The sequence below is a fragment of the Callionymus lyra genome, chromosome 4, assembly GCF_982586985.1.
Source record: "Callionymus lyra chromosome 4, fCalLyr1.hap1.1, whole genome shotgun sequence".
Lineage (NCBI taxonomy): Eukaryota > Metazoa > Chordata > Actinopteri > Syngnathiformes > Callionymidae > Callionymus > Callionymus lyra.
This window is the reverse complement of record NC_141821.1, coordinates 18,991,987-19,280,344: the sequence shown is the minus strand read 5'-3', so window position 1 is coordinate 19,280,344 and position 288,358 is coordinate 18,991,987. Positions and strand designations below refer to the sequence as shown.

The 288,358-nt window shown below is 39.3% G+C and overlaps 1 protein-coding gene and 1 long non-coding RNA gene across 4 annotated transcripts; one reads left to right on the top strand and one right to left on the bottom strand.

The window, feature by feature from the left end:
* Positions 1-160,258: 160,258 nt before the first annotated feature.
* On the bottom strand, positions 160,259-196,275 carry LOC148081989 (uncharacterized). The gene is made up of 2 exons (XR_015710902.1): positions 195,544-196,275; positions 160,259-160,422 (listed from the first exon to the last, which is right to left on the bottom strand). It is a non-coding gene; the product is annotated as an uncharacterized LOC148081989 (long non-coding RNA).
* Positions 196,276-200,905: 4,630 nt separating this feature from the next.
* On the top strand, positions 200,906-280,467 carry zfhx4 (zinc finger homeobox 4). Of its 3 annotated transcripts, none has more exons than XM_087789083.1 (12): positions 200,906-201,142; positions 221,605-224,107; positions 224,414-224,626; positions 224,852-225,146; positions 226,587-227,128; positions 238,539-238,770; positions 260,829-260,930; positions 268,867-269,000; positions 269,881-270,081; positions 270,160-270,280; positions 270,363-275,693; positions 276,122-280,467. In XM_087789083.1, exons 2-12 carry the CDS (start codon positions 221,651-221,653, stop codon positions 277,672-277,674), a joined length of 11,181 nt encoding a protein of 3,726 aa, XP_087645209.1. In that variant the 5' UTR covers positions 200,906-201,142; positions 221,605-221,650; the 3' UTR covers positions 277,675-280,467. The 3 variants fall into 3 exon arrangements, with proteins under 3 accessions (XP_087645209.1, XP_087645211.1, XP_087645210.1); XM_087789084.1 differs by lacking the exon at positions 200,906-201,142 and adding an exon at positions 204,209-204,703; XM_087789085.1 differs by lacking the exon at positions 260,829-260,930 and having other exon boundaries at positions 200,907-201,142.
* Positions 280,468-288,358: the final 7,891 nt, after the last annotated feature.

Here is a 288,358-nt window from a genome sequence, read left to right as displayed (position 1 = left end):
GGTATGAAGAACCTCCTTCAATGCAGTACTTTAAAAAGGTCCCTCAAGTGTTTCCATGAACAGTTTTCAATTCCGGTGGTTAGACTTTGTATTTAGAGTAGCTGTTGTCGTATTAATACCTTTAATACCACCTGTCAGTAGTTCTCACAGGGGCCAAATCACGCCCTTATGCAAGTGTGTCCCGATGAGCAGTGTGCATAAAATGTAGTGCACAATGAGCACTCAAATGGCCAGAAAATTGAGTGTGGATCGATGGACACTTTCCACCCTTAACCCTCACTCTTAGATGTAGATGGCGCTAAACTATAGCTACGTCACTGACTATCTTCGGAGCAGATACTGAAGTAAATGTCTTATAAAAAAATACTCACTTTACCACAACAACAGTAATAACACAATGAACCACGACTTAAAAGCTTGTATCAATTGACGAAAAGTGCTGTCAAGTGTCGACGATTGTGTTCAAACGTTGCAATCAGCGTTAAAAAGTAGTAGAAAAAGAAGCTGTTGAGTCATTTCCTGTAAGTGTGTAGCGACAGTGTTTGATTCGAGACAATACTACCCTGTCCACCCTGTGTACTGTGAAGCAGGAGTGCGCAAAAGGTCTCTCAGTCTTTCAACAAAGTCTGCTAATGCAGCATTTTAAGTCTTTGTAAATGGGATTGTCTCCCCTCTTCTCTTCCCGGCGCTGCTGATGGGCCATCAGTTCGGCCTCATTGCTCCTGGAGTGAGGGTGTCTTGTCCTTTCCTGCAGGATGCATCAAGGTGGACCCTGAGACTGGAGGAAGTCACTGTGTAAATGCTCTGCTTTCTCACTGCAAATTCACCACCAGAAGAGATGAGAGGCTTTTGTTTGTCACGATACTGGATCGATATTCATCAGCACCGCATCAGTTATTTTATTGTTTATATTCCAATAAAGTCTACAATAAAATAATTCCTTTTTTTTCAATTAACATGCAACATGCTGATGTTTGGGCATATTTTAGTTTGAAAACAAATGAAATCAGTTACGACCTTATCTGGAAACTCAACACCACAGTCAAGTACTACAAATAGATTGTTGTTCCTAGAGTACAATAAATCATAATCGCACGATCGCACCAATACACAACCCTAGTCTTCTGTGTTACAAAAATAAAAGTTTTAGCTGTAAGCCGACCAGGATTAACAAAAATTACTTTTTTAATTGTACATTTTTTATTTTAACGCCGCTTGTCTGAGTAGTTGTAATTACAGCTCCAACTGTTACTGTGCATTATGGGTCGATTAGTGGGTAAAAATAAATGTACAATTATCCCTACAATTACATAAAATGGTCGGATGTGGTCTGTGGGTCTCAACATGCACTTTTTAAACAACTTTTTAATTTCTTGTTCCTTTCTTTCATATCTGATGTACGTTGGGAACTTCTGCTAGAATTGATGGTAAAACTTTACTACAATCTACTTATTTGAATGTTTGTTAACAGCAAATGACCTACTTGTTACTATTTTAGTTTAAGTAAGTACTTACACTTACACCTTGTTTATTGTGACTATATTCTACACTTAATAACGTGACAATAAGGAAGTCACTCCGAACATCACCTTGATGTCAGGTTATTAGTAGGAAATAAAGAAGTTTTAAGTCATTAAATTGTATGGTAACTAGCTTCTCTATATTAACTAGTGATGGTCTGATGAAGCTTCATGAAGCAGTCTCATTATTTTCAGTCCACTAGATGGCGGTCTCTGCACTAAGAATACAGAACATATTCACAATAACAAATAGATGCGAGTGTCTAAAGTGTTCATACATGAAAAAGAAAGTAGGTCAGTTGGGAGGTAAAAAGTTCTAAAACATGTCATTAATATAAATCTATACCTCCAAAATATGCTGAAATATATATATATATATATATTATATGTTCTTGGTGCCATTAGACTTTGCATCTGGGGCCCGTTGTGCTTCAGGACGTCTTCCTTGAAACAAAAGATCAACACCAGACTGTTTGATCAACTCCACAAGGCCTGGCAGTCAAACACCAGCGCTCGGCCAAAAACCACTGGAGCCCGCAGGAACAAGACACTAACACAAACCATTTGTTGTGCAGTTTTTACGAACAGTTAATCCGTTACAATGTGCGACTGCGGCTCAAGCGAGGAAAAAAAAACAAAACAACCCCTCTTTATTCCAGTTGGGGCAAACAGGCCTGCTGTTATTATTATAATCATTATTTTTGTATTGTCCGTTTATTTTACGACTGAAACGATTCGAATGAAGCGCAATCTTATATAAAGACAAGAATCTCGTTGTGTGTATTTAAGGCAGACGCGGCATCGTCCTGCTCTGGCCAAATTTTTGAACCATCTACAGGGAGCTTCAGTGCGAGAATATAAACAGAAAAATGAAGGTGACATTTGAGCGAGAAAGTGGGAGGGTGGCGGGGGGGCTGTGGGTCCGAATGGGTGGAGGAGTTGGGGGTCGAGGGTGGGGGGGTCTGGGAAGGAGGGATTTATTAGGGCCCTGAGACACGAAGAGTGTGAGATGAGATGATGAAACTGGAGGATAGAGGGGAAGGAGGGCGGGAAGAGAGAGGGTGAGATTGTGTGTCAAAATGTGGATGTTTGGAGATTGGGCTTCCAACCTCCGCCAAATGATTAAAATGTTCCCCCTGACATTCATATTCCTGCTATCTAGAGTCCCGCCGACGTACGCCCGGGATGAATGTGAATGCAGAAATGTCCGTCCAGAAGCTGATCTGAGGAATGTTTATGCCAGGAGATTAAACTCAAGCATTTGGCGACGCTGTCGGCTTGATGACGGGGAAGAAAAAGATTAGATTTAATTCTATTATATTTGGCTTAAAAACTGTAATCTGCTTCGGTATTACAATAACATGCAGACGGCGACATTGTTTTCTTTCTGAAATTAATTTTTGTTATTGCTCTGCAGCGCATGAAGAAAACAAAACTGGACGATAAATACGAACGAGGGATAAGAAATTGATCAAATCAAGAATTCCTCTTTATTCTGGATGAATTCAATAGTCAAATAAAGGAACATTATTATGTTAATGTAACGTTTTTAGATATTTTCTCATTATGTTAACATATATTTAACATGTGTTGTGATATATCTTCACTACTGTCTGACTAATCAATGAATAATACACATTATTTGAAAAAATAAACATGTAATGTAAATCATAATATCCCCCAAATTTAAATTTTATTGATAAATATCATTTTTATGGTCAATGAATGTAATGTTATTCTAGTATATATTTTTTATACATAGCATGATTAAAATAAATGTTTGTTTTTTATTATTGTTAAGCAAAACTAAAATATTATTTGATTGTTTTAAATGTGTTTATTAATAAAATCGAATTAAAATCCTCTTAAAAAATAAAACCATAGCAGATATAAATGAAAATAAACCAGAAATAAAAACTATGAATAATATTATTAAGTAAATCAATAATTTTTTTTTAATGATTGGTCATTTGCATGATCTATTTTAGAATCGACATGAACTTACATTTTTATTCTTATCACTCAGATGCAAAACAATTGACTTGACAGCATTTCTAATTGAAGATAAAAACTAAAACATGTGACTCATTGCCTCACACGCATCATACATACATGACAAAAGATAGCAGGTGGACCTCAGACCCCCAGAATCTCCATGTGTGTGAGTCGCCATCCTTTCCCTTTCAACGCTCTGGAGATGAGGGTTGTCATGGTTACGGGGGCAGAAGAAAAAAAAAAAAATCGCCCCTCTGCCTCAACCTACCCCCCTAGTGACACACACACACATGCACACACACACCTTCCCCCCCCCCCTCCACCTTCCCTTGGCTCGAGCATTGCTGATGTCACTGGTGAAACTATGAATTTAACATACAGGTCAGAAGATGCATATCTGGACCGCGGTAAGCCGGCGGGAATCGGCGAGCGGGGGGGACGGGGGGGACAGAACAAGAGCTTTGCCGCCTGATAGATGGGCATGTCGTTGAAACGTCCTTGAAATTTAAAAGCGAAAGTAATAAAACATGAGAGGAAATTCAAAATTCAATCTCAAAGAGATTTGGCGTTGAGGGTGTTCTCCGTTTGCTCCCGCTCCTTCTTTTCAGGTGCAATTAGAGCGTTTCCCTGTGAAATGAACCCTGAGAAAAGGTTAAAAAAAAAGGAAAAAAAGGAGGATGAAAAGGTTTGAAATGGTGAGAAAGTCGAGCAAAAAGGAGTCTTTAAGCTTTTTGTTTTTTTTTGGTTGCTTTCATTTTGTGTGCGTGTGTGTGTAGTATTATAAAAGAACTTGACTGTGCACTTACGGGGATTACGCTGCACTTGCTACTGATAAATATCTTAATTTCAATACGATTTCTAAGCCATCATCGTAATTATTATTTTTCATTTTTCTTTCCCTTCCAACTTATTTTTAATGAAGACCCTTTTCAATAAACAAAATGGATATGCATTAAGGGGGATGATGGAGCTTTCAAGTATAAACCTCTCATGTCTATTAAGTGCTTCCATTACACCACACATCTTCAGCGGCCCCCACTCAATATATTTCTCTCCCTTCTCCCCCCCCTCTGCCCCCCAGAGCAGAATTGTGATGAATCCCTGTGCAAGATGAGCCAGTTCTAGCTTTTCTATTTTTGTTTTAGAGATGACAAATGTTTTTCTGTTCAGAAATCAAATGTATTTCTCTCTTAATATCGCAACTATGAAACTGTTTATTAATCCTTTATTAAATATAATCATAATTATTAGTGTTTTTTTGTTTAAATACTTGGAAAATAGTAAAATAAAACGTGATTGAAAGCTGTCATTTGATCATGAGGGATTGTTACTACAGCATGATCATCAATCAATCATAATAAGTTATTTAACGAAAGTTTTTCAAGTGTGTTAATTTGAAAAAGAAAAGACCAGATTTTTTTCAAAGTAACATCAGACTGTGTCTGTTGTCAACATGCATGTTTTGGTCTAGTTTACTCAAATAAAACAAAACAAAAATCCAAACTAAAAATGACTGGTCACGTCTGTGAAAAGGAAAAGTTATAAATTATTCATTGTGCTTTTATTTTGGTGACTTCGTCTTTACCGTAGCTATGATTAGAAACTGCATTTCACCGACTCTTTTCATTTTTGTGTAGCAATTGATCAGGTCTATAGAGATGTGAACGCTGTTTATAAATGATCAGTATGATACACCTAGACTGTCTTACATGTGTGTAACATCACCATGAGCTGGACCTGCAGCTGAGGAATTGCAATATGGGTTTATTATTATTATCATTCTAGCTCTTATGGTAACTAAATCCTAACTAAGCATGTTTTTTGACCAGAAAATGTGTTCATATTCCCCATTTATTCACTTTAAAGATTGAATATCCAATGGATTTGACCGTTAGTTTTCCAAAATGTCCTTAAATAATGGGACAATATAAACCACATGGAGAAAATACTTTTACAAAAACGTTACCCGATATAACCTTCCCCTGAAGAAATAGAATACATATGTGTTAACATCCTAAGACATTTTTATTTGTGCTTTTCCCTGACTTTTTCCTGTGTTTGTCTTATGTGTCTTGACTTTTTAAAGTATATATTTTAACTGTGTATTGTTTTTCATTGTTAAAGCACTTAGTGACCCTGGTCTAGAAAGTCACTTTACAAATAACCATTACTAACTTACTTACTTACATTTAATTGTATTAAAAATTCAATTTTCTTAGCATTTATTAGAACAGTTTTTGCCCAAAAAAAAGTTTGTGATTGATGTCCTTTTTGCACTTCACACTGCTTCTACTCTTTAATTTAACATTTATTTTCATACAATATTTATAACCTACTTTCTAATCACTAGGATCAGTTTGTGTTTTTAATGTAAGTACTATCGTCCTTATCTATTCACCGCGGGATAGCGGGAAACGTTTTCTCGGTTTCCTAAGTATGTCTGATACATGTAAAGAAAAACTGACCTTGATAATGTACATATTTATTCAAGTGATTTGAAGCAGTGTTAACATCTTGCTTTTGTAATAGTTGTGTTGCTTTTCCATTTTTGCTTGTTAAAAAGTTTTGATCGTGTACCAAAGACTAGAAAAAATAAATCTAACCAAAAGTTGTATTATCCATTAGCAGAATAAAGTGAACTAAATTTGATATCACGCTGGTTTGTAATTATGACTCCAATAAAAAAAAGTCTAATATTAGTGTCAATTGTGAACGTGGTTCCACGGTGGTGTAATTTATTCGCTTCATATTGATACACGGGATGTTTGATGTCCTTCCATTAGGCACTTTTCTGCTGAGAAATAACAAACTCTGGACAGTAAATCAGAGCTGCATGTCTGGACATGGTCTTCATATAATTGGTGTTTGATAACTCTGATTGACTATTGATCGCTGCCCAGTTTTGACCCCGGCAGTAAATCCGGGAAACCTGTGGTGGCCGGGACCCCGCGTGGTTGAATCTGAAATATTTTATCGGGGGCTAAAGAGGAATAGCCACTTATTCTCCCCTTACGCACGTTTTTCTTTTTCCATGACAGCCCTGCTCTCATCTTTCCTCTTAAGTTTTACCCTTTTCTGACCTTTTGGTGAGACCCTACGTGTCTGTGTTATATATGGGGCTGTCCCGCCATGACGCTGGGGTTATGGGAGGAGGGACGGGGGGGGGAGGAGGCGCATTAGCCAGTCCCCTCAGCCCACCCCGACACGAGAGTCCCCAACCCTCACCGCGCTTCACTTCATTCATTTTGTTTGTCCCCCGCGGTCGGCCGGCGAGGCCTCTAAATCCTCCCTTTTATTGTAGACGGCGTGCACAAAGGCCAGGCCGCGCTCTCCTTTCCTTGATGTGCGCTCGGACTGCGGCGGAGGCTTTGTCGGCGCGGATGCAAACATTCGCATAAAGCAGTTCCCGGGGACTCCAGTGTGTCGGCTCGATCCCCGACATACAATGTTCGTGTTAAATATGTGAATGATTGTCTTTCTGGGCGCAAAAAGAGTGGAGGTTGAATCTTCTGGCTTTGGCCTCTTTCTTCATCTTCATCATCTCAGGATTTGAATAGTGACGGTAGCTGTGATTATGAAGGAAATCACTTTTTTACATTTTGGCATATTTAATTTATTTAATTGGAAAAATAAAAAAGAATAAATCAATAAAGAAAATAGCTTTAATATTGCCATGTTTTTTTTTTTAACAATATTCAATAGCACTGTATCGATTATCCCTTTAATAATAATAATAATAACTCGACTTTTAGGTCATATTTTAATTATTTTGTGGTTAATATTCCAATGTCTTTAATAGAGGTAGGAGAAAATATTGATACACTTAAATAATGTTTTTGTTTCACAATATTCTATCGATACTTAACAGGATTTTATTTATTTTTAAATTGTTTTGTCTTCATTTTACAGTGTATCCCACGATAAAGTGTGTGTAAAATAAAATCACTTTGATCTACAATTAACATGCACATATTGCTGATGTTTTTTGTGTTGCAATTACACTCCCAGTCTGTAGATGGCATCACATCATTACATGCTACACAGCTAAAGGAACAATGGAATCCTGCGACTGGGGACTAGAGGATACAGTCGACTCCAGCAGCTTTTAAAGCTGATGTTTTATACATATTTGGTTTCCAAACAAATTAAAGCAGTTATGACTTCTTCAAGAGTCATGTGGTCTGTACATTCTGCAACACCAGAATCAAGTGCTCGACAATACTACACACATATCGTACTGAATTATATCACAATATATCATATCGCAAGAGTATAGATTTGTTTGTTTTTGACAAAATTTCAAGGTTAATTTTACCATAAAGTGTGTGTAAAATAAAATCACTTTTATCCACAATCAACATGCAAATATTCACAGTGTTTGTTGATTTTTGTGTTGCAGTTACACTCCGCATCTGTAGATGGCATCAGTCTTTACATACCAGACAGCTAAATAAAAAATGGAATCCTGTGACTGAGGACTAGAGGATACAGTCCACTCCAGCAGCTTTCAAGGCTGATGTTTTGGACATATTTTGGTTTGAAAAAAAAATGAAAGCAGTTACGGCTTCGTCAAGAGTCATGTATGTGGTCTGTAAATTCACAGTCAAGTACTCGACAGTACTACAAATATATCGTACTGCAATATATCTCAATATTTATTATATCGCTGCCCTACCATGATACATATAGTATCACCAGATTCTTGTCGATACAAACCCCTAATATGCAGCCGCGTGTGTTGAACTTTAAAAAGGCAGAGAGACCAGTGAGCTGCTCACACCTGCAGAGACGTATAGTCACCAACAGGAGTCTCTCGCTCGTGGTGTCCAAAGGGTCCGGTTGAAGGCGGGCACTTACGATGACTGTCTTCAGGTTGAAAATGTCATCATAATGTTTGTAGCGTCTCGGTCTTACCGGTGTGTGTGGCTATGCAAATATCCAGGATTTATTTTCAATCGTTTTTGTGACACGTCGAGGGGGGAGAGAGGGCGGACGACCTACTTGATCTCTGGCAACATGAATCTTTCCTTTGGCTCCGGCCTCCCTCTCTCCTCACCTTCCTCCTCTCAGACAACAAAAGTGGGATTACCCAGACGCAGAAAGAGAAAACAAGTCTGTGTGTTTATGGCGGTATTAAGCTTTTTTTTTTTGTTCAACTGTGGGGTTTCCGTTCTAAAACAGACTCACTTCAGCCGGCGGGGTCTGGTAATTATTGACCAGCGGGGTCGAGGGACAAACACCGGCCTCATTACACATGGAGATTGTAATGCTCACCCGCCATGCGGCCCCCGGAATGGCAATTGAAAGCACTGGTGGCCCTAATTCTTTTTCCTTTCTGTGTTGTCAGAAATCTAGAGGGGTTGTTAGGATTTTTGTTTGGCCCGGGTCTCATGTGCGAGTCAAGCTGCCTTTGAGGCGGTGGCGGCCGCTACGGGGAGGCTGCGTGCGGCCCGAGCGCCTGCTTCAAAAGACCGAGCGCAATCTTTCATGTCGTCCCTCATGTGAAGCCGGCGAGAGAAACAAAAGCCCCGAACGCAGGTTCCTCACCGGGTCAATTTGCCTAATGAGTGGAGTCTAATACCGACTCTACAAAGTCGTCCTGTGTCACATTGATTTGACCTGTGTTGTAATTATGCAGTTACACCGTTCAATCTGAATATAAATGTGCCCATATATATTTAATCACCCTTTATTCTGGTTAACTTCTAATACAGCCTGTTTTTACTATTAAGAATGCTAAAGTGGATTTTTAAAAAAACATTTTATTGACAATATTTTATAGAATATACATAATTCTGAATTAAATGTTTTTCCTTAAATTTGTTTACATATAAAAAGAGAATAATTAAAAAGGGATAACGGGAAGTAGCTGTATAAATTATAATACATGAGTATACGTGTTTTCTGATGAATAACGACAATTCTTGACCACATTTGTAATTTTGAATATATTGTAATGATGTTTATTTGACCAAAAAAGACACTTTCTTGTGTACAATACACCTTTAATACACATCATTTTTTTGTTAATGGCATTGATTTCCAGCAAAATGATTTCTGCCTGCATCTACTGTTTTGCTGCTCCTTAATATTCTTGCTATTGTCCATTTTCCATGTTATGTAAATATGAAAATAATGAACTTAAATTTACCTTTTTAAAAAATGGCGAGCTGCATCAATCTAGCTTACACACTTATGGACTATATTCTACACGTCTGTCTCTATTTTAGCTACTGTAGTGTTAACATGCAAATCTTTAAAAAAAAAAAAAAACAAGCTAAGAGAACATCACACTCTTCTTCCTCATTCCTTGAATTTTCTTTTAAATAAAATGAACGGCGTCTCCGTGTTTTTCAATTCCCAGCTGTTTATCGTAGGAGCAGAGCAGTTGTAATAGCGACGTGTCATTATTCATGGAGGATATTAGCTGTGTGACACTGTCGCCTTCTCGGCGGCAGGCACGCCGCTCGCTTTATTTCTACCCATCAGGCACTGGGGTGTGACAGGGGGAAGTGTTGTCAGGACCAAAGGGGTCCCGACTATGTCCCCGTGATGTAGACAGGCATTATAAATGACATTGCCCAATCGTATTCAAGATGGCGGCCAGGGGGGGTAATGGGGGGGGTGCTGGTGTGTGTGTGTGTGTGTGTGTGGCGGGGGAGATGGGGAACAGTGAGGGAGAAGATGAGACAACACAGGGAGCCTCATTTGATGCAGTTAATGTGCAGATTTATGTAGAGGGACAGTGGTCAACATTCATAAGATCTTCCTCCATCCCTTCCCCCGCCTCGTCCCACCCCATTTCCTCCTTATGCCCCCCCCCACCGACAACCCCACCCCCCACAGACTCCATCCTCCCCCCCCCCTCTCATTTTCTCCTTCTCTGTCACACACCATCATTCCACCTATCTCGCCTTTATTTTTCTCCTCCGTGCGTCCCCACAAAAAAAAAAGAGGAGTGAGATTCTGCAGAAATCACCAATAGGAGGCATAGGTAGACCACGGAATCACAGAGCGCCGTCTTGAAGGGGGGGGTGAAGATACATATCCAGTGCTCAATGTTTTTATTTTCATGCTGCACAACAACAAGACAAACATGTGGACGAACATTCTGTGTCCATGATTACGTTTAACCCGCTCAGTTCGCTGACATTTGGAAAGAAAAACCATGACAATGGTCCCAAAAAAAAGAGTCATTTTCATCTTAACATTTGAAATCGGACGGTCAAATGAATCTACATTCTATGAAAATTGAGCTAAATTTCAATATCTTAAAAAAAAAGAATTCACTTTAATGGTATAAATGAATGATTATAAAATATATATTATTTATAATTTCCAATTGTTGGTTGACCAAGTAATCCTATCAATCTAATCTTAATGTTTAAAATCAGAAAATGTAGATTTTATACATATCAAAGTATTTTTTACTATTGTTTAAATAGTTATCATTTACTTACCTTACAGTGTGATTAAAAACATTTTTTTCACATGCTAGCAACAGAAAAAAGGATTATTTAAAAAATATACATTAAGCTTAGGGTAAATAAATGTATATATTTAAAAAATAAGAATGATTCCATTTTATATTGATTCTAGCTTTAAAGAATAACAGTTTAACTCACCTTGTGTACAAGTGATATTGCTTCATATTTCTCTATTTTTATTTTTATTTTGTATTATAAAGAGAAGCATGAGACATTTGAGATTCCCAAAAAAACACACATTGGCTCAATGAAAACTATATGAACACAAATGCACACACACCTTCACACACACACACACACACACACACACACACACACACACACACACACACACACACACCTACACACACACACACACACCTACACCTACACACACACAGACACACACACACACACAGAAGAAGTCCAGCATCTCTCTGAACTTTCCCTCCACGGTGACATCGCACAGGCACCTCTCGTCGTCATGCCAACGTTTATATCCAGCAATATTTGTTAAGCGCTGACATTGAAAAAGCAGTTTGTGTGCAGATCAAACGTGTCACAAGTGAAACTTTTTAAATCCCTGCTGGGATCTAAAGTGAAATGACTTCCCCTAAATGTAAAATGTCACAGTGTCCCTTTAAGCATTCTGCATTATTTTCATTAAAGTAGTGTAAAAACTCATGCTCCACTTCGTCCACTGATTGAATCAATTTATTTCTAAATTATCCCCTCAAACCTCAACACCACCAACACACACACACACACACACACACACACACACACACACACACACACACACACACACACACACACACACACACACACACACACACACACACACACACACACACAAACACACACACACACACACACACACACACACACACACACACACACACACACACACACACACACTGCAGCTTCTGTCACTTATCTTTTTGCCCTTCATACAGTACTTTCTCCCTCCCACTTTTATTCTCTTCACCTCTTCCCTCCACTCTCTCCCTCCTCCCCAGTCCACTGAGTTTTCGGGTAATCCCTCTCAATCATTACAGCGGCCCTTCACTCTTCATGGGACTTTCTCACCCATCATCGCGCCCAAGACTTCCATCCATTTTCCTTTTCTTAAACAGTCCAACACGTCTGCGTCGCAGTGAAATTTCTTTTTTAAGAAAATAACTTTTTTAAAGCCAAGACGACTCGTTCATTTTCCGTCCTTTTTTGTTTAAGGCTTTTTTTTTTTCACTGCACATCAACACATGCTTTTTACAATAAAAGCATTTTGAAAATGTTGACATTTTTGTTGATTTATTTACTTTTTTTTATCGTTGTTTTACTTCCCCCCTCTTTTTTCTTAGCTGTATTATGCGGCGAGATCAGATTTGTAAGAAAATAATAATAAAACATCCACGTTTGCTATTTTTGTTAAACGAAAAAGGGAAAATGATCCAGAAGGACCAATTGTTACAGTATTAAAATATTCTTTTCTTAAGAAAATGCAACCTTTATTTGAAAAGATTTGTGTCAATGTTGAAAGTTTCTGCACAATCTCAGCAGAAGATCTAGATGATCTTATTTTGAGATCAAAACAAGCTCTTTTAAGAAGTAGGCTGCCATTTTTTTTTCAAGAATCCACCAAATGGCGAATATTTTCAGTTTAAATCACTATTTAAAAATCAACACTTGGCCTTTCACCTTTCCTTCACTCAGAGGACACAACCCTTTGCAGTCTCCGAACTCACCACTAGGTGTCACTAGATCTTACCCACTTCAGACAGGCCGCAATGTAAAGAACGGTTGAGCTTGAAATGGAATCATTGATTTAAAAAAGAAAAAAAAAAAGTATTTAGCAAAAGCACCTGACTCGTCCATATAAACGATGCTCCAAACTACTTCCACTTGTTTGGAGTTTCATATCTACGGGGCGAAGAAGGTTTGGAAGAAATAATGGCATCCAAAACAAGTTTTACTTTCATGCCAGCAATCATTTTGTCACACATTTTCAAACGGGGCGTAGCTGGTGATGGAATGAAACTCTCCGAGCTTCAGTGTTTCTACCTGCAGCAGCAGCCGTCTGTAGTTTTCTCTGTCTGAGAGCCTAAAGCTGCAGCTTTACAAGTGAACCTGCCAGTGTGATCTCAGACTGGCTGCACCCCGGGGCAAGGCAGAAGAGACTGTGTGTGTGTGTGTGAGCGAGAAAGAGTGTGTGTGTGTGTGTGTGTGATGGCACACAACCACCTTGGAAAAAAGTATTCCTGAGATGGTTGATTCCGCAGCTCAATATTATGATCTCCGCCGTGCCAAGATGGAACTCATGGATTTTTTTTGGGAGGAATTTGCCTTAAACATACATCGCCCGCCGACGCTTTCTCGTGTCTTCCTCGTCGCCGCCGACTTCCTGACACCCCTGACCCCTGACCGGATCAGAAAAAGTCGTGTGCTGGAAAAACCACAAAGAAGATGAAGTGCAGAGACTCAAATGGAATAGTTAAAAAGAGCTCACGGAAACAAGACAAAAAAGAGGAGAAATCAATATCACTTTGAAGTCAAACATAAGGGTTCCTCACTCCCCGGATTAACGCTGGTAGAAAACAACTTTTTTTTTTTCTGATCTGAATTCAACACATAAACATGATGCTACACTTCTTGAACCCGGCGTCATCGGGAGTCTTGATGCGACGGCGGCGGCGACGACGTCTGAGAGCGAGAAGTTGCCGCTGAAAGCACATGAGGAGTCGACTTGAACTGAGACTTGACTGACAGTGGAACGCTTGAAGAGAGAGAGAGAGAGAGAGAGAGAGAGAGAGAGAGAGAGAGAGTTGCTAATTAAAAGAAAAGCAGCTGTCTTTCTCTCACTTTCTGTTATTCCCTTATTCCTGGGAGTATTAATGTTTTATTCAGGAGAAACATAACTACAGATGAAATTAATAAAATCAGGCCCTGCCTCCCTCCATCTCTTGAGGGGCGCGGAGGGTAAATTCAAAAGCTCATTTCTCGCGGCTTTGAAAACTCAAAAGTGCTCTGTAGTTTTCATTTCTTCATTTTCTGCATATTAAGTTAGTTTTCCCTTTTTGTCTCAAAGTGCATTGCCCTGAAAAAAAATAAAATGAAGATCAATATTTCAGTGTGCCAGGCTTTGGAATTAGAACCAGTGGAGTGATTTATTGTGCATTATTTTCATGTGTTTAGAGCACAGATTATATTTTCCCCCTAAAAATGTCTTATCACAAATTCCAGAGAGGACCTTTTAGTCCTCTTTAAGCCCGTCAACAGGAGACGGGAAGAGAGAAATGGGATTATATTGTAGTACATTCTTTCATTTAGTTGTTTGTGTGTGTGTGTGCGTGTGAGTGTGTTGCATTGGACTCTATATTCAAGCCCTGGGTGTATTTGCCTGTCTGATCACCTCATGTGAGTCGAAGAAAGCAAGCCATGCATGACTAACCCGCACTTCAGAGTTGAACTAATTGTGTCATTTTTAACATGAATCTCCACTTGCCCACGTTTTATTCACTCTCACTCTCGCCAGAGTCGCACAATGAATGCAGATCGTAGCGAGCTCTCTCTGCATCCCAGGGATTTTTTTTTTTTTTTTCCTCTGCCATATTGCAGGTGCATCATTTATTCTACTCAATGCTGGTGTTTAAAAATGTGACCGTGATGAACGCGAGAGGACCTCGAGGTGACAGGATTTGGCGTGAACTTATGTCGACCACAGCTATAGTTGAGCACTAAAGGATACAATGTTTGTTTCGTGTAAAATTTAAGATTCAAATCTCTACTTATTTGTCGCTAGTCAGTTTTTTTTTAGCTAAATTATTGGTTATTTTAAGCAAGTCCTAAGTAGTGATGTGCTGATGAAGCTTCATGAAACAGTGTCATGTTGTGTAGAGGTCAGTAGGTGGCGCCATCAGTTTAAAAATGAAGTGATGTTTCATTAAAACAAAGGAAAATAGTGCAGAGACCGCCAACTAGTGGAAAATAATGACACCGCTTCATGAAGCTTCACCAGACCATCACTAGTCTTTAATAAAGGGTCGACAAAGGCAGAATTCAACCTTTTAATCAGCGTATATGTGATATTATATTGGTCAGCGTAAGCATGAAAATTATATAATAACTCAATATTAATATTAATAATAAATGTGATTATTAAATAGAACAACAAATTCTATTTGAATCCGACTCAAATGTAGACATAATTACACACCATGTTAATCATTAATTAATAATTTAATATGAATTAAAATGCACTTTGAGAAATGTTATTTCAGACAAGAAATACTTAAAAGAAAACAAGGACTGGCACAGAAAAGATAAAAAGTTATATTCAGGGTTGAAATAGTAATTTATCTTCATATTTAATATTGTGTCTGTTTGTGTTCTCTTCTGATTTAATGTCTGAAAAATAAATAGCAGGTAGACGGGTGACCTCTCAGTCAGAATCTTTATTTGTGCCATTATTAGTGCGAGGGTTTCACTAATTTGGAATTTGTTTTTCGACAAACATCCAACATTACAGAATAAAATAAAATGAAATATTAAACATAAATACAAGAACATTTACAATTAGCTATTTACATGGTAAAGGATTTAACTCCTACAGAAAATAAATGACTTTGTAGAACTCACATTAGTGTGAAGAAAACAACCACAGGAATTCAAATACGTCCAATTTTAGTATATTTAAACCGTTATAATTTGACTTATTTGAATTTTAATGGGTGTCTTCTGCCCCATTTGCGAGTTATTAATATAATTACACAATAAAATACTTAATTTTGTTGTTTTATTGGGAGATAAATCAATGATGTAACTAGAGGATTTAATATTTCAACCAATAATTTGTGAAATAAAGAGTAAAAATGTCATATGTTTACACATTAATAATAAAAAAAGTTTTTGTGGTTCTTTCTCGCATGTTCATGCGAGTATTAAAAAGAATGAAACACAAAAGTGAGGTTTGGAGTTCAAGTCCACCCGGGTCTAGACTCATCTTCGAGTGTGCCGTTATTTCAGCTCCAGCACTGTTGTTGAATCCAAGTACATGTGAGTGTGTGAAGCCGTTCTTTACATTTGAAGAGCGTACCGCTCTTTTTTTTTAATGATGATCTCTGTCTCTCAGATCCCACAGTCCACTCAAGCAAAGCCTCACAACCGTAATGGACTTCCTACTACACCATAACGACTTAAGACCCCACAAAGAGGAAGACTTGAAGACTAAGAGGCGACGACAAACTCAACAATTAGATCATGTGAGTAACAATTGGGTATATGCAGTGTAAAGACACACATGCGTGTTTATTACACGGTTCACACACACACTCAGGCCGGCGCAACACAGTGTGTTTGATCAATAGTTTCCTGTGCTGGGGAGCGGTGTTGACTGCAGACAGCACTCAAAGCCCTGAGGACCAGAGGGTGACACCCCTTATCAACTGAGTAAGGTGAAATGTCAAACACTGGATCTGAAGCTTTCTCTCTTCCTCTCCCTCGCGCTCACTGTATCACTCTCTCACTTTCCCTCACTCGCCCGGAAATCTGCCTGATGTTCTTCCAAGATTCTGTTCTTTTTAAACTTCTTCACGTTGACGTTACCTCGAGAACTTCCGCTTCACAGACTGACATCCATGCGATGAACCCTCGGTTTAATTTAGTTCCTCAATGAGTCGAGGCCTCATCCTTTCTTCATTTCCTGATCAGAATATACAGCGTGATTAGTAGCAAAAAGAATATGAAACAAATATCAAACAATCCAAAAAATGAAATTGAGCAAACTGGCTTAATCCCAACTCCTTTTTTATGAGAATTTATTGCATTTATTCTGGTGAAAACTAAGGGCTTAAAAAACAAGTAAACTCACAATATATGTTTATATTGTAATTCACATAGTTCCAAGTGTTTCTGGGCAAGCGAAGTTATCAAATATTTACGATTGAGAATGTAAGTAAGTAAGTAATTTTTATTTGTATAGCGCTTTTCTAGACCAGGGTCACAAAGCGCTTAAACAATCAAAACAATATTCAATAAAGTATATACTCTAAAGGTCAAGATAATACTGATAACACAACAGGAGTTCCAGAAAATAAAGGAAAAGCCTGAACAAATAAAAACGTCTTAAGTAGTTTCTTAATGGAGTCAGTAGATCCATCAAGTGCAAAGAGAGAGGAAGAAAAGGTGATCGATAAAAGTTGGGGAAAGCAAATATGTTTTGAGGAGAAAAAAACAACAACGGTGAATCATGCTTAAATTCAAGTAAAAGAAGAAATACTACATTCGTTTTGACTGAAGTAGGTTGATACCTTTTGTTGCAAATATTGAAACAGGCTTTGTCTCTTATAGGTTAAATGGTTTAATTATCTTTTAACTGCACTTTACATTTTTTATTATAAAAAAAAAATATATATATAAAACTCAAGATTTTGACTAAATTATGTTTTATATTAATGTATTTTCGTTGGAATTGTTCTTATTAGATTGGTATCGGGAAACAATCATTTAGGAACTGGTAAAGTGAAGTATTGGCACCAGTATTGGTTTTGAAAATAACCTATTGATACCCAACCCTAGACTCGAGGAGGGCAAGTTAAAGACAGTTCAACGAAAAGAGATCTTGCTCAGACGTCTTTAAAGTTTCAGACCATTACAACCAGACTTTTCTGTGCCTTGGACTGGTTTGTTATGAACATCATTTTCAAAGATGGATCTCCAAGCGGCAAACGCAGAATTGAATATTACTGTCAAATAACAAAGAAAAGTAAAATAACATCTAACAATAACGTCGAATCAACAGGAGCTCCAGGCTGGTTTCTCTGCAACCAGATGGTCCCACATCGAGTTTATTTTTTTACTATTTTCTGCTACTTCACAGGTTTATTTTTTGAATAATCTTGACTTAAAACAAACGTCCTGACAAGTCACAGGCTGAGAAAAATCTCACAAAAAGCCAAGCACATTTCAGACAGTAATAATCAATACAACAGAAATGATACAAATTATTGTTTCCCTCTGTGTTACCCAGTAATAAATACCTGAAATACTGCTACAGGGTCCAACAACCTGTGGTCAAGTATATCATTTCAAATGATAAAAACTCTGATACACTCTGGCTCGGGAATGTTTTATTCCCTCTGTGTCAACTGACTCCTTAATTGGTCGAGATCGATAAAAAGCCATCTTGATTTTACCTGAAAGGGGAAGTAAAGGCTCAACATATTGGGATTCTTTCCTTCTTTCTTTCGTTCTTTTGAAGGGATTTTTTTTTTGTGTGTTTTACTCTTTTTCTGACACACTGGTCCTTCGCTTTATTCCCCTTTCACCTTGCTACAATACTCACGGACTGGCCTATTGAGCAGAACACAGATATAAATAGTCATTTGAAAAATGGCTGCAATGTTTGTGGGGGTGTTTCCATTCTAATCTGGCTTATACGCACTCTGCATGTCTTACACGCTGTCCATTTCCATGGCCTTGAGCTTAATAACAACGCTGTGGGATTAGTGCAGGGTGACTTCACACAATAAAAAAAAAAAAAAGAAAGGGAAGAAGGCTCTTTCTCTGGATGCAAACGATGCCGGAATACATGCTCTTACTGTATAAATGTATGAGTTCACTCAGAGGAGAGGCTTTAGCCATTTTCACTTAATCCCCCAAAGAATCAATAAATGTTGAAATAAAAAACACAGCGGTATAAAAAAACAAAACATTTATCTTGTTTATGTTTGGCTGATAAACAACCGGCGTCGCTCTGCCTCCCCAACACAAACACTGTCCACATCATAACATTTTGGCACTAATTCCTCATCTGGCAAAAGGATTATCATCCCCCAGATTGGATTTATGATCTCAGCGCTCAGGCAGGTTTATCCAGCCACCATATGTAGAATTATCATTAGAGCTGTAATCTGCCGGAGAACGTTCACACACGAAAACATGACTCCCTCCTCTCGGTAAATGCCCGGAGATGATTAGGACTGGCAGTTAGTGACTTTTGACTCCTGTATCAGTTGTTTCAACCCCCCCCCCCCCCGCCTCACCCCCCAGCTCAACCCCCTGCTGTCTGGAGTTGATTTGTTTGGGCTTCCTCAAGTCTGTTGAAAACATAAAAACAATGTTGCATATCTCTAATCTGTGGTTGGACAGCTTGACTTTGACACCATCGTTGTTCCTGTTTGCCAGATTCACCTAAAATAAAAGAATACCCGTGTTAATTTAGAAATGTTCAGACCAACCCTCTGGATCAGGTCTCAAACTTTCTAGAAAAATATAACATATAATTGGACAGAAATGACTCCAATTCAATGTTAAACAACGCAAAATATTCAACCCCCAGCTTGTGGTCCAGCCTGTTGGTTTGAGACCCTGATTAGGATCTATGAATCATTTACGGATCGGTCACTTTTGGTGACCCTGGTCTAGAAAAGCGCTTTATAAATATAAATTACTTACTTACTTACTTACTTACAGGTCGGTTCTTGCTCGCACCTACGATGTGTTTTGAACAGGTGATTCCTTGAACGGCTCTCAGTGGTATTCTGAAATTCTGAAAAGGTATGGATGAAATTTATAAATATTATATATATATATATATATAGAAATGGCAACTATATTGTGCACAAGAAAAATCACACTTTTGGAGTTTTAAGTGGTGTTTTCTTTTGTGTATAAAGATTATTTAATGTCCATTATTGTCTGCTTAATGTTTAATTATCTTGCTTTTTGTTGAATTGGTTATTTTTGCCCTAATACTATATATTGCGAGTATCTTTTGTAGTATTTAATTTCTTTAGACTGTATCGACTATATATTTATGGTTAATCATTTTCCTACTTGGAACTTGTTGCCGTGACAACTGAAATCCCCCCCACTGTGGTACAAGAATAGGAATGTGTTATCTTATTAATACTCAAATGAAATTGCGGTGGTTCATGAGTCACGGTTTGCACATGTTGTAAAATTCCTAGAATGAATCTAAAGGGCACTTTTCCACTTTTTTTTTTTAGGTTTAGTCACTAAAAGAAAGTCTTGTGCTGCTGTTCATAAGTCATAGTCGCTGGAAAATAAGAGCTAATAATAATTTTAAAACACTTAACATCAGTTTCTAATCGACGTCCTTTCACGAGAGCCTTATAAAAACTCTTCATAACTAATAACGCTATACATGTTTTTTTTTTCGCGTGCCAAAAGCGACTCATCAAATCGGAAAGAAACCGTGTTCGACTTGACGATTTGTTAAATGTGAACCACCTGTTCCCAATATTTTTCCCCCAAGTCCACGTCATTACTGAATCATCCTTCCCCACCATCTTCTCTTCATGATAAGTCATCACCATAAACCCCCCACGCTTCTCCCCCAGGCGTCTCCGTCTCTAATCAAGACCTAATGAGCCTAATTGGTCGTTAAAACATGCCAGAGTATGACACAGCGGTGCGACAGCGTCTGCCATATGGTAGGGGTCTGCCCGAGGCCCCCGAGCTGCCAACTGTTCCCCCGTCACTGTTTGAACCCTGCTGCTGCTGCTGCACTGACTGACGGTGGCGGCGCTGGGAGTTTTACGCGGTCGCTGATGATTCAGCACTAAAGGAAGCGAGTGTGCGCTAGTGTTGCCCGTGCAGCGTACCGTGACCTCCAGATAAGAACAAGAATATACTTTCCTCGTTTTACCGCAAATAATCGTCGCCATCGTGGATGCTCGGATTAAGAAATCACTAGGTGGTAAAGGGTGTGTATTGGCGAGAAATGTGGCGATACAATACCCGTCGCGATACAGTGGGCAACCATACCATGTATTGCGATACTGTAGGAACAAGGATATATTTGTGCTATTGCTGTGTACTTCACCCTCGTGTTGCAGAATTTACAACCAAAATATGTTCAAACATCAGGTTTAAAAGCGGCTGGAGTCGACTGTATCCTCTCGTCCTCAGTCATGGGCGGGGCTCTCGTCTAATTTCAGTTTATTTAGCTGCGAAGTAGATAATGATTGCTGCCATCTAGCTGCCGGAAGTTAAATTACAACACAAAAATGAACAAACGCAGTGAATATTTGCATGTTAACGTAAGTAAAAAATGTTTTTTATTTAACACACACTTTATCGATATATATAACATTGCTACAGTTCTGTTAAATATAGATTAATAGATATTTTGTGAAAAAGAAACATCCCTATATATTGGTATATCGATATTTTCTATGATTTTTTTTTATTAAAATAATGTTTTGTTGTCTGAAAGAACAACAATGTTACTTTCTTTTTTTCTTTGAAATGATAGTCACCCAAATTTCAAACATCACTCATTTTTTACTCACCCTCATGTCGACTAAGGGTTTGGATTATTTTCAGAGTAATCCGTTATTTTTTAGATTTATAGACAAAAATGTTTGTTCATTTTAATGCAGTGACTGGAGCTCAGTTGACATACTTCTTCCCAAAAGCTGATTAAAAACAATGCTTCCAGTGTAGACAGTAGGCTCTGGAAGCGGTCACGATATCTAGTACTTTCAGAGTACTTCCGGTTAATATCGCTTTTTGCTGTTTAAACCTCACAAACGAGTGTAAAATATAGACTTTGGTATATTTTGACCCTAAGATAACACAAGGGTTAAGATGCCTTGGTATTTGGTAGGTTATCCTATTTCATTCTTTTAAATTAGATTAGATTAGATAGACTTTATTAAACCCTTCTGGAGATCAGGAAATTTGGTTTCCTGTTCAGAGCAGAGGGTAGTTTCCTAAAAACAAGAAAATAAGTGCAAATAAAAGAACAAAGTGCAAGGGATGACAAAGTGCAGAAATAAAGGACATAGACCAAAGGAAATAACACGAACAAATGGATACAAATATTAACATAGACGTTAAATAGCACAAGGCTGTTTTATTCTGTACTGACACAACAAATTACTATGTTGTTTTAACCACCTTGGAAACAAAAGTTTATAATTCTGATTGATATCAACTAAATGTATGCTATTTTATTTTTTTCTTTGTATTGTATTATAGTGAAAAAACAGGCCTCTCGCATCATACCCGGCCCTCCATCCGTGACCTTCACTCCTAGGCAGAAAAAGGAGCAGTAATGTAATATTTAGTCATATTTAGACATCCTCGTACCGAGCCGAGTGATGCTAGCTGCATCAGTAATGTGTTGACTCTGCGGCGCTGCATGGTCTGCTAATTAATTTGCCGCTATAAACTAGGAGCTGTGAGGCCTGCTGCCCTCAGCCAATTTACCCCTGACCTGAATATGACCCGAGTGAAGCGCCTGCTCAATGGCGGGGTTGGTGTGTGTGCGGGCGCCTGTGAGCGCAGGGGTTAAGCATATTTTACCAAAACAAGGAAGCCCAGCATCTAACAAGAACTGATTATGTAAATGAGGTGTTGGCAGTTTCAATACCACTGGGGTTTGGAGTGTGTGTGTGTGTGTGCACGTGTGTGTGAGTGTGTGTGACACGCCTATCATGCCTGAATTAATTCCCATCTCTTTAAACACTGTAACTTGCCCCCCTTTTTCCCCCCCACAGTCATACGCCACACATTTATCTGCTTCACACAAGTCCACACATCCCAGACCAGAGCACAGGTGTCATTTTTTAACTCAAAGTCTCATGGGAATGATTCTTTATTTCCACGCCCGGTGGATTTATAGTTCGTAGACTTGCTTTAGCTGATTAAATGTCAGTGTTAAAATATCTATTCATTAAACTTATCAGGAATAGTAAGGTTTAAAAACTCATTCTTCTCTTCTGTTGTCATGAATATATATATCTTTTTTATTTAATGCGATGTCTCATGTTCAACTTTATTTTATTTGTATCTTTTTATTTAATTTATATTTATAACACTGGTAATGTGCTCTGATCATGACACATACTAAAATGTACAGATCCTTTTACTATGTATGTTATTTCAATATTTTACATTATTAGTTTTTTTTTCAAATTATTTTGTTTGTCTTTTAAAATTTTATATTCATACGTTTAAAAACTATTCTTAGGCTTATTTTAAGTTAAAGTCAACATTTGGGTAACATTGCTACTAAATCTGTTATTTATGTGATCTTTTTTTTTGGTTGACTTAAATCCAACGTTTCTTTAATGGTTGTTCTAATATTTGCCAACATATGTGATAGACCCATGGCATTGTTTGAATATTGCGCATCAAATCATGTCAAGTTGTCTTGTAAGCTGTAAAAAAAACCTAAATAATTCCTTTAGTTTGACCCATGAGTCTTTTTTAAGTGCATCTCGCGTCAGTGCCTGAGGCGAGATGGTGCGTTTAAGGTGCTTCGGAAAACAACGTTACCATTGCGTTTGCCGATGTTAATAGGGTTGAACTGATGCATCGTGAACTTACCCTTAATTTTTTGGGTGTTCTACTGATGCACCGCAACTTACACACTTGTATCGATGCACCGATGTGAACCTCCATCTCCCTTCTCTTGAAAGTACTCTAGCATTAATACTACTAACAAACTACTAACTCACTGGTGACAGTTGCTGAGAGGAGATTACTGAACAAACAACTGTCCATCATGGATGATGACAGTCATCCTCTGAACACTGTCATCAGTGAGCAGAGAAGCAGAATGAGTGCACGAATGCTCCTACCCAGGTGCAACACTAATAGACTCAGGGACTCATTCATTCCTCGGGCTATTAAATTGTACAATTCTGAGTTTGGGGTCAGGAGTGGAGTGAGAGTATCTGGATGTTCTGTTCTATGTTAGTCTTTGTATCCTTTGTCTTTGTTGTTTTTCTTTGACCTATGTTCTTTGTCTTTATCTTTAGACTTAGATTGTATCATCTTTTTCTCTTTATGTTCTTCTTCTTATTTTATTTTTATTTATTTTTTTGTATTGTTTATGGAAAATTGCTTGCTGTTGGAAAGACAAATACCTCCTGAGGGATCAATAAAGTTTTTACCTTACCTTACTACTATTAATACTAGCACTGGTATTATTGGACAATTTAACTAAAATAATCTGGTCCCATCAGAATGTGTCATGTTGATGATCTTTACTACAAGAGATTACCAGGACGTTCACCTTTATATATATACAGGTATATAAAAAAAAAAGGTCCAGGTGATAGTTGTTCAAATGGGAGAATGGTAGATGATTTTCCCATCTACTCAGGGCGAGAGGTGTCGGACCCTTTAAACATCCCTTTCTTCTAAACACTGTTTCCCTTTTCCATCTGTCATTTCCCACCCGCCGTCTCTTCTCTCTTTCTCCAGCTGATGTCTTCATCCCTGTTAATTCAAAGTCCATGCAGAGTGCAGCCAATATCCCTGTCGGTAGATATCAGCTGATTGAAGGCTACCAGCGCCTGTCAATACCACTCGCCCGTGCTCGCCCGCGTCCTGGCTGCCTTCAACACAGCTGATTATTGGAGACCTCTCATAGCAGTATTGAGCTGCTGTCCCCACTCTTGTTACCTAGCTGATAGTTTCATTGTTTAAATGCAGATGGAGGTGGTCTATTGAACAACGAAGACACTCGACCCTAATGGTAAACAAACAATCGCGGCGCTGCGCCCAGAGAAAGCCGGGTCAATAGAGTTAATTAAGACACGTACGGGGACACATTATGGACATTGCGATCCATACTTTCTTCCGACCGCATCCTCTGTGATATACCTATGAAGTCTTTGGAAATGAGGAGTTGGAAATGTGAACAGTGTGAACATGACTTGCAAGAGAAGGTTGATCGCTTGGATCGGACCGATACCTGCTGCAGACTTAAAATGTTTCTTCACGCAAAAATCAAACCCATTTTCCACTCATGTCGACTAAGGGTTGAGATTATTTTCAGAGTAATTTGTTCCTTTTTAGAGTTATAAACAAAAATATTTGTTCACTTTAATGTAGCGACTGGAGCTCAGTGGACCAACCTCCTCCAAAAAGACACTTAAAAACATTCAAATACCTCCGTACTACTCGTCTGTTACGTCCATCTTGTATTGAAGCCTCAACGAGAAGAATTTTTAGAGAAAAAATTAAATTAGTCTATATTTAACAATCATTTGTACTGTGCCACAAAATATTGTAAAATATAGACTTATTACATTTTTTATTTTATGCTTTATATTTTATTAAGTGTTACAAAATAAATGTATTCCATTTTTTTAATTAACAATTAACATGCACATATTCATGGCCTTTGTTTGTTTTGTCATGAAATTTAATTTCAGGCCCCTAGATGGCTCTGCAGCTAAAGGAACAATTCCTATTGTGAGATCCTAGCGATGACTGAGGACGAGAGGATACAGTCCAATCCAGCAGCTTTTAAACCTGATATTTGGACATATTTATGTTTCAAAACAAATGAAAGCAGTTACAACTTCGTCAAGAGTCATGTGGTCTGTAAATTCTGCAACACCAGAGTCAAGTACTCAACAATACTACAAATATATCCTTATCCTACACTATCACTACATATAGTATTGTTGCCCCTGTATAGTATGGTAGTTTCTAAATTAGGAACAGTGTTGCATTAGATTCCTAATAGAAATGAAAAATAAAATAAAATAAAAAAGTGACATAATAAATATCACTTTGATATTAGATTAAATAATGATGAATTAAATAATATTCTAAAACCTTTACCTCTTAAATACACAGTTTATACGTATTCATAATATATATTATAGAACACACATTTATTATATTATTCCCACTCATTCAAAAAAAATTATTTATGCATTTCATTGAGAAAAAACATTTTTTTCTTATTTCCTGTCTTTTTTTCAACCTTTTCACTGGCCTTTCTTCTTTGTTATCACCGCTTATTACGTGTGGACTTTCAAAAAAATGTAATGCCATAAGACACTTCCCATTTTATAAATAAGAGGCTTTATAGAGAGAAAAATAAAACTACCACCAGCTTTCCTTTGCTTGTCATACCTGGCAGTGTCTGACTTAAGTTCAAGCAAATGTCAAAACTCTTATCAACTCTGCGAATGCTGAAGTTTGATGAACACACTTTCAAATAGACTTTGAAAGACTCAGGCACAGCTGGACTCTTACATCCCAAGAAATCAAAGGAGATTCTTGAAAGAACTATAAAGTGAATGGAGCTGTGTGATTGGTCAAGTGTCTACTGGACCCTAAAACACAGAGCAACCGATGATTTGTTACCGTAGAGAGTATTTCACACAGAACTAAGCCAGGACTTCAACATGCAGGGTTGAAGACTTTGTCGAGTTCATGTTTTTGCCATGTTAAGTTAAAATAGCTAAAGTGAAACCTACTTGTATAATAATGTACAGTAGATAGATAAACATTATTGATCCCTCTGGAGATAAAACGTATAAACCGCTTTTGTGTGCATCATTGAGAAAGCCAAATTCAAAAGTTATTTCTGTTTGGATACTTTGGTCATTAAAGTGTTGTTTCAACCTTAAATATTACAAGCGTTTCCATTCAACTGTCTACACTGGAAGCGATCCCGGTATTTACCCGGAGTACTTCCTGTCTCTGTAACGGGGAACTATTGAATGTTTTTCTACTCATTTTTGCTTTGATCTTTAAAGTATGTACTTTTTTGAGTATTGTTTTGATTGTTTAAGCGCTTTGTGACCCTGGTCTCGAAAAGCGCTATATTAATAAATATTACTTACTTACTTACTTACTTACCTTGAACTACTTATTTTTGAGCATCACATGACCTGTACATACGATACTGTGCAAAGGTCTTAGGCAGGTGTGGAATGAAATGCTGTAAGCTAAGAATGATTTCAAAAATATAAATAATAATTGTTTATTTTTATCAATTTACAAAAAGCAGAGTGAGCAAACAAAGGATTACATTAAGAGACAGAATGATTTGAGAAACATCTACAGAAGATCTGTGGTTATTTTTCCAAGATGTTTGGAACAACCTACCAGCCGAGTTCCTTCAAAAACTGTGTATCCAGAAGAATTGATGTTTTGAAGGCAAAGGGTGGTCTCACCAAATATTGATTTGATTGACATTTCTCTTCTTTTCATTCACTGCATTTTGTTAATTGATGAAAATAAACTATTAACACTTCCATTTTTGAAAGTATTCTTAGTTTACAGCATTTTTTTACACACTTTTGCACAGTGCTGTACGTCTCGCCTGACTGGCATCATGTAATCTCAAAAGTTAAGAAATTCTAAAGTTTAAAAAGCTGCAGTTCATCGAGTGTCCACTTGAGGCTGGATGTAGAAACTGGACTGTACTACAGTGTTCCCCAACCACTGGGTTAGACACAGTTAAGTAGTGGCTGGTGTTTGTAAAAATACATTATACTGTTTAGACATAGACAAATGTATACTTAGTTTAGGGGTGTCCAAACTTTTGTCAAGGAGGGCCACATCTGATGAAGTAAAAACCAAATATGAACCAAAGCATAACCACATCTTACTTATATGTTAATGTAGAGGAGCTTTTATTTTAAACGTCTAACTACTTCACAGACAGAATAAATAATTTAAGAATCAGCATTGACATTTAGCATTGCTAAACTTTCCTTTTTTTTCCACTTGACTCAAGGGCCACATCTGGACATGCCTGACTTAGTTGATCTCACTGAGAGAATTAAAATTTCAAAGAGAAATTGCAAAATGAAATAAAATGTTGGTCTATCTTGGTTTATTCAGCGAATATAAAATGTAATTGATGAGAAAGGTCAGAAAAGCCCATGTGTTATAAAACATTTTCACACCAATATCTACATAAGCACCGCAGCTAACGCAGACCAAGACTATTAACCTGCGCATATCAAACGTCCTGCAGCCTCTGAGGAATAGAGCTCACACCTGGTGACCTCTGGAGGCAGCAAAAAAAGGTTAAACCTTGAAAGAATTATTTTCATTAGGTCTCAGCCGTTTCAATCACCCTCTGTCTGCTGGGAATGGTGGCTTAGCGTGAGGCTCCACAGTACCTGAATTACATGCAGTGTCCATTATTATAATGAAGTTGGTAAGAGAGCTGCTGCTGCTAAAATTTCCAACAAGATGTTGCTGTTTTTATTTATATTTTGTTGTGTTTTTATCCATTTCATTTTTCAGTGAATTACATCTTCAAGTATTGACAATATTTAATTCTTTATTTTCTGCTTTCCTTTTTTAAAATGAATCACTGTTTTCTTCATTTTTATTTGGGTCCAAACTTTAAATACGATAATTACTGTCCAGGTCTTGAAAAATGTGTCACACATTTCATCGTACACCTGTGAGGTAAAACCTCATGTCTTTTTGTATAAACTTCACCTCATTATGAACATGATCTTGAGTTGATAATTTCTTTGTCACTTAGACAGTTCTGTTAACAAAAAAAAAATCTCAATAGACTTGTATTCATAACGTCTCATCCAAGATACTTTCAAGACCAACCAAAACCACGGCCAAGATACTACCATGGCCAAGATACTACCAAGACCAAGACAGTACCTAGACCAAAATACGACCAAGACCAAGACACCGCCAAGACAGACCAAGACCAAGACAGTACCAAGACCAAGATAATACCAAGACTGAGGTAGTACCAAGACCAAGATACTACCCAGACTAAGACACTACCGAGAACAAGACAGACACAAACCAAGACAAGACCAAGACACTACCAACAACCAATACACTACCAAGAACAAGAGAATACAAAAACATTGCCAATACCAAAATACTACCAAACCAAGATACTACCAAAAACAACACACTATCAAGAACAAGGCACTACCAAGACCAAGATATTACCCAGACTAAGACACTACCAAGACTAGGAGACTGCCAAGACCAAGACACCACCAAGACCAAGATACTATCCAGACCAAGACACCACCAAGCTCAGGATACTACCAAGACCAAGATACTACCCAGACCAAGATACTACCAAAACACTACCAAGACCAAGACACTACCAAGACTAAGACACTACCAGAACCAAGAGTGAGGCAGACCAAGTGAGGACTAACACTCCTCCAAAGCAAGACACAGACCAAAAAGTTCCCTAAAAATGAATAAACCCAAAATATATACAAAATACAATAACTTGTATTTTTTCATCATGTCAATTTGTCTCTGTGAAATGGATTTGAAGAATACATGTTAAGGTTTGCACCATGTGTATCATTAAAGTAATGGAAAAATCATTATAATCCATTAGGCTGCCAGACCACTATTATCACCCAAGACCAAGTCCGTTCAACCAACGCTTTCTCAAATGATGATGGACATCAGGGACCTGTCACGGTCACTCTTCTCTAACAAAATGGCAGATCTTTTTTATGGCATTAATGTTCACCCATAACTAGTTATGGTCTGATGAAGCTTCATGAAGCAGTGTCATTATTTTCAAAATCCACCAGATGGCGGTGTATAAATAATTTTACTTTGTTTTGAACAAACAAGAAAGCACAGTTGTTACAAATAGTAGACCAAACGCTAGATTAAATAAAAATAATTCATCTATTTCTTTGAGGCAGCTTTATATGCAGACTTTAAAAAATGTATAATGGATCTTTGACTGGAGCAATGCATTTATTGAACCAACCATTTGCACTCACGGTCTTTTATCATCGCTTCATTCTCTTTATGCTCTGGAGTGACAAACAAACAGCTAAACATTTACACGTCAGTCACATGCTGCTCTCAAGCTGCAATTAATGTTCACTTAAGTGATTCCACCTCTCGCTGCTAAGACGCTTCACAATACCTTTTAACATTTTAAAGTAAACGACTGCAGCTATTTAAAGAGGGATGGTAGCAAACATGTTTTTTTCTACTCAGTAGCGTCGTCTTGAGCTTCAAAAAATAAACAGAGCAAGAGAACTTTGGCAAACTCAGAAATTGTGACACAATGGAATATATAACTAATATAACTTTCCATTAAGTGCATGCCTTTCAATTTAATTATCACATTAAATAATAAATAATAATAAATAAATAATTTTATGTTGTGCCTAAATAATTAACCAATTTAGATTTTAGATGGTTTCAAAAAATGGACAACAACACTTTTTAATGTTCTTTAATATGTGAGATGATTTTGGTTCATTTCAAAAGCCAAAGTATATTTAACGGTATTTATTAAATACCATGCATCACCATGCATATAAATTTCGGATTGAGTCCACAATTTGATTGATTTCATCACACATTGTATTTAGATTTTATGTTATACGATGAATAAATAAACATTGTAATTACTGATAATAAATATTTATGACACTACATCGTAACACTGGCTATTCCAATTATGGTCTTACTTTTAGTGGCACATATATAGGACAGTATATTACTTAAATCCTTAAGGGAGCCAAGGTCTCAAGCAAGAAAGTTCCCACGTCTATTGATATGGTTTATTTTCTGTATTTTCTTTTGTTAAGATTAACCTTCCTCGTTCCTAACAAGTCATGGGATTTGTTTAACATTTTTTTTTTTTTTTATATTTAGTTAAAGTAAAGGTACATTTTTACTGAATTATATAGTTGCTAGTCAACTAGCTTGTCAAGTAAGATTTCATTATTTAACAAAACCTTTGCAATGTGACTGTTTGAGGACTTTAAAGTCTGATTTAAAAAAAAAAATGTTGTAGCCAATGTAGTGAAGTTGAGTTCATTTTTCACGAGTGGCTAACGCAGAAAAATTCAGCCAAATGGTTTGTCTGAGACTCCAGTCTGAGCTAGTGGTTAGTCAACCATCTGAGGAAATGAATTACGGTAGTTTGACCTTTACACTGAGGTTGGCAAGACGTACAAGTACACTTTTTTAAATGAATGAGCCGTGTGTTCTGAATGTGTGACAACGCCAGCTAATTATATTGTTCACTTCCTGTTACACTTTGATCATTCGCTAACATGCTTTTTAAACAGTTTTCTTTGCACTCCGATTCTAGTCCTAGTTTTTCAATGTATATACTAATGTATGTTTGATTTTAGTGCCACGTCTGACCACTGTTGACTCAACTTTCATGATGATAACAAACATCCTGAAACTAAGAGGTGCTGATCCTCATCCTTGTTTGATGCACAGACAAGATTGTATGTGACGATTGTTGCAAGAGACTTGAAGGTCAGTTTAAACTATTTAGTTAATATAAAACTCTGCAGCGAGAATTCTGAGCTGCTCTAGTAGGAGAACTCGCATTTCTTAAAACTCTGCATTGGCTGCCAGTTACTTTCAGGATCAATTTTTAAATTCTGGTTGTTACTTTCAGAGCTGTTAATGGTCAGGTTTCCACAAAGCCGCTTTACAAATAATTATTTCTTACTTTAAAAAATAGCTTGAATTTTTCTTGTGTTTAATAATATTTATCATCTCAGACATTCTCGATTGTGTCGCTCATCGCGTGTTTCTCTGAACAGATTTGATGACTTTGATGAAGAGTTGTTGTTTGAAGTCTAGTTCCTGACACATCAGCAGGAAATGAAAGCGAGTAACAACATCAGTAAAGTGACCCTAAAGTGTTTGTTTGCGATACACGAGTCAATTAATACAAACAATCACAGAAAACCCTCCATTTGACTTGTTAACTCTCCACAGTTTGCCTTGATGTTCACAGCTCCACATTTCCATTTTCATTACGGACTAAGTGGTGCCACAAACGCTGAAATGATGTCACTGATATGAATGAAGACCGCGGGAGTGATTGGTTTAAATGCCTCTTTGTAATTGAATCGTGTTATCCAGATATGCAATTGAATTATGCTTACTTGGCTGAGTCGAGTTATGCGCTGTGTTGGTCTGTGTGTTTTGTGTTTTGTGTTTTGTCAGAGAAATAATTGAGAGCAATTCCAATTGTTATCACTGCAAATCTGGTGCATACTACTAACACATACTGATTGAACTGATTATTTTTGTTTTTTAAATGTTTATTCTTTACAGTGTTCAAGAAGCTAGTGCCATTTGTTTGAAAAATTATACTTAACATATTGTAAAAATGATGTCGGTAATCAGATATGGAACTATTTTATCCTACTTTTAGTTTTGGATAATATAAACGTGGACTGAAAAATGAACTAATACTGTATATGTCACTTGATTGCAGGAGGTTTTTATTAATTAAAATTTTTGTACGTTTCTGATTTGTTGCCTTTAATGTGAGATAAATATGAACTAGTAACATATAAAAGTAGAGAAAAACAAGTGGAAATGAAAAGGAAATGCAACAACAAGTTATTATTTACTGAAAATATGACTCTACGATTTACCCAGGAAAGGAAATAAATATGTTATCAAATGAATCACATGTATTTAAAAAACACTTTTCTTAAAATAGTCTAACAATAAAATACTTAGAATATACGACATTTTCACTCGATTAACTACTTTAGGTCGAGAAAAAAAGAAATAATCTCCTTTTTTTCCTTCTCTTTCATTTATTCACATTTTTTTTATTATTTAAAAAAGCCAAACAACCAAAGATGATACAATTAAACTCTTCTCTGTTGCTCTTATTTATTTTACAAAAGGAAAGATAAATTATACATGAGTAAATATTTGCTGAAATACTTCTTGTGGTGAAGAATATAACAGAAGCTAACTAGATAGCTAACTAATCCGATCTAATCTATGATGGATTAAAAGACAATAAATGTAATTTAATTGAAGAAAAAGACAGTTTGTGTTGACAGAGATACAGATAAATATTCGTCTGTATATATACCAGTTTTTATAGATATGTATATTTAGAAATCAGAAATGGGTCACACTGGAGACAACTAGCACCGATTGGTGGATGTCAGGTCATTGACTAGTTCAACTCACGCGCGTGTACGACTGCTATCTGACTTGGCAGACGTCGGACTGTGACCAATCGCTGTGTCTGGAGCGTGGACAGTTGGATTAGCTGGTCTATCTCCGCTGGTTTCCATACTGTTGTTTCACGGCGTCATTAGAATAACAATGAGCACAATGCGTACGTCGGCATAAGCTGACGTCGCTGCAATATGCCGCGGCGACGGGGGGTGGGCTCGGTCAGATATCCCTGGGCTTGGTCTTGGCCAGAAGAATGACGAGATGTTAATCGCGGACATCGTTGTCTTTTTACAACCGAGTGTGCGCCAGACCTCGAGTGTGTCTTACTGTCTAATGACACAGCAGTCGTGATGGCGGCGCGTGGCGTCCCTATCATGCGGCGAGAAATTGATTAGCCAAGGGGTCACACATTGCAAAGCCCGAAGCGTGTCTTTGTGTGTGTGTGTGTGATAGTGTGCCTTTGTGCGATAGTTTTAATGTGCGTGTGTAAGAGAGTCAGTGCATGTGTGTTTCTTCAGACCTCCTAAGCTGAATATTGATGTATTGATCAGACGCTTGTGTTGCTTAAAGCCATTTGCTCCTCGGGGAGTCCTTCCTTACTCGCACTCAGACACACACACACTCGCAAACACACACACACACAAAGTGTTGCTATTGATAACTGTGTCATCTTTTCTTTCTAGGACAATTGCCGACAATCGGCGTTGTCCCTCGTCATAGAATGTCATTGTCTTATCGGACACGAGCAGTGTGCGGTTACAAAGTGTCGCACCTGCCACACGTCCATTGAGTGAGATGCTAATGTGAGCCCAAGAACATAATACTATTATCAAACACAATCGTCTTGTGGCTTCACCTTTCCTTACATTAGTGTATGCTTGCAGACGTAATTTAAAAAATGAATTTCAAAGTCTGAAAGAGAATTTTCACCAACTGTACAAACTCGTATTAACAACGCACATTGCAATACACTAAATAAGTAAACAACGTTTTGTTGGGTTTTCGATCCCTTGACCTCATCTTTGCGAGTTGATAGGTGTCTATCATGAGTCTGGTCGTCGGAAGGTTTCTGCCTTAAACACATGTTGGGAAGACTTTCTATAGTATGTCTCCTTTAACGAGCATTACAGACACATTCATAATACATTATACTACATTTATTAGACTTTGCACTTTACATTTATATATGGCAATTAAGGTTTGAACAATAAGAAAGAATGAAAGAATGGACTTAAATCACATATTATAATTACCATATTATAACTTAATCTGGTTTTAGATTTAAAGAACCGCTCAGACATATATTTAATGTTTACTTGTGGAAATATTGCTACTGTATAGGGTGTCTTGAAGATATTTAAGTAAAGTCTCAACTCTGTATAGCTTTGTATTCATTTGATTTAAACATCTTTTCAAAATGTGATACGTTATGTGCTATTACTTAGTAATTACAAGTCAGTGTATTTACTACAGTTTACCTAAATCGCTTAACATCTAGCACTCATAGTACTATATAAATAGTACTATGAGTGGCCATATATCGCTATAAACCATCACTTCTTCTTTTTTAAAACCTTTTTTAAATGCATCATTATGTTTTATGAATGTGCTTATGATGCATTACATACTCATTTTAAGTGTTACTTAAAGGTCTGACGTCATTATAATCTACAACCATGTTATATTTTAAACATTATTTTTGGACAATCAAATAAAAATAACTTTTAACTTGCAAAAAAATGTAGTTGTGTAAATGACTTGCATTATGTAAAACCAACACACTAGCATGTGGTGAAACTGGACAATGGAACAATGGAGTGAGTGAGAGTGAGATTAGTCTGGTGTGAAAAAAAACACATTTATCTTTTTTTTAAAACTATTTTTGCACTGAAACAATCCTTTTCTACGACACGTGTTTTGTTTGACAGAACCTGACCAGCATTGACTCTTACAGTGAGCCTTGGGACTGAACTTGAGCAGTAGAACAATGTTGGTAATAGTATCAGTAGAAAAAAGCATGGAGGTGAGTCTTCGCCTAATAGAGCGTACACTCGAATCAATAAAACATCCTTGATTCTGGTTACCAGTCAGAAGCATTCTCAATTTCCTAGGCTCTAAATATATAAAAACATGTAATATAATGAACAATAATATGATTCGTCACCATATTCCTATTGTAGGTGATGTATTATTAAATTTCCAAAGTTGTTCCAGGAATATAATCAGTTTTATCACACAAAAAAAATAATGTTTCCATCATCCCCTTAAAATAGTCTTTAAATCCCATTTTGGTTTTGCGACTAATAGATGCAAAAATAACTTCTTAAGATCCAGAAATGTGAGCATCGTTTTAGTTGGATGTCCTATTTTTTTTGACATGTACAGTTCATATTTACTCACATGTAACACAAGATTATATTAGAAAATGTTTAAAAAATACTAATAAACGAAAAAATAAAGTAGCCTTTTTTTGTTACAGCGTCAGTCATAAGTAAGTAAGTATTACCGTAAGTAAAAAAAAAAGAGGAAAAGGCATGAGCTAGCCATCAATATCCATCACAATCTGATAAATGTTGTTTTGTGTATGTAAGGGAATGAGATAATGTATCTAGAACTATATGGATATAGGATCAGTGTGTCTCGTCAATCTAGGCCTCAACTAATTTCCCCGATCTATAAACAAAGACGTTTGTTCCATCTGATGGATTTCCTTTAGTAAGTCCAGTCACATCTTAAACGTAGATGGTTCTTTTTTTTTGATAACTGACCAACCAAAATTCTTTGGTAGTACTAAGTATAGAAACATACTTAGTCTTTCTGTACCAAGTTTCACTACATATGTGATCAAAACTTGATAATGTGTAGATGTTTCTGAAGATACAGTGTTATAAACTGGAAACTATTTTTATTTATGCTTTTCTGTAAGAAAACAGATTGGAGACAACATTCGACATCGTTCAGGAACCTGTATCAAAGTAAAAGTATTGGTAACAGTTAAAACAATTTTCAATTGATACCCAGTTTAGGTAGTTGTTTCTTCTTCCTTCAACTTCTTCAGGAATGACACCCAATAACGTTGTTTTAAAATCCATGGTAAAGACACGACCGAATACAACATTAAAGGACTTGAAAATGTTGTCTCAAAACAACTCTCAGCATGCCAAAACATTTCTGATCGTAGTCTCTGAGCTACACCTGGTTTCGATCCATAAAGCAGATGTTTCAAAAAAGCCCAATTTGGTCAAAACAATAAAGAGAAACAGCAGTGAATGAAGGTGAAAGGAAGTTTTTCCTCGACTTAAAATCCTACAGGTCTACGGATGAAACGATGTGAAGCAAAATGTCTGGATTACAAACTGGTGCTGAGTCTCATACCGCACACTCCTATAAGTGCACTGCTTTACAGTACACTGTAAGACAGTGTACTGAGTTCAAATGTCAACAGGAGAGTACTGTCTAAAATCAAACATTGCCGTTACACACTTACTTCTTCTACTACTTTTTAACGCTGATTGCAACCGGCCATTGGAACCCTTTCGCCAATTGAAACAAGTTATTCAGTTGTGTTTCATTGTGTTATCATTTTTGTTTTGTGGTACGATGAGTGTTTTAAGCCAGTATCTGCTCCAAAGACGCAGTCACCTACGTCACTAAGATGGCGGCGGTTAAGGGTGGAAAGTATCCATCGATCCATACTCACACTTTCTGGCCATTTGAGTGCACAAACTGAGTGCTCATTGCACACTACATTTTTGCACTTGTGCACCCAAAATATTAAGTGTAAGTGCAGATGTGCGCGATTTCGATCACAAATTTCGAGAAAAAATAACATTAAGAAAAACTGATATGACAATTTCAAAGAAGAAACCTTAAAGTTAAATAACAACTCTTTGTTAATTTTTTTATAACTCGTGAACAAATGTTTACGTCGAAAGCATCCCACAGTTGAGAAAACAACAACAACAAGAACAAATCAAGTCTTTTAAACGAAGCGCAATATTTCAAGCGCGGCGTAAATAACTTGAGTGTGCGCGACGTGCCGGGCGTGTTTATTCACACTGCCGGTTAGATGAGTAACAGCCCGACATTATAATGATTCAGCATCCGGCGCGCACTTTATCAATCAAGCGGTGTCGAAGATGCACAAACGCAATTAGCTAATGTGTTTGCCTAAACTCATCTGATGATGCAATTAGCAAGGGGAAGCGGATAACCTTGCGCCATCTATCAGGGTGTTAGCCACGGGAGGGCGGGGGAGGAAGGTAATTTGTAATGCAAAAGACATAATCTGCCAACAGGACAAAAGAATAAACTTTGCCGGCTGTAAAAAAAAAAGGAAAAACCTTATCTACCGCTTTGAACAATCCATCTCCTCCCCTCGGCGCCCCCTCCTCTTCACTATCTGTCTCTTTTTCTAATTACAACAGATGGCATTGAAGTGGCAGCCGGAGCATATTTCATCGGGCGGGGAATAAAAGCAATTAGACATTCAATTTGGAGTGTAATTAATCCTACATCAAAGCCTTCATTAGCCGCCGCTCGTTAGCGAAACATGCCTCTCTGAGAGGCCCAATAATGGCCCTCTTCGTCAAGGGATCAGCGCTAAGAGGGAAATCAAACAAGGTTAAACAAAAGCCATTGTTCCGTCAGCGCGGAGACGAAGACAAATGAGGTGGCGAGGGTTGGAGTTCGACTCACTGTTTTACACGCACTTTCCGACTCAAAGCTGTTTTTTCTGGTTAAAGGTCTGAACTGTTAAATCTCCGTCTTAATGTGGCTGCCTCCTAAATCATTACTCCGAGGGGGCCGAGCGCCGCCTTTGACCCCCGGAGCCACCGGAAAAAAAGGGTGAATACTGCTCTCTTGTAGGAGTACTGTGACTGAGTATTTATCTTGTTGGAACTATGAGAACATATTTGGCATGAAATTATCTTGCATCTCACTTCAATGTTGCGACCCACAGTATCCTGAGACGCCTTCATGGCGCATCGTACAGGATGTCTGTCGGAAGATTCATTTTGTTTTCAACGCAAACAAGCTGTTTGTCTTCCAGATCAGCGACGAAAATGTAGAGTTTGTGTGGCAGCTTTTATGTTGCAATGGCTTCTGTGATCATATAAACATGTTCTCTTTCCCAAAAGATCACAATCTGTTTAAATCGTCTTCACTTTCAGCAATTATGTGTGCAGATCAGCTGGGAAGGGAGATGGAAGTGGCCTTTATATATTCTACTTTGTACGGCTAACCCTTGTGTTATCTCAGGGTCAAGGTGATACAAAGGTCGGGAAACAAATGTGTTTCAAAAACCCCCAGGGTTGCCTCTGGGTCAAGGTGAACGACCTCCACCACTGTTTATGTGTTTATGGAAGCCAGGGAGGTCGTTGACCTTGACCCGGAGACAACACGAGGGATACCACAAACACATTTGTTCTTGGGCTTTCGGGTCACCTTGACCCTGAGATAACACAAACGTTATACAACGTGACTTCTGTCACAGTTCTTACGAACCAGTGACTCCAGTGACGACACAGTTAACTTCCTAAACTGCCCAGTAAAGTTATTCAGTACAGACTGTTGTCTCATTTTCACTTGTTCGGTCAACTTGCTTCATAGTTTTAAAAAGAATGGCAATTTTGAATGACTGAAATGAATTGAAATGAACAAATAAAACTGGTGCATTTAATCGTTGCATTTATACAATTTCAACTTTCATTGATTAATTTCTATTTTATTCTATTTGATGGCAATGTATTTTATCATATATAGATAAATATAAGTATTTTAGGCAAATAAAAACTTACCATATAAAGAAACTTTTATCTTTTTAAATATTGTTTTTTATTGTTTATTTTACAGATCTCCTGTAAGAAAAAAAGCCACCTGCTTAGCAAACGCAGTTAAGGTAAGAGACATTTTGATTGTATTTCTCTATATGTATGCATTGTACTTGTATTGTATTGTAAATCTGGACGACTTCTGGCATCAGTTGGATTTTGAATGGATTTCAAACTTTGCTGCTTAAGAGAGAACAGAGAGAAGACTATAAAAACAATGGTAACATTCATTTTTTTAAACTTTGTAGGAAGTCTCAAGTGACAAAAACATCTTTTCATGCTTTAGTTTTTTATGCCAGTTAGCTTAGCTTGTTTGAACTTTTATGCATGGTTTTGAGTGACAAGCTTTCAAACAAAAAACAACTAATTTTCTAACTCAACATCAGAATACTTTTAAAACTAGTCCTCGCTCCCCCTCAGTAAGTGCAGGATCAGTAACTGGATACATCATAAATAATGTCTGCAATCATTGAGAAATTGTACTTCCTTAAATCACAACAAAAGCTTTAAATATAAATTATTCATTCAAATGTTACGATATTTTATCATTTCCCATATTTATTGACTGGGGGTCAAATATAAATTTGTTTTAAACAATAAGGTATGGATCCAAAATAAATAAATAAATAACAAACATGTATTTTAATTAGAACTGAGTATGACGCACTTATTTAAATGCTCTCAATTTGAATGCCATAAGTTTATTTCCTACTTCTTAATGGAGTTTGGTAAAATGACCACACATTTTAGCGAGATCTCCAGAATTTAGATTTCCCTCGATTACAGTGAGGCTCATGAAACACAAACTAGCTTGACCGCGGTACGTGGTCGGTGCAGGTGTGTCAAACTGTTACGATGACTTGACGTCTAAATGTAGTGAAAGTTGGATGGAGACGACAAGACCCGACGTATCTAGTTTCTGATCTGGTTAATATTGCGTCTTGCCTTCCGATAATGGCTATAGGACGATAAATGGCATGAGTATAAATAAAAGTATAAATGCACAACAAAATGTATAATTAAATAAATAAATGTGGGGATAATGGTGATATGAATATGTCATAATTTAAAAATAATGAAATGTTTTCTGAGTAACGGTCAATTTCTATGTACAGTATATATATATTTATGTATTTATACATCGTGTTTTTTATTTATTTATGTATTTATACATTTTGACATTTATTTATTTCGTCATTTCGTTGTGTATGCAAATTAAATGGCCGGGCCTAACGGCTTTCTGAAGCAATGATTGGCTACAGTGTCATGGTGTCTACATGTCATTGGATCAACTACCATTTTTATTTAGTTATACATTTTGTTATGTATTTATACACTTATATATGTATTTATACTTATGTCATTTATCATCCTTCATACATTTACGCATATATATCTTGGAGTTGAGTTGAATTTGAGTATTTAGAATGTCAAGTATGGCATGTACTGTCAAACGCAAATCTTGACATTTGGTAGCTCTGTTTATGTGTTTGTAAAGTATATTTTGAAGAGCTTTGTTACGTTATAATTTAAGTGTCAAAAAGGGTTGTTTAAAAACTCCAAATGAAACTTCCGTTGCTGATAGTATAGAACATCAAATACGTTAACAGCTACTCGCTAGTTCATCCCAAGAAGTGTCTACGAAAACTCCAGGCTCAGTGATGAGTCGACGTGATTGTGGACGCCATGATGAGAGTGACAAATTAAAACAGAGATCTCAGCATTCCTCTGATACTGTGATTTAAGTGTGACTGGCAAAGAGACTGAAAGTCGTATATTGTACGGCTGAGGACACCGAAGCTAGAGTGTCTCACGTTGAATTTATGTGGTTGCTTCTCTTCGGGTAATGAGCGAAGGACTTGTGAAAGTCATCAAGCAAGTTTTTCTCAGCGACGTTGATTCAATAATCTTAGTTTTAAGATCGGGAAACGCTCCGGTGAGCGTGGACAAATAAACAGCGGCCGGTCCGCCCCGGACCCCCTACACCTCCAGAGTTACTCAGATATGATGAAAGGAGTTGAAACACGCTTCAGGTGTAATGTACTCGTCCGCATACATGTGTTGTTCTTGTGTGATTCCTGTAAAGCTCTGATCTCAGGATGGAGAGTCAGGTGAAGGGTTGAAACACGGAAGAGTGCCTCCATGCAAAATTGACGTGAGGAGGTGAGGAACGAGGGAAGAATGAGAGGATGAGAAGATGAATAAAACACGGTCTGTCTCTGACTGGGGGTGCCTTCAAGAATTCTAAGACTTCATTTACTCTAGAGGATGGCTGGTGTGTGAGTGTGTGTGTGTGTGTGTGTGTGTGTAGCCTCTGCACATGAGAGTAATAGAATATCCTCACAGAGGACAGTACTTACTGTGCCTGCCGCCGTGATGAGCAGATGAAAAATGAATTAAAGCAACAGAAGAAAGGCAGAATAAACAATGAGAAAGAGCTGTGGCTCCAAATAGTCATCTGGCGAGTACACAATGTGTGTGTGTGCGTCTGTAAGTTGTGCCGCGTCTCCATCCCGTGACTTTGTGTGTACCTTGGTCTTTAAACTGATCCACATCCTGTGTGTGTGTGCGTCATTGAATATTTATTGCTTTTATCTTGAAAACAGAGGAGTTTAAAAATGCACCGGCCGGTACACAGTGTCGCCTCATATATGTATTCTGTCTTAATGTGTCTCAACCCTTTCATGCACACTGTCCATTACAGATATGGGCAGATATTCAAGAGATGCTGCTACTGAAAATGTAATATATACAGTATATATATGTTAGATTGGATTATATTAGGCTTTATTGATCCCACAGCAGGGAAATTTCACACGTGCAGCAGAACAAAAACATTTAACAGGGACAAAAAACATTACACTAAAGGAAACAGACATGAACGTAAGCAAGAACAACATCAGCCACACACACATCACTGAAACACCGACCAGTAACACTGTAATCAAAGTGGTACGAAGCCTGACGGTAATCTAAAGTGCATTATGCTGAGAATTATTGCACAGGAATGGACTATTCCCTGAATAGCCGAACCGGAAGAGGAGGAAGTTAAGTACTTGAGTTTAAGACGGGATGTTGTTGGGATGAATGACCTGCAGAATCTTTCCTTTTTTGCACCTGGGGTGCAAGAGTCTGTGACTGAAGGAGCTGCTCAAGGCTCCCACAGTAGTGTGGAGGGGTTTGAGAGGAGTTAGTTTGGACAACGTCCTCCTCTTACCCACTACCTCAATGGAGTCCAGAGAACAGTCCAGGACTGAGCCAGCTCTCCTGACCAGTTTGTTAAGTCTTGGCCTGTCCCTCTCTGAGCTGCCACAGCCCCAACAGACAACAGCATTAAAGATTGTAGGAGCCACAACAGAGTCATAAAAAGTCTTAAATAAATAATAAAAGTTTCCTGCACACAGTGAAGGACCTCAGTCTTCTCGGCAGATGGCCCCTCTTGTACAGGGCATCGGTGTTGTGGGTATATATATATATATATATATATATATATATATATGAAAGAGTTCAGACTTTTGTTTGTAACCTTCACACTAAGCTCCAGCTGTTCCAGAACCGTTTTGCGATCAAGGCTATGAGACATAGACACGGCATTATATAAGGCCTTTTGACTGTATTCGACTGCTCCAATGAGGTCAGATTAAAACTATTCAACCAGTTCGACTCGAAATATAACTTGAAATTCTTCGTTTTAGGACTTTTTTACCTGGTTTGTCCTTCTTTCCATCCAAGTGTATTGTTAAGTTGTCATATCAAGGCTGTATATCAGCCACTGTTCTGTGTTTCATGTCATACAAATGCTACAATTTCATAAAAAAAGTCATTATTTATATTCTAGGAAAACCTTGCCAGTTATAAAGGGAGATAAGCAATAACATACAAGTCTATTTTTCTTATATTAGAATAGTTTTATTTAATTTTCAGTTGGTGGCTTGAGAGATTATTCTGTTAATCATCTGGGAAATCAAAAGAGGGAGTGAATTTGTGGATGTTTTCCATTTTTTTTAATAACAAAATAACAATATATACAACATAAGAATATATTTTTTAAATATTTTAATTATTTTGGTTAGTACGCCTAAATTGAAGTCAAAGTTTAATATTTTTGAATCTGTGGAATTTTTAAAATCAATTTTTTCTTCTGACCATTAAGTCACTTTAATATGGATGTTTCTCACCCTTCAATAACGTCATTACTACATTAGTACCTTCTGCCTCTTCAGCAGTGAATCCGAAATAATTGTCAAGCTACATGTAAAAATCTAGGGCCTCATATATTAAGAAGTTCTTGGATTTTCTACTAAAAACAGTCGGACACTCAATCCAGAAAATAGTGCACGTAAAAATATATTCAGATGTATGAATCTGCGCGTGCACACAAATAAAAACACTTTTTTTTGTACATCCCAATCAACGTGGAATTAATCGCAGCCATGTTCGTCCCTTTCCATGCCCTAATTTACATATTTATATGATATTTATTATCATATTTAAATGAAACAGAGTCTGTGACTTGAAGCGATCAGACGCTGATCATTTTGTTCGTTATATTTTCAAACCAAGCTTATAATTCCTTTACATTTTTGTCTGAATAGTGTGAAATAACGGATTATAATATTCAATAACAAACGATCGATGTTGTCTAAATATATACAGATCATCCGTTTGGTGAATAAGGACATATTTATAAATGTGTGAATAATTTAATATCCACTCGTGTAACTACAAACACTTGTGTTTGTGTTCATTTTTGATCAATATTGATGGTTAATGTAACTCTGATGTGAACATCTCTGCATGACTAGTGAGGCTAACATGCATCTGAGCATTGAACGAGGACGTACGCCATCTACAAATGTGTCGGGAAGTCCGACCTTTTTAACGCTTTTTTCCTTATTGATACATATGAACTTTGACATGGAAAAGTTTGTCCTCACATTTTTGTGTGTACGACCCCTGAGTACATGAGTCTCCTGGTCATAATAAATACAAACAAGGATGGAGAAAGAGGGGAAACAAATTGAGTTGTGTTCAGCAGTCCAGGCATACTTTACCCAGAAATCCCTTTGACGCTTTTCCTAAACTTGCAATTTTCGATGCATCACTTCTTGAAACTTCAGTGACGCATCGTTGGTCTGATTTAAGTAGTGCGCCGCCTGCATATCACAACCTGCCATTCAGGCGGTGATGAAGGTCAGGCATTTGACCTCACTGACTTCGACAGAAGCAACATTTAAAAAAAAAAACACAAATTGAAATGGTATGAAACTCAGCTCTCAGAGATTCCCCGTCCGGTCTCTCCCTCTGTTCCTGTCTACAAGGTTTAGGAGGATGCATAGTTTGTCATTTGGCCACTGAGACAGATACTAAGAGTTTTGGCTGTGACTTATTTGAGCTAATGGTCCAGAACATTGTGAGCACCCCCGCACCCAGAGGCAATTTCGTAAGCGCACTGGGCCGGTACAAATGGCCCACGGTACACGTCCATGGCCAACACACACACACACACACACACAGACACACACACACACACTCAACAGAGCCACAAACCTGCACGGATCCTCATGCACACACACTCGTTTAATCACGCACGCAATCCCAATTCTTGGTCCAGGTGGACTCAGATGCTGGTCAATGTCAAAAAATCCTTGTTAACAGTATCGTCCCGCTAATTGTTAGCATCGTGATGTACGATGACGTATAGCGGCGATAAACAGACGAATCTGGGAAAGTGGTTGTAACATCTAGAAGACTGAAACGGTGATTAGACTGTCTGACTACATTTCTGCAGTGATTCGGTGGCGGAGAAGCTCTAATTTCCCTTGAAAACTCCACTCCAGACATGACTCTACAGCGCAACATTTGGACTGTGGGCAGCCGACTGAAGTGACTGGTCAATTATTTCCCTTCGTAAGGACGGACCGTCGAGCTTTTTGCATTAACAGCGTGAAGAAACGGCAGCAGGAGTGCACAACGCTGGCTAATACAAGCCGACAGCACCCTCAAAAACACTAACATTCTTGTGCAGTGGCGTTACACTCTCAGGGGATGTTGACCCAACTTGGTGTAGATGAATCCTTCGATTCAGTCAGTCACTTTATTAGGAATTTTTGGGGGGGTTCCGTCAGAGTTAAATTAGCCATAATTTGCCCTTTTTCTGAGCGTTTCTCTTTGTTTTCATCTCCATTTTGTTTGTCTGTTGTGAGGCGACGCAAATGTGAAGTGGAATCATCAATCAACAGGCAAAAAACAGAGTTTAAAAAGTATCACTACGACAAAATAAACAAGAGTTCATCGAAGAATTGTCCAGAATCAGTGTCCATATCACAGTCCAGAGAATACAAACATGACATACGATGGAGCGTAGATTATAATCTGGCGCCTGCTGCTGGGAAAAGCGTAGCTTTATACTCTTTATACTCTCTCGCTGATGGTTTAATTTCTGAAGAGCAGCAACAGGCGCTGAGGTTCTAAACAAACTCAAACAAGCATAACGAAACAGGAAGTGTGTCACAATAAAACAACAATATACGACATCTGTATTTGTTTAAAAATAATCATGGATATTTATGCTTTATTTCACCAGTCACGGACACATTCTCTATTTTTTCTTATCGTTCAACTTTCAAAGAAATTGTGATCAACATGAAAAAAAACTTCCATATTCTGTTGGTAAACAGTAAAAGTCATGTTTTGCTGAACGGTGTTGTGTGCTAGTGCATTATTAACAAAAAGAAGCATCTTGCTCAATTCCGTGACCTTCATAGTTGGAGCTTTCTTAGCTTGCGTGGTTGCTCCGGGCACTCCGGACTCTTCCCACGTATCCAGAAATTTAGGTTAATGGATCTTCTGCCTTAACATCGGACAAACATTTTACTTATTTATTCCTTCATTTAGTGGACGTCTGTCAACCGAGCGGCTTTTAATGGAGGGGTACACTGTGAGAGGCAAACAAACAAATCCAGTTGGAAGCTCTAGACATGCTCAGTTTGAAGTTTAAATCTCTATTTTGTCATTCCAAAAGTCCATCTTACAGCAAAACCTATTGGTGCGTAATACCATTAAATCATCGTGGGAGAAGAAGATACTGAAACGTGACCTTAGATACTTTATCTTGTGGCCCTAATGAGACTAAAATGTTATTGACAATCAACTTTAACCTCTTTTTTATTTACTTTTTCTCTTATTTCCAGAGTTATTTCCAAGAATGTATTTGTTGCTTCTCTTTATGTTCAGATGTATAAATAGATACTAGAACGAACAACTAATTGACTCAAAAAAATAATAAATAAGACGCATTTTAAACTTTTATTTTTTTAGCCGGACACATAATCCCAACTAATTCCAACCAGATAGAATGGGAAATAGCCGAACTCACACCAGGACGAACTACCTGCTCTTGGCACGAGGGAGCATGTACCGTCGCCATGGCAGCGCAGGATTCTGTCAAGGTGTTTTAAGGTTTTATGTGCACGTGTTCAGGTTCCTTGTGCCAAATAAAAGAAAAAGGAGCCAAAGAGACACATGTGGGTTACATTGTCTGTTACGATTTTTATCATGTGATAAAAACGATTTGATTAATTTAGTAATAACGCGTGTCTTCACTCATGAGGATTAATTTGCTATAGAAAGGTTTTAATACTTGAGATACTTGAGTAACTAACAGACAAATATGATATAACTCAGGACTTATGTTACTGTGTTTGATTGTGTGTTTAGTAGGGTGAAAGAAAATATCAATATAATATATCTAAGTATTTTTATTCCTAATACTGTATCAATATTCCATAGCATTGTATTGATATAAAAAAAACAATATTTATTCTTTTTTTTACCTTTGAAATAATTGAAATAAATGTTATTGTAATTAAAAGTTAATGTATGGTCTATATTTCAATAGTGTGTGAATAAAAGACAATCATTCAATGTTTTATTTTACAATTAGCACTTAAATATTCACAGTGTTTATTTATTTGTGTGCTGCAAATAAATCTGTGGCCACTAGTTGGCAGAATTCGTCATTTCCTCCGTGCCAAAGTAACAACAAAACCAGCGAAATGGCAGCAATGAGTGAAAAATAAAGGATACACCAGAGTCCAGCAGCTTTTAAAGCTGATCTTTGGACTCGTTTTGGCTTAAAAACAAAGTAAAAAAAATGAATCACTGACAAATACTGGATATTATAATAATAAAAATATATATTTTGAGAAGAACTTTCCTACAAGCACTTTCACATTTGGTTAGAGAAAGTATTTGCTCATTTCTTTGTTTTAAAAGCCAGACAAAGTGTTGTTTCTTTCAAAGAAACTATATATCGTTGTTCCTACAGTATCTCAATATAGTGTATCGTCACACATGTATCGTGATACGTATCATATCACCAGATTCTTGCCAATACACAGCCCTAGTGTTTACCCAAGAGGATTGACAATCACAGACTTGAACTCATTACATTTCACATTTGACTAATATTGTCCAGGGCCCACGATAGACAATGTAATTAAGCAGTATTGTTTCACTGCAGGGCATGTCCTTGCTTGGGTCTGATCAGAGTCAGATGCAGCCGGAGAAGGTGCTGTTAATTTTATTCTCATTTATTAGCACATATCTCCTGGAGGTATTTAAACTAATGAGGTTCCAGGAGGCCTTGGTTGAGCTTTATGTGGCCTGTCATTGATTTTACTTACCACTGGCCATGATGAAGACTATACACGCTGCTTTGTTTGCTGGCTGTGGAGGAATTAGCACACCGTGTCCTTGTTCAATGCGGGAACTTAATCAAGTAATGACAGAAATGATGCTCTTGTGTCGCTGCGGGGGGTTATCAAGGATGTTTCTACAGCCAAGTGGAAGACACACACACACACACACGCACGCAAACATCCAGCCTGATATTGCCTTCGCGTGATGCCGACGTGCTCCGTTAACCAACGTTCTTAAAGTGTAATTATATTTGTATAATTGTCTTTCCGTCCGCCTGATTTCAGTGTTTTCTAGACTTCTTAACTGCCTTAAGAAAATGAATACGTAGACTACTGACCTCTCAGTTTTTTGTGGGCGACAGAAGAACCATATAAAAAGTCCAATTTTTATTACATTGAAACCATAACAAACATTATAAAGAAATATTTTAACGTCAGTTTGTTAATATTAGTGGACATGGAAATGTCTATTTAATACACATTGTTGTGCTGTATACGTTTTATGTAATATAATGAGTATGATTATTGTTATTATTTTTTGGCACTCTGTGTTTAATCTAATGTGTATTCATATTTATTTATTTTCTTTTTCGACTGTGAACCTGCTGCTGCGGCAAAACATATGTTCACATTTCTGATCCTATTTAATCAGTATCATTCCGGCTCCTATAGAAATTGAACTTATTTAATTTAATGATATCCTGTTATCAATATTTTTGTCATTTCTATGTAGAGTATCCCTTTTATTTTGAATGCTTTTCGTTAAACCAAAGCAAACCATCATACAGTATCTGACTTACATCGTGATGTTTCTGCAAAAAAAAAAAACAAGTGAAAACTATTATTGCTAGCAAATCATTTAATTTGTCAATATCAAGCTTCTTTTCGGTTCCATAACCTGTGAGTGAAGACATTCTGGGATGTTTCCAGTGCCTTGATGAACATAAAAGTGTTTACAGTCGCCAGCAAACATGCAATTTATTTCCTGAATGAAATGATTCCTTCTATATGTGGATGCCCTTGCATATAAGACGCAGCTAACAATGCCCGCCGTATATGTGACCCTAGAGCAAGACATTCATCGTTGTTGTGCATTCCCATGAAAGCCTAGTGCATGCCAAACTTAAATCTTAACACAAACACGTACACTCACTTAACCAGATGTATAGGGAACAATAACTTGCGTTGAAAAGGTGAGAGGTTGGAAACACATTTCCCAGAAGTTTGTTCTCTCGTCATTGTGCAGATGTAAGTAGAGAGCAAGCCTTAATTACCTGTGGAGGGTTAAGAACATGGGGGTGGGAGGAAGTATTCTATATAAATATTATAAAAGAGCCTTGAATAGTGTAAAGCCCTTCTTCTCTATGGTCGAGTAAGCATGTGAGGACCCTTTGTCCGACCCGAGACACTTAGGGTTACTCACTCACCCAAAATAAGACATTTTTTCCATCCATTTCCTCCGTAATTGATCAAACCCTGAGGAAGCTCTATGGCACGTATTCTGGTCCCGTTTCAAAATTTAAAAAATTTTGGTCTGAATACTTAATTTTTGTTTCAAGGTCATACAACATGTATCAACAAGCTCTTGCTTTTTTTTTGTTGTAGGATAACTCTAAAAAGGAACAGATGACTCTGAAAATAATCCCAACCATTAGTCGACATGAGGGTGAGTAGAAAATGAGTGAAGTTTGAATTTTAACAGAGTTTAAGATGTTGTTTCTTGGCTTGACTTCTCCTTGTCTATTGTTCATCAATAAAATCAGGATGCGTTTTCAGTCTTGGGTACGAGACAAACAGGTAGGGATTCAGGTTCATGACTCCAGCGACGAAGATTAACCTCTTCCGGTGCTTAAATGCTTTGTACGGGTTCCAATTTGTGGGCGAAGGTGCGGTGTAATTCCGAGCGTGTATGCATCCCCCGGTGTCTCTCGGTGTACTTGAGCTGCGTGTTGATCCAGGCTTGCAAGTCATTTGAATAAGTGTTCCAGATGAGTGAATGTAAATGGAATGTAAAATATCATGACTTTAGGTGGTGATAGCTGAGGAGGAATCGCATCAACCGAATGAAGATAAAGAAGCAGATCCAATGCTTTCATTCCATCACTTTTCTTCTGTTAGAGCAATCATGTTTGATCGTCTTACATGGCTTGAAAACAATAATCCCGAAAAGGCCTCACATTTGTTGCATTAGTCTGATTGTTTGTCTGCATTTTGGGTTTTATCACGTTGTGTTTTTTCACCCTTAGACCCAAAAAGGTCAGAGTACCTCATCCTGCTGACATTTAAAGCATTGATAATATTCCCTCACATATCAATTTCACCTATTTTCTCATCATTCTCGTTTCCCCCCAGCAGAAAATGGAATCATTTGTGCTTTCAGCAATTTGTTATTGATTGGAAGAGCTCTGGAAATAGAGGGTAGCCATTATGGCAACGCTGCAGCCACGGTTAAATTGAGTTTTAAGCAGGCCTGCAAATGTATCATTTCATGGCCATAACACAAAAGCTTTTAAATCCATGAACCTCAGGATGGATCAAATGCCTAAAAATACCAGTATCCTGGTCTTATCCAGAGCTATTAGAATCTGCTCCGTTGAAAGGGTTTTCGGTAATTCTGTAAAATGTGACAATATGTAGCGGCGTTTAAGAGAAACAGCGGTTAGGATTGATTGTCTGACGAGCATCAGGATCGTGCCATTGTGGATGATTCAATGACTATCGATGCTTCCTGATAACTCGGTTTTCATGGTAGCTGAATTCATACACACTGTCGGTCACTGGCTGCGCTCGCATGGACTTAAATAATCCGACGTTCGTGCCGTCAGGGCACTTCAATCGTCGAACACGGTGAGCTCCGCACGCATCTGAATGCTATTTTAAAATGTAAGAAAATAAACACGTAGCCTCAATCCAGATGGATTTTAACTCGTTTATTCTTCTTTACAATGTAGCGTCCAATGAATAATCATGATCCGTAATCATGTGGTCTGCCTGCTGCACTTTTGACATCCAGACCATGGACCTTTTTGGCCTCCACCCAGGGGATTTTCCATGAAGCCCGTGAAGAAGCTGTAAGAGCGCCTCGGGCTGGGTTTTCGACACATCATCCCGCCTCTGGTTTAGTTACCAAAGGATTACATCGGTCCATAGCAAGTCTCCTCGCCGCTCATAAATAATGCCCACAGTTAATAATGAATTAGTAATTAGCCCAGCTGTTTTATTTTTGTTGACCGAGAAGTCGTGGGCCTCGTAAATTAGAAGTAGCCCAGTATCTCCCAGGGCGTAATGCTTCTTCCAAATTCTCCCGGGACAAGTAGCCGGCCTGTTAACTACTGCCCCTCAGTCTTCTACTTTGTTGTTGTCACAGCCTTAAAAATCCGCTAATTCTGTGATACAACACTAGTTTTCAGGGACATTTTATTTATTGAACTCTAAAAGTGACTTCCAGTTTACAGAACCAAACCCTCTCGAATCTAGTGGAAATAGATAGATAGATGGATGGATGGATAGATAGATAGATAGATAGATAGATAGATAGATAGATAGATAGATAGATAGATAGATAGATAGATAGATAGATGGATAGATTATTGATCCATTTATGATGAAATTGTTTGCCATGCAAAAATGCATCCATGTTTTAAATATACATGTTGGATAACCCAAGTCATTGTTTGATGATTTCAAGTTGAGCTTTGTGTTGATGTTGTCATGAAAGTGCAAAGATAGTTTCAGACGCAGGTTTTGCTGAATAATCTACCAAGTTCAGTGAATGTTGTCTGTGGGTTGCAAAAACTATAACATGACATGTTAGCTGGTGAATCCTTGGGTTATACCAGGGTCAAGGTGACCCGGAGGCCCCAAAACAAATACTTTTGTGGTATCCCTGGTGTTGTCTCTGGGTCAAGGTGAACAACATCCTATTTCTGGAAGCCTTGGAGGTCGTTCACCTTGACCCAGAGATAACACAAGGTATACCTCAAACACATTTGTAGTCAGGCCACTGGGTCACCTTGACCCAGAGTCAACTCAAAGATTAACCAGCTATTTACTTGTCATGTTATAGTTTTTGCAACTGTTTTGTTTTTGTTTTCAGGCCCTTGGGTCACCTTGACCCAGATCTAGACTTTGATCTATTTTCTTTATATTTGCCCTTTGTTCTTTTGTTTGCCCTTTGTTCTTGTTCTTGTGTTTATGAAACTTTTTATACCTTCTATCGTCTGCTGTAAACTGGAAACGCAATTTCCCAAAGGAGATCTCCAGAGGGATTAATACATTCTATCTAATCTAATACAACACAAGGGTTAAGATACCTAGTTACTTCACACATAGACTATGAATGTTGACGATACAATATGGTCTTATATTTGAACTCCTTAAGATCTACAGTTAATAAGTATATTATAGATAATTTACAGTATTGCTAAGTAGTTTTTGTATTACAGAAAACACATTTTATTTAAAAAAAACAGTAATTGGATTTTGGGGTCTTTGTTCTTCTTTGATATATATTCTTTATCTTTAGATTTAGATTGTATCATATTGTTCTTTCTCTTTATTTCTTCTCTGTATTGCTTTGTCTAATTGGAAAAAAAACAATTTCAATTAAAGTTCTACCTAACCTAACCTATCTGATGAAAGAAAATCCTAAAAGCTGAAAAACCTTTAGTATGTTACGCATAGTACTGCCACCCCTCAGACAAAAGGTTTTGGGTTCAGGAACAATTTCTTGGTCCTTTCAAGAGTATGTTCTCACTGTACTTGTGTGAGTTTCCTCCAGGCACCTTTTACACTCAGATTCCACTCTCAAAAAAAACATAGAAGTTAAAAGGCTACTTTATATTGTCTGCCTTCGTAAGTGTGAGTGGTGTTGGACTAGTGACATGTCCAAGCTGTCCCACGCCTCCAGCTGGGACGCATCCTCCAATTCCAAGTGGGGAATTAACTCTTTTTTTTTTCATTTCTTTCATGCTAAAGTGAGTAAGCAAGTTGTTGCTGGGTTCATATGGGGCTCATAGTAACCTTTTAAGGGTAACATGTGGTGATAATTTGTGATGCTTCTGCTTCGAGAGAAAAGAAGACATTTTAATCGCAGGAAAGTTCTGAAATGAAACAATCCTGCGCCAAAAGTATTGTGTATTAAGTTTAATTCTGCGTGTATCTCTCAGAGGAACCAACCTGACAAGAACCCTAAAACTCAACAAGTCTTCCAAAATTGTAGACATTAACTGCACTGCTGGGAAACATCAGCTATTGGATTCCAGAGCGAAACTGTTGACCTTGGAGGTTCAAAAAATGAGGATAATGACTTGGTATCTTTCTCGTGAGACACTTGTTATTAAAAAGTATGGAGTCAAAAATCAAACAATAATCGAGAGGACAGTTATATTTTCTTCATACTTTTATTGTGAAGGTCCAGCAGCATATAATCCAGTGGTTCTCGACTGTTCTGGCTTTGTTAGCCTTCATTGCCTTATAATGGAAAACTGCAACCCAAACCATGAAGAACAATAATAATGGTTTTAAATCCATTATAAAAAAATAGGATCAAATCATTTTAAATGAAGTTTTCACACAGGGCAACAGACAGCTTATTTATTTTCTCCGACCTCTTGAATTTTATTTAATCGACTTTAAATCGTTTTAAATTTAGAGATTTGGCCTCATTATAAAAAAAAAATCAAACACTCTTAGACTTAAACGTGTGTCAGAATAAAAAGTAATTTGACTTAATATTACTGAGTCTTCAAAAAAACACTACAGCAAGTCTTTTCTCTTCTTCTTTTGTCACTTTCATTTAAAGTCTAAACAAATTTTAAAAAATTGCGTTGAATGAAGGGCTTTAAAATGTTGTTATGGAGTTTATGGAATATAAAGTTAAAGTTTGTTTTCTGTAGATTTTTACAGCTATGATTCAAAAGACTTTCTCAGGTTGTGTGTCCAGGAATTATCGTCTGTGTATCAAAAATATACTGGTGTGTAGCTGGTAAACCTCCCCATCCTGTTTCGCTCTAAAGGTTAGCCAAGTGTGTTTGGATGTTGACCGGGGATGGAAGGAAGGAGGCTATATGTGTGTGCGTTTGTGTGGTTTTAGGGGTTTGCTGGTGTGGATGGGTGTGAAGAGAGAGACAGAATGCTAGACTCTTAATGATCCCTCCAGAGAGGGCTTGCTGGGCGTGCAGCGCTGAGACCCGGACAGGGAAACACGGGGAAATTAGCTATCTCTCTCAATAACCTACGATGAAAGTCTGCCTCCTACCAGCTCCTCTGTCACTAGCTCCTCAAGACAATAAGCCAATTAGACCAAACCCAGCTAAGGGCCAGGGCCTGTGTGTGTGTGTGTGTGTGTGCGCTGAAGGACATGTGTGTAAATGTAAGAGAGGAATGGAGATAGCGATACAGTTTCCTTGTGCGTAATACCTCTGCTACCAAGGGTTGGAATGAGGACGAGCATTTTCCAGTAATAATTTGTGAATATTTCTTCCACATGGCTACACTTCCTTTGTCAGCTGATTTAACAGTGCTATACTATGTAGTGAGATTATGAAAGATTCTATATATGCTCCATTGCATGTCTTGACAGGTGTAGAATAGAACCAACGTCCATTCCAGCCATTAAAGGGGAATGTGGGCTTGAGTAGCTTTCAATATGGTGACTAAAGATATCTCATGTTGTGATTTCAAAAGAAGCAGAATGTTCCTCTTCGTACTAAGGGTCGACTGATTCAGTGTGTGGAGGTCCAGCGTTCCATGGCTTCTTTCTGTTATTGTTACGCTGTCAACGACGGCAGCCATTTTTGGAATTCTGAGCTCCTCCATTGGTCCAACAGGCTTCAAGGTGGAAGGTGGAGCGATAACTTACTTTATTTTTATTCTTATGTGTTTTTGTTATGATTATATATCGTGGATTACGTTCATGGATGGATGGATGGATCGAAAGATGGTTTCAAGTTCACAGCAGACAAAAGAAGGTACAGCAAGTTTCATTAAAAACAATAAAAAAGGGCAAACAAAAGAACAAATTGCAAGTGTTTTGCAAATATCATTTAGATTTCCATCTTAACCCGATGAGAGGTTGTGTTTGCGGTATCCCTCGTGTTGACTCTGGGTCAAGGTCAACACATTTGTTTTCGGGTCACCTTGACCCTGAGTTAACACAAGGGTTAAACGAGTCAAATTCAAAATGAAAACGGTAGTCTTGCATTTTCATTACCAATCTGTTTGGTTTAAGGAATATGTTCTTTTTTATTTACTTATTTTCCGAGCTGATCAATTACTGTAAAAAAATACTTCATTTTCTGGTTTTGTTGCTTCTTAAAATCGAGAAACTATTGCTTACAAAACAGACAGACGTGGAAATAAGTGAATAAACAATCACAGATGTTAAATTAATGATCTTCGGGAGTGACTAGAGAAGAGTGAAGCAGAGAGACTGCTCTTGTAGATAGATTTGAAGTCAAAGTTTGGGAGGCCAATGGACATGTTGTATTAAGATTGAGCAAGATGGATGTGCCAGGAAATGGGGGAAGAGGAAGACGACCAATGAGGGGAGGGATGCTGAATGAAGAGCGCAGGTGTGACTAGGAAATACTTGCTCGGTAGCTTAAAGTGAATGAAATCGACTTTGGAAATGCTGAAAGAAGAAGAATCTTGATATGTGGAATTGAGATCTGAAATAACAGGGATTTAATTTAGGATTAAACATATTTTCTTCTTTACTTTTAGACTTTTTTTCTGGACATCTAACCTCACATTAACTGTCATCAACAAAGTAAACTGTTGATCACTTGAATTCATTGGGGATACTGATGTCTGACGGCCTGAAAACGGAAGCTGTTACATCTTCACAGAAGTAATTAGTAAGTCAGATGGAGCGAGAAATGAAGAGAAGCAGTTCATCAACTTGCATCGGAAGGAAGTGGAAGTGTTGCGCTATTTGCCGAATCATTTGAGTGAGCGACTGAATTACACGTGATGTCTTGATAGATATCCCGGTAACGGTGAACATTACGAGGTGGCGACCGTGATGATGATTAAAAACACGCATCATTTTCCATAATCACATGTTTAGATATTCTCTCATCGTAGCGCGTATGGCTACGTACAGAATTAATTTATTTTAATGGTCTCGCAAATGTCCCTTTTCTGTAAATCATCGTCCGGAATGAGTCGAGGCTTTTCTCATTTGTTCCTCTCGAGCCCTCCGTCATTCTTCTGTCATGCCGTGTGAGATACCAGCCCGTCATTTCATTCCATAACTCACACTTTACTCGCGGCGCTCAATTAAACTGCATACATTAGCGGCGTTGACGAGGAGGTGGGACATTTGTAATCAGGCATATTTATTCTCTATAATCACCCCGGGGACCTGGAGATCTCCACCAGGCACCGTGCACGAGGATGCAACACATAAACGTTGAGTCCACAAACATCGGCTGATAACACACACTTATCAAACTGCTGAACTCAATCAAGTTGAAGCTCAGCCGCCTTGACTCCATCAACCCTTGGTGCCCCCCCTACCTCACCCCCCCCCAGTGCAACCAGGTCCCTCAATGTCAGCCCTTTATTAACAACCGCACACTAGTTTACATATTAATGAATAGCTTCAGCTCTGAATATGCTGCTCGCTAAATCACCAGCAGTAAGTGGACAAGCTATAAGAGACTTGTGCTTGTGTGGTTTCAAATGTTTATGGGTTTATCTGACCTTGTTGGTGGTGGAACGCATCTGTATTCCTGCTGCTGTTGCATGAGCGGAAACGCTTTGTTTTGATTGGCAGATGCAACTTCAGCCTTTGATATCGAAACTGTCAGTACATGATCCTCGAAGTATTTACGATTTGTAAATTCATGTGCTCGATCCGCCAGGTTTTTTTTTCAAAAATTTGTTACCTTTTGATACCATGTTTTTTTTTAAAAAACGACAGAACTTTCCAAATCCAAAATACAAAAACACTCACATGCACTTGCGCAAAAGGAAAGTACTCTGTTCTTGTTTGAATTGGTTTGCATTCATATACAATCACAAATTGTGTTTGTACTGACGACGGCTAGTATACGCCCACTTTCAAGAACAAAGATGAACCGGAATATAATCAAAGTAAAGTTAGTGTTTAAGACTCAAGTTTCTTTGTCATTCAAGTTGTACAAATTGTAAAGTCTTGTTTTTTTCGGCTGAATTTCTGTAGCCAGCCTCAAGTGGACACTCTGTGAATTGCAGCTTTCTTCGCACTGACTTTTTAAAGTTAAAGTAAGGAAAACAACATCTGTCTCTCACTTTTAAATAGTTGTCTTATAGTGGGAGTATCTTTTAACTTTTCTACAGGTTCAAAACTTTATTGACACAATGAAAACAATTTAAAAAAAAAGCTCTTGATGATGACATCGTATTATGCAAAACGTATTTTCTTCCCATGTTTCAAAGGGAAATTTTGAAAATGAGCTTTAGCCAAAACAAACAAGTTGCAATAAAAAGTGACACAGATAACTGAATGAATGAATGAATGAAAGTGGTTGAGAGAAAATCTATTTTTTTCTATTTAACTTCAATGAGGGAAATTGATTGGAGTCACTTAATTTAAGAGCTTTATTAATTAATTCAGTAGTAACTGAGAATTTGTTGTTGTTCTTGACTCATTCAAGATAACTGCTGTTCCCAATTGGATTGACGGGGATGTACTCGTTGCCCCGTGTAGCTGGGATTAGCTGCAGTTCGTGCTTTTACTGGTTGGAAATAAATAGAATTTTTCCTTTAGGACTTTGTGTTAATTTCTGCCACACTGCTTTTCTACTTTTGACAAGTAAAGCCGTCAATTATGGACAGAGAGTTGAGAAAAAAAGACTTGAAGAAATGTTGATGAAGAAAATTAACTGTCAAGACTCTATTGAGCTTAAAGCTCTCAAAAATGATCACCGTATTTTTATATCGTTATGACTTTTCTCAATAATAATGATGGATTGAAAAGTCATTTATTTTGATAAATACTTCTGTTCTGTGTCGCCCTGTTCTTCGGCCCTTATTTGTTTGTTTTTTTTACAGCACAAGTTATTTCAAGTTATTTCCGTCGACTCTGACAGTAATGGTGCGCAAATACAAACCTGGTGTCAGTTAATCTCCGGTTGCTGTCAGTAATCACATAAAGAAGAGTGAGCGGGATGTGAGGGCGAGGAAATAATTAGAAATATTCCCAGTGGCTGCTCTGTGACTGGGACTCGATAGAAGCTCACTTTTAATTAAGGCAGGGAACACACCAACACTAATAAAAGCACACAGTAATACATGCACACTGTGCTGTATGTGTGTAGGCTTTCACACGCACGCACACACACACACAACACAACTTCTATTGTACAATGACACACTCTCAGTGAGCAACAGGGGAAATAAAGGCTTGGTTTAAAGAGGACTTAAAGCCGACCATAACCAGAAATGAGGCTATATTCAGTCAGCGCTTGTATATGTGTGTGTGTGTATGAATGATGCATCATGGGTCTTTCTTGACACTTTCATTTGTTTATAAGCAAGAAAAGAGGGGAAATGATATGGAAAGACGGGCTGAAAGGACTGATGCATGCACCAGCGTAGCTGTTAGTGTGTGTGTGTGGGTGTGGCTTCAGTTTTTCTATCCAATATCACACTTTCTTTTTCCTCCCTTTGATAATTCTGTGTGTTTTGCAACCAGAGCCGATGTGTGGAATTTATTCACAATGGCCTTTTTTTTATGAAGGATTCTATTCCATTTTCCCATTGTATGACCGCCATTAAGTACCCACTACATTATGGGCCACCATCTGCTAATGATAAAATAGACAAAGAGAATAATCAACACTCTTCATCGTCTCTGCTGCGTTTCTTCTTCCTGTCTATTGTGTGTCATCTCTCCACTCCCTCCTTCTCTCCACTCATTTGGATAAAATCAAGCGATATTCATAATTCAAGTGCAAGTGCGTCGAAAAAAAAAAATACATTCTCACTGCTTGAATTTGTGTGTTTTTTAAACATGTTGGTCTCTTTGCTGCTAATGTTTACAACATGTGTCTGATAGAAGGGATTCTAAAATTTGAATATCTTTTGATCTTTTAGTGAAAGAAAATAGAAGGTTTTATGTCCCCTCACCCTTTATACATTGATACAAAATGTTAAAGCTTAAACGTCTGCTGTTATTATAGATAATAATTATTAAAATGTCATAAGTAATAAGTAGCAGTTATTTGTAAAACACCTTTCTAGACAAGGGTCACAAAGCACTTCAACAATCAAAAGCAATACACAGTTAAAATACATACAAATGTAAAAACTCTAAAAGGCCAAGACAACATAAGACAAACGCATTAAAAAAAAGCACAAATAAAAATGTCTTAAAATGTTTCTTGAAGGAGTCAGTAGATCATCAAACACAGAGGGAGAGGAAGATCGTTCCAAAGCTTAGGAGCAACAGTCTGAAAGGATTTCTCTCCTCTGGTCAGGAAGTATGTTCAGGAACCATCAGTAGATTCTGATCCACAGACCTCAGAGCCCGAGCTGGGGTGTAAGTCTGGATCAGATCACTGGTATAAGGAGGAGCCTGACCGAATAGATCTGAAAGTAAGAACCAGAATTTTAAAATTGATCCTGAAAGAAACTGGCAGCCAATGCAGAGTTTTAAGGATCTGAGAAATGTGAGTTCTTCTACTAGAGCAGGTCAGAATTCTGGCTGCAGGGTTATGTATCAAGTGCAGGCGAGACAGATCCTTCTTGTTTAGACACGAAAATAAACTGTTATAATACTCTAAACGAGAAGACACAAACGCATGGATTATAAGCTCCAGATCATGTTGTGACACCATTTAGTTAAAGGAAACAATTCTTGGTCATTATAAATAATATATTTTTTAATGTATTTATCATTTATAAATAATTATTAATGCCTTGCAATCGATCCTGTGTGTCCTGGTGTCTGAATTTCGGGGTGCTGTTCAGGAAAGGATACACTTCAGTGTGAAATCACTCCTTAACATGGATAATTGGCTCCTGCTGGCTCCATTACACTGGGACAACCATTTCCAACACCTGACTTCGTTTGGAGATTTATTTCTTTTTTTTTCAGGGCATGTCCAGATAATAAGAGCGCAAAGGACTCGCACACGACCTGGTAGATATTCACAGTAAGTGTTAAACCGCTTGGAAAATTCTAAAAAACAATATTAATTAATTGGTCACGTATTTGTGAAAAATAAGTCAGAATTTGTCCTGATTTTCCACTTGTCGTTTGATTCTTTGTGTTCTGTCGTATCCCATCAGTGACAAGTCAGTCTCATCTACTACTCCTTTATTTCATCTCTCATTGGTTGGTCTTCCTATTCTTCTTGATCCTCTGCCTGTACTGTCCAACATCTCCTTCTCTCCTGTTTTTTAAATTAATATAAATAAATATGTATGTTCAACTGTGTAAATACTCTGCAGAAACAACTATATTTCCTCACACCAACCGTTCCACACGTTCCTCTAGAACCCTATTCCTCATAGCTCATCCCTCCTTTCCCCTTGAATCCATCCTACTCTTCATCCTTGTCCTTCATATTCTTTAAAACCCACTGCCCTTTGCCTTCATATCTGCCCAAATCTCTGTCACTGTCACACCACCCCCACATGACACGCACACACACGCCTAACCCCCCCCCCCCCACCCCCAACACACACACACACACACCAATCCCTCCACCGTTTTTTAATCCCTTTTAATGAAACGCTGGACCCTGCTGCCGGTGGAGGTGATCCTCATTCGCCAATCTCAGCGTGCACTGATTGTCTGTCCGCCGAATGGCAGGGGAGAGCGTTGAATAGGATAGATGAGTCTGTGTTGGCTTCGCTGCTGTAATTCATATAATGTCGCTGCACCCGTTTCACTGGTCTTTCTTGTATTTCGACTCCTCTTAAAGAGAGATCTGGCGTCATGATGTGATCCTGGAATCAAATTGGGACCGAGTGGAAATATTTATATTCCAGGTCATGTCACATAGAAAACGTTAAGCTTAATTTGTGAAGAAAGTAAATTACAGAAAATTGCAGAGTAATGTGAGTTAAATAGTGTATTTACCAACAATTTTAAACTGAATCGTAAATTGAAATTGTAATTGTGTTTATATTTATTAGAGAACCCACTGCTATTTCCTGGTGCCTCTTCATATAATTGATCCTCTTTCCTGTTTTTGGCACCTTGACGCCCAGCACCAAAAAATAGATCAAAACGTCCGGCTCGACTGGACTCCTATTATTTTTTTCTCGAGAGAATATACATTTTTTGGAACGTGAGTCACGAAAAATTCTGGTAAATTTCTCATAAGGAATGAATGGGACGAGGTCAAAAAAAGTCAAACATCTCCTGCTCTGGCATACGTTCACGTAGAAACACAGTTCAAACTTTAAAATGTAGATAAAAGTTCAAATTAGCAACGTGGGATTTGTCTAGTTCTTTTTAATGATAGGTAAAATATTGCAGGTACAGCGACCAGATCAATATTTATTTACGACAATATTGTATTGTATTGTATTTTTTATATGTTTATAAGACCTCAGCCTAATGACACACTTAAAAATATATATATAGTATATATAAACTTATTTTTGTTAATACAATTTTGTTTTTGTGTATATATATATATATATATATATATTTATAATAATTACAATAGTAACAACCATTACAAATGTTATTTTCCTTATACTGTGTATTTAATTGTCCGACTAACTCGACCACAACACTTGTTTTTAGCCCTTCTCCAGCTGTTAATGGTAGAAGATGCGTGTCCTGGTACATGTGGTAAAACACATCCATATATCAAGGTAGAGGAGGGTGTCGGGAAGTTTACGAAAGCACGGTATGTATACTTTAAATTCTATGAAATTAGAAAGAAAAGATTGGGTTTCTACACCGCTGATTTTCTCCTATATATGCAGATAATATATACACAATAATTTAAGATTAATTGAGGGGTTTTAACACAGTATATTTCTTTGTGAAAAACTTTTTTAGTTTTTTGTTACAGGTATTCACTAAGGTAACCGTTAGTCGGTGCAAGAAAGCAGCGTAACATGAGGTGTGCGGGTCTGACCAGGACATGTTTATGCACCTCCGTGCATGTATCATAATGTGCGGAGGGGATTAGGGAGGTAAAAATGCCGGAGAAATCACCGAGCGGAGGCTGTGCCTGTTATTATCCACAACACGTTTATGTTTGATGTAGCCACTGTCATTTTCCCTCCATGCACCTCCATCCATCCACGGTGCAGTTTCAGGATCACAGCAACACAGGGGAGAAAATATTGAATCAATGCTTCCGCAGGCTTTTGAAAGCAGGGATCGCGTTTGATGCCGAGACATTCGGTGCGTGCGGAAGAGAGGGGTGGGGGGGGGTGAAAAAAAGAAAAGAAAATATGTACGAACAAACAGTCAATCCCTTCACTCCTCCCCTCAATTTTGCTTCCTCCTTTTGTTCCGTCTGCCTCCCTCCCCCCCCTTTTACCTGCTTACCACTGTCATCGTCTCATTTAGCTTGTCTATTAATATAGTCTTCCTCCCCAGATGTAAAGGGGGGAGAATTTTCGACACGAGTGTTACCTTTTCATCTAGCAGGCGGGGAAGGGAATCTTGGGGGAAATCAGGTGTCTTAATGACAGCAGAGTGTGCGGCGTGGGTAATGCCGAGCGCCGGCATTTGCCGTACACGCATTAAATTATTCACATCAAAAACTCATTGTTTGTTACCTGACACAGCGTGGAGAGAGGTGGAAGGATGATGGAAAAGTGTGATGAATTAAACATCAGGAAGACAGAGTGCCTCTAAGAGAAAGATAGACAGAGGGGGGGAAAGAGAGGAATGAAAGACAAGACGAGAGATGTGCATTCAAATGGGATGTTTAGAGTCTAAAGATGTACTCTTGTCTTTTGAGAGGAGGGAGGGTGGAGTTTTGAAAGATGCATACATATTGACGTCTGTGATTTCATGTGAGGGTTTGTCGTATCCGCTGTTATCTCGCTCGCAAATGACACACCGACAGACTGACGCTCACAACAGGAAGTGGATACGTGTGTCACATCTTCGGCAAATTGTTTCCGTGTTTCATCCTATTGGAGGTTCTGATGAAAATGAGGAATTTTAAGGTCTGGATTTAGCTTTGACTGCATGTTGTTAGCAATAGTAGTTTACGTGATCGCCTTTTTCTGTCTGTTAGTAATATAAAAATGGAATAGATTGGTTTTTTTTCAACTCAAATTCTGAGTCGCTCTAGTAGAAGAACTCACATTTCCCCGATCCTTAAAACTCTTCACTGGCTGCCAGTTTCTTCCAGGATCCATTTTAAAATTATGGTTCTTACTTTCAGATCTATTCATGGTCAGACCTTACATCAGTGATCTGTCCCAGCCTTACACCCCAACTCGGGCTCTGAGGTCTGTGGATCAGAATCTACTGATGGTTCCTGAACACGGTTCAGGATCAGAGGAGAGAAATCCTTCCAGACTGTTGCTCCTAAGCTTTGGAACGATCTTCCTCTCCCTCTGTGTTTGATGATCTACTGACTCCTTCAAGAAACATCTTAAGACTTTTTTATTTGTGCTTTTCCCTGATTTTCTGGGACTCCTGTGTTTGTCTTATGTGTCATATATAACCTCTACTTACTTACTTTTGTTTGCTTGAAATATTTCATGTTTTTTAACAATTATCATAGGGTTAGTGCAACATTATTATAGCAGTAGCTTATGATACAGGAAATCCCTTTACAAAGTTAAGTTTGAACCATTATTGCCCAACTGGTAATAACAGTTTAGCATTAGCATGCTAGCCAACGTGACGGGTCATTCTGCCTGTCTTTCATTTTGACTGATATGCTTTTAAACTGGATGGAATTTTCACTACGAAAATGTCTTTACCACGATGAGTTCAATTTTTTTCTGTACCAGGACACTGGTTGGGATTTCTTTATTTTTGTTAAAGGTAAAAGTTGAGAGATGTCCTGGATTACCATCTGTGTCCACTAACCCTTTGAAGGATTTCTCAGTCTGTTGATTACTGCCACCTTCTGTCCTGTAAACGTGATCAATGATGTTTTCAATGTCGAAAAGGTGCGCGTATCTATAAATTACATTAATGTATGGCAATATTTTAATATAAAGTTAAATGAAAGAAAAGTCACAACTTATTTGTCCTATGTGTCTCGATGGACGTCTGCTCTCTTATTTTACTACATTTATTCATGCAGGCTTTTCCTTGATTTTCTGAGACTCTTGTGTTTGTCTCTGTGTTGTCTTGACCTTTTAAGTATTTATTTTATTGCGTATTTTTTGATTGTTTAAGCTCTTTGTGACCCTAGTCTTGAAAAGCGCTCTAGCGATACTAATTACTTACTTACATACCATTAAAATAACTTTTGTATGTATTGTATCCAAGTGACTTTGAAACACTCTTTCTTCTCAGTCACATGAGAAGGTCTCGAGTCATTAATATGTAGATCCTCTTAAATCACCAGCTGGACCTTTAACGTATTCCACTATTATCAAACAAAATCCACTTTGTTTGTTGGTTTGATTTCACTCAGGGTCAGTTATAGAGATGAATCCTGTTCTCCTTTCAGGCTCCTACAGTTAAAATTTTAAAATAACTTCATGAGTCACAAGTCAACATTTATATCAACCGCAGCTAAAAAATCCATTGTGTGAATAAAAAGCCTTGTACAAAAAGTTCTTGTTCAAATGGCTGCTGCTTGAAAAACAGTTAAAAAGCCAAGCGAGCGACTCAACTTATATTTAGTCCTTTAAACCCACAACATGAAACCATAAAATAAAAGTTCTCGGAGTGACTCTAAGAGAATCATCTCACAAATTAATCTTTTAGTGTTCTTTAAAAATGGATTAGATTTAATACTTGATGAAGTACAATGATAATAGCTTGTTTCACACCAACATAATGTAGCGTTTAGCATTGTACGCTAATTAATACATGACGATAAGTCGTGTTATTTCTCACAGGGAAATTAAAAATGGATTGAACAAGCAGTTGGAATACGTGTCTCTCTTGATTGGGGCCACAAAGCGGCAGTGAGTGTGAAAACACATGCATTCATCAGAGGGTGATTAAGTTTAAGGCAATGATTCACTAAATATTTAACAGCTTTACTTGGTGCAAAGTATATCATGAATAAATGATGGCGACGATGAGCACGTCTTGATGTAAGACAGTGTTTAAAGACTTAACGTACAATGAGGGAAGAGCAATTACCATTGTAATAAATGAGAGTGGGGTGAAAAAAAGACTGTCTATTCGTTATTTCTAATTAATTTCTGGGGACGATCGCAACGGGGGAGAGAGAGAGGGAGCGAGGACGGTGCCGTGTCCATTATTCTCTGACACTTTGGGCCCCTTTTGTCCTTGATAAATGGACTCTGCTTCAAATGAAGCTTACACACACACACACGCTCTCAGACACACACATCACATTGTCAAACAAAAAAATTGCTTTTCAGGACAAAGTTGTACACTTTAGTGTCCCTGTTTTACTGACATAATTCTACATTTGAATTCGTCCAAACTAAAGAAATGTTGATCATTTTCCATCTGAAAACTACTCAAACTAATCAACTCGAGATAAAAATAAACCAAACTTTCTACTTCAATCTGTCAATGTATATCCATACATCTCTCACCGTGCGTTTCAAGTACCTTAAAATGTTGCCAGACCACAAGTATGAATAAGGAACTCACTGATATGAGAGATGGTTACTTTATTATTATTTCTGTAATGTTAGTTAACATTTAAGATTTGAGAATATTAACAAAACTCAAAACAAAGCAATGACTTCAAGAAAAGGCATTTTTACATATTGCATTAACCTAAAAACACAGGTTTTTCGGACAAAAGGTTGGATTTATTGTCAATTAAATATTCATATCATCTTTAAATGAATACATTGTTAACCAAATTCTTGATATTCACACCCCAAAAGAAAACTAGTAGGGAGGACCAATACACTAATTGTAATTGTAGCCTGTCATTTTATTGTCCATTAATTATGTGAGAAGATAACTGACCGTATTCATGTGGGTTTGTAAACATTTAAAGTAATTAAGACCTGAAAACAAATGCTTTTGTGGTATCCCTTGTGTTGTCTCTGGGTCAAGGTGAACGACCTCCCTGGCTTCCATAAATACATATGCAGCGGTGGAAATCATTCATCTTGACCCAGAGACAACACACGGGATAGCACAAACACATTTTTTTGACCCTGAGATTACACAAGGGATTATATTTGTGGTACAGAGATACTTCATGGCAAATATTTTCTCTTTAAAATCCGTGAAAATATCGTGTTCACTTCCAGTTTCCTGAACATGCCCTATATTTTCTCCTTCACAATTTTTTTTTATAAAGCTTCTAATATTTCCTTCAGTTGGCTTGCAGATTTTATTAGGTCGGGGCGAGGTGGAAGTGTGGGGGGGGGGCAGCAGGGGGATTCTTGATGCACTGGTTTTCCAACTTTCACTGTGCATTACTCGATGTCATATCACTAAAGACGAGAGAAGAGGTGTACGCACAGAGCCTATATTCAAAGTCACTGGAGCATTCCATGTGTAGTGCTGTGAAATATTGATGAGTAAGCAAAAACACACTGCGCCCTGTCACTTTCAGGAACGTAGAGGCGAATGGAAGTCGCGAGGAAGAAGGATGATGCCTTCTCTCTTTTTTTCTTTTTTTTTCATGCAGTAGCCATTCTAACTGTCAGCCGTGGTAATTCACTTTTGTCGAGTCCTGGCAAATGTGCAGTGAAAGTCCAGTGATTAGGCTTTAAGTGCAGCAGAGTCTGAAAGTAAAGGTCCGCGATATGTTTGGTATTCTTTAAGTTAAGCTCGACCAGGTTTTTACCTCAAAATAAACGGGTGATTTGAATGAACTAAAAGCTAATCTGGCCGTGCAGAAATATTTTAACGTCTGATTAATAGATGATTGTTGTGATTCCAGATACATTTTAAAGAACTTTTTTCCCAAATAAATCATGTTGAGATTCCAGATGATATGGATTACGGGTGTGATAAGAAATCAATATAAATATCAAATATTTTTCACTTTCAAGTCATATTTTATTTTGGAAATGTTCTTAAATTGCTTATATATAAATAGAGTACATTTATAACTATATAATTTCATATTTTATTTACAATTAAAATGCAAATATTCACAGAGTTTGTTCATTTTGGTGTTGTAATTCAATTTCTGGCCACTAGATGGCAGCGTCCATCAGATCCTCCGCAGCTTAAGGAACATTGAAATCCTGCCAGATCCCGGGAATGACTGAGGACGAGAGGATAGTATAGAGTGAGCTCCGGCTGCTTTTAAAGCGAATGTTTGGATTTTTTTTGTTTTTCAGTTCAATTAATTCAACTAAAAGAAAGTGGAACCATCAACAAATGTCACTTGAACTCAGTCTCCCCTAAAATCATTCAGAAAAAATATCTGTATAGTATTGAATCATATCATGACACAAGTGTTTTGCTACTGCTCTTTAGGTAGAACATTCTCTGGACTTGGAACTGTGGACTCAGGGAGGACCCTATTAGGGAATTTTTCAGGACTTTGGAAGTTCAATCTTTCTTCTGGGCTCGTGTCTTGGAGCAGAGGGTTTTGCTTCATGAGGTTGATTCTGGAAATAAGTTGAACATCTTTCTAGTGGGATTTAGGCACAAACAAGGTGCAGCCAGGGTGGAGAAGGTTTGCAGTAAGGTGGTCTAAAGAGCTTGGGTTGATTCAGGTAAGGACAGAAAGAAGAAGATAAATAAGCGTTAAAAGTTACTAACCTTTTTTTTCTGAGGGACAGGAAGTTGTCCAGACATCCTAAAAGTAGTCCCGGTGTTCCTCCACATTGAGAAAATGCCAGGTCATGGTGACACACTTCTAGTTTTTGATAGCATTAGTTACAAAATCATTTTATCGTGGTAGGTGTTTCATTCAGAAAACCTTTCAAGGGTTTAAGAAATATTGTTCGTTCCAGTCTGTAATAATGGAGTGAAAAAAAACTTGTCTATCATGAATACCTTTTTTTTTTACATTATTAAAAAATAAATGGGACTTTATATTATATTACAGAAAACATATCTGTTCCAGATCACTCACTAACCCATGAAGCGTTATGCTATCAAAATGCTATCGAACAAAATGCATCAAATTATACATATCGTTGCCGTTTATTTTTTCTTCTTTGGAGAACTTGTCTAATTAGACTTATGTTGTCGCTTTTATGCATAGATCGTGTAATTTTAAGAAACTAAAATAACAGTTTTCATAAAGAAAGTTATAAAACAAGAACGTTTGTTTAAAATAAATGACACTTTAAGTGGTTGTTGTGATAAAAGTTCCGTCTGTACTTTCATTAGTATAAGAAAGTTGCCATAGAAATAGTTTGGCTGAAGAGTAGCCTCATAGCCTTGAGTTGCAGTGTTTCCTATAGTTGCAGAATGATCCTCCACGATCTCCTCCCAACACCTCTGATCTGCATTATCCATTGTATTATTCCATCTGATGCTGAAAGAAATGCAGAAAAGAAGAAAAAAAAAAAATCACCATCAAGTTCATACTCGTCTTTTCCCAGCGCTCATTTGCATCCAAAGAAACTTCTCTTTTATTCATTTCTGAGCTCTTGTTTAATTGATTATTTGTCTTCTTCCATTTTAATTCACATCTGTTTCTTCCTGACTCCCCGGAGGAAACTGGGGGGGAAAAGGAGAGTTTCTTGGTTTCACTGGCGTGCAGGGCTACACTGATGTTAAGCCTATCTGGTCTGTCTGTGTGTAGTCGTATTGATCCCTGGCTAAGACATTAGATCTGTACGTCATGTCAAGGGTTTGGTGACCTCTCGCAATCTCTCTCCAAGTGATAGCTTTGATAAGCCTCATCCCTCTTTCTGTTCTATATAGAGCCGTGCCCTAACCTTTAGCCTGACTCTGTGTTTGAGTCTGACCTTTCTTTGATGTGTAATACACACCACGTGCCGCCCCAACACTGAACACGCTCATTCAGACAAGAGATGTACACACATGAATCCTGCAAACACACTCACACACACACACACACACCACACACGGGGTTAGTCAACACCCCGAAGCACCAACTCCCATGGAACCTTATTAAAACCACCTTCAGTGGAAACGAGGGAAGTTCTCAAAGTCTCCATAACTTGTATAATGTGTTGTATGAATAATGTTTTTTCCTCCTCATTTCCCCATTTTCAATCGTTAATGCAGAAAAGGCTTCACTGACACACAAAAGACAAATGCCAAAGTCCTTTTGAGTCTTATTTACGAAAGTTTCACCGAAGCCTAGCAGGCACGCACACAAGCAACAAAGACGCACAAACACATATGCATTTGTGATGAACATTTCTCCAATCAAACTCATGTCTACAAGCTGCCGTAGATACACACACAGACACACACACATACACACACACACACACACACACACACACACACACACACACACACACACACACCCTGTTTGATGTTTGCCAATCATCCAAGATCCCTTACAGCTTTCCTAGCCTCCTTGCCAATAACAGTCTTCATTAATTAAAAAAGAAAAGGCAGTGTTATTATAATTCTCTTTGCTTGGCCCTTGATGTAATAGACGGGCTGTGTGGTGTTTTGTGGCTCTTCCAGGGTTTGCTTTCATCATCCACTGAGATTCCCTGTGGCTCTGCTTTACTGCCATCAAATTCTCTTTCCTTGCTTTTTTGTCTTTTCATCCAATGAGAGGAAGTTTTCGGGAAAAAAAAGTTGCAGTAGCCCAACAGGATTCTATTTTTCTGGTGTCCTCCCCGAATGGCAGGCTACTAACAGCCCACTTGCAGGCCACCGGCGGCGAAGTCAGAAGTTGTTTCTTGTGTTGGTCGCTGTGGGCTTGTTATTAGCGTTGACCTGGAGAAGTGTGTTTTTGCTGTGCCATCTGTTTGTCTAAACAATGCCGGAGCCAAGTGACTGATAAACTAGTCTTTCAACTAGTGCTTTGAGGGACCAACTCACAATTATTTCACAGAGCTCGTGTCGTAGAATCGATAGAATGAACACCAGCTAGTATAACGAGCAAAGTTATAGAAGTTGAAGTGGAAATGACCAGTACAAGTTGGAAATATTGCCTTTTACTTGGTGGAGTTTACGTATCTGTGGCAGAATGGAGGGAACAAAAAGAAAAGGTTTGAGTTCACACGGATTGATGGGGGGCCAATAGAAGTTGACAAAATGACTTCCTCTGCCTATATAGCGCTCTGTGTCTGTACTCACTTTGCTCAGCCGGGGCCAGTATTGGCAGAACTGCTGTTTGTGTGCCATGATGAAGTAAAGTAGAATATGGTACAGTACTACCACAATAGCACTGATTCTGACCAGAACGGTGATAATCATACTAAGAAAGAAATACGGATTCCTGTGCCATATTTCAATGGATCTGTCATTGTTTCTAAATGTTTTTCCAAAGCATGTGATAAGGTTATTACAATATCACTAGCATACTTACTTAAAATTTAAAAAAAATTACTTAAAAAAAAAAGATGGCATTTTTTCTTTAATGTTTAGTCGGACACTATTTGCCAAGGTTTAGCAACTACATCCATTTATATTCTCCATCAAATGCCAAAAACCTCACATTAAATTTATATTTGTGACAGTTATGGATGATGGTGAAATACAAATACATATTAGACACAATAAATCCAATTTGTGTTGTTTTTCAAACTGCTTATATTATATTTAACAATTCAAACAGTAAATGTAAGGCCCAAATTTAAAAATATACAACATATTTACATATGACACAATTATTTTTATATTTTGTTGCATGAATCTCACAACCAAAGTACTGTGTATATGTTTAACTCTGCAAAACCATTGAACAAGTCCAGCCTTGTTATATGTTTCATTAAAGTTAAAATAAATATTAAACGTATATTTAGTCCTGCACAGTACAGTTGGAGACAAAATTGGCTAAAAAAAACCACATTCAAAATACAATACTTTTAAAGTTTTAGAAAGTCCAGAAAAAAAGCCTTTTTTTCAAGATAATGAAATATAAGAAAAATTACACCAGAATTGTGAGTAAAAAAGAACATGTAATTGTTGAGAAAAAAACAAACACATGTATCCAGTTTCTTTTAAGTACATTATTCTAGTTATTAGATGGATCAATGGATGTTCTTTAATTTATGTAAACTATGTACAAGTAATTCAGTAACCTGTCATTTCATTGAAGCTCATCATTTAGTCTAAAGGTTGAACAGACGGATGAACAGTTGAGAGATCAGTTGAAGGATGGACGGACGGACAGACCCCATTAAGGACAGATGTACACAATCATAGCTGGACATAAGAAGGCGGAAAAGAAGCCAGAAAATGAAGCACATGTCTGCACTTTGTTTGCCTGCTGTAAAGTCATTAGTGTGTTCTTAATGCCTTCTCAGTGCCGATAGCATTTAGAAACACATGGTAATAATGATTTGTGTTCAGTGGGAGAGGAGCCCACTTATTCCACATGAGTGTTATAATTGGCACCTTATTGCATTAGAGAGAGAATGCACAGTGTGGTTTCCTGGGTGTCATTTTTGACTAATGGATTCTTAAGAATAGTAATCTAATCGTTCATCTCCGCTGCTTTCAGAAGGATGGAAGAAGTTTTAGATGGGAATGTCGGAGCATGATGCCAATAAATCCACATACCTTGTAAACAGAGCTTGAGAGAAATATGGATTGTTGCTTAAGTTGTGCACACAAGCAACACGACGCTAAGAAGAAAACTGTTTTCATTTTGTTGCCTTCATCGTTTCAGTTTGCCCGTTTGCACCTAATTTATTAGGAATAATTCAAATGAATAAATATTTATGTTTATCTTAGGAGATAATGTGACATTTAGGTTTTATTTTTGCGTCCCACACTGTTCAATCTACCTCCATACACATGAAATCCGGTGTAAAAAAAAGAAAAACCCAGTCTTTCAGAGATGGAACGACCTCTTTGTTTCCGTTTCCACATACCTCCATTCCTGGTGTAGTGTCACTAATAGAGGTGATGTACTGTTTATTTTATTGATCATGTGTTTTATCCAGGCATCAATGCAAGGTTCACACACTGGCATGCACGTTCCCTTTATCAAAACAGACCTTTTGCTGTGAGGTTTTCATCAAGCAACAGCAGCCATTATGGTCTCTGACTGGCTGGTTTGTTGAGAGAAAGAAAAAAAAAAAATAGCGCTGGTGTTCCCGTGACATGCACCATCCCAATTATGCCCACATAGACAACAGCCGACGTTTCGCACGGGTCACGAGTACACACAGTCAGATGTGTCGGCGGCATTAAAAAGAAACAAAAAAACATTATTCGGACCGTCACTGTTTTGTCAGACGCAATTATTTTCAGAAAGACACCCACGTACTTTTGTGTATTTCTCTATTTTCTGCTTATTTTCAGATGAAGAAAACGGCGGCTCATCATGGGTCAGAAGACTTAATCATGCGATACTATATTACTGACAAACACGCTCATGCATTTTACAATACTACACTGAAAACAGAGGATAAAACAGTCCACCACACCTTCCTGACATACCCACTTTACCCACCCCTCTCTCCCTCTCTGTATCCCCTGGCCTTTTTTTTTCCACCATAGCTCCTGTCTACACCCCCCCCGTCCCGTCCCGTCCCCCCCCCCAAACACACTCACCCGCCACCCCTCCACCCCTCCAGGGAGAGAAGGCTGACTTGCATTCAGCATCTTTCAGGAAAAGCAGAATGAATAAAAGAAAGGAGACGTCCCGTTGACAGTCAATGTCTGTGCTGCCAGGAGCCAAAATAACTGTCAGCAATTGCTAGGGACTGTCCAAAATGCCACGGAGACGACAAAAACAGAGAGAAGAGATTGACAAATAAATTAATAAATAAATGCAATTGGACAAAGAGAGGGGGAGTTGGGGGGAGAAAACTAACTGCCACCTGAAGAGATGAAGAATCAGAACACGGTGGGTTGTGTTGAAAGAAGCTAGCTCTAATGTCCATTTAAATTCATGAATGTTAGCGATCTAATATAGCGGCTGTGTACACATATATCCTTTTGAAGTAACGCGTTGTACCGTGTCAGAAAAAATTCACTGGTTGATCCCATTATTTCTCCATCTATGACGACAACATGTGCGACTACTTCTGGCTTCTCGCTAATGATCGTCACGATGCAAGTCGGAGTGACCTTACATGTCTGTGCGCAGCCTCACGGAGCATGTGGCTAATTTATAGGACTTCAAGTTTGGCCATCAAGGGCCAGATCCGTGGAATTAAATAACTAGCGGAGCTTCCTTCGGTCCCGGACGGTGAGTGTAGGAGGTTGGGAGATAGCGTGATGAATTGCCCACCCCTCCTCTGCCTCATCCTTGACTTTGAAAAATACTGTCTTGCCGTTTTAGGTCAGCTTCTGACAACTATTAGGCATAGTGAAAGAGATAGACTGTGACCTTCTTTTTTTTTTCCTCCTTCCTTTTCTTTAAGCTTTTTTTTTTTTTTTCCTTTCCTCTTTCTCCTGAATGTTTACGTTGATAAACTGTGTGTTTTCAGGTGACACGAAAATAACAAGAGAAAAGATTCCTTCAGGAATCATGTAAACAACCATATTTTGAAAAGTCACTTCTATACTTTTTAAAGAATGTTTTTCTAACCGTGTATTCTTTAGTTGTTTAAGCGCCTTGTGACTCTGGTCTGTCGAAGGTGCTTTACAAATAATAATTACTTACAAATGACTTACTTCAACTGCTTACTTGGAGTGATTTAAAGGGATAAAAAAGCCCTGGAAGGGTTGAGATTCACTGTAATGACGTAGTAAAAGCTACATAATTGTAATTGGAGGTGGAAGATGAATAAAAGAAAATATAGAAAAGATTTTTAACTAGTTATAACTACTTATTTCTTGTGATACAAACAAGTAGCATGACTAGAAATTAGCCAGAATTTTGGAAACATCAACATCGGAGGACTGCCTGCCTTTAACCTTTGTGTTATCTTCGGGTCATCTTGACCCTGAGATAACGCTGTAAATAGAGTTAATAGTAAGTTGACCTACATTAAGTGATTCTAATAACAAACAAGGGTTTTATGATGGAGTTGTTTTGGACAATCGAGAAGTCTAATATAGAAAAGATCAGGAAGCAAGAAAATGATGAACCAATGGCGTAATTTTGCGAAGCTTTTCTATTGGTCGGGGCCTCATCGCCCCCTCACTGCGTCATGCTAAACCTCACAAAAGTTAAAGTAAGTATCATAAGTGTCATTTTTAATATTCTCCTAAAAAGAAAATGGGGCGAAGAAGATGAAAATCCTGCATGGTTTTGAATAATTGGCTATGATTTCTGTCTCCCAGGAACTCAATGTTCAGTCAAGGGGTGTGAGAAAATATTAGTCTATTTTATGGGTTATATTTTAATAAAGTATATATAATATAAAACTATGAAATGTTCATTTTATTTAAAATTAACATGCAAATATTTAGTTGAAATCCTACAAGATTCTAGGAATGACTGAGGACAAGAGGATACAGTTGACTCCTGCAGCTTTTAAAGCTGATGTTTTAAAATATTTTGGTTTTAAAAAGAATCACGAAAATAATCATGTGGTCTTTAAATTCTGCAACACCAGAGTACAGTACTTGACAATACTACCAACTAATGTGTTTCTACAGTAATACAATATATTGTATCTTTGTATCAAGACATGTATCATACCGCCACATTATTCATCCCTAGTCTAGTCACCCTATCTTATCATGGGAGAATTCACCTCTTTCGTATATAAAAGAAATACAATTCACTCAAAGCCTAAAGTGTTTTAATCCATCTCCACTTTCCCTCTGAATATTTACATGGCACTCGCTATTGATCTTACAATGTGACGGAGGTCGAGCCAGCTAATTCCCTTTTTCATTACAGCGAAGCCCCCCAAATTCTCTTAGTGGATCTGCCTCTTAGGGACATCCAATCTCCTGTCTCTTCCAATGACATGAATATAAGCCCGCGCTGACGGGGCCCGGTGTAAATGTATTAGCCGTGTGCCTGTGCCCCTAGCCCAGCCAGCCATAATTATGTTAGGAACCAATGAGACAGCTGGGAAATCAATATGCTAAGACAGATTGAGTGGAGATGTGTGGCCAGTGGAGTGGGAATAGAGAGGCCTCGCAGCTCCCTGTGGTGCGAAGGGGCTGTAGTCGACGATTAAGACATAGACTTAGCATTTACTGCTAGGATTCACTGCCTGAATCTCGTTAGCATTTAGGGAAAGATCCCGGTGAGCAAGACAGCGTTGCTGTTAGATCAAGGCTTCGTTCGTTAAACTGAGTGGCCTCGCGTCCTCCGAGGGGAGAGCTGGGGAAGAGCGGATTTTTATTCAGTCACGGCATCATGACAGCTTAGTCTGCATTCGTATGAGGATCCCATTGTGAATACACTGTAGCGTACGTAAATCACCTCTGCCAAGGAGGTTTTCTTTGAGTGTTGCTTATCTGTTGATATCACAGGTCGCAAAATAATAAACCAAATATGGAGTCACATATGAAATTGAGAAGGTTCTGAGGGAATTTTCTTTTTCCATAACTGGTGCAGCTTGTGCAAACCTTTATTGATTTGAATGATAGAATGTGTAATGGATAGTATTGTTTTTAGAATCTCTATAAAAAATATGACATGTAAAAATATATATTTTTCTCAATATAAATCAACAAATAACCATAGGCAAAACATATAAATATCACATAATAGTAAAACATATTTTAGAACATTAATGGTTAAAGTAAGGCCAAAATGACAAAGATGTATGTATTACCAAGATAAGTAACAATATTAATAATATTTAGAAAAAAAAGAAAAGAAACTGAGTTTGCTGTCAAGAATTTTATTTTTATTTTTAAAGTTTCTGACCTAATGAGGGGCCACATGAACATAGTCAACGTGCTGAATGTGGCCCTCGTGCCACAGTCTAGTCTAGTATATTAAAAAAAACTGAAAACCCCTTTGTTTTTCTGGAGATTGAATCTTTTTTGCCCCAACCACGTCCACCTTGCTGTGATTGGTCAATCACCAAGGTTTGTCACCGCGCATCGTCAATCCCAGATGTCTCCAACTCCACTCGTTGTATAAACAAAGCGTGGTGTGATTACAGCTGGCTGGAGGGGGAGTCAAGCCATAATTGGGTCAAAATGGACTCCACTCTCGTAACCTCTTGTTCGCCAAGATTTCAGACAGAGGAGAACTTTATAAAGTAATAACCTAAAAACATGGTCCTGATGAGAGACTTACTACATCTTGGAGAGAAAGACTTCAACATTTGAAACTTGTAAGCGAGTCAGGAGAGTTGGGTTTTCACATTAGTTTCGTTTTAAGGACTTGTGGGAATATACTACAGACGACTATAGAAAATTCAGAAGGCATTTTGTGCAGCAGTAATCATGATAATATTGACAATATTTTGGGAAAAAATGAATAATTTATTATATAAACACTACAATAATGAAAGTACTTTGAAGCAAAACTATTCTTATTAATTCCCACATTTTAACGTGTTGTAAAAAAAGAGAAAAAGGGAACTTGTTTAATAGTCCTCAGGGTTTTTTCTGGAATAAAAACCATTTGAAGAACATGAATACTTTATGCGTAAATTACACCTAATTACCCTTCATTTTCAGGAAGACCAGGGATGTAGACGAAGAGGACCAGGGGCGGGACAGGTGGGCTCAGGGCGAAGTCATTACCTCGATTATAAGGGAAGAGTTTGTTCTTCGTCTTTTCTTATCAATTAAAAGGAGACAGGTGCTTTTTTGAGCTGGCATGCCGGGGCAGGAGGCAAAATTTGGGGGTACCTTTAGAGATGTCGGGGGGGGGGGGAAAGAGAGAGAGAGGGAAGGGTGGAGTCACATCTCCCTTCAGTCCCAATCAGCCGCCTTAAAGGCACCGTCCCCTAACAATGGGGCCCATCAGTGAAGGGAGCGGAGTCACGGGCGTAAGTGCACCCACTAAGTGTGCAATTTCTGCACATATGACCATCCTGACACAATTGCTCTAATTTTCCTCCTTTGAAATTACTGATAAAAGACTTAGGTAATTGCCACGCCACAGAAGTTCTTACATGATCGGGGCATGGTGGGGGGGTGAGGGGGGTGCAAGGAGACGGCGTGGAGTGTATGTTTGTGTGTGTGTGTGTGTGTGTGTGTGTGACGTGAGAAAAGCCCCGGGGCCCCGAGAACGTAGACAAGAGTGTCAGTTTGTGAAAAATCCCAAATTAATACTTGTCGCCTCCTTCCTCCAGCCGCCGTCCTCCGCCTTCACAAGGGATCTTATTAAGTCGAGGTGATTTGTCCTCACAAATGTATGGAAATCGCTCAATCAGATCCGAACGGAGAAAATACAAAACACGATATATTCCAACGACGGTGGCGCTCGGGGATCCGTGTCACACGGACACGTTTGAGTGACGCCCGCCCCTCAAGAAGCCGCGTCACGGTGCGTGAAGTCAAAAATGGTCTTTGAAAAATAAGAAAAGTCTTTGACAAAAGTTCCTGCGTCACTCACGACACATAGAGGGCGCCGTGACCCGTTTTTAACCACCAATGAATGCTCGTGATTCATTCACATATTCACGCTTCATCGATAACTGCAAATATTTAGATGGTTTTTTGGCGAGACATCACTTTAAATTAGTGAAAATAAAGAGATGTCGCCATGATCCCTGATCGGGTTTTTTCTACGCCGACAGTCGTACCGCCCGGTTTTTGTACAACACTCCACTCTGATAGCTGGACTTCAACCTGTGACACTCCCCACTTTGACCTTGTCGTCTGTAATCAAGCCTCTTTTATCCGATCCCTCGCTCGTGTGTCGTGTGTGTGTGTGTGTGTGTGTGTGTGTGCAACCCATCTTATTGGGACACCATGTATTCTGCTCCGTGTCCTCACTTGATTGGACTTGAGCTACAGAGATAGCGAGCGCGGAGATAGGCTGAGCCAGAAGTAGCGGGCTGGATAAGAGAATACCACTTTGCCCGACTGGCTAACAAACTTGGCAGCTCACCTAATCAGCCCTGTGTGTGTGTGTGTGTGTGTTTTTGTGTGTGGAAGTGCGTGTTTTTGTGCAGGAGTGTGTGTGTGTGACGTGGTGTGACAGTGAGTCCTGAGGTGGTGATTCTAAACACAGTCTCTGCTAGTGCCCGGGTAATGTTGGCTAATAGCTTAATCAATACTTATTATGGCCCTATTGGTTGACTAAAGTGAGAACAGAACCTCAGCGCCTCGGTGGAGGGAGAAAAGACGAGAGGAGGAGAGGTGTCTTCTGTTGATCCGGGTGGACAGTCTAACCTCCCTCGTGGGATTTCCTTACTCAGAAATCCAATTTTCCCAAATGTGATTGACGCCGATCGGCTCCCGCGGAATAAGGGCTAACTCTTTTAGCTTCAATAAAACAGTTATGTTCCCGATTTCTTCTTCCACTTTCCCTGAACAAACAGGTTGTTCGCCATTAGCCAAATCAAAGGGTTGTTGTTGTAACAACGGAAATGGAGAAGGTAGAGGACAGGAATGGCAGTGAATTACAATGACGTTAACAAAAGTTGGCTTTGTATAAAAAAAAAAACGAATTAATTATTGTTTTTATTAGACTCACTTCTTTCCCTGGACACGCTACCCCCAAGAAAAAATATACACAACTGTCCAGTTCGCATGATAAACTAAATGTATTTATATGTATCCGTAAAAGAAACAATGTGTTTGATTATGATCTTATCTGTTTTTGTTGTTCCTTATATAAGTAAGTAAGTAATTTGTATTTATATTGCGCTTTTCCAGACCAGGGTCACAAAGTGCTTAAACAATCAAAACAATACTCAATAAAATATATACATATACTTTAAAGGTCAAGATAATACTAAGAACAACACAGGAGTTCCAGAAATCTCATTCTTTTTTGGTTCAAGAATGCTCCTCCCCCGATGCAACACTAATAGACTCAGGGACTCATTCATTCCTCGTTCTATTAGGCTGTTTAATTCTGAGTTTGGGGGCAGAGTGGAGTGAAAAGATGATATTCCATGTCCATCTTCTTTGTTATTTTTCTTTGATCTATGCTCTTTATCTCTACATTTAGATTGTGTCATCTTGCTCTTCATTTTTATTGCACTTTATTCTTGTCCTTATTTCATGACTCTATTGTCTGTGTTGCTGTATGCTGGAAAAAAATTCCCAGAAGGAGACCTCCAGAGGGATCAATATAGTTTATCCATCCATCCATCCATCCATCCATCCATCCATCCATCCATCCATCCATCCATCCATCCATCCATCCATCCATCCATCCATCCATCCATCCATCCATCCATCCATCCATCCATCCATCCATCCATCCATCCATCCATCCATCCATCCATCCATCCATCCATCCATCTATCTAGTCTGAATGTATATTGTTCAATTTTATTTAAAGATTATAAAAAGGTTATTTTTTAATTAATAATAACGTTTGTCAAACACATGCCATAAAATTTGTTTTGTAATATTTTATTTAATGTCAATTCTTTTTTTAGGTGATTTTTAAAGGTGATTGATACTCTCTTTACTATCCTGAAAATGAAAAGCATTATCAATAAAAAGAACAGAGAGAAAAGAAATAAAAATCACAGTAAGAAGTTACACGTAGAGCTGTACTAGTAATACAATAGTTAGATAGCCTTTTAAACCTTTAAAAAACATTATTTTGGCTTTTTGCATGGTCACCTTTGATGTTTTTTGTTATTGTTTTGTATTACTAATACCTTTTCAGTCTATTTTTGTTGTAGAGTAATGTAAAAAACAAACATTTCAACAAATAAAAAATATGTCAAATTAAGTACAACAACCGTGAAGAAGGGAATTATACTAATAATGATGGACTAACTAATCACATTTCTATGTTTTAAACACAGAGAAAAACACTTTATTTTTCTTATAAAATTGTGAAGTATTTGAGAAATATAAATAAAAATACACAAAGGCCATTTAACATACTAAAAAAATTATAGAAATGTAAGTTATATATAATATTCATTAGATATTGGTATATTATTTGTTTCATCAACTAAACAACCTACTTTCTCTTCATATCAATTTAATGTATTATTTTGATTCTAAGCACACGAGGAAATTACAATGTTTTCAACACTTCCCATGTTGATTAAGTCCAACATTCCATTTGCCAGAAACAATTAAGTTTAAAATACATTCTATGCGGTTGTTACCGTAATGTATACGCGTGTGCAGCCATCATTAAATTGGAACAGTGCAAGGATAGCGTTATTGATTTAACATATTATTATGCTCCATTAATGACAGAATATAAATGAGAAAATGTGAACTGTGCGAGTTCATTGTCAAGCTGAGCGTCTCCGGGAAAATAAGAACATGTTTGCTAATGCTATAGATGGCAATAATTAGACATTCTAAATTCAGCGAGCAACATGACAATTATGATTATTTTATAACCACGTTTATATTGTGTTCATTAGCAGAACAAAGTATGAAATGCAATATGCATGAAATTAAAAAATCCCCCCCCCTTGTGTTTTCCTTTAAACTTCAGTTTAAGTCGAAATACAATTAACATAAAAATATACGTTAAATTAGTTAAATGTATAAGACTTTAAAAATGGAAAATTAACACCTTTTCAACATTAAGAATGCATGAAAAAAACATTTTTTATTTGCTTTTCACTTGTGATTGAAACAAAAAAGGTTTGATTTCTCCTACAAGCAGTTACTGTGTATTTAATTGTTTAAAACAAACTAAAATATTCCGGCGTGTAAACTGCCCACATCTAAGTGCGAGCTTCGCTGTAACCCAGAATGACTCTGTTCCCACCTTCATGGCTCCCCGGAGCCTGACCCTGAACTCGGTCACCTCTGACAGCTCCTCAATATCATCTACAGCCCCCCAGCCACTGATCCCAGAACAGATATTTCCTTATCCTCCTAATGGTTAAGGTTAGGGAGCTGTTCCAGGGTAATCTGACCCTGAATCTGCGGTGGGAGACGAGTTATTCCTCCGGCGTCTGTGCTGCTTTGCAAACAGAGAAAGGCGAGTCGAGCCAGGGGGCAGTGTGTGTCCAACAACCCACCCGGTAGCAAGGTTGCTTCCTGTTTGTCAGCCGTCTGTGATGTCTGCTAATAATATTATGGAAACGGTAAACACATCCCTTTGTCTGTTGCCGATTCATCTGCTTCTAGTTTTAATGACTGAGATTCTGACGTTGTGTGTGCGTCGGTGAGCGCGTGTCCAACTGTCATGTTCAGTTTGTGTTAGGCTAACCCCGTGCTCTCCACCCTAATAGCAGCGTCCATTGGGTGCAGACAGATGCCAATATTCATTGGCAGTTGAATCAAGCCACTTAGATACCATCTGTAAACAAGACTCACAGGGACTTGAATTAAACTGCGGGCTGAAGTCGGGCTCGGCTCTGAGCGGAGATTACTGCAAGTTCAGAGCAGGTTAATGGGCTTTGTAGAAGCCGATAGGTTGTATAGATATCGGCAGTTAGTGTAATTGTTTCGTTTACCGTCCTGCGGTTAAATGTCTATTAAAGGCCGCTTTTGTTTGTCTTAAATTATGGAATCAGTCTGATTTTTTTTTAATTAAAAAATAAACAAGTGAATCACTTAAACATGAACATAGTGGATATATTACTTAGAAATTTAAATTAAATGAAATTGGGGAAGAAGCATTAATTTGCAAGCATATATATATTTTAATTATATAACTAGAAAACTGACCATCTAAGAATTGTATTACTAGTTAAACTCATTTTTTCACAAGTTTTGTATCAAATGTTTATAAAATAAAAATACTGCATCATTTATTTGATTGCATACAATGACTTACTTTTTCATCTGATATATTTTATTTTAAATTAAGAAAGCAAGAAATATCCATATATATTTATTTACTTTTGAATTATTTACCGTTGGTATAGATGGTCTCTTTATCTATTTATTTGATTTTTTACGTGAAAAATGTCAGATTATTCAATAAAATTTAAGTCTTTTTGAGAAATGATTAAGTGTCTTTGGTACCTACCAGCCTTTTTATTTAACAGTTGTGTTTTCACACGGTCATGTAAACCCGAAGGCCCGAAAAAAAAAAGTGTTTGTGGTATCCCTTATGTTGCCCAAGGTTGACCTCGATCCAGAGGCACACACAAGGAATACCACAAACACCTTGACCCTGAGATAACACAAGGGTTAAAACATTAACAAGAAAACAAATCAGACCTCAGCTCATTTTTGGCCATTATTGTAATTTCATGCATTTATGTAACCTTATATTGTATTACTTTTTAAGCATTTGAAATCTCACTGATATGATACAGCAGGTGGCAGTAGTGTTCTGGGACTCATTGAAAAGTTGTGTGGATCCAGATGGTAATCCCGAACACCATCAATATTTATATCATTGATTTTTTTATTTTGTTTAATAATTAAAATTGAATTGAAATCCATTCATCATAAAGGTTGAATCCCATCTCCAGATGTTTCTGTGTGGTTCTGACACTGAAGAAAACATAGAAAGCACTACAAAAGTAAGATTGATTTAAATGTTACCATCTCCTTAGCAAAGGTAATACACATACAAAAAGTAAATGACCAGGAAATGGAATCAAAACTAAGTAATTGTCGTGTAATGATCAACTGTTTGCTGATTTAAAACACATTAAAGTCAATGTTTATAGGCGGACTAACAATGTTATTTAACCCTTTAACGAGCAAGAAACTATAACTTTGTTGCTATTAAATTAATATTTGCCAATTTTTGAACCATCAGGAGCTCCAGATATTTGTTTTGATAAAAGTTAAATTTACTGTTTGTTAAACATACTGTAGACACTTATATGGGTCTCACCTCAAAACTTTCACCTCAAAACTAACTTTATATTTTGTTGTTTAATGTTGTGTTGATTTTTTGTGTGGTTTCACTGTGTGTAATTTCTCATGAGATTCTAAATGAATTACACTTTTAGAAAACTGCTCATCTTAACTATAAATCAAAGCCATATCAATGGTAAAATGTAATGTAATAATCTTTAATCCTTAACCATCTAGCTTTTCACATAATTATCTCTCAAAATATCTTCAAACGGTTTATGTATTTTGAGTACAAATGATGTGCAAAAATTCCTCAGGTTCCATTGCTGTATACTTTGAATCTACAGTATGCACATGCTAGTGTTGCATTTAGTATAGAGCAGAGTGATCAATATAAATAATTGCCATTAATAATAAAGAACAAATTCTGACGGAGACGATACATTCCAGGTTCATTCGTCACCGGCACATGCATAGCCTGAATACTGAATATGTCGTGAGCTTCTTTTCCTTTCCCTCTCGATTTCTCTCTCTCATGTCCCCTCCTGCCTTTCGCCACCATGGCACTCTGTTCACCAACGCTGATTCATAATCTATAGCAGTGCCTCGGAGACCAGCAGCTATTGATTTAATGCCTACAGTAATCCAGCGCTGTATCCGCTGCTTGTTAGAGATCCTGGGGCTCGCAGAGGAAGCCGGCAAAGAGGACTAGGACTGATGGAGAGATATTTTTGGATCTCTTCTTTGTTCCACAGTTGTTGGAAGCCGCCCACTAAAGTGGGAATTCCGAGGAACAGGAGCGTATCGATTTCAAGAGGGCCTTCTTAAAAAGATATTTAGGTGCTCGAACATATGCAGACCAGATTTGGATTTTACACATTTAGCAATGCGTCAAATCAAGTATATGAAATCTCACGTCCCACAGGGGTCAATGAGCCAACATTTGTTTTATCGATGCTACGATTTTCATGTGAAATAAGCTCCTTGGCTGAGGTTTGAACTGTATCAATGGTTTTCTTGTTGTTTTTTTTTCTGTTTGATAATACTCAAGGGGTCAAGTTGTGGTTTAGTTTCCAGAGATGGAGAGAAGTGTTTTTGGAGTATCTGTACTTTTATCGGGAGAAATACATCAATCTGCGCTTTTATTCCGCTACGTTTCTCGTCAGTGTTTCATCACATTACACAGCAGTTTTCAATCATGGATCATATTTATTTGGAAAAACAAATGTAGACGCCACAAATAAAGGCTTGTCTCACTGGTTTTAATGGCTGTCTATGTTTGCTTTAGACAGTCGACAGGTCGACACCAAACCTTCAAGAAAAACAACTTTATTTCATTCCATTTTTTTCTCTTTATTTCTTTTGCGTGTCGTATTTTAAAGTGAACCCAGTTTGATGCAGACATATAACTGTGGAATCAATCATTATATTTATTCAAGTGTAATTCAACATCTTCCAACGCTTTTTGTCTCTAAGTTAATGGTGATTTATTGTTTTCTACCACCTTTTTACCAAGAATACGCCTTAAAAGTAGGCACAATGTATGTGATGGTTAAAGTAACCTTAAGCAGCAAGAATTCTGACCCGCTCTAGTAGAAGAACTCACATTTGCCTGATCCTTAAAACTCTTCATTGGCTGCCAGATTCTTTCAGGATCAATTTTAAAATTCTGGATCTTACTCTCAGATCTATATATGGTCAGGCTCCTCCTTACATCAGTGATCTGATCCAGCCTTACACCCCAGCTCGGGCTCTGAGGTCTGTGGATCAGAATCTACTGATGGTTCCTGAACACGGTTCAGGACCAGAGGAGAGAAATCCTTCCAGACTGTTGCTCCTAAGCTTTGGAACGATCTTCCTCTCCTTCTGTGTTTGTTTGATGATCTACTGACTCCTTCAAGAAACATATTAAGACATTCTTATTTGTGCAGGCTTTTAATTATCTTGGACCTCTTATGTTTGTCTCTTTGTTGTCTTGGCCTTTTAGAGTTTTTATATTTGTAGGTATTTTTAACTGTGTATTGCTTTTGATTGTTCCAGCCCTTTGTGACCCTGGTCTAGAAAGGCGCTTTACAAATAACTATTTGACTTTACTTACTTACTTACTTAACTTAAGCTACCAATAAGAAGCTGCTTCTCAAATTATCTGCTGGAAACCTGACCCTAATTCAAAAGTGATCCTTTTGTTCGCAGTGAATGTAAACACAAAGTGAAGGACACTCAATACATTTTCAGCCACAATAGCTTCTTTCTCTTATCTTTTCCGCCTGTATGAAATCTGAATAATAAAACATGGAAAAAGTAGTTAAAAGCTTGATTTTAGATAATACTATGCACCCCTTCATTCAAATGTATTATTCCAGTACGAGCAGTCGCTCCTGAAGACGTTTTTGTTACTTCTCGAAATGATGGACGTTACGTGTAATTACGAGTCAAGCTTCTTTTTTTTAAACGATGGCGTCTATCTTTCATTGACTTTGACCAACGGCGTGAAGCTTCCTCTGTTTCTATTCTATTATCTTTGACCTCAAACATACAATAGTTGAGCCGTTCATCAGATTCCGAGTGAGTGACAGGCGTCCACATATTCCAATGGGAGGACTAATCATGCATGAAAGAAGAATAATGGACAGTGTTTTTCACTTCATTAGACATCCAGGTGGGTGGATATGTAATTTAAGTTGTATTATCAAATCTACCTAATTGGGTTTGGCTCGTCCATCTTGGCCATAATGATGATGGCACCATTGAATGCACATATTTTCTTACGTGACCGCCGTGTATAGAGATGAAGAATTTCAATGCCTTTTACGTTTACGTCCCGTATGCTAATTATCGATGATTACGTTCAGATAATGACCTTTATGTGGGAGATGGATTTTCCATTAACTACATTTAAAACGAGCAAATAAGTAGCATTTTGCACAAAAGAAAAAAAACATTTTTTTAGTGTCTATGAGGCAGAACATTAATGAAAGTATTAAAGAATAAGAAAATTACTTGCATAGTGCTTCGATTGCATAGAATCAACATAAAATGGACAAACATTTGGTAAATAAAATGAAAATTAGCAGAAACTTGGACTCATTTGTTTGCTATTACAGATTAAAAAAAACCGCTAAAATAATTTAGAAACAACATAAAATGGACAAACATTTGGTAAATAAAATGAAAATGATCAGAAACTTGGACTCATTTGTTTGCTATTACAGATTAAAAAAAAACGCTAAAATAATTTTACACCGTCAGGTTGAGGAAGGTCAAAGAAAGGGGTCGCCCTGGATTATGTAGCATCTGAGAGAGTTGTACTTATCTCAATCAGGTAGAGGCCTTCAACACAGACGGAGACAAACAGCCTGACCTTCGTTAGCCCTGCCAAATAATTAGCTGACCTTGGCTAATAGGAGCTTGCGCAACACACACACACACACACGAACAAGAGTATTTCCATGGTTTGTATGGTCCTCTAATGAAAAGAGCACTGACGCACGAAGCTGATTGCTTTGTTCTGATGAGTTTCCAGCTTAAGTAGTGAGTGCACTTGATTGATGGACATGCAGAGGGTTGGACGAATGAAGACAAAAGACAGCTCTTAAAGAAAGCAAACAATGAGCCTTTGTGTTGTATCAAAGACTTACATTTCACAAAATATTAATTTAGAAGTAACTGGTCGGAAAGCATGTATTATAAACTTTCACCTGTATTTTGGACTTTTATCCAGACGTAACTTGAATGTTTGTTTTTTTTATCTTTGTGTGCTAGCTTTGTTAAGCATAGTTCAGTCTTGTATTTCAACAACGTGACAATTTCGGTAACGTCTATTCCAGTGGCGGCTGGCCTCCCAACGATTTGCCAGTGTTTTCTTCTATCTTTATCTTTTACTTTTTTTTTTGTATTATTTAATCTTTTTTAGTTATAAAATATGAATTAAAAGTGAGGATTGTGTATGTTTGTAGAATTATTCATTATATTTGCATTGATTCACGTTCTGATTATAATCTTGGTCTGTGTCGTCATATCAGATTTATTGGGGTTCGCTTTTTGAAGAACCCATCAGTGACGTCAAGTTTTCTGTAACACGAGCTATCATACACGACGCAAAAGTAGCGAAGAAGCATCGCCTCTGATTATGATCTTGTGGCGCTGGAAAAAGCGACTCTGGTAGTTGAAATAAATTAAATTGTTTGGCTCACTTGCTAGTGCGCACCATTTTTTTTTTACTACGAGGACACAGGGTTTCGCTGGTTCGATCCCCTCTCTCAACATTTAAATTTAAAGTGTTTTTTTTATTATTATTATTTATTTTGCAGTGTCTTTGTGTCTGTTTGTGATGAGTGGTAAGAAAATATCTCTATTTCCTGGTGCAGAGGACGGATTGTTTTATCTTTCCTTAAGTTTTTTAAATAATTTGGTTTATTCTGTATGATGTATGTGACATTATAATTATAATGTATTTTCATTTGTATCTAAAAAAGGAGCATAATAAACATTATGAATCATCATTAATTGTCACAGTACTGATTTCTTTGTGCAATTAATATTGTTCAAGTTTAAAATCAAACTATTTTCGACAGATTCTTTTAGTGGTATAGGCAGAGAAATTTCCTGGAAAAGAGCGCCACCTAGAATATTTTTCACCAGCTGCCACTGGTCTATTGCAACCCATCAATGATTTGGGACAACTACTGTAAGAATGGTACGCTTCATTTAAAAGCATCTCGAGTGGTACAGCTGTACTTTACGAGTGTTTAGTTCAAGTGAAGTTCAATTTCATTCATTTTCTACTCACCCTCATGTAGACTAAAGGTTGGTATTCATTTCATGGTCCGTCTTCATCTTCATCTTCCCAAAAGACACACTTAAAAACATCTAAATATCTCCATGATACTTCTCTTTTGTATTGAAACTAGACTTTTATAATGCAGGTCTTGCAGATCGAATGTATTAAGAAGCGTTTTTTGTTGTTTTTTTCTCCTCGCCAATGCAGCGAGGCCTTGTCATGTTCTTTATGCACAGTCACATCACCATGACCAATGCACTAATCTCCGCCGTTCTCCTCTGGCTACAATGAGCCTTAGAAGGTTAACTTCACCTTCCAGGGTAAATAGAAAAATGAACCGGAGTGGCCGTCTCAGATGAGGCTTTAAACTGCCTTTATTAACTTGGTCGGTCGCTCAAACACTCGGATGTTTCTGAAACGTCCTCGCCGTGAGAGTCGGTGATGAGGAACGAATAAAAAACGAGCTAATAATCCGCCGTGTCAAGTCAAAGTTAACACGTGAATCCCAATGAAACGATCACGTGTGTGCGTCGTGTAAGTTTGAGACCTCACAAGGAATCTTTAGAAGCCAAAAAATGTCATTTTCATCGGATGTTTATTCTGTTTTAGCTACAGGAAATTATATTTTCAAATAAAAGTTAGAGCTTAGTTAAAATGTTGTAAAGATGTAAAGTTAGTTAAACAGTTGCTGCCAGATTTGCCTTTTCACTCTTTCAGCAAATTAAATGATAGTTTTTTCTCAAGCTCCCAGAAGAATCCGAACAAGACACGAGCCCAGCTGTATTATGGGAATGGAAACTTTTCTTTTTCCCATGTGACCCCCCCCCCCCTACTCTCCCATAGGTGTGATCCGCGAGGGTGCTGAATCCATTCCCCTCCATACAACTGGTCGGTGGGCGATGTTTATAAAACTACTTGTGCTTTCAGGCCGTATGCACGATTGTCTTGTCCTAGACGCTAACCTTTAGCATCTCGCCGCGCTTCAGCGCATCTTACAAAGTTCACTGTGAGAAGAGAGTCTTGACCCTGCGGATGATTTGGAGGACTGAAATACCACTTTCATTTATTATTTATCCTGGTTGGCCGGGGGGGCGGAAGGGGCGGGAGGGGGGCAGGCTAGCCGTGGCACTGTCATACCTGGCTGGCTAATGCAAGAAGTGGCCATCTCACGGCAACCCTGGGGAATCAAAGCCCATTACTGCTTTGAGAGATGGTCTAATGTCCGCCGTGAACACACACGCCAGATCAAAACATTAGGATTAGAGTGAGATGTGCATACACGCAAACACACACAGTTTGCACAATAAAAGTAGCTTGTGTGAGGAAGGTGACTCCAGCAGGAATCAGTGCTGCTGTCTACAATATAGGTCTGTTTGTTGTGTGTATAGTTCTTTGTCGTATGATAGGGGATTGTGTTGCTTTTCTTTTTTTTCTTCTTTACAGTTGTGAGTGTGTCTTCAACATTGTGCCGCAGAGGTAGGATAATACTTTCATGTGATCATGATTGATGTAAAAAACAAAGCTTTTATGGTTTTGTCAAAAGTCCAGATGAACTGGACAATATTGTAGTAATAAAAGCTGTATATATTTAATAAAAGTTTTTTAGTTGTAGGCCTAATTAACGCCAATTGGCTTGATTTTTAATTGTTTCTGTAGTCGTACTTTAGGGGTTTTGACTACAAAAAATTAAAGTTCAATATGTTTCCTATATTTGCAGATAATGTTACGCAAAAAACTGGTAACACATTCATTTTTAAAATATAAATGTTACATTTTTTAATGAATAATGGAGAAATACAAATATGTTGTGTGAATGCATGATAATTATGTGTTTCCTAACATAGGAATACACCTAATTAAAATATATAATGGTGAGAAAAATGTTAATAGAAAATAAAATAATAACAGTTTTGTAAATTAAAAAGGTAAAATGATAACGAAAAAGTAAATGTAAAATTGTATACATTAAGAAAAATAAATATGAACTTAAAATAAGTTATTCCAATTAGTTTTGTAAGACATCAGAAAAAAATATTAGTTTTTACTATCCAAAAAACAAGACCAATTTAAAAAAGTATATGTTCATTTTAAATATCACAATACAAACAACTGTTTGACATGATTACTGCTATGCATTTGTTCAACACGATGTTGAAATAAGTCCAATATAAGGAAGTGTATAGTCACTCACTCTACACTGTGGACAAAGAGTGGTGCAGCAATGCAGCTGAGTGGAAAATGAGCTGCGCTGGATTAATGACTGCACTTCTACATAAACAAAGCACAATGAATCTTCGCTTCTGCTGATTATGAACTGATATAATTACAAACACAATTATAAATGTATTCTATCTGTGTGAATTGATTCCTTTAAACCTTCACACGCGCTCCACAAGTCAATGTAATGTCCTTTGACTTTGCGTGATTGTGTGTGGATGCATCTTCAGCAGCCGCCGACTTAATGATCCTTCAGATGTGCAGCTGAGCTGGAGCTAATGAAGCATACGTGTATGAAGTGCAGCCCCCTGCCTTTAAATGGGAGATTCCTATCAATACCATGGATCGGATTAATATTTCAAAGTTAATGTTTTTGTTGAAAAATTTGCCAAACAAACATTAGACCAGGTTTTACTGCGGCTTGTGCAGGGAAATGCAATTTTCTCGGACTTAGCCGCTCATCTTTTTAATTATGGTCCTAATAGCTTTATGGATTTTTGAAAGATGAATACTTATTGGCATTTTTATAATTACTGGTCTTCATTGCTTTTTATGAAAATAATTGTCAAGCCTCATTTACTCCAACAACCCTGCGGCCAAGCTAATGTGTTTTCATGGGAAGGGCAAAACCAACAATGTTTTTCTCTCTATTTTTAAACTTTAAACCCATTAGAGGTTCAATGGATAAGACAATACATAGTGGTTTACCATAGCCTTGATTAGATCCATGTTTAATATCATAATGACCATGATATTTGTATTAATAAGATTTACAGTATGTAGAAATATGTAAAGTGAAATGGTCTGTTTATGTCGAAACAGCTTTAGTTGAGCAGATCTATTAAAAAGAACCAAAGGATAAGCTATGCTAATTTTTTAATTCAACAATAGTGCTAATGGAATGAGGTAAAAAATACATTAATTTTTATCATTTTTTTAAGTGCTTTTTTGTGTTTTTTACGCACTCTGAGATGGTTAGCTTTAATAAAACTATTCATTAACCTTTTTTTCACCTGTGAAAAAATTAATTATATCTATAGTACTAGTTCCCAAATCAAAATGTTTTATAAAAAAACAAGATAAAACAACATTCACACATAAAATACTGTGTTGTGTTGGCGAAAGGTCTTTTTCGTTGTCAATACTGAAATAAAAGTCAGCGTCAGGTCATTTTTGAAATAGCACTAATTTATTGATTTGCACAAGGAAATATACAGCTTTTTAAAGTTCACCTTAAATTCAAACTTTACACATTTTTTCGACCACAGGTTGGGGTTATTTTTAAGAGTAATCTGTTTATTTTAGAGTTTTAGACACATTTTTTGTTGATTTTAATGTAGCTACTGGAGCTCAGTTGTCTCCGTCTTCCTTCAAAAATAATTTAAATTAAAACAAACATATATTTTTGCCTATTACTCTAAAAAGGAACAGATTACTCTGAAAAGAATCCCAACCCTTAGTCGACATGAGGGTGAGTAGAAAATGACTTTCACTTTAAGAGGGTTAAAAAGTTCAAACAAAATAAATTGTGATGGTTTCTATTCCCTAGACATGAGGAATAGGCGGGCTTATGCAGATGATCAGAGAAGACGAGGTCGGTTGCCAGTCTTCAGAGCAGCAGATCATCTAGCTCAGGTGTCCACCATCAGTTTTTTATTGGAATCCACATGCAGAAAGAACGAAGGGATTAGAAGCTCAATTTAATGGGAGAAAAATAAAGGTTAATGATGAAAACGACTTCACTCTGACATGTAAATAAGAGGCTTCGAGTGGTTCAGGTTGGAAACAGTTGCTAGAAGGACTTTCCTGATGAAAAAGGTTAAACTGTGCTGGCCTTAAGTGAATGTTATGACAGATTAGCCATTACCCTGCATGTTACCTTCACCACAGATTTATATTCAAGAACAAAGCTCATACACTTCACACTGAGAGAAAACCTATTGAAATTAACCATAAACGCCTCTTCACAGATACGCAGTGGCTGTTTTCAGCAGAAACACATTTAGCAGAGCTTGCTAATATGTCTGACAATGAATCTAAAGTAAAAATGTATTAATAACCAAAGGAATTTTGTGGGATAAACAGTCATGTGAATTATCTTTTGTGAAATCCATGCCTACCAATGTTATCGCCAGTTACCGTTTCAATTAAGCTGAGATGCAGGTGAAGGTATATATTTGGCTGAAAGAAGCCAGACTTGAAGATAAATATGAATCTATTTAGCTCTGAACTCTGCTGAACTTGTGTTCTGTATGGTTTCCCTACACATTCTCGCACAACATTAATATCCACTACAGAGTTCAGACAAAAACTCAGTGATATAAAAAAAATAACCCTTGTAATGATCTCAATCGAAGAAAATACATTTTCAAACAACCTTCAGTCTGAAGACGGTTAATATACAGAACTGGCAACATGTTCTTTCTTCTCTGAACATTTTTGAATGATAAACCTGCAAGTGCTATAATGAGCGTTATTTCTCTTTGATAACTGCTTTATATAGGGCTTTGGGGCTATGGACTATAAATGCAGATCATTTGGATTTAATTTCGTCATCCTCAACACTTAAAGTAGGAAGTAAAATGTTCTCTGAAAGGGAGACGAGTTAGACCAATTCAGCTGGATTAAGCTAAGTGTTGGTGCCGTAGGCCGGATGACCCCATCCTGTTGTCGATTAATAACAACTCTGTTCACACTTTTAAGCATCCTGGTTTGAGTTTGAGTTTTCTGAAAGTTTCAGCACCAGGACCAAACATCAGTTTTTTTGTAAGTGTACTGTGTCTGATAACCTTTTACTCTATAAAGTTCATGAGTAAATTTGAGTTTTTATGAGTGAGGGTCAAGAAAGGGACTCAGATAATCAGATAATCACATCAAATTAGTTAATATTTATATAGCTTTGTTTATAAAGTTAGCATAACATAAAATTGAATAATAAAAAAAAAAAACCGGCCAAACTTCAAAGCCAAAACACAAAACAAGTTGGTTATGAGAGAGACTAACTGCGTTAGTACTGCTGCGATATTAACCCTAATATATCCCGAGCCTATCTAGCAACCTTGAAATCATTTTTTAGCTTTAACCATAGCTTTATTTTAGGCGTTTCTATGCTGTATTTTATATCAATGATTTTATCGTCTCCAGTTTGTTTTCCCGTTCATGCATTAAAGGGTGTATTCCTGAGACTCCAGACCGTATTGTATCCAACTAGCCATTTCTCTCGGACTTGACGAAAAAAATAATCAATACATGTCGATACATATATATATATAGAAGTTTATTTTTATTCAATTAAATGTGAATAAAAACAATTCTTTTTTTATCAAGCATTAAAAAGAACACATTCTCAGCGTTTGTTTATTTTTGTGATGCAATTAAACTTACGGCCGCTAAATGGCAGCAGTCATTACTTTCTCCGCAGTTAAATGAACAATACAATTCTGCGAGATCCCAGGGTTGACTGAGGACGAGAGGATACAGATACAGCCAACTGCTTTTTAAGTGGAATTTGGGGTCATAGTTCAGTTCTGCTGTATTAATTCAACCAAAAGAGAGTAGAACACAAACTGTTACTAAGATTTTTTTTTCCCTTCAAAATTGTTGTGTTATATGTGTTATAATATCTATCGTATCATGTTGTGAGCTGTAAATATTGTATCGAATTGCATCGTGGGATGAGTGTATTGCTCTGGCCTTTTCACATTTTTTATTTTATTTATTATCAGTAGTGAATTTATATCTATAGATACAGGCCAGGAACAAGACCAGAACAAATACAATGTATTATTATTATTATTATTATTATTGTTATTATTTTATGACCTAGCTCACATGTTTAACTTGTACGGGGCCTTCTAAAATGTTTTTTTTTTTTAAATACCCTTCATGTACAAACAAAACACCAGGATACACCTTCAGTTCCAAAAGGGGGGCACCCTGACAGCAGGTTAAGGCTTGACGAAACATGAAGCAGACAGCCCAACTCCAATGATCCCGATGAGGATTTTCCATGTTACAGTTGTACGTCAGGCACAGATGTGGATATGCTCCACAGATGTTCTGCTGGTTCCCAGGCAGTCAGGCTCTCCTTCCCCTGGTTTATTTGGCTTGTACGGTGACGTTGTGACACACAGTAGCATCTGGTGTTCAGGCCGGATCACACAAAGGAAACAAAACTACTTTGAAACGTTCAATGTCTAAAGAGATTTATCTGCACATGACGTAAAAAAACAAACAGCCAAGATGAACATTTGGTGAAGAGAAGTGTTGTGGGATTGGCCTGGAGTTTACTGTTGACATACATTGAAAAGCGATGGGTTTGTGGCGGAGGAGAGTCGTAGGCAGAAAAAAACCATCTGAGGATGGATATGATATACACATGACTCATCTCTGGGAACATTCTCAGATATTTACCACTTTATTTAGAACATATATTTTGTATTTAGCGATGAAATCGATCGTCGTTTACGACTTGGATCCTTTTAAAGACGTCTTGTAGCGAGTGATTGTCAGTAGTCGATTCACGGACAACAACACAACGCTCCCCTCTTTTGTTTCCTCCGCTTTGAGGTCGACTTATTTGTCTGTATCTCCGACTGACAGGCCCAACGTTCGCAGACAATCAAGTGTCAGCTCGTGAAGCGAAACCCTTAGCAAGTGAAGAGCGGAGAAGCTACCAGCTGAAGTCAACCCGCACAAATCCCTCCCGTCATGTAAATAACTTGTTTGGGTTTGCTTTCAATTAAAGCGGAGGGGACGGTGGGGGGGGGACGTCGTGCCATCGCTGCCTTTGATGGATGAGCTTAGATATTGGAGTGTACTGTTGGATGACAAAATGTTCCCCCACTCCACCTCAACTCCTCTTTGCTATTGATTCCGGTGGCTGTTATTCATCAGGGCAGCGGCCACTGTCGGATCAGCTGCTCGGTCTCCTCACAAAACACATTTTCCACGGTTATTGATAAAGCTATTTGACCTTTTATTCAAATGTGTGTGTCTGAGTTGTGTGCACGCACATCTGTGTTTTCTTTCTCCCCGCGCCTGCCAGAGGCTCGAGTACGACTGTGTGGCTACACGAATAAAGTCAGCCTGTTCTGATTAACGCCAAATGAGTGGCTCTATTCTTCACAGATGTCTGTTTCAGCAGCGCTGAGCCCAGATTTCTCGCTACAAAAATAAACCTCCAAACGGTTTCAGAGTCAGTTAGGTGAAGTCCATGCTCGCCGCGCAGACATGGTGATGCTGTCTGGATTCCTATACATCCCCTTTTTTTTTTTTATTGCGCCACATGACATACACAAAGTCACACATGCTCTTTCAATAGATTTGAAATGTTATGCCGGGTTGTTGAGGTGAAGACAGGCTGACTTGGCAGCGAGTATAAATGAAAACGTTTGGATCCTCTACGGCGGATCTTAGAAAATAATAATGATTTTTACGTGGCCGTGGTTTTGTGGGTCAACTTAACAAAATCGGCACAAAAAAAGGAATTCAGATCCTTCTTTGTTTTAGGTGCTTCAACAGTTCTAAATGTAGCTTCGATTTCAACATAAATTAAGACATTTTCTCTCTATAAGTTAATCTAATTAGACCCTTTTTATTTTTCTATATGACAAGAAGAAACAGATGTATGTCTTGGTATTTAAAATGGCTGCCTCGTTGCTTGGTCCTGTTTTTTTTCTTCTTCTATTGCTTATTTTGTTTGTAAAAAACATTTTATTAATTTCATTTTGTTTCATTTTATATGTATTTATAAGTTTTACCAAAAAAAAAGATGTTATTCCTTATTAACTTAATTATCAAAAAAGGTGAAACTCGAAGGTGCTTAGACCCCTGCCAAGCAGCTGTTGGAGTATATTTTCCTCGATATTCGACAGCACTGTATCTATTATTCAAAATAAATAGATAAAGGTTTGCTAGATTGTAGCACTCACTACGTCCTTCCCAGCTAAACGAAAATTGAAATCCTGCGAGATCTCAGCCATGACTGAGGACCAGAGGATGCAATCGACTCCAACAGCTTTTAATGCTGATGTTTGGACATATTTTGGTCTTAAACCAAATGAAAGCAGTTACAACTTTGTCAAGAGTCATGTGGTCTGTAAATTCTGCAACACCAAAGTCGAGTACTCGACAATACTACAAATATATCCTTTTTCCTACAGTTTTACGATACATCACGATACATCGTATTGTTACCCCTGTATTGTTATAAGTATGGTATCGTTGTTTTTTTTTACGAATTTAAATGCCATTAATGTATAGATCAATACGTAGATCTGGATTCTATGAGTCGATAACAAAGGTAGTGTGAATACATAGCAAAATAGAGGTCAGCTTATCATTCATCTGTCACTTAATTGAAAACAGTGCAGTCAGTAAGCAGCTTGGACCAAATGCAGTTTTCACTTAGTAACGTTATTCTTTCTAAAATATGGTGTCTTTTTGTCCGTTATGCTCTAATTTTGGTATTTTCTTTTCGTAATACAGAACATCTACAGCTCTATTGACACTGTGACTGGGCTGTCCTGGAGAAGGATGCTTGTGAAGGTCCAAGTGTTTGGAAATCCCTTTATTTTGCCGACAGACAGACAGAAACCTAACAAAAATATAACCTTCTTAAAACTCAACAGCAACAAAATTCACGGAGGGTTTTGTAACTCAAGTCAGAGATGACATTATATTTTACTCACTCGAGTTGCAAACACCATCTGCTTGTCCTTCATGGCCACAAAAGACTGAAAAACTGTGTCATGTAATTTCCCAGCAGGCTTTGGAATTTGACCAGTAAAAGACTATTGATGTTTTGCTAAGTGGACTCTTCTGTCCAGATGTGCACTGACCAGGTGAACGTCTGGTTATGCTTAACTTCAATCTCAAATATTGAAATCTGGTGAAGAGCTCAAAATTGAACAATTCAATAATTCTACTAAATACATAACAGGCTCATTTGAACCCCTTGTTTATATACAAAAACGGTTAAAAGTATTATTTTTAACCTTTTCTGATATGCTGTTTTTAGTTTAGTAAAAAAAAAAAAATACATCAACAACGCTGTTTTTACTATTTTTAAGATACAGAAAAAATTATAAGAAATAAGTCGCATGTTTTAATCGCATTTTGGAAATAAAACAATGCTATCAAGAACAGTAGATGATTTAACTTATCACAAATAATACACACATTTTTTTAGCAATGTTTTAACCTTGTGTAAAAACTAGTATAGTACAGTCATGGCCATATATATATATATATACAGTATATATATATATATATATATATATAACATACTTAATGTACAAACATACTTAAATATTTTTCAATTTAACCTTTTTGTTACTAAGGGAATGAGACACTGTTTGTCCTTCTTGACTGTCAGATGTTTATTTTTTTGTAAGATCTAGGAGTTTAATATTCTACAACTATGTCAAAAAAAGTCAATCATATCAGTCCTTTTAAAAAAAAAGACATGATGTTGTTTTTGTTCAATCGAGTTAACTTTTGTTCATCCATCGGAGACCAACATACAGGCGACATCGGAACAGAGAATAAGTTGTGCTTCGATTGTGCGATGAAATTAAATGTTATCGTAAATGCTTTTTACGATGTATAATTTTAAACCCTATTGAGATTGAAGGATATCTTCTGTAACCTATGAAATCCATGTTTACGTTTTCCTCTCGCTTCCCCCGTCAATAATTAAGGTTAGATGGCAAAATGAAAAAGTAATTTCCCCTGAAAGCACCGGATGGAATTGACATGAAGCTGATCCTTAAAAACACACGCCACAAGGTAACCGGGAGCTCAGCAGATGCCAATAAAAGTGGGAAACAGAAATCATTCTGGCAGAACAACACAACACAACAAGAACAAGAACAACCCATTGATGTGAAGAAGTGAAAAAGACCAGGGACTTAAGGTGACTCTCATCTTCGGATCCAAAGCTTGGCCACTCAAAAAAAAAAAGGGCAAAAAAAAAAAAAAAAAAAGTAGGAATGTAATTTCCTAGACTAGGAACATAAGCCAAGAGTAATCTGGCCTGTAATACCTCCTAGTCCTTAAATAAAAGCCCTCCATTTTAAGTCTTGAACCTTTTTCTCCCTCCCTCCCCACCTTTAATAGGATTTGGTGGAAAATGGCTTTGTGAATCGCTCCTCTCCGTCTTGCTCCAGGAAGAGTGCGCCATCCTCATTGAGAAGTGCTTAATTGCTTTAAATGACTGATGATACATCTCTGGAGAAGGGCCTTGAGCAAAGCCACCGCCACAACCGTGCAACAAATAGCTCTTTGGATGATAGGAGGAGGTGTGCCTCACTGAGTACTCAATGTTTGTGTAAGACACTGGTCATTTGTGTGTGCGTGTTCCGAGCGGCGACGAGTTCCTTGCCTGGAGACGGGTTTTTTTTTTTCCATAAGTGTCATAAACGCGTGGGTGTTTGTGCAATGAAAGAAGGTCGCAAGGCAGTGTTCGTCCTATCGACACCCCAGTAACGGTCTAAATTAAAGCCGTGATGAATTGTAGCTGTCAGGATGGCGAGGGCAGACGGCGCACTATTCCGCCTCTGATTAGGTGGGGATGGAAAGATGCGGAAAATCATCATCAGCATGTAGCGCTATACATTTGTGAGTGTGAGGTGTATATTCAATGATAAAAGAAGACTATAGTTGATCATAAGCTTTTCATGATTCATTTACTGAATAATTCTCAATATTTATTTGTGCTATCACACATAAAGAGCCAAACTGATCCCGTCCGGTGTATTTATTATGTCTTTCTTATTTGTGTTACATTTAGAAAAACACAGTTTCCAAAATAACATCAGCGTTTGACTCTTGACCAATGAAAATGAGTAAAATAAAACTCTAGCAACAAAACTTGACTTTCAGAGTAAACAAAAACATGCTCACACATTAGCACAAAGTCTTGAAAAGCTATAAGACTCACACATACAGAACAACATCGTCGGCATACAATCAAACACACATAGATGAAAATGTACAAACCTCTTGTTGTAACTAGTCCAGAGCTCTTGCGGATTCAGCGTAATTGTGAGATGTTTTTTTTAATGTACTTCATTGTAGTTCTTGTGCAGGTCATGCTATTGTATTAATGTAATCCTTGAATTTAACCAGTCCGCACAATGTTTTTGAATTTCGATGTAATACCTTCGTTTTTCTTCTTTATGGATTTCGGAATGTGGTTGCTGAAAGACACATTTCATGTTTGAGTAAATTCAATGATTAAAAAAATATTTTTCATGCATTAGCAATCTGTGAGGAAAAGAAAAATCACTTATTCAGTTTTATTTTTTTTGTTATAAAAAGTGATTCAAATACTATTAGTCGTTTCCGGACATGAAATTAAAATGCATGAATAAAAATAAAAAAAAGAGTTTCTTTCATCATATTTCTAACCTCCTGGCCCTTTGCCTTTTGCTTCTCAGAAGAAAAGGAGTCAGAATAAAAGCAGCGACTGCGCTGGTTACTGGTCTCAGAAAATGGTTAATTACAAAGTTGCCTCTAAAGGAAAAGCCTGAAGAAGTTTTTGAATGTTGCCAAACTTGCTGAGACCTGCAGACGCTTGATGATGCTCAGCTTGTTCTTTGAGGTTCAAATGATTCAGGAAAACAATGTTTGAACGACTTTAAAGAATAACAATCCTTTTTAATTTACATTAGATAACGATACTGCAATACATACAATCGACCCTCTTTTGTCTTCAGAGCTGTTTCAAATACTTGTCGCGTATATTCAACAAGGTTTTGAAAACTTACCTCAGAGATATTGGTTTGTTAGATTGTTTGACCAGAAATAACCATAAGACAATTGTATTCATGAATGAAGGGCATGGCCTGAAGTTCTCAAGTGTACGAATCAAATATCCTCCACACCATTATACCAGAACCATCGGAGTGAACTGTTGAGACAAAGCAAAACGGACACATGGTATTTTGTTGTTCGGGTCTAATTCAGACCCAACCAGGAAATGTTTTTACGATATATTGTCCAACTGTTGTGATTTTGTGCGAATTCTAGTCTCCATTTTCAGATTCTGACGTATAAAAGTTGCACCTTTCGGGGTCAAAGGACAAAACATCATTTTTTGCGAAACCTAAAAAAAATGTTTGAGTAAAAAAAAGTAGATCACCAAGTGTCCACTAGACTGGAAGTCACATTGCCATGGAGCTGACTTTTACTGCATTAAAGCGACACCCAAAATTTACTCTGGAAACGCTAACGATAATTACCTGGAGTACTTCCTCTCTGTATCGCTCATTATTCCTTAAACTTCTGCCAAAAACAATCTTAAAATAAAGACTTATTTGATTTTTATTCCGCTTAAATTCTTCTGGCCGAGGGTTCAATACAAGGTGGACGTTACAGTTGAGCAGTATAGAGGTATTTGGATTCAATTTTTAAGTGTCTTTTCGGACGAAGATGAAGACGAGGACCACTGAGTCTACTTTGCTTCATTCAAATGGAAACGCACTTTTGCCTCTTACTCTAAAAAAGGAACAGATTACTCTGAAAATTAACAGATATTTTCACTTTGATTGTATATTCCGATTCATTTTTTATCGTGAACCACCATAGACTCAAGCAGATGCGCTTCAGACCATCAGAACTCACTCAGAATCACACCTTTACCAGACTCCTGCAAACCGCTAATTCACTTTTTAAAAGATAATACGACCATATATTTTACCGTCCGTGGTCTTCTGCTGCTGTAGCCAATCAGCTTCAGCGCTCAACACATCCAGAGATGGTGTTCTCCATCAGGATGGTTGTATGACTTACTTTCTATCATCACAAACCAGTGGGAACTTTTTTCCTCTCACCTCTGACCTCAACATTCACTGCTGCTCAAAGCATGTTTCTCTATTTCAGAGGAGACCTCATCTTGTTAGCTAAAGAAGGTTTTTTGATTACTCAGTCCAGAGACGGCGAGAGTGGTCTAGAAAGTAAACGGATGAATGTCCCTATAATCCTGTAGCATCTACACCTATGGAATCCCTCATTTTGAATGTTGAGGTTCATCAATAATCGTAATGCATCATCCTAGTACCCACACGGTTTGAAAGACACGCATTGGTTGAGTCTAATCCTGAATACATGATTGTATTATTGTGTTTAATCGGGGTCGAGCACAAGAGGCTTAATTTCCCCCAAACGCCTTGCCAAGCGCCTATAGTTCTGGGATCTAAGGTCCATAGTTGCACAATCAAAAGACGTGTTACAGTTCAATCGTCATCGTTTGTTCCCAATTCTTACAATCTACACCTCGACCAATCACATGAAAGGAAATTATAAGGATAAAGGAATACAATCGTGAAAAGGGCAACAATGTGCTATTAGGCTTAAATATAGTTACATGTGTGTGGTGGAGGGACTTACGTTTCTTGCAGATATGTACTCGTGTCCATCAGTTTTGTTACCATGGCGATTGTTGTGGTCACCACCACATGCTGAGTAAACACAGACCAGGACACATGACCCATTGTAGATTTAATCAAGGCACTTCTGTCGGTTCTGTTCGTATCATTTCCTTTTTGATCAACAACAGCCTCTTCTTTTTTTTTTGGAACAAAGTAAAGCAGCAAAGGGAGATTGATTAGAACGTGGGCGTCAAACTCTCTACCCAGCAAGCCACAGTGTAAAACACCATGCAAGAGGTGAACATTAAACCAAATGTATGATGCTCTATAGAAGATATCATTTAACGTGACATTTCTAATAATAATTTTGGTTTATTGAGTATCATAAGTGGTGGAGTAAAGTTGAAACACTGTCTTGTGTTATTACGAAAAAATCCATTTAATTTTAACCTAAAAAGATTTTTGAGATTTGAATTAACATTATAAAGTTTGTATACCATTATATAAAGTTGTTCTTTTAATCTAGACACATGATTAATTTAGGGGGAAATTATAAAGGATCTTGAGTCCACCACCTTTAATGCTTCATAAAACTTGCTCAATGATATACAGTATATTATGGAAGAACGTCATAAAGTCCTAAATAAAGCTGTATAAATTCATCATAACATCGAATGTATTTGTTTGAAATGTATTATAAAAGGGGCCCTGATAGAAAGTGTTACCAATTATATCAAATATTCATATTTATCAGCCTTTGATAGGAGTCTCAATCTCATACTTAAATAGTACAAATCAATAATACAAAATAAAAAAGAAGAAGCCAAGACGTCAAACCCACTCCAGGAAGAAACAGGAACCAAAAACCAGAACAAGGGATCTGAAAACAGAACAGAAATTTTGGAGGTCAAAACTCTCTTTAAAAAAAAAATCTTAAATGTTCAGGAATCAGGGCAATAACGCAAAATCTATTAGGAGTGATAGAACCACGGGAGGAATGATCACGGCCCCTTAAGATCCTATGAAAACTCTCTGGAGGCAGGTGGTAGAAATACTGCAGGTGATTTCTTGATCAACTCCAGCCGTGTGACATCAGTCAAGCCTCAGGGGAGGAAACAGGAAGTGACGAACCTAAACAAAACCTCAATGAAATAAACATACAACAGAAATTATTTAGTCTTTCTGTGTGAGGGAGCCCGGCCTTATGGTAGGGATCCACTGCTTTATGACTTAAATGAACCTCATTGGTTGTTGTCCTCTTCTTTTTACCTGGTACCACCAATGCTAGCATTCCTACGTGCCTAAAGCAGCCAGCGTCCCCAACAATAACAAATATTCCAAAGACATATTTATGAATACAGTCTTTAAACTTCTTTTTTTCCTGCACAAAACTATCATTACGTTTACATAGTCGAGGTTATTCTCCGTGTTTAACTATGGGTGTGAGCTCATCGTACTCGTCCTCCCACAGCAGTCACTTGTGCGTCTGTAGATAGATGATCTGTTATCAGTTACCCGTATCCTGTTTACCTGAAGGAGGCAAAAGCGGAGCGTCCGAAACTCCTTAAAAGCCCAAACCAATCGTGGAAGAGGGTGGATGAGTACATTCAAACGTATACCACATGTTATCTTACACATACACACATGACCAGGCTACACACTCTCCACCAGCCGCGGGGCGCCATGGTTACCTTGGAAGTTTAACGTGGACCAGCTGGTGTACTTGGGTTGTGAAATTGCATTGCACTCACTTTGACAGACACACGTACACACACATACACACATTTGTGCAGGATCAAAGGGAGCTGAAGCCCTGCACAGCAGCCCGTCTGCTGCTGCCCTTGGCTAAATGGACGACCAAACATTCCAGGCTGTCCAGCCCAGTAATATCTGGCCGGCAGCCTAATGAAGATGGACTGTGTTTATAATTCTCATGTTTGCTCTGATCACCGACCTTATCCGTTCTATACACATTACACGGGGATAGAAAACACCCTTTGTTGCTTAATTTCAGCTGAAGAACTATGGGAACAGGAGACGAAATATGAGCCCTGTTTTTCTAGACTTTATGGCCCTTCGCATTTTCACACGGGGGAATCACACGATCTCAAACAAAGAAGAAGGCACCAAGAGATGTTTTTCTGCCTGCTTGAGACTTTGACACCCGCCTCGCTGCGGCAAATTGGAACAGCTCACTCTCAAATGAGATTTCTGCCGGCTGCACAGGAAGAGAATAAAAAAAAAGGTCACCCATTACAACTATTCTACATGATTCACAGAGTTATCACATCTCTGCTTTCTACTTTCCCCGTAATTAGCTCCTGGGACTGGATGTTTGTCTGGCATTCACAGGGGTTTATTTATCCCCCAGAAATATCCAGACGAATTATAACAGAAAATAACTATTATTCTGTTTTTTCTTTCCTTTTTCAAAAAGGAAAAACACTTTATATATATAATATACAACAACGCAGCATATATATATTTTCAATTTCAATTTATTTTTTTCATTGAAAAAAACCTTCCAAGATTCCATAACCTTTTTCTCAACGCAAACCAGTTTATTATAGACATTATGTGCAGGAACCGACCTTCAGATGAAAACAGCAAAAAATAAAAAGTGTATGAAAAATACATCTCACTATGAAGCTGAACCAGCTGGAGCTCTGGAGTGGTTTCTCTTTAGCATTTTACAATTTTACACAAGTATACCAGAATGCATCGCAATGGTTTAATGCTGAATGAAAGTAAGAAGATGACATCATGATTAGAAAAAGTACATTGTTTGACTGTATTTTAAAACTTGTATTTGGTATACATCAGTATATCAGTACAATTTTCAAGCTCAAGTATCAGATTAATGTCTGCCTAATTATCAAAGACCAACCCTTTCATTAAAAAATGCAAAATAAAAAGGAATGACGGCAAAAAAATGAATTATTATGTGCGTTGAAAAAGGTTTTCTCTAAAACCACATTAGCTTGTGACTCTTGACTAGCAAAAAAGAATGAAACACAAACTCTAGAAAGAGGAAACTTGGGTTTCTGATTCCTCATTCCATATAAATAATGCTCAAACACAAACTCACACATTAGGACAAACTCTCTAAAAGCTGGGAGATACACACATACACAACACCATCGTCGGCATACAATACAATACATACTGTAGATGCAAATACACAAACATCTAGTTGTAACCAGTCAGGAACTCTTTCTGTTATACTGAGATGTTTTTTCATGCACTTGCAGGTCATGCTATTGTGTTGTTATTTTTGTCTATCTGAAAATTGGTCTGTGAAAATAATCCTGACATTTAATCGGTCCGTGGTACAAAAAGGTACTCTATATTGCCCCATATAAAGTTAGCCTTCTTCTCATTGTCTCGTCAGGGTTGTTGTTATGAAAACATTGTTCAGACAGTGATGATCAATAGAATATTAAATATATTAACTATAGCTTCTTTCTGTGGGGCCCAATATCAAATGCCTTACGGACTGGTACAGGATCTAGAGACGCTGGTATAGCGCCTTTATTTAAAATAATTTCTAACAAGACGATAACAGAATTAATTTAATCCACAGGCCAATGATTGCGTAAAAATGGTGCATAAATTATTAAATAATGTTTTTTATGCCTGTTCGGTACCTCCGGGCAACAGCATATACACAAGATGTGACGATTCTTTTCACTTCCCCCTTCTCCCCTCCTTCATCTCTACCAACACAGATGCTGTTTAATCAACTCTCAGAGGAAGACATCATCGCATTTAAAATCAAACCTATGGAATCAATACCTTTATTACACTTATAATGACAAAGTGCTTAGACTGAGCTCATGCAGGCAAACAGCCCTGGGGGAAGTTGGCTACAAATAGATTGATACGTAGCTCATTTATGGCTTTGGTTGTATAGATTCTTACACATTCAAACCCCGTTGGGTAAAGACAGACAAAAGACATTGAAAGAACTAGAATCTATGGGGGTTTTTTTCAAGTTGGTTGCATCTTAATGATGCATAAGATTTGTATATATCTTTATAAGGTTATTAGTAGAAGCTACTAACAGAAATATCAGTGAAAAGTATCATTTTATATTTTGACCCAAAAAAAAAAAAACTTCAACTAAACCTTAATCATGGTTCATTTTAACCAACACACAATTGAAAACTATATATTTAGAAAATCTAGTTTCGTATTTTATAGACATACGGTCTATTTAAAGCATATAGTTAAAGTCATATAAATAAACGTCTGCACCATTAGTCTGTATTGTTGAGCTAACAAGCTAGTTGCTACCTGTGTTTTTATCGGTGTTATCTTGATCTTTTTAGTATATTTTTTTTAAATAATTATTTTGATTTTTTAAGCACTTTGTGACCCTGGTCTAGAAAAGCGCTCTATAAATATAAATTACTTACTTACTAGTGCACAAGTTATTTGTACTGCTCTATGTTTGTTTTGTTTCCCTTGATTCTGATTTCACCATAAACATTGCAGGTATTGAAAACATTCTCAGATCAAACATTTAAAAGACAAGCATTCTTTTTTTAGGCGCTTTCTTTTTTGTTTGTTACCACATCAATGTAAATTTTGCTCCACTAGTTATTAACAAACGTCATATTTAAATGTACTTTTATGTTGCTACCTAGTTTTGAACACGTCACAGTGTTAAGTGATAAGTAAACTGTACTTGATCGTCCTTCTTCCTCTCCTCTAATACATTTATTAGCATGCAGTAATAAAGCCGTAAATTGCCGTGTGCACAAATTGTAAAGGTAATTTGCTGGCACATGAAAACGACCTGCCTTTGTTGAATGACGTCAAGAGATCCTCACTTAGATTCAACGCGTCAATATGAGTTTTAATGCAGGAGTGGCTTGAAAGCTAACCGAGGAATCACGCCAAGTGTACATTTCCATTTTTCACGCGGGCTCAGTAATTAAGGTCGTTCTCTCTCGTCCTCATCCTCTCCGGCTCGTTGCTGGCGAAAATAACACAGGAGGGGAAAGAGTGCAGGACAGGGACCCTTATATATTATTGCAGTCACGCTGCCCACGTCTGAAAACATTTCACAGGCAGTGCAAGGGAAATGTAAATCTCAGTTTGCTATATCTACCACACACCGGCCCACACAGAGGAGAAAGAAAAACCTCATCTCCTCTCTGCCTTATACACACATAATGCATTAAAATGGAAAACAGCTTGCTCTGGCCCCGGCGTTGGAGGGGGCCCTAATATTTGTTTTTCGCTCTCCTGTAGTGTCCTCAATGCAATGACCAAATTTATAATAATCTCTGCCTCAGAGTCCAGCACTGCTTTCTGAATCAGTAATGAGCTCAGCGGTTCCTCCAACCTGGACGTGGATGACCGTGGTCTTGGGTTGTCCACAGAATTGATGTTCTCAAATATAGCCAATAAGAACCAAGTCATGTTGGAAAGACAACAAACTGCCAACCGTCTTGTTGAAAGAGTTTCGGAGGATCATTTGGACATTTGTGGGGTTTGTATTCTTTTGCACGCTCTGCAACTGTTTCAGGTAAAACAAATACATTTGGAATGTGTTTAGAGACATCTAGCTTTGATAAAAACCCTGGTATTCATGAATCAATGCTAGTGAATCTTTACGTATTATTGGCGACAATGATTTGAACAATGAGGTTTTTTTTCAGTTGTTTTTTTTGGCTCAGTTTATTTCTTTAGCTCTTTCTCAACAAAAAAAAACTTTTAATATATGATGGATCCAATATTTTATTAAACCTTGTCTTATCTCAAAACAAAAACAAATGTGTATTTCTGGAATCCAGGGAGGTCGTTCAGCTTGACCCAGAGACAACACAAGGGATTAAAAAAACACATTTGTTTTTCTGGGCCTTTGGGTCACCTTCACCCACAAACAACACAAAAGTCTACATAGGAGATAAGATTGGCTGTGCCTTCTTTTAAATCTCTTCTATTAAAACATACTTTTACAAACTGGCTTTTGTGCGATGTCGTCTTTTAACCCTTAACTGGCTTCATCAATGCGTTTTATCATTTTATTCTACAATATTTTCCTTGAATGGAACATGTGTTGTTTTATTTTGTTATATTACAGTACTGTTTGTAGTATTGTGTTGTTTCTAACTGTAGTTGTTTGCTTTTATGTAAAACACTTTGTAACTATAGTTTAAAAAAAGTGCTATACAAATTAATTAATTAATTAAATTAAATTAATTTAAAAACAGACCCATGTCAATTTAACAATTTCTAAGAAAGTTTTAAACCCACATCTTCTTCATCTTCATTATTACATTATCTCCATTGTGTATATGTTGCATGTTTATTTCTAATGAAATATAATTTATTTATTAAAAATCATGATTTATTCTTATCAGGGAAAAAACCTTGTAACACTTTTTTTCTGTCAATTACAGGCACTGATGACTGATGACATCACTCAAACCACAGGAGGCAGCAGGCAAGTTCCCAAGTTTCCCTTTTTGTTAGTTGGCTGAGGTTTGTTAAGCTTAAAGCGATATTTTACCCAAAATTTAAACTCATGTTCTACTCACCTTCATGTCGACAAAGGGTTTGGATTATTTTCAAAGTAATCTGTTAATTTTTAGAGTTACAAACAAAAATGTTTGCTCATTTTAATTTAAATTATTTTTGAAGGAAGATGAAGACGAAGACAACTGAGCTCCAGTAGCTGCATTAATATGAACATTTTTGTCCAAAATACTAAAAAGGAACAGATTACTCTGAAAATAACCCCAACCTGTAGTCGACATAACTGTGAGTAAAAAAATGTTTAAAGTTTGAATTTTGGGTGAACTTTAAAAAGCTGTATATTTCCTTGTGCAAATCAATAAACTAGTGCTATTTCAAAAATGGCCTGACGCTGACTTTTATTTGAGTATTGAAAACGAAAAAGACACTTTGCGAACACAACACAGTATTTTATGTGTGAATGTTATTTTATCTTGTTTTTTTTATAAAACATTTTGATTTGGTTACTAGTACTATAGATGCTCAGAACACAATACATTTTTTCACAGGTGAAAAAAAAGGTTTATGAATAGTTTTATTAAAGCTTACCGTCTCAGAGTGCTCATTTGTCATCGTCTTCATCTTCGTCCAAAAAGACACTTTAAAACATCCAAATACCTCCGTACTGCTCGTCTGTAACGTCCTGTAATCACTTTTTTTTTCCAAATACATTTTAAACTGAAGAGTGAACTTGCTACTTTGGCTAGTAATGCTAGCTGTTGTTATTCTGTACCTCAATTTACCGCCATGTAACACCTGAAAGGAAAGTAGTGTTTTAAAAAACAATTTATAAAATTTACTGAGTCTTGAAGAGTTGAATAAAACAAATGTCGTCCATTTTCTCACATTACAGCTCATCTTTAAAATACTACCAAAGAAAAATTGTTCAAGGACTCATTACTCTGTTGGCTTCAAAACTCGCGAATGAGATGCAAACGTTCTTATCTTCTCCCTGTTCCGACGCCGTCGCACCAACTAAACATTAAATCCAATCGTTTATATTCAAATGCCATTCTTTAAATTCAACCCTCGTATTTGCTGGCTGTCGTGACCGCCCTCGATTTTTTCCCCGGACGGGGTCGTGTCACCACATCAGTTATTCGCGCGCGATAAACATTTCTCTTCGCGACCCTGGCACACATACATATTCAACAAGCCACGAACTCGTCCTGATTAATCAATTGGCTAAAACAAATTTTTTACAGCCGGAGGGTTTGATACTGTGAGTGTTCTGCATAAACCAGAGCAATCTGATGATTGGAGCAGAGATACCCATGCACCTCCTCTACCTATACAACCCCCCCAAATGTATAAAAGTGGTAATAATAACATGCATGTCCATTCTCTTACTCATGAATATCAGGATTTATATTTCTAGAAAGAGGGGCCACAGAAGAAGGGGAAGTGTGTTTCACTCTGTCTGGATGAACTCAGATGAAAAATGATTTTTATTTTTTTAATCTTATCTTCTGATTGGTATGTGTGATCATATCCCTTCATCTAGTTGTGTGTGTTATAAGGCTGCATGAATGATGACCTGGAGAAAGAGTGACCCTTGACCTCTCTCCTGAATATAAAAGTAGCAGCCCTCTGCTTCAATATCTAATGACTGGGCCCAGTGAGGGACCATTACCGTAATGACACCACACACACACACACACACACACACACACGCTCACAACTGTTGTCTGCCAATGAATTGAAGGTGAAACGTTGATTTTGTCTTTTTTTCTGTTTTCAGAGCATATATTTTTTATCTCATGAATAATCCGGAGTGTTTTACTGTTTCACACCATATTCTTGTGTGTGTGTGTGTGTGTGTGTGCGCCTTGGGTAGGGGGTTGTCGTTTCATTTAACTAATTCAAGGACAGCCCCTAATCATGCAGAGTGAATACATGTGCAGACATTACAGCAACATATGCATTTAGTCGTGTCACACACACACACACATGCTAACGCTACACTGAAGCAATTTGTAATATTGAACAGGTGACACATTTAGATTTCATAATCTTGATGGTGTCAGCACAGTCTTTCAGAGAGAGTGCGTGTCTGTTGATAAGCTCAATATTGGGGCTGTCGTGCCGGCGCTGCTTCACCCGAGCAGCTGAGACGGAGTGCAAACATCACCTCCAAGGCCACTGCTGATGACATCACAACACCCTCCGGGGGATCTTCAATGCAGGGGCTTGTCTTCTCGAGTGGGTTCAGCGCTCTTACAAAACACTTGCATAACGTACGAATAACGACGATGCGGGGGTTCGAGTCTTGACACGTGTTTATTGAAGAGAATATTGCATACATTATGATTGTCAAACTCATAAGACAGATCTTAAAAACAGTTGCAGTTAGGAAAATAAATTCATTGAGCATTTTAGTACCTGATAAGAATGAGGAAGTGATGGACATTTTCAAGGTCATCGTTGAACACACAAATATCGTAATCAGCTGTGACCTTATTAGATTCAATCAACCACTAAATAAGGAATATTTATACGCATTAAACATCCATGTTACATTGTTTCCGATAATCCACGTGAGTTTTACTGAACTTTCCTGGAGTTTGTTTGTCATGTCAACTTAACTAGAATTTATTAGATCCTGAACAGCACACTGGTCTCTCACAGAAGACTTCGTAAGGAAGTAAACTTGATCAAAAAATAACTATAATGCCATGAAGATATGAAATGGAAATCAGCAGAGCACTTACTGAATATGACGCAGTTATATAATAAAATCACATACAAAAGAAAACAGAGGTATATTTCATTAAAGTGACAGAAATGCAATAAAATGTGTGTTGTTTTTTTTTAATACCATAAATCAGAGTTTAAGCCATACTTTGAGAATGAAACGACAATATGGCGTCGCACAGTGAGGAGTTCATGGTCCCCAATCAGCATCGAAAACACTTATTACGTTAACTCTCCGGACCACAATTCCCCGATGGCGACAATTATCGCAGAGCGCCCGAAACCCGTCGTCCCGCGGCGCACTCGGGTAAACATGCATCCGCATTACGTCTGTCCCCCCAATTAGAATTTTTAATATCCCGGTCCGCATTAATGGAGATTAATGGTCAATAGCGTCGTAGAGTTCCAACCTCATCCATTATCATTCCAGCCTTGGTCCCAGTCCTCGCTAATTATATCCTCAGAATGCCCTCTGAGCCACAAACCCAACACCAGAAGATCAATCAATAATTTTAATTCTTCAACCCCCCACCCCCCCCCGCCACCACTACCCACCACCACCACCACCTCGGCCACCCCCACACGCTACAGTCCGTACGACTTGTCGTCTATTTTCGCTTCTTTCTTATCCGTCTCTCCGTGTGTCGATTGCCTTCCAAAGAAAATCAAGTCGCGTCCCGGGAAAAAAAAAAAAAAAAAAGAAAAAAAGCTTGTTAATTAGCCGTCCTCGTCCATCGCGCCCGTTTGAGTCCTTCGTCGTTTGTTCGTCTACTTGTTCCCTTGTTTCTCTCGTGTCTGCTACGTCTTCCCTCCCTCGCCGTCTTCCCGTCTGACGCTTGGGGGGCGCTTTTCCACTCTTTCCCCTTCTCTTTTCATGCAATTAGTATGCAGATATGCATGGTCTGATCCGCAAGTCAAATTGCCTCCCCGTCCTCGTCCCCCCCCTTCAATCTCTCTCTCTCTCTCTCGCCGCTCCATTTATGGTTGTGATTACTATTATTCAAATGTGTGTTTGATTTCGGGGTACTCCCTGCCCCTCTTCACTAGCGCGATCAATTTGCGCATGTATGAATGCAGCTTGATAACATGCTTTATCTTCACAAAGCAGAGTTTCGTCGGCTCGTCATGCAAAAATGAATCGTTTCATGTTTGCCAATAAACTTGCTGGAGGACGCTCTCCTTCTATACGACCAGTCTGCATCTACCTCACCATTATCCTGCTCTCTCTCTCTCTCTCTCTCTCTCTCTCTCTCTCTCTCTCTCTTGCTCACATGGTGCAAGAAGTTGTCCGCTCAGCGAATTTCAATATGAGCATCACAATATCCGACGCAGCATCCCTGTGTTTTCTAGTCATAAATCAACATGAGCAAGATGTTTATATCTTGGACAAAAAAAAGCCCCTTATAACCACTGTTAAAGTTAGCATCTCAACCCAAAGGTGAATCCTGGGTTTGACCTTGCCCCCAGTTTGCCTTAAGGTCAAACTAATGGCAAGACTCATGGTTTGACCTCAGGATGTCATTGACCCGGTGAGTTTGGGGGGAATCCCCCGCCAATGGTGCAACCCACGTGTTCTCGCTGAGCTCACGCTGCAACAAGTGTCAAACAGAAGGTAGGGGGAGGTTTCCCTGCATCGTCATGTCTTGGTATGGTTGGCACCGGGCCAGCTCTGCCATCTGTCTCCCCCCCCTTCCTCCAGTTTCTCCTCCTCCTTCTCGTCCTCCTCCTCCTCGTCCTCCAAGCCAATCTGCTCTACATGTGCTATCATTACGTGCCTGCCATCCTTATGGCATATCGGAGGCAGGCGCCAGGCACCCCTGTTACCCCTCTCTCTCCTCCTTCCGCACGCCCCTCTTCACGCCCACATTTCCGCGCCCACTTCCCCACAGAGTCTCTTATGGGTCCAGGTGGCATCTCGCCCGGGTTCTCCTCTCGTACGGATGGGAAGCAAAGAAGTGAAAAAAAAAGATCAAAACAGGACTAAAAAAAGGATATACTCCATTCTGGGTCCCCGGGCCGTGGGGTGGAACCGCTCAACTTCCTGTGACCCGCCACATGCTCGTTGTTGTTGTTGTTGTTGACGTGTCCTCCTCTTCCTGGATAGCTGACGTGAAGCTTCTCCAAGAGCCTGGGATTTTCTTCTGCGCTGTTACTTTTTTTTCCGCTAGAAATTGTTTCCCAAAACTCATGCAGACGCTGCAGCGCTTTCTCCGGCGCCACCTCCTCTTCCGACTGCCTTTGAAAGAACTGGGAAATGCCATGGGATCTACCAGAGACTCTCTCGCACAGACAGACACAAGCCCCGGATTTCCAAAAAAAAAAAAGAAAAAAAAAACCCACGTGCAACGTCGGTCGTCCGCGGGAAAGTGAATAATCAATTAAGTATTGATTTCGTGTAAGATTTAGTAAATTTCAAAGGCGAAGACAAAGCGGGTAGCTTAAGGCGAGAGCCGCGAGCGAGAGGGGGAGCCGCAAATTAGCCGATACCCAGACGAGGGAATAAACGAAGGTGAACGAACGAACCGCTTGTCACTGTATGTGTGTCTGTGTTGTCTTTTTTTTTTTCTTCATGCAGATCTCGACGCGTACACGAAGACTGTGACAACAGAGATTAAAGCGATGGCGAATGGGCGGGCAAAGGGTTAACGCAACCAACAAAAAAAAAAAACCTCCAGAAAGAGAGAAAGCGATAGAGAGAAAGAGGACTTGGTAATTAGACGGGCGGCGTCACACACCTCATCAGTATGCGGAGTATGCAAATTGACTTGCTTGCTCTTTTTTTTCCCCCCTTTCGTCGTGGAGCAGACGCCGCGGCGAAGAATTAGCAGATATTATTCTACCCAAGGAGAGGCTGATGTATGCAAACACGAGGGGGGAGATGAGAGGGAGGGGGGGGGGGTATCAAGACGAGTCTGTAACCACATAGATATACAATGGACTGCAACACAATCAGTCAAATTCCCGCTCTCGCCACGGGAGTATCTTCCTGTACAGGAGGTGGCGAAACAGAAAAAAAAAAACGACAATCAGACGTTCTCCTTCATTTCCCATTATGCCTATTACGCATATTGATAGGCGGCTTCGCGGATGATAATTACCTTTTTTTTGGAATATCGAATCGCGAAACGATCCTCGGAACAAGAAGAAAGGAAGAAAAAAATAGCAGAGGTATGCAAAGGCGCTAATGATATCTAGGGCACTGGCTGTGTGTGTCATCTGCATGACGACAACAGCCAATTATAATGAACCATTGGCTCACCGGCGCAGATAAGTAGCAGAGAGAAAGATATGGACCATAAGGAGGGGGGTGGGAACCTTCCTGTCCCCTTTCTTCTTAATTTGCCGCTGATACCTGCAGATTCCGCCGTTGATTTACAATAACGACGTGTGTTGGATGAAAAAAAAAAAAAAAGAAAAGTCAACCCTTTCTTGTCTCATCTCTTGAAATGAATAGTAGGCCAAAAAAAAAGAAAAAACGAGCAAAAATTCCTCCTCGGATTAACGGCTGCTCCACCTGGTATTCCCATCGCCACGCCGGTGTGGTGGCACGCGCTCCCGTACGAAACCATCGCTCCCAACAACCAAACACCGAAATACCCGTTCACCAAGCACAGATCCAAATCATTCGGAGTGCCGCCCTCTCTCCGTCTCATCAGTACAAAATGCCTCCTATCACGGTTTTGCATATTCGCATGCCGCCCCTCCTGTCACAAAGGACTAAACAGCGGTATGCAAAACAGGCTGGTATTCCCACTTACATGGCAATGAGAGGCTGTAAGAAAGAACGAGAGGCGGGTAGGAAGCTTGGCAGGGGGTCGGACATGACGGGGGAGGTAGCGCCGGAACATGGGGAACGGCCACAGGGGATCTTGTTGGCACAGAAAAGGGCACGTGCGGCGATACCACTCCTACCGCGTGAATACAAAGAGGCTGGCGTGGGAAAAAAACCAAGGTGGGGGTCTCGAGGAGATGAGGGCATGTTGGCACTAAGAAGGGGCACGTGTTGCTGGAGATGGATGGGGAGACAAGGTGGGTGGGCGAATCCCAGTGGGAGGTTCGGGAATAACAAGGGGTTAGAAAGGGCCGCACTGGGCAGGGGGGGTGGCAATACTAACATGATGAGTGTTTGAAGGAATGGTTTTGGATTGAGGGGCTACCTGCTTTAAAAGAGGAATGTCACTCATTTGAAACATCACATCTGGGCCAAACCTTCTGACACACATGCACACTTCTTATTGGCTCTCACAAGAATATGCCAGGAGGCGTGTCCAGTCTGGATTTACACGTTTGTTTACAAAAAGAATACACGGCATTATGAAGATTTTTTTTGTTGGATTTTTATATATTTATTCATTTTTAACAAATATACCAGAAAAAAAACGTTTGTTTTCATTGCTGTCTGACACTAATATACAGTAGTTCAGCTGAATATAATTCAATTATTTTTCACCACACCTGAGAATCCGCCTTGTTTTTATTGATAGAGTACAGTGGTCCCTTGTTTATCCCAGGGGATACGTTCTAAAAATAACCCGAAATAGACAAAATCCGCAAAGTAAACAGCTTTTTTTTTTTTACAATTATTGTAAAAGTTTTAAAGCCGTAAAACCCTTAACCACACACTCTTATACATTTTTTTCGGACAGGCATTAACAACCTTCCTTCGATCCGCTTTCCAACAGATAAAATATCCAGACGGTTATAGTGTACAATCAGGACGCCGAACACAATGCGCGTTCATACTGTACGCTGTATAAAAAAGCATGCAAGATTACACATCCGCGAAACAGCATGGCCGCGGTAGGTGAACCGTTATAGCGAGAACCACTGTACCACAGCTAGCATAACAATGTAGTTTAAACATTCACCCATTATTTAATAGTTTGTGATGGTAAGCCTCACAACATTGATATTGAAGGCCATAGCATCACAAGTCAATACTGGAGACTGGACTACTTGACCGTAAAAACCACATGGTACGGTCGAATCAACATTTGGATACAGTCATTAACCAATTAAAAAGCATAACAATGGACTTCAAAATATCTTGACATCACTAGAACATTCCTGAGATACTGGTCAAATAGGTAATCACTTTAAACTATATTTAAAAAGTTTCATTTAGATGCATTCAGGTGGTGAATCTTGATTCCTTCCATAGTCCAAAAACATTCATAGGTTAATGGATGATCTTTGTGTGCCCTGTGACAGACAGGCGTCCTGTCCAGGGTGTCCTCTGCCTCTTGCCCCATGAAACTTGGATAGGCTCCAGCCCCCCAACCACTCCAACTCCCAAAAGGAATTAAGCGGGGAAAAAAATGAATGAATGAGTTTTTCGAGATGCATTCAGGTGGTGAATCTGGATTCCTTCCATAGTCCGAAAACAAACATAGTACAAAAGATGACTTGAAATTGTCCACAGGTGTGAGTGTGTGTGGTTCTCAGTCCACATGTGCACCAGTATGGCCCTGGATTCCCCCTTAGAATGATCATAGGATTAACTCCCATTAAGGGTACATTATATAAAGAAACAAACAAGCAACTAAATGAAAATCCTTCCGAGATTGTTACTTAGTCATACCCTAAAAAAACAAACTCTACAAAAACTGTCATTAGTATAAGGCTAGTCGGAGTCGCAACTGTATATTTAAGGTAAAGTCTAACTGGACCTGACGAAGCTGAATTGATCACCTCTCGACAGTAGTTCTCGTATTTAAAGTTACATTTGATTATTTTCATCTCCCTCGTCTAGTTAAAGAGACAATGCAAGTTTCACATGTCGTCAAATCGGGCAGTGCAGCTTTTAGCCGTGGTAAGTGAATCATCAGCGGCAGTATCAAATTACCCTGAAGACAGACCAAAGGTTACTTAAAGGCCTTTTAGTCATCCGTGCTGGCACACCATCTAATTTACAGCAGACTCATTAGAGCAGCATTAAACACAATTTCCTGCTGACAAATTAAATTTGGAAAGAAAAAAAAATCATTACCACGGCAATAATAAACAAGTTAAACAGTAGTTGCTAATCGCAGGAGGGGTATGCTAATGTTAGCGTACAGTAGGCCAAAAAAGAGCACGATGGTATCTTCCTCGTGGGGTCATGGTTGATGTAAGTAAAGTACAAAATTCTTCACCAAGACTTCTCAAAGGCTTCAAGTGTTGGATCCAATAACACTTTAGGAGCTTGAGAAGAGTGTTGAATGGGGATTGTATGCAGAATAATAGACACAAAACAGTCCAAACTTTTTCAAATATGAACTATTTTCTCTCGTGCTGGAAATAGAAGTAGTGAGTTGTAGTAGTAGAAAAGAAAAGCGACAATTGAAGTCAACTTTTTTGATAAGGGAGGACAAAGAAGAGGGAAAACATAAATTGTCAAACGAAAGATCCAACTTCGTCTATGTTGTTGTACAACTCTCAGTTATCTTAGATATTAGGTCTGTTAGCTACATGCAGTACAAATAAAAAAAACTGTTGTTTTTGATAGTCTCAGTGGACAATTAAAACTAGTTTCACTGTAACCTTTAAAAAACAGGTTTAAGTTCAAAAAGAAAAATAATAAAACATTGTGTTGCTTTGAGATGCCCTTTGAAGTTCTTGTTTCTGTTTCTCTTTAAGCCTTTTTTTTCCCCGTCTAAGGCCTGGACTATGACAGTGGAAATACAATGTTTCATAACTGTCAGTGAGCGGGGTTGTGTGTAGCCTGGGGTTGCTGTGCTGAACAATAAACTATAATTTGATAGATGAGAAATTACTGCGGTCCATCTACTGCGCAAAGCCCCTCACCTCAGGCAACGCAATACTGTGCCGGATGATGTGTCACATTTCTCTGACAATGAGAGAGATGTGAAATAATTCTCGGAAACTTTGTTAATAATTTCTGCCTTTTTGGATGTATCGTTGTGTGAATGCATCTGTAGTGCCGACGAGACTAGAGAGACTCCTGCTTGTGGGACGGATTTAACCTCTGGGTTTATATGACATGTGCATTGTTGAGTTTTTTTAAATCACCCACAGACACACACCCGTACAACCATTTCCCCCATGTTAACAGCCAATCAGATGTCGATGCTTGGCACCATAATAGCACCAGTTACGACATAAGCAGTAATAACCATATTGTAAATAATTGGATATCATCATTGGAACCTTATTTTGGTTTGGGTGTCGTTGTCCCAGATTAAATCGAAGTTTAACCCTTCAAGGTGACCCGGAGACAAGAAAACAACAGGCCTCCGGGTCACCTTGACCCTGAGATAACACAAGGTATACCACAAACACATTTATTTTTTTCGAATCTCCAGGTCACCTTGACCCTGAGATAAAACAATGGTTAATTCCATTCAACATGGATTTCATTAAGTCACAATGGTGGTTCACAACATGCCTGATCAGAACTGAGGAAAAGCCACAATTTATCCCTAAAATGATGTTAAGATCGAAAAACTATGTTGATGGAACATAGTTCTGACAATATGGGTTACTATGGAAACCAATTTTGATGTATTATATTATTCTTAAACTAAGATAAATCCCCTTTCTTAAGGTTTTTGGAAAAGATAGCTCTTAGTCTTTTAAGCAACGGCATCATTTGAAATGTAGCGACAATAGATTGATTCCCACTTCTGGTCCCGATAGCATTTTCTACTCGTCCATGTTTGGCTTTTCCACTGTGTTACTGGTTTGCTCGGAGCAGTTGAGGAAGTATGTGTTGACGCCGTCGCTCAGCCCCAGTATCCTTGGACCATGCTCTTACCCTGTATCATTTGTGTCATTTATGCGGCGCTCATTTGACTCTTTGACTGACAACCCCGTGTGAAAAATACTTCCCACTGTAATTGTTAATCGTAAATGATTGTGCGGGAGCAAGAAACAATTTTTTAAGTGAAAGTATTAAAATAACTACTTTCAGTTGCAACAACTTGATGCTATTGATGGATGTTTATAGTTTGAATTCACTGCAGGAGATCTACTTAAAGGAGGCCTTTATGATGTCTTTCTTTCTGAAAAAACCCTGCAACCTGCAAAAAGGAATAATCGGTAAAAAGGGAAGGATACGATTGCTCACGCCAGTATTTGTCATCATAGAATAACTGTTAAATAAACAATATTTTTGATTATACTTAGTGTACTTTACACTCCATATTGTGTAATAAACGTACTTATTAGGAAATCAAAGTTCAAATTTCGAAAAGTTCGACTTTGGCAGTGTTATGTGTACTGCTGTACTTTATTCACCCAAATGTGTTTCCTCCCTACTGTAGAGGCATTTGACCAGACTTCATCTAGACAAATACATTATTCTTTGTTTTTTTTAATGCATTAATAAACGAAAGCAGATATTTGTTGTCATCTCACGTTTGGTTTTCTTTCCATTTTCACACTTTCTCAGTTCTCGAAGTCTTGTTTTATGTAGTGAATACCAGTCGGTGTGATCTCAAAATGAAATGTAAATGTTCTTGCTAGCTTTGTGATCATCAAGCCATGAAAGTAAATGATCTTTACAGTTTCCAGAAACACAGCATAGCATATTCTATATGTGACAATCCTCGGATGAATGCCTTGATGTACGATTCATCATTAGAAAAGTGAACCATTTGACCAAGTATCCCCCCTTTTTTTTTTTCTTTCTTTCAAAATATAAGAGTTATTGCGCAAACGTACACGCCATATTATTGCATGTCTTGTTAGACAGTATCGAGGTTGATGGAGGAAACATTTGCTCTTTCGCCGTGCTTTCTTCCCCCAAGTTCATTGAAGCTCACATCCTCAGAAGGTGGTGATGTCATGTGAAATGAATGGCTTTTATTCTTCAGTAATTTTTACGATCTTGGCATGAAACCCTATATGCTAGCCCCTTCGCTATTAAGGATAAGCCCCCCCCCCTCTATCCCCTCTTTTCTTTTAACAAGAGGGATCTGATAGATGTTCACAAAGATGCTTTTTTTCTTCTCCCCCCTTTGTTCTGGTCAGTGGGCTCATGCAATGTTTATTAGATTAAAAGTCAGTCTCTGCGACGAGAGAAAAAGGTGGCGCAGGGAAAAAAAAAAAAAGAAAAGAGAAAGATGCAAAACATAAAGGGGGAAGCATATCATGGGCACTGGCGTTGGTTTCACTGCTGGTCTTTTTTATTACAAATTGAGACCAAATCACTTCATAAGGCGCAGGGGCGAGGAGGGGGAGATTTGCGGGTGATTTAAAGCAGCAGCATGTAGCACAGCATTTATGATCAGAGCTCGCGTCTGTGTCCGACAATTAATGTGACTCCAGTCGGTTTTATGGTCAAATTCAAACAGGGACGGCGTTTGATGATGGAAGACCGCGTGGACATAAATAAGATTCTACATATGTGAAATCCATGAAGGGTTTACCGAAGGGTTAATATGGAAATGGAAAAAAAGAGAAGTTGCGGTGGTGGGTTGGGGGGTCATCGTCTACATCTGAATTGTCACAGAAGGTTTTATGTGGGGGTTTGGACGTGCCTGGTGCTTTGAATTAGCTCCCATTAATCCGACAACTGATTATGTTCCAAATGACTCACTCACACTTTCCTCCTTGATCTTTGCTCAGCGTTGGTCAGATTTACATCCAATCAGGGCAATTGCAGAATGAGCTCACTTTGTAGTTAAAAAAAAAAAAAACCCCACACATTTAATTACCTGTAACTGAATGAACCGTTTGTTGATTGAAAGCTGACTTCATCCGTCCATCAGCACGTCGTTAAACTTCATCTTCATCATTTTCCAATTACAATTTTTGGATCGGTTTCTTAATGTTTGCCAACCGGCTATATATACCTTCATCGTGAAGTTCACTAAATAAACTCTGATTTTTAATTTGAAGCTTAGAAAGAGGTTTTGAACTTAACCAACCTAAAGTACTTGGCTGCCCCTAAAAGGTAAAAACTAGAAAAGTGACATTTGTAGATACTTTACTACGATCGCAAAGAAATAATGTATTTAAAGAGCATTTATTAGTCGTATTGATATATATCCATGTGTTATAATTAATAAGGACCGTGTTTGCTTATTAGGAATGTATTTAAACTTGTAAAGAACAAGCTCAAGTTGAATGAATTTTGATTTAATTTAATTTAATGAATTAAATCAAATTCATGGCTACATCAATTTTTTGAGTCTTAATGTTTGGTGTAATTTCTAAAATGTATTTAATTTATTTTACGATGTAATGGAGCTTAATTTTATTGGATAGAAAAGGCAACTAATAAAAGTAGCTACTTAATAAAAAACAAGTTTTATATTGAATATGTTTTGCTGCTGTAAAAACTCGGGAGGTTGCCGTGATTAATATGAATAAACTCTTATTCTGTTATGATGATTTTAGGTTTTAGCCTTTCAAGAACATGGAGAAGAGTTGGTTTTTGCCAATCATGTTACATCAGGAACGACAGCCAAAAGAAACAGCAGCACGTAAAGATATTAACAACGTTTATTATAAACTCTCCAAGTCACAGTGAAGGACAAAAGTGAGCCAAAGGCCAACACATAATCCAACATTATCTGAAAACCAAAAGACATAATGACGTCCACGTGGAACGGAGCGGAGGGGGAAAGGGTTCCTGGGACTCGCCACAGAATTCTTAATGGATGACAGAATAAAAGTATAAAAAGACAGAAGGAAATGTTGACAGAAAAAAGGCCTTCATATGATGTCTCACATTCAACAAAAAAAACGTTAAAAAAAAAAGATGACTATACTTCTGTTAAATATATCTTAAGTGTGTAACTATGGAAAAACAACAACATCAATTTTAAACCAAAAACATGAAGCAGATTTTCAAAATAAAAGTTTAGTGGAAGAACAAGAAGCTCATTTAAATTGTTTTATTTTTTTAAACCATCAGATCTTAGGAATTTCACTAAAATCGCCTCTGTTTTAATAAATATTGATCATTTAATAATGTGTAAACATATTTATTGAATGTTTTAAATTGGATCAAACATTAGGGACATGCACACCTAGAAAATGTCGCAGAAGATAAAGTCAAAATGATGAATAGAATATATCTATTTTATAAAAAAAAAAAAGAATTCAAAGTATTGTGCTATCATATCTGAATATAAACTACATCTAGTACTGTGTAATTCCACTTGAAGTATATGTCAATAATCTGAATTATGTCTTTTAATTGAGTATAATCATCACTAGCTTTGGCTCATAAACTAAGCAGAAAAACTAGCACTAGTGAGTGTTGTTCATAAATATCCTTCTTCTCTTGTAAGCAACACAATCACACACAGGAGAGGATGTTGGAAAATCAACATCTCCGCTTCACTTCCCATACATCTCCCTCTCTCTGCCTCTCTCCATCTTTCTCTGTGTGTCTCTAAACATCAGCCATCATCCACCTTTCATCAGGCCGGGCCATTGATCCTCCACCTGGTAGGGGGTCTTTTTCTGTATGCAGCCTAATGTCCTCATTACGTGTCCTGCGTGGTCCCACCGCTGATGACTGGATGATTACCATCTCATTAAAAGAGACATGGCCGAGCAGGGGAGAGAAGGAGCTGTCACGATTTAAGCAGCTCATCATGCAGTGAAAGAAAAAAAAAAAACACATCTTTTCTGCTGGAACCTGTAGGAAAATGATGTCTTCCTTATGTCAGAGTCATTGAATTGCTGAATTATACATTTGTATACGATCGTATGAAATTGTTTTGCCGATATTTGGTCCATAATAAGGCATGTAACATATATGTTACATAGTGGTCGAAACATCCTTCAGTGACCTCCGTGCTGAACTTCGTATGTTAGAGAGAAGGCGAAGAAACTCTGAGCTTTGTTTGCCTTTGCAGCTCGACCATGTGATGTTGTGTAGCCTTTCATGATCTGACCCGCGGTACATGAAGGGAGACGTGTTTTATCATTCATTAATGTTGTTTCATCCCAACTCTAACCAGGGCTGAGACTGACTTCAAGGTCATTCTGTCTTCAATGTCACCTTCACTGGCGTTACTGGGGGGTAATTGCCGGTATTGAACCCTGGAAACTAGCATCTTGAAAATATTTAGCAATTTTCTTTTGTGTTGATTTATGAACTCATGTTGGCGAACTGATTTTCCCAGAGAAAGTATGTGTAACTAATTTGAAGTCACAAAGACATTTTTTTAATGTTACGACAGATTAAAAGATTGTACTATACATAGTTGACGATTTTCTTTTCCAGCAAATTAAAAATAAATGTCTAAAGGTTCTGAAATATATATATATATATATAAATATATATATATATATATATATAGATATATATATCTATATATATATATCTATATAGATATATAGATATATATATCTATATATATATATATAGATATATATAGATATATATATTTATTTGATATTTGGTGCAAATCCAAGACAAAGACAGACAAATAAATACACAACCCTAACAGCCACAGTGTGGTAACACTAGCTAGCATATATACATTGAGTTAGCCTCCCGTTCAATTTCTCTCACTCGAATTACCAGTTAAAGACACCCCTAATAATACTACTAATAACAATACTTGACTACCAACGTTGCATATACAGCGACCAGTGCACGACTTTACTCTGAGAACAGAAGAACAGTGGTTGGTAAAAGCTTAATTCCCTCAAAGTAATATAACCTTAATAAGCTAATGCTTCTACCAACTCCTTCTCCAGCACTTTTTCAAGTTCAAGTTCAAGTGTATTTTGTTTTTATTCACATATTTAAAAAAATGATTCATTCATTTATTCATTCATTCAGTGTTGGAAGTGAACAAGCTTGTTTTGTCCGTTGCTTCATTGGATGTAGAGCATATTACATTTTGCACTTTTTTTCAAGAACTCATGTTAAAGTTTTTGATCAGGATTAATCCAGAGAAAATACGCGTAGAAGAGAATCAGTCATATTGTAAATCATTCCTGGGAATTAGAAAAAATCCGCATTCATCAGAATTACATTTAAATCTACAGAGTTGCATCATTTTATACCCGAACTTAATGTTTATACTTTAGTTGAAAATCAAAAACATCCAAATACCTCCAAACTGCTCGTCTAACGTATTTTAAATAAGCTTTTATTTTACGCTCGTTTGTGGCAGATGTTTAAAGAATAACACCGGAAGTACTCCGAAAGTATAGCGCATACAGTCTAGTGGAAGCGCTCGCGATATTCACTCGGAGTACTTCCTGTTTATATCGCTATTGTTCTTTAAACATAAGGCCCGTAACATAACGATCCATGTACCACAACTGTCAAAGCTGTCAAAACTATCTCAAATGAACCTTTGACGTACTCAAGCACACAAAGCTTTATCTGGTACAAAGGTTACCTCTACAAAGGCTACGTTTTATTTTAATTTTTCTTTTTGATTTATATATATTTTTTTCTGTTTTGGAAAACCCAGCTTATTTCTTAGTTTAGGCTGCGAGATGCTGAGATAGACTGTGTTTTTGTTCCTATCCAGTTCCAAAATAGTACTAAAACTGAATGATTTCGAGGTCAGTTTTTAATTGTTAGTGTGATTATTCGTATAACACATCTTAAAAAACCCTGCTTACATTTGATGAAATAAATCAGAATACTGTTTCAAAAGACCAATAACTTGATTTATTGCGTTGATAAACAATGTCTGATTGTTGTTCCGAGGAGTTGCAGCAGTCATTCTGTCGGTCTTTGACACTGTTTGTGGCCACTGGTGTGATCTTTATTCCTGCACCTGGTGTGTTTGGGGGCGACGGGGGTGCACAGGGTGGAAGGGAAGACAGAAAGATCCCAAGGTAATCTGAAGCACAAAGGCAATGTCATTATAGACATGGCGGGACATTATTCTAAAATGGCAAGTGATGCAGTGCTCAGACAGTAGATAAGGTGAAGAAAAAATGTGCAGGAAAGAGAAGAGAGTGAACGCTTGAATTTGTCACGGACAGATAAAAACAGACTCGAGCCAGGCTGGAGGACACTGCGATATGGGCTGTTGTTTTTTTTTTTTTCCTCCCTCCTATTTTCTTCTCCCTTCCTTTCACTATACCCTCCTCACTTTCTTTTTTTGAGGTTTATCTGACATACGATGAATACAGCAATTTTATCTGAATAGACAAAGGAGCGGTGACATGCGGCTTCACTCTGACGATTGACCTTGAAGGAGATGAAAGAAAGGAAGGAAAAAAGAGGAGGAGAAGAGAAAGAAGGGGAACGGCCACGGTCTTCGCTTGCTTCTGTCTGTTTGTTGCAAATCCTGCTTTAATCTCGTCCTTCTTTTTTTTCCGCTGTTTGAAACTGTAATTTTCACTCAACCTGAATATATCATTCCAGGCGCTGCGATGGAAACACGTCTTTAATAAGCTATTGTTGAAGTTGACACCTTCGTGTCTGACAGGACAAAGAGATGCTCAAAAACTTGCTTTTTTAACATACAAATTTCCAATTTGTCACAAAGCTCTGATGTGAAGAGTTCATTTGGGACGAACTTGTGTTCTGAGGAGCGTGGAGATGATGTATTGAAGAATGACACTTTTTTTCTTTCTCCAGCGTTTCTTCCATTGATTTGGTGGATATGGAACGTGAGACTTAGGCAAGCTCACATAATTAAGATTTTCATTGTTGGAAAATCAGAACTTTTTTAAAGGTTAAAACATAAACATGAATGGGTTTTTTTTTGCTCTTAACCATAGGATATGCATCAAAATACAATTGTATCACGATACATCACAATATTGTGATATCTTTCAGTTGTAGTTCACCCAAAAAAAATCCTACAATATTACAAGCAAAGTAACAAATGTTGGATTAAATCTTGATCTTTTGAGTATATATTTTTTGAGTATTTTTATTTTATTGTTTTAGTGCTTTGTGACCCTAGTCTAAAAAAGCGCTCTATAAATATAAATTACTTACTATTAAAATAAACACCAATTAAGTACTAGGTCTTCGTCACCATCTACAGTTGTGGATTTGCAGTTGTCGTATTTTCAGTTCCAGCTCATCTCAAATCAATGGTGATCATTTTTATTTGAACAAAAAAAGAGTATCGATAAAGGCCCAATCTGTAGTTTTTAAAGAAGAGTTTCTGTCTCCCCCAAGTGCTTGAATAATGTAACTACATTGTTGTAAATCATTACATAATATGTGAGTTTCTTGTTATGTGTTCCCGGTAACTTAAAAAAGTATCTCAGTACTTCATATGAAAACACGGTCTCTACCCAAACTCATTATGCTTGTCACATGGACACTCACACATTCTCCAGACGGGCTCATCCAGAAAACTTATAGCTTACTATACTACTACTACTATACTATATAGCTTATAGACAGAATTATTAATTACTACATTAGACATGATGGTTGAAAATTAAACCAAAAAATGAAAATGTATAAAATAAAATTGGCCTACTGATGCTTAATATATATATATATATATATATTTATATATATATATATATATATATATATTTATATATATATATATATATATATATATATTTATATAATAATATATACTGTATATATATCCCTGGTCATGTCGATAATCTTGGATCAACAATTATACAATTAAGTTTAAAATGATATAAAATGGTTTTGACTGGACAGACTATTGTCCATAATTCTAATTGTGTTTTGCTGCTGAACCACATGACCTCGTGGCACTGCAGTGCTTCCTCTCACAGACTAAATCATTAATGGTTTTCACCAAACTGAAAGTTTCGTTAACGGTCGGTAAATAAGACCTCGCCGCGGTTTATGAGCATTTCCCTCGTGGACCATTTCTTCTCTTTAATGCCTGTTCTTGATATTTGATTTGATTCCGTCTACGTCTTCCTGGAGACACACATGATTACTTCAGCATCCCGGGCTTAGAACCCTGGAGAACCTTTGATCCAAGGTAGCAGCTGCTGATGTCACCTAAAGTGCATGTGCTGAGGGTAACACTTTTTGGCACACCAAAACTTTGTAGTCTGCAGCTGCACACCGGACTGGAACAGATTTATATGTGGCCCACAGCTGGCAACCAGCGCTGTGATGGGACGTCACCCGCAGCACCGAGTTGACTTCTGACCGGAGCAATTAAAGAAATGCTCTCTGACGTGGCCTCGCATGAATCGGATTCATGTGATGTAAAAGACAAGACGAGGAAAAATGAGTGAGTCTATATAACGTATGCGTCAGGAAAGTGTGTTATTCCTCTACTTCATGATTCTTATTAGGATAAATTCAGCTTTAAAATGTAATAGATACAGACGATCTACTTTCACTTCAATTAGAAGCATATGTTTTAGTTTTTAAAGTTGAAATTGAATTAGGAGAATAAAGAATATCCTCTCAAAATTCTCACTGATTCAGAACAAACATATTTAAAAGGTTTTAATACATTGGCTATACATTTAACCTTTTGATTCTTTCTCATTAAGGAAAATAAAAAGAAATTTTGTAGCTATATACATAATATTTAATTCAAAATAAAGACACAATGAAACTTATATTCTCGACACAACATGAAATAAATATACCAATAGGTAAAAAATTAATATTAGGCATGAGGCATAGTCCATGCTTTTGATTTATTTATTCGAATACAGGCCAATTCAAAATGGATGCCTGGCCACAGTTTGTTATCTATATTATATTAAGAAAAAGCTCATCTCTAATAATAACTATAATTTAGTAAACATAGCTCCCGTGGTTAAAATAAATCAACAATAAACGTTTTCTTGAAAGCTAAATTCAAGAACAAATCAACATATTTAATACTCTTCAATACATAATAAGTATAAAAAACTATTTGTTGAACAACGTACTTGTAAAAGAAGTAAGGAAATATGAGTACGAGGACTTATAAAGAGGCCAGTGTTGAAGTGTCACTGGTTCGCCTTTGAAACGAGCGAATGCCTTCGCAGACAGTGATCTTTTAATCTGTTAATGTGAAGCCATGAATAATCCCACATCTGGAAGTTTTACTAGTCTGTAATTGCAGAGCTCCTCACAGGGAGCCCCCTCAGCCCGAGCAGAACAAGAATGACCTGCATTCAGCTGCGATAACATTTACCGGGGATGAAATTTGTGTTAATTTCAGATGACTTGCCTTTTCCAAACCAATTTGGATTTCACTCTGTTTGTTGATGTTATTCCTAATATGACCGTGACGTGCATTTCCACAACAGATGGATTCTTGTTATCCTTTCGTTCATCCATCTCCCCATCCACTTTGCCTCGCTTTCTCTCGCCGGCGTGCAGGATTTCATCTAGACAGGTGCTTCCTGTCCGGAGCTGAAAATTAACCACAAGTCCAGATGTGGATGTATGGGCTCAGTGTGTGTGGACAGGAGGGAGGTTTGTCTCTCCGGTTGATCACTTCCCTGCTTCTCTTTGTTACTTGAAGACTTGCGAGAGGCAATAAAAGAAAAATAAAACAAAGTATTTTACGAATTAGCCGTGGGGGCTCATGTTTGTGTGTTCAAGTATCTGAGTATTCACCTTTTTAACACCATTAATGTGGAATACATTCAGAGCTGTCTTCTTATTCATGGCCGTCCAGAAACTTTTTTAATGGGACTGGATTAACATTGAGGCAGAAACCTTGACACAACCAGTCCCCTGGCAAATTCGTGAAATACAAAATAAAGCTTTATTTAACATTCACAAGAAAAATTAGTTCTAAAAAAAACCTCAATAACTTTATTTGATGTGCTTTTATTCTAGACCAGGCAAAGTTTACCATCAGTCCTTTTGCCGGCCCCAACCCGGAATTGAACCACAGCCAAAATGGAATATCTGGATTTTACAATCCTGTGAGTGATACCATTATGTCAACGCTCATCCCTGAAAGACAATACTTTTTCGGAGAACGGTATCTTCACTTTTTCTCAGATTGCAAGAGAGGAATTTCATTCACTGACATGTAGCGTAGAAGCTAAACACTCGCTCGCCGTGTTGGCTAATGTATTTCATTAGCATGCTTAAAGGTACCAGGTGAAATAATAATAATTTAGAATTGTCCATTAGCGTTGGGTTGGTGGGTCCCTGCTGATTATCAACAATTAACAAGTGCATCATCTTTTATTGCATCTGAATGTTAGAGCGCTCAAGCATGTGTTGTGTATTTAACACCAATTAAGACTCGAGCTGCTTCCAGGTTACAGATGTTATAACATCCGAACGCTGGTTAAATGCACACAAAACAAACCTTTTTATAGCTTTTCTTTTTGTTGTTGCTTTGTTTAAATTCGTCCAGCACTTCCTGGAGAACCCCTAATGCAGTCCAAGGCGAGCTGTGAGACCTTGTCCTCCGCTATGTGTCCTGGCTCTTTTCCGGGCTCTCCTGTGGGAGGAGCCAATGGGGTTGGGCATGATGTGAACAGGGTGATAGTCGAAGGTTAAGAAAATATTGATACATCACGATATTAATTGGTCACGATAGTGTATCGATATTTGACGGCTTTGTATCAGTTTCCTTTTTTTTTCCCTTTTTGGCTTGCAAATCATATTTTATGTGTTACAGTTGTTATTTTATGATTTATAGTTAAATTAAGTGTGTACAAAATAAAATGATTCCATTTTTAAGTTCACAATTTCCCCTCAAACATTCGTACAGTGTTCATATCTTGGTTGCAATTTAAACCTCCGGCTGCTAGATTGCAGCACTCATGACATCCTTTGCAGCTAAAAGAAAAAATGAAACCCCATAATGTCCAGTCGACGACTGAGGACGGGAGGATACAGTCGACTCCAACAGCTTTTAAAAGCCGATATTCTGAACATATTTTCGTTTCAAAACAAATGAAAGTAGTTAAAACTTTGTCATGTGGTCTGTACTTTGTGCAACACCTAGAGTCAAGTACTTGACAATACTACAAATATATCCTTGTTACTACAGTTGTGTCCCTGAGCAAGACACTTTTCCCTGATTGCTCCTGATGGTAGACTTGGCGCAGGTGTGCAGCCTACTCCCATCAGTATGTGTGAATGGCTGTAAAAAGCACTACCGAATTTCCCCTCGCGGGACTAATAAGGGATTCTAAAAAAAAAAAGAAAGTATCACAATATAGCGTACTGTATCATGATGCATATTGTCTCTCCAGATTGTTAGCAATACACACCCCCGTGGTCATTATGGTTTTAAACACTCGCCAAGCTGCTTCTCGACTGATATAGTATTCTGTATTTTTTGTGACCGGATTACCATGCTCTAGAGATGATCCAGGTACCACAGAAGAGCTGCCTTAGTGCTTGGTTCTCTTTTTCTCATGCTTATTTTGTTTAATTTCATCCTTTTTTCTGTTCTGACACCACACGTTGTTTTTACAAAAACTGGCGATAAATGTTTCTGATTTTTGATTGTGATACTCATTCAGCATACTGCGACTGTATACCATTAACACTCTACGTGTCTAGAGAAGAAATAGTTTGAATGAACCCATTGAGTTTAAACCTTCGCAGTACTACTCCTGAAATGCTCTCCTCCGTCGTCAGAGTGTTTAAAGACTTTTCAGTTGGAGCTAAACAAGAACAGGAAACTGAAAGATACAAGTCTCTTGACCTAGCTAGGAATAAGTGTCAGGAAATACATGCATGAAGGGCTTCTCACGCTGCACAGGTGAAAACGTGATGTTGAAGTGATTCTTTCAGTAATTGCAGGATTCAATGACGACTTGAGCTGTTCAGCTTGTTGTGCATATGAAGCAAGTGTGTGGTTCAATCTACTTGATTGCCAGTTATTTCCTCTCATTCACTAAGTTATTCCACTTCTCATCTAAAGGTTTGAATCGCATCCGATTGTTGGATCGCTCAAGTATTTGTTATGTATTTAACACCGAATGCAAATCTCATATATCTTAAGACCGGAGCTGCTCGCAGGTTAATGACATTACAACATGGCCTTCGAACGCTGATTAAATGCACATTCAAAAAAAAAAAAAAGAAGCTTTTTGTAGCTTTTCTTTTTGTTGCTTTCTTTGTCCTTGTCTTGAATGGAAATGGATAGAGGGAAAGATAGAAAGAAAATGGAAAGGTCATGAGTGATGGATGCTTCGTGTGGGTCTGTCATTCCCAATTACTGAACTTTGCCTTTTAATACGTCGCTTAGATGCATTTCTCATTTCTGCTTCTCTGACTGATGAAGAGCAGGCTTTGACTGGGGGGCACTGTGTGTGTCGAACACCGCTCCAGTAGTCATTGGCTATTTACTTCAGATACAATACACTGCAGCGTCTAGTGCTGGCAGCATTCTCCTTCTACCTCAACTTTTGTGTGATTTGTATTCATTCTCGTGTTTGCTTTTCAAATGTACGATTTCCCCGGGAAGAAAAACGATGCAAAGACAATTTGATTACACATCAGGAATAACTCTGCACAGAATGTATTGTTTGAAATGAAACATTGATACCGAACAGTGCGGAAATGTGCAATAACAATAAATATGGCTGACAGCATATAGGGACTCGCGGTAGATGTTATTATGTCAGTGTGGCTATCACTTTTGGATAACACGAAAATAACTTTGATTCCTTCTTACATTTGGGGAAGAAGGTGAAGTTTCTGCAGCTGCTGGAATACAAATCATTTCATGGGCTTGTTTACGCACATGCAGGGTTGGGATGAACTGAAGAGATCTTTGTTAATATTTCAAAAAACATTATTTTTAATTCTTATTGTCACCATGGAGTTTTTTTTTAAGATATCTACTTATTTTTGCTCATGAATACATTCTATTTGTTATCTATTATACAAGTTAAAAAAGGTACTTTTTATTCTTATCAATTTATTAATTTTTAGCTTTTTTTTTCTAACAAAATATATAAATAATTAAACTAATCTATATCTATATCTTTCTTTTATTGAGCTATTAATGTAGTGACTTTTATTAACTTGTTTTATTAAATATTTTTTAGCATCTTACTGATAAAGATTGTCATCAGTACTACATAAAGTCCAAAAGGTAAAATTGTCACTGAACTCAAGCCAACATATTACCCATGATTCATTATGTTTGCTCTAGTGTTTTTACAGTATCTATACAGTGAGTGAAAAGGTCTAAGCTGTTACTATTGATCTGTCCCGACACAAGCATTAAAATGTCGTCGCGATTATAATTTTATTCAAATATTTTAGAAATATATTTTAGTTTTTACTTGCTGTATAATCCCTTTAATTGTAAACATCTTTTAATTAAAGTAGTGGACTAATAATAATCATTGAAAATATAATAAAATCGTAATTTATATAGCACCATTCAGATTTTTCTTAGGAAACACAGTCACAAATCAGTTTGTTGTGACACTTAATTTCTTTATTTTTGATTTATCCGTATAAATCTGTGCAGTTTCAATGCATTTATTGTATAATGGTAACACAGTTATAGCCGTAAATCCAATGGTTGGTAAAAGAGAATCCAACAAACTCAATTTCACTGATCTTTTCCTCGTTCTCTCCTTTTGTTCCCTCCACCCACCGGCTATATTGAAATCACGCAGTGTTAATACATCTATTTTCTGCTTGTGAAAACCTCCCTAAGTGTCACGATAAAGGTGGAGGTGGTTTGTGAGGTCGGTCTGAGAAGAGCTTTACGAGACAAGCTCAGCTGATATATGACTCGCACAGACTCCATTAAAACACTGGACCTGCGCCATTTGGGAAAATGGAGGTCACTCATGCTGGGGTCATGGGACATCTATAAAATCAAACTTTTTCTTAATATCTGCTCGTAAATCTCCGCCGTTCTTGCCTCCTTTTGTTCTTTTTTTTCTCGACATTAATCGCTGAATCTTCACAGAAGAGGCCAGGATGCAGTCGTTTTGTCGGGGTCTACAGGTTTTTATCTGTAGATGCTGGGATTCAGGTTTTTTCTTGATCACAAGGAAATACTTACAACATTTAGAAGAATTTCTTATGAAGCTGCTTTTTTATGTTAAACTCACCTCAGTTTTTTTTTTTTTTTCAGTTTTTAGCTTGTACTTCTTTCTTGACTTCATTAAATACAGTATTAGTTAGGATCACTGGACAACCAAAGTAGAATAAAAGAGGTTAGCTAACTGTGCATGCAGCTATGATGGAAAGAAAATGGAAATAAAATCACCATAACTTAACATTCAATTTGACTGTCAAGATACAGGTTATTAATAATGCTTCATCTGAAGTATTCTTAATATACAGACTTCTCTGGCAAAAGGAGCTTGTCTTCAACACGTTGGTATCTTGGTTGAATTCTCTGATCTATCATAATTATTTGAGTCTAGACAAAGGGTTGTGGCCTGAATTCTGCACTTACACTTAATATTTCGAGTTCACAAGTGTGTCACGATGAGCAGTGTCAAAAATGTAGTGCGCAATGAGCACTACATTGGTGCACTCAAACGGCCAGTAAATGTCTCGAGAAAAAACACTCATTTTACCACAAAACAACACAACAATAATAATAATACAATGAAACACATAGCATAACTGAACAATACCATCATTGTTTTTCAGAACTTTTCCGTAAAAACGGTAAGTTTTTCCGGAACAATTCCTCTTGTCGAGGCTTCAATACAAGCTTAGTTATTATTTGGACCCAATAGACCTGTTAGAATCTGCACAGCGTTCCTTTTTTTTGGTGTGAAAGTGAGTAATCAATTATTTTACAAAGGTTATTATTGAGAATTCACATATCTTGGTTTGGAAATATGTTTATTGCATTATTGGAAATACAATATCAAAGTATACATGTTAAATTCTATCAGTTATTTCATTTTGAAATAATTAAAATTATTGAATTAAATTGTTCAAAATTCCCCTTTCAATATACAAATAATTGAATTAAATGAGTCAATAAAATCCGATTCCACCTTTCAATGTACAAGTCAAATAAAATTTAATTTAATTAAAAAAAACCATCTTAATTCAACAATTGAATAATACATTCAACCATTGAATTTTCTGATGGCAATGATATACTTATATAAAAATCCGCCATCCTGATCTGCACAAGGGAAATATTCTTTATTCATCTGGATGAATGTATAGTTCCAGCAACACTTGGAATCACAATGTGAATTCCACATGCCTGTTAATCTATAAATAGATGTGCGAAGATCAACAGGTGAGGACTTGTCTAGTTTTTTTCTTCATGTCTACCTTCAATGCGCCGGCCTCCCCACGACTCGTGCCCAGCACTCTTACTTCATTCCTCTCGGCTGGTCACCTAATTAAAGTGGCTCCATGCTGCCTCTCCCTCTCACTAAACTCTTCCACTTTAATTGTCTGTCTCTCACTCTTCTTCTCCCTCGTCAAAAACTTCAACCTCTGTTTACCTCCGGTCTCGGCTCCGGAAAAAAAAAAACATTTTCGCGTTTCACTCCTCTCCTCTTCATCTCCCGGCCTTCCTATGGTACCTTCTTGTCTCTTTAAGCCCAAGTACGTGTCCTGTCTGTCTGCTCGTGGCTCTCGGCTCCCCAGGGCAGAATTTCCAGGCTTCATTTGTTTGAGGGCTTTCTAATCTGGGGACTGGGACAACCTCAGTCCGCCGTGCCCTCGTCAATCATTCACGGACGAGCGTAAAGGGGGTGAGGAAGAAATAGAGAGTCAGAAGACTTGAGGTGATGGCATGATTAGTTACCCGTCCCCAATATCGCCCACCCCGCACTATCCACCCGCCTCCATCTTTCTCTTCACTCACCTTCCTTTGCCCTTTTCTCATCTTCTCTATATCACTTTTTATCCTCCTATCTGTCATCCTTCTGTTCATGTGTTTGTGGAAAATTGAACGTGTAAAATGCAGAATTCTATGAATTATTTACTTACAAGTTTTTCCTCCAGGTAGGTTTTATGTTCGACTTATTTAAAGTATTGGTCGATCATCATCGCATGTTTTAAGCAAGATTTCACGGATCATCTTCACTCCATGGATAAGGTCTTGTTGACTACCGAGAAGAATAGGATCTGTATCTTTAGAAAAAAGGAAACCAGTTGGCTGCTCACGTAAAGCATGAAAAAAGTCTGTTTAAAAAGATATATATTATTTTTTTGGGGGATTTAATACAAAATATATATTGGGCCCGATACCTTCTAGAGGCTTTCGTAGATTATAGGTATTGTATTTTGTTAAAAACCAATCAGCTGATAAGGATACACACAGATGCCACTTTGTTCAATTTGGCATTTTTATTTTGAATTTTCTATGTATATGTTAAACTGATAAACACACACATTTGAGAACATATAGTTCTTACATCATCAAGGGACTCTTTTGGTAGAATCGTCTTCTTGAAGAGTGTGACAATCCTTAAAGTGATAGTTCACCATAAGTTTAAACTTCATTTTCTACTCATCGTTATGTCTACTTAGGGTTTGGATTATTTTCCTTTTCCTTTTTAGAGTTATAGGCGGAAATGTTTGTTTGTTTTAAAGTACAGCTGGAGCTCAGTGGACGAGCTTCGTCCAAAAAGACACTTAAAAACATCCAAAATACCTCCATACTGCTCGTCTGTAATGTCCCTCTTTTATTGAAACCTCGACGAGAAGAATTGTTGAAAAAAAGGGCTATATTTACGCTAATTTGTGGCAGACGTTAAATGAATAACAAGCAATATAAACCGAAAGTACTCGGGGTAAACATCGCAGGTGCTTCCAGCGTAGAGAGTAGATTTTGTGCGCTCTGGAGTACTTTCAGTTAAACATCTGCCACAAATGAACGTAAAATATAGATTTATTTGATTTTTTTCAGTTGCTGTTCTTATAGTCGTGGCTTCAATACAAGATGGACGTTACAGACAAGAAGTATGGAGGTATTTGGATGTTTTTAAGTGTCTTTTTGGAGGAAGTTCATCAACTGAGCTCCAGTCGTTCCTTTAAAATCTAAATTTTAATTCTATAATTCTAAAAAAGAACAGATTACTCTGAAAGTAATCCCAATGCTCAGTCGAGATGAACGTGATTAGAAAATGAGTAAAGTTTGTATTTTGGATGAAAGACCAACAATGAAAAACTATTACTTAAATTTGAGGAGGGATGGAATAATGATGTAGTTTTATGAGATGAATGTCCTGACCATGATCTCCATTATGTGTCACCTTTCAGCTTTTGAAGCTCCAAATAAACTCTTTTTTTTTATTTTTTCTTCATCCTCATCCATCCCTCTGTCTGTCGTCTATCCATCCATTTGATTGTGTGACCTCAGCCCTGACGGTGGTCCCTTTTGTGTCCGGGGACAAATGAGGATGACCTTTTATTGTAAAAACAGACTCACGCAAGCAGGGATGAAACGGCCAATGTTTAGATTAACAAAAAAGCCAAAGTAAAGGGGAGGCCATATCAAACAGAGAGATGGAGAGTTTTTTTATTTGAAGTTCTAATTATTGTAGTGGAGCGCCCCGGCATCAAACTAGCTCGGCCCTGGTCAATAATAAAGTCCCCCACCTGGCTGGCAACTATTGATGAACACACCTCTTGAACACACCCGGACCCATCAGTGTGGGTGCATGAATTATAAATGGAATTGACAGTGGAGACCATGAGAGAAGAGCTGGTGTTATTGCACACGACGGTCATTGTGGATTTTGATTTTTTTTTTTTTCTTTATTCTGGGGGCTCACTAAAGGCCAGAAGGAGCGTGGGTGAATATTCTAAAAGGGCACAGGACAGCGATGGGCTTGATGGCCGGCTTTGATTTCTGACTAATAGACACTTCAAACAGGCCTCGGACACCCAAAGACGGGGTGGGACACCGGGGGGAAAGTGTCCAAACGGACAGATATACTGTTTAACCTTCCGGGTAGCATTTACTAGCTTATTAATATCTTATGGTCTCATAAAACTATTCATATAATGTCATTCTCTCTCAAATGTATGAAGATCACTGGTCTACTTAGGTTTGAACCAAACCATGAAATGAAACGACCAAACGCATTTCTAATCCAATAGATCTTATAACGAATGATTCTGTTGTTTTCGTAAACACTAATTGTGGTCAGCTTGGCGATGACTCGCTCCATTTTAATTTGAAAGATCGGGGGCCTGGTCGGGTCACACAAAACAAGTCAATATCTCTCAAATAATATATTCAAATTTGACCCAGAAGATGGAGCTTAGCCCCTCATTTCATCATTGATTTTATTATTTTTTTCTCGGCGGAGATTTAATCTCAGGGAGGGAAGAAAAAAGATAATAATTTCTGCTAAACAACCCAAATATTTACTCCCGACACAAGTGAAAGAGAATGATTATTGAATTTGGAGGTAAGCATGTGTGTATGATCCAATATCCACTCAAAGGGAGGCTGCACAGCCAGTAAGGCAATATAAATATGAGCATATTTGTTAGAGGCCGGGTCAATATCATAAGATGGTTATGGTTTGCGCCTCTGAGGCTGCTCAGAGAGATTTAGAAATCGATAATGCGTCTAGTACCAAGCTCATTGTCTGATTACTTTTATGGTTCCTACAGCAACCTGATTAATTTATATCTCCAATCTCCAATCGGGGAACAACGTTCGGTCTCTTCTCTATTGGTTTCGTTCTCTCTCGGCAGGTGTAAGCCGGGACTTGAAAATGAAAAGCTTTTTCGGCCGCGAAGGATTCACCTGCTTCATAGTCACACTGTCGCACTCGTTCACCCGGGGAAGCTGCCGGGTGCGAGCGCCGTCGTCTCCTGATGACGCCCGTGCGGTTTTAGCCAGGAGTTAAGTGTTCATCTGGGGATTTGAGCTGCCAGCTTTTCACTCTGACGCCCTGCTTCTTCACCTGCGTCTGAATCCCAACACTCGACTGGTTTTAATGTTCTAATTGGATTTTTTTTCTTCTGATGATTATTGCTGATTGAATTGTTGTCATGGTGTGGCTTTGAAGTCATTACATGTATCCTTAATTAAGAGTGAATGCATTTATATTATGAATGAATAAATGTAATCACTGTTTGTATTTCAAAGATGGTTTTATGAATATTGTTTTTAAATCTTAATGACATTAATTTATTATTGTTAACAATCTGAAATAACCACAATTCACTTGCTAAAATAATATTTAAAATAAAATACATATGAATGTAAAATAAATAATGTATTAATGAACCTATAAAGTGTCAAATTTATTATTCATGAATTGTTAACTTGTTTTCTCTGGTTCTCTTGGTTGGCTTTTAAACCGTAACAAAAATAAAAAACTTTTTAAGGCTTTTATTATTACGGAAAATAGATTTATCTAATAAAGTGTTAAGAAGGAGTTCAACAAGCAAGTTTTGAAACCGAATGTGATGCTTTTGTTTACGTTTGTGTTCTTTTATTAAAAATAATTTTGAAAATGAATACAAATATTGTTGTACTTTGATGTGTAATGCTTTCAAGCTTTCACTTGTATGGCTGCTCACCGCTGCTGCTCATGACCTTTGATGAAAAACTGTGTTGATGTCATCCAGCGACAACAATGTTACAATGTCACTGTTGCATTAGTGGTCATGATTCAAAAAATATTCCTCATGGTTAAGATACATCAAATCCTTGAGTTCAGTGAACCAACACCAAGTAAGTAAGTCATTTATATTTGTGGAGCGCTTTTCGCAGACCATGGTCACAGAGTACCTACTGTACGTACTTACAGAACAATACACAATTAAAAGACTTTAAACTTTAAAAGGTCAAGTAAACACACTGACAAACATAGTAGCCCTAATATAAATTAAGAAAAAGCACAAATAAAATGGTCTTAAGATGGTTCTTGAAGGACTCCAAGTCATAGTTCCTTGGAAGTCAGAGTTGTTTTTCAGCAACTGTAGCCAAGATTATTGCCGTATTGACTTTTATTGTAAATATGCATAGAGGTTTATTAACCCTTGTGTGGTCTCAGGGTCAAGGTGGACCGAAGGCTCGAAAACAAATGTGTTTGTGGTATCCCTTGTGTTGCTTTTGGGTCAAGATGGTCGTTTATCCAAAGACACCACAAGGGATACCACAAACACATTTGTTTCCAGGCCTTACGGTCACCGTGACCCGGAGATAACACAAGCGTTAAAGGTCACACAGCCACATTAAATTAGCTTGTTTTTGGCCCATTAACCACGTGTTGTTTATATGTTTAGCACAATGATTGTTTGTTGTTTATTTATTCTTTTTTTATGAGCAGGTCTTTGAATGCATCATCTTGGTTAAAAAACGCCAGCTTGCCCTTCTCCAGTCACGCTCTCACTTGTGTCCTTCTTACAGTATGAGTGACTTTGAGGGTGTTGTGCATCGTCGCATCCTGTAGGTTATGTGGTTGTGTTTAAAGTTTTGCTTTGTTGATATTCCTCTACTCAGGTATCGAGGCGCCAACCTGTGTGTGTGTGTGTTTGTGTGTTGGGTTTTGTTATCGTGTGTGTTTTTTGAGTTGGAAGGAAGAAGGAGATATAAGCCTGGATTAGGTTCAGAGGATGTTTTTATCCTTGTAGGGGGTCTATTAAAGGTAAGCGATGGATGCAAGGTGACCCTAGATCACCACACACACACCTACACACACACATATACACACACGTAGACCAACAAAATATGCGTTAGTTCTTCACTAAAAAAACCTCACATATGCACTAAACAGTGTACACTCACCTTTATAAGGCCAGGATAAAAATACTGAAGATTAAACAAGCAATCAACACACACACTGACACACACACTGATACAGGTGTGTTGTGGAATAAGGATTAAATATCGCTGATGTTGTGGGTAAAAGACACACAGCTCTGCCAAAGCTGCTTCTTCATTGTCACGGAGATAACACTAACAGTATTGACAGTAAAAATCACACCTTCAATAACTTCTACTTCAGTTTTAATCCCTCTTTTTCCTTCCTTTTTTATTTCCACCTGAGATATATATTTTTTTGGTTTTAGTTTGTGTGTCCAGGGTCCGTGTGTGTTTACCTGTCAGTGTTCACCTAATATATGGCCAGAAAAATGACCACATGTGCTTCTAATTAATAATGACCGGGGTGGTTTTGTCCTGCGACCGTGGAGGAGTTCTGGAGAAGGCCTGTTTGCTTGACAAATGAAAGAGTGATTCCTTTTGTTGTTCCATCATTTCATTCCCCAAAATGCCAGCAATACACTGGGAGCCTTTTTTTTCATTCTTCAATGTTTGAGCCTTGGATCATTTTTTTTTTATCCATTTGGTTTCTTGTTTCTATCTTTGTCTCCTCACCCTCTTGTCTCCATCTTTGTGTCTGCGTCGGTGGTGTTGATTGGATTTGGTCCAAGGAAATGAGATCCAAAGGTTGTCCGTCTGTCACCTGGTCCTCGGCGTGACCTCTGTCATGCTGAGCTTAGATACAAACACTGCTATTCAGCTAAGACAAAACATGCTGAAACATTAAATTTACGACTCCGTCCTTTCATCAAGACCCGTGTCCCACCTTGGAAGACCCGAAAACCCGCCTCCGAAGCGGATCGTTCTAGACAACTATTTCTTTTAGGAACCGGCAATCACACACTCACATTTATGCCATAATGGCAGCAAGTGATTAGCTTCACAGATGAGGGATCATTTTTGTTCATTTTCCAGGAAATGATGATTGCTCCCAGCATTCATTAGGAAATCGCGGAGGTCAAGTGATTCTGAGGCGGCGCCCACTCTTAAAGAAAAAAAAAAAAAACACCTTGTACAGGCCAAGACGAATTAAATGGTACCACAAATTAAAAGTCTTGCGGATCATGTAGTTAGAACTTGAATTAATACTTATTTTGTTTTTTTTAAAAAGGGAGGAAATTTAACTTGGATAAAAATTGGTGTTGTCATGACGATTGAGCGAAGACACTCGTACCGTTGTCACTGTGTGTGTGTGTGTGAATGTATCATTGAAATGTGTAATCCCTGAGCAGCCAGGGAAGTTGTGTGTGTGTGTGTGTGTGTGTGTGTGTGTGTGTGTGTGTGAGATGGAGAGCGTCGGGCCTCATCACAGCCTCCGCAGGAGACTGGAGTCCAGAACGAGAGAGACAGACAGAGACGGAGAGACCGAGGGAGTGCGGGGAGGAGGCGAGACACCATACTGACAGCATGAATGATACATCATATGATTGTCTTGGACACAGCTTTTCTCTCCGACTATCTGTGCCGCACTCTCCAACCGTCCTCCATTTCACAAGCCCCGGTGAGCTGATTTATTACACCCAACGAAACTGCCGTGGACTCCGCTCGCTAAGTTTCCAAACTTCACCACATGGGAATATTACGGGAATAGTAACTCCAGTCGTCTGGTCCGTTTCCTCATCTCGCCCGCAAATATATGGATCCTTACAAAAAATCGGAAAACAATGTGGAGAGACTCTCATGTTTAAATACTAGGACAGTTATTCTCTGCTGTTACCGCTTATAGGGTAAAGAATAGGATAAAACTCAATTATAGACATATCATTTATTTGTGCGTCAATTTGTCAGTCAAAATCAATCTTTTAAGTTAAAATCAAACCATAGATCTGAAGGTTGAGCAGTAGAAAATATCAAATATACACTGAGATTCTTTGAATTCAAAAGTTTAAGGTCAAAGTATTGTCAGAAGATAGAAAAAATAGGTACAACTGGTAATTGAAGGGCAACTATTGTGTTCTATTGTGTGATGTCTCTTAAATTGGTCTTAGACCTCTATTGTATCTGTATCAGTATTCTGGAGATGAAATCTTGTTTTCCATAACCACACCCACTGTGCTGCGATTAGTCAAGCCTCTGGGTTTGTAACTGCGCGTCATCAATCCCTAAAGTCTCCATCTCCAAGGGACTAAAGCTGGCTGAAAGAGGAGTGAAGCCATTATTACTTCATAATGGACTCTCGTAACCTCTCTGATTTCAGACGGGGGAGAACTTTATGAAGTAATAAGTTCAAAACATCATGATGAGGGACTTATTGTATCTTGGAGAGGATAACATTTGAAACATGCGAGTGAGTCAGGAGAGTTGATTACTTTCACAAGTTTCACATAAGTTGTCCTTTAAGCGATTATTTAAGTAAATATTTGAAATTTTAAAGAAAATAAATAAATAAATAAAATAAACAAATGAGGTATAATGAAACTACTTTGTTTTACATTGTTCCTCTTAAAGAGGACAAACCTCTGCCAAGCAGCTCTTTTTTTTCCACCTATATTTTAAATTTTCAGTTAATTTTAATCTCCTACATGTATTTTATCTTTATTTTTATTGATACCTTTTGAGCATTTGAAAAAGCAATCTTTAGTCGAATTCAAATAGGCTCCATGGTTCAGCAGGGGGCAGCAGTGTTCCGGAACAAAGAAGAAAAGGAAAACGTTTAAACTTAAACTTAAAGCTTAAAAACTTAAGATTGAAAAGTTATCAGGAATACGTCAAGATGTTTGTTGTATCGTTATCGACATTTCCTGAGATCTGTTCACAACTTCTTCAGTGCTTACATATGCATACAACCACACAATCAACCACGCACACAAACGGACACATAAACATAAATTTTGAATTCCGTGTAGGTTTTTATTCATCCAGGTCATGGTTATCCAATGGGTTCCAAAGCAAGTCAACTGCACTGTCTACATGAAGTCGTGCTCAATGATTTCTGAAAGTAGTTTATAGAAATGTCTATACCTGATAAATAGACCGAATGTAAAAGTATAACTATGAAAGGTCTGTTTTCTTTTGGTGTTCCTGCTAAACCTCACAACCCTTTAAACCTTAATGCCACATCTAAGTTTACACCTCGACATCTTAAAGGCATAAGGAAAGTTCACTTCTTTTTATTCTCTTCCCTTCCTGCCTGTGAGGTTGTGTGTGTCTGCCAGCCGCTGTAAAAAAAAATCAATCGCGAAATCAAATCAATGTGGCATATCAAGACGTACTGTATTTAAGGGGATATATCTGAAATGCACTTTTGTTTTATCCGCTATCAACTTGTCAATACCAATCAATACCCTCTGAAGTGTGAAGGCTTCTCCTTCCTTTTCATTGCCGCCACTCGACAAGCACAAGGGTCCAGAATAAACACATGTCATCAGTGGGATAACAAGAGAGCGCTGTTTGTGGGATGTAGGTTACTTTTCAAAGGTTTGAAAGGCCAGAGAAAGCTGCCGTCGGTAAATTATTGAGAAGGCGAGGGATCGGACGGAGACTATGATTGAGTAGCATTTAGAGTTCAGAAGAGAGAAATGGCTGCTTCTCCATGAAGTTGGTGTGTGCATGAATACGATGGGAAATCCATATACGCTAACCTTTCTTTGTCTGTAGTTTTATTGAAATTGACTGGTCAGAGAGATGCGCTTTCATCAGGACGTGGTGCGAGTTGTATCCAGATCCATCTGTCTCTACCGCCGTCATTTTATCATGATTTACTTTTTATTTCGTAATAGAAGTTTTGATTTTTCTTCTTATTTAATGGTCGATAGATTTTTGAGGATGATTACGACAAACTAATCATCATAATTGTATCTTAAGTTGCTCAGAAATCAAAGCTTGCTTTTTTCCTAGATTCTTTTTTTTGGAATTAAACTTAAAGAGTTCTATAGGCAACAAAAAGTAGAGGACAGCTTGAAAATCGAATTAAGGTGTGTGGCCCGGGGGCCATTTTTGGCCCTTGAGTCGCTATAATGCGGCCCATGGCCTCCACTGTAATTTAAACCAGGGAATTTAAGATCCACATTTAAAAAGAAAAATCAAAATGTCAAGAATCTTTTCATGACAAGATATTATGAAAGGAAACCTCACAGCTAGAAGATGGGGGTTAATGTTTATTCCTAACTGCTGAACATCTTTTTCTTGTCTCTTGGGATTATCTCAATGTTCACACTTTCGGCCCCTGATCATTTTCACTTCATGGAACGTGGCCCCTTTAGCAAAGAAATGTGGACAAATACAGGAACAAATTGTAGCTAATTTCTTGTATAACATTTTACCCATTTTGTGTGTTATTCAAATTTTACTCTTAGTGATTTTTGTTGTTTTACACAAATCCTTTTTATATGTTAACCACGATTTTATATAAAATTATTTATATGAGGAATATTATTTTAATAAAATTAAGAAGTAAATCATCCATTTTTTAAAACCTTTTTTAATGTCATGACATTAACTGACTCTTTGTGATATTTACAGGATTTGATCTTTCACCAAAGTAAGTTTTGTTTATTTTTCAATAATATTCTTCCATTTAAAATTTAATTTTTTTTATTTTTATTTAATATAATTAGTTAAATTACTTTCAACATTCACAGTATTCAATAAAGCCCTCTAGATTCCATGGACTAGAGGGAAAGAATTATAAAAATGAAAGCTAATTACCAAACAAGACAGAAAAATGCATAAACAAGAAAAGCAATCAGAAATTCCAGCCCTTGTTGTCCAGATTCTATCACTCAATATGTACTTTATAAACATAATAAAATGTATTTGCTGAGCATCCAGTTGGTGAAACACCGGCAAAATGTAATAATCTGTTCCTTGTCCCATTATCGATGTCTCCGGAAAACTTCATTCAAATCGATGCTTTTCTAGTTATTTCGCTTTATTTTAACCATAAATACAAACGTGTGCAAAACTATAACCTCCTTGGCAGAGGTAATTTAATATCAGTGTTAACATGGACTGAGCTTAAACTAACAAAACAGCTGTCATCAGAATTAATTTTAATTTCAGTTTTTGCTTTAACTAAGTTACTGGACTCAACCAAAAGAGATGAGCATCTGTCTGAGGAATATGTTATTCTTTTCAATCCTGTAGTTAGTTGTTGTTGGATAGATTCTGTAAATTGGATTGAAATAAACAGCATTACTTCTAAATGTATGTAGCACGTTAAGAAAAAGATATATAAGAGCGACTTTCAACACGAGGAAATAAGCGTGTTAAAGATAGATAAATATTATATATAAGATATCGACAAAGACTAGTCGTATTTGTAGAGAACTTCTCTCTATTGGTAATAGAAATTACATTTATAAAGCCCCAGCTATATATATACATTTATGTAGTTATGCGTGAAATCGAGGATAGGATCCTCAAAAAGAGCCACACATTTTTAACACTACACAATATACAAACATTTCCTCTAAATGTATACGATCTTCCGGTTGTTTTCTATAACAAGGTATCAACTAACAGCGGCTATTTTGCACCTATTCGCTCAATTCGGCCATTTCCAGCGTAAAATACAATCATGGGAGATGACAACATATGGAATTGCAAAGAGGATTAGGCATAAACATCACCAGTATCTCCGCCCGCCACCCCGGAGAGAAGAGGCGGGTCAGCAAATAGGCTTTTCACATTTCAGACTACACAATGTCACTCCATCTCATTGCGGCATCCATTACGCGCTACCTTGGGAGTGAAGAGAAGGGCCATGCTGAGAATCAGGGCAGAAAATGGCCGCACACACTCGGAGGGGTAAAATGGCCAGCGTTATTATTCCGGTTGCCCCCCAGGGGGAATTGGCCTGAATATAGATATGCAACATTATAAAACCAGGTTATTATCTGGGTGCAGGGTAACGGCCTCTTGCCTCTATCACCTCCCACCGACACACACAAACACACACACACACACACACACACACACACACACACACACACACACACACACACACACACACACACACACACACACACACACACACACACACACACACACAGTATCTTATATCTAGCGAGCAGTGGAGCTTGCTGCAATGATCGTCGTGCTTGTGGTGATTGAGGGACATTAAATTATTGTTCATATTGTTGCTGTTTTCATCATCCGTCTCTCTTTTACTTTTGTGTCTGCAGAAAATTAACATCGGGCGTCCACTCTCTGCGGCTCTCCGTCGATGCACATAAAGTCATATTACAGTGCAATGATATTTCCGTTTTCAGTAATGTACAGAGCAGTCTCATATCAGTGCGCTTTATTGGATTACGGCTTTCTTGCTCTAAAACACTCTGTCCCTTTTCTGCTTTTTAATGACTTTTTATGGAATCAATTTCTGCAGATTTTAAAGATATTGGCAAATGAAAATAGATTACTATCTGATTCTTCGGCCGTGGCTTTCCCCTGATATGTTGGCGCAGCGTTCTCCTTAACATTAACTTGCAGTGTAAATGTGTTTGTGTGTGAGATCCACATTATGAGGGCTTTTAAAGCGATGGTTCACCCACAATTCAAACATGTTCTACTCGCCCTCATGTCGACGAAGGGTTGTGATTAATTTCAGAGTAATCTGTTCGTTTTTGGAGTTATAGACAAACATATTAGTTCGTTTGAATGAAGCGAATGATGCTCAGTTGACTTCGTCTTTAACTTTGTACAAAATTATGCACTTGTATTGAAACCTAGACGAGAAGAATTGTTCCGGAAAAAATAATACAAGTCTATATTTTAAGATTGTTTGGAGCTGAAGTTTAAATAATAACAAAGCGATATAAACAGGAAGTACTCCGGGTGAATATCGTGAACCTTTCCCGAGCACAAACAATCTACTGTTTGGAATCTACAATCTACGCGTACTTCCTGTTTGTAGCTTGTTATTATTTAAACGTTTGCTACAAACAAGCTTAAAATATAAACTTTTTTTTTCCTGTTGTCGAGTCTTCAATACAAGATGGACGTTACAGACAAATTGTATTGATGTATCTGGATGTTTTTAAGTGTCTTTTTGGACGAAGTTGAAGACATAGATTGCTCCAGTCGCTACATTAAAATGAACAAACATTTTTGTCTATAACTCTTAAAAAGGAACTTGTTACTATGAAAATAATCCCAACCCTTAGTCGACAACCCTTAGGGCGAGTAGAAAATGAGTGAAGTTGGAATCATCACTCTAAACATTTGTATTATAACATAAAGTTATTTGTCATCATTCAAATTTCATTGTTTATTTATACACAACTAATGACCACTTTGTTTTACTACAAAGGAAATCCTTCTCTGTTTCCTGATCCTGGCTCCACAGACCTGGCGTCCTGGGCGGCTCCTTGATGTCACGATCAACCCTCGACTGCTCATCAACACCAGGGGGACGGTGTCGGCAGGAACCTGGCGTGGTACGATATAAACGTATACATTGTTATGGACAAACCTCCACCAGATCGCAGCAGGGACGGAAGCTGCCATTTCATCTTCTCGTATGTTCCAGCTTTTGTTTAGTGCCAAAGCATGGGCGCTTTGGCGGTGTTTTTCGCATGCTGACATGAAACACTTCCTGTCTGTGTCGAGTCCAAATGTTCGTGTAAACTATCCCAGCTTCTTGCCTTTCAGTGCCGGCTTCCCTAAGAGCATCTTAACACCGTGTTATGAAGTGCTGGACGGTCTCGGGGGCATCTTTGGAGTAGTCTGGTCTGTGTCTGGACTGTGTGGCCAACTCAGATCTGATCCTCTGTACCAGTTGGCTTTGATCAGAACATGTGAGCTGTTCTTCATCCGTCCTCGAGTCAGTTTCTCGAGTCTCTCCGTAGTCGTATTTCCCATCGAGATCTTCCACTTATCGCCCTCTCCTCGTCCTTTTTTTTTTTTTCCTTCCTGGATCTCCATTGATTATGCCTTTTTTCCGCAGATTTAGCCCCTTCCTTCAGATACTTTTCATACCATTTAATAGCTCCCTCTCCCTCCACCACATGCTATCTGTCTATCTGCCTTCTCCAGGTCTACTCTAATTCCCTCCCTTATTCATGAACCTCGCCCTGCTGGGCTTGTTGGCTTGGCGTGCACGTGTGTGTCCGTGCACGACTGTAGAGGCAGACAGTAAATAGGAATATGAATCTTTAAGGGCCTGCTGCTACTGTGGGTGAAATGACATTTCAGTGCGGCAGTGATTTTCCCCGAGAAGGATGTTGATGAGGGCTGAATTGCAGGGAGATCTGTAAGCGTTTGTGTTTGTCTTTGTGTGCGCGTTGGTGTGTGTATTTCGTGGCTGCAGGTGTGTTGCATTATTGCCTCGGATCATGATGAATATTTAATCAACCAATCAATGCGTTTATATTTTGAGGAAAAAATACAAGTTTGGGTCTCATTTTCAAACCCTTTCCTCAGCAAATGCAACATTAAAACTGTCTCTACTCTAATCATGGTGAGTGTTATTTATGGGGGTAGCGACGACTGCTCACGTACGACCCCAAGGACCGCGCTCCGGTTCAGGGCGCAGGGGCCACGTATGACTTTTTGATGACCACGACCATGTGTCTCCTGCCCCAAAATGTCAGGTTGATTATTCAACATTGATCATGATGAGTCTGCAATAATTCATTAGCCGGTTCTTGGTTGGGACAGCAGCTGTGGGTCAGGGCCGGGGTCAGGGGTCACGTGGGAGGCTCCGCTCAATGAATTAGGAATAAGTGGCCGGCCTTGAAACGTGCATTCAGGACATATTTGACATTTTGAAGCAATTTAGGCAGAAGAGCGGCTGCCAGATGTCATGAAGGTTGAGCTGTTTTGGTTTATTTATTTTTTATTAAAGTAAATTAATTCGTTAATATTGTGTGTTTTTATCAGAGGAATAACTCTCTTTATAACTAGAAATACTTGACTTGTAAAATTAATCAATCATTTGTTAATTGAAAGAGATAATATAATTTCACAAAGTGAAAACTTAAATAATCATTAATCAACTGAGTTTATAGCTTTTGGTCACTAGTGGTTAAGGTGCTGAACCTCAAGATTATTATTATTTTTATTTTTTTCGATGAACTTACTTAAAATCATGTGATGTTGTTGATTTATTTGGGTTATTGAGCTCGCTTGAGCTGCTTGGTGGGCGTCTGCACGGTTTTACTGATCATCACTGTGTATTCTGATCAACTTTAGATTTTTATATAGAAATGATTAGTTCATTATTTGTGTCAGTGCAGTCCTTCACTAAAGAAGCCATTCATAATTCTGTTTTTTTTATATATATATATATATATATATATAATAATAATCTATTCATTTGTCGTCTGTTATGATGATTTTGCTTTAAAAAAAAACTTCCTTATACTATCATTTTCACACACACCATCCTCATCCTGCCAATCAAGGTTCTGAGACCCCGAAGATTTATTTCTTATACCTGAACTATTTTTACATTATATTCCAGTCTGATCTAGATTGAAAGCCTGTAGAGGTCAGAGGTCATATATTCCTGCTTCATAAACTAATCAAAACTGACAACCCCATCATAAAGGTCCCAGCTATTGCTGACAGATTAAAAAAAAAAAAAGGTGTTTGTGCAGTTTGTGCACATTTATTTCACGAGAGGCGGCGCTTTAACAGAGTGTGTGTAGTTAAACGGCAGCACCTGCATCGCCGGGCCGTCTGTCACCGGCCGGCGTCACATTACCATGAAGCCGTGACATCCCAGGCTGCTTTTTGAAGCCTCAAATCTGATAGAAACAGAGATAAATCTGATCTCTGATCTTCCTGATGAATATGATAAGACCTGCGGCAGGTTAATAGACCTCGACACATATCGGGGCCTCGGCAACTGCTGATCCCGGATCAGAGGTGGAAGAGACTGTGGAGGTGTAATAAGGGCGAGTGAGACCTATAGGGAGGGGGGGGGGGTGCTGTCCTGGGCGAGGTGCCCCCCTCCACTCCTGCCCGTCGAAGAGGTGGAGGAGAATAGAGACCCGTCTTTAGCCTGTTTTTCATTCGACAAACACATCTCCTTTTGAGTTCCTGGCTCACGTATTCTTGTAAATCTACTTCCTCACACACACACACACGCACACGTAAAGATCTGGAGGGATATATAGGGGTGTGGTAGAGCTCGTGATGGGGCTCTTCTTTGATGCCCAGTGGGAGATTACTGGGCCAAGACACGGAGATAAAAGTACAACTGAAACACAGGTATCCGCTTTTTTTCTTGCTTCTGCCTTACAAATACAGACACAAACACACACACAAACTCGGCACATACACACTAACACACCTTCAAGCACAGACCTGTGTAAACACCGCAGCATCGAACCAAAATATCAAAGTGATAATGTTCCCTTATAATTGCAGTGAAGGACTCTTTGTATCAACAGATCTTCAGCGAAACCTCCCGAGACCCGCGTCCTCACATGAGGACATGTTTGCTTTTCATGACGCTTCTCTCTTTGCTGTGACTCATTAGACTCATTTAGAAACTCTCCGGGCGCATCATCGTGATATCAGACTCACCTTACACAATAAACACAATAACAGGAGTGTCAGCAAAAGACTTCAACAGCAGCTACCAAAGAAAGAGTGAAAACATTTCTTTCATATTTTAGAAGGAAACAAGTGTATGTATCTAAATCGATGTCTCTAGTACTTACTAGCCAACTGTCGACATACAAGGACATATTTTTTTGAAATCAGTTCTGACTTAAACACAAGACTTAAAAAGCAACTTTGCTGCCTCATTTTGATGCCTTACTTTGGGTTTGGTGTTTTAAAGGTCAATGTTTTATGTGTCTCTTTAATTGATTTGGACTCTATTGTACTCATCAGGATGTGTCTGTTTGTACAAAACTCTCCTTTCATTGAAATATTTACATTAGAAATATTGGTTGAGTTTTGTCGCTGTCAGTCATCAATCCGGAAGTCTCCACCTCCAAGGAACTTGTTATATAAACAAAGTGGGGCGTGTTTACATTACTGGATGTAGAGACGTAGGAGAACTTTATAAAGTAATAAGTTCAAAACATGGTCATGATGAGAGACTTACTGCATCTTAGAGAGAAGGACTTCAACATTTAGAACATATGAATTAATCGGGAGAGTTGGGTTTCCATATAAGTTGTCCTTTAAATATTTTAAAAATATTTTGTTCAAGTGGATAGATCCCCAAAATTTCGAAATTCCACTTATTTTCTACTCACTCTCATGTCGACCGAAAGTGTCTTTTTTGATTCACAGGCAGAAATGTATGTTCAAATGACAACCTGTACTCACGTTTCTCCGTCCAAAAAAGACTCTTGAGTCAACATCTTAAGTTTGAAGCTTTTCTTAAGGGTCGGCATCTCTGACTGAGACAGAATGAAAACCCTTTTATTAAATAACATGTGTAAGGATTAGGTCTGTGTTGCCACAGGAAATTGTCCCATTGTGTCGTCTAGAATTATTTAAAGGAAATTTAATTTAAACTTTAAAAGGTATTTAAAGTGAAAAAGGAGGACCTTTATGTACATTTATAGTTTGATATCTTGAATGGCTGAAAAAATGTTTTGCCTTCTTTAAAACTCTTTTTAAAAACACACTTTTACAGACTGGTTTTTGTGTGATGTAGCCTTTTAACCCTTAACCCTTGGGTTCATCCATGGGCTTTTACTCTCCTTTATTTTCAGTGTTATTATCATTTTATTTTATAATATATTCCTTGAATGTAACACGTGTTGTTTTTATCTTGTTTTATAACTGTGCAGTTTTAATGGATTGAGTCTTTTTTTTACTGTAATGGTTTGCTTTTATGTAAAGCACTTTGTAACTACGGTTTGAAAAAGTATAAATAGAATGATTATTATTATTATTTATTTGTTTATCTTGTGTCATCAACTTTTTAATACCTTCTGAATATAGTCAGAAAATTGGAATCATTTATTTAGTCAGGATGTTATAACCTGATGGCCGCACAGCAAGAAGGTTGCCGGTTCGCTTCCAGGTCGTGAGGGAGGCTAACTGTGATCTTTCTGTGTGGAGTTGGTTTTACTCCGAGCACTCCAGGTTCCTCCTTCAGAACAAAAACAGTCAGAGGTTGATTGGGAACTTGAGATCCCTCATAAGGGATTAAGCAGCCAAGAAAATGAATGAAATAATGAATATTTAGTCAGGATATTCATGCATTAATTTAAAAATCAACAGGTTAAAAAGTTGAAATTACACACATTTTGTAGCTAATTATTCCAGGAGTCTTTTGAGAACATTCTAAGTCTTAACCTGAGGATTAATATCAAGACCAGACAGGTGATCTTATTGTTCGAAAATATTAAAACAACGACACAACTTTAACGCATCACCTGCTGATCTTGTCTCGCACACATTAAGTCATGACTCACACATCAACCCTCACCTGCACACACACACACACCAACATCTAATGGCTAGTCAGTGACACCCGGGGTCTTCGCCCCTGTCTGCCGGTCCTCATTTGTTTCCCGGCCCGTACTACTGTGTGTGCGGCTCCGGCACTTGCTACCGGGTGTCTTGTTACTCCTCAGAAGGTCTATTGATTTAACTCTTGCCACAATCTATAACACTATTGTCTTGCCTTAAGTGTCTCATCTGTACAATTCACTGGCAGGAGTCTATACATCAAAACCCCGCCTGCTTAAGGATATTGGTATTCCCAGACATGCCCAGAAATGTTGAATTCATTTATTTTTTATCGTCACTTTAAAACCTCGCACACCTTAAACCTTGGCTTTAAAAGGACATCTCTTCTCAGCTCTCACCAAGGCCTGTGCACATTTATCTTTACTGGGATCGGAATAAAAATGGTTAAATGCCAAGTAGGTGCGTATGAGACGATGCATTGGTGGGCACGTAAAAACGGACACATCAAAATGTCATTCCTCTAAAAAAAAAACAAAAAAAAAAAACATAGAAAGAAATATAAATCAGTGCGGTCATGTGATGCTATAATATGCAACATGTGTATGTTCCATTGAGGTTCACTGGTCATAGAGACACCAATGATCAACTCAAAATGTAACATGGCCGCCTCCTAGTTAGTCACATGACCCCCTTTGAATCTGAGATGTTTCACTTACATTACACACAGAGACCAAGTAGATAGATGGATGGATGAATGAACTTTATTAATCCCGCTAGAGATCTCCTTCGGTGAATTGGGTTTCCAGTTCAGTCATAAAAACAAGAACAAAATGCAAATAAAAAAACGAAGTGCAAACTAAGAACATAGATCAAAGAAAAGGAAACAAAGATAAGAATAACATCATCCTTTCACTGCGCTCCTGCCCCTAAATCAGAATTATACAAACTAATAGCACGAGGAATGAATGAGTCCCTGAGTCTATTAGTGTTGCATCTGGGAAGGAGCATTCGTGTACTCTATCTTCTTCTTCTTCGTCTTCTAGTAGGACACATCAACAATTTTACACTACTTTTGCTTACTTTATCGGCTGCTTCCATCTCTACTATTCTTGACCCGAAATGTCCCCTGACTCTTCGCGACACAGGACTCTCTGTCTTGATTTGTGTCCAGCTATTCCACCTTGTCTTCACTCTCTTCTTCACCTTCTTTTGATCCCTTTCCATTACACTGAGCGACTGATCTTAAGATTCTTGAACCGTTATCTCGGTTAGATGTACAAGTGTACAGTGAACAAGTAACATTTGTATGTCTCTGGACTTTTAACATTTTAAATGTGAATATACAGTATGTATATGTATGTTTGACCATTTTCTTATTCTTTTACTTTTTTACCTAATTTATCATGTTTTTTATTTCTTTCTTACGTATTAACGTTTAAATAAATGTTTTTGAAACTGACTGTTGCATTAACTGTGAATTAGTAGAGGAAGTTAGTAAAAGTTACCACAGGCATGTCTAAAGCTATAAAAACTTATTTAAACATGGATGAAAAAAACAACAACACACTAACAAGACACTAGTCAAAGAGAAGCTAGTCACAAAGAGACCATGACTACTTTTGTTCTTTTTTTCAAGTGAAGGTTATCTTAGGAGAACATTAGGAAAATACTTAATAAAATACCCTTCAGAATCCTCCTTAAAACTTTCTTCGGCTCACCTCAAATGCTTTAGTGGTGGTAGTTGCTAATACTAAACAACAACTGTTGCCTAGTATTATCAATACTGTTCATTGAGGCTGAACAAAGTGTTAAATTGTCCACATTTTCTATTATCTTATTTTTAAACCGGGCTGCGAAGAAAGAGATTTAAAGACATTATTATTTAAATTTCTGTTGTAATGATTATTGTCTAAAAGGTGTTATACCAGATTTAATTCCATGCATTCTAACCTGTGACTCTTCATCCATCAAGATACTTGTTTTGGGCATTTTTGCCTCAAAAATGAACATGTGACATAGAGGAAAATAGAAAAATACAATCTCTATATGGACCATCTTGTTCCTCCTGTTTTTTTCCACGCATGGTTTTTTTTTCATCCGTCATGCTATTTTATTTATTCTGGATTTATCTGCAGGTCGGTCTGGGATTAAAATGAAACCAAGAGTTGCAAATAAAAATCTGTCTAACTCAGCTTTTAAATGACTTAAAATTAGAACCAACTCTAGTTTCTTTGTGCAAGTCAATGTTGTGTTTCAAGCGTGTTCTGATGTGGGGATTATAAATGTTGTTAAATATGGACGTTGAGTAGCAAGGAAATACATTTTTTATATATATATTTTTAAATTAAAACAACATTTTCTGACCATTGGGCCCTCATGGGTTCGACGCCACAGGTTGGTCGTTCAAATGAATTAATTTCTAAACATCTTCAGCTATTTAAAAGATTAAGACACATCTTCATCCCTAAGGGCTCCCTGAGGGGTCCAGGATGCACCAAATACTTAAATTTACCTTGTTTGTTCATTTCTCTCCCCTCCACCCATATTTGCCCGCACGGCGCCAGTTTGTTTTATGTTTTCTCGGAAAGAGACGTCAGGTTTATTTTCTTCATCTCCCCGTTGCCTTCATCTTCTAGTCCATCTATTTCAACATCACATTAAGGACCTGGAGTCACACAGGGATCAGGTTGTCACGTTGTGGCCCTCTGTCACTGCGGAGACATCAGCGGCACAATCCACAGGAGGTACATGCACCTCAGCCTAGTTACTGTCGTCAAGCTCAGCAGGATGTGACACGGGCCCAGCAGGAAGGGATGGTGATTAGAGAAGGACGGTGGTATGGAGATGCCATTACACAGTGACTGATCAAACATGTTCCGTTTGAAGCCACAATTATATGAGCGACGACATTACGGCAATTCCGGCCGTCATTTTACAAGATTCAGAAAATGATGTATGATTAAATTATACCTTTTGGAAAAATGTCTAATGCTCATATCATCACAAGTAATGCTTTACATCTCCCGTATCGATCTGGAATATTTTTGCTGGGAATCAAATGTTGTTGTTTGTGGTGCAGACATGAATAAAAACATGAGGGTGATTTTTTTTTTTTTCCTGGAAGCAGAATAATGTACCATCTGCACCCTTTTTTTCTCCAGGGTTCCATTGCCCTAAAATGAGGCTGGTCAGACTGGGAGTGATGGCGTTCCATGTCAGTAATATGCAATCGCTACTGATGTGCATGTTTCCCTCATGTCCCTCCTGCCTCAATTTAGGCTCGACTCTAATGTCCAAATAGTAAAACCAGCCATTCTGGCCGGCGTCATTGTCAGCCCATTACGATGGGAGATGGCCAGCGACGTGAACCTTTATTTATACAGTAATGCACACAGACGCTTTTGTTTTCAAACCCTTTAACTCACAAATATCTTCATCCAGGATCATTTCGTCGTGTAGTTCACCGGTCCAGTCTCAATCCACTTCATCACTGGGCTGCGTTTCCATAAAGCGGACGTTTCTTATGTTGAATATGTGTTTACTGATGTGGGGAGAGTGTTTTTGCTCAGTCCTTGTTATGTATAACAAACATAACACGGACATATAATATCAACATGTTTGTTTGTGTTTAATCCTGATTTATATTGTTGACATGTTTGGTCCTGAATACAAGAAAAAAACTATTGCATTTTAAAATATGTAAAAAAAACTAATATCAACCTGATTATTTTACTCTTTTTTAGTTTTTGATTTTTAAAGATACGCTTATTGTTGTTTTTTTGTTTTGTGTTTGGTACTATGTCATTTTTACATCAAAAATATATTTTGTGCACATTATTTTCTCAGATCTTACTGAACAATAAATACATTTTTTGTTGATTAATTTACATCATTGTCACTTTTTATACTTTATTTTTTAACAGTTGCATTTTATAATATGTACAAAATAATGTTAATATCAAGAACTAATGTCCTATCTTTGTTTTTATTTTACTCTTTAAATGGATTTGTGAAATATAGGCTTATTATTATCATTACTATTGTTATTATTGTTGTTGTTATGTTTTACATTCTTATTATAATATAAATAATAGACATATTTACATCAAATATATATATATTTGTACACATTATTTTCTTAGATCTTACTGAACAATAAATTCATCTTTTGTTAATTAATTTATATTTAAGTTTAAATTAAATGTATTTTATGATATAATATGTATATATTCTGTATACATGTATTCTATATGAAAGTTCTATCTATCTATTCATATTGTACAATGTATTTAATGTTTTACATACTTTTCCCGGATAACTTTAACAACAAATATTGTTGTGTTGTTTTAGTGTGATAGACACAAAAGGGGTGAAAAAGGAAACTCAGTGCTTTATAAGATTTCTGTCATTTAATGTGTTTTAAGGCTTGTAAAAGGACCTCTCCTCACTTTCCACTGTAACAGTCTTCAATGGTGTTTCATGCTTCATTATGACGTCTGAACGTACTTTTCAAGACACATCAAGTATTTTTTTTTGTAGTCTTACAGTGAAGTTAAACAGGGCGCTCATCACAGCTGCTCTCTTTCATCCTCCTCTCCTTTGAAAGTAACAATGAACCCACGCAAAGTAACATTCGTGGCCGGGACCTGATCCGTGCATGATGCCTGTGTTAAGATGGCAGATAAGCAAGTAAATCCCTCCCCAGCGGAGCCTTCAGCTTTGATATGTCGGTCCTCCTCCTGTACGGCTGGGGATTCATGAATATTTCACACCTTTGTTTGTATTTACTCACACCCTTTATTAGAGGGAATTATGTCTGGGAAATGTCAAGGTTAATTTCCTTTTGTGGGGAAAGCTTGTGGTGAGTGGGTGTGTCCTGCAACCAGAGGAAGATTTAAAGGTGTGTGTTCCATCTGACTGTGTTTTAATAAACACACCAAACTGTGTTAACATTTTTACTTCTTACAGGTGATATTCTTTAACTCATTATAATACGCATTGAATACATAAATGTAATGTTTTTGCTCGTTTTTTTTCCCCACATACCTCACTATATCTCATACCATTCCTATGTGTGGTGTATTTCTTTTGGGTGTGTTTTCTTACCATGTCCCTCCCTTCCATGTCTCACTTGTCATTTAATGACAAAAGATGTGCATTCAACACGAGTTGTCGGCTGCATATGTTTCCCTGTTCCAGTCCGTGGTGTCAGATCGACCAATTTCGATTTTCTGCCTCACTTTTCACTCTTGCTTTCTTCCTTGAATCGGAGATCGTAATTGTGAGACAAGGAACCAATGACAACATTTGGTTGGTTTTCCAAATGACCACACGGATCCATTAATCATTTGAAGGATTCATCAGGCTCTTTGCAAGGAGAAAACTACAGTGTGTGTTGTGCAAAGAGTTCTTGGACACCACTGTTGCACCTTCAAGGTCATGGTTATATATGTATATATATTTGAAATGCTTTAAAAAAAAACACAGGGAATATTGAATAATTGTCTAGATAAAATAAATACCAATATGAGCAGAAATGAGCAACTTGACTGACGTCTGCAGTCTGTGGTTTCTTTTCTAGTTTACACTTGTGTAGTAAATATACAATTACATTACTGAAACTAGTTTTGTGTTTTACTATTTTATTAATACTTGTTTAATGATGAAATAGCAATGTTCACAATCCCAATTCAAATTTGCTTCAAAATAACCTGTTAACCCTTGTGTTATCTCAAGGTCAAGGTGACTAGGATAACACAAGGGATACCTTAAACATATTAGTTTTCAGGCCTCCGGGTCATCCTGACCCAGAGACAACACAAGGGATACCACAAACACATTTGTTTTCAGGCCTCCGTACCATCTTGACCCAGAGATAACACAAGGGTTAATTTTATGTGAGACTTATGATCATTTCCATGTTGTCTACCAGTGAGAACGTGAAGTGGAAAACTGAAAGCTCTTGAATATTGGTCTATTTTTTTTTTGTTTTATTTCTGGCTATGAGAATAATTTTAAATGTAATTCTATCCTTTGCAGAATTCCAAATTGCAGAGAGGTCCCGCCTCTTAGTGGCCATCTGTATCGTATAGATTTACACGTTGGGTTGATCTTAAAACTCAAGGCCAAATCGAATTTTAAGCACATTAACATGAACATTCTTCATCTTCATTTTTTTCGGTTAAATCCACCTAAAACCGAATGCAAACTTTGTGAGTTTGTGAAGAAGGAAACGGTTCAAACCGTATAAATAAATGAACAAACATGACTTTACCTTGAAGTACACAAACAGCAAAGTGCACCTCGCTGCTGTTTTATTCCGTGCCCCTGCTTTCACTCCTCTTTCCATCCAAATTATCCTCTTTCTCTGTGTCTGGCGAGACATTTTCCCATCCGCTACAAAGCGGACGTCATGTTCAGAGCTTTTCTACATAAGTGTTTCATGTCGCTGCTTTTTTTTTTTTTTTTTTTGCTAAAACACACTTGTCTATTCTGTGTGTTCTTGGTCTCATATTTGGGTTTGAGAGGAGAGGTAACATTAAAGTGCTATCACTTTCTCTCCCTGTCATTCTCCTCCTTCATACACCATTTGATCTGAAACCTGATACGGCTTTCAGATGTGAATGTGGACACACACTGACACACATGTTACACCTGCATGCAAACACAAGCGCAAACAAGGTGCACACACTTCTCTCCCCGTCTGACTGACGGATAAACAGGTGCCGTACCTGCACACAAAAAAAAAAACACTACCTTAATCTCACCGAGGTTTTATTTTGCGGATTTCCTTCCTTCCCAAAAACATCAGAGGACAAACAAGGAATGTTCAACACTGCCCCGCCCTTGACAACTTGTGGAGTCGCTTCAAGGGAAGGGATGAATCAAAAGAACAGATGTAAATTGACAACAAATACAGTCGATAAAATATGCATGTTTAAACCGACTACTGTCAGAATTCATAACAAGCATCTGTTGAAGATCCTCCACAGGTGTTTGACCGTCTTCCTATTCTATTCTTCTATTGTCATGTTATTTTTAAAACTTTATAATGTCGTTTTTTTATTAATAAAAATAGCTAAAAGCTTTACTTTTGCTGATTACTTGTGGCTTCGTGTATTTAAAATATATTTGAGTACAGTGGGAATGAAAAAGGAAATTGTTATTAATATAAATGTGATGTTGTAGTTTATAACTTGAAATGTCCCACAGTTAAAATGGTTGACGAGAATGTCACTCAAAAATAAAGCTTACATAAATGAAAGGATAAAAAAAAAAACCCTCTTTGTTCACTTGTAATTGAAAAAAACACACATTTTGTTCTATCCACAGCTATTTAAAAAACTGCAGCCAGAAGGTTAGAATGGTCACCTGGCACCCACAGGCTCTCTCTCTCTCGCTCTCTTCTCACTCTCTGTGTAACACAAACACACACAGGTACACACACACGAACACACACACACACACACACACACACACCTGGGCGCTTTGCTTCAACAAACTGTAAATTCCTCCTCTGTGCACGAGCTTACCCTCTTTTAAAATCACCGTCTCCATCTGGTAATGCATGAAAAAACACACACCTACACACACACACACACACACACAAGCTCGAACACACACCCAAAAACAATGTGGCTTAGTGGATGGTATCAAATTTAGTGGCCACAGGGATCTGTCGGAGGTCATAAATCTAAATCTAACACACGAGAAAATTCCCGACATGAATATCTGGAGACACGAGGAGAGGAAAGACAAAGAGAAACAAAGAGTGGAGAAGCTAAAGTCCGAGCACGCTCTGATCTCCCGCGGACGAATAAAACAAACATTTAGCAGGAGTAGAATTGCAGGAACAAAAAAAAAAAAGAAAACGATAAACAGGCAATGACAGTGTGAGCTGTGTCGACACAAAGATAGACGGAGAGATACATGACCTGTCTCCTTCTCTAACAATGGGCGTTCATGTGGTGGCCAGCTAAGCCGGCGAGCCGCTGGAATCAGGAATGTGGAATGTGGGATTTCAGGCTTGGAAGTGATAGCTACTGTCTGTGTGTAATATTTAGGGCCAACGCAGGGAGCCTCTGGCACGCCACGAAACACACACATGTTTTTACACGGCGACTCCATTTGAGTGTCTCACATGCGAGCGCCTTCGGTTTTTTTTTTTTTTTCTTCCGGGTGTTTCGGAATGATTTTGATTTCCCATCATCGAAGCTAAATTTAGTTCCTTGTTCCTGTAAGCACAAATGTTTGAATAAAGTTTGAATCAAAATATTTCAAAAAGGAAAAAGGACACAAAGGTTAAATAATAATAAGGTAAATATGTTGTTTTTTTTGGTTTTAATTGTAAACCAGGCTTGACGACATGGAAGTGGTTGTTCTTAATGGTTACATTCCAAAACATTTTATCTTGATTGCCCATCACTTTAACTTTCAAATCCAAATGTTTCTAAAGGAAAATGACACAAAGCTTGAATAAGGAGGCAAAAATATGTTTTCTTTTCTTTCTTTTTTATTAAGTTTACATATTAAAAAAAGGTTTATCTGCCAACAATTTTAATCACATTCATCTGAAAAACATTCCTTCCTTTGTAACGAATCAAAATAGAACCTCATTAAAACTATGAGTTTTTATGTTGTTGTCTTTCTTTCTGTATCTTCACTTTTTTACTTCTGTCTGTTTAAGACATGAAGAAACACACCTCTCTATATCTCTTACCATTCCTGTGTTTGGTGTGTTTTCTTACCTTGTCCCTCCCTTCCGTGTCTCCCTTGTCGTTTTAATGACATCCTGCTGGAAAAAGATGTGCAATCAACACCAGTGGTCGGCTACATACGTTTCCCCAGTTCCAGTCCGTGGTGTCGGATCAACCAATTTCCTCTTTCTGACTCACATTTCTCTCACTGCTTTTCTACTTCATCTCCAATTTTGATCGTGATACAAGGAACCAATGAGGACATTACGTTCGTTTTCCAAATGACCACATGGATCCATAAATCATTTGAAGGATTTATCAGGCTCTTTGTAAGGAGAAAAGTGCCTCATAAAACTATGAGGTTGTTTGTTGTTGTCTTTCTTTCTGTATATTCACTTTTCTACTTCTGTCTGTTCAATATATGATGACAAAACTATGAATAAAGTTGGAATAATATCCTTATTTTCTTGTCTAGTTATCTGTTAACTATTTTATTTACATTGTGCATCTGTTAAATATATTTAAAAATACAAACAATAAAAGCATTTAAGAAAACACAGTGCTACTTATGTTTATGTTTTACGCTGTCTTTACATTTATAAATGTGTTAAAAAAGAGTAACCATCAAACCAAGGAACATCTGGTCACTGGATTGAGACTTCTCGGTTGTCCTAAAGAAGAGTAAGGTGGTCATAATCATATTAGTCACTCTTCTAGAGCACATGAATGGATTAAAAAAAGTTAGAACTTTGTCTGGAAAAGTGTCACTTCTCTCCTACCTGAGAGCGTCATCATGCATTATCGTGTCCAGGCCTGGTTACACAAACAAACCAAAAGTTCTGCAAAGCAGCCGGTCTAATATTCATGAGTTTCCTGCATACTTAAAAAAGTTGCATGTACTCACACATATTGTGCGCATTGTTAGTTTGTGTCTTCGCACGCCTTCTTCCTCTCCAGTGCTAACACAGGAGACAGTTGTTGCTGGCTGCCCCAATGCCTGTCATGGCTGTCAGGCCAAATCCCGTGAATTATGGCTCTTCCAGATGTAAGAGATTTCTAAGCTGCCTCCAACGGCCTGCGGTCTGTGGCGGGAGAAAGAGAGGGAGACAAAAAAGACACAGAGATTTGGGTTTATGCAGTGTCATCCGAAAATCCATTTTCCTCTCCTTCGCTGTTCCTGGGCTTTATTATATTTCTGTAATTTATCACAGAGAAACTGCCATTAATTTCAATTACTCTCAGATCAAAATATCGTCTGACATGTTGCACATTTAAAATTCATTATCCTGCTTCCATCTGCAGACACGGTCATATTTTTCAAATGAAGCCACATATCGGAGAGAGGAAGTTAAAGCTAAGTGAAGTAAAATCTGGAGCATCAACATTACAGCTTTATTTATGGACTGAAATGTCACGGAGTCAGTTAATTCCCGCGCTGAAATGAACTGGAACTGTTTAATGGTTCCTCAATGATAGTTTATATGGAAATTAAAAAAAGAAAACTACGTATTTCTCGGAGTCTTCTACTTCTTAACTTCTTGTAAAAGGGATTCTTTATGAAGTAAATGATAATCCAGTTGCATGTTAGAGTGATTATATGAAGCCAAAAGAACGAACAAAAAATGCATCTACTGTACATGTGGTGAAATTGGATGAAAGCCAATGTTATTTGTGTACTATTTTATATTTTGATTTAAAATCGTATTTACATTATATTGAGGGGAAATCTTTAAAAGAAGACCATTTTAATCATGGGAAAGATCCAAAAATAAGGAAACTTTAACAATTCATTTTTAGAGTTGAACTAGCAATGGATGATGGTGATGTACTGATGAAGCTTCATGAAGCAGTGTCATTATTCCAGAGTCCACTAGATGGCGGTCTCTGCACTATTTTCCTTTGTTTTAAACAAGCATGTTTTGCGCCGTCTTCATGGAATAAGCTGCAGAAGCCACTCATACTCAGGATCTAGTGACTCCTAACGAATGTAAGGCTGTTGTCACCAGTCTGACGTCGGACTCCATCGGAAATTGTAAATGTTTTTAGTCAGTAATATTCCTATGTTGTACTACTGCACTTAATATTGAACTTGTAATTGTTTTTCATGTCTAACTGTGTTTTGCTGTCCATTCCGGCCAGGTCTGTCTTCTAAAAGAGATTTTAATCTCAATAAATAAAATCTAATAAATAAGTATTATATTAGAAAATGAACAATCAATGATTGTGAAAAGAAAAATACTGTGACGAGGATAGAACAAGACTTCAATATGTGCAATTCAATAAAAGGCTTTGATCTTGGATATAGATTGACTTCAAAGTATTTTTGTCAATAGTGTAGGAGCTACTATACATAAATATTTATACCCGAGGCCACATCAACATCAAGCAAATATAATGTATACCTTAAACCTGTGGCTCAGTTGCACAAAAGACGATACTGTTATTGAATATTGTGTGAACTAGCTCACTCACCACTTTCACCCAGATTTACTAATAATAACTAAAATAATTGCACACACAAAATAATCGAACCAGTGTCCGGAATATCAAGTATGAAGGTAATGAGATATAAAAGGCGTTTATGTTTTGTGTCCAATCAAAGTAGCCTAGGTAGGTCGGATGATAGTAATGTTTGCCACAGTGACAAATGTTGTAGTGAGGATGGATGTTTTTTAATATGTGATCTTTCCTTACTAACATCAACTGGTAATTGAGGATCCAAGTACTGGACTCTCTAGATTCTGTAGTGGTTCCTCTGCTGAGTCGAAAGATGAGTATTTTTTTTTCGAGAACTGAAACTTCAACCAGCAGGTTTTCATTCATATAAACCAAACGACTTAGCTCCCAACACAACTAATGAATCACCAGCAATCAGTGGTTCTGCCCCAAAAATGTAAATCTACCTTGTGGGAGGTTTTCTGATGCACTTCGTCTTTCTTTGATCCGTCAGTTTTTGATCGACAAACCGACATGAAAGTTTCTTGACTCTACTGTATGTATAACATCTGAGGTTTTGAAGTTGGTGTTGTTGTTGTGCATAATATTGTGTCATCAGCTTGTGTCTTTGTGGCCTTAAAGCCCCGGGTGGACACATCGACACCGTTCAATTCCATCCCAATCATTCCACTACTTGGTTTGCTCTCACTCTTTGGCTCATTAGTACTTCGTAACCAGACAGTTTATTTTAAATAATGAAAGCATTACACCCTGTGATGTAGCAGTTTAAAAATCAATAGCTGAAACCCTAGCTGGCTCACTTAAGCCCTCTCCGATGGCAAAGGGGATGTCTCTTTCTCCCTCTCTCTTAAATGGTAATTTCATTTGCAGTCACTAAGACCTCGCCGATAATTACCGATGCCCTGCGAGAGAAAGGTGAGCGAACGAGGGAGAAGGGGGAAGGCAGGAGAGGGGAAAGAGGAGCGATGGATTAAGCAAGGGGAGCGAATGCCAGTCATTAGAAAAGCTTTCCTCTCTCCCTCCTTTGATCAGAGTTAAGAACACATTGCCTTCACTCCGTCGCTCCCTGACACCAACCCCTGAAAGAGAAAGAGAAGCAGATGAAGAAAAAAAAAAAGGTGAGGGAGGAAGAGACCGAAAAATCCCTGAAGTCTTAAATACCAGGCCTTAATTTTGACATTGAACCTTCTCTGTTCTCGGGTTACATTTCCAGCCAGTTCCATTTTTCCCTTCATCTTCATCTCTCAAATGAACTAATCAGAAAGAGCAATGCGAAGTGTCCTGCAGGATCCATTTCTCAAGAAGCATATGGCAATGATTGATGGGGAACAACTTTGACTTCCCCGGGTCATCCTCCTCGCACACATGTGGGAGCAGCCAATAATTCTCTTAATTTCTCAACCCCTTTCATCCTCTGCTCTCACAGAACTCGAGCGCTCGTCTCTTATGCTTCCCTTTCTCTTCCCGTTTCACACAAACCCATCTTTGTTTGGCTCAAATTGTGAAGCCATTTTTGTCAAGTTTTCCCGACCTTCCCCACCAAAAAAAACAATCAAGCGATAACTATATATTTGTGTAATACCAGCTGATATTTCATAATTTAATAAATACACCCACGACCTGTATTAAGATCAATCTCGACCAAAGCAGTCTGACTTAAAATGCTAACGTCTCATCTATTTTGAAGCTTTGGCATTTTTTCTTTAAAAAATATATATTTTTTCAACGTTAGTTTTTTGACACACAATTTTCCACTGTGTAAAATAGGATTGGTTTATACTTGGCATCACATTGCCCAATAAGTAGGATCGTTCAGGCAGAAAATAATTGATAAAAATATCAAGTAATTTTCTAAATAAAACAACATTTTCAGATTTTAGATAACTTTAATTCTTCAGTGATGGCGGTTTAGCTTCACTTCTTCACAATATTTAATAAGCTTATTTTTGGGATCTTCTTAGGGCAAATTCAGCTGCATTGATTTGCGATGAAAAGTGTTTTGACTCAATGGACAAAGAAATTGGCCCAACTTGTTGTGAAATCAGATGGACCTTAACTAACATTCTCTTCTGTGAACTATGTTGTGTCAATATAGTTGTAAAATACTATATTTTAAAATAATTCTACTCATAACTCTGTACAGAAAACTACTGCTTTTTGTATGAGTCAAGGGTTAAAAGTCACAAGAAATAAAAAATAAAACAAAAAAATAACAAAATGTAATAAAATAAACACTGAATATTGTTTTTTTAAGGGCTAAATGTCGCTAACCCTGCCTACATAGACATGAACTATTTCATTAACCAGAGTATGTTTTTTTTTTCATAATAAAAAGAGACAAATATATTTTTTAAAAGGGACAAAGAAGAGGAAGAGAGTGAATACAGGAAAGATCCGAACCTTCCTGGCAGATAAAAAAAGGCTCTTGTTAGCATGTAGTTCGGACTCATCTTCGACTCTACAATAACACCGAGGAACATCAGCCACTAAATTCATGGGCTAAACACAACTGTCCTCCTCCAGCATGTGATGATCCCACCGCTGAAATATTCACCGCCATTAACATTCCGATGGGTATCATCCCCCCTTTCAAACACAATTCTCTCTGCTCTCCAGACCTGGCTGGGAGACGAGGCCAGGATCTGATACTTATCTGTTCTCATTCGTCACTCCCGCTGCTCGTCACGCAACTCAGCGTTGACATTTCAGTGCAATTAGAATCTCACTCTGCAGCACTGAATATGTTGTATTAAAACTTCCGACTTCATCTGGTTTAAAGTAGTTTTATTTTGTTATATCAATGCATAGAAACTAATTCAAATCGAACTATGTATTTATAATCACCAAGTTTCTTTTCCTTCCTTCCTAATGAATGCGTGTCCCTCATTAGAACCTCTACAGATCTAATTCTATCGGCGAATATCTACCCGTCTTCTGAGCAATCAAGATAACACGTTCTGGAATGTAAGCGTTAATGATGCGACCGTGCTGCTAAATTGTTTTGCCAATCAAAGCCTATGTTCTCCCTTCACAAGTACAACCGCTTCCATGTTGTCAAGCCTTGTTGTTAAACTGTTTACAATTAGCCAGGTGTGTGTGTGTGTGTGTGCTGGAGTGTGAGTGTGTGTCCCGTTTATAATCATGTGTGGTCATGTGAGAGACAGAGCGCTGCACTTTGAGCACAATTAGACAGGCATTTAGGCGTCTTAATTGGTGACATTCGATCCCAGGCGCTGGCTGATGAACCACTTAGCAGCAGACTTATGGATTAGGACGCGGCGAAGCTTTTCTCTTCTCAGATGTAACTAACAGGTGAGGAATTAGTGCTCTTAACACCACCTTACAAATGAAGACGCTGGTATCGACTTGCCTCGAAGACGACTATCCGGGCCAGCTTGAATTTACTCACTTTCCCTTCTGCTTTGTGGTTGAACCGTTGCGTAACAAATGTTCATATTTGTAATGTTTTTGTGAAATCATCAATAAAGATAAAAGGGTTTTGCTGATTATAACAAGGATATTAACAATATAGTGTTTTACACCAAGAAGTTTTGACATGAAAAATATAACAATCAATATAAAGTACAAAGAAGTGATTAGTACATATGATTTGTTACGGACGAGGAGTTAAAGAATGTTTGATTAAAGAGCAACTAAAGTGTTGATATAAGTGTGTCTCAAATAGAATTATTGTATCATCAGAATGTGACTGTTTGTAGAAAATGTGCTTAAGCCACGCCCGCTGCAAACACTTTCCAGAGATTAAATCTTGTTTACAATAACCACACCCACTCTGCTGTGGTTGGTCAAGCATTAAAGTTCGTCACCGCAATCCCGGAAGGCTCCACCTCCAAGGGATTTGTTGTATAAACAAAGGAGGGCATGATTAAAGCTGGCTGGAGGATGAGTGAAGCCATTATTACGCTATAGTTGACTCTGCTCTCGTAACCTCTTTTTCGACGAGATTTCAGAGAAGTAATAACTTAAAAACAATCTGGGTTGTCACATTATATGTGGTTTACTACAAAATATTTGTAATTCAATTTCATACCATTTTCATTGAATTCATTGACTTTTCAGGATCTTAAATTCTATTTTTTAAGGCTATTAGTTTGCATCTTCTAATATTGATAGTCTTTAACAAAAAATATTCATTCATAATCAAACTGTCTAGAACCGTGATCAGTTATTTAATTCAGTTCAATTCTATTTTAAAGTGTCAAATCATGTCAAAGTGATCTCCAGACAAGGCAGTAAATATTCCTCTTAACAGTAAGAAACCTCGAGCAGAACCAGACTAAGTTATCCGCTGCTGGAGAACTTTGAGAAGAAGGCTTAACCCCTGATTGCAGGTGATATAAAGAAAGTGTCTTCAACCAACACAGGTTGGAGACACGTGTATTTAAATCAAAGATTATGTGATTTATTGCTACCTTGGCCAGTTTGAAAAGAGGCGAAAGAACAAAACAACAACCAACACACACTAAGACAGAACAGTGATCCACCGACACACAGCTTATTATACTAGGGTATTCGTACCATTTGCTAACCATAGGAAGTTTGTTAGCAACCATGTTTTTAACTGTTGTACTTGTAGCTTGAATGATAAATTATTCTATCCATTAATCACACTTTTTTATAATAACGTTTTTGTGTTAGTTGAAAAAAGCATGATTTTAATTGGAGCTACAAGTAGCTCAAGTCAAGCTTTATAAACTAAATAATTTGACACAATCTGTAGCATTTTTAAAACAAAACAATCAAATCGAATCAAATCTGCACACGGACCTTTTCCCAATCTATTTTCCCTGCACGTCCTTCGCCCGCCCTCTTTGTAGGTGTGTCACATTTTTGCCACACTTTCGCATCCCCGGGTCACTGTCATGTGCTCAGACCTCGTGAGCGGAGAGATTTTAAACAGGAGAAGACAGCACTTGTCCGTCGGATTAGCGCTACTCCGACGTCACATGCCTCCGTCTACACACGTCACCTCTTGTCTTGAGGTGCCTGTCGGGGTTTATTAGGAAATGCAAAGAGCAGAAGACGACCAAAGGAAAATAGGTGGACGGAAATATGACGCACTCGCTTCGATAATGGCAACGTGTATTGGATCAGACGTTGAAATCGTGTGACTAAAAGTACCATTTGAGTTCATATTTGAAGATCAGAAATAAACATTCTTGACCACTCGTCATTATTATTCCGCACACAAAAAAAACAACAACATTCTATCCAACAAAGCAACTCCAGGCCGAGGCGAGGACTGGCCGGCATTTCAAACGCCCCTGAGATTACAGATATTCTAATACCGTGGGACGCACACTCGTATTTATTATGGGAATCAGAATTTATGATGAGTAAATTGGACTTCTTCATCTGAGTACCGGGGGGGTTGCAACATGCGGCCGAGATGGCCTGACTTATTGATTACTGGGAGCAGTATGCCCCATTTCAAAGGGAAGGAGAGCCCCCGCCATACAACTTCTGAGAATTAATTTGCCCGGCATGGGCCTTCATGAGAAACACATGTCTGCTGAGACACACACAAACACACACAGACACAAACAGGCACAGAAATACCAAAGCCTGCAGGTAAAAGAATCACACGAAAGCTATGAATTCATGCTGCTTTTTTCCCCCCCCCATCACCCTCTCACTCATGCCCCCCTTTTTTTTTTTTTTCAAAGGTGGAGAAACATGTATGAAGTAGTGTCGAGCATGTGTGTATTTAATGTTGCACAAACACTGGGCTGAGTTAACGCGATCTGGAGTTGATGTCGAAGATGGACAAAGAATGAATAAAGTTGATTGTTTTTAGATATTCTTTTTAAAGAGATAGTTCACCCAAAATTCAACTTTCACTTGTTTTCTACTCACCCCCATGTGGAGTAAGGGTTGGGATTATTTTTCAGAGTAATCTGTTCCTTTTGTCGCAAGTCGAGTTAGAGTAATAAAAATGTTTGTTCATTTTAATGTAGCATCTGGAGCGATATCTACCCAGTACTTCCTATTTATATCCCTTGTTATCTTTTAATCCTCTGCCACAAATGAGCCTAAAATATAGAGTTTAATTTTTTAAAATCAGAACAATTATTTTTTCGAGGCTTCAATACAAGATGGAAATTATATGGAGAGCATAAGGAAAGATTTTTTAAGAGTCTTTTTGGTCGAAGACAACTGAGCTCTAGTCCCTACATTAAAATGAACAAACATTTTTGTCTATAACTCTAAAAAGGAACAGATTACTCTGAAAATAATCCCAACACTGAGTGAAAATGAGTGAAGTTCGAATTTTGGTGGGAACTAATATCTTTAAGCAGAAATAACTGTTTGGGTGGTTAGTTGCTGGTTAGCTATTCACTAGAAGCTAACTAGACAACCTAATACCATTCACCACACTTAGTCACACAAGGTGCTAAACTTTAATTTTAAGTTTTTACGTTTAACACCTCAAATCTAGTAGAAAATGGCCTGTACTAGCTTGTTAATTGTGAGTCAATATATCAACAATTAAGTTATTGTTTAACTTTTGAAATGAAGTTTATATTTTAATGACAACATAAAATAACCTGGTAAGCTAAGGTTCGACACATTCCTATGATATGATGATATGATATGTTATAAAAGCAGTTGAATATTTACTGCCGGCGTCTCAAAATTATAAAGTTGTTTTCTTTTTAACATAATGAAGCTGCTTTTCAGCGCGAATCCTTGTCCCAACTACTTGATCTACTGTTGCCGCGCCGGAACACGAACACGACTCGGACGAGGTCTTATCGAGAGCTTTGCTTTCAGATGGAGCCACAGCTGAACCATCAGCGGCTCATCCCCGGCATTGTCCGGCAGATCGCCCTCCGCACTCAGACACCAGCTCTGATTTCACCGGCAGCACCCGCGCTAATTTATCATCGCGGCCGTGACAGACAACACATCTGTGTGTGTGAATAGATCGTGAGTGAGTGAGGAGGACCGGGAGGGGGGTTGGACGGAGGGAAGAGGAAATATGGTAGCGGGGAGGAATCAGATCACACAAACGGGAAGGGTTTTTAAGGGTCATATTTTGTTTAAAGGGCCCCATGCTACTCTTTGCTCGCCCTCTCTCTCTCTGTGTCCCTCCCACCTCCTCCCTCATAACACGCTGTCAGCAAAGCCCCTGGGCAACTGGACCGTTCATTGTCTTCGTCTGTCTTATGTTACCACCATATAGTGCAGGTGTGTTAGGGAGGCACATTAAGCACTTTAAGGAATACATTGAGACGGTAGACCAGCACAGATGTGTCGCCACATAAAACTGTGCCATAAAAGCAATGAAATTAATTCATCTTTGGGGGGCTGGGGGGCAAAATGTTGTTTTATTCTTAGATCCGTGGTACCCAACCACTGGGCCGGAACCCAGTACCTGTCTATTTGTTACCGGACTGCTCAGTAGATTTGCCTGGGACTCTTGCTTACTCAAGTTATGTTATTGTCAAGTATACAAAGAAATACAACAGAAGTCGGTCAAACACAAACTCTACACAGGAAATATAAAGTGGTATTTCACCCAAAATTCACTAATTTTCTACTTACCCTCATGTCGACTAAGGGTTGGGATTCTTTTTTAGTAAACCGTCTTTTTTTTGGTGCTAAGGTCAGAAATGTATGTCTACATGATAGTCACAAGTATTGTCAGGTTTGTCCTTCCAAAAACACACTCTAATACATACAAATAGCTCGTCTGTATCGTCTCTATTGTTGTGAGACCTTGACAAGAGGAATTATTCCGGACAAACTTAAACTAGTCTAGTTATATCTCAAGCTTGTTTGTAGCAGAAGATTAAAGGCTAACATGCTACAGAGACAGGAAACTCTTCTGGTAAATATCACGAGTGCATCTAGTCTACTCTAGGAACGCTTTCGATATTTACTTGGAGTGTTTCCTGTCTGTGAAGACGAAGACAAATGAGCTCCAGTCACTACATTAAAAATAACATAAATGTTCACATATAAACTCTAAAAAGAAACAGATTACTCTGAAAATAATTCCAACTCTTAGCCGACATGAGGGTGAGTAGAAAATTAGTGAAGATTGATTCTTGGGTGAAATTACACTTTAAAGTTTTTTTTGGTGGTCATGCTATTTTTTTTTTATTTTTTTTTAAATCTAAATTCTGTTCCGCAGTGCAAAAAAAAAAAAAAAAAGTTGGGTAAACCTGGTTTACATTATTGATGTAACAAAATGTGGTCTTATGTTCAGGTCAACATTGGTTTAAAACACAAATATTTGTCATGGAAGTTTTTATTTAAATGTATTTATTTATGTAATATTGTTTTATTTGGATTAGAAATGTAGTCCTCGGAAGAGGTGTGCACTTTCTCTGTGCTTTTTAAATAGTTCAGAATTTTGGTTGTGAAAAAACAGCTACAAATTATACATTGTTTGTAAATTTGTGCCTAAATAATAGTTAATACAAGATATAGCTCTTTAGCTATGTTAGTGCTATGTTAGCCTAGTTAAAATTAGATTTTCTTTTTCATGTTTTGTCTGCTGTTTTAACACCACACTAACTAGCACTACAATCCTGCAGGTATAATGAAGCTGTGAATCCCGAAATGGGCAAGACTTGGTTATATTTTGGCTCGACTCTGTTGAAACCAGCTTGATTTGACAACTGCCCCTATGTGACTGCAGGCCTTGAAAAAACGTCAAAGGTAAGTCCATTTAAATTTTGAAAAAGCACGTGCTCATCGCAGCTGAAGATAAAAGGCTGATTCAATAAATGTACAAATCTAGTTTATTATTCTTTGAATGATAAAAATGTGGGTTTTCATATGTAGTCGAGTGTCTGGACTGACAGGTGAAGGACTTTAGTTCACATGTTCCTTGCTCATAATAAAAGTGTTTGTGTGCACATGTGCATACATGCATACACACGTGTGGAGACAGCAGGTTTAACACAGACGCGCACTCATGTGTGTGTTCAAGCAAGCATATCTGTTTACTTTTGCTTCCAAAAACCCACTCACATTTGAATGCAGGAGACAGGACACATCTTCCTGCTCTGTGAGCCGCTCGACAGTTCAGTCAGAATATTTTAGTGTACACACACACACATTACTGATAAACACACACACACATAAGCCTCCCTGGGGTACCCCCCATGCGTGGTGTCTGGGGAGTGCAAAATGGAACTTTTTTAAAAGCCGAAAACACTTCTGCCGAACAAACTAGTCTTGCTTAATAATACCACACCCGCGTTTCTTTCTCCTCTCTCGTGACAGGCCGTCATTTCCCACAAAGTGTGAGAGATTGTCTGCTTTTTAGGGAAAAGGTTGAGCTTGTTTTTTCGGCAGCGTGAACACCTGCTCGCCGGCAGACGCCGGAGAGATTACAAGAGTTTCAAAATTGTTGCGTCAAAGGCGATTTTATTTTTCAAGAATCAAATCAGTGGCCTGATGGTAGTTTGCGAAGCAGCGGAAGAGAAAAATTAAAAAACTCCGACAAATATTTGTTTGTTTTTTAAAATCTTGATGAATATATGTCGACACATTTTTTTTCCTTTCGTGGTACGTTATTTTTACGGTCACACACACACACACACCTTCCTCAGACACACACGGCGAGTGTATACAGACAAACACACACATGCACCTTCTGCTCTTATGAAGATAAATATGGCAGGGGGGTAGATTTTCACCCGCACCCGCTGAACTGGACACACACATTTATCTTTGTTGTATTTGGTGGGGTTTTTTTTTTTTTTTTTTTGGGGTGTGTGTTGTTGTGCGAGCGTGTCTGCATATTGGGGATCCAGCAGGAAGGGTGTGTGCACCTCACTGCCTTCCCAATGTATGGAAATGTATGTGCATTTTTAAAATAGAGGGGGGGGGCTAAATTTATTTCTCAACCCCCCCGTCCATGTACCCTTCGCCCCTTACTCTCTCTCCACACCTCATTCCCGAAGCTGATAGACCTATGGAAGCATGATAGATGGAGACGGGAGGGGAGGGGAGGGTGGGGTCTCTGCATGGATGCATGCACGGATGTATATACACCCTGACCCCCCCACACCCCCACAATCCTCCCATACGCACGCTATAAACTCACTAACACACATTGAATAGTGTAACTCTGAATGGAGGATCGGGAAGCATACCAAACGTAATCCATAGTTTTACATAATGGGGAGGAGAAAGAGGGGAGAAGAGTCTACTCCTGTAGCCGGGTGATAAAGATAATATGAATCATCTTTCTGTGTGTGTGTGTGTACACACACTCACCTAGGGAGATGCTGATATGCTATAGGGGAATATAATGAGATATGAGGAAGGTGTCCCCTGATCGCCAAGAACACATGTGGGTCATATGTGCGCGTTATGCAATTTTCACAACATATAAGGATTATAGTTCACCATATAGAGAAGGTTGGAAGGAATTGGACGTCGTGTGCGTGTGTGCGTGTGTGTGTCGAATGGTAACACCGTCGCACCATTTGCACCTATTGCATAGAGGCCATGTATTAGTCATCGACGTGTAGCTTAATGTGTTTGCATCACAAACAATATATCTTCTGCATGTTTGCCTCAAACCTGGGAGATCAACCCTGAATATGTTGTTCTTACATCAGTGGACTGTGTTCAACCTGCTGTTGATTCTCGCTATCGATCACTGGAATCATCTCTGATTCTGAGTTACAAATGAAAGAGATGCATCTAGAAAGTGCTTTTTTTTTTGCTGTCTTATCTTTAAATCTAAAAACACCAAATTAAATCTTAATTTTCCCATATAACCATCAGACACCTACTCACTGCTTCATGCAACTATCGAATTTCCATCTTCTCCATCCATAACTTGTTGAGAGGCAGTTGAGCCAAAAGAAATATGGGACAGAAATAGGAAGTAAATTAGTTACCTATTTTAATTTAAAAGATAATCTCTTTTTTTTGGGAACAAAATAAAAAAAAATTCAAGTCACAAAAACGGTGGTTCCGACATCATGTAGTTTTTTTATTGATTGCACAAAGGATTTGTTTATGCAGAAAGCGGTCCAAACATGAGCCATAACCCTAACCCTACACCTACCCCTACCCTTACCCCTACCACTACCCCTACCCCTTCCCCTAAACCTAACCCTAGCCCAAACTTAAAACCTACCTATAACCCTAACTCCAACCATAACCATAACCATTATCTTAACCCAAAAAAAGATAGGATAATAATAAATGGGACAAAAATAGGAGAAAATGAGAAAATGAAGTCCAAAAACAAAATCATTTGTAAAACTTAAATAAAAGGTGCTGACATGAAGATAACTAAACATTAAGCAGTTGGCAAATATTTCTTAATGATCTTTTTATAATTTGTATTGACCTCAAAAATACTTTTTTTAGGTCCACATATGGTTCTAAACCAAACCCCAAAAACAGATGGGACTAAAATAGGGAATACATTAGGTAAATATTTGAACATCAAATGATAATTTATGTTTTTTTTTCCATTTTTTGAGGGTACAAGATGATTAAGTCCAAAAACCAAATTATTTGTAAAACTTCGAAAAAACAGTTGCAGGCATGAAGAAAGATAAACCAGCAGAAAATCATTATCAATGATTGTTCAATAGTTTTATTCTCACCTGACGAAGGATTTGGAAGTGAATCAAATGAATGAAATATAACATTTGTATTTGCCTCTCTATTGTTTCAAGTGTTATTTTGGCAGCGCAACATTTATCGCAACATTACCATGTTCTCCATGTTTTCCTGAATATTAATACACTCGCTGATTAAAGTTTGTTTGTCACTGGAGTTAATGAAGCTAAAGCGTCGCACAAACTCTGAATACAAACACGCAAAAAATATCACTCTTAATTATGCAAGGAAAAGTTAATTTCTCTGAAAATAATTAAAGCCGTTTAAATCATCAGGGACAGACGGAGATCAAAGATGTATATTTGATATCATGCAGATCGAGATTTTAAATTAGCAATCCCTCTTAACTTTATAATTATCTTCTGGTGCGGGAGTCAAGGCGCCGCGTTCTTTTGTGTTAATTCCGTCGCCGAAATAGTCTCCCAAGAATTAGAGGGAAATTAATTAGAAATAAGTGCAGATCAACATGCAGATTGCATTTCCAATGCAAATACTTTTCTTTTTTTTTCCCCCCCGTACCCCGGTTTTATTTTTGTTGAACTGATTAAATTAACATGAGTGTTTTTTGACATCAATTGTGGGCCTCACTCTCATGATAAACATTTTTGGTGAGCTTTGTCCTTTATCTAGTGCTGCACACACACACACACACACACACACACACACACACACACACACACACACACACACACACACACACACACGATAGAGGTAAAACCTGTTTGTGTTCTTGACACAGGGACCGGGAAAAAGGAAGTAAGATCTCTCCTCTCTGTCCCTCCAAAAAAAAAAAGGAAAAAAAAGGAGGAAATATGAAACGTAGGATTGTTTCCTCCATATTAGGAATCAAAGCCTGGTTTTATTGTGTCCACCATTTTGATTGCAGCCCGCAGACCTTGAGGAGGCAGGTGCAGCGCGATGAGTGTGTAGGTGTCACTGCATTCCATTTATTATTTTTGCCCTTTTTTCTTTCATTCTAGGTCGCATGCTTTTGTCGGGGAAAAAAAAAAAAAAACGTCGCTCAAAATTCATATGCATGAATTTCCTTCTGGGTTTGGTCGGCACTTTTATAGTCCGGGAGAACTGTTGACCTCAGCTGCCGCCGCACCCCCCACTTTTCCAACCCACCCACCTCCAACACCTCTGTGTTTCTAGACGACCCTTGAACTTGACCAAGGAGTGGAGAGAAAGGAGGGAGGGAGGTGAGAAACAAGACGAACTGATAGATAAAACAGGAGGTTTTGTGGGTGGACGGAAAGGTTGTGTTGTCGTTTTTTGCTAGTGTGAGTTTGTTTTTATTGTGGGATCAACACAATGAATGACATGTAACAAAATGGTTTATTTCATTAAATGAAAACGATGCATGTCGTTCCGATGAAGATACGAAAAGATAGATTTGGGGCTGAAGCCGAAATCTGACCTCGCGCTGACCGACTGTTAAAAGAGGGAAAGTTTGGGGGGAAAGTATAGAGGGATAGAGTCAGAGGATGGAGAACAGGTGTGGGTGGCGTCGAGGAGGAAGGGGGGGGGGGGTAGGTCGGAGGGTCAAGGTTCACCTCTTTTAGCGGGGAAAGTGAATGTGAGAGCATGTGCTCGTGTGTGTGTGTGTGAGTCCGTCTAATTGTGAGAAGGTGAGAGGTGAGGTCCAGGCACGCTTCACAAAAACGGGGCCGATCGTCAGACAGTTATAGGCAGAACTGTAGTGTGTGTGTGTGTGTGTGTGTGTGCATCCTTGCTCTTCCTTCGACGTGCATGTGTGTGTGTGTGTGCGTGCACCTATGAGCGTGTGTTTTAATAGCCACAGTCAGAGAGCCTCTGTCAGATGGTCAGCTAATTGGCCATCTTACAAGTACAGCGGAGGCTGCTCGCAAATTGGCAAAAAGGGCAACTGGCTTCAATCTGATTCCAAACTCCTTTCTGTCACGCCGCTGTCCATTAAACAACAGCTTAAGTCAGGGAAATGGAACAAAAATAAAGAAACAGAATACAAAAAAAAAGAGGGGAAAGTGGCGTAATTGTCCTTCAGAGAACCGCGTTGCTCGACTCGACCCTCGCGTGGGGAGAAAATGCAGATCATATTCAGTGTAAATACAAATTTGTGGGGAAAAGTTGCTATTAAACCGCTGAGGATTTTTTTTTTTTTCTGCTGCTGCGTGTTTCCCAGTTACAGATGCCTCATGTATTTTAATCCAAGTAATGTCCCAACTGGGTTCCAATTAGGAACAGGTTTCCTAACACCCGGAGGGGAAACTGATAATTATGCTGTTGACTATGGCTGGTGTTTGTGTGTTTGGTTTCCAGGAGACATAACTGGTGTTATTCTCTATTTATTGTCCAGTTATATTTACAATGCTGACATTGTTCATGCTCTTCAACCATTCCACACCAAGTCAAAGCATGTTTGATTGTTTTTTTTATGAAAGATATTGTGGAAATTAATTAAAGACCTGTGTCAACACTTTAAAAAGCTCAAAACTGTTGAAACTGTTAAAAATGTCCATGATATTGCAAATAAAAATGGACATTTTAGTTGTTTTTTTTACATAAAATTAGCACCACACACAACCATTCATTAACTGCACTTTAAAGAAAAAACATAAATGCATTTTATTTTAATTCTCACTATCGTGTTATTTTCAAAAACAAACGTATCAGTTCAGGCTTTTACAAAGCCTGATGTTCACATCACAAAAACACAAGACAACAAACAATTGAAAAAAGTATTAAGCAGGCTAAGATATTTGATTAAAATCATTGTTTAAGGATTTATGTTTTTCAACTGCATTAAAAAGTAAAAGCATTATAAGCTTTCAATGGTATTCTTGCTAGCATTGCTAGCTCCTGTAACACTGTATCTTTGTATATTCTGAAATATAGAATCTAATTCTCTAAATATTTGTTTAAATAACAACCACCGGAATTTCAATCTTCAAATCGAAGACATTTTATAAGAAAAGTAAATGTAATGTTTAGTATAACAAGACGTATTGTGTATATTCCATCTTGTATGTTACATGGGCGATAGTGATGAATATTATCTGGTCTATGAAAAAGACACCAGTGTAATGTGTGTATAACATAATGTTCATTATTTTTATTATTCAAGACTTTTTTTTTTTAATATTTGTCGTTTATATTGTTGGACAAACATTTTTTTATGCCTAAAATAATCCATGTTATAATTGACAAATGGTTAACGCTGGATTTGTGTTGCGTCGTTTCCCCGCGGTGATAGATAGAAAAAGGAAAGACACCTGTTTTTTTATTTAATAAGAACAAAATGTGCGAATCGGTGGTGTGTTGCTGTGCGCTTGCTATTCTGAGGGTGACAGGTAACCGTGCCCTAATGTTCATAGAATCCCTGCTTGGCGTCTAACCTTGAAAATGGAGAGTGACGCTGATGTAGTGGACAGTGCCGCTCTCACATCTAAACTCAAATGTTGAAAAATGTCCCCTCAGATAAAATGGATGACCCGACTGCGGAATCAGTCGCTATAAATGCATTGTTTTGCAAGGCTGAGCTGACAAGAAGTGGAATAAAAAAAAAAGGAGAGAAAATGTTGAATTTGAAAAATCCTGCCGCGGCGGCAGATTAGCAGCCAAGTGTATTTTTTGGATTTTTTCTTTTTTAGGCATGTGCCTCGCCGCTCTGTGTGTTCAGAAAATGTAGTCGAGATCGTCACTATTTCTGGATAATTTCTGCACTCAAGAGACGGGCATTTAGTTTTAAAGATTAAAACGGCTAACAAGATATTATCGTGAAGATGGTCAAAATGCAGAATAAACTCTTATTTAATCAACATTTAATTTAGTTTAAAATGAATATTTTAACTATTTTAAAAAATGAGTTATTATTACAGGATCAATATTCATCTCAAAGAAAATAAGGACCAGAAGAAGACAAATTATAGTCAGATTACCATATTAACAACTCATTGCTTGTATGTGAAGAAACTCTTTGCTTGGGAGTCGATTATTTCCTTTATTGAGTGTGTGTGTGTGTGTGTAGGTGTGTGTATGTGTGTGTGTGTGTGTGTGTGTGTGTGTGTATAGTTATGCTCAAGGACACATCAGAAATAAACATGTTTCGTAACGCTTCATTATCAGTCGAAATACAAGACACAAAACTGAAAAACCTCTCAATATTCGCCATGTTTCGATGGTTCACTCTTTGTTGTTTTTTACATTTGCACCATGAAGACTTTAACCACCATCTGAGCCTTTAGAGCCTAAGACTACATTTTATTCACTTTTTTAAAAGTGTTTTTCATTCTGTGTTGAAACCTAAAAATTATGGTCTCCAGCCACTTTATTTTTCATTGGTCCCCAACCACCAGGCCAGGGACCGGTACTGGACCATGAGGCATTTGATACCGGGCCTTATAGAAAGAGATTTTTAAAGAAGAAGTTATTTAATTCATGCTGTATTTTATTGTCTTGGAGTTCTTTTCCTTTGTTAAAAAGCCTGATTTTTCAAAGTCAAAATAGCCTGTGACGCTTCACTCGCAAGATACTATTTCATTTTGCCGGTCGTGAAAATAATGCCGACATTAAACCGTGGTTTAAACAACTATACAGTGACTCCCAGATAAAAAATGATTGTAAACAGAATGACTCTGTTCTCTGCAAAGTTTAAGTCCATACTTCAACACCAAACTATCAATGTATGGTTTTTAATACCAAACTGACTCACAAAGTGAAGCGAGTGTAAAAATGGAATCTCTGTTTTCTTTTAAATATCTTTCAAATGTCACCACAGTCACAAGAAAAGCTGTTTTATTTTGGTTCTGAGGTTGCTTCCACCATCCTGCTCTGCGTATTCATGAAGTGCTATTGTGGCTGCCACTATTTCCATATCATGTTTCCTTACAGAAGGGAATTGAATATTGAAGATATTTACAGCGTTTTTTCCTAATCTGCGCAGAAGGCCATGCTGAGACACACTCAGTGTGAAGTTATTCTTATCAGACAAGATTTTGGATGGAAGTAGGGAAGGGGGTAAAATTCCACTCCAATTTACAAATCTGAGATAATTTAACACTCCCCTCGGACAAGTTTTACATAGAAATGAAGGGGCCGAGAGCGAGGAATCTTTTGAGACTGCAAAAACGTAACATAATTGTTTTGCTACCCAATCGGGGTGTTATACTACAGATAATATATGGTTATTTCATACAGCCTCCAGACTGTCAAGATGTTTTCAATTTGGCACGGCCTGCGATCATGATATCAGAGAACACCCCCCCCCCCCCAAAAAAAAGAGAGCTTCTAGTCTGGGATGGCCGGAGCAGCAAGAGGGTGATCATTTCGCCAAACTCAAAGGCTTTTTTTTTTTTTTTCCTCCGCTCCCTCACTCTCTCTCTCCGGGACGAATAATTCCACAGTTGCTGAGGCACTGAAAAAGCAATCTGCGGAATACCCCAGGGTCATGTCTGTGGCCGGATGATTTGTGTGAAATGTCATACATTAAATATAAGTTTAACATTCAGCCCGGTACACTGTAAAACTGCCCTGTCGTTGCCACAGTCCACCATTTCCCTCAGTGCAGGGAGGGTTCAGGTTCACAAAGGAGATGAACACACAAGAAACACACCCATACACACACACACACACACACACACACTCACAACACCCCCTGTGTCGGCCCAATCTTCGAAGGAGAACGAAGGAGGGAGTTGCGGACAGCGGGGAGTTGTGAGGCCATTCGATCCACAGCTGCATTTCATTTATGAATACTGCAACTTTAATATATATATATATATATATATAATTTCTTTTTTCAATTTCATCTTGTATTTTTCGGCAATCTTTATTCTTTTATTTCTGACGGGCAGAAATATGAGTTTGGGGAGGGGGTTGGTGAGGGGATGGGTTTTATGGACAGAAAGACAGACAGAAAGACAGACAGAAAGACAGAAAGAAAGACAGAAAGAAAGACAGACAGAAAGACAGACAGCGATTCACTGTCCTTCGTCCCCTTAAAAATGTAACAATATGTGAGATTGTGGACAAATACTGTTGAACACATATCTCATAACAATGTTTTTTTTAAGTCATTTTATCTTCAAAAATCTTGGATCTTAACCTCCCTTGATAAACAATTTGTGCCTCTGATTTCCTCATAAATTGTTGAGCCTTTTTTAATATATACATTTATTTTTAACTATGAAAATCTGTGATTTTTATATTATATTTCAAAATGATTTTGAAGTGTAATCATGATCTAGCTTTGTGTAGCAAGTAGTCATTTAATATACCTTGATTTTTTTCTGATCAGTTTTATTATTTTGTTTTTCCAATAAAACTTTTTCTTCTACAAATAATGAAAATATTCTTTCATGAAGCTGAATCCATATATTAACATTTTTTTATTAATACAATTTGTATTGTCATGTTTCTGACTATTGTGTCATTAAATAATAATACTACTCTTCTTTTCCTTTTTATTTAAACCTCAATAATACTTTTACATTCAGATAAAAGAATGTTTTGTGCTGACATACTGTCGCTAAAATAGCGTTTTGTCTTTGTGTCATTTACGACTGAGGAACATATTTCGTGTATTTCCTAAATATCCGACAATCTGGCTCGTCAATCACACGGTCGTGATACAACGATTCATCCCGCTCTGTTCTACAGGCAAGTGTTGAAACCCGGCTCCAGATTAGACGGTGTAGAAGAAGGTATGGAAGACGGGAAAAGGGCTTGTAACTAATTCATAAAGTTTGAGGAAAATAGCAGCTACAGAGAGACGGGAGGCGAGAGCAAGACAGAGGGGAGGAAAAAAAAAAAGGTGTCTCCGGGGACGTGAGTGAAGCCGTCATGCCGGAGAGAGTGAGGAGACTCTGTCCATTCTAGCAGATGAGAAAGAAATGACGGAGCGGGTTGCAAAGAATGTCATCTGGCAGATGGACAACTGATGAGTTTTCTCCCGTTTCTCTTTGTCTTTCAAGCCCTTCTTTCTCCTCTCACGGCTTGTTTGTTTGCTCTCAGTAGGAGCTTCTGAAAACTTTCGGGTGGAATCACGAGAGGAAGAGGCAGTGTTTGATATGTAAAGGGAGAAATCTATAGGTTGGAAAACGTGGAATTCCTCCTCATTGAAGTTCAACTAGGTTCGTGGAAAAACAAACCCACAGAAACCGGCTTAGAAAGAAGAATATTGCGGACAACTCTCAACTTAAATACTTGCTTGGATTGCTTGATTCCAATAGATATTAATAGAATAAAGGAGTTCTTTAGTCATGAATAATCTGTGTTCAGTTGTTATTTAATTAAGAACAAACAAAAGATACCTTGAAAATGAAGTGTTTTTTTTTTGTTTTCTTATTTAAAAATTTCTTATTTTGTTTCTTCTATCTATGAAACCCAGAAAAGCTATAATGTCTGTACTGTCCCCAGACATTTTCCCAATCTACGGTTATTTGCTACTGTAAAATTTTGCCAAATTCATCTACGGATAGCTTGACTGAAATCGCTAAAGGATCTGGTGGTTGACTCCAGTGTTCTTAGCAGTCCTGCACCTATTCCAGAGATTCTTTGGATCCCATTTCACTCTAGTGTGGTAGAAATCTCAGCTTCAAACAACTCCTTTCACTCTGGATGTGTTTTCAATGCGGTAAATTTTACTCTCAAGCCGTAGAAAACAAACAACGATATAACTCCCGTGTCTAAAAGATTAAAAAAAACTAAAAAATACAAAAAAATCTCAAACTAACCGTGGTCACTTTTTAAAAAAGCCAGTTTCTTTGTTAAAACTGAGTAACAACTGAATTTATCGTACACAGATTAGGAATGTACTTAAAATAGTATGAAAATAATCATAATATTATCTGGAACTACACTATTGGCTGTGCGTTTTTCAAACACAACAGACACACAAGTCTCGTTAACTCGTGACTTTGTTGCCATTTTTCGTTGCTGATGAGGATTAGGAAAACCAGCCTCTATTTTTGCATTTGTCTCTTTTAGAAAAAAAAATCACATTGAACTTGCGAAAAACGTTGAATGTCTAAATGTAAGGAATGAAATGTGCCATCTAACGTGCGTGGATTTCAGCCCTGCTCTCCTGAAACACTCTTATCTACTTGCCACAATTTTCGCCTACCGGTGTTTTACAAAATTTGCATCGAGGGAAAAAAAAAAAAGGCGAAATGCATCACACCCTTTCAACAAACTCCCTTTATTATATCCATGAATTGGCTCTGCATGAGATTTATCAATTTCACCTAGAAGGTGTTGCACTCGCCGATGCATTTGTAAGCAAGCCGGGACTCTTTGAAGACAAACACAGTATCTTTTAATCTGAAACCCCCCCCCCCAACACACACCTACCTCGCCTGCCCTCCGTCTCCCTTTGCACTCCCCACTTCAAAGCCCAAACTCCAAGATGAAGGTTTGGAAAGTAATGGAAAACAAATTGTTCATTTGTATCTGGGAGGAGACCAGACACTTGAGCAAAATTCTCTCTCTTGCATTCTCTTTCTGTGGCTGCTTCGTTGTCAGATGTCGGGGTTGCAGGTAAAAGAAAAACACAACAAGAACAATGTCAGGGAACGACACCGAGCTCGTGCTGCGTCTCACAATAAATAATATTTGTTAACCAGAGTCAAAATGCAAAGTATAGATAAAGCTTAATCTATTATTCAGCATAGATAGATAACTGATGCTTAAAAAGGCACTTTTTTTTGGCAAAAATCAACAGGAATCTTATTATTATGACTTGGGAACAATTTTAATTGTATTATTGAGATGCATTTTCTTATAGTAAGCTGATGAAGGCTTAGCTTGTAGCTACATCTGGACTCGTGTTATTATTGTTATATTTGCCTTATTTACTTCAATTCCAATCTTTCATCTCCATTTGTCGCAACACCCAATACACAAAGTCTTGAAAGGCTTGCTGTGTATTGTAATTTAAAACGCTTTTATTTGCTCTTAGGGGTCCAAAAAAATCAGGTCAAACTCGGCCAATGACTCAAGGACAAGGTGGCGCCACTTATTAGCAACAACAGGTTTTCCCAGCACTACACTTGAAGCTGCATGTATTTGTGTGCTCTAAGTTCAAGCTAGCGTTGCATTCATGCGTGACACTGCGTGTGGGCACTTGCCAACGTGTACAGTATGACCTGTAGAAAGTGTCAGCGCTGTATATGTTTATCACGGCAATTTGTGTTTGTTTGGCTCTTCAGACCTGCGATGATAAAAACGGTCTGACAGGTGAAGGCCACACCGGCGTCTTCTGAAGCCATTTATCCACAGGCAGGCAAATCAAGCCAGCAAATCAGGAACAATGGAGCCCTCAAAGAGGCGAGTTGGGATCAAAGAAGCGCTAACTGGCCATTGCAATCCAATTGAAATGTTCACTTTGCATCTCTCCAAAGGTAATGGATGTGAAGGGTGGGAGGTGAAAAGAAAGGGCTGCCTGCTCACATTTGATGAAAATTATGGAAGAAGAAGACGAAAAAAAAAGTAGGACAAAAGTGCGGCCTTCTGGAGCCGAAGCTTGATAATGTTATTTTGACTTTGAATCGACAAAGAGCCATTTCCCCACTCCCTTCCCTTCTCCCTTTGAACCTTCCGATGGCGCCATTATGATGATATATAAGATGCCGTACGATGGCCCTCGTGCACGTGGAGGAGGATTGAGGCAGGCCATCTTAAAGTGTCCTCTCTCGCTCATTCCCACACTGTCGCTATCTTCCCCGCTCTGTTTTATTCCCCTTTGTCTGCCCATTACTCTCTCCTTCCATCTCTCCATTTGAATGTGTTGATCACCTGGGGAGATGCCGCATTAATGCTGACGTCCGGTAAAAAGAAGAATCTCCTCTTTATTTATCTGCACTAAAATTCCTCCCAATCTTTCCAGCACATTTCACTCAATCACGCAACTCAGGCCATTCCATTAGCCACACAGGGGCGTTTTACCCCATTGAACACAACACGCCCTGCACTTCTATGAATATAGATTCTCCTAAATTATGTATAATGGGAGTGCTCAGATTTTTGCATTTTTACTAAGAGGTTTTGAGGGTGTATGAGTTGTTTTTGCTGCTTTTTAAGTGCATCTTGAATTCGCGGTGTTTGCCTCAGATTGGTGTTGCTGTATCTCAGAGTTTGTGGATTGTAAATGGAGCATTATGGATGTGAGTGATGATTTGAAGTTTGGAGTAAGTTGGAGCAAAAGTTCACACAAAGGATGCTGGGAGATGATGGATTAAAAAACGCCGTAAATAGCGTTAGCATGGCGGCTGACGTGAGGAAGCTAATGAAGTCGACATGGGATTCGTGGCTTGGATGTTTTTTGCTGTTGTGAGTCCGAGCGGTTTGTTTAATTGGATTGTGGGTAATTTTAATTCACTTTTTTGGCAGTTCGTGTCCATGTAGCCCCAGCATGGGGTTCGGTACTGGGCACAACAAACAGGCGAGCAATTCTGTAATCTAAACGCAATCAACATCCTCATTACTGACTTGAGGCTGGCGCGACATGAAAAAGTCGGTTCTGTTGCTTTTATTCCCCGTTGATTATTCGCTGTGACAGGCCAACGAATCTGATGTTTTAATGGTCACCAGATCACACAACTATATATTGGGCAAAAGTAACACACAGGAAATAAGAAACAGAAAGTATAGTTTGAAGACGTCGGTTTTACTGAATATTAAATGCATACGTGCAGTGTAGAAACATTCATTGAATGTATTAATACAGTCAAGGAGGATTGTTAGTGATTATCCATTTGTTTATCAGCAAAATAACGACAAATACATTTTTCAGAAAATGTTGGTAATAGAGCAAGGTACACATCTTTAACTCTCTGAGGTGTTCCACCAGAAGGTCTCAAAGGATTCCTTGCAAGAGAAAACAGTGGTCTAATGATAGTAGTGAAGCAATATAGGCACATCCAGGTGACAAGAGCTGCTTGGCAGTGGTCTGTGCTCTCAGAGTCTTCTTATAGTTTTACTTTTTGTGTGTTTAACCAAACATGTGGAAACATAAGTAAGCAATACATTTCTAAACCAAAATTGCAGCCAATTATTTTATTATTTCTAATCATTTGTTGCTGTTTTTTTGTTTTTTTTAACCTATAGCCACGAGTTAGCTATGAGCTTATTTAAGATTTGCATGTAAGACTGACGATTAACCCTTATGTAATCTGGTATACAAAGTCATTTAAAGGTCACAGCTTTCTGATCCCTAAGTTGTTAAAAGCTCATTAAAAGCGCCCAAACTTTTCTGAGAGCCATAAAAATGTGAAGATCTTTGATACATATTAAATCAAGGTTAACTATTTAATTAAACAAAAACAAATTGTTTCATTTTCGTTACAAATTCCATGAAGATAAATTGAAAACAAACCTCTAGAAAAGTTAGTGTAAACCTGGGCTGCTTCATGACATAGTTATACTTCATGCAAATGTTTCATTTATTTAAATTTTAAAACGTAAGTTCAACACTAGATTGGCAGCTTTTCTGTTTTACGACAGAAATAAACAAGGTTCCTATGTTTTGTAAAAACCCTTATTTAAAAAGAAATGATATCCACCTCAAGACACAGATGAAGAACCAACTCATCGCAAAGAACCAAGTTTATCTTCCAACCTAAGAAGTTGTTGATTCTCAAGTACACTCTTTAAGTGCAGTATCAAGACACGTGCTTCTTCGCTTCCTCTCTGAGGATGTAGTTGAGGACGAACTCGGACACACGGATATTCAAAATAAACTCTTCATCCTTATCTCCGCTCTCGACCAGTTCCCCTTTTATTGGCAACAACATCATCTAGTTTATTACTCTGCTTATCTAACACGCCGTGATTACAGGGCTGCATAGAAATAAACACTGGCGGTGACCTTTGACCTCTCGTGCCCGGCGTGTTTTTTTGTTTTCGGTGAGTGACACTGGTGTGTGTGCGACCTTTGTGTGTCCGAAACCTGCCGTCTGTGCGGCAGCAGAGTGTCGTTAACAGCTGCAGCGGCTCTGTCAGCAATAAAAGCATCAAGATAGGGATTCTTTAAAGCGCAACTAAAATGCAATTGCCTTGTCGACTGCGGCATGCACATCTGGGCTGCAAATCATTTATCCTGCTGAAACACCCGCAGGAGGTCTGTCCGTCCGTCCCTTTGTCTCTCTGTCCAGCAAGAAGCAAATACACACTTTTAAAGTACATTGTTTCATAAATGAACCCGGTATTATCAGGACATTGTAGCTCAGATCTGCTCCAGGATTTTAACAGTTTAAACAGAAAGTCCTCGTAGTTTAATTTAAGTATAACTTACACTATTTTTTCCTTCTCACAAATATGTTTTTTTTATCATAAAAAAAAGAGTTACTGTGGTAAGGGGTACTGTAACCATGGCGATCCGGTCACAGAGTGTGCGCGCCCAGTATCCGTCTTTGTGTGTATCTGTATCGATCCGATCCGTTGTCTTAAAGTATTTTATTGACCAAAAAATGGTGTTCGCATCACGTCTAATATGTTCTCTTTCAGATATAATTCTGTAAACAATTTCTGAAACACCTGTTAGTTCCGCTCTCAGATGTGTTCCCTGGATTCCGATAGATTGAAAGCTTGTTGTTGCAATGAGGGGGAGCCCAATATAGTGTAACTGTAGGATGTTTCGCCGTACTCGCTCACAAATAAACATACAACACTTTCACTTATAGAAACGTGAACAAATGCGCTCACCAGCACTTGCTATTGATCGGCAGCCTAGCTTGTACCAGCAGGAAGTTCAATCCACCATTCATTCGAAGAATTGGCTTTCTACAGATTCACGTATACACAACTTAGAGGATTGTTTCCTGGATGAATCTACACAATTTGCTCACAGTTGACGGCTAAAATATACTCGTGGACTTGTACGAGCCCGTCGATATTATGCAAGCGCACATGGAGGCGTCTATATCTGACAATGTACAGTCTAACGCTGAGAAACAGGTATTTATTTGTATCTCATATCACACCTTATGTCTGTTTTAAAATTGTTATTGTATTTTCTTTTTTTGGAAAGTGGTATGAATGCATCAGTGTTGGTTGCAAAAGTGAAAAATACATATTTTTTAAATGCTTATAAACTAAACATGTATATGTGGAGATGGTAATGATTCCTAACTAGTATCTAGTAATCCACAAGTCAGCAGCACCATGATAATTAAGATGTTGATGATTATTCAAAGTCGACTGAAATGTCTTATTTAGGAATGCGCTTTGTTTCCACTCATATTTGGTTATCATTGATTGACGTTTTGTTGGCAGTGACTCTCTTCATACCTTGGAATCCCTCGACTTTGTTTTGTGTGACCACTTGCTGACTCTTACACTGCGAACGTTGTTGCAGCTTGTTTCCTCTTGTTCGTCATGTTTAGGTTCATCCAGGTGCGTTTATGTTCTAGTAAAGTTGTGGATGTTCTTCAACCATATGAGCGTGAGTCATCAGAATAAGTTCTCTGGAGATCCTGACAAATGCTTGTGTCAATTACTAGTGATCGTCTGGTGAAGCTTCATGAAACAGTGTCATGTTGTTTAGAGCTCAGTAGGAGGCGCCATTAATTTAAAAACGACAGTCAAAAAAAAGTAAAATAGTGCAGAGACCGCCATCTATTGGGCTCTGAAAAATAATGACACTGCTTCATGAAGCTTCATCAGACCATCACTATCAATTACACAACGTTTGTATGGACTTTTGGAACATGTAACACTCTACAGAGAGTAGAAAATATATTCATCTTGACTTTTTTTTACAAATGTTATCTAATCTTTCTCAATTGTATTTATTTCATGTTGCTAGTTTTACATTAAATCAGTTACAGCATTGAACTGAAATCTGCATTAATCGACTTCTTTTAATAAACTTCTTTTACTTTTAAGCTTCCGCTTGGAGCAACGGAAACGCTTTTATTTGAGATTTGTGGTGTGTGTGTGTGTTTAGTTCTGATCCCAAATGACCGGGTTCCGCCTCAACCACATTATTCCATGTTAGATCTATTTGTGCAAAGTGAGAGAAACTATCTTTAAAATTGGAGTTTTGCAACAATGGAACCTTTCTTTGGTCAAGTCCAATATATCACATAAAACATTGATTGTATCTGCCTCCTTTCTCCTGCTAATATGTCGGACCAGTAACCTCCTAACTTTTCTAAATCGGGCTTGTGTTGTTTAAGAGGAATCAGATCAAGCTGCCCAGAGATGTTTTTTTTTTCAGCTCCATCCTGCCCTTCTGAGAGGTCGTAAGTCTAATGTAATTATGGCGCATAACTGTGGTGAAAGAAACCAATGCCAGGAAATTATATGAACATACAAGCTGTAAACTGTAACTTTCTCTTCACATAGCAGAATGTTTTTATGACCAAATCAATATATTTAGCGAAGGCCTGTAAAGCAGCCCAGTCGGTGACTTTATTTAGGTTTGCCTTCAGCTGACCTCTTAGTTCTCAGCCTCTATTTTCCCTGCACCAGTGCTTGCTCTGCAGGGAAAAGCTGAGTGACATCAGAGCTGGAACACAACTGTCTGAGGTTCATGTCTTTCTATTTGATACATTGAAATCAATGTGCAAGATGACACACAGTCACAATGCAGAACAGCTTGAAGAACGTACAATTATTCTGATTATATATATGATTTTAAAAAACTGAACGATGAAGCTTCATGAAGCAGTGTCATTATTTTCAAAGTTTACTAGATGGTGCTTTCTGCACGATTTGAACAACTGTTCTAATAAAAACATCACATCGTCTTCAAATGACATCGCCACCTACTGACCTCTAAACAACATGACACTGTTTCGTGAAGCTTCACCAGCACATCACTAGGGGAAACTTGAATTGGCTCTTCTTCAGGTGTTTCCTCAGTAAAACAAATTTCATCCACGTTATTTCTATACCTTTTTTTCCAAATTGCTTTAAAAAAAAAATTGGCAAAATGTTCATATTAAGGCCAAATAACATTAAACATAAAAAAAAAGAATATATTCAAAATATAAAGAATGTAAGGGTGAATATTGATCAAACAGTTTCTGAATAATCTTGTGATCATATCTTTCTGCTCATTTTTATTTTTACGCCACAATGACTGATCCATTTTAACGCTTGAGCCTGGATTGTCTTCTTAAAGTCATACAGCTAAAATAGCTGTTGATCCAATAAAACTACCTCCAGTTTCAATATAAAGTACTATTAAAAAGTAATAATAATTATAAAATGATAGCGGGACTTGACTGTGAGTGGGAAGACGGGTCATGAGAACTTTTCTTTTGAAATAATAATCTCTGATGACTAAAGACCAAATAAAGCGTCTCAGTCTTTTCTTACGTATATTAACCCAAATTCACTGCCAGTGAAGGATGTATATCAAGTCAACTGTAGCTACTCTGAACTAACAAGTTAACCCTTGTGTTATATCAGGATCAAGGTGACCCGAAGGCCTGGACACAAACATGTTTGTGGTATCCCTTGTGTTGTCTCTGGGTCAGGGTGAACTCAACAGAATGAATACCACAAATTAATTTGTTTTCAGGCCTTCGGGTCACTTTGACCCAGAGATTACACAAGGTTTAAATGTCCGACTTTCCATGAATCAAGATACTGTATAATAAATCTTTATTTCCAACCACTAGTTTAAGTACGTTCGGTTTTCAAATACAATTTAAACAATTAAAAAAATAATAATAATTTCCCAAAGATAAAAAAAATCGCAAATCATGTGTTCAATCATTCATTTTATACTTCTTATTCCCTTATTTTGAGATCTCAATCATCCTCTTTATGTGTTTGTACTGTGTGGACAACACAAGAAGAGGGAGAACACACAAACTACACACAATGAAGGTGCAGTGTCTCACCCCAAAAATAAACTTTCTTAGCGACCTTTGCTATTCTCTGCACTCGTCTCCTGCTGGCTTTCTTTGAATGAACCAGCGTGTTCTCGCGTCAGCATATCTAGTATAAATATATCACATATAAACTATAGAATGTTACATCTCTATAATTTGACTCAGGGTTACTATTTCTGCATTTTTTATTTGTTTCCTTTAGGAGGGACCTGGACTGACGTTTACGACTCGTGCGACTGTGTGTCTCTGTTTGTGCACTCGCAAATGTGTGTATGTGCAGGATTGGAATACAACTTCTCGGACATTTAAGCTAGTGGGAATTTCACAGTAGTTACCGCTTGTCATCAAACGCTTCTAGTGTGGAACACCGCGTCAACCTTTTATTGGCGAATGTTCGGAACAAATGTACTGTCAGGCCCCTTGGTGCCAGGCACCCCTTCAGATAAGCCTGAACTATGTGTGTGTGAAGATGTGTTGGCCTGTGTCCATGTTTGAATGCACAGTTTTAAGATAATAATAGGTCACATGTTGCATCTTTGACTCTGTGTGTTTTATTGTTACTGCCATTTCACTCGTTTTGTTGTTACTTTGTCACAGAGGAAATGACGAATGTTGCCAACTAGTGGCTGGAAGTTTAATTGCAGCACACAAATTAATAAACACTGTAAACCGTTTTTTTAAAACAAATACTAAAAACTTGCTGCTTTAAAAGTTAGCTACGGTGTGAAATTTTTTGTAGCTTGTCGATTAAAAAAGAAACCCAAATATTAATATAGTAAGTAAGTAAGTAAGTAATATTTATTTATATAGCGCTTTGTATACAAATACATACAAGGTAGTGGATTAGGTAATAATTGAATATCTGACCAATCCTTCCTAAAATGTTATCTTGCCCCTTCTGCGTATATATATATTATTTAAATTATATTCTACATATATGTATATTACTCTTAAAATACATAATACATGGTACACATACAGGAATGTGGGGATGTCACTGCATTTGTCTATTGTAGAAAAGTTTCATTTTGAATTATTTTGCATTAAAAAGTCTACAAAGAAAAAGATTGAATACGTTTTCTTCAATAATGTTGTGACACCACAGAGAACTGGAGACAGACCGGGCTTAATTGGACAAGTCTTGAAGGCTCCAAATTGCATTGAACCAATAAAATAAAAAAAGAAATTCATCAAAATGTGTGATTTTCCCACTGGGGGTGGAAATATGTTCACAGGTACAGAAATAATTGTTTGTGAGGCTGAAGCCCATTTACTACACTACATAACTAGAAAATAACTGCTACAGACCATAGGTCTGCCAAGCAGCTCATTTTACATCACTCTAAAAAATACATAAAAATACATAAAAACACAGAACAAAATGAGCTCACACCAGAACACTAACCTAGGTACCACCAGTTGCGTTTCTGCCTTTTAAAGCTCCACCAAAAATGGTTGAGGTTTGCCTTTTTTACCCAACCCTGAAAATCGTAAACCATTTTGTGTGGTGTGCTTGCAAACAAACCAATGCCGATCCTCGGCAGACGATATTGTGTCAATCTTGAAAAAGCTACCAAGTTTGTACAAAAATATATTTGCCACATGTAAAGTATAACGCAAGGCAACAACGACTATTCTAACACAAAGACACACAATATTGCAAACGTTGAGCACCATCTGTGCATCAAAAGAGTTATATGTCTGATCTTAGAAACCACCGGCTGCTAACACCATTACTATGATTTGGCGAGTCGCTCTATCAGTCCTCTACACACACACACACACACACACACACACAGAAGTGCACACATCTGAGGGCCATACCCAAAATGGGTTTTAGCAGGACACATATTTTACACCTGTCTGGGTAGCTTTGAAGTTCAGGTGCTTCACCGGTAAATGCGAGCCAGCTTGTCTTTTAATGCGTATCGCAGCCTTAAAGACTATGACACCCCCTCTCTCGCCCTCCCTCCCTCCCTCCCTCCCTCACCTCCCACCACCACCACCAACGCTCTCAAAAAACACAGGTCAGGAAGGAAGGAAGTCCTGATCTTGATTTCATACGTTTCCCTAGTCATGCTTCGCCCGACTTTGAATGCATTTTTTTTTTGTACGATTTACATGTGTCTAATAAAATAATCCGTCCTGCGTCCAGGAACCATTTTTCCAACTTGACTCTCGCCGTCGCGACAAGCTGTTCAATCAGCTGTTTTTTTGAGGACATCATAAATGGCAGGCTGTCTGTGAAATATGTTTGCTTGTATTACCTGACCCACTTTTACTTTGCTGCGTGTGTGTGTGTTTGTGTGTGTGTGTGTGTGTGCGATGTCCCCCTTTGCTCGGAAGGTTGTAAATGTAATCTTAGACACATGTTACTTGGGCTGATGTTTTTCAGATTGATGTCAGTTGCGATTAGCATATCTCCTGCCAAGACACAGGAGTGCTCTTTAGAGCTTGGCCTCCGTTGGGTAAACACAACTGGGCTGCCATTTTGAATGATTGCACAATGATTATTTGATGCAGTGATTTATTTGGAACACAGCGAGTAAACTGAGGCAAGAAATGGACGAGGAATTTTGACTGACAAGCTCCAAAACAAAATTCCGCTCCAAGACAGGCTCTCCTGACACCACGAGGTATCATCTCACCCTGCCCCCCCCCCCTAAAAAACATGGTATTTCTAATACCCTCCTGAATACCACTGGCACGTAACACACCATTGAAGTTTCAACACTTGATGAACAAGATCATTGTCACGATCCCTGTTTACTTCACTTGCCTCACAATGTGTTTATTTACATTGTGGTTAAACCGTAAATTAAAATGATTTAAAGTCTTGAGATGACGGTATCACCCTTTTTTTCTGGATTGCTTTCCATAGTTTAATATATTATGAACTATTTTTTACATATATTTGTAAATATGTCAAATTAATTCAAGCAATTGAATCATTTTATGATTTGTTTTCATTCCATATATTTCAATCTTTGCCACAATAAGCACAGACTCGCCCCATCTTAAATAAGTTTGACTTTAATTAGAAATACATTAAATTATTAAATTTAATTTGAATTGAAGCCTCAAACCTGATCCAGAACAACAGATTGTCAAATGCCCTCTCACTTCTTGTTTTTATTTATTTTTTAAATATGCAAAATCATTCTGTAACCCTTATTTTTTAAGTTTTACTTTAGTTAGTGTCATTAAAAACTGTTTATCTAACAATTTAACACATTTTTCAATCTTAGATGTGTATGTCTGTAAAAGTATTTTTTCTTCGCAAAAACATTTTTGACATTTAACAGAACTGTATAGTTTTTTAAGGGATATAAAAAACATATACTATTTCTTAAATGTATTGATTTTTTCCCCTTAAAATTAGATATTAACGTTATCATAGTTCATTTATGTTTTTCTTATTTCAAAAAAGTGTGTCTTACATAAAATAACTATATTTGCAATTTAGTTAACTTCAAATATTCATGTTGTTTATTAATTTTTGTGTTAAAAAAAAAAATCATTACATCCTTCACGTGAACAATCGAATCCTGCGACATCCCAGTGATGACTGAGGACGAGAGGATACAGTGGACTCCAGCAGCTTTTAAAGCTGATTTTTTTGGTTTTAAACAAATGAAAGCGACTTCGTCAAGAGTCATGTGGTCTGTGAATTCTGCAACACCAGAGTCAAGTACTCGACAATACTACAAATATATCCTTGTTACTACAGTATCATAATATATCGTATTGTTGCACCTGTATCGTATTCTTTCCTATACACACCCCTGCAATAGTTTTAACAGTTCAATAAATATAAACTTTGATTTATTTTAGTTTTTTTTTAATAAACGGTTCCATTCTGTATAAAAAAAATCTCCTGTGTATTTAACGTCCACTCGTGCCAATGTTAATGCGTCAATAGTCCTATAGTCGGCTTTGAATCGGTTTCATTTACATGAATCCTATGCTCTGGAATTCCTCCTCTGATGTAAGACAGCGGGGTGCTCGGCAAGACGATCTCCGGAGAGCAGACATACGGATTCAACTCAACACACCCTTCAGACAAAAGGTAGTTGGGGGGGTCATATTCTCTCCCCTTTTCCCATCTCTCTCCACACCTCCCTGACCCCGCTTCCCCTCATCCCGCCTGGCAGAGAGAGAGAGAGGGAGAAGAAGAAGTGTAGCGCCAACAGGGGGTGGCAGTGTCTGAGACCGGCGGAAAGGCAGATAAAAGTAGTTAAAAGAAAGCGAGCCGGGGTTGCAGAAGTGGGAGGAGGGGCGAGGAACAACAAGAGTGACTGACCAAATACCTGCTGACAGAAACGGCAGAGGAAGACGGATGCAGAGAGGGGCAGGGAGAAGATGAGAATATATATGCGGTGGCCAGTGTTGTGAGACAAGGCAGGTTGCCTGTCACTTTAAAAATTACTGTAATAAAAGTGACCGTCGGAAGATGGATCTGGTGATTTTGGCTTGCTAATCAGTCATCTGTGAAGAGGACCACAGCCTGGATTCAGCAGCTGCCCGACACCACTTGATTGATGTCTGCACCTGATACAAAAAAAAAGAGGCCCATTAACTGTCCACCGTCCAACTGGGAGTAATGGCGTCAAAAATGCCACAGACTTCAGCGACACACATCGAAAACCTTCCTTTTCGTTTTCAAGGCAGAGATAGATTTGCAAGAAGGTTTTCATTTTTAAAAAAGAGACTCGAGAGCAGATGTAGGAGTTGCTTTTTGACTTCCTGTCATATGTAGGACTAGTGTAGGAAAGAAAGGTTCAACTTCTGGAGGATTACAACGTTGAAATGTACATTTAACTTAATTTATGATTGAATGAACGATTTGTTTTATTTCAGTTACAATACAAAAAATAAGCTAAAATTACATTTTCTCACTACAAAAGTTTAAACAAACTCTGTAACCAGAAAAGGCGTATTTTTTCCTATCCATGAAATAACCCAAAATATCAAATTATACAAAGCAGAAGAAAAACACAAAAATCATTTCACATTGAAATCCTCAAGTAGTTTACTTTTCAATGTTTTTTTTGAAACTCACTAGGGTTCAACACAATTTCAGTCCATACCATAATTTAAGACACACAACCTTCTTAAATTATAATTATTTTCTCTCAGTTTAAAAGAAATGTTGAATACAGGCGGGAAGAATTTTGTTCTTGGTTTTTATTTGAACAATGTCTAAGTATTTTGAGATGCCAGACTTTATAAATAATGTGTTTGTGTTTTGGTGATCGGAAGCTTTGTTAATTATTCTGATAACTTTTTTTTCCTGGAGTTTATTTGTAGGATCTATGTATGTCCTGCGTGTGTTTAAACCTCAACACAATATGGCATTATAAGTGAAAAGTATAATATACGCAGACAATTATTGTTCAACAAATACCAATACACATTTATAAACCATTTTGAAAACTCTTTTCTTATTGACCGTGTGGGCATCTAGTCTTCAAGAAATCATCATGATATTGTCACCCAACTAGTTTTGTGTCTTGTCTCTGAAATGGCAAAAAAAATGGCAAAAAAAGAAGAGGAGGAAAAGAAACAACATACACGTGTTGTTTTTTTCTCCTCTCCTTTTTTTATCTTAAATATTCACCAGCAAAGTGACCAAAAAAAAGGTGAAACGTCTCGTCCTCAATCACGTTTCCTTCGCCGCGACCTTCCTAGCTAACTTGGACAGACGTCGTTGAGGAAGAGCAACTCGGTTGATCCCACGTTTGTTTTGTCGCGGGAATAATACCACCCTTTATTTCTGACTAAAATTGTCACTTAATATTTGGTAAAACTTTGGCTAAAACATCAAGGAAAATCAAAACGCTTGTTGTTCTGCATTATTATTATTATTATATTCCAATTTTTTTTTTTTTAATGATTGTTCTTAATTATTCACACACTTTTATAGTCATTTTTGCGAAGGCCTCGCATTGAAAGAGACAAAAAAAATGCATAAGTTTCAAGAGTGACTGACTTTAAACCTTTTTCTTTTTTCCCCCCACATGACATGTGAGAAATAATGACCCGGCAGCTGAAACTCATATCTCCTCATCTCTCCTTCACACATATATATATCCACACACAAACACACACACACACACTCTCTCTCTCTTCTCTCTCTCTCTCTCTCTCTCTGCTCACACACACATAGATTGCCTGCAATAATAATAACCCCTCAGACAACAGCTTCACCCCCACTCTCCCCTCATCCTCACCTAACCCACACCCCCCCCCCACCACCCCCTTACATACAATCAAACAAAGCCTCTTTCTTACCTTGCGCATGACCAATCCTTCCATCTCTCCCCCTTTTTTTTCTCCTCCACCACCATCCTATCTCTGCACGCTCTTCCCTTTCAGGAGACCCATCCACACCAAGCAGCCAAACCTTACACTCTACTGAGCGTCCCACAGCCTACAGCGCGCCACTCACACCCCCAATAAATATAGCTCTGGTCTGTCGTTTTTTCTCCCATCTATCCCTCTTCTCTTTGCCCCTCTCTCTCTCTCTCTTTCCCTCTGTCCTTCCCTCTCCCCTTGCTCCTGGCTGGTGCTGGTGAAATATCAGGGCAAACGGATTCCAGCTTTTTTCTCTGGCTCAGAGGGGTTGTTCTGTGCGATTTGGCCCTGGGGTGCGTTTCAGCACTTCTGATGTGAGAGAGGAGGCGAGGAGGAATGGAGAGGGAGAGAAAGGGAGCGTGTGAGGAGGATAAAGAAGAGAGTGGACCTGTTTATGTTGGAGACTCTTGACCAATGTTGAACCAACAACTTTTTTTTTTTTTTTTCGTTGGCACGGTCCAGAGCCGGGGTTCTGTCGTACGATCATGGCGGCGCCTTCGTTCGGCAGGTGAACGGCCTTCTTCAGATGTCGGCTGCTGGCGGCGTTGCGAAAATGACAGCGGCGACCATTTTTATTTCCCCCAAGTGAAAGACAGAAACCCTTATTTCGTCCCCAATGTTGCCGTCTGAGGTGTCACGACACTTTGCTTGTCTCGCCTGTAAGATGATTAAAATATATATATTTTTAAAATCATAAATACTTCCAAATCATCACAAATGATGTGTATTTGTATTTATATTAATAAAACTCTGATTTATTTCTGAATTCTTAACTATTCAAATTAAACATTTTCTATAATTAAAATAATTATTCATCAAGTTGCTATTAAAATTAGTCAAATAATTAGTATTAGTAGTTAAATTCCTTAATATTCTTAATTAATTAACGTTTTGTGTCGTGAATATTTAGATTTCCAATCAAATATATTTTGCATTAAAATTATTATTAATATTATTGGTGAAAATCATTTAATTTCCAAGTTTGTTAAACCTGGTATTATTCTTAAAATCTCCAACGTGCTCATGTGCAAAAATGAACAATCTATCCTTTTGCAAATATGTTTAAATTTCAATATTTATTTTCCATCTAATTGTGCTTCCCAACCAACACACACGTGGCTTCCCCGCACGCACAAGTGTTTATGTTTTTTCACAATCTCATCCCGGGGCCTGCACCGTTGAAGGTGCATTCGTGGATTTGTCATTCTCAGCTCAGCTGGACTGATTGTGAATTAAATGCATTTTTAGGCACCTTTTTTTTTTTCTCTCCATCCCTTTGTGAACCCAGTTAGAATTGAGGTCAGGACACACAAGCGCACACACACACATGCACACGGACCCACACACACACACACACACACACACACACACACACACACACACACACACACACACACACACACACACACACACACACACACACACAGAATATTTCAGAGAAAGACACATAGCTTTCAGAACAAATCACAGTTGAACCGGCCTGTGCGGAATGATTCTGACATTTTGTTTGGGAGAAATAGCATTTAATTGAAGGGAGGGACTATACGCATGGCAGTTATGCAACCGAGGGAAAATGTCTGCATTTCAACCTAAATTGAAAACATAACAGTGTTTGTGTTTGTGTGTCTGCGTGTGTGCAGATTCTGTTTGAGCTTCTTTTTTTCTTTTTTTTTTTCCATCCTCAGTTCATCCGCACAGAACAGGTTCCTGTGATTTTTGCCAACGATTTGTTTAATAACAGCAGGTGTTTGTGTAGATGCAACACATAAAAACATGTATTTATATTTTTGGTCACGGTGAGTCCACGAGGCCTCAAATCCAGACACATCAGAATATCTCAGTGTGAAGTTTAAAAAGAAAAAAAAAACATTTTAAATTAACGATAATTAGCATTATTTGAGTTATTTTGACATTTTAATAAATTCAAATGTAGAAAATAGTCCATACAAATCCATTAAAAAAAAGAATTATATCTAAATAAATGTTTAATATATTACCAAATTAGATACACCTGTTTAATTGTTTTAATTATACTAATTTATGCTAAATATACCAATGGATAAAAAACGAATGTTTTCATTTTGTAACTACAATATAATTAGAATAATATTAAAAAAAAAAAAAGATTAATAATTATGCTAATTAAACTATCGCAAACACAGACTAACAGAAGATATTGTTTTAAATAAATAATAATTCCATCTTTGTCCCTGTCCATCTGGGTCCCCACCCCCCCCTCTCTCGGGGGTCAGCGATAACACTTTGTTGGGGTGCTAAAATGACAGCTTACAATCTGCTTTGATGGTCACTCCCAAATGAGGCTTCATAAAGACGCCGTGGTAAAGCCAACAAGCATATTTCAGGGTCACTGCACCCCTCAAAAAATGACGCCTCTCCCCATCTCCCTCTCACACGCTGACCCCCACCGATCCACCACCACCACCCCCCCCCTCACTCTCCTATTTCTTTATTCTCTCTTTCGCTCCAAGCGTTGCCAATTTGTCTGAGCCTCATCCGCTAATCCGTGCGCATTTACGCATTGGTCAGTGTGCCTCTGGATGACTTGATGGCGTCCACTCAGGACACTGACTGCATGTACAAACTCCCAGCTGACACACAGGGATGTAAACAATCCCATTCGGTGATGTCCTGCAGGTCTGTGTCCAGCTGGACAATGATTAGTGAGCTCATCGAAACAATGATGCATTAAAGGAATATCTTGCTGCCTAGGTGATCCGTTAATCTGACAATATCTTAATCTGGACGGCACCGAGGAAAGAACTTGACCTCAGCGCCGAAACTGGACTTTCGCCCGACGTCCTTCCGCGGGATGTCAAGATGTCAATCGGTTGCCATAGAACTGACTTACTGGGTTATTTGGTGCGCGGAGATGGCCCACTGAGTGTCGGCGGAGAGGAGAGGGGGGCATGGATGAATGGATGATGGGCTTGGAAGGTGGAGGGGTGACTGTCCCCTGGAGAGTCGGACAGAAAGGGGGGCCCGGGCTGATCTAAAAGGACCTCTCGGACCACTAAATTGACATGTTCCAGCTCCTGGGTTGTCATGAAGAAAGCACTCTAATAAGCCATGTGACATCGTGCAGTGGTCTGACTTTCACGAGTCCATTAAACAAACGGCCGCACCAGTTTATTTCCACCGCACTTTTTATTGCATGTTCAACGGTTGTGTTCGTAATAGTGACGATTGTGACTCAAATAGTCGTGTATTTTACATTTTTCCTGATGTTTCTTAAAGTCGCCCTGTGAGCATCACTATTGTCTCTGTCGTCTACATTCATGAGTCTCTCAGGTTGAGTAATATAGTAAAAATGTGAATTGTTTTTGTTGATACCATAGAAAAATATAATCAATTATTGTTTTTTGTCAGAAATATAAGAGCAGAATAATTTGAATAATGATTCAGTCTATATTCCTTTGTGGTAATAACGTTATAATAATGTGTAATTATCAGTATCAATACAGAAACTCATGTAAAAAAAAAAGTTAACGAATTTATTGATAATTAATAAACAGTAATAATAAGAAATAATATCTATTTCAGTTTCAACCCTTTAATTCAATGTTCATGTATATTTTATCTTAATTAAGCGATTATTTATTATTATTATTTTTTTTTTTATTAAAATATGATTGTGGGACATCATATTAAAAAAAATATGAATATATCTTATAATGAATTATAAATGTATTATTATATCATGCAAATCCTTTGTATTTTTAATGAAGAGAACAACGGGGCCTGGACGTGATGAAAGTGATCACACGTCTCTTTTATCGATGGACCCCCTCTTTTATTGAGCACAGGTCACGCAGGTGCTGTTACTGCTCTTTTACAGAAGCTCAGCGGATCCATAAGTGCATATTCCTGAGTGATAATCAATAAAATTTGGCGTTGAGCAGCTCTGGAAGTGGACATGATCGCTGTCTGTTGAAGTGGGGCTTGTTCTCAACGACGCCATTTGATGGTCTTTCTCTCCTTTTTTTTTCTTCTTTTTTTTTTAATTCTCGAAGTCCATATTTGGAGGACCCTCCTCACTCGTCGGGACGCGTGTCTATTAAAAGGAGATCAACAATAGGGAAGGATCGGGAGGAGCAAAGGGGCCAAGTGGGAGGAGGGCAGGAGGTGAGGATGGAAGGATGCTGTGGGATGAACACTTATAGCGCGTCCAGCATCCTTCATCCTCACCACGACACTTGCCATGGTCCGGTTCGACTGCTCTTATGAAATAAACAGGAGGCTGCACCCTTCACCCCCCCGCCCCCGCCTCACTTCTCCTGTGTCCCCTAATCCCCCCCTGTCCCCCCTTAAAAAAAAAAAACACCCCTCATTCACCCCAACAGCTGTGGTCCCATGTAGATCTGACATGATTGGCACCTCCGCTCGGACCGTCTCCATGTCACGATGCATATTTATGCGCACGAGAATTTGCATAGGTGATTATGATTGTTGGTACTTTATAGGACACTGAAATGTGATATTTGAAAGAGACAAAAGAGAGAGAGGGGGGTCTGTTACCCCTTGACCCCTGAAATCCAGCCTAATCCCGTGTGGCCCCGTTTGATTGGAGCCTTTAATTGTTGTCATCAGTACCTGCGCATCTGGAACCACTTGGACGCTCCACATCTGAGCCGTCAAAAGGGGCTCTCGCCATGTATTTTTATTTATTTTTTATTTCATCTTTAAATGATCACGTGAATCCAAAATCGTCCTTTAAATTAATTAATGACGGTTTCTGCAATTAGAAGTGTCCACGTATGGATCCCTTTTGACTTGAACATGCCCTGATCTGCTGCCTTTGTTTTCAGTCTTTTGCACTACAAAATCCCTTTTTTTTTCTCTCTCTCTCTCTCTCCCCCTCCTCTCCCTGTCTCTTTAAAAGGGGAGCGGAAGAGTGGGCTGATACCGGTCTCATGTTGCGTATGGATTTTCGTTTATATAATCGATCGAAATGTCCCAATACATCGATTTTGGGTTCAGTGTTTTACAAACAAGCGTTTATGGGTCTCGATTTTATGTTAGGAGGGATTCTGGGGGTGACACGGGAGACTACAGTTCTTAATTGTGTTAAATAAACGACACCATAAGTTCATTGCTGTGAGGAATAAATATTGTGTATGAAAAAAAAAAAGAAGGTGTTTTTATTTGAAAAACACGATATTGTGCTGCCTCTTCTTCTTAATCAAATAAAGTGGTGTAAAACACACGCACAAACACACACACACACACACACAAAAGCATTTCCTTCCCTCTGAATTTCTCCTTGAATTATATGCCATCACTGTGTGTGATTGCGGAATATTAAATTAAAGTGGGATAAGTCCGCACCGAGGCGGGCTGCGTCCAATCCGCAACTCATTTCCCCTGTCGGAGCACCGCATCACTGCGCTCCTCTCTTTTCAATGACAATGTGCCAAATCTGGGCATTTTGAAAACACTTTCCATATGCTATTATCGGATCGCTACTGAGCAAGAGAAAGACAGAAAAAGAAGACAAACGGAATGCTTTATACCAAAGGTACCAATATTTTTTATTTACCTTTTTTCTGTGCGCTTTTTTCTCCTTATACGCGATGTTGGTGATGGTTTGAATTTTACTGCATATTTGCATGATTTAAGTAACTTCTGCTGGCGTTTTTTGAACGCGTTTGTTAGATTTTTTTTAAAAGAAGAAGTGTCAGGTCAATGTTGGTGAATTGTGGCTTTGTTTTGGGATTTTCAATCGACTTTTCATGTTATTTTTGACGCTTTATTTCGGCGATGTTACGTGCGGCTGCTTTCAGAGGTGCTGCTGTTATTATGTGTGCTTTTGGGGCTCTTTACAAAGGTGGATTTGGACAGTGGGTCACTGTGGCGGTCTGAGGGTCAGATGTGAGTGATTTTTTTTTCTTCCCATCTTTCGTTTTCACTTTTGGGCACGTGTGTGTTTTTTTCTGAAGTGGCACAGGGGTCAGCCGGGCAACCCCACGAGGGCGCCGACGCACAAGGGGTCGAGGAACCACAGAGCAGGTGTCTTTATTACACGAAAAAGGCGTATTTATTCAAACAAAATCAGGGATTCGTGGTTGTTTTTCTATGAAGAAATTATTTATTTTCGAGGTCTCACCTGGTGCGTCCTTTTCGAAGGGGCTCCCGTTATTGATCATTTTTGTCCGTTTTTACCCGAAACGACTGAATTGACTGTAAAAATAACGTGTTTCAATAATGAACACAATTTTCACCGCGAGAGCGCACGGACTCGCTTTAAAAGTGCGCGCACGCATTTCTAAAAGTGCACGGATGACGATCTATAATTCATGTCGCCGATATAGAATTGAAGCGAGATATTTGTTTGTTCCTTCGGAGAAAGCATCGTCCAAGAGAGGGAATTAAACAAGAAAATAGAAAGGGTATAAAAAAACACGGTGTTCCATGGACTATAAACTCTCTTTACGCGGATTTCTATTTTAAAAAAGTTAAATAAAAATAAAGAAATAATATCCTTTCGCAAAAAATAAAAAATAACGGTAGTAAATCGGCTTCGCCGGCGCATTTTGAGTTGTTTCATATCTTTAATAGTCCGGGTTACACAGGTAGAAAGGTCCATTTTGTGATTCAGACGGATGAAAAAAAAAAGCATCAGCGGGTGGACTCGCCTCTCCAAGCCGAGTGTGAAGCGCCTCCCGCGGCTTCCAGGCAGCCGAACACCCCCTGGAGGACACGGAGGAAGCTGCAGCCGCAGTAAGAGACTTGAGTCCGGATGAGGGAGAGAGAAAAAAAAAGAAAAAAGGACGTGTCTGGTTCCCTTTGACCCACCCACCCTATGTCTTTGTCATGAGTCTAAAACCCAAACAGCCTCGGGTCGGGTTCGGATCCTTTTTGGCTTCTTTAAGGATCCACTCGGTGCAGGTCCAAGTCAGTGTGGCTGCGAGGAGTTGAGTCTCAGCAGCAGCAACAGCAACAGTCTTATCATCACATCCCAATCCCCGGCTCATGCAGTTCAATTCACCCCCAGCTTCGATTTTTTTCTGCTTCTTCTTCCACTCTTGATTTTCTCCCCCGATTGTGACTCTAAAGTCTCCACTTGCCCAAAAAAAAAAAGGAAAAAAAAAGCCACTGTGCGTGTAAAAAAAAAACCCACGGTTGGTATTGTATAGGTGCCAAACAGGGCGATGCACTTTGTAAAGAGTAAACGCCAGTGAATGGAGCTCTGAATAGAGAGGGGGGATTTTTCTGTGACCCTGTATTGGATTTTGACACTGTTGAACCCACACGAGGGCCTCAGCTGTCCCCAAAAGGGCACTGGTGACTTTACAACATGTGCAGGGTTATTTTATTTCCAATGTGTAGTAGGGCCCATAGACCGCTGACTGCAAGCACTCTTAAATGTGTTCAACTTAAAACTAAAATTAAATTAAATAAACATATATAATCCTGATGCAGTTTTATAGTATACGTCTGGATATTATCTAACAAAAACAACTATTCTAACTAAAACATTTATATATTGTATTTCACACTCAAATTCAATTTAAATTCTGCATTTTTCAAGAAAAATCTGCCTGTGTTAATTAAATAGTGATTATAACAAAAAAAAAGATGTGATGTATTTCAGGCAGTCACTGAAGAACAAAACCAGACCATATACACGTGTTGATGTCACGTGAAGGTCATTTGTGTGTTGCATGTGTGGCTCACCAAACTCTCCTTTATTTATTTACAACAAATTTTCAAAACAAATCACTTTTTTTTAAATATATTTCTACGACAATCCCATTTGACTTCAACACCTGTCACTTAATAATACAAAAGGTAATTATTAGGTTATTAACAGACAACAAAATCATGCAGTCACTATTTTATTATAAAGGGATTTTAGCTTTTATTACGAGTCATTCCCTAATAGAATCAAATGTATTAGGGAACAATTGTACATCAACCAAAACATTTTTATTTTAAATCTGCTTGCTAGCAAGAAGCAAACTATCATCGACAAAGACAATCTTACAAAGATGAACAACTTACCTGCAGTATCTGTTAATTTCCTGATCATGAAGTGATCATTTAAAAAAAATGTAAACAGCTAAAAACAAACATGTTGTAGTACCTTGCTAGTATTATTTTATTGCATTGTTGTTATGAGAGTTTGAAATCTTGTTAAATATCCCCAGATGTTTTTCACTCTTGATTTAAAATGTACTTTTACAACGCACCGTTCATTTATGTATCATTAGAAATAAAAATAAGAGCCACAAATAGTATTATAGTAAGTAAATAAGTAAGTCATTTGTATTTATATAGTGCATAGTTATATACAATTTATTCATCCCTGGTTTTATTACATATATGTTAAAATTAAGTATTTATATACACATATTTTTTTGGAAGGGAGTGGTGGTTGGAGGGGAGGGGTGTCAATAAAAACAAAAACAAAAAGTTTTTGTTTTTTGCGCGCAAGGATCGATGGCGGCCGCCAGGGCTCCGTGTCCGCGTCATTTGCAATGTGGAGACTGTTGATCAACTCACTAATTACACTTTTTCTCCTCTTCTCCCTCCCTCAACGTCTCTCCTTTAACTCCCTCCCCTCTTTCTCTCTCCCTCCCTCTCTCTCTCTCTCTCTCTCCCTCTCTCTCTCTCTCTCTCTCTCTCGTTGTGGGTGTCTCTCTACCCATTCCCAGAGTGCATATCGGGAAATAGACACACAAAGACATGCGCACTCAACTTAATCAGCCATTTTTTTAAACAGGGCTAAAACGATAATAATTAGCAGAATAAAGACATATCGGATTTTCATTTCCTTTCCTCTCGTGTCCCGAGCCGCGTCCGCGAGAGAAGGCTAGCCCTCCGAGAACGACACGTCGCTTTTTTTTCTTTTTTCCCCCTCCTGACCGACACCGGAACCATGATAAGGGATAGCTGCTCTCAGACCGCTTGACATCTGTGATTTTTTTTGCCTGAATTCCCCCTTTTTTTTCCCAACATAAAGTTGGAGGATTATTGTCATTTTTTTTTTTTATTGTCCAAAAAAAATCACGATCCGCTGGATGTGAGTGAAAAACAAACAAGAGACTGGAGTGGAGCTCCTGAAGGGGGGAAGAAAGTAAGTTTATTTTCCACCTTTTTCTCGTTTTTTTTTTAACTTTTATTGAGTAGTTCGGGGGAGTGAGGTTTTTAGTATCGATTATCTATCCGGGGGTCGCGGGGTCTGTGACAACCGGGCTTGTTTTTTAGGGAGAGAGCAGGTGCGGGTGTTTTTTTTTTTTTTGGAGTGGAAAAGGCGGATATCATCGGGATGTTTTGGTGCATCTCCGGGCTGCTGTATGAAAAAAAACACTGTCAGGGTCGCGGGTGATAACTTTTTAAAACAAAAATTCGGGCTCGGATCCCCGGATCACACCCGGAGGTTTTGAGTGTCTTCGCTGCGCGGTTATGGAGCTTTTATTTTTCCAGCAGCACCTCTCGAGTCCGCTTCCTCGGTGTCGTGAGATCCTGTTTGATCTCGACTTTCTCCACTTTACTACCACCACGTTTCTCGTGTCATTTCCACGCAAAAACCCACCGCGATTCTTGACGTTTATCCCCCCGTTTCCGAAGCACCTTCCAAGGCAGAAGAAGTGACAAGTCCTCTCGAACCCTCCATCTGAATTAAGTGCGTTTATTCAAAGTAAACCCACGTTTAAATCTTGTTTTTTTTAATGGGTGGAGGTGATCCAGTAGTCACGCGTGGAATGTGTCTGTAGTAAGTTGTTTTTTTTTTGGTTGAAAAATTCATTCGGATGATCGCCGAGGCGTCCCTGGCTCAGTCGCCCCGGAGAGTGAACGCTCGCCCGGGCGACCGACTCCTCGGCGAGTCGCTACAGAGCCCGGACCTTTCTCGGTTCTTTTTCTTTCTACTTTTTTTTAAAAATTTAATTTAAATTTGAGTATTCTATTTACACATACGACTTGATACCATTGAATAGATTTTTAGAAATTTCTTCCATTTTTTTCCCCCACTCTCTTCCATGTTTCTTTCTATAAAAAAACAACAAATTAAATAAAAGTATACAGTCTTTCGAAGGTAGTTCAGACGCACAGGTATTTTAGGGTGGACGTTTTTTTATACGTGTGGATTTGGCACGGATTTGAGACTCGACAGTGACCTGGGGGACATCGATCGCACTGGAGGAAAAACAAAAAAAAAATCCTTAAACATCAGGGCCAAGGGGCCAAGTCTATTTCCAACTCGGACAGGGCAAATGTGTACAGTAAAAGAAAGACAATTGACTCTTGAAATAAAATAGTTCAACGTCCATGCTCTTTAATCCGGATTATAGTTTATTAATCTCATATTATACACTATTTTTTACACGTTTTTAAGTTTATTTGAAATTAAAGTACTCGTTTTTAGTCAAGATCATGCAAATGCTTTATGTTTTTTTCATTATGTTTCTTCATTACACTAATAATTCATTATAATGATTGTGTTTGTGTGTAATATTTAAGCATAACTGGGTTTAAAGGCTTCTTTTTTTTTTTTTGGTTATTGTGAATGTTTGGATTGGATACGTTTTATGGATTGATAATTAGATTTGAGCACGGTTGGATCAACCGACGACACTAAGACGATTCCACCGCATTATTATTTGATTTCTGACATTGTATCAGACAAATTACAATCCAGGCTTAATGATGGACGAGACAAACAACAAAAAAAAATACAAAATTGAAAAAAGAAAATGGAGGATTAATTGCAGTGAATTTCATCAGTTAATGACGGTATTGTCTCACTCCACAATTGTCTGGCAAATGAGGGATTTCTTTTTCGCATGTTTACGTTTGTAGGAGCACCAGTCCTCCCTTGTTTTTGTTTTTCTTCCGAGTCTCATCAAAGAGCCCGTGTGTATACGTCTGCATGTTAGTTAAGCGACATCCACCAGTCGAGGGGGGGAGCGAGATAAGGGAAAATAAAACATATAGAGTGCGATGGGCAGGCAGCCCCTCGGAGGACAATAGCTGTTGGCTTGAAAATGCTTCTTGATTATTAAAAGCTAATGCATTTTCAGCATTTCAGCCTTCATTAAGGGTGTTCCGAATAGAGGGGGGGCGAGTGGTGGTGGTGGTGGTGGTGGTGGGGGGGTGAGAGGGTACAGGGGCGGAGGAGAAGATTGGAGATGGAGAGAGAGAGCGAGACAGGGGCTGAGTCTGTCCTATAACTCCTGGGCCCGAGACACATGCAGCTAGAAGATTGGCTCGGGCCTCTCCTAGGGGTCGACAATGTGTCATTTCCACCCGGCTAGATTGCCCTCTGCCTATCTGATATTAATGTGCAAATCAATATTTCAGGGATTAAATTTCCCTTCTTCATTTTTTATGGTTTCTACCTCAATAAGTCTCCCGTCTAATAGAGGAGGCTGGGTGATTTAGAAGCCTTTGCTACACACACAGAGAAAGAGAGAGGAGCGCTGCATTTTAATGTTCTTCTCCACCGATCCCCATGGGCCGTTAGTAAGGAGGGCTATATTGCTGCTTTACACAGTAAAGACACCCAATTTAGCTGGGGGAGAAAAAAAAAAAGGGGAGAAGGGCTACATCTGAAACCGGTTGAATACTTAAGACGCCGTGGTAATCCGAGCAGCAGGTATCACAGATAGACCCTCCTTCTTCTTCTCCTTTTTCGGATGCGACACGTATTCTAAGTGTGCATTTTGCAGCCCGTCATAGTTCAGCGAACAGTCGTACAATTATTCTTGGAACCCCCATTTTCATGCATATACAAGGTTGTCAAGAGCCATCGGGGGGACGCACTCCCCTGCCTAATAACATCTGGTGTATGATAGAAATGAATCTGCGTGACACACTGACCCGTGTGTGATTATAGAGGAGAGGAGCGGCGTATTACCATAGTTATAAAGCTCCATCTCATTGAGAGTCAACCAAATGAGCTTGGACCCTTTGACTCCCTATGGACATTCATTAAGGTACACACTGAGGCGTCTGTCAGCCAGTAGGTTAGAGAGTGTGTGTGTGTGTGTGTGTATTTATTTATCCACCGTCCTGTACCATCTGGTGTATACACGCGTGTCCAGCAGCAGAAGAGTGTCGATCCCCCCTTCAGTCAGTCTCCGATTTCAACCCCCTCATTCAAGTGGAGAATTTTTTTTTTTTTAAATACTCCCGATAGAGGAGTGTCAACGACTGAAAGAGGGAGAGTATAAAAAAAGAAACAGTAGAAGAGGCACAAAAGATCTTTAATTGTAGCACGACCGCTTGGCTTCCTCCCCGATTCATGGCCGTAACAATGTGAAAAGCACAACCCGCCTGTCCTCTATTATCACAACGACAGGCCTACACACACTCTCACTTTCAGCCACTGGGGGGAATCAGGGAGATTTCTTTTTTTTTTTTTTTTGGGGGGTTTTGCATCCGTGGCTGGAATAACTGCAATCATCCCAGTCACACATACAATATTTAACACTCCCCTTACATAAATAAAGACGGGCTGGATTTGCAAAAAAAAGAAAAGAAGAAGAAAAAGTCTCGTTATCAGCCAAGTTGTCACTTTCGGGGGCTCTTTCTTTTTCACACTTAAGATTTCATGAGTGGTGTTTTATGCAACCTCTATTATGCAGCCTACTTGAAGCGTGTGTTTTTTTTTGATGCAAAGAGCTTTCTAACAACTGAATATTTTAGGGAAATCAAGGTGTGATGGTGCTTTAGCTTTTGTAACAAGTGCGTGGAGGGGCGGCGAAAGGTCTTCGAGGATCGGGGGGTCTCCCCTTCTCGGGGAAGCCTGTAGGGGGAGAAGCTAAGAAGTGTGCAGGCGAGCTCGGGCATTATCCTCCCTCAAAGAGAGAGAGAGAGGGTAGACCGGGTGGGGGGGCTTCCTGTGTCAGCCCTGGGGCACCACTGCTAACACACGCATGTACACTTTCCCTCCATCACACACCCTGTGAGCGCAAGGCGGGCGGAGGGTTAAAGACTTGGAACAAGATCAAGCCCCTCCGTGGCTCCCGGGGAGCGTGCTTGGTGAATACGCCAGTTTTTTAGTGTAATTAGCACTTAATTATATTAACATATGCAAATTGTCAAGCGGAGACCTTGTACCGCCAGTGGGTATCGGGGCCCGAGATACAAGTGACTCAATTGTGCCACCCCGGTGGAAAGGGGAGGAAGAATAATGGGTATGTGTAAGGCAATGAGCCAGCAGCCTTGCCCCCCCATCCCCAGCTAGCCGACAAACCACCTTGCTCATTTGAATCCCCTCGGCCGGGGACCCCCGCTTTTCCCCCAAAATTTCATTAGTCGCCATGACGACCTGCTTAATTGTGCTGACTAATGTCCCGTGATCTGTTGTCAGTCAGGGTGGGTGTCATCCATCTCTTCCCCGAAGGGAGTCGAAAAGAGGCCCCCCGAGTTTCCCACCTGACAATGGCTGCTATTTACACGCCCGTTTCATGAGAATTTACATGTTCGGAATTCCTCCTTCCCTTTTTTCGACTCCTCGCCGGGTGTGTTTTTGCGTGTGCGCTCACGCGTCGGAACGGCGTTAGCATGTGGCCGCAATGTGTCGGGAGGCACCCGGCGGCGGCAGCGGCCGAAGCTGTCGTTCTGCTGTGTCACATGTGGAAGGCAGAGACGTCTGTGGGGTGGTGGGCGGGGTGGTGGAGGGGTTCCTCTCTGTGGCAGCGTCGCCAAATTTGTTTGTGATTATTGTACACGACCGTGGTTTTGGCATGAGAGACTTTTTTCCGTCACGAGCGACGCGTGATTACGACACAACTTTTTTTTTGAAATGTCCTTTACTTCCTGTCAGCGAAGGGGTGGATGGAGTCGGGGGGGGGGGGGGTCCTGGGGGGGCGACTAGTCGGTGCAACTTCTACGTCCCTGCTAATCCGTTTTTTTTTTTTTTTTTTGACAGGAACGTAAACTGATATAATTGCTTTTCAGAGGTAGGAACGGCAGTTTATACAAGTGTAAAAGCACGGGAAAAGGGATTAGCATTATTTTGCATAATGCCGAGCAGGCGCTGAATGGGGCATTGAACGCTTGACTGGGTGACAGAGATGAAAGGGAGATGAAATGCTCTACTCCTCTACTCTCTCGCTCGCCCTTTCGCTCTCTCCGTCCTTGACCACCGCTGCCGGGGCCCGAGGACTGTAGTGGACCCTCGAGCCGCTTGCATGCCAGCAGGTAAAAACGCCACCATCTGTATGATAATAAATTGTATAAAGCTTTTTTTTTTGGGTTCGTCCTGAACCACATCCCCCTGAAGTGCAATTACGTTCCGTGGATGGATGTGGCTCAGGTAGCATTTAGACGGAAGGAAGGGAGCGGCTTTTGGTGGATCAAATCAAACTACACACGTCTTCGGTTGTCCTTTATTGAGATGTTTGCCGAGGATTTTGTCGGATATCGTCTGAGTGGAGGGAACTTTGCAGTGATCAGACAGGTGTGTTTTATGTGAGCGGCGTGTGTGAGTGTGTGTTTCAGCAGCCGCCCCCCCCCCCCCTCCAGCTGGCATAAGGGTGGGTGACGCAGCTTAAAATTGCCAGCGTGACTTCCATGTGACCCGGCTGGAGTTGGCTGATAATTTATGATCAACCGTCATCATTGCTATTGCATCTGGTGTATGGAAATGATGCCGGGTCGAGGGAGGGGCATGAGGCAGGGTGCCGGAGAACATGAACGCCACAAAGGCCAATGTGGCCTGTTTTTGTTGTTTCTCATTGGACAGGATCCTCTCTCTTTGACCTTTTGCACGCCTTCCACCGCCTTTCATATGCTAATGCTGACCAGACCCGAGGAGGAAACATGCAGGAGCCTGAGTGCAGCAGGACAAAGACTTCCTCTCACTTTAGCTGCCTTTTTTTTCTTCCCCCCCTTGCTATATCTTCTCTTTTCTTGTGTCTTCCCCTCTCGAGCAACTTGACAGACTGGCGTGAATGAAACCGAGCACTCAGAAAAAGGTGGGGATCGCCATCTTGCTGCGACTCTAACCACCTGTGAGGATCAAGTGTGCCCCCCCCCCCACCCGATAGACTCCCCCCCTTGTTATTACGAGTGATCCTGCAGATCATTTGTGTTGAAACACAAGAGTCATTCTAGTTTCGTGTATTTCCTTGCCAACACTCTCCTCTTCCAGCTGAGAAGAAGGATCTCTAGTGGGGTAAAAGGATACTAATAAAGTTACTGCAAATGCTCCACTGTAGTTTGGAGTCTTTGTTATGGGAAGGGGCATGTTATCTGTAGGAAATGTAATTTTTGTCCTCATTAAAATCATTCATTATTGAGCACGGTTATCTAAATGTTTTTGTTGCTCTTGGGCTCTGGCCAGTCAGGATTGTGTTACCCTTTCTCCCGCTCCCTCTCATGTGTCAGTGTCTCTTTTTCTCTCGCTCTCTCATCCCGCCAGACCTTCATCAGTCTCTTTAGGGAAAATTAAAAAAGGGGATTTTTCTCCTCTCTCTCTTTTTCCTCTCTCTTGCCCTGGTCTTTTCTCAGGCCCTCCTATTTAGCATCAGCCATCTCATACAGGATGTTAGCCCAGGGGGGTGGAGAAAAAAAAACAGAGGCTCTGGTATTTCATTTGAAATAATATGTTTATTCTTTTCATTTCAAAGTGTAAGAGGTTTCATTGGGTGAGAAAAGAACAGTTGAGCTCACTGTCCGTTTGATCAAAGGTCCTAGGGTCTGAGATTTACAAGTTTAGGAACAAAAAATACAGACAAAAACGATGATTATCTTGAGTCTTTTTGAAAATAACTCTTGGTCTCCGAGAAGATGGAAACTTTAGCTCCACCATACAAGGATAATAATGTCAATTTATTAAATATTCCTGTTTCATATTTTTCTCTATAAACAGACTTTTCAGAGTTCAATTTGTAACCATCAACAAGTCAGATTGAGATATCGTCATCTAACTTCCTCCTTGTCTTTGTATGTTTACAGCGTAATCACTCTTACATCAACATTAAAAAATATATATATATAATATTTACTGACAGTGTCACGATCTACAAATAAAACCTAATAAACCGATAAAGTTAGTCTGGAGCCGAAGAGGACGGCTTTCATTCCGAAGAAGGAACTACGTTGGCAAATGACTCAGCTTCTCTGGGTTTAAGAATAGATGGAAACAACAATAGACCTCATGATAAATGATACATTTTCTTCCTCACTGACCAAAAACAAAGGCGAGGATTGAAGATGCAGTTCCCCCACCATGACAGAATAACCATTAGCCATCAGTGGAAAGAGGAAGTCGTCTGAAGCTTTAATTTTATCGACTAGTAGACTAAGTACCCCCTTTTTTTTTTAAAAAGTTTATTCTTATTGGAAAGTGAACATTTTGATTTCTGCTTTTATATTGTGATTGGCGTCAGTATTCCTGAAGGAAATTACACGTGGAGACCAAGGCCATTGGCAGAGCTTCGTCAGGGAATAAGTGGCTAATTAATAATTCATCACTTGTGGGCTTAAACAAACAATGTAATGAGAGATGAGACAAATTTACTTGAAGAATTCATCAGTCGCTGCACGAAAACCTCAATACATTTCCATCAGCGGGGCTGTGCAGCGTCACACCTCTGATATTGCGGGGACGGTTTATTGTTTCTCAAGATGAGGCGGTCATGTTAAATATAAATACATTTATGTCTCAGTTTTGCGATGGAGAACAAAGCTTTTCCTTTTCCAGAGCATTTAAGTCTGATCTAATACAGGCGAGCATGTGTCTCCATAACTCCCTGGAGGAGCTTCTAGCCAACACTATTTCTCTCCAGCTCGACCCCTTTTTTTTTTTTTTTTTTTTTTTTTTGTCCTGGCACCAGCTGTGGAATAATCTTTAATTATTTGCTTTTAAGAGAAGAAAAGAGCTTTTTTTTTCTGATGACAGTTAAGAAGAAGAGCAGAGCAGGCGCAGGAATGTTCTTGTATATGAAAATGTAGGTATTAAGAGGTCCAGTTTTGTCAGTGGTTTCTCTGATGAATCCGCTCTCCAGCTCGTAGACTAAATAAAGGGGTGGATGTGTTGGTCGTGGTTCATGGTGCGCAGATAGAGAGGAGGGGATGGGGTAAGAAAAACAGTTGTAAAATGGTTTAAAAAAAAAAAATACTAAGGGAGTTATGATTGGAGAGTGAAGAAGAACAAAATGTTCATCTGAGGAATGATAGTAGAGTTAGAATGAAACTTAATCCATACTTCACTTCCTTAATTAGGGAGGAGAACAATAACTGTTTATTACATGTAATGTGTTTCTAAGATAACTTAAGTTAATCAAATGGTTAAATCAGAGCAAAACCAAACACATTTTATCTCACATCCCAATTAAGAGGAAAATGCAGCAGCAGCAACTTTTGTCTCCACATGTGTTTGTATAAAGACAAAGAAAATATTGCTGACTTCTGCGTTTTTTTTTTCCTTCTTCCCCCGTTGACCTCTATGATCTCAGCGTTGTCACGGCGAGGGAAAGCCAACACTCATGTACACGTGTGTTAAAAAGAACAGCGCAGGATTGATCCCATGTTGGGTTATTTTACAGCGAGTTTATAGCGGGGTGTTATTTTACTTTGTATTTTGAGTGTGTTATTCTGTCACTTTTCCCTAATAGCTTCATTTCCTAAAGCGAACAGCAGAAGTAATAGGTCCATTTCATCTTGGTTCCCTCTCAGCAGGCTGGCCCCGGATTTGCGTGACATGGTGTTTATTTGATAAAGGAATATTGCGGTGCTAATCTAAAACCACACTAATTACATCTGACAGTTGTTTGTTTGTAGTGAAATCCAATTAAAATGTTCACTTTTCAACTCTATTGCTCATTTCTCGCCCCCCCCCATCCATCCCGATCACCTCCCCCACGCTATTCTCTTTTCTTTACTCCCACGATAACCAGAGAGAGAGGCTGTGATGACATAAATAACAACCGTGCTTTGCTTGTGGTTTTTTGTGAGAAGAGGGCAAACTCACAACAGCTGTCAGAAAATGGGGGTTTGTTTAAAAAGCAAATGGCTTTGGTCTAAAGTTCATTTGGAGACCTCTCTAATTAAATAGAGAACCGAGAGCTTAAGTTAATTTGTAATTCCCCCCGGTCCAGAAATTAGACCCGTCACGAGTTCTCTTTTTTTTTGGAAAGCCAAAAAAAAAAGGTACGAGTGCAGATTTCTGCTCCTGTCCACGAATGCATAAATCGTTCATTCGTCTTTTTAAAAAAAAAAAGAAAATGTTTCGCAATTCCCTCGACGTAAACGCCGTGTTTTTGTGGCGTGTCGGAGAAGCGCTCAGGAGATGTTTAAGCAAAAAGGGGCGCATAGCTCGTGGCGTCAGTCAGGATACCTGCCCTATTATTATGTTCATAAAGATAATGACAGGGCTCGGGTCCCGCCAAGTACTGTCTTCCAAAAGCAGCAGGGGATTGAACTTTAAACTTTATTGTTACCCCTGGAAAACAACTGCACCGTTTTGGTACCCGGGCCAGAATTCTATCTGGGTGATTAGCAAGGTGTTTGTCTTCCTCCAGCTGAAGTATTCTTTGACTAATACGCTGCACTATTTAATAGCTTGGCTGTAGTTCACTGCATGGCACAGATCAGTTTCTCCAAATAGGGCAATATTTGTGCTACAAAAAAAAGGATTTTCTGGCAACCACTTGCAATCCCGTAGCCGTCGACTCTACCATCTAGACTCGCTGCTCTTACCCAAAGTTACGGGACGCAAAAAAAAAAAGAAAGGATTGTACGCTTATGGTTTACACTGCATAACCGGCCTTTTATATTTGCCAGGTGGATGTGAAATGCCTGCGTCAGAGACTGCTCTCTCTGTCTGTCTGAGTGTGTGCTATCCTTGACTGACGTGGACACTGTTTGCTTAACCTCTTCTGTGCTGAACTACCACAGCCGTGTCAGTTTATGTGTGTGTGTGTGTGTGTGTGTGTGTGTGTGTGTGTGTGCTTGTGCGGGACGAGTGGCAGCAGTTTTCATATTTCACATCTGAGAGTCAGTTTTTTAAGATAATTAAAAAAAAATGATGTCAATGCATCTTTATTAGCCTGGGTGATAGATCTTCAAAAACACCCCCAAAACTAACTGATATTTTTAGATACTTTTTTCCGCTTCTTCCTTCTGCAGCATAACAAAGATGGCCGCCAAACGTGTTGATGAAAATGACAATCTTTATCATATTTTTTTTTTTTGTACCGTCTAAACACCCCCTATTTTAAAAGCTCTATATTTATCGGGATTATTAATTTCACTTGACGGGTAATCCGACCATACCGAGGCCGCGTATGTGCGATGTTATTGGCGCGCGCGCTCGGAGTGTGTGCGGGGTTTCATGCTTTAGCCACATCCAAAAGATAAGACCGTGATTTATGTAACCGCTAAGCTCTTTCATATTGTGTATGTGTACCTTGCAAGAGCACGACGAGCAGGCTAGATTAATATTTATTTAGTACAGGCAAATCAAGGATTAAGCAGTCATCATTTTAGCACTAATCCACGTCTCTGGTGAGATGCAGAGACAAAGAGAGGCAGATTACTAAACACATAACGCTGCAGAAACACAATTAGTTGGCGGCTTGATTTCCCCAGCTGAGTATTAAGCGAGATGGACACTAGTTTGTGCAAACACATGGTCTCACTGTCACTCTCCACTCTCTTACGAAACGCAAAGGGGTGGATGCCATGAAGGGCAATCTTTTCAATCCCGGCCTCAAAACTCTCGCCCCCTTATTTTTTTTTTTTCCTCCCAAAGACTCCCCTCATTAAAATTAGCAGCGGTTTGTCTGATTCACTCATCTGACGAAAATGTGTCTCATGATCCTTGCACTGTCCAAAAACGCGCACATACACTCGCACTGTTTATATTCTGACGCACACACTCACGTCGACACACATGCATGAGCGATGAATACTCCTTTTTTTAGCTTCGACCTCGTGGGAGGGGACAGTGTGCTTTTAGTGAGCTCTGAGTTCTATTTGTGTGTGTGTGTGTGTGTGTGTGTGATTTTTGCAAATAACATTTACTAATTGAGTTAAGCTGCTTTTCTGGAGAAGCAGCGAGAAAGATGAAAGACTCATATGTATGTTTTTGGTTATTTTGTTAACAGTCCGTGCAGTAATGTACTCAACGTTTAGCACTCTCAGGTGATAATCATGATGTGCAGCGCATGTTTTTCTCCGCTTTTTATAGTGTTTTTGCTCAACTTCGCGCTTGCCTTTGACCTGCTCAGATCGTAGTGATGCAGTAGGAAAACTATTCCTTCACCTAAAATACGTGATATGTGAGAAGACTTTTTTGATCGTGACTTACAACGTTTGGCATGTTTCCTCTCATGCTCATAGAAGCTTTTTTTCTTCAACCGCCCAATTTTTCAATCTCTCAAATGATCAGTAAATCTCATTGAAATCTCTTTTTTTTTTTCCTTTTTATTTCCCAAAGATATTTTTCCAACAGACGGACTGATCTAGCAGAAGCGACTCCGTGTGTCTGCCAATTTTCATTCTTAAAAGAACCCTTAAAAAATGAATAAGAATAACGTTCCTTTTTTATGAAGGGATGGATTAGAAATGAGCCAAAAAAAAGAGCACTGATAAGCTGTTACCACGAGTGGAGCTCAATTATAGGCAGGAGTCAGGGGTCTAAAAACCTCTGTGTGAAAGACAAAAATGAAAAGGAATGAGCCAAATATAAAGAATGAACAGACAAGTCGTGCTGGGATGAAGAAGGACAGGGAAACCACTCAGGGAGAATTCCATCCTCAGTTCCCCTTTGCCCTCCCTTACTCTTGCCCCGGCCATTGAATGTTAATGGCTTTTCTTCCTCACCCCCCCCCCCACCAAACACATAGACATGCACACATATATACACATTTAACACAGCAACCCCCTCCGTTCCCCCCACCCGTGGACACAAGCGCATTGTTTGTGCCACTGACTCTATTCTTTCAAACTTAATTACCTTCTTGCCTTTTGTGGCATCAGGGGCTGAAAGTTTTTGCTCCGTGGCCGCCGAGGTCGTCACACATTCTTTACTGATGCATTCTCTTAATCTGCTGGGTTTTTTGGGGAAGAGGAGTGATGTCCTATGGTGGATATAGTACCCTCATGTGCAAGCATGCATGCACGTGCATGGTCATAACAATCCGGGGCATAGACTGCCCTTTGTTTGTGTGGTTCATTTCCAATCAGGTCTAATTAACTTGAGAGTGTTTCCAGATTGCAAAGAAAGAAAAGAAACAACTACTTTTTTTTGTTGTTGTCTTCGCTGCTTTGGGTTGCATAGGAAGGCAGAAAATAAAAGGAGAATTTGCTTCCTTGATTGCTTTTAAGACTCCTTAGTAAGTAGAAAAAGGAAATGTGAGCCATCAGATTGTTACTCGTTGTTTTCCATGTTCTAATTAGAATTGAAAGACTTTATTTGTAATGAGATTTCAGTTGACATTAATGCATTAAACTTAGGTCCACATAACAGGACACCCATCGATTGTGACTCCGAAAACGTTATATTGACGAACGTCTCGACAAAAGTACATTGATTGAGCCGAACGGGAAACCTGACCATCTGTTTAGCGGTTGCCCTGAAGCGTTGGTGAAAAGAAGTATTTTCACTCCTCTGTCTGAGGAAAAAAGCCGGTTGTAATCTGACCCTTGATCAGATTTTGGGACCCATCTGCGGCTTGAGTCATATGACGCTCGAGTTGCAAGGAGGAACAAAAAAAAAAAGTAACATGGCCTTGGAGTTTTAGGTTCTCTCAGCCTCTAGTCAACTTATTTGACCGTTGTTGTCTTCTGCTCGCCTGCTGCTCGACATTTCCTCCGCTACTCTAGATATTTTCTTTCAGGAACAATGACTTCCCAGGTATGAACCTGAAGCGTAGCCAGGTGTAATGTTTCCTGATGAGACCAATTTACCTGTCATCAACCCGGGGGATGGAACCTACATACCTGTTAAAGACAAACAAAACAAAAAAAAAAGACTTCCATCCTCCTTGTTCTCCACATAGTTGTTGACTTCTGTCATAAGTAGATGTGTTTTTTTTAGCTTAACATTTTTGTGGGATCGGTAATTTGTCGGGACACGGCTCCACTGCTAAATGAGGAGGCACCTGAAGTAGGTGTCTGAGCCGCACCTTTCAATAATAACATGGTGTCTTTTGTTAATGAAGGCCTTGGCTCTCTCAAGGGAAGCATTGAGGAGAGGGTAGAGACACTGAAAAGGGTGTTGGGTGCACCGGGGAGATCCACTATATCTAATGTCTACTATTACACCTCCAGGCTACAAACAAAGGCTGCCTAAAATCCCTTAAGAAGTAAAAACAATGAAGGAAAAAAAACTTTGGTCACACAAAAGCCACCCCCCCCCCCTCAAGTTTTTGGTAATTTTCTCCCGCTGTCTTTTCTCTTAAGACCTCCGATACAAAGAAGTAGTCTGTGATTGTGTGCATGTGTGCTTTGCAGCTTTTGGAAAGGCAGAAAAAAAAGTGATAATTCCCTACATACGTTACCCTTTTTTGTCCACCATCCGGCCATCTTTGCACAGAAACAAACAAACAGGTCTAATTAGACCAGAGTAGGCCTATTCATTGCACTGACAGTGGGAGATGGATGTACTGGCTTTCACAGTAGCCTTCTCTTTTGTCTTTGGTTAACGTTTGGTGACATTTTGAAAGAAGATTCAGTGTCGGACTCGGGGGCCACATGCGGAGAGAGGACTGACCTTCAAAGGGACCTCAAGGAATAGACACACAACTATAATCTCATACTGACCGGTCTTTATTGTTTAAACTTTGCAGAGCCTTTTCAAACGGTTACCGTGTGGATTTAAGGCTGGGATTCGTTTAACAGGCTTAAGTAGGTGTTGATTCCAGAGTTAAAATATTCTCTCGACTAATAGCAACACGGCCTGCCCTCTACCGAGCAAAGCAGCCGAAACAATTTTTGCTGAAGAATCTGAAACAAACATATACACGTGTAAACAAAGGCGACTTTGTGGCGGCGCTGCAATTACAGGTTTGGCAGACTCCTGAGAATGCACGATAGTCTGACAGTAGGACAAAGACAGTGGTGGGGGGGGGGGGGGGGGGAGGCTCTGACATCACCAGGAGTGTGCGTCAGGTCTACGGCTGTCTGGACCTGTTTTAATTTGTCAAAACACATTGGACAATGGGAAATTTGTATTTATTGTACCTAAGAAATTCCACCGCTGTTTTAGTCAGAGGGAGAAAGTCCAGGCAGATGAAGGTGCAGAGCAAAGTTCTGTGTCTCAGGGGAAAGCATACAGGGAGGGGGAAAGAAAGATAGCGGTGGTGGGGGGGAGAAAAACAAAAGACCTCTGAGCTCCAGTCTCCCATCAGAACTAGCAGTGTCCAAAGCAGGCATTCCAAGGCTATTATTTGAACCTCAGTGGATCTGATCTGCCACTTTAATTACCTGTGCATGTGTGTGCGTGAAAGCGAGGGGGATATGCTTAATTAAAAAAACAAAGGTAGGTGCGGCTTTAGACCGTCACTTTTGTTCTTTCCTGAGCAAGGCCACCGTCCCCCCCCTGTCCCCCACCCAAATGCCGTGAAACAACTGCCTCTTTTGTCGGTTTCTATCAGGATGTATCTGTCCATCTAACTTTCTCAATTGCACTGTCTCGCTGTGTGCTTGGTTAGCAGAGCGAAGGAAGTAGGAGGGAGGGGGCACCGGGGTTGCATGGGTTTAGGTCCAGCGGTAACATGATCTGCTTTAAAAGAAGCAGTATTGGTCGCTACTGCGGGGAAAAGGGGCGCAAAAGCCATTGGAACGGAATTAAAACAATATGAAGCAAGGCCGTTATCTTCCCTGCACCTTAATGCCCAAGACACGATGTAAGGTAATTTGAAGTCATTTTTAAATGCTCAACGATTGTTTATAGTTTGGACTGTTGGTTTACGGACCACGCGTAGATGTCACGGGCCATAATAATGTTATAAACGCAAGTTTCGTTTTTTAGATGGAGGTCTACCGGAGAGTTACGTGTAGTGTGTGTATCAATGACATGCTTCTCCCATGATTAGTGTGTTGCATTAAAGATAGAGAGAGTAACTCAATGCGTAAACAAGCATGTGTTCAAGAAGACGGGTTGGAGATCAATGGCAATGGAAACTCAGATTATTTGGAGAATATTGTCTATACATTTCTAGGTTTTAAAAAGTAAAATTATGAAGTACCATTTTGTAGATGTTGAAAGATATGTCTTATAGTTGTGTCTTGATGCCATTACTGTCCTCACAAAAAGCCGTCTAATGGCGTCAGGCAGTGTGTCTAAGCCACAGAGATGAGACGCCGACTGAACCACAGGACTTTATTTCATACTTAAAATGGTTAGAGATGCGTGGTTTATAAACATCGTTGTTTAATGTCCGAGCCACAGTTCAACGAGGAGTTGGCTCCCCATTGAAAGTGATACCATTAGTACAAATTCCTGTTGCTTGTCTCACACTGTCGCAGTTTAACCCTAAATCACTTTTGACACCAGTAGGAAAATTCGGTACAGGAGTGACGTTCAGTTGTACTTTCCTTTTTTTTAATATCATAAACACTCATTTCTTGTTTTCGAAGTTGATTATTTAATGTCAAATGTATTTCTGTAAAAACATTATCATCTGTTATGAAAATAAATACCAGACCACTAAATTTCCTTTTGTTCATATCAAAATTATATCTATATTTTCGTATAAGAAACTTCAAAATTCAAGTTACAGTACACCCTCTGTTCAACGGAAACAGCAGGAACCAAACATTAATTTCCTCCTCATGAATTCTTCTTTAATCTCACATTGAAACACAGAACACTTTCGCAGCACACTAGGAGAAACATAATTTCTCTCTTTTAATCTATCACTAGTCCCCATGGAATCATCTCGTGGAAATGTCAGATTAGACCTGATTACAGAGTGCGCGTGCACGCACCCGCAAACATACCCACACATGTTTAATTTCATTCCTCACGCTTTTACAGTGTCTCCCACTGGCTTTGTTTAGCCCTGGATTGTTTCAGATTAATCCTCTAATTGCTTTGAAGCTTTGTTGTTAGGGAGAGAGTGTGCGTCGAAAAAGAAAAAAGAGGCGGATTTAAGCAGCAGGTGGAATGGGTTAAAGGTTAACACGGCTCTTTAAAGCTTTCTTTTAATGCCAGCTCATTTACAAGCACGCATCTATCAAGGTTTCGGTAATGTATCAAGAAAGACTCGTATGTTGTCAGTTATCTGGCACTGGTTAACTTACCTTGGAAACATTTCTCGGTGAAATAGATGCAAACATATTTAAGTTAGTCCTGCTATCAGCACATCCATGAGTGTTTAAAAAAAAATAGTTTCTGATTATGAAAGGAAAGTGCTTATTATTTGATCTTAGACGCTTGCGTGCACTTTTGCCTCGCTCGATTGTAACAAAACAAAGTTGAAAAGAGTTGAGTTATGGGCAGCAACCCAGGATTGTACAGCCAACTGATTTTCCAAACATTTCCCCTTAACATATTATTCGTTTAATCTCGGAATAAAAAGTGGTGGAGATATTATTATAATGCAAATACACTACCGAGTACTGCCTTAGTCAATGCGGATTATACAGGGTGTCCTTAATCTTTCTTTCCCCATCCACACAGTCGGAACCGTGTCTTCAGGGCATTAATAGGTTAATAGGTGCTGCCTAATTAACAACTCCTGACTGGTAAGAGCATGCCAAGACTGATTTGGCCGACAAGTGAAGACTCTTCTTAATCTAATCCACTTCTTCCCCCAAAAGAACAGGCCTTTGATGTGGCTTTTTCACTGTAGTTAGGCCACATTTCTAAACTTCACCTTTTGTGGCTCTACCTTTTTATCTAGTTTATAGTAAGTAAACAAAGTACTTCTATTTTTATGTTTCACATATATATTTAAACAAACTAAAAAGCTGTGTCATCCGTAATGAACGTAACGTCAAACTTGGGTATTCCTTGACATATTTTGATGGATATGTACATGTGAACTGACCAATTGCTTTTTGTTTGTCTTTCAGGTCCCTGTTAGGCTGGATGAGATGAGATCCCTATGTAGTGGTCGACATGGCAACTTGTGACTCTCCCCCTATGGTGTCGTCACGGCAGCAAGAACATGGTGGCCAGAGGTTGGACGCTGCTGCTGAGGACAACCCTGTCGTGGCCATGGAGACTGTCGCCAATGGCAACAACACCAATAACAACCAGTTATCGCCTGTAGCCATTGGAGAGTCAGAAAATGGCATCGGAGAGCCCACTGTTAGCCTGCTGAGGTCAACAGCTACCCCCACTACTGTCAGTGCAACCATTGACCCTGTTATTGAACAGAGTCGGAGAGAAAGCTTTACTACCAGTAGCAAAGGGAGTGTTACTGGGACTTTACCGGGAGTGGGAGGAGGAGCTGCTTTGGGTTCGGACTGTTCTGCCCCTGCCACGTCACCCGTGGCACCGGCAAAAGAGATTCCCTGCAACGAATGTTCTAGCTCATTTTCCAGTTTACAAAAATACATGGAGCATCACTGCCCCAGTGCCCGCTTGCCTACAACCGGAGGTCATGAAGAGGGTGAGGAGATGGATACAATGGTGGGTGAGGAGAGTGATGATGAGGTAGAGCATGAGGGAGGTGCTGCAGATGCGGGTGAACTGAACAGCGAGATGGAAGATGAGAGTGATGTGGAGAACCTGTGTGGTGAGATCATCTACCAGCCAGATGGCTCCGCCTTTATCCTGGAGGACACCAAAGAGCAGTGCGGCAGCCAGGGAGGGCTCCCTGGGCCTATCCATTTCAGGGGGCTCCATTCCTCCCAGCCCTTCGCCAATTCCCAGGCTAACAGTGGCCAAGGTGGTCTAAGTCCTGTGGAGGAGCCTCTTGAGCAGCCCGCTGCACCCATGTCCTTCTACCCCCAGATCATCAACTCCTTCCACATCGCCTCATCTTTTGGGAGTAAACCCCTAGCAGCTGACCACCCCTCCTTCCCAAATACCTCACCTGGGGGGCTGGCCGGCGCTGGTCCCGTGTTGCACAGTTTCCGTGTTTATGACCTCCGCCACAAGAATGACAAAGACTATCTTACGGGGGATGGTGGAGCCAAAAACTCATGTGTGTCCAAAGATGTCCCCAACAATGTGGACTTGTCCAAGTTCGAGGGCTGCGTGGCTGATGGGCGGCGAAAGCCTGTTTTGATGTGTTTCCTGTGCAAACTGTCATTTGGCTTCAGTCGTTCCTTTGTGACCCACGCTGTTCACGACCACCGAATGACCCTGAATGAGCAGGAGCAGAAGCTGCTAAGCAATAAGCACGTCTCTGCCATCATCCAGGGCATCGGCAAGGACAAAGAACCTCTTATAAGCTTTCTGGAACCAAAAAAAACCCCTAATTCTGTGCTACCCCATTTACCCACACCTAGCAACTTCTTAGGGCCTGACACTGGGCTCCGTGGCTTGTGGAATGCTTTCCACACTAGTTCGGAGGCAGATTCTCTGCAGGCAGGATTTGCTTTTCTAAAGGGCAGTGCCAGCAGCTCCTCCAATGACCAAATCCCAAGAACCCAAACCATGCCAAAGGCTGAGACCAACCCAAACCTCGGGGGAGGGGCTGGTGCCCAAAAATCCTCCAGTGGGATTTCTTCTGCTGCCGCTGGTGGCAACCTGGAAGGTCGGAACTCTGATAATGACTGTAAGGGCCACAGTAGGGACACATGCACTTTGCAACCCAATGGGCTGGACCTGAGCCAGTACCCGTCCATTAAGCGGGAGCCTGGTGCATTGAGAGAACAGAGTCCGGAGCAGGATGAGGACGAATTCTCGAATAGTGGTGGAATAGAAATGGAGGAGGAGCCGACGATGGACAGCAAACAGGCTGACAGCAACAGTAGCAAAGATTTCCCTCTCTTAAACCAAAGTATTTCCCCCCTTTCCAACAGTGTGCTAATGTTTAACAGTGACAGCAAAGGCCCTACATCCACCTCCTCTTCCTCCCTGCCGGGTAGTGAGAAACTGGACATGGAAAGAAGCCGGCTGTCTGCCACCCTGGCAGCCACCAGGGAGCGGGAGAGCAGCAATGACTCGACAAATGAAACCCAAATGGGTCGTGATGGTTCTTCACCGCCCTCCCACCCGCTTGACATGATTATGTTGCGTCGGGACGATGAGAGTCCAGGACCTCTTCTATCACACACAGGGAATATCAGTACGCCTGGAACACCAGGTACACCGGGTACCCCTGGTCCTGGAGAAGGGTCACCAGGGAGTGGAGTAGAGTGTCCAAAGTGTGATACTGTCTTGGGATCTTCGCGGTCCCTTGGTGGGCATATGACGATGATGCATTCCCGTAATTCCTGCAAGACACTGAAGTGTCCAAAGTGTAACTGGCACTACAAGTATCAGCAGACGCTGGATGCCCACATGAAGGAAAAACATCCAGAGTCGGGAGGATCCTGTGCTTACTGCCGTACAGGACAGCCTCACCCTCGCTTAGCAAGAGGTGAAAGCTACACCTGTGGATACAAGCCTTTCCGCTGTGAGGTCGGTCTAACTCTCTATTGAAGCTTGTGAATATGAAGTAGTATAAGAAGCTCCACCCTCTCATACTCCATTCTTTGTATAGTATTCCCATAGACATTTTTTACCAACAGTATAACATGGTTCATTTTGTTGGTAGGGGATCTTACACTTAACATATTTAATGCATGTATGACCAAATGTCATGAATTAATAAGCAATTTTCTTTAGGAAATTAATTAATTCCTCCTATTAAGTACAAGATAAAATGACCAGTTTGACCTGGTTTCTTAACTCACACATGTATTTTAACTTCCTTTGTCTCTTTAGGTATGCAATTATTCAACTACCACCAAAGGCAACCTTAGCATTCATATGCAGTCCGACAAGCATCTTAACAACGTACAAACGCTGCAGAATGGAGGAAGTGAGGCACAATACAACCACAACCACGCCAGCGCGGTGCCCAGTGTGAGCCTCGGAGGAGGCTGCGGAGCGCCCTCACCATCCAAGCCCAAACAGAAACCAACTTGGCGCTGCGAGGTAATTAAACAAACAGACCGTCATTGTAGCAATTCACTCACAACATAGCGATTGACTTGTTACAGTATCTGCACAATGATCTAGTTATTTCCCTCTAAGCCACAGCCATTATTTTTGGCATTTACAGTACCGTGTGACTTAAGTCATTATGAGCGTTGCATATTGCTATTTTCAAGGCAATTGGAAAGCACTGATTCATTCGATCGTTTTGTTTTTATTTTCCAGGTGTGTGACTATGAGACCAACGTGGCTCGTAACCTGCGAATCCACATGACTAGCGAGAAACACATGCACAACATGATGCTGTTGCAACAGAACATGAAGCAGATCCAACACAGCCTCCATCTCGGGCTGGCCCCAGCTGAGGCAGAGCTGTACCAGTACTACCTGGCCCAAAACATCGGCCTGGCCGGCGTCAAACTGGAGAACCCGGCTGGCGGCGGCGGCCCAGACGCTCAGATGATGATTAACCCATTCCAGCTAGATCCGGCAACAGCCAGTGCCCTTGGATCTGGTCTAGGTGAGTAATAGTTTCTCCCACGAATTCTCTCAGTTTATCATTGTTATCCCACATATCTGATGTCAATGGGGTATTGTTTTTATCTCGGTGCCTTTTGTTGTTTTTTCCCTTCCACTCTCACCTTCCCTTTTCTCTTATGTTCCCTTCTTTCCTCACCCCCAGCTCATCCTCTTTTCTTTTTTTTCTCCCCTTCTCTTATCTCTGCTCTCACGTGGTGCCTCCGCCATTGTCTCATTTCTTTGACCCTTCTTTCTGATTAAAAAGTGATTATGAGATGCCACATGAGAATTATTCTTAATCTTTCATTTGTAATTTTCTTAAGTCAGCTTAATCCCCCTCAACCACCTCCACTCGCCAACACACCACCCCACCTTCTCCCATCCTAAAGCGCACACACACACAGCAGGAAGTGGATTCCCATAGGAGGGAAAGAGATTTAACAATGACCCTGCAGTGTTACACACACTCACACCCGTACACACATGCCACACACATACACGCATTCATACACCCTCCTATAGTGAGGAGCTCAGATAGCAGATGTACTCGCAGTGAATTACACTCACTGATCACGGTTCCCCATTGCAAGCACAGCTGTCAATATGGTGAAACACACACACACAGAAATACACTTTTTCTTAATGTGGATTGATGTGTCCACCATTCTGCATGTTTTGGGTCTTAACTAGATAACCACGATTTGACATTAAGTTAAACTTTGAGGATGAAACTTAAGTCATTTCTATTTCTTCCTGCTGTCACCACACACACACACACCATATTTAAATCTTTGACTAACTGCAGTAATTGAGTGCAAAGTGAAATAAATTAAGAAATAAAAGCTTCTTTGTAATCTGGTGTGATCCAAACATGAAATGGCTGTAAGTGAGGCATGTGCCTTGAAAGACAATGAAGGGATCAAACACGATAGTTAATTGCATTTCTATGAATGGCAGATCTGTTTTCTTGCTCTGCGACCGAAGAAAAGACGAACTGTGTGATACATTCTTCTCAGATCTGTGCGTAAGAACCAGCTCAATGCCTTAAGACCATTGTGCCGGCGCGCCTGCGAGCGGTAATTAAAGATACCTGATGAGCGTGTTAGCAAGTTGAAAAGGATGATTGTAATTGATCCTGATTCAATCCTATTAGAGTTTTTTATAGACAAGACTTTGTGAGGAGCCAAAGTCCTCTTTTATCAAATCCTTTTTTGAAAACGAAGCCTACATAGAGGAGCCTTTTCTCTTTTAACACTTAATTCCATTCTCTCCTTTGAAATTATTAATTTCTTTTTGTAAATACAATGAGTATTATGAATACTAGAAACTGATGGTGGCACTTCTGGAAGCGTCAGTATTTACGTGCAATACTCCTGATTGAGATATCCAATGATGGATTAGCCAAGATGACGTGTCGTGATGCTTTCATTTCTTTCCACAGTGAACAGCGACCTCTCAGCGGAGCTGCGTCTCGCCACCGGTCAACTTATGGCAGATGACCTCTCGCTGGTGTCCTCAGGTGCAATGGGCGGCGTCTCCACGTCGGACCCTTCCCTCGGCTCCCTGTCGCCCCCCATTAGTGACCCCTTGCTGCGCCTGTACCAGTGTGCCGTGTGCAACTGCTACTCGTCCGACAGCCTGGAGGCCCTCAACGCCCATGTGAACGCGGAGCGCTCGTTGCCCGAAGAGGAGTGGCGCTGTGTGGTCGGCGACGTCTACCAGTGCAAGCTGTGCAGCTACAACACGCAGCTTAAGGCCAACTTTCAGCTGCACTGCAAGACGGACAAGCACATGCAGAAGCACCAGCTGGTGGCCCACATCAAGGAGGGAGGCAAAGCCAACCAGTGGAGATTAAAGTGTGTGGCCATTGGCAACCCTGTGCACCTCAAGTGTAATGCCTGTGACTATTACAGCAATAGTGTGGATAAACTGAGGCTACATGCCACCAACCAGCGGCATGAAGCTTCCATCCGGCTCTACAAGGTAAAAAAAAAACCCCCTCATCTATCACATAATTGAACTCATTGACGAAAAGTGAAATATATCTTATTTGTGAACAACTGACAAAGAAAAGAGAGTGTGACCCATTTTCTTAACTGCAGCCATCAGAAGGCCTTCAATTTCCCATGAGCAGAGAATGACGGAGATAGAAAAGGTCACTGTGTGTATGTGGGATGATTGCCATCAGATACGGGTGCATTTCCTGCTGTCACTACCGTTACTGTTAATTATACATAAGTCAAGTACTCTCTGTGGATTTCAGATACGTTTCCAATTATTTTCACGTGTTTTTTTTTTTTTTGCCGCTAATTCCTTTAGCTGTAAATAATTGTGGAATCTCTCGTCGGGGGTAACACTCGAGTCAACTGGAATGACACCAATTAACAGGATGTTAATAGAGATGTATGAGCGAAAGATGAAACTTTTCAGTTTCACGGGTGACAGTTTCCTCTATTTTTTTTTGTCAATTCATGTATACAGAGAGATCAAAAATATCTGAACATAAAACAGGAGTTTTGTCCAATCGTTTTTCATCACCAAGTTGAATAATCTACTCGGTGAAGGGCTGCCTATAACTAAGCTTCTCTCAGTTTCGATCATTTTGAAATATATAAAACCTTTTCTAATCTTAAACGGAGCAAAGGTGAATTAATTCATCAGACGTTCGCTCAGAAGAAGCCGCTTCATTTCCAAGGCCTTGACCTCTAGAACAGGATCAAGTGCATTACATTAATGAGGATTTGTTTCCGTCTTTGCCAAACCTGTGTGTGTGTGTGTGTGTGTGTGTGTGAACCTTATGTTGCTCTACCAAACAAGAGCGACTTCGCTCTTTAAGAGCATATCTGAAATTAAAACCAAATCGAGTAAAACCATGGGACTTAAATTTGCTCATATGACTTTTTTGTTCTCATTGTATCCAGAATTGTTTTCGCAAATGCAAAGTAAAGTCATAAATTCTTTGTTAATCTGTGACTAATTCATTTGATGCTATTGGGTTCATTCCTAGAATAATTCAAAACAGTGGACATTGGGAACAGACTTTTCTTTTGTAGTGTAACTTGACGTGGGTGCAGTTAGTGTCAGTGGCAAGCTTTGACCTACTTACTTGTGACTTAAGTTAACATTAAAAAAAAAAACATTTTTGCTAGTCTAGTAAAGTTTAAAAATCGCTCCTACTGTACTTTTTTACATCATCTACCGACCCACCTACTGCACAAGCCCCGACAAATCTGTTCAACAGATGATGCATTTAATGCCTCTGGCAGAAGTCCCACTATTTTACCCTCCGACATGTGGTCAAAAGCACTAGGCGGTAGAGAAAGACCAGGAAAAAAAAAAACATTATTTGACCAGAAAAACACCTCTTCTTTCATGTACTGGCAGAGGTGAAAAGCACATGGGGATGAAGGTAGCTTGGCCGTGGCGTATGAAAGATTTGAGGATTGACGACTTTCCCATCTGGCCTTTTTGGAAACACGGTGTATCTGTAGGACTTCGGGGGAAACCATATGAAGATATGAACAAAAAGCATATTCAGGGGGTTTTATGGCTGCTTTGTAGCCGTGATAAAGTACTTCTGAAAGGGGAATTTTAAGGTTTTTTTTCCAGACTTTGCAAGAGGCAAATGACATTTGCAGCACATGGACTTCGAGTGTGCTGGGCACAGCAGGTGGGGAAGGAAGTTGAAGACCTTATAAGGAAATGATGCCTGCAGTTTTTGAAAGGAAAAAATACTTGTAACAAGAATCTTTTGTTAAACTCTCCGACTGTTTGGAAATCAGTCTGTTGTTGATTTCAAAACCTAGCCTTAACCATACTCTTGAGTTTCTATGATTCTCCCTGTAGTTCATGATGGGCAACCCTCGCCTTAATATACACTCAGACGGAGGAAAATCTTACAAGTGTTCCTCGGTTTAGTTTATCGAGACTGTGTATGCTTTAGTGCATGTGTCCACTGAGCTTTGAGGTTGTGATCCGGCCAGTACCCTCGGGTCATTAGGAGCTGAGAATGTTCATGGTCAATATGGCATAGACCACACACATTCTGCTACAACCACTGTCTCTTAGGCTGCTGTGGCACCTGTTTTTCAGATGACTTGCTGGAATAAATCTTGACTTCTCTACAGCCATCCCTGCCTCTTTCTAACATCTGTTAACTGTTTCAACAATCATTGGGCAAAGACGTACGATTCCGATCTCCCGCAGAATGTAGTTCGTGTCATATAAATCATTAAAAAACAATTTCGTATTGACAGTGGTTCCTGCTTAGTTTCCCATCATTTATTTTAGAATAAAATCCAAATAAATTGCTAAATGTATTCTTTGGTTTGCCACTGTGTCGAGTCAACCATTGCTCGTTGTAATTTCAAAATCAAATTGCTCCAAATATATGCAGCCCAAGTTATTGGACAGTGATTTGGACTTGCAACATGAGGAAATGGTCAAGAGATTTACTCTTATAGATTTACATAAAAAGCCATTGTGCCGTTCCCCCCTGAAATAGAAATAGAGACAGAATCTAATTCACCATTTAAGATACACACACTCAGGCTCACATTAAGTAGTAAGAGGCGCTGTACTTGTTTGTACGGTGAGTACATACAGTAAAGCATACGTTCAATTGTAGTCTCCATTATAGAGTTTTCCACTTGAGCCCGTGGCAGCTTGTTCTCCAAACGCTCTCTTGATCGTCGGGTAGTGCAGTCGCACACAGTTTCAAAAACAGTTGCCACTCTCCTTAACGTTCGCAGACACTTCACACTAGATGCCGCTCGAGATATAGATTTTTTTTTTTTATGTTCCGCTATGGAGAGGGATAAGCCAAGAGTTAAGGCGCTCAAACAGATGAGTGTGTTTGCTACACTTCTGACAGGTTTTTCCCTCTTTAAAACTGACTTTTTGCTCTTTGTGTGTGCGAAAGAAATACTAGTCTGTAGATTATTCAAATGGTATCCTCTTTCACCTGCGCGGAGATTACAATGCAAATCTTTCAGAGCGGCGGTGAAGTGGGAGGCGGCTAATTAAAGAATAAAAGCAGGTGTGTGTCTGTGTGTGTGTATGCATGTTGCTTTGTGTGCGTTGAATGGACAAACTCCCCCCCCTCACCTCAAGTACTCCTCATAGATATTAATAAGTGTTCCACCCATTCACCTTTAAAACGGTCAAACCAGATGGTCAGTGTACGGTGTGTTTTTCTTCAACTTTCCACTCCCGGCTTTTTTTATCATAAATTAGCTAATTGTCAATAGGTGTGATTCAAAGAAAGTAAACATGACTTATCTTGCCACCGAGCCGTAATCTTTTCTCCCTTTTGTCTTTAAACTTTCCCCACCCTCCTGTGGGCTATGGGTCACTCGGGTTGGGGCAGAGCAAGGCAGAGCCATTTGTCCATGTGCAGGCGACTGTGAAGCAGCCAGGCCTGACAGGTATGGGAACGATAGCCAGAGGGAGGGAGGTGGAGATATGAAGTGTGTGCACGGAGGGGGTCATTGTCCACACCGAAAAGGGAACATCCCGGGAAGTCGGAACAAAAGGACGTGAAGATCCCGGCGAATAATACTAGTTGAGAAAAGGAAATAAAAAAAAAGGATAATAATATCAAAATATAGACATTGTTGACTTTATATTTCTTAAATATATACAGTATATTAATTTTGCAATTTGTTATTGTTGTCGCCTTAATTACTCGAACAAGATTACACGATAGGAAAGTGTCGAAAAAATCCCCAAAATAGTTTCAGGCGCTCGGCGACAGTCCCCACTCTTCTCATGAATTCATCAGGAAACTGATATGGACAAAGTTGAACTGAAATACTCTTCAACACCCTAGCCCCGGGATCAATAACCAATCGATCGGCGTTAATTGTGGCTCCCTTGGAAGGCTCCCAAGTCCCACAGTCTTGTGCTGCTTCTCTCTATCCGTCTCTCTCCTCACACGCTCTGTCATTATCAGCATGTGGCCTAGCATTCGGCATTTCAGCATTCCAGCTGTAATTGATTTTAACCATTAGGTGCTCAGTGAATAGATAAGTAGTGGGAGATATTCGATTATACGGTGAAAGCCGGCGATGGGGATGAAAAGAAGGGAAGACGGTTTGAGGGATGTTGTCAGGAAAGAGGAACTGACCTGTCCTGCTGTCAGTGTCCCTCTCCGCCACTGGCCGGCTATCCTTGAAGCAGCAACAATACTGCTGACCTCCTGCGAGTTCAAGCAGCTTAGTTTCTACGAGGTAATCCCTAATGCTTTGAAATAGACCTGATAGAAAGCCCACTTACTTGTTCGGGATTAATCTGGTTTGGCGTGGTCGAGAGTTTTTTTCAGCACATTTAGTTAAATTAGCCAAAGGTTATGATTATTGCATCTTGTTTGGAAGTGAGGGGTGTGCTTCTTCTTCGATTCATTTTTTCCCTCATCCTTTTGTTTTTTAATGTGCAATTCTGCTGGCAACTTCCCTATTGTTGCTGTGCCCTTTAGCAAGAAGGGACATTTGATCATGTGCAGATGTCGGTGATATTGCTTTTCTACTGTTCCGTAATTTTTTTTTTTTTTTTTCCCCCTCCTGTCCTCTTCATCGGGCCAGGAGTGTAGGTTAGGACAAGGGGAATTGGGCGGATAGGGGGGCTGTGAGGGAACAAAGGCAAACATTTGAGTAATCTTCAAAGAGTCCATTGGTATGTTGAGTGGACACTGGTATGCGGACTGTGGCTGAAGCTTTTTTTTCAGGGGAAAACAATATCCTTCCTTTGGATGGCTGGGGTCTGGACAAACACGACCGACCATCTTTACCCAACACTGACAGTACTATCAGTTTACCAACGTTCTGTTGACCGGACGCTTGTTGTTGACGTCAGGGTTACGAGACGACAGTTACATTTTTCAACTATATAATCGCTGTAAATCGTGGATACAATTTCTTAACATTTATACTGTCACATTTGTCTAGCTTATAAAACTATTAATACCTAGTTTTTAGCTCATTTATATCATTATTTATACCTCATATTACTTTTTATTTAGTTTTCCTAAGCTTTTTGAACGATCTTCCTCTCTCTTTGCGCTCGATGGAGTCTCCTTCAAGAAACATCTTAAGACATTTTTATTATTGAACTGTGTTGTTCTCGGTGTTATCTTAACCTTTTAAGTATATATTTTATTGAGTATTGTTTTGATTGTTTAAGCGCTTTGTGACCCTGGTCTGGAAAAGCGCTCCATAAATATAAATTTTAAGTTTTAAAACACTGAATTCATCAGTTAGATGTGTTCTTTTTATGTAGCTTAACTACTATTCTTGACTTTTAAGAGGAAAAAAAGGGGTTTATTTAAAGATGTTTGTTGAAGTATATTTCGTGGGGGGTTTCGTTTTAACGCCTCTTCACTTCGCTGTACAAACAACCGGCCACATTGTCGCTAATATTTTTCACGCCACAAAGTGGGTTCTGTGTCGGGAATGGCCGTCTTACTGGGAGTTAAATGTCATACTCAGCGGATGATGTCTGGTGATTTATCTAACAGCTGCCATTTTGTGACAGTTTCAAAATGAACTCCCTTTTGTCCAGAAATCACCAGCCATTTTCTCACGAGGATCCACCCCGGAGATAATTTCTCCCATTTCTCCGTCATTAGCAGGGCCTGGTAGAAAGCCGGCGTTTTGTTCCCTCTACCTTTTGTTTTGTGCTAAGTGAAACCATGCGACAGGGTAGGGGCTAACTGGAAAACAATACTCGCCTTCACAGGCTCAGGAATGTGTAATTAGTGATTTGAACCCGACCACGCTTGTTGAGATTCTTCCCTATCATTCTGTCTCTCCATTTCTATCTCTTGTTCTTTTGTTCGCTCTGTGCCTTTTTCTATTTCTCTAACGCAGAGTTTCTGTCACTGTACAATTCTCTGATTCCTTTTGTCTAACCGTCTCTAATAGACGTTTTCCAGCCCAAGACTCCATTATTAGCTGCTGCTGCTGGCGCTAAAAATGTTTTTCTTACGTCTTTTTTCCTCCCCGGTTAAAGTTGGCACCTGTCAATCTAAAGACGTCCCAGATTATCTATTATCGGTCAAAGATCTGGATTTACCAAAAAAAGCGAATGTATTTCTCTTGGGTTCTTGTATATTCGTTTTTTTTTTTTTTGTCCAGCTCGGCTTGTTAAGATGTTCCCATAAACCCCACGATCCTGATCATATAATCACTGTCCCATTGGACATAGATAGATAAGATAATCCCGAGGTCTGGTCAGTCTCACCTGGCAGCCCGGGAGACAGGCGGGGGGGCTTTTAGACCCTAATGGGCCAAGGTCAGGACGGCTAATAGAGAGTAAGTGGCCGAACCGTGCTGTCTGAATCTAATGCTAATGTAAATACTGATCCATTTCCATGTGGGAGGGTGCATTTGAGCTGGCTTTTAAGACACCTCACACACATCATACACACACACACAGACACACACACACACACACCGTTTCTGCCATCTCTCAGGAGTTATTTTCAACTGCTGCCTCAACACTGTCTCAGATAAAGTGTGACTAATCTTCGTTTCCAACCCAGAAAAAAATGCATCATGTAAATGCTTAATGTGTTTTTCTTCCCCCTGTTTCTGTACAAGTAGGCATACATGCGTGAGTGTGTGTGTGTGTGTGTGTGTGTGTGTGTGTATGTGTGTTTGTGCACAAGCTGAGAAAAGTAAGAAGAGATAGGGAGACAGAAGTGATTTTTCCAAGAGAGGGGGCAGAGGTCAGGGAGCTGTGAACTTCAGATTGACATTTGGCCCTTTACGTCAGACGCACTCACATCAGTCCCACAAGTGTGTGAGTGTGTGTGTGTGTGTGTGTGTGTGTGTGTGTGTGTGTGTGTGTGTGTGTGTGTGTGTGCGCCTTCAAGCACAGATGTGAGTGTTTGCCAGGCATTTATGCAAGAGCTAGAGAAGGAAGAAGTGATCATAGGAAATTAAGTTTCCCCTAAAATAACATTTTATACCTGGACTAGGTTAAATTACTATTTTAAATTTTAAAAAAGATAACAAAAAGGGGGGATGATAGTGAACATAAAGAAAGTACAAATAAATAAGCCCACTTACATTAGGAGATGCCATTTTAAAATGACTTCTAATTTTTACTAGTGGTATTTCAAGGAAGGAGGTCATGTGATCATTGGTATTGTACGTAATTGTTGTTTTAATGACGGATCACACAACAACAAAACAAAGCTGTTGCTAAAGGAAAGAATGATAAGGAACGATGCAAAACATGGATAAATAAAAGCAGAGTAAATGAGGCTGGGTGTGTGAGGATGATAGTTTCAGGGCTGGGTTTCATCGCTAAAGATCACTGTAGGAGAAGACAATTTGAATTCCGTGTATATCCGTGCAGCCGTTTTTTTTTTTTACATTCGCGGCTTTTATTTGCATATTTGTTTTCGTACACTTGCAACACTGAAAGTGCGGCTCTCATTATCCGCGGAAGGGAAATGGCACGTACCTGAGCCCAGAGCACCTTCTTTTAGCAGCACAGTCTGCTGGCAAACTGGCTGGCAGTGATCTTGCGTTACATCTATGTCTTTGAGAGTGGGGTGTGGGGGGGGGTGTGTGGGGGGGTGAGTGGCGGTTAGCACTAACATGTGTCAGGGAGGTGGTAGCACTGATGGAATTCTACACTTGGCAGCCTTCCAGGCAGTGCTGGTATGTGTTTAAAATGCTTTCAAGGAACAAAACACGCTTTTGTTGTTTGCCGGGCCAAGTGGGGTTGTTTTTGTCTCCGATGGGCCCCCGGGGGCCGAGGGGATCGCACCGGAAGCTTGTGACAAACCAAACAGATACAACGACTGCAAACGATGGAGGGGGAAAAAAGAAACAAAATAACAAAAATAAGGCTGGTTTCACTTCCACAAAGTGAAGGACACACATTCACAAGAGTGTTTTGTCAGCGGAACATGCAAACCTGGAATGTATGTACCAGTTCTTTACATATAAAGCATGTACACACACGCTCCGACACTCAGACCAGTTATTAAGACATTCTTATTCCCACTATGTGTTCATTAGCTGCCTGGTTTTCTCATTTAATGACAGGAGAGGGTCATGTTTGTTGCTGAAAACCCTCATTTGTCATTTGTTTTATGGAGGAAGTGGCGACCCCGGAATATTTTTGTCGTGTTTTGACTCCACACAAAGTAGGCGTTGCCCCCGATATTACGAACAGAAGGAACGACACTTGCAAATGATATGCACTGATGCATAAACAGACGCACAAGAAAGAAGAGCGGAGGGAAAGATATACAAATAATTTAAAATTATTAGACGTGCGCACAGAAAAAAAGACACTTTCAAGAGATAAAAGGAGTTTTCAGAAGATGTAGTTTGCCGTGCCTTATCAAGAATTCAGTTAATGAGACAGCTTTGTCAGCGCACGTAGAACAAATGAATATGAGACAGTTTTGCTGCCGTCCTCGCAAACACACACATTGCAGGGGGAGGTGAGTTATGTGTGTGAAAAAAGGTGTTTTGTAAACATCTCATTCTGCATAATGAATGCACACACACTCGCTCATACTCCCACCACAAGGGAGCTTCCCTTACCTGTCAAGTCGGCTCTTCCTCCTCTCTTCTCATCTAACTTGGTGTGTGTGTGTGTGTGTATGTGTGATGACAATGGCTGTGAAAGGTGAACAACAAGTCTCAGTTGTGATCATTTGCATTCTGCTTATGTGTTGCACCTCCTCTACAAATCCTGTGCCATGTTGGGATCCACCCCATAATGCTTTTGATTGGCTCATTTGAAATTAGTTAAGAAAATAATGTTACTTTTCTTATATAATATAGATAAAACCAACATTAACAATATAAATATTCAACATATATATGTTAAAAATATGGTATTTGAGTTTCAAAGAAACTTTCTGTGTGGATTTCTCTGTTCTACCGTTGCTTAGGTTTACTCTGGGTACTCTGGTTTCCTCCCACTGGCAAAAAACATACTAAGGTTGATTGAAAAACTTTTAATCATCTGTAAATTGAGTAGTTGTTTGTTTCTCCGAGCCCTGGCTGGCGACCTGTTGGGGGTGTCCTCCCTACTTTACCCTAGGTAGCTGGGACAGGCTGTTGGCCCTTCATGCGACCCAAACCAGATAAACGGTAGAAAATGAAAGTTGTTTTTTTTGTAGGAAAGCACCGTGACAGTACATACCTCAGCCAAGAAGCCACACATATTTATTTTAGTTGTTCAAATGTTGTTTTTTATTTAAAGTTATGCTTTTGCTGGCAACCTACAAAGAGAACACCAACATAATTCTTATATTATTCTCCTAAAAACATATAAATAAGTAAATAAGTGACATTTATTTAACAGAAAGTTACAATTTTTATGATTGAAGTTTACATTTTCCTGTTGAATTCATGTTATATTTAGGGTTTACTTGTTTGTAATTACAAAAATAACAACTCCTATTGTGGAGTCCTGAGAAAAAAAGCTCCCATAATGAGCCCCCCCGCCACCAACCATCATTATTGGCCCCAGCCATTTTCTAAAAAGACTGGCTTTCACATTCATGCAACACAATGCAGGAGAAGTGCAATTGTTTGAATATGCATCGCACAGCCCGGGCCTGGCAGGAGTCAAAGTGTTCCTTTAAAACCTTCATAAATCATGGATGTTCTGGCCTGTGATCACCAGACCGCCGGCATGTCAGGCCAGCGAACGACAGACAAGCCTCTAGTTTGGGTCTTAAACAAACCCTCTGGAATGTGCTGATGGGGGGAGAATTAATATTAGGCTTAAACTTATCTGGCAGACGAGGTTCTCAACCCCCGAGTGGTTGGTTCAGCTCAGATCCTACAATTGAAATACATGGACATGTGAAAGATGTGAGTAATCTTTGGACACGACTTTTAAAGAGAACTTGTTTTTTCTTTTCTTTCTAGGTTAAACAATGGTAGTTGTTCCAGAACAAAAGCTACAATCTGCTGCCACTTACTAAAACATTGTCATTTCTCCACGAATGCTGAGAAGACATAAATAATCTAAACTCGTACTACATCAACGGTTGACACATTCTTGATACCTTCTTTTTTTTTTCATCCATCACTATCTTTTTTATCTCCTACGTTTATATACCGCGCACAAGGTGATGCTTAATTACTTTAAATGATTTATATTTCTTAGCTCATAACAATCTGTGTGTGTGTGGTTCCTGGTGCTTAGCGGTCCATCTCTCCTGCGAGGGTGGGAGGAAAGAAAAGAAGCAAATAAAGAGAGGCAAGAGAGAGAAAGAGCGAGGGAGGCCTCTTTTCACAGAGAAACAAAGATAGCTGTAATTAATGGCCCTGAGCTCTGGACTCGGGGAGCTTTCTTCTGACAACTCCGACTTAATTAAAACTTAAGACTTCTGAAAGGGCCTCTGACTGCGAGGGGACGTCCCACCGTCTCGTGAGAAAAACCTCATAAGATTCCCGACAAAAGAACGAAAAAGGAGGAACGACCGGGAGAAAAGATGTGTTAGCAGCTGTAGCTATGTTGCTAATCCCTGTTTGTGTCAGAAAAGGGGAAAAAGTGTGTGTCGATGGAGGTGTGTGTGTGTGTGGTGGGGGGGGTGGACTTAGAAACGCACACCTGCAGCTAACCGAGCCCACCCACCCCCTCTGTCCTCGACCCCCTGTGACATTTTTTGATACTTTGAATGTCCCGAAGCGTGTCTAGCTAACTGGAACTTTTCAAAATAAAAGCCTTTTTTTTTAAGTATCGGGATATATTTCCTGTTACGTACCTCACTTATTTTCCTAAAAAAATTGGAGATACCAGGAATGTGTTGCCACCTCCGTCCTCATGTTTCTCCACCATTACTCCCGCAGCTCGCCTCCCCTCCGCCTCCCCCCTTCTCCTCCCCTCTCACAGAGGATCAGATAATAAAAGCTTGGCCTGCTCTTTTGTTTTTGTGCATTGTTCATTAGCCCGGCAGCAACAACACAAGCACACTCGATATGCTTGGCTTGACTGGGGTGTATGATTGCAGGCCAAGGTGGGACGGGGATGTGTGTAAAGAGAGGGGTGGGCGGGGTTGCGGAGGGGGGGGTCCGAGGGTAAGAGGTAGGGGGGCAGCTTTGCGCGGCTTGTGGTGCCATTGGAGAGGCAAATGGAAATTGAAGGCTTGCAGCCAACAGCACACTTCGAATAAAAGCTCAGTTGAGGAAACACCGACCACCTTTAAAGACTCAAAAATGTGTTCAAATACCAAAAAAAACAATTTATTACTTTAGATTTTGCAGTAAGGACTAATTTTAATGGTTTGGATACATCAGTTTTGATTACATTCTTGTTGGTTCTGATGTTTCCAGGCTGTTTTTATTCGAACACAAAATCATGCTACACATTTTCAAATCTAAACGTTTTTCTCTCTCTCCCCCCCCCGCAGCACTTGCACAAGCAGGACAGCGCCTTCAGTCCGGAGTCGTGCATCTACTACTGCATGCTGTGCGACTACTCCACCAAGGCCCGACTCAACCTGGTGCAGCACGCTCGCTCAGCTCGCCACCAGCAGAACGAAGGACTGAGGAAGCTTCAGCTGCACCAGCAAGGCCTGAGGGACGAGGACGGACTGAGCTTCCACGAGCTCTTCCAGGTGAAGGAGTGTCCTTCCAACCACGGTACGGAACTCTTGATTTTTCCAGAGGTTCAGGCGTCTCCTTTTTGTTGCTTGACTCGGCAACGGCCGTTGTAGCATGTGCTTCGAATGACTTAAACGTATCTTGATCACTAGTGTCAGTTGTGCTCTAGAGCAGTGGCCCTCAAGCCCCTGGTCCGGAGACCCTTACTGGTCCTGAAGGGCCGTTTGAATTGAATTTCTGTTCTATTGATTTTTATTTTATTTGTTTTTTTTAAAAGATGGTATTTTTTCTGAAGTCAAATCAGTCAAGATGTTTATTTTAGTCAAGTTTACTCTACAAATAAACCTGTAAACTTGTGAAAATGAGTTAAAAACAAACACTTTTTTAATCAGAAGGTTGGCCTGAGAATATAATTCTGACATTAAACTAGTCTGCAGTGCAAATACAGTTGGAGATCATGGCTATAGAGCAAGTAAATATCATCAAACAAAAAAAAAGAATTAGGTATTCAAGATGATAGGGAAATTATTCAATTAAAATAAATAATAAAAAAACATATTCTGTAAAAACTAAGCTACTTTTATTTTAAATTAATCATACATTATAGCGTTTTGTATTTTATTTATTTATTTTTATATTTTTAAAAAACAATCATAAAAAGCAAAAATTATGATCACAAATTATTTATACGTACAATAAAATTCCCTTAAAATATTGAAGAAATTCAACCATTTAAATTAGAAGTTAAAGTTTTAGTATTAAGAGGGTTTTGCAGGCACTTTATCTACTTCTGAGTTAAAACTAAATGACAGTAAAATTCATATTACTCCTTGAGCAGGATGTGATTTTATGAAGGTGAGCAACCACAGCGACCGTTATGAGCTGCGAACGCTCATCTCCTGTTGAGCGAAGCCAGAATATACCGCTGGGTTTCTCTCCGAGACTGAAGTCAAACTGGCTCGTTGTTGATCGGTCGTGCTGCAGCAGTTCACGCAGCTTATGTCAAGTGCAAAGAGTCAAGGCTGCTGGACGTGATCGGCGATAAAACGCTGTAAACGACGCTGATACCCGTGCATGGATGGTCGACTGTAGAAAATCACACCGGTCACTCTTCTTTTTTTATTAATTCAATCCATACTTCTCTTTGAGTCACACTCCTTCAATCTTTTTTTTTCTTCTTTTTTTTTGCTCTCCCTCCCCTCCCTTTCTGTCAAACCTTTCCTCGCCCCCTCTCCACCTCTGCCTCCTGCCTTTGGCCTTCATATCCAGATCACGTCTCTCGATACAGACCCGTCCCTTCCTCCTAATCTCTCCAAAATGAGCATACTGTTCCTATTAGGCTGCCGCACTTATATCTTCGACACACACACACACACACACACACACACTGTCCCGTGCACAGGGACATCCCAGGCAGGCAGTCAGCTTATGAAATTTCACCTTGGGAGGATCTTGTGGGGAAAAAAAAAAAAAGCTTGTGCACATGTACACACAACCAAAGAACGCGCACACACACATAGGTTCCTCACACACACACACACACGTACGGCTACACAGTCTCTCCCTGGAGTGAGCTTTCATTTCCTTTCTCATGACCAAAGCAATTTGGCTTTCATTTAAGAGTCTCCGTCCTGCCAGCAGCTAATAAGTGTAACAGAACTGTAAAACATTCAGAGACAAAAAAAAAAAAAAAAAAAAAAAAAAAAAAGATTAATCGTTTTTCTTTGAGTGGGGGTTGCATGGTGGGTGAGGGGTTGCAGGGTGTAAGGGGAGGGGGGCCGCGCTGTAATTTAAACCAGAAGAGCCCGAGTCAGGGTCCATTATTTAGTCATCCTTATGTTAATGCTGCTGGAAGAAAATGAGTGCTTAACTTGTTTTTGCTTTGCTTGACCTGAAGTAGTGAGGAGGGGGGGGGTGTTGAGAGAGAGAGAGAGAGAGAAAGAGGGGAGTAAGAGGAGGCGGGGGGGTTATGAATAGCATTCCAGCATAGCATTAGCTTGTACGTCCATCTGTGTTTGGATATGTTCTGCAAAGAGCCCTGTTTATACTGTACTTCTAAAACAGATGGACGACCGGCTCTCAGAAACATCTGTGAATCCCAGAAGACAGAACGAAAGAAAGAAAGAAAGAAAGAAAGAAAGAAAGAAAGAAAGAAAGAAAGAGAGAAAGCGAGAGAGTTATTCCTGAGATGGTGACCTGTTACCGCTGGTTTTAATTACACAGGGATCAAAGTGAGATCGGGGTGTATCGCGCTTAGATAAATCATTACCTTGGATATGGACAGCTGCCCCCCCATCTCTACCTCCACTCCTCTCTTTTCTTTCAGCCGCCTTTCTTCTTCTTCTTTTTTTTTTCACCTCCGAGCAACCGCCAGGTTTTAAACCTGTCACATGCAATATTCACCCGCTGCACCTATTTCAAATGTTCCGCTCTTAAAACACACCACATCTGTAGCCCGAGCGCCGGTTTCACGCCACAGCTTTGATGCTCCACGGTGAGTTTCCACGAGGAAGCGGGTGCAAAGCTCTACCGGACGTTGGCAGCGCCCCGGCGTCTTAAGCCACTTTTCTTGGATGCCCTCCCTTTGCCCACTCTATATAACTCATAAGTGCACAACGGTATTCTTTCACAGGGTACATGGTGAATGTTTCAAAGCCATTGGCTTGTCCAGCTTACAGTCTTGGCAGGTGTAGGCAGGGAGGACATGATGTAAAAGTCAATGTAGTAAAAAAGGGAAACTGAAGTGTTGATCTTTAGGGCCGCTGCTCGCCGTATTGTAAAAGTGCTTTACGTACACCGTGAACATCTGCGAAATCAAACGTCCCCAGATGATTATAAAACATTTTTTCTGTGCATTGCAAGCTTTTGATCGGAAACATATTCTCGCGTTTGCGTAGCAATGGAAGTATTTGTGAACCTTAAATGAATGTTTTTTAATTTAAAGAGTGTATCAGATCAGAGAACAGCTGGTTTATTGAGGTGTTGAAAAATATATTGGTGTAAAAAAAAGCCTTAAAAACAATGTCGGGAATTGGACAATGAATGTTTGAGATATGGATAATTTCCAAAGTACACACAGCAGACAAAGAATAGTATATTTACATTTTTACTTCAAAATTAAAGAAGAAAAAACGTGCTTCTGTTAAAATACTATACGTTTGTTTGGATAAAATAAAAAAGAAATCCTGTTTTGCAACGCTAAAACATTTTGTTTTTGTGGTAGTTTAACACCTAACCCTACCATCCCATAATGCATTTAGATAGAGAAACCTTTTATTATCATCAACAGGACATTTTAAACTGGATGCTAGCATAGCTAGCTGTGAACTTTGAATCCGACATCTTTAAATCTTTATTTAAATCACAAACCTTTAAGAGAACATGTATGGACCTTGTTCCGCGTATCGAGGAGTGATACTAGTCATTTGCACTTTAATCAAACAAAATATCCTCCTGCATCTGTTCGAGGCATCAAATGTTCCGGCACCACCGATTCGAGCCGCGATTCCTTACAAATGAAGGGAATGTTTGTTCCGACAGAAAAGTCTGTGTAGTAGGCAACATATTCACAGCGATTGTTTCGTGGAGATGCTGTGTACATGCGTGTGCAGGCATGCTATTAGTTTTCTGGGGCTGCAACTCCTGACTCGAGCACTTTCTGTTCATTAGAGACTGGTATGAAAAAGATTAATTTAAGTGCTGACCGGTATCTTTCTCTTAAAGCCCAGGACCTGGCGGTGAGCCAGATAATTATAGGCCCATTTGGGAATAAGAGTTCTAATGCGCTGGACTTTATGTACATGTGAATGGCTTTCATTAAACAATTTTTGATGCTGATTTTACGGCCTAATTAAGGACACGGCACGGCAGAGACACACCAGCCCACTAAAGGTGTTTTGACAGCGCCGCTTTACGTGCGCGTCAATTGTTGTGTTTTGCCGCTGTTGTGTGTATTTATTACGCGCCCCTCTCATTCTCGGTTTTTAAGCCTGTAATTCTTGCCGACGCTGTACACAATGATCTCATAATTTAGCCCACGTAAACATTACTGCCAGATGAGGAGGTCGGTTTTTTCCTCGATGTATGCGCTCCATCATTTTACGAAGCAGGTCCGACAGACTGTGACAAGCGAAAAAAAAAAAAAACCTCTCGGCGGTCTTTCTTACAAGACGCCGCCGCCTGTGCCACACGTGGCAGTGATGAGAAAAAAAAAACCTCTCTCTCTGCGCATGATTAGAACTGTTAAAAGACAATTATGTTCGTGAAAACACCGGCTTCCATCATGAGAAGGAGCGTCAATGAGTTCCCTCTCATCCATGGACGGCTTGGAGGTCATCGTTGCTTTGAGGGTCATCAAGAGAATTTTGTTAAATACTTTTCCTGTGCCCTTCTACAATGCTTAATGGATTTAGTCCTTTTTTTAATTTCAAGCAGGGAAAGAGAAAGACATTCATGAGAATCGTGGGTTAAAGAGTTTTTTCTGCAGTTTTTTTTTTTAAATCTCAATGATGTTCCGACGTTGTATTGAAAGGGACATTTTGTACTGTGCCTGCTTATACACAACTTATCCCTATTTCCAAAATTATTATTATTATTTAGTTTATCAGTTTATTTTTCTAGAAATAATAATTATGTGTCGCAAACATTGTGCTTTAGATTAATGATCTAAAGTATTACACTTCCAAATAAACAAATGGGAGAATCTGGAAGAATATTTGAGTAATTGTGCACATGTTTAATTATAAATAACTCTCTGTAGAGGTGTGTGCATGAATAACAGAGTTCTTCTATCTCTGCCTCCTCGCCCATTAGTCCTCGTGCTCCATCATGTGTAAAACCCTTCATAAGTCAGACCAAGCAGAAACACTGGCTCCTTTTCTGCATACCTCTTTTCTTCCCCTCTTTTGAAAAAGAGAGATCTTATGGAGGTAATTATTCCTGCGAGGAAGGGCTGTCATCTATCCCTCCACCAGCCTTCACCCACATGTCTCCATCCCATCACCACCACCACCACACAACACGCATTAAAGAGGCAGTGAGAGGACTATCTTTGTCTGAGTCGCCCCTTTAAACAAAAGACCTTTTCTTGCTCGCGGAGGCCGACGGTACTTTTATGGCGTTTCGTGCCCAGAGCCTTTTGTTTTTTCTCTTGAGTGATAAGGCTCTGGGATACGTTCGGTCCAAATTACTTTGGCCGTGCTAACCACTTTCCTGGTAGCTGTAGGCGAACGCCAAGCTAATGGACACTTATTAGTTGTAACCTTGCGAGCGGAAAGACGACGACGACAGTGTCTGAAGCGTTTTCCATAAAGTACTCGCTGATCATGGCTTTTTTCAATATTTGAACACATCGAAAGGATTATTGTTAAACATGCTGACGACGACGAGTTATTTCTATAATTCTTCATCAGTCGGTGGCGGGGTTGGTTTCTACCATTCCAGTGGTTCCTTCCAAAAAAAAAAAAAAAAAAATGGTCTCCCTCAGACAGAAATCTATTTCCAGGATTTGTCTCAGTAATTTGCGGCCATTACATAAACATTCATGGATGGTCGGAGGAGTGAGAGAAAGGATGCTACACACACCCAGAAACCACAAGAGAGCAAACACTGGTACATCTTTGCTTCTTAAAAAAAAAAAAGAGAGAAAAAGGCAGGAGGTTGGAAGCGACTGATTTGCTCATCAAAGGGCACGTCTTAATTTGCTGATTGCCGAGGATCACATGTCAGCCCCCCCGATGGAGCTCCACGTTACATACCTGGGCCCGACTTTAACGAGGAGCGCCAGACAATCCTATTCCATATTGATCTGCTAACATACCTACAGTTCATAAATTACCCCTGACCTTTTTTTTTTTTCTTCCCCAGGTCGTTACTTACATGCGCTCAGGTTAATAAACGGATTTAAGCAAAGCAGCTTTCACACACTTAAAAAGAGCTCGCGATGGGATTTTTATGCGCTTGAACTTGACACGGGATCACACCCCGGAGTGTCTTTAAGAAAAAGGTTAGCGTTTGTGTTGCTCTGGCATTAGCTGGAGACAATGCACCATCATCTTAAATCATCCCTCCAATCCAAACAAGACACATTTTATACATGTATTATTATATTTCTGGAAAGTAGCAATTTAGCCCAAATTTCCCCCAAACCATATTCTCTATGGCTCCGGGAGCGAAAGATGTGGTCATTTCTTGAATAATTCCATCCAGGCGAATTATAATTACTCTGCGGTCTGCGTGTGCACATAAAATAGAGGCAGCAGGCTGACTTGTGCTTCTGAAAAGAAAAAGATCCTCGTTCACCATAAACTATTTTTGAAATGTTGGGGCGGACTGCTGATTGTTTTTCTTTGAATCGAGCTGTTCTTTGGTGGAGGGGTATTACCCGGGCTAAATTGCTCCCTGATGTTTTCCGCCAAGGTTCTGTGCCCACCGCACTGACAGTTATAATTTGCAAAAATTGCGCTGATTATCGGAATTAGCATACTTGACCAATGCCACATTAGCCTTATTTACAATACAAAGCCGTGGGGCTCTGAGGACGCATACTAAATATGACTTAACCCTTTGAAGGGGGGACCGGCGTCACAGTGCCAGGACGTATTCCACGTCAGGGATATCACAAAAGGCTTAGGGCTCGGCTCCATATGGAACTGGAAGCCGCTGGAAACACCGGGCTCGTGAAAAAGGGAAGTGGCGAAGTCAGCTTCGATGTCTCACGGAACATTGACAGGATTGTACCAGTGCTGCTGCATCTTACCTCTCTTTTCTCTCCCTCTTTCATTTCACAACTTTTTCCCTACTCCCCCCCACCCCCCCCCCCCCCCGACCCCTTCTACCGCCTTCAACCTTTCCTCCCCCCTCCTTCTCTACATTTCGCCCCTTTTATTTTAGTCCCCCTCACCTCTATTCTTCTATATCCCTGATCCCCTCATACACCCTCTGCCCATTGACTCTTAACCACAGATGGACAAAACAATAGGCTGTGTCACACAGCATTAAGACAAACAATCCAATGATGGGGCCTCGGGTTGTGTGGAGCCAGAGCCTTGGTAACCAGGCAATGCACTCGCGGGGTCCAAGCAGCCGCTAATCTGAAAACACTATCATACAATTCACAGATGGACATTTGTGCTGGTCTATATGCACACACACACACACACACACACACACGAACATAGCTATTGTTGATGAGTTCTGCTCACGACTTTTTATATTTTCTTGAGGAATCGTTTACTAGAGACTACGTTTCAGAAATAGGTGAGTAGTTTCTTTAACTATATATAGTAGTTTTAATCGCATCTTATTATTTGATGTAAGTAAGTAAGTAAGTAAGTAATATTTATTTATATAGCGCTTTTCTAGACCAGGGTCACAAAGCGCTTAAACAAACAAAACAATACTCAAAAAAAGTATATACACTTTAAAGATCAAGATAATACTGAGAACAACACAGGAGTTACAGAAAATCAAGGAAAAGCCTGAACAAGATGTATTCTTAAAGGGACAGTTCACCCCTAAAAAAAAACGTAATTTTCAAAGCGATAATATTGTCAAGAACAAGCACTTGTGGAAACAATTGCATCCACTCCTTCTTCTTCACTGTCGTCTCCGTTGCCTCCACCTCATCCATCAGTGGGAGGTATGGAATTGATAGAAGCTATTGATTACCTATAGCCGGGGCTAATCGTCGCTAACTGGAGGAAGCTTTGCAGCTACAGCGGCTGTCATTGGCTCGTCTCCCGTCTGAGACGCTCGAGACCCTCCAGGAGTTCAGTCGCCGGCAAATGTTTGCTTTGTTTTCTCTACCGAAAACGAGCGACTCGGATACACAGAGCGTTTAAAGGAGCCCTCGCTCCGGCGATGTCCAGATTATGCGTGTCACACGTGTGAGAGACGAGCCAGGTTTCACCTCCCACCTACGAGAATACGACCCGTCTGCCTCCCGCTCCTCTCTTCATCTCCCTAATAGGAAATTTGAGCACAGTGTGTGAGATTAAAGCCGAGAATCAATGCCTTGTGAGCAATCATTTCCAGACAATTCTCTTTCATCTTTTCTCTCCTTTTTTTTTTTTCTTCCTGAGCTCGTGCACTCTTTCTCTGCCATCTCCTTGCGCTAACAGGGGGTCCTATGTCATGACATCCCACTTTTTTTTTTTTTTTTTTGCTTTTATCCTTTCCTAATAACGCTCCAGAAACGGAGAGTGGAAAAGGAATGTGACAGAAGGAGAGAAAAGGCTGATGGGAAGAAAGAAAACACGCTCGCACACAGGAAATGGATAGACTGATAAAAAATCCAATGAATGATCCCGGGGTCTTGATTTGAGCTTTGATGTAGATGTCTTTGTGTGAATTAGACAAATATGCCGTCTGCTTTCGTCGTCTCCCGAGCACTGCATGTGACGCCTTCTCCTCCTTTTTGCAATTTTCTCTTAGGAGGGATGCAGCAAATGAAGCAAAATGAGTGACAAGGTAATTTAGTTGTTTAGTAAACACCGATAGATCCAGGTAATGCCGTAAACGGATGAGTTTCAAATGGGCTGAACAATACCAGCAGGATGTGACAATATCATACATTCTGGATCATATTTAGGCTCATGAAAATAGTCATTTATTATCTTTTCTTTAAATGTATTTATTACCTATTAGTTTACTTATTAAAGAAACTAGTTTTGAGTGGTTCAACACAACTGTATGTTCACATGTTTTAAAACTAACTTACAAAAAAAAATAAAACATTAACTTGGAAACTTAGATAAAAGTGTGAAAGCTGTGACCTTTCCCACCAGTTTTCACCGGATTAATGATCAAGCTGTATTTGGGACCAGCATGGCTACTAGGAGAACGTCCCAAAAAGTTCAGTTCAGTTTATTTAAAAGGACAATGTGCAGTTACATTAAAAAGATGGCTGCACCAGATTTAGCACAATGCTACTTTCCATCTTTAGTCCTCAATCAAAGCAGTTTAATGTTAAATAAATAATGATGATTATTAAAACAATGAATTAAAACACACAATGTTGCTAAGAAATTGTGAATATAAGCTTAAACAACAGTATTTAAGTATGTTTATTTAAAACAAAGTATCTAAATGAGGTTAATATTGAGGATTCAAAGGAAACCAAACATGAATTATACCATTAGGAAACAGATATTAACCGTTAACTAGCCAATAACTTCCCTATGTCATCTTAATAAGAAGAATTAAGGCTTAACTATTACAATTCTATGGTAGAATGTAGTGATGGTTTGATGGCGCTTCATCAAACAGTGTTATGTTATTTTTTTCAGAGTCCACTAGATGGCGGTCTCTGCTCTATTTTCCTAATGAAACATTTTTTAACTGATGGCGCCACCTACTGACCTCTAAACAACATGACACCGTTTCATGAAGCTTCACCAGCACTAGTAGAACGTAATCATAATACAATCTAATGCACCATTTTTTTTCTTCTGTAACATGCTTCTAGAACACATGTAAATATGTCATGTATTAATAATTGATCCATGTACAAGCTTAAGTACGGTCAATATGAGCTATATACACTGGTTATGGTTAATGGTTCGGACCGCACCGGCTTAAAAACAAATACGTTTCAAGTTGTTGGAACAAGGTTTTTTTTTTCCATTGATGGTGACGACATGTGCGGTGGTCGACACAAACATGCACTCACACCACCACCAACTCACGGGCGCACATGCACACGCACATGCACACGCACGTACCTCGGCCGGGCCTTTGTTTCAAAAGCAGGTTAATGGGGACTGAGGAAGAGGAGCATTGCAATTTTCTGCTCTTTAGGCGCCAGAGATTTCTCCGCAGTGGTAAGAGAGACCAGACTCTTAGTGTAATAGGCATTTTACACCCTCATCACCTCTTCCACACACTCACACACACAAACACGAACACACACTCGCCCAGAAAGGTGTGGGAGTGTAATAGTCATTCTATGGTGTGTGTATTGTCAGTCCCCAGAGTGCCAGTAAGTGTTAGACATGCATAGAGTCGGCAATGAGACAATCAGCATGCTGAAATTGAAACCTTGTCTGGAGTCACACAGGAGGGGAGGAAGAGGAGCGCGAGAGGAGGACCGATGAAGAGTAAGTAGGGAAATTAAATAAAATAAAAAGAAAGGCGAGGGGGGGGGAAGAAAAATACCTGAAGAGCAAAAAGATTGGAAGTTTGAGGAAATGGGAGCTGATGTTTGTTTAATTGCCTTGTAAGTGATGGCAAAGATAATTATGTCAAAAGGAAGGGTTAGTGAGCAGCTGCGTCTTGTCTTTTCACATGCGTGTGTGTGTGTGTGTGTGTGTGTGTGTGTGTGTGTGTGTGTGTGTGTGTGTGTGTGTGTGCGTGTCGTCCCCACTGTCCCATCCACCGCTGTCCCCTCCGGCCACATCAACTGTAGGACACCATTAAAGCCTTACGGTTTGTGTCATATCCGATCATTCAGCTTAATTAAAAGAAGCACACGCACGTTAAAAAAAAACAGATCCTCGTCTCAAATCATTTTAATTACTCGGCAACTTCCTGTTTATTAATATCTCCGCTTCGTATACCTGAGGACATGGAGATGTTTTTCGCCCGCGCGTGTGTGTGTGTGTGTGTGTGTGTTTGCTCCCTCATCCTCTCGTTTAATTGTCTTTTTTAATGACAATATTCCACTGTGTGCCAGCTGTATGTAATGAGTCAGGGTGTGTCAAAGTGCAGGCCGGAGCTGTCTGCTTGAGTTAAGCTCTTCCTGTCGATTGTAGAAGCCTCCAGCCTATATACACACACACACACACACACACACACATATTTACGCACACACACTCATTCATATGTGGTGCACACTGTCAGTGAGACAATATCAATGTGGGAGTTCCTGTATCTGACATGAGATTAAGAGGGCCAAGTGGAGGAATGTCGAAGAACTGCCCTGTTGCATTTGCAACGAGGAGAAAGGACCATCCTGTCACACACACACACACACACTTGTCCTGTGCTGTAAGTGAGCAGTAGACTCCCTTGCATTATTCACAGTGGCCGAGTGATCGAAGCCTGGTTCAATAGCACTAAACCGGCACACGCAGGAGAGATTTGTCTTACAAAACCTTGACACACACACACACACACACACACTCCGGCACATATGCTCTCACACACATTGATTTTTGGTGGTGGGAATCTCCCAGGCTTTGGACGAAAGGCAGGGGCTTTCCCCATCTGAACGAGCGCTCGCGTACACCGCCATGTGCAAACACGGGCAAAAAACACCGGGAATCACTTTCCATATTCAGTCGAGAATCGCTTTTTTTTTTTTAAAAACGGAGCTCAATAAAACAAGAATCCGGTGTGTGAGGGACAATGAGTCGGAGACCAAACCAGATTTAATTTTCATCAGACAGAAGTGTTTCATCGACTTCTTCACATTTCAGGACACGGAGTAGTAAATTCTACATTTTAAAAGGTAGAGAATGTGATCTCAGCTTAGAAAAGTGAAATTTGATCAGTGCTGGTCCACATGCCTCCCGGTGACTGTACACATGCGGCCCTTATGCGGTCACAGTACAACTATATCCGATCCCCTTGAAATTCAGAAGATTTGAGTTGTCAGTCTTCATTTTCTTCTAAATATAATTTGCTAAAATACTTAAGATTAATATTCTTTTACCCCCTTCATTTTATTTGTGATTTTTCCTAAAATATTTTTGACATAAACTGTATATATTTAATGTTTTATTGTCTTATGATTCATATTTTAATAAGATAAACATAAAAAACAAATGAAGGAAATAATTAAATAATTTTTTTTTTTATTATTGAATGTTTCCCGTGATATTCATGTGATTTTACTTCATCCCTTCTTTTTTTAGGCTTCACAGATACTCCGACAACTTGTAAAAAACAAGCAGTTGCCGACTTAAAAAAAACATATTTTTTATCAGTTTAAAGAGTTTAAATAATACATTACATACTCAGTGTTTTGCTGAAAATATTGAGGATATTTTGCTGACGTCAAATGTGATGATGATGCATTCTAATGATAAAAGAAACGACGGGTGAAGTGAGATTTGATGAAGTCTTATTTTCATTAGTGCGGGAAAGAACATCAGCTTTTTTTTTTGACACTTTTTTGCATTCATCAGCAACATTTTTCCAAGTGAGGAAGTTGGGGGGGAAAAAAAAAGCTGTCTGATGTGTGTGTTCATGTGTGTGTGTGTTCAATTCCTTCCATTTGATTTGTGAAAGTGACTTTTCAAGCACATCAGTCACATTTTCACTTCTCCTTTTACCTTCAGAGCAGATCGACCGTTGGCGTTTTCTTTTGACATATTAACATGTATTGACAAGTGGACGCCGGCGTTCCTGTAAACAAACACACATGTACACAGCTCTGTCCCCTGAAGATGTGTGATCAACCAGACCCAATCCCTTGTAATCATCTGGAACTCCACTCTCTCACTCACACACACACACACACACACACCTTCAATCCTGGGTAATGGTTTGGGGCAGAAGGCTGAAGCAGTCGGCTCCTTTCCCTTTTGCCCCAGTGTCTTAAGCTGCCATTGATTAAATGTTAACTGATATACTCGGCCCTGGCAATCTTGTTAGAGCCGGAGCAGGCAGTCCACGAGACAGACGGTTTAGGACCCGCCGCCCTCCTGATCAATAGCACAGATAAAGATTTCATCCATCAATGAGCTCCCAAAACAAAAGGTATCTGATACTTGATTAGGCCCGGGGGGACATGATTCCGGCTCCTGCGATCGGCTGTGGATCGTTAAATGACACCTCAAAACATCAATGCGAAATATTAAAAAAAAAAAACATCAATATTTGATGTCAACAACAGATCAAATTTGCTTTTTTCATTCACGTATACAGGTGAGAATCTTAGCTTATGATTAAAAATGGTGTCTACAGTTCTACTTCTGAAGACACAGGTGGGTCAGTTTTGTGTGTCCGATAAAAGATTAGGGACTGGCCAAAAAATAATACCAGAGATTTAACAGTAAAACTTGCTGGAAACTTTGAATTAAATATAATACAGAAATGAAAAAAAGTTATTGCTAGTTAATGGAAAGTAACTGCAAATAAATGTACAATTACACGACTTTTTCCCAGATGAACGTTTATTACTCTCAGTTGGTTCGCTCAGGTGTGTGTCTGCGCAGAAGGCCTGTGTGTGTATATATATGTGTGTCTATGTGTGGGTAAGGCTTTATCTCTCTGTTTATGTGTGCGTTTCCTGTAGCGCATACTGATTTAAATCCTCGGTGCGCGCCAAAGGCACCGCAAAATGTGGGAATCGATGTCTGGGCGACCACCACTGTTAAAGTGTATCAATAATGTCCAACTATCTTCGTCTCTTGTTATTGTCATCGGGCAGTTAGAGACTCCGAGCCTCGGCCACGATTAGGACTTAATTAGAAATCAATGCGGGTCATTTGAATATAGATTTCCTTGACTTTTTTTTTTTTTTTTTAGGGCCAAATTGCGCCCATGTTCCTCTCACGCTGTCGACACTTTTTTGTATCAACTTTAGTACGAGTCAATAATGGTTGTAAAGAGGGGGGACGGACCCTTGAATTAGATGCTTAAAAGCAGGCGAAAAGTAGTTTGTTTTTCTTTGTGCTCTGAATGAGTAGTTTTACAGTCCATCATCTACTCAGAGTAATTTGTCATTTGAGTTTCATTATATCTGCGATTAACTGCGATTAAAAGCTGTATGAATTGTGTGTATTTAAAGGGTGAAAGCGATTTTTTTTTGTGCAGCTGTTACCGATTGTGCAACATGTTCATTTGCACATGCAAAGTTTCATCATAATGCATTGTTACGCCGATGACTCCCTCTTCTGCCTCTTAGAAACACGTACATATTTCCTCCAGTTTCTATTGCATGTATCTCATTTGTTCTGAGGACCTTTTGTTTTGCTGCTCGGCCATTTTAAGAGGCTGCTAGCTTTTTAAGTGGCTCATCAGGGGCTACAAGTCTAATGCATGGAAACATGGAGCTTTCTGTTTTCTGACGGCTAGCAGAGATAAGGTAGAGATATGGCTGTTGCACTGGCTCAAATCTAAAACAGATCCTGCTCTAGGGGGGGAGAGGGGGGTCAAGAAAGAGGAGAGGAAGAGGGAGGGGTAGAGGTAGCAAGAAAAAGGGAATATTGTCAATCCTCTAAGTGTCTGGCGGTGCCTCTCTTTCTTTCCCTCTTTCTCTCATTCGTTCTCTCTCCCTTCGGTAATCTGATTTATTTGAAGCATATGTGTGCAGCTCTGTCTTTGTCTGCTTCTATTAGAGCCAGTGGGGGCCCATATGACATTGTTTAGCTGGTAATGAAATGGACATTTTTTGCATGTTTTTTAAGAAAGTCGGAGGAAAGCCAACACTCCTTCTTTCACCCGTCTGCGAATTCCATCTCCGGGGCAGTGGCCCCCGGGGGTCTACCAGTGTGAGACGATCCCTACATGTGTCATTTTGGAGGCGGATTCTGAGCAACCTAATGATTATTTGGGTGTGGAGATATTTCTGTTACGATTCCAGGCTTCCATTGAAGACCTGGACACACAATAAGCCCCACATGATAGCGCGCATTTTTGGTTTCAGCATTTTAAGGCCGAGGACTTCTTGTCAGTGTGTAAAGTTGTTATGTGGTAATGGTGTCGGCGTGGATGCGGCTGGAGCCTGCATAAATGAGGGAATGCATCATAGCAGTGGCTTCAAATTAAATCACATTTCATCAAAGACATTAGCAACCCACATGCTCGCTCACGATGATACATGGCCCGACGAAGAATGTCACAATTCGACTGTTGACGAATCAATAAATCATTCTGGGAATGACTTGAGTTATCGAAAAAAGCGAGCTTGAAACAAAGACTCCTTTTTTTTCTGTTTGTGTTAATTTTGAAAAACATCATTTATTTTCGTGTTTTTACATGAGAAACCGCCACATTTGTGATGGGCATCATCTGGTTCCCATCATGCTACCGCGCGACCGTGGACGAAAATCCAGATCCGAATCACTTCTTCGAACGCCCCTCCCGTTAACACACACACACACACACACACACCTAAATATTCTATTCATGATGAAAAATCACCACCAAAACAACTTACCGCAGCTTAAATATTGTTATTTTCGTTCTCTTTAATTCTTCAAGGATTAGAGTTTTTGTTTTTTGATGCTTATGAAAACAGATGGTTTCTGCTCAGCTCAAATCAGGACAGTAGCAAAATGGGATAAAAATCGGTTTAAAGTGTTATCTTTGTGGCTGCTGCCCGTCATTGCACTATTTTAAGCACACACACACACTCGCACAAGCTGCCATTTTTATTAGATTCTCTGTTTTTCTGGCCTTAAATTAGTTCTGGGAAAATAAATAAACCTGGGCTACATGACAAGCAGCGCTCTGCTCAATTACAAACTATATCTATCACGCTGGTATCTCTGTGCCAGTGATGGAGCGAGCGACGGACGGATAAATGGGTGCACGGGTACAACAGATACGGACGGATAGCTGTGTGAACAGATATCAAACTAGATGGACAGATGGATAGATAAATGGATAGTTAGACACACGACTGCGGCAGGGAGATGTTGGGCTGATAGACTTGGGCAGGTATGCCGAGAAACAGCTGCTTTCTTCATTAAGTTCATCTATCGATCTCGGACCCTCGCTGTGCGTCTCTCGTTTGTGCGTGTGTGTGTGTGTGTGTGTGTGTGTGTGTGTGTGTTGGCGGGAGAGAAAGGAAAAGACAGCAACCTCTGTAGATAAGTGCTGGTAATAGAAGAGAATGAATTCTTATCACAGAGATGGGAAGGCCATTAACCCTGAGCTCCCGGTTCTCCCCGGTTCTGTCTCCTCGCCGCCGTCCGACCGTCTGAGCCTGACAGGGTCACGTTGGAGAGGTTGTGCGATATTTCCACTGTGTTTGCGACTTTCCCCCGAGCGGGCATGTGTGTTCGGCGGCCGCCGCAGCCCATCGGCCAGCTGTTTATAATCACGGGCTGGATAAATATTGGACGGAGGAATCATAAAAGACCAAAGAAAACAGAGAAGATGGGGAGAGATGAAACAGACGAGTGGAATCTTCTTTTCAAATTATTCCTAAATCTCTCGGTAAGCTTGTCGTGCCGCCTACTCTATTCACCCACTCAGCCTAAGGTGATTCAAACTGCAGAAATGCAATATGGCTGTTGTGTAAGATGCAGGTGTTTGTGTGCGCGCACACGTGCGGAGGTGTACAGTAGGTGTGCTGCTCTATTGTATAAGGCCAGGTGTTACAGCCTTTTTTGTTCCACCGCAGAACCTTTTTAAAGCCTTATTAATCCTGCCAAGAAAGGTTTTGTAGTCACTATTTAAGAGTCTATAAAAGTGTATTTTACTTCACGATTAACATCCAGTGTCTGCTTGGAAATCACTTTCTCCTTCATTTTGCTTTAAAAAAGTAAAGTTTAAATAGTTGGTAAGTACGAATTAGGCGGGAGACGATGACATAGAAACAGTATTAGTTGAAATATTCATTTTTAAAGTATGTAAAGTTGGTAAATTGATTGACAAACCGAACTTGTTTCCGGCTAAAAACGTTATAATTATTAAAAACTGGGGCCTTTTATTTATTTATTTCTCAAGCTCTTCAACCTGTAAATTTGATCAAAATATTTTAAAAATGTTAAAAACTGGTGGTTCTTTCAAAGTATTTTATATGTATATCCTATAATTTCATCTGATATAGAATTAGGAGCTAACATAACATATGCATCTTATATTCAAGTGAACTCTTGGACAGCAGGTGACTCTCACAGGAGCCAAGGTCTCAAGCCATTTCATGATTTGGTAGTTAGATATTTTAGCTAACCATACCATACTGTGATACTAGTCAAGTGTAATATTTATAGATATGTGTTCCTGATGTGAATCTACAGTATTTATTCATAGTTTAGCTTTTAATTTTTATTTTTTTTGCGTAATACTCACATATAAACTCAAATTCAATGAAGAAAAATTGGTTATTGAGAGCATTTTGCTAGAATTTCAGTATTGATCCTAATCCGGTGTCAATGATAAGTAATACAAACATGTTCAACATCCCTGTGTTTATTCTTAATGTTTATAGTTTCCCCCCCTTTCTTCACAAGCGAAAAGATGTTTTCCTTTAGATGCCCGCAAGTGTTGCAGGCGATTCGGTGTAGAAAATAAAACACAATGAAGAGTCTCGGGGAAGTTTGTAATTGACAACAACAAAGCTCATTTGAAGCTGCTGACACAAGCAGTTTTTTTTTTTTTCTTCTTCTTCTTTCGCACGAAAGTCTTTTTTTTTTTTTTTTTTTTTGCTTATTCTGTCAGTTCAACTTATTGACATTCACACCAGGAGCATATTAAATGTGACAACGCTATTGTCTGCCTCACGAAGACAACCTGAAACATTGGATGTGTGTATTTTTTTTTTTTTTTTGCGGGGGTATTAAGTTCTCTTGTGTTTTTAGGTGAATAAATGCTTAGTGTGGGTGGATGTGAGTGTGTAAAAGTGTGTGTTTGTACATTTACATGTGGGCTGTGAATGTGAAGGAGAAATTGTGTGTTATGCAAAGTGTGTGTGTGTGTGTGTGTGTGTGTGTAAGTCATTCCCAGGCTCAGTGCAGGAGCTGCAGCCCCTCTCTTCTGGGCTGATGTTTAGTATTTTAGACATGCTACATTAACAACATCTGGTTAAGATCTAAATGCTTGTTAAACGCGCTGAAATTTTGGGGGGAAAAGGTACGGAGTGAAGTCAGGGAGGGAGGGTGGATGGGGGGCGGGGGGGAGGCTGGTTGGATGAGGAGGGAGAGCAGGGTAAATAAAGATTTGAGGGTGAGAGAACGGGAGGGAGGGAGATCAGTAAGTCTGTAAGGTTATTACTCTGGCAGTATTACCACTGGCCCTTGACTGTGTGTGTGTGTGTGCGCGAGTGTGTGTGTGCATGTGTGTGTGTGTGCGCATGTGTGTGGGTCGGTGTTCTGTTTCAAAGCTTTCCCCTCTAAAACCTAGAGGCCAAACGAGAGCCACGCGTGCGGCGCAGAAATGTGACATCACAGGGCCCCGGTTGCGAACCGGCGCACACACATGCACAGGAACCTCACAGGGGACACGACCGGGACTGTAGGAAGGAATCAACGTCAACTTCAGTGCTAAGCGAAGGAGACGCGGCAGTCATGGGTGTTACACTAAACACCACGCTCGTGTTACCACCGCGTACAGCAGATCTATTATCAGTGCAGGGACACCATGACCACGTCCAGTCTCACGCGCCTGATTATTAATATTTGTAAATATTCTCCCCCTAGTGGAGAGAGTGACTCGTCGTAACTTTTAGAGGTACAGAAGGAAACAAGAGTCCTCATATAATGTCCACACAACTCTGCAATAGTACATGCTTTAAACAGTCCGGAGCCAAGATGCATTATGGGTCAGGCTTTTGGATTATTAAGGAAAGCACAGAATTTTTTTTTTCTTATATTTTCTTGCATTTTATTTTGAGGGACAAGACATGACCCAAAAGAACAGCAGTGGGGCCACATTATAAACTGTTACTGAGGGCCCATCTAGAGGAACGAAGAGCCAAAATATGAGTAAAAACCTTTTATAAACAAAGCAGTTAAGACAAAAAGATCAACAGAAAAAAACTTAGTATGCAAGTAAACATACTATTTAAAAAAAACTGATATAAAATAACTTTTTTTTTCTAAATTTAATCTCAACATGTACGGGAAAGACAAATAATAATTCCTTACTTACTTAAGTTATTGTTCAGGGCAAGAAATATTCACTACAAGGACAAAAATGAAGTTAAAGAATCCTGAACAAAGTGGTTAAGACAGTTCTATTCAGAGTTAATACGATAGTAAATACAAAAATAAAATAAGATGTCAGAAAAAAAATGTAATGCTCTGTCAACATTGGGGCCACATAACATTACAGTTGAAGGGCCGCACTTCGCCCAGGTCTGCAAAAGAAGGATAAAAGCGAAAATGAAAAAAAGAAGCAAACGTCTTATTTATTCTCTGATTTTCTAAACGTATTTAAGTAGGTATATATTGAGTTTTATTTGCTTAAAAGAAAACAGATGTTTTGAGTGTATCATATGTGTGTCACAACCTTGTGCATCTGAAATGATTTTGATCAGCAGTTAGAAGTCAGTGGATCAAGATGAGCTGTAATATGGAAACAACATTCTCCTCTCAGTAATGAACAGCATCACAGTTTTGGAGGAAAAAAGCAAAAAAAAAGCAAATTAGAGCGAACCCAGCAGATAATGAATGCAGCCATTTTGGATACAATTTGTTTCCTTCTTTTGTGGCGTTGCTCTACGCTTGTGTGCTATATGACTGGGCAGATAATGACCCGGCCTGGTGGTTATGGGCCCTGAGGGGGAGACGGAATGGGGAGCGAGTGGTCTCAGAGCAGGTCATTATATAGCAAGAGGGCACACACACACACACACACACACCAATGCAACCATATGCCACCTCATATTTCAGACATCTCTCTCCGCGTTGCTCCTTGTTCTGAATGATAAAAAAAATAATCTTAAAGTTGACTTTTTTTTCCCTCTCTAACCACCAATTAAAGGGGAGGATTTAAAAGCGGGGCTGATTTGGTTGATCAGGAGTCACCTAATTACTCTCCTTCACCGACGGTTAAATATAGGCCCGTGTTGGTTTCTGGGTAATCAGACCCCGGGTCTGCGGTTCTACCCCGAGCTCACCGACTGGCTTTAATGTTCCGCCTGATCCACATCAAAGGGAATTTTGCCAGGCTGCCAAGCTCACACACCCAGCCACTGCTGGACCAACTGTGTGTGTGTGTGTGTGTGTGTGTGTTTGTGTGGGGGCGTGTGTGTGTGTGTGTGTGTGTGCACAGAAGTAGGCAGGAAGGTGGCTGTGAAAAGTTTTGCTGTTTGTATCCTCTGGTAGCGATTAAGTCGACGCTTAAGAGTCGCCGCTTCTCTCGTCCACACGCTCGCACATGACAGCTCACATGCAAACATATGCTGTCACTGTCTCTCTCACTTGATCAATGGCGCACATCCACTCCAACACACACACACACACACTTGCAACAGTCAGGGTCAGGCAGAGGGCAGACACTGTGCTGATGTATTGAGAGTGCTTGTCTGGGAATGTCCTCAGTGTAGAAACACACACCCATGTACACACACACACATATTCACCACTGATCTATCAAAAAAAAGAGAAGTTAAAAAAAACATGATGATGATGATGAAGCCCAGATGATCACCCCTCCTTTCATCTTTTGTTTTGCCCTCATCGCCTTCTCTCACTCGCTGCTCATTGTCTCTTCCTACTTCCTATCTGGTTACAAGTGCAGTGCCCCCTAGAGGTGGGCAAGTGTTTGTTTTCTAAAGTGATCTCATTTTGATCGTTTATTTAATATAGCAATAATTATTAATATGTAATGACATTTTTCAAGTTCTCCTTTTACACGACATTAGAAACGTGTTTACATACAAGTCAAATATTGAGTTAGATTTTATTTTCAGCGGCACATTACCTCTTTATTTCCATCTCTATTCGTCATTCCATTTGCACCTTTTGCCTCGTATATAGAGGAAAAGATGAACACGTGATTTGATGCTGATAAACCGGCTTTCATCACACACAAACACACACACACACACACAGTCAAACACACACACACACAAAGGCCTTTTTTTTTTTTTTTTCTCTGCTTGAAGGTGGAGTGAATTAAAATACAAAGATGGAAGCTGCAGCTCCAGCAGTGAAAATTGCAATTTCTGCAGCCCCGGCTCTCGTGCCTGACAGGAGATATTTCATCCCCGTTGTCACCGACGTATTAATAAAACATCAGGAGCAGGGTGCAGTGCTCGTCTCCCCCTCTCCGGCACAAACACACACAGACATGCAGCGCGTTTCTACGTCTTCAAAATACATATAAACGTAGATATATATTTTTTTATTTATAAACAAAATCTTGTTGTGTTGAGTGTTTGCGTTCAGACCCGTGTCGCTTTTGTGTTTATTTTAGTGTCGACGTGTGTGTGAGCGCCTCCTTGTATATGCAGGGTTAATCATATCATGCTTCCATGGGGGGGGGGTTGGCAGACCCCTGGTGCTCATGATACAATGGCCAAAGTGATTGTATGCAAATGCGAAGTGACCTCACTGCACCCTGTGACTGATTTCTTTGAATATGAACGTGTGTGTTGTAAAATATGGTTATTAAGGCAGTGCAGGATTGATGAGCACAGCTCTTTTTTTTTTTTTTTACACACAAGTCTCTGGCAGAGTAAGGGGTTTGTGGTGGAGGAGACACCCCCCCCCAACCCCCACATTTAGACGACGTGAAATTTTTACCCTTTTTCTTTTTTTTATTCCCTCCTCTCTCTGTGAAAGTGATACTGTGTCTATGATGTGACGCCTGTGTGCAAGTGTTTCTGCTTGACTTTACATTTGTGTGTGCTATTTCTGTTATGGTGTGTGCGTGTGTGTGCGTGTGTGTATGTGTGTGTGTGTGTGTGTTTGTTCCTGGTTATCTGGCCTCTCTCAGACTGCTCAAAATTCATTACAAAGTGACATCAGCCCAGCCGGAGACAAATGATGGCTGGATGAAAGGGAGCGCTGGGGCTCGGCTAGGATTAGTGTTAGCTTGTGCTGGCGACACATATACACACACATACAGACTTGGCAGTGTGCACGGACACACACACACACACACACTCGCACACACTCGCACACACTTTAATCCACTGGCAGAACACTGCAGATACACAGAATTATCAAACAAGGGGCTGAACTCCCAGAGATGGAAGGCTAATCTGCTAATAGTACCAAACCACACGTGTGTATCTATTCCCAGGTTTTGATGATTTTTCTAACTCAATTTGCAAAAGGTGTGTCTTTTTAAATCACCCGGTGCTTTCAACGTCTAATGAAGATGTCTGGCAAAGAAAAAAAAGTTACCGGGTTTTGGTTCTAATCATTTAACGTCTTTAAATAGGAATATTTGTGTATTTTAATATAAAGTTGTGGTTTATTTTGCTCCATAAGGCTGACGTTTTCTTTTTTTTTGCATCTGTCTTGCCACAGAAGACACCTCCGAGGATGGCGAGAAACCCCCTTGCTCTTCCTCCAGACCTTCCTCTCACAACCAGAGTGACCGGGATCTGATGGACGGCAGGAGACCTGACAGTAAGTCGGCGCAGGCGCTCGCCAACACAGCACCAAAAACCAAAACGCTGTAACTTTCCCATCATCGTTCCACTCACAGAAGAAAAAAGGTTGTGTTTGTGTAACGTGTGATCGCTGGTGACTCGCCTCCATGTGACCCGCTTTAATCGTTTCCATCTGATAGCAGGAGGAGAGAGTGAGAAAGAAAGAAAGAAAGAAAGAAAGAATGAGCGATAGGGAGAAAAAAGAGAGAGGGATAAGTTGAGTGTTGTGGATATTACCAGGCAATGTCCGGGCCCTAGATTATTTTTTAATCAAATCAGTTTGCGTGCTTGTAATTTATAAGCGCCTTGCATTAATCTTTTCTGGTTCTTGTGCCCTCTCCGATGACATATTAATTTTTCATAAGCTGTGGATTAGATGGCGGGGCTGTGTATATGTTTTTCTAATATTGCATCCCTGCAACCCTTAAATGAGTTTTTTTCCCCTTGCACCCTCCTTTGATTTTTTTTTTCTCATTCTTTCCCATGTTTTCTTTCCTGCTCACTCCATTCCTTAATTATTGACGAATCCGTGACCCTGTCAAATTTCATCAGATCAAACAGTACATGTAGTATAGGGAATACACTGGTGTATATTCTCGTACGCTTCTAGTTTTGTACCCCTGCAACCCTGTCATTACTTGTCATGGTTGCACCTTCATCAGTTTAAATGTTGCCATTGTTCTTTATTATGATATATTTTATTCCTAGCGTTTACTAGTAATCTTTATTGGCTGATACATACATGCATCATTCCCAAAATTTGAACTTTTATTTAAAAATATCTTGTGTGCAAAGTTGTGCTTCTTGTTTTAACATTAAGATTTGTACCTAGCTGTCCCGTGAAGAAAGAGTTTGCCAACTAGCTTTCGGCTAATGCTAGTTAAAGCTAAATACATTTATCTTTGGCCTTTTATTTTTAAAGAAGAAACAATTTTCCTGTCTTTTTTTAATTTAACTGCAATTTTTATATGGTTAAATCAATTTCCCATTACCTTAAAACTAGGAAAAGTAGTCAGTTAGCATTAGCGCTCTAGTCAATTTCCCTCCCAAAATGTTCACGCTAGCTGAACTAGCAAACCAGAAGTGACCGGGCGTTGTTTATGCTATACTCTCTCTTTGCGCTTGATGGATCTACTGACTCCTTTAAGAAACATCTTAAGACGTTTCTATTTGTTCAGGCTTTTCCTTGATTTTCTGGAACTCCTGTGTTGTTCTCAGTATTATCTTGATCTTTAAAGTATATACTTTTTTGAGTATTGTTTTGATTGTTTAAGCGCTTTGTGACCCTGGTCTGGAAAAGCGCTATATAAATAAATATTACTTACTTACTTACTTACTTACTATACCTAGTTCACATCGGGGATGTATTATTATAGTATTCTACTATTCTAGTGTCACCCCCATCAGGCTGTACTTGAAAGTGGAAAAACACTGGCATCATGCTACGATGATTTTTGGTGTTATTTCATATGGGGGTGTGAGGTAATCTATCTGCCTCGACACTGAGGCTGGTGGCGGCCCCGGCTTTGTTGGATTTGATTTACCCAAATAAGGATTCATATGGTCTTTTTATGTATGAGATGGAAATCCATAGCCGGGGATGAATATTACATGGGGTCTTGGTGCTGTTTTTTTTTTTTTGTTGTTGTTTTTTTTTTTTTTCTCTTTGTCATCGCAAGGGGTCTACCGCTTTCCCCGACCTCCGCCCTCATCTACGTAGACACCTTCTCATATCTCCTCCCTCCTGCGACTGTACCTCCATGATGTGAGGCTCAATGAGGCAGAAGGAGGGCTGAGTGAGGCGGGGGCCTATTAGTCTGGCTAGTCATCTATCTTTCAGCTCTATCTCTCTGACAGGACCGTCTGACGGACTGGCGGGGAACCACCGTCCATGCATTTACTGTCGCATATTACCTCCAGCGCCATTTAACACCGTCACACACATGCAGAAAAGGCGTTCCAGTCGAGCCCGCCGCTCCAGCCACGGCTAGATTGTCTGAATTCTATCTCGTAAAATCAGTCAGGATTTTTTTTTTACTGCAAATTCAATCGATTCATTGCAGGACACAGGCGACCCTGAACCAAATAATATAAATATATATATATATGAAGATACTTTACAGTCTTTCCTGTTTATAATTGTACTATATTTCTGACAGTTTTCATGAACTACTACTAGTACTTTACGAATTGTACATGTCAATATCCATGTAATTGTGAAGGCATAACCTTCCTTAAAATTAAAAAAAGCGACAGTGAAAAATACCATATTGAAAGTATCCGTTTGACCATTTAAGACCATTTTAAAGTGCGGCCAATGGGCAACTAGAAGCCCTTCCATTGTATTTATGTGGTCCTCATGAGGTCAGAGTAAAACTCTCAGACTTAGCTCAGGAGTGTCTTGATATAAAAAAATGTAACTCTAAAAATGGTTTGTTAAAGTTGTTTCTTTCACTTGAATCTTTCCTAGTCCCTTAAACCAAATAATCTCCTTTTTAAATTGAATCAATTCAAATTATTTATATTAAAATAAGATTTATTTCCCTTGTAATCCTCTTTTTTTATATGTCCTTAAATCTTTTTGGTGTCACAACAGTCTGATCTTGAGTCTAATGTTGCAGTTTTGAATGAATGAATGAGGTGAGTCAGATTAAAAAACCAAAAGTCAGACTTGAGTTAGTGGAATGTGTTGTCAAGAGAGTTCAGCCTGGAAGTCGGTGGGATTCCATCTTCCCTTCTGCCTCGGATACAAATGGGTTTTGAAAAAAGAAGCAGTCTGTTGTTTCAGTTTGTTGTTATGCTAGCGCCTTGTTTTCCCTCTTTGCTCCAGCTTAGTAAGATTTAGCATCATCTTCCGCGGCCCCAAATCTCCGGCAGGCTTGGAAACGTTCAGATCTGCTGCACGCGTGTGTGTCCATATGGAGATCTCCAGGGATGGGATTACAGTGTGACCAAGTGAGCAGTGTGTTTGCGCACTTCATCTCCAAGACGAAGATCCTTTAAACAAAGAGGGGCTGATAGATAGAAGAGGGGAAGAAAGACTAACAGAAAAATGGGGTAACCGGGAGGGGGGAGGGTGACATGCGACAGAAAAGGGGCCTTTTTTTTTTTCTTCGCCTCCTTCATTTATATTGTCTTTTCAAATCCCATGTCACTTTAGATTAATTATAATCCATGTTGCATTCTCCATGCAAATGTCCCCAATGTGGATTACTTCCAGATAGCTTTGTGCTCGGTATGTCGATGGCACATTTCACCACCATGGCTCAGGGGCCCACTTCTTATAAATAAGCCACTAAACAAAAGGTCCCAGCCTGGAAATGAGCCAAGGCGGCCTTAGGAAATTACATACATTTACCTGCTTCAAATTAGCGAAGAAATAACTCATTGTTTCCTCAGCCAAATAGTTTGCTTTATATATATTATGCGAGATCATGTCCAGATGAAGCAGGAAACAAGAGAAAGATCAGATATTTCAAATTGACTGTCCTTAAAAGACGCAGTCAGGCTTCGACGTCTGCCGCTCTTGACCTCCTGCTTTGTGCGGATCAAATGTAATTATCCATTTGTTGTTCTGTGCAATGTATTGTGAATATTTTACATTTTCTCTACGACAAAACCAATACATCTTCCATCCATCTCCTACCCTGTCCTGGATCTGGGTTTATGTTCTATACTTCGTTTGTCTTTTTCAATAAGAATCAATTCAAACAGACGTTTCTGGCAAGTTCAGCCAACTCTGGATTTCCATCGTAGCGGGAAGAAATGAGAATATATTAAAGATTTTACCATGTTTAATTAGAGGCCCCCGGAGCACTTATTTTTATGTTTGTGTTTGTGGCTCTGTGTCTAAGAAGATTAGTCAAATATGACACTCTTATCAGATGAAGTTGGGCGAGAAAGGGCGGGTCATTAAAAACACAAAACTAGTAGACAGCTGCTGCTTAACGGACTCTCCCTTCCTCTTGCTTTCCCCTCTAGCAAGCTCCGGGCTTGTTGAGTGCTTCAGCGGGAGTTTGGGGTTCAGAGTGTGTGGCTGTAATGTTATCAGGTGACCGGGGGTCAGCCTAATGCGTAACCTCAGAGCAGTAGGCCAGTAAATCACGCCGGCCAGCCCTCCCTGGCCCATTTTGGCCCGGCTCTCCCTCTAAGATTTACTGCTCCGTAACCTTAGCCAGTCTGCCAGAGTTCAGGACGGCTAAATTGAATACTAAATCCAAGCTGCCGCCACCCAGCCTGCTCCCGCTCAATTGACAACCCCCCCCCTCAACCCCCCCCCCACACACACACACCCCCTCGGCCCCTCACCGCCTCATGTTTGTGGGCTTTTCTCATTTATCATCAAATGAAACGTCAAGAATGGAAAATAATTGTCCAAGTCGGGTGAGGTAGAAATGGAAAGAATGAAAAAAAAAAAAAAGTGTGTGATTGCTTTGGAAGTCCAGACGTTGTGCCGATGATGTCACTGATACACACAAATCTGTTTTAGAGATAGAAGAGATGATTGTTCGTGCAAAAATGTAATTTGTTTTTAGTTGGGTTTTGCCCCCGACTGCCCACACACTCTGACCTGGAAGGGCAGATTCTAAAATAGATTGATTTTTAAAAAGAAAGTTGGGATTAAACAATTGATAAGAAAAAACCTTTGTTGGTTTTGTTCCCATGGGTTTTCCAACATAACCTTAGCATACACATGTAATATTAGTATTATTTGAAGGTTTTTCAATAATAACTTACAAACTTACACACACATAACACAATAATAATAAAAGAAATTGTACTTTATCGTCAGTTTTAATTATTTGACCCATGGATTTGTTGATTTTATTATATAAACGTACATTTTTTCACACAAATATATTGATAAGAAGGAAATAAAAGATCATTTAGGAGATGATATTCCGACAATTTCATGTGTTTTGATAATAGCATCAATGGATATAAGGGTTCTACTCCCGAAATAAGTATTATATTTTAATTTTCTTGTCATTAAGTTGCATGATACAAGCAGGAGTTAATAGTTATTTGCCTTTAGATACAAAAATAAATTCCAATAATGTAAATCAACAGTCAATAGAATCATAATTGTGATCATGTTTGTTTTACTCTTGCCAAATATCGTATCATAGGAACCTATTTTTTCCACGAGTCTACGGCCGATTTGCTTTTATTCTTCCCTGGTAACAATACAAGCAGCCCTCGTTCAACACATACAATTGTGAACACAACGACGAACCTTAAACGCCATTGACAGTCACAAATAAAGATGGGTGGAGAGTGTGCTGCGCTCTCCCCCTACCATGCAAAAAAAAAAGGTTGAATGTCATAAATCACCTTTTGATTTATCTAATCAAGCAAGGTCCTGCTGCATGCAGACATTTGTCATCAGAGGGAAGGTGGGGGGGGGGGGGGGGGGGTTGTAGCACAAGGTTTATTCTGGCCCCCCGCTTCACTGGTCTGCAGCTGGTGGAGCCCACATAAAGATGGAGGGATGATGGTGGAGAGGGAGGGTGAAATGAGAAAAAGTCATCAAGTGCATGTGATGCAGTTCTGAGCAAATAGTGTTCAGTCGTCGCTCACATACGCTTTTATTTATTTTACCTTTTAAGCTGTGAGTTTATCAACCAGCTGCGTACGGATGTTGAAAGTCATTACGTCTTTTTCGGAGGACACCGGGCGCGTCTAAAAAATGCAATCCAATGCTTCAAAAACATCTTTATTATTCAGTCAAAAGCATTTAAAATTCCTAAGTGGTCAAACCGGGAGCCGCGTTCAAGGTCAACCCACAGATTTCTTTTTTTTTTCCTCCGTCCGAGTGTCATAAGTGTTGATGAAAGTGCTCGGTCGAACGGAAAAAAGACGGAAGGACAGACGTGCAAGTGCATCTTCATAAACACACAACACAAACATGCGTTGACGGTAATCAATGCTGAAGCCCGGGCTTCTTCAAACCCCCGACGCCCCCCCAACCCACCGCCGCCGCCGCATTGTGAACGTGTCCGCGGCGCCTCGTCTGACAATCGCCTCATCTCTTCTTGCGCACGTGGATGTAATTTACTTGCAAATTGAGGGAAAGATGGAGGCCAAAATTGAAAGTTGAAATTAGAAATGGTCATAATAAATGCAGGGGTGGGGGGTTGGGATGTGTGTGTGTGTGTGTGTGTGGGGTGGGGGGGTGGGGGGGGTAGCGCTTCAGAAAGGTCAGGGATGTGTCGGGAGCTTCCATTCTGACCTACGAGTGTCAGAGGCCTGTCACAGACGACACACAGATCCGTGCAGGCTTCTTGACTGGCAGTGGAATACAGGATTACCTCGCTATTCTGAGCCCCAGACCAATTCTGGGATGTTCTTGGAAAATTCACATAGTGCCCCTTTTTTTTTTTTTCTCCCCCTCCTCCTCCTCCCCCCCTCTCTTGTCACTTTCTTTGACAGGCCAATATTTCAGGCTCCAGATATAGGGGATTACAAATAAAATAAGTGGAACGCCTACTTAATGCAACAGAATTAAAATGCATGAACAGGCCAGAGGAATTGATATGCGCCCCAATACAAACATGAGCCGGGGAATAATATGAAATACAAAAAAAATGTTTTTTTCAGCCCTCTCCATGTATCACTGCTTTGATTTCTTTCTCTCTTTTTTTTTTTTTTTCATTTGTGCATCCAGCGTGAAGTGTTGATTCGCAAGAGTGAGGCTCACATATTGCCTTGAGTGACCAGACGAGGGAGGTGGGGGGGTGGGGGCTCCAGGAGAAGTGGGGAGATTGCTTAGGGAGGAAGAGGCAGCGAGGAAAGATGGAAAAGGAGGAAGAGATGCTGTGGCTTGTGTCTTTGTTTTGCATTGAGTGGGTAAATTGCAGCAGCACGGTCTGTATCTAAGGATGAGGCTAATGAAAGATTTATCACTAGCCGCGGCGTTTACTAAATACAACCAGCGGCTGATCTTCTTCGCTCTGCGCTCGGTTGTTAACGTCACACACGCTTACACGGACGCGGGGAAGCAGATGCACACAAAAAAAAAAAGTGCTCCCAACGTACCACCAGCCGTGACCGAGCTCAGGAAAATTCAGCATCTCTCGCAGACAGTGAAGTTGTTGAGGCAGCTGGGGAAATGTATATGAACTAATGAAGTGTATAATATTACCATAACATTTAATGTATGTCGTGCTGTGATAATGAGTCCGCCCGAGTTTTTCTCCATTTCGCATGTCCTCGGGGCAGGAAGAGAAAAAAAAAAAAAAAAAACGTCAGTGTGTATGAATGTAAATGATACAGCTCGAGTTATCCATGCGTGTGTTGTCCTCCTCTGAAATCATGTAAATCATCACCTATGTTCCCTGGAATACTAATGCTCCCGTACTTATCCAAGCTTTCCGTCGAATTATAGTTGCCGCGCCACTTTGTGTGCTGGAGACATTCTAAGAAGGAAAGAAACTTGATTTATCTGTTGCAATAGAGTAGAGTAAAAAACTAGAAAAGCACTCAGAGAGCGGGTACCTTTACCAACAAGCTTTATAAAAGACAGCTTACAATCAAATCCATAGAAACACCTATGATTGTATTGTCATTTCGCTCAACAATTGTTTTGGAATAACAGCAAACAGGAAGTATTCTGACTAATTAACTCCATTGTATCGTTAACATTGGATGAATAAGTACTTTTAAAATATTACCATCTCTAACAATCACATAACCTCCTTCTGGTAATAAACATATTTCTACCATTTAAGGCCTGAAAAAATATGTTTGTGGTATCCTTTGTGTTGTCTCAGGGGCTTCGGGTCATCTTGACCCTGAGATAACGCAAGGGTTATTGATTCCATTGATATTGATGTTTGAAATGTGTTCTTTTTTTTATTTTAGCCTCTTAAACACATGGATATATTCTCAACTTCTTCTCATTCCATCTACAGGAGTGAATGCCACATCCAAAGACACCACTGGACCCAACATGATGGGCAAGCATTCTCTTTCACATGATCGCCAAATGGAGAGCCCACCCAAGAGGCCCAAGTCTGCTGAAGGCAAGACCTCCTCCAATGAGCTGGTAAGTCCTCTTCATGACCGCACTTAAAAAGAAATTACAACTTAAGTTACCTTCGGAAGTCCCACCGAAAAAAATCACTTTGCATTTGTTGACGGAGGTCATTTATGCAACACTAATAACTAATGAGGCAGGTTCATCTCACAAAGCATTAACCTTCACTGTCACTGTGAGATGAGATAATGGGAACACGTGGAACCGTAAGCAGAAAAACTGCAAAGCTAAGCGTTCAGCAATTGCTGGCACCAGCTTCCTATCAAAGGGTTAAACTCTGCCTGCCATTCCCCTCTGACAGACCTCTTTAGAGTCAAGCACAGAAGTCAGGCCTTTATGTTCTTAAGTGGAATACCTGCACCAGGGCTGCCCCTCCCCGCCTCCTGTCCCCCTTTTGCATCTCTTTAAATTATATGTGTTTTTAAATTAGATTATGAAGTATTAGCTCGTCTGGTTGCGGACCCCGTAAGGAGAGAAGACTTTGTCATTTCAGAAATGGATTCTATTAAGACAGGTGGTGCGGAGGCAGCTATGTTAAAAGTACTCCCTGTAATGAGGGCAAGGCAAAGCTGGGCAGAGTACACACCTTTGTCATTTGTAATCTTCTGATTAAAAATTCTGGCCCACTGTTCGTTTTTTGCCCTAATAAAATTGCATGAGTTGGACGACTTAAGTTAATTACCTGAAATGTGGTTTATGAAAAATGGATCGTTATGGCAGGTGAGCATGACGTGAGACAAGTGGGTTGTAAGGAAATTATGTTTGAATTACCCGCTTTATTGGAAATGGCATGGAAGGAAGTTTGATGATGGATGTTCAGATTTGAGGAGGCGCGTGAGGCTAGAAGGCTGCCTTCCAGCGTTAAGTCTTTGTGTTGCACTTCTTTCAGGTTCAACAGTGTCCATATTGCAACTACAGCAGTAAAGACGCGAACCGTATGCAGCTCCATGTGATGTCGCAACATTCCATGCAGCCAGTGATCCGCTGCCCACTGTGCCAGGATGTTCTGAGCAACAAGATTCACCTGCAGCTGCACCTCACTCACCTGCACAGTGTGGCACCAGACTGTGTGGAGAAGCTGATTATGACAGTACGTATAGTTATCAAAAACTACCATGTACCGTATACGTTACGAGGACTAACAATGATGTTTTTCTGTTTTTTTTAGGTTGTTGGACCTGAAGCACCAACGTCAAATAATCTAATGCATTCCCAAACTGGACATGACAAAGGACTTTCCACAGTGGATTCTTCTTCTTCCCCCATTGATGGGTCGGGAAACTCCCAAGGTAAGATCAGTAGGTTGAATTCACCTGGTTTTGAATTAGTTGTTTCTATTGCAAAGTTGTGTAACCGTATTCTCTTTTACAGGAAACGCCTTAAAAGACGAACAAGACAAGAACGAAATGGATCTTCAGAGCGAAGAGCTCAAGCCCCCAAAAGAGGCTTCAGAAGTCCCTGAATGGAAAAGAACTAGTGGATTAGGACAAGACTGCAAGTCCCCAGATACTTTGCAGGAGCATATCAGTGAGCTTCAGAAGCTCCAGCAGCAGCAGCAGCAGCTGTCTGTATCTGATCGCCACGTCTACAAGTATCGGTGCAACCACTGCAGTTTAGCCTTCAAGACCATGCAGAAGCTTCAGATACATTCCCAGTATCACGCCATCCGAGCGGCAACCATGTGCAGCCTCTGCCAGCGCAGCTTCAGGACATTCCTGGCCCTCAGAAAACATTTAGAAAATGGACATCCAGAACTAAGTGAAGCAGAGGTGCAGCAGCTTATTGGAAATCTCCCAATCAACGGAGACATCACTGAGAGTGAAGCCAGGGCTCTGGAGGAAGCTCAGGCCTTTGAGAATGACTTGGATAAAGATGACGAAATTGATCAGGAGGAAAAGCCCAGCCCTAATGGCAGTGATAGTAGTTCTTTGATAGACGACATGGGCTCAGAACCAAAACGCACCCTCCCATTTAGAAAAGGACCCAACTTTACAATGGAGAAGTTTTTGGACCCATCTCGGCCATATAAGTGCACGGTGTGCAAGGAGTCATTTACCCAGAAAAATATACTCCTAGTCCACTACAATTCAGTGTCTCATCTTCATAAATTGAAAAAAGTGCTTCAAGAGGCCTCGAGTCCAGTCCCACACGAAACGGGAAACAACATCGATAACAAGCCATTTAAATGCAGCATTTGTAATGTTGCTTATAGCCAAAGCTCTACACTTGAAATCCACATGAGGTCAGTTCTCCACCAGACCAAAGCCAGATCAGCCAAAACCGAGACAAGTAGCAGCACCACTATCTCTAGCAGTAGTGGTCCAGCCAAAAGTCCTGCTCCAAGCACACAGGGGAACAACTCAGAGGCTGCTAGAAGTGGAACACCCTCTACTAACAAAGAAAATATAACCGAACTAAAAGAAACCATGACCACAAAACAAGCATCGGCTTCTGATCACCTTACAGCACAAACAAGTAGTCATCAGTCAGCACAGTCCTCGGCCCAACTGCAAATGCAGCTCCAACATGAGCTCCAGCAACAGGCAGCTTTCTTTCAGCCTCAGTTTCTCAATCCAGCATTCTTTCCTCATTTCCCAATGACACCAGAGGCATTGCTGCAATTTCAGCAGCCGCAGTTTCTCTTCCCCTTCTATATCCCGGGTGCAGAATTTAATCTCAGCCCAGAACTTGCACTGCATTCAGCAGCCGCCTTTGGGATGCCCGGTCTTACTGGATCATTTCTGGAAGACTTGAAACAGCAGATGCAACAACAACATCAGCTGCAGCAAGCCCAAGTTCAAGCTCAACATCAGCAAATGTCTTCATCTCAGATTCAGCAGCAGAAAAACCAACAGCTTCTTAACCAAAAAACGAAGCTGGAGTCAACCTCTGTTCCAGTGTCTGAAATCCAGATGTCAAGAGAGGCTGAAGAACATTTTGAGAAACAAGAAAACAAAGCCAAGATGGAAAATGGTTTTGACGACGGATTAAAAGAAAACAAAGACAAAAAGTCAAAGTTCTCCGAGCCACTGATTCCCCCTCCACGCATCGTGTCAGGGGCTAGGGGCAATGCAGCCAAAGCATTACTGGAGAATTTTGGATTTGAACTGGTAATTCAGTACAATGAAAATCGTCAGAAAAATCAAAAGAAACAGAAAGACGGAGTTGAACGCGTGGAAATAAACACGGATAAGCTTGAGTGTGGAATGTGCGGTAAGCTCTTCTCAAATATGCTCATCCTCAAAAGCCACCAGGAGCATGTGCACAGCCAGTTCTTTCCATATGTTGAGCTCGAGAAATTTGCCCAGCAATACAGAGAGGCTTATGACAAACTTTATCCAATAAACCCTGCTTCTCCTGAGACCCCACCTCCTCCACCGCCACCACCACCACCCCCTCCACCACCTGCACCAACTCAAGGGACAGTGTCACAGCCCTCAACTCCAACAACGATTAAGTCTCAAACTCCAACCCCCTCTCCAGTTACTGCAAGTCATCATATCCCACACCAGACAGGTCACCAGGCAGTGCCACCTCCACCACAAGCACAGCCACAACCACCTACTCAACAAGCTACTGCCCCTCCTGCACCCCCTCAAGTGCAACTCCAAGTTCCATTAGATCTACCACTTTTCTCACCTTTAATGATGCAGTCTGTCCAGCAACCTGGGTTTCCTCATCAACTTGCCCTTCAGTTGCCTACAATGGACTCTCTTTCATCTGACCTTACGCAGCTTTGCCAACAACAACTTGGTCTTGATCCCAATTTCCTTCGCCAATCCCAGTTCAAGCGCCCACGCACACGCATTACTGATGATCAGCTGAAAATCCTACGTGCTAATTTTGACATCAACAATTCACCCAATGAAGAACAAATTCAAGAAATGTCTGAGAAGTCTGGTTTGCCCCAAAAGGTTATAAAGCACTGGTTCCGCAATACCCTTTTTAAAGAAAGGCAGCGGAGTAAAGATTCTCCTTACAATTTCAGTATCCCTCCCATTACAACCTTGGAGGATATTAGATTGGAGTCCCAGCTAGGCACACATGAGTACTACAGATCTGACTCTGCTATCAATAAGAGATCTTCCAGGACCAGATTCACTGATTATCAGTTAAGGGTACTGCAAGATTTTTTTGATACCAATGCCTATCCAAAAGATGATGAAATTGAGCAACTCTCCACTGTGCTCAATCTGCCAACCCGTGTCATTGTTGTGTGGTTTCAAAATGCACGCCAAAAAGCTCGCAAAAGCTATGAAAACCAGGCTGATGCTAAGGATTGTGAGAAAAAGGAGCTGACCAACGAGCGGTACATAAGAACCAGCAACATGCAATATCAGTGTAAAAAATGCAGCATTGTATTCCCACGAATCTTTGATCTGATCACCCACCAGAAAAAACTGTGTTACAAAGATGAAGATGAAGAAGGGAATGAAGACAACTCTTGTGAGGACTACTTGGATTCTGTTGAGCAATGTCAGACAAAGAACAGCCATTTGACCTTTGAACCATCCAAGCATCAACTGGGGACTGCAACGAGTTCTGGCTCAAGTTCCCCATTACCCTCCTCTCCTCTTCCTAGCCTGGGAAAAATATCACCCAAACCAGAAGCTGTTGCCGAAACTGAAACCAAACAGACAGAAACTGCCCCTTCACCAGTGGTAAAAGCACTGCCAGAGCCAAGACCATCAAAAGCTTGTACACCTCAACCTCCTCCACAGAAAACCCCACAGCCACAAATGTCCAGACCTCATTCCCAACCCCAGGCAGCTGCAGTTCCCTCAAGTCCTCTTTCCCTAGCGCTTTCTTCACTGACAAACAGCCTTCCCCACCAAATGCTTCAGTATCAATGTGACCAATGTAAGATTGCTTTCCCAACTGTGGAGCTATGGCAAGAGCACCAGCACATGCATTTCCTAGCTGCCCAAAACCAATTCCTTCATTCACAGTTTCTCGAAAGGCCCATCGACATGCCCTATATGATATTTGATCCAAACAACCCACTAATGGCCAGTCAGTTACTGTCAGGAGGTCTCTCCCAAATCCACTCCCAAGGAGGATCTGGTCTGTCTTCTGCAGTTGGGTCAGGTTCAATGAAGAGAAAAATGGATGATAAGGATGAAGGAGGAAATGATAAAGATGGAGGAATTAGTGGAGAAGAGCAACACCGAGATAAACGATTGAGAACCACTATTACACCAGAACAGCTTGAGATTCTTTACGACAAATACCTACTTGACTCTAACCCAACAAGGAAAATGTTGGATCACATTGCAAGAGAAGTTGGTTTGAAAAAAAGAGTTGTACAAGTGTGGTTTCAAAACACCCGAGCTCGAGAAAGAAAGGGACAGTTTAGGGCTATAGGGCCTACCCAGTCCCACAAGAAATGTCCCTTTTGCCGAGCACTGTTCAAGGCTAAGTCAGCTCTAGATAGTCACATCAGATCTAGACACTGGCATGAAGCAAAGCAAGCAGGTTTCAGCTTGCCTCCAAGCCCAATGATGACTCAAGACAATGACAGAGGTGACAGCCCAAAGTTCAACTTCTTTGACTTCACCCAGCTGCCTACGAAGACTGAGCCAAATGAGTATGAGCTGCCAACGGCATCATCAACTCCAGTAAAAACATCTGAAGCTCAGTTAAAAAACTTCTTAAGCCCTTCATCCTTAAAAGCTGAAATATGTGATGAAACTGAAGGGCCCAATGTAAACTCAGCAGAAGCATCCTATGAATTGAATAAAATGGACTTTGATGAGACATCATCCATTAACACTGCAATCAGTGATGCTACAACTGGAGACGAGGGAAACAACAATGAAGTGGAGAACTTTACATCAAATGCGATGGAAAAACTCAATGACAACAAAACTAATTTTGGAACAAACTCTGATGGTGGAAGTGACAGGTTCCAATTCAGTATGGTGAGCCCTGCTCTCAGTTTCTCTGGAAAAGACTGTGACTCCTACTACAGCTCTAGAGATGATGACTTTGACGAAAACAATGACAGGAGTGAGTCATCAAGCCTGGCAGATCCGAGTTCCCCAAGTCCATTCGGTTCGGGTTTCAAGTCTGGCAAAGGAAGCAACTCTGGAGATAGGCCAGGCCACAAGCGATTCAGGACCCAGATGAGTAACTTGCAACTTAAAGTCCTCAAAGCTTGTTTTAGTGACTATCGCACCCCAACAATGCAGGAGTGTGAGATGTTGGGAAATGAAATTGGACTGCCGAAGCGTGTTGTCCAAGTGTGGTTCCAGAATGCCAGGGCTAAAGAAAAGAAATTCAAGATCAATATTGGAAAGCCATTCATGATAAGTCAAGGCTCACCGGACGGGCCGAGGCCTGAGTGTACTTTGTGTGGTGTGAAGTACACTGCACGCATGTCCATCCGAGACCACATCTTTTCCAAACAGCACATAGCCAAAGTGCAAGAAACCCTGGGGAACCAGGTAGATAGAGAAAAGGACTACCTAGCACCGACCACTGTCCGACAGCTTATGGCACAGCAAGAGCTGGACCGCATGAAGAAAGTTGGTGATGGACTATGCCTGCCTGGCCAGCAGCAGAATGCAGTGGACAACAATAATGCACTTCATGGCCTTAGCCTGCCTTCAGGCTACCCAGGGATATCTGGCCTACCGCCAGTGCTTCTTCCTGGGGTTAATGGGCCATCGTCTCTTCCTGTTTTTCCACCCAACACACCTGGTGAGTTAGTATGACAAAAATGTTAAATAGACTCTAACTTTTATGAACTGATGTTTATTCTAAACCAATGTGTTGTAATTCATAGTTGTTATTTTCAAAAACAATTTTAAACAAGAAAAGGTGGGATATAATGCATGGAAAAAAGTGTCCGCTTCAGAGGAGATTTCTTTTATATGATGTGTATCTTAATCATGATGTTTGTTTATGCTTTCTTGTCATGTATGTTTTGTATATTTCTAATTTAATATATTGGCAAACGAAAGATATTATAAAGCACATGTGACAGTTTTGCTCCATAACAAAATCTAACTACAGATAATACAGGACAGAAGTATGTTTATCTTGTCATGCAAACAAATTTCCATAGTGATTTGGATTTGAATACAAAATATTAAATATTTCCATATCTATATACCACTGTATTTCAGCTTTAGCGTCTCCCGGTGCTGGCATGCTTGGGTTCCCTACACCAGCCACCCCATCTCCTGCCATGTCTCTCAGCACTACCCCAACCAAGACTCTTCTGCAGACTCCTCCTCCTCCTCCACTTCCTCTTCCTCCTCCTGTCCCCTCCACACCCATGGCAGCAGTAAACCATACAGAGCAGCAAGCTAAAGACCCAGAGAGGGACACCAGTAAGAAACCAGGAGACAAGCCAACTCAGATGAAGGTGAAGTGCAGCGAGAATGAGAGCAGCCAATGTACAGAAACCATCAGCGTGGCCAAGAAAAGGGAGAAACAAGCTGCAGGCAAGCCAGGAGTTGAAGCTGCTCTGGATAACAACCAACTGCAGGCGCTTCAGAATGCTCTTGCTGCTGGGGATCCCAGTTCATTCTTAGGGGGGCAATTCTTGCCCTATTTCCTTCCTGGGTTTCCCAATTGCTTCTCCCCTCAGCTTCCCAGAGGGGTCCAAGCAGGAGGATACTTCCCACCACTTTGTGGAATGGAAAACATGTTTCCATATGGTCCAGCATCTGTCCCACAAGCTGCCATGGCCGCTGGTCTCTCTCCCACTGCTCTCCTGCAGCAGTATCAGCAGTACCAGCAATCGCTGCAAGATTCCCTGCAAAAACAGCAGCAACAGCAGCAGAAGCAACTTGAGCAGCAGCAGAAACAGCAGCAGCAACAACAAAAAGCAGCCCATGTGAAGGCATTAACCCCCAGCGCTACAACCAACACCTTTAAACCAAAAGAGGCTATTGATGTTTTTGACAACACCAACACGGGCTCTTCAACAGAAAGCACAAAAGAAGAACCGAAAACAGATACCAAAAGTACCACGGATTTTCCAGATGCTTTTATTGTACCGTCAGTCAAGCATGAGTTTATATGCAGGAAGTGCCAGATGATTTTTGCTGACGAAGATTCAGTGGTGCGTCATCAAAAGTCCCTGTGTTACTTTGGACATCCTTTTACTGACCTGCAAGAGACAGTGCTTCGGAAGGCAGTCAGTAACTACACTTGTGTTGCCTGCAATGTGGTTGTTATTGGGAATGAAGCACTTGGCCAACATCTTCAGTCAAGCTTGCACAAAGAGAAAACAATCAAACAAGCAATGAGAAATGCCAAAGAGCATACTAGATTATTACCTCACTCTGTCTGCTCCCCTAATCCTAACACCACATCTACCTCGCAGTCTGCAGCTTCTTCTAATAACACCTTTCCTCATCTCTCTCGCTTGTCCATGAAGTCCTGGCCAAACGTCCTGTTCCAGGCCACCACAGCCCGGAAAGCTGCTTCCTCCTCCCCGTCTGCCTCTCCTCCTCCCCCCCTTTCCTCACCTTCAACGGTTACCTCAACTTCCTGCAGCACCTCAGGGGTTCCAACTTCACTACCCACCGAGAGTTGTTCAGATGAGTCTGACAATGAGCTAAGCCAGAAGCTGGAGGACTTAGATAACGCGTTGGAAGTCAAGGCTAAGCCGGCCTCTGGCCTAGACGCAAACTTCAGTAGTATCAGAATGGATATGTTCAGTGTGTAGGAGTGACAAAAGGATCCCTTGCTTAAAGAAAAAAATAAGACTTTTTAAACTGCAGTTCCAAAGTTTCTCTTAACCCAAAAAATTACAGTACCAAATGATTGACTCAGGATTGTTTTTCCCATATTGATATGCTGGCAAGATTGATTTTTGTTATGGACAGAACTGTTGCAGATGCTTGACTGAGCTTATATTGTATACAAAAATGGAGTAGGAAAAATCCCACAGGCTCCCTTTGGGGGGCTTGTTTCAAGCCAAAAACTCTCACGATAGCAAATTGCACCTCAGCTGGATTGTTTTCCAAATGCTAGCATGTACTGTATGGGATGACGATCCAGAACCCTCAAAGAGAATCTCTCTTAGTTTAGATAGGTGTAATTCAGTAGCTTTAAATTCTCAGGTCAGAACATACATTTCTCATTTGTTAAAGCAGCAACAAGCCTGGGTACACTTGGCTTATAACCAAAACATGTCAAGCTTTATTGAACGCATTTCCTTGGTGTGTATAGAGTACCAAGAGACAATATAACTGTTACAATGGACGATGTGCATATCCTTTCAGTTTTGCCCTAAGAAAAAAAGACCATACGGTTTTGCCATTTAGGGAATTAGAATGCAGAAGTAAATGTGTAAGATGCCCCTGTGTTTGCCAGTTTGTATTACAGCAAACTGTATCTATTTCTCAGCCCCTTTTTTCATGTAGTGTATACTAATCTGTGCCAACTCTTACCTTCTCACTTTTACCTCTGCTCTCACCCTTTTCTGAAGAGGTAATAACTCTAGTTTTGATAGACTCGGATTATGTGAATATAACAATTTTCATTTGTGAAATGCTGTACTGTTACGGTACCTGCTTGTGTCTGGACTATAGTGCACTTATTTTGTTTTAATTTTGTCTTTTCATCATATGAGTAGGCCATTTGTTAATTTAATAGTTATTGTTTCTGTTTGTTTGTACGTATGTTTTGTATTTTAATTATTATTTTTGTCTACAGCAGCATATTGGTCCACATATGTTACAGGAGTGATGCCTAATAATCTAGAGATCTATTTAACAATTGGTGCATCCGAGAAAGCAGTACTGTATACTTGAAACTGTTCACGTACAAGTTGGTCTCAGAGTCAAAAGAAAAAGAAAATCGGAATGACCATTTACTATTTGTTTTGCAAATATGCTGCTTTAAAGGGGGGCAACAACATTTTCTGTTGTATATGATACCATTTGATGTACTTAAATCAGTGTTACCTATGTGCTGCCATTAAGTGCAGGTTTCGATTTTACGTCCTCCCATCAATTCTCTGGGCACTTCTGACGATCTACCATTCAAGTTTTCATTTTTCCACATCATGATTTCAACATCGCAAAGTATTACATTACAAAGTTTGCTGCTACTGTGTAGAGTTATTTTGCCTGCCATCAATTCTTACAAACCAGAAAGAAACCCATCAATTGCTTTGTTTTGCTTTGCTATTTCGTTTTAAACCTTATGTTATTTTGCTGTGCAACTAAGAATGTGAAAGCTGTCAAAGGGTGTTCGATTTTTTTTTTCCTCTCTTTTTACGAATCACTTTCTTGTTTGGTCATTGAAACCAACGTGATTCATTCCAAAGTAACAGGCTATTTGTATGAAAGAATAGGCTCTTGTGAACAAAGAAAGCAAAGCTGTTGTACATATTCATAGTTGGCTGTGCATGGTACAAATTTATTAATATGAAGAAATGCAAAAATGTATTGCTTTTTGGTATTTCCTATTCTGAGATGAGCAAGTAGCATGTAATGCAACTGTTTGACAGGTTAAATCAGACCATGCTTAGTTATTGTTTCAAACAATGAAACCAAGTTACATTTCCAATTATGTTTTATTATTGTAAAGTGTTTTTCTTTTCAAAGATTTAAAGCAAACTGTCAGTTTTAATTTTCTGCGTGAGCTTTTTTTTTTTCAAATGTCATTATTTGGATTTCTAGTGTTTTACATTTTCTTTTATCCTGAAGACACTTTTCGATTGTGTTTCATAAGAGACATCCTGGCCTCCCAAGGTGCAATTCTGCCATTGTACAAACCTAAGCGACTGTCCTGATTCCAAAGGCTTTTCACAACTTTGGCTTTTTGCCTTTCCCCACTCTTGTGGCTCGAGCATTACAAGACTGAACTTTTCCGCTGGCATCACGAGCTAAGATGTTAGCTTCAGACAGAACGCTTTCCACACTAAGGACTGGTAAATGCTAACAAACCAACAAAAAGGATGGTCCAACAATATAACTGTACATATATATTGCAACTGCACAGCAGCCAAAAACAAAAACAAACAAAAAAAAAAAAAACATTTTTTTAAAAAAATGGATGGATTGTGTCATGTTCTTGGGGACAGCCTTCAAAAGGTTGAAATTGGAATTGTTCTTCTTGGATGTCAAAGGGATTTTCATGGCGCAATCATATCCTCCACAGTATGTACTCTTCAACATCTGGGTTACATAGGAAATGCACCCTGAGGTTTTAATAAGAAGAAGCCCCTATGGCTAAAACTTTAAATAAACTAAACCAAAAATGTTATTGATGTTTTATATATAGAGAGTAGTCGCATTAGTTTTTGTTACTGTACTGTTCGAGGTATCAACTGTACCGTATCACGGTAATAACATGGTTTTGAAACCTTTTTTTTATTTTGTCACAGACCTGTTGTCATAGTTGAAATGACGTTTATTGTAGATGGTATTTGAACAACTTCTGGAAATAGTTCATCAAGTATGTTTGTTGCTCATTGTTGTGATACATTAAAAACTGTATCTGCAAACCACGTCTGTCTCTGCTCTCCCTTCATGCACCGTCTCAGATTATCATTAAGGAATGACGCAGAAAACAAACAGCAAAATGCAATTATCCCGATAATTACGCTGACATTTCCACGTCAATTTGTAATCAGACCTAAAGAGTTTACTGTTGCACGCCAGGCTTAGTTTTCACGATTATATCCCTCTGAAGTTTGTCGCAATTTATTCCAAATATTTCACTCGTAATCAACAAAGTTTATGATGAATCTCTTTTCAAATAAATGCTTGGCTTTACAACTATAATGCACTTAAATGTCACAGACAACATCATCAATTAAATACATGAACATGAGCCTTTTGTTAACTAAATATCGCTTGAAATGTACTAATATTAATTTAAATGTGATATCTACTGACATTATTATTTAATTACGATATATGTCAAATTCATATATATTTGTCTGATAAGAAAAAATGGAAATACTTTTCATTAACATATATATTCCATTGTAATTCAAATATTAAGATGGAAATCCAAGAAGCGTTATGGTATAATGAAATAAATAGTTAAGTTAACAATTGTATTGTGTTAAAAACGTGTATTTATGTCAAAAACGTTAAATACCTTTTAAAAAAGGCATTAATAATTGTAGACTTTTATTTTATTCAATAGTAAAAGGAGTATAATGGTTTGTTTCCATACTAAATTCATTTAAATATATATTCTAACACATGTAAAATCGTTTTTTGATTCATATTGTTACATATAAATGGTAATAAATCATGCTTTACAATCTAAAAGCTCTCTTGTTAAATGTTAAATGTTGAGTCCGATTTTTTAAAAGGTAGCAACAAAATGGTGAATGCTGAAAATGGTGTTGGTGTTCTTTTTTTTTGTCTCTTAGGTCAGATGCTATGACATTAAAAATTGCACATCAGGAACATCTCGACACAATACATCACACCCTGCCAGAGAGACGAGCCGGCCACCAGCGTCGGGGTCACGGAGAAAGCCGACATTCACAAGTCATTAAATCCACCTAATGAAATTTCACAAGGGCAGCAAAAAAAAAAAAAAAAAAATGGAGGGTGAAGATGAGGATCTTTTCACTCCCGCACAATCTGTTGTGGCCTTTATTGTCTTGCTCGGAACACTCGGGTGTGTCGGCGAAACAGCCCCGACATGTAAAACCCTTCAGAAACACCTTTTTTTTTCCCTTCCTCTCCTCTTTCGTCTAACTACACCCTTCGCCCTTGACGGATGTGTTCGGCTCTCAGCGGGCAGCAGTTGTGCTGAATGGCCCTTTCCTGTTGCTCACCCTTAAAGTGGAGGCGATTGCTGTGGTAGAGCTCCCCCCCTGCTATATTATGGGATTGAATTGTGTTTGACCTTTGTGTAGAACAATGGCTGAAGGCCTTTCATTTCTCTGGCCTTCTCTGCACTTGGAGGACCGGAGCGCTTTATGGTTTTCACTGTGGTCTGCCAGAGATTCACGCGCGGCACTACGGTGTATTCAGACGGCAGTTAATGTCCATTTATATGTCACAGTGGCTGAGACCGCTGTGCTGGACGGAGGAAAATGATGAAGCCCCCCGTCGTGAATCAACGGTAGGACCGTGTATAATAGAGTTGAAGGCGAAATGTAGTCGCTTGAAAAAATGTATATTAAATTATATATTAAAAAATGATAAAATATGCCGTCAATATACTGTACATAATAAATTAAATAATTCACAACCAAAATATATGTGAAATATTGTTTTTACTTTTTATATATATTGCAAAATGGTCCAGGCAAAAAATAAATAATTAATTAAAAGGAGAATAAAACATGAGAGAAATTTAAGCTTTAAGCTGCTGTTACCAACTGATTCAAAGAGTGAATAGAAAAACCTTTTTATTCAATCCAATAGCAATAAAAATAATAGCTTAAAATAAATTCCCTGATATCACCCCACAAGTCGGACTAACTCTAACTCTACAAATTAACTCTAGCTAAAATGCTATGCTAGACTGAACATGTCAGTGAAATGTACAATTTAATACAATATTAGCACCTAAAATGCACATTCAACCCTCAAAATATTGTGTTATCTCAGTGTCAAGGTGACCCGAAGGCCCGAGAACCGTCTTCCAGAGAAATACATATGCAGTGGTGAAGGTCGTTCCCCTTGACCCTGAGACGACACAAAGGGATATTGCAAGCGCATTTGTTTCTGGGCCTTCCGGTCACCTTGACACTGAGATAACACAATATTTTTAATTACAATATATGAAAAATTTATTATTTTTATAAATTTTTCTGATTGTAAAAAATGGAAATACTTTTCATAAACATTTGTAATTTTAAGATTAAGATGGAAATCCCTGATGCATAATAGTTTAATAACATAGTTAATTTAACGATTAAAAAAAATATATAGATTCCTTTAAAAACATATTTTTACGTCAACAATGGTCTTGAAATTGTATGTATTATTGTGCTATATTGAGTTTAAGAGTGTGTAGCTTTAACAGCCTTGAAGCTACTCTTTAAAAAGGAATTAATAATCATTCAAATCACAAATTCACAACATTTTCTCACGTCATATACCAAGATTTAAATCAATTAATGGTGAAACTCCTCCAGTCTTATTCATAATAATTTCATTAGTGACTTTTTTTTTTTTATTGTTATTTTGTCCCTTGATAAGTTTTCATTTTAATGTCGTTTTTTTTTCCCCCCAATAGCCCAGATTTGGACATGAAGTGAAGTATTATCAGGATAAGTCCCGGCATCTGGGCTGAAGGGGCAGCGGCAGCAGTGCACGGTCTTGCCCTGAATACGCGGTAAAAGGTTTACTGTATATTCTAAATGGCGACTTCTGCAACCCATACATCACTCATGACCATTAGGTTCCACCCTCACTGCGCCGCGCTCCCTCCGAGCCACAGCTTTCCAGATGATACAGTACAGAGGCTGTGGCGGAGGCAGATCTGGCTTTGAATAGCCCGCAGCCAATGGATTTTCTCTGGATAATACAATGTTTGGGACAGAGAGGCAGGGATTAGTCCAGACGGATACATCCACCACCCCCCACATGCCCAATCTAATTAGACTGGAATCAGTTTAAGATGAAAGCAAGCCCTAGCATCACCGCACTAAATACTGGAATTAGTATTCCCCGCATGGGAATTTAATGATGGAGACCGAAAATCCAATCACATTCACTCCCAGTTTAGCCCCTCATGCATTGGACCTGGACAATGACGAAATGGAAGAACAACAACAATGATTTGTCTGTCAATAGATATTGACCAGCATCACATCTGAGGCCACTCGCGTATCGGCATTGCTATGTTGTCGCGCTTTAAAGAGGATAAACAGCTTATAATCAGATGTTTAGGCTGTTTCTGATGTAGACCTTTGTCTGGCGACGACTCCCGCCGAGAAATTAATGGAGAAAGGGAGGCGACAGGGCGAGGGACGCTGCTTTTATTTGTCTGTTTATGGAGAGGTTAGCGCCGTCGCTGTAATAAGATCCTCCGTCCAGGTCTCATGTTGGACCATTAGTTGACCCTTCGCCCACAAAGAATGAATTTATATTTTAATACAGGCCTGTCAATCCCGTTGCCAGAATCTGGTCTGCATGTTTGGCAGCGAGTGAGAATTTAAATTGGCTTCCCCTTGTGAGCTGTCTTGATCTTAACTTCAGTGGGCTGCTTTCTTTTCTTTCTTTTTTCTTTCTGTGGTGTAGCCTCGGTGAACTGCGAGATTTGGTGTACTTATCGAAGGGATCCCGATCGCGGCAACACCTCCATGAGACGTACTCGCTTTTTAGTGTAACTTAATCTGAGGATCAGGACATTCTAAGTCTAAGGCCATTGTTCTCAACCAGAGGGGACGAGGAGTTCATGTCCTTGTCCAGTATTTTAGGCTCCATGAGTTGAACAGAGTTCTTCAACAATCAGGTGCGACGTTTCCTTCCTTGATGTTACGACGAAGCAGATGTTAATAAGATGGTTACGACCACATCAAAGAGGTATAAATCAGAAGTATTATCAACTGTCAATTGATCTTGTTAGCACCAAAACAACTTCACCTTAAATTGATAGTTCCCCCAAAATTCTAACTTCACTCATTTTCTACTCACCCTCATGTCGACTAAATTAGGATTTAATTGGGATTATTTTGAGAGTAATCTGTTCCATTTAGAGTTATAGACAAAAACATTTGTTCATTTTAATGTAGTGACTTGAGCTCAGTTGTCTGCGTCTTCATCTTCATCCAATAAACACTTAAAAACATCAATTTACCTCTGTGGTGTTCGTCTGTAACATCCCTCTTATATTGAATCCTCAACGAGAGGAATTGTTTAAAAAAAACTTTAATAAATCTATATTTAAAGTCTGTTTGTAACGGAAGCTGGCACACTGTCATCTCCTGAAGTCTTTCCTCAGGACACATTGTAAGTGTCAGTGCGCACGTGCAAGGTTTAGGCAGCTAGCAGTGTCCGCTAATGTTTTAACTAGAAAGATTCAGTGTGTAATTTTGGTGGGAGATGAAGACGAAGACAACTGAGCTCCAGACGCTACATTAAAATGAACAAAGATTTTTGTCTATAACTCTAAAAATGAACGGATTATTCTGAAAATAATCCCAACCTTTTGTCGACATGAGGGTGAGTAGAAAATGAGTTTGAGTTTTGGGTGAACTATCACTTTAAACATCATCTGGTAGCTAAATATTCTTCCTCAAAATCTCCCAAAATGTGTCTTTACTTCTCCTCAACCGAATAATAACTAAGTAAGTAAGTAATAGTTATTTGTAAAGCGCCTTTCTAGGCCAGGGTCACAAAGCGCTTTAACAATCAAAAAGGATACACAGTTCAAATATGTACTTTAAAAGGCCAAGACACATAAGACAAACACATGAGTCCCGGAAAAGATCATCAGTAGATTCTGATCCACAGACCTCAGAGCCCGAGCTGGGGTGTAAGGCTGGATCAGATCACTGATGGTAGGAGGAGCCTGACCATGATTAGCTCTGAAAGTAAGAACAATAATTTTAAAATTGATCCTGAAAGAAACTGGCAGCCAGTGAAGAGTTTTAAGGATCGGGGAAATGTGAGTTTTGCTACTAGAGCGAGTCAGAATTCTCACTGCAGAGTTTTGTATTAACTGCAGGCGAGACAGATCCTTCTTGTTTAGACAACAAAGTAAAATAAAAAAATTTTGCTAGCACACTAGCACTTGTGGTTCAGAGATGGTGAGTCTGAAATTAATCCTGCTGGTTGAACTGGCCAACATTTCAATTGAAAATGATTGAAAATGTCTAATTTGTTTTTCTCGGGCCTTATTCTGAGGTGGAGTTCATGGGTTGAGCTGCGTTAATACCTGCACTGACAGGTGGTAGGAAACATAAACCAAGAGTGTCTTGTTTCACTGGGGTCTGGAGTGGGAAAGAAATGGAAGAAATCCACATTTTGTGGAGAGAATAAAAGGAGACCAGACTCAGGGTTGAGAGAGATAAATTAAGTGGCTTTTGTCCAAATGAAACATCTGGATAAATAATTATGTTCCAGTAAAATAATCCACATTCCTGATAAAACAATAAACCGATTGTTTGGTCTATAAAGGCGACTTGGAAAAGGCACCTGTGTTGATATGAAAAGATTGCGGGAGTCAGTTCATAATCAGCCTCTATCATCTAAACCCTGATTGCTGCGGAGGAATTGAAGCTGTCAAATTATTGTTATCAGCTAGATGGCATCAGATCTTTTTTTACCTCCCATTATCTCAGAGATTTGAACACTGCACACCTCACATTTACAGGGAAGATTATCTCTTTCTGTCTCGCCATGATTAATGTGATTTAGCCCGGAGCTAAAAAAAAAAGAAATGTAAAAAAAACTATTCACAGTTTGAGTTTAGTTGGTAAATCTTCGTCAATGCGATTCGTATTGTTAAATTAAAACAGCGCGAGACAATTCAGAGTAACATGTGATTCTCAACGATATTTGTAGATTAAAAAAAACAAGCAAACCATCAGCAAAACAATCAAAGATAATATATTTTATGGTTAAGATTGTTTTTATGAATATAAAACATTTGGATTCATTCTTGTTTTTATTCAGATACTGTTCAAGCTCGATTGTTGAATAAAGCAAAAGGAAGCAGATTTCATTATGGTCTGGATTACCATCTGGATCCTGGAATCTTTCATCAGATTCTTGAGAGATACGAAGCACTGTTATACGACTAAAAAAAGGATAGATAGAAAATAGAAAAAACAACTCTCATGTGACTTTGGTGTCGAAATGAGTTGTCTTTTCAACCTTTTTTTAAGGTTGTCTCCTTCAACTTACTGACTGCCTATCAAAACTGAGCTTTAAATTTAGAAAAACAATACGGATTGAGAATTATTTATGTGCTGGTGAAGCTTCACGAAACAGTGTCATGTTGTTTAAAGGTCAATAGGTGGCGCCATTAGTTTAAAGATTTTTCATTAGCTTTCAAAACAAAGGAAAATAGTGCAGAGACTGCCATCTAGTGGACTCTGAAAACAATGACACTGCTTCATGAAGCTTCATCAGACCATCACGAGTGAGAATCCTAACATGGCTGTATTTGTTTTTGCATTGTTTTAAACGAACAATATAAAACACAGTGTAATTCAATCACTGAATATTACTGTTGGATCAAGTTCACGTGACCTTTGGTTCGCTATGTGTGTAATCTATGCATTAGATTTAAATGTATTCTATTTATTCAACATTCCACCTTTTTCCTCCTGAAATGTATAAAAAATGACTCCCGGTGTAATTTGTGCGAATGAAGCTCAAACATTATCATGACAACGGATGCATATCTTGTTGTTATTCACGGCCGTCGTCATGTGTTCTTAACTTCACTGATTACATTAGTCATTCCTAATAATCACCCGTGTTCATCCATATTTATATGTTGTGCTCCGACAAAGTAGACGGCGTGAAAAGCCTACTTTCAAAAACCCTGCTAAACTGAGCCATGTGTACGCCATACTTCAGTGTCAACGCCATGATTAACAGCACACGCCCAAAATAACACTCGCACCTGGTGCGTCCTCCACCTGCAGCTCATCCACAAAAGACTTGTTTTCCGTTCCCTCGGTGCACAAATACTCACCGTGAGATCCCGTTATGTATTACCTTTGCCATGTGAGAGCGTACCTGTTGTTCAACAACCACATCTCTACTGAGACACAAAGGAAAAAAAAAGGTGGTGAAATTAAGGGTTAGACTAAAATAGACCGCAAAGGGTTCGCGATGATGGTTTTGCTTAGATGGAGAAAAAAAAATCCATTTTATCGCTTATTTTTCTCTTTTCATTTTTTTTCTTTCTTTCTTTTCCCCTTCGTATCCGCGAGCCCTCGGTCAGGTGTCTGAGAAGTAAGTTGTTGCGAAATTGGATGTTGCACAAGTACACCTGCTGCTGCTGCTGTTATTGCCGACTGAAGAAGAGTTGCAATCACTGCTGGCATCTCTACAAGACAAACATGTATTTTAAAGTGAGGAGAACAGAAGGAGGTGCGAGGGAGAACTGGAGGAAAGCCCAGGAGGGAAGAAGGGGGTAGAGATAGACGCCCCGAACGGATTGGAACAAAAAAAAAAAAAAAAAAAAACCCTGTATGTCAGCGGCGGAGAGGAAGAAAGAAAGTAGGTGATATCGACAGTAAAACAAGCAGCTGATGGAATTGAAGTGAGAGACGGAAGAAGAAAAAGGGGCGACCTGAGAGAAATCAAACAAGGGCTCCGTGCAACAACGGTACGTCGACAAACGAGCATGTTATGGCAGCCTGCTGGGACTTCCCCGGCAGATCGTTTGTGCTGCTTCCCGATCTGTTCAGAGGAGTGCCGCCGCCCCACACGGGGACGCGTGAAGGCGTCGAGATGGGA

Bases quoted from the DNA above. Each gene is read 5' to 3' on its own strand.
- zfhx4 (XM_087789083.1), top strand. From the start codon at position 221,651: ATGGCAACTTGTGACTCTCCCCCTATGGTGTCGTCACGGCAGCAAGAA. The intron at 224,108-224,413 runs GTCGGTCTAACT...TTGTCTCTTTAG, and splicing joins ACAAGCCTTTCCGCTGTGAG to GTATGCAATTATTCAACTAC. The intron at 238,771-260,828 runs GTACGGAACTCT...GTCTTGCCACAG, and splicing joins GGAGTGTCCTTCCAACCACG to AAGACACCTCCGAGGATGGC.